This window comes from Crinia signifera, chromosome 1 (assembly GCF_055691185.1).
Source record: "Crinia signifera chromosome 1, ASM5569118v1, whole genome shotgun sequence".
Classification (NCBI taxonomy): Eukaryota; Metazoa; Chordata; class Amphibia; order Anura; family Myobatrachidae; genus Crinia; species Crinia signifera.
The window spans coordinates 362,025,793-362,292,270 of record NC_139217.1 but is presented as its reverse complement, the minus strand read 5'-3'; the positions used below and the strand labels follow the sequence as shown (position 1 = coordinate 362,292,270).

At 43.6% G+C, this 266,478-nt stretch overlaps 2 protein-coding genes across 10 annotated transcripts; both read left to right on the top strand.

Annotated features, from left to right (window-relative positions):
- The first annotated feature begins 58,136 nt into the window (after window positions 1-58,136).
- EP400 (E1A binding protein p400) lies at window positions 58,137-169,641 on the top strand. Of its 9 annotated transcripts, none has more exons than XM_083150067.1 (54): window positions 58,137-58,380; window positions 67,530-68,894; window positions 70,780-70,890; window positions 89,401-89,488; window positions 90,309-90,434; window positions 93,239-93,636; window positions 95,593-95,871; window positions 95,988-96,173; window positions 97,601-97,741; window positions 98,653-98,731; window positions 99,933-99,988; window positions 100,266-100,320; window positions 110,645-110,734; window positions 113,169-113,279; window positions 114,669-114,874; window positions 115,941-116,118; window positions 117,925-118,061; window positions 121,833-122,002; window positions 123,579-123,753; window positions 125,424-125,560; window positions 125,765-125,951; window positions 129,842-130,008; window positions 131,980-132,140; window positions 132,987-133,151; window positions 133,267-133,434; window positions 133,823-133,914; window positions 136,638-136,927; window positions 137,060-137,262; window positions 137,837-138,006; window positions 138,427-138,623; window positions 138,731-138,842; window positions 139,703-139,846; window positions 142,003-142,158; window positions 143,525-143,608; window positions 145,668-145,799; window positions 146,630-146,674; window positions 146,789-146,942; window positions 147,677-147,912; window positions 148,506-148,679; window positions 149,676-149,723; window positions 152,805-152,941; window positions 153,960-154,016; window positions 157,550-157,628; window positions 158,871-159,083; window positions 160,051-160,096; window positions 161,376-161,485; window positions 161,780-161,978; window positions 162,153-162,307; window positions 162,446-162,688; window positions 163,069-163,234; window positions 164,450-164,571; window positions 165,485-165,655; window positions 166,695-166,772; window positions 166,884-169,641. In XM_083150067.1, exons 2-54 carry the CDS (start codon window positions 67,572-67,574, stop codon window positions 167,154-167,156), a joined length of 9,180 nt encoding a protein of 3,059 aa, XP_083006193.1. In that variant the 5' UTR covers window positions 58,137-58,380; window positions 67,530-67,571; the 3' UTR covers window positions 167,157-169,641. The 9 variants fall into 9 exon arrangements, with proteins under 9 accessions (XP_083006193.1, XP_083006213.1, XP_083006196.1 ...); XM_083150070.1 differs by having other exon boundaries at window positions 58,138-58,380; window positions 90,327-90,434; window positions 147,671-147,912; XM_083150060.1 differs by having other exon boundaries at window positions 58,138-58,380; window positions 147,671-147,912.
- A 16,390-nt stretch (window positions 169,642-186,031) lies between these two features.
- Window positions 186,032-216,678, top strand: NOC4L (nucleolar complex associated 4 homolog). Its single transcript, XM_083150050.1, has 15 exons — window positions 186,032-186,257; window positions 188,694-188,814; window positions 189,401-189,507; window positions 189,646-189,753; window positions 189,827-189,976; window positions 191,260-191,359; window positions 196,972-197,006; window positions 197,085-197,135; window positions 197,267-197,378; window positions 197,481-197,541; window positions 203,884-203,994; window positions 204,118-204,281; window positions 206,194-206,276; window positions 214,872-214,985; window positions 216,465-216,678. The coding sequence occupies exons 1-15, from the start codon at window positions 186,111-186,113 to the stop codon at window positions 216,576-216,578; spliced, it is 1,578 nt and encodes a 525-aa protein (XP_083006176.1). The 5' UTR covers window positions 186,032-186,110; the 3' UTR covers window positions 216,579-216,678.
- Window positions 216,679-266,478: the final 49,800 nt, after the last annotated feature.

Sequence of the window (266,478 nt, the reverse complement as noted above, 5' to 3'; positions counted from 1 at the left end):
AAGGTTAATTGTATATTTAGATCATTTGAGTTTAGATGTTCACAAAACAAGCTTAAATTGTTCTCTTCCCCCTTCCAGATACATACAATATTGTCAATGTATCGACGCCATAGCACCAGGCTGGCACCAAAGGGATGGCCCTCCCAAACAGCTTGGGCCTCCCACCACGCCATGAAAAGATTGGCGTAGCTTGGTGCCAGCCTGGTGCCCATTGCAGTACCAGTGAGCTGCAAGTAGTAGTCTCCCTGAAACCAGAAGTAATTATTTGTAAGTATAAGAAGGATGCCTTCTAGGATGAAGTTTTTTCTGTCTTCATCCATTATTTCCTGATCAAGAAAAAACCTAATGGCCTGCAGGCCTTTATTATGCTCAATAATGGTAGAGGGATGTCACATCAGATGTTATTAATGTGCATCCCTCCTCCCATTTGATGGTTTCCTAAATACTTAAAGTGGCAATAGTGTCTTTTAAGTATGACTTGCTTTTTTGTACCAGAGGCTGTAGGAGACTGTCTAGAAAGTGGGATAAATTTGAAAGGATGGAATTTGTGCCGGCCACTATTGGGCGCCCTGGTGGCTTACTTTTATTTTTGTGGATTTTCGGTAGTATATATACTACCGGAATGGACGGTCTCTCGATCATAATGTATTCACTCTCTGATGTTGTAATCACACCTTTTTTGGTGTAAAGTTTAAGGAAAGTGGACAGCTTACTGCTTATATTCTCAGTTGGATTGCTCCTGAGTTTCTTGTATGTAGAGGAGTCTGATAGCGGTCTAATGATCTCGCCGTTATAATCGTCCACATCCAGGAGCACGATACTGCCCCCTTTATCCGCGGGCTTTATGACAATCTTGTCATTGTCCCGCAGACTCTTTATGGCCTCACGTTCCTTTTTAGTAATATTGACATTTTTATCTGGTTTGAACTTGATTCTATCCAGGTCATTACATACCAATCGTTCAAAACTCTCAATAAAACAACCCTTCTTATGTTTAGGGTAAAAAGTCGACTTCTTCTTGAATAAAGGATTTTTACACTACTACGGGAAAAAGAGAGCAAATAGATAATATTAAACACACTACTGGATGAATTAGTGCTGGTAGATGCACGTTGAGTCGAGCAGCAATCAATTTAGTGATCACCAGTATTGCACTAGGGCAATTAATACTGATCATAAGCTGGGTCTTTCCAGGTTTTGGAAAAATCATGGCTTGAGTTTCTAACCTTTCTCTTTGGAAGGAACCTAGGGAAGACTTTTAATTATCGCAGAGTTAGAGGCTGGCTGGTTTTGCAAAGAGGAGTAAAAAGCATTGTTGAAGCCATTACTCCCACTGGGGAGTGATTTGATTTGTTATCTCAACCTCCTGGAAGAACCATGAGGCATTTAAACTGATTGTCAATCAGAGATGGAACGTCAAGATCAGAAACAAGAGATTGAATAAAAGATAAATTGGGTTGAGGGTAAGAAAGATCAGATGACATATTATTCACAGTTGTGTAATAACTGGCAAACTGGTTTGCAATTTCCAGTGGGTTAGCAAATTCACTACCAGTAGTGGAAAAAAACATTTACTGTATGAGTCTTTTCCTAGTCTGTTCCCATAACTTTCAAGCTAACAATGTAATTTATTAAGTGCGATAAGTGTACGAGTCATAAGTATTTTGGGGGGGTTGGTTACAAATAGCTGACCATTCCCTCACCAATCACTTTAAAGGAACACATTTTATTTTTTTTGTACTCAAATTCTTCATTTGGACTCTAGGTCAGACTGAATTTGCAGAGTTTCTTGAGTCTGGCACCACCCTGGTTTGCAGACCCTCTCCAAACTACTGCCTTAACCCTTCTTCGTGCCAATGTTGCTGTGAGAGATCCTCAAAATATCCAAAAATGTAAGCACACACTGTGGCTGCATCTGCTGCTTGCTTGTATATGATGCTGAATCAGCCCCCTGTGAACAATATCACTTAAAGTCGCTAAAACTGCATTCCTGCAATCGCACAAGTAATAGTGTGTGATTTGTGGTAACAATCGCGCTTAAAAAATCGCATCCACAGGTGATTGGCTGGACGTTTATCTCTCCTTATCACCCTTGCATTTATCTTTAGTTAAAGCTTAATACATCTGCTCCAGTGTTTGAAAATGACGGGAGTTGATTGGCTGGTACTTTACCCTTTATCTCTCATTGAAGCAGATGTATTTAGCCTGGAGAAGAGATATAAAGAGATGAGCAAGTAAGTGGGTGTCAGAAAGAGATAAAGGTGTTTTCAATGCTGCGGTGAGGAAAAGCCATCCTCGCCATCCAACCCCCTTACTGTATGCAATGTTTTGCCAGAATCCTCACCATCAGAGGGCGGCGAAGATCCCCTAAAACAACGAGGTTCGCAGTTTTGATGGCCATAATCGCCATTACCACCTTGCTAAAAGGAAACAGCAAGGTGGAAATGGTGAGTGAAGGGGAGGGCATTGCATAATCTGACAGCGAGCTATCGGCACTACTTGCCGTCATAGCTCGCAGTCAGAGCATTAAATACACCTCAAAGCATGAAAGAGACAAGGTGTTAGGGATAGAGGGAAATGGAGCGAGCAGGAGCATACTTGCCTACTTGTGTTTCCTCTTTGGGAGAATCATGGAGAGGAGAGACTGTAGCATTTCTGGGGCCTAAGGCTGTGTTTGAAATCATTAAGGCCCCCTCCCTCATTACAGTAAATGCCACGATTCGTGGCTCTATGGGTAGGAGACAGGACTAAAATTACACAATTTGTGTCATTTTAGTCTGTCCCTCTCCCCAAAGAGCCGTGAATCCCGCTACTTGGCCAAGGAGAGGAGGGGGCTGAGGCAAGGGTCTGGGTAAATGCGGGAGGCTTGTCCACCCTTTCGGGGGGTCCAATTTTCGGGAGCCTCCTGGTCATTCCGGAAGAGTAGATAATTATATGCAGGAGGGTGTCAGGGAGGGGTGGGGGGGAGCAAGAGAGTGACACAGAGAGAGGATAGAGAGACAGTGCTAGGGAACAAGAACAAGCATGATGGAGAGAGTGAGTGTAAAGGAGAGAGAGCATGTCAGGGAGATAAAGAGGATAGAAAGGTAGTACGGGGTAGAGAGAGAGAGAGAAGGTGTCGGAGGGAGAGGGAAAGACAAAGGGTCCGAGTGGGTGATTGAGAGAGATGGAGAAAAAAATTACCCCTACACCTGAGTGGAAAAACGCTAATATATTTGAATCTTACTCTTCTGGTATATGTAGTTCTTTCTGATTCCTTCTTTTCTCGAGACCATGAAAAGAGAAAAAACAAAGAGGTGCCACAGTCCTCGTGTAATACTGACACGGTATACGGGTTTTCTATATATTCTGTTAGAAATATGATTCCATCATATTCTTAATCCGGAACATGTAATTATACAACTAGCAGGAGTAAAAATAAATTCGGGGATTCCCCCTAGCAGGTTACTCACAAGAATAGAATAAATGCAGGAGTGTCAATAATATCCTCAAACGTTCACTCTCTCTTCTGGTGTAATTGATTACAAGGTTCACTAAGGTAAATGAATAGCTTTATTGGTAACTTATGCATTTAGTAAAAAGAGAGAGGATGTGCTGCTCCAACAGCAACCTGTCATCTCTCTCCACACTGCTGGCTCCCTGCAATGGGGGAGGGGGGCGGGATCCGGGAACCAGGTAAAAAGTACCCCCCCTCTCTCGGCAGCCTGTTCACAAGGACATAGAAACTGGGGGTGCAGAAAATGGCAGTAGGTGCCCTGGACTGATGAATCAACATATTTGGCTGTAACAGAAGACAGTTTGTTCACAGAAGGGCTGGAGAGTGGTACAATAATGAGGGGGAAATTTACTAAGAATATGATATATCGTATTCGTATTGTTAAAGTCGAGTTGCACACACGCCATTTTAGGATAGTATGGCCGCCATTTTGGTTCACAGAGTTGCGCAAATAAAGTTTCCATACCCGAGTCTGTGTGACAAAGTGGACCAGAAGCGCAGCCATACTATTACACATAAATTCATAATAACATACTTACACTAAATAAAATATAGTTAAAGGTTTAGAGCACCACACATAGCTTAGTTAGCATTACATACATCCGTCTTTATAATGTTTAGTACCGTTACGTTACGTTTCTTATGCGCAGTATTCCGGTCATTGCGAATATTTCGCAATTCATACGGTCCGATAGTTATGGACAAAATCCATAATCTCAAGACTGTTTCTGTTAAAAAGTGTATAACAAAAGAATCTAGTTGTAACCGGTTCTTACTGCTATTTACAACCCCTGACGACGATACCAACAGACAAAGGACTCCAAAGTTCACCTTCCCCCCTGCACCTTTGCAAACCAGTTGTATTACTTTGCCCCAATCACAGAGGACTTGACATACGAACCCTGACCAATAGGAATGGCCTTTGACCTCCCCCTTCTGACCCTATAAGATAGGTGACCCAGGGCGGCCTCGGTCACTTCGGCACATCTTCCTTTTCCTGACCATTGACCGGACTATAGTTCAAACCTGAACATAGTGCGCTCCGACCGGACTGCGCTGCGCTATTTCCCCTGAAGGTAAACATTCGTATTCCCCTTTTATGTAATGTGGCTGATTATAATTGTATCTGTTACTGCATCTTTGTAAGTGTTTTTAAAGTACTTATTATTGTTAGAGACTCGCATCACGTGTTACTCTGTGTCTGTCTCCTATTTCTGTAATCCCCTTTCGTCCATTAGGGACTAAATACATTATTTACGGAGTTTCTATCTCCGCACCTTTATACTGTGGTCTCGTCTGTTATTCGCATATAGCGATAAGGTATATTACGGACACTGTCCTTAAAGGTGTATTCGCAGACTAGAGACAGAGTACTGCGAAGGGATCTATTATTAAGGTATTGGTTCTTTGGTGTATAATACACGATAAAGGTACGCTACGCTGCGCTACGTTTTGTTCGCACGTAGCTAGGTATAAAAGGTACGCTGGTTACGGACATAATACGTAACCTAGGCTTTTCACTTATTGTTCTTGGATCATAATAAATTCAGCATTAACAATTGGGGGCTGCGTCCGGCCGTTTCACACTCTAGAGCTCAGTACCAAACGCGCGGCCTGACCTATACCAGCAAAAGGGTGGAAGTATTTATTATCCATTGCTGGATAGGCCAGGTCCGCAGCGGTGCAGGGTTCGAGAGGTGCTAGCGTTGAACTCGAAGTACAATAAGTTAAATCCAGGGAAACATTAAGCCACGTGTTTTAAAGCATATTTAAGTCTTTAGTAAACTGTACTTCTGCCTGCCACAAGTAGTTTAACGGGGTATGGTGTCTTGAGCTGCTTGTTTATTACAGTATATGTGCCACGTGCGATAAGGTTCGCACACGTGGAGACAAAGGCCTGTGTTTTATTATAGTACATAGAGGATCCCCTCTGTGCAAAACTATAACTTTTAGTGTTAGTTACTGCAGGGCCAGGGACTCCGCCACGTGGCGATAAGTTCTGGGCCTTTTACAGTAACGTAAAGTGTCTATTGTGTATTACGCAAGGTGCGCGCGCACGTGCTCACATCGGGAAATTTTCGCATCTTGGTACGTGATTTACGGATTAAGTGCGGGATTTATTTCGCATCTTGATACGTAACTTTCGGACGAAGTTAAGGGATTTATTCCACATTTAGGCGCAATTACTGCGTATAGCGAAACCCGAGCGCAACCTTGCAAATACATTATAGAACACGTGGGTGGCCGATTCATCGGCGGCCTGTGAACAACGCACGTACACACGTATCTGTTCATTGGCACTGCACATGCAGCACACATAGGAACTCAAAGGTGAACAGTATTAATCACTAGCTTTATTTAAAACAGTATAGTAATATACTGTGGATAAGGCGGTGATTAATAAGAGAAAATAAGTTTTTCTTTTTGTTCATTTTCTCATAAACAAGCAACTCAAGCATTATTTTAATAGATTCCTATAGCTATTTAAAAGGGATTTATACCTGCATAAGTATCTGGTGAGAAACTACCAACCTGGGAAGATTTTTCTGTACAGAAATATTTCAAATTTAAGCATAAGACCAAGGTGTAACTAGCACCCAGTGTGAAACAAAACTGAGGTGAACGGGTGTGTGACGACACGACTCAGCGCAGTTAGCGTAGTCCGGTGTAGGACGGTTCATTGTCCGGTGTAGGACAGTCCGGTGTAGGACAAGGTGCACATGACGGCGTGCCCATAGGAACTGCCCCTTCCGTGGAACTACCTATTTTGATCCATCGGAAGGGTACAAGAAGCTAAATCGGAACCCAGTGATCCGATCAGCTGCTTTAGAAATACCAGTTTTTGGGGATACAGGAAAAACCAGTTTTGTTGTGTCCTGGAAAAATTTGGGCCGCACCTTGCAAGTTGACTAGTAGTTCGCTACTAGTTGAAAGACTTGGTGATTGAGTATTATTACCTCGTACCCTTCGCGCCTCACTTGATTGTGGGAACGTTCTAGGTCGCTGAGAAGGAGTGTTTTGGGAGCTACTCACGATATAAACGACCCACCGGTGTCTATTAGTTGTGAACGTTTATTCCTGTAACCATGGGTAATAACGGGTCGCACAGGGATACCGTGCTAGTTAGGGAGGAATCTAGTCGACCCAAAGGGTCGGCAGCTTTCATTATGTGCAGTAAGCACGGTGAACGAGCAGTTGTTTACCAAAAGAAATGGAAAAAGATGACACAAGGCAGCAAGTTAGAATTTCCCAGTGTTGGTGGTTTCGATCCAGAAGTCTTATCAGCATTTAGAGATCAGAAATGTTTGCTCTTGCCACTCGAGGAAAGAGTTGAACAGAATGAATGTCTAAAATTGTGGCAGAAGGAAAGTACAATCAAAAAGGAACATAGTTATCTGTCAGATGCAGGTGTAATCAGCCACAGGAATACGAATGTTTCCACTCACCAATATGTAAAAAAGGGAACAATTCAAGTCCGAAGTGAAACCAAAAATAACCTGAAAATGAATAACTTGTGTACTGTTTTTACCCCCTATAAGCAAGATACAGATCCACAGGGGGGATTCCTGACATCAGCCATCCCTTGCGAAGCTAGCGGAAAGGAGAGAGAGGCTGAGACAGCCCAAGCTGCTGCTGCCATTCTGGTTGAGGAGATGGCTGATGCCAGGAACACGATTGGAGACACAGGTAAGTACACACAACACAGCACAGAGATAGTTGTTCCTGGGATGTTGTCCAATGGTGCAGAGGGGATACAGATCCACCCTCTGCACACAGTGGAACCTCCTTGTGGACGGGGAGACAGGGATGAGGTAATGCCTGTAAAGGATAGTGACATGCGCAATACGTGGACACGATTGTAACGTCATTCAATCATCAAAAATTTCCCTGATCCCAGCAAAGATCTGGCAAAGTGTCAGAAATTTGTAAAGGAACGGGGAAATTCAGATGAGCCCACCAATAAGGATTGGCGATGCCTGTTGAGAGCTTGCCTCCCTTCACACATAGATGTCCAGAAATTCATTCGAGACAGTGGTGTGGAGGGCGATAAGATTTTAACTGAACAGGGCAACCAGGAAAATATACGCCTAATAAACATACAATTGGGTGTATGTTTCCCCGCGACGGTTGAAAATACTCTGATGTTCACCATCAAACAAAAAGATGGTGAGTCTGCCAGCGATTATTTCAACCGTGCTTTACAGGCGTTGCCAAAACACTCTGGTATCCCCGACCCCAGGGACAACATACATCTAAAGGGAGGGATTGTCTCTGTGCTGATACAAGGTCTTAGGGAAAATTTGAGAACCAACATAGAAGCTATTCACCCCAACTGCAGACAGATGACAATACATACTTTAAGGAAATCTTCTATTGATCTGGACAAACGATTTAAAACAGAAAGACAGACAAACGGCATGCAGCAACTGATAACAGCCGATAGTCACACTTTTAGTAAGGATCCAACCTATAACATACCACACCCAAGGCAAGACACGGTAAGACAAAACCAAACGGTATGTTTCAAATGTGGAAACAAAGGACACATAGCCAGACATTGCAGGGTAAGTAACCATAGGAAATATAACACATATGTAAGTAACTGGGAGACACAATGGGAGAAGACAGTTACTGTAGGTCTCAACACATAGCCATAGCCCCACCTAGTAGCCAACGCCGCCCTAAGCATGACACATATATGCAAACAGGGAGTAGGACACACATACACCCCACAACCAGGTAACAAAAGACAATATCTGAGGGAGGAGCCTCAGATATGGGAAAGTGGAATGGTTTAAATGTAAAAGTTTTTTTTGTATCAAACCCGTTAACAACATTCCCTCCTGGTCTAGGTTGTGCCAAGCAATTAGCAGTTACAATTGGGGTAACAGGAAAGGTGCAGCATTACCCATTGGTAAAACAAATAGAGATCATAATCGGGCCCTTGCATATCAAATGCTCTGTCTTATTGACTGCAGCGGCTACGATTGATCTTCAAATTACAGAACTACCTTGAAATATAAGTTATGTCTGCTACTGGACTCCAGAGAATTCATAACTTAGAGACATGCACGAACTAGATGCAAAATTGTTAGATATACCCCCATGACTAATGCTGCACTGTACTGTTATAGATTTTATTTTTTTTAACCCATCTAAGGTAGCTAAAAACTACAGCACAAATACCGAGTTCCCTTTGAACTAAAGATGGGAAGGACACAGGATTAATGGCAACAATAGCTTCAATAGAAACCCTGTTAAAAACAGAAAGCATAGCGCCCCAAAGTACAGCTTCACCATTTGAAACCTAAGGTTGAGCGGGAAAAATACCCAGTGAAATAACAAGGTTCCCAAAAGAGAACTTTTAGCTAAATACCCCTAGACACAGCCCATATTCACAACCCCACTGGGAAAGAGAAAAGAGGGAGGGCTTACAAATCAGAACAGGAGTTAAAAAGGGTAAGAACCAAATAGTTGAGAGCCAATTCCCCCATAGTGCCAAATCCTGGTGTCATCCAAATAAAAGAGAAATTTCCTGTTTGAAAATAAATGTACACATTACTGTTATTAAATTTGTTTCTATTTTTTTTTTTTAGTTTTTCTCTCCCTCTTTTTCCAATTTTTTTTTTTTTTCTCCTTCCCCTACTCTTCTGTTCCAGAAACCTCAGAGAGTCACCAAGCCCCTCCCCCGGGTCTTGCAAGATCGCACACTGTCCTTACGGCCCACCAATGGGTAAATACCAATACAATGGATTAATGATCTATTGTTATGTCCTTTCCTCATCCACAACACCAGCAGATGGCAATAGACAACTTCTGGTGTATCCTCCTGAGGCAGGACATAAGGTATCTCAGGACGGATTGCGGTTGCGCCTGAACAAGGAGGGGGGGAGGGGAAAATCTGGGACACATTAGTAACCATAAACCCACAAATCATAGAAAAATAGTTCGAAAGAAAAATCTGTCGCACTCCCAGCAGAGAAATACCTATTGTGAATATGCGGTACCCCATAAAGCGAGTAGTCAATATATATATATTTTTTAGTAAATCTTGAACAAAGTCCCAGTAACTTTAAGCATTGCTCTTTATGTTACCCAGGGCAACCACAGCCACCATCTTGTGAAAAGCAGTCCAAGTAGTGCACAAAGCATTCCCCTTCAACAGAATGAAAAGGGTTGTAAAACGCATTTACATATAAATAGGTGCAATCACAAAACCCATGTCTTCACAGACAGATGTGGATAGTAAAGAAGAAGAAACAGGCCTGATTACAGCCTTTTGCCATGGGTATGACTGACACAAGAGACCATGTGATTTAGAATATTAGACCTGCTGAGGGGGCGACAGATATAGTGACGTAAGAAACCTGGTGATGCCAGCCTGACCAATGTCGTACTGCAGTGTACAATTAAACCCTATTACTCGAGCACTTCCTACTTGTCTACACAGTGTAGTTGCCATAGCACTACTGGTAAACAAAACTGAAAAATGTGGTGTTGGGGTGTGTTTAACTGTTTATGCTCCTCATATAGTCTGGACACTTCTAAAATTCTGCCTAAACATGTGAAAAATATTCATCAGCCAAGTTCACTAAATGGGAACTTGCATTGATGAATTCTATAAATGTTACCAGTAAAATGGGTAATATTGTAAACCCAGCAACACTCTTACCAGGTGTGCCCTCCAAGGCACAAAGGGTGGATTGGTGCTGAGGTTGCTGGAATGGTGGAATTTAGTGGGAGCCGAGACAAATGTGATTGCATGACATGTTTGAATCAGACCTTTGCAGCATGCCCCCAAAGGCTGGTAACAACCCATTGGAAGAGGTAATTCATTTGTTTTCTCTCCCTCGTTCTTTCCACAACACTGAGAGGGGAAAATTGTACACTGGCTATACCGTAATAGATGGAAAAGGCATAGTAGAGGCTGAACCCATTGGACGTCTCACTCAGCAACAGCAGCCTCATTAGTAGTACTGCGGGCTGAGAGAAAAACAGCCAATATTCATGCCGACTCCAAGTACGTTTGTTGGGGTAATGCAGAAGATCTTAGGCCCTATGGCGCCTCAGAGATGTTTTGTTTCAGTAGCTGGCACTCCAGTGGCGCAAGCGTTGTAAGTTTAAAAGATTCCTGACAGTCACACAGCTGCCGGACAGAGTGGCTGTTATCAAGTGTAAAGCCCACACCTTCGATAAGGATTCAGTGTCACTTGATAATGAACATGCTGGCAAGGCAGCTGGGTGAGCCATGCGCTCTGCGGATAATGTTTGTGTTCCCCCTATAAATGTCAGTGTATTCACATAGAAATACAAGATTTGTGTCTCCTGCTGGAGAAGCAGTCTGGAAGCCGAAGGGATGTGGACAGGAATAGAAAGATGGACAAGGAAAACCAGTGACTCTGAGAACATGCCAAACTGTCAGGGCAGAGATAGCCCATGGCCTGACATGTCTTGACAGGGAAGGTATGTGGAAAAATTAGTCCGAAATTACTGGTGTGCCCACAGACAGGTAAGACGACAGGATCATGTCTTACTTGTCTGGGGGAAAGAAACTGGAACGGCTGTTCCCACAGAGCCATCTCCACATCCCTCCTCCAGCAGGATCCTCTGCAGGTAATACAAAATTGGCTTTGTACAGTCCACTCTAGAAGCGTTCTAGTTATTTATTTACTTATTTTTTTTAATATATATATGTGTTGACGTTTGTGTGTATAGATATGGCAGCCCAGAAGCACCCCTGAGTATGCAAGTATATATGAAAGGTTTTAAGTCATGTGTAAACCTCTAGGGACTGATGGTACACCCCACAATCTCTTTTTGTAGTAGTAGAATCACTCTCAGAACTCCACCTCATTTATCCCCATCGAAACATTGCTTGGCGGGCAGCCACATGTTATGGTAATCCCACAAGGAGATCCCAGACCACACCACGGAAAAAAAAAAGTAATGCAAGTGATGTATCCACACCTGGAAAACTGCAGCAAAAGGACTTTGTTGACACCTGTTGTGAACTGTCATAACCATGAACCAGGAGATGTTGTTGTTTCCCCTGCTTTGCCATATACAGGTTGCTTGATAGACCTTTGGAAAGAACCACCCCAAGTCTTGTTGACCAGCACTACTTCAATAACAAAGTCGCAGAGAGAGAGATTCGGGTACGTTTGTCCTACTGCCAAAAGACCAGAAACCCAGAAGGTCCTTACACTCGAGGGCGAAAGAAAGAAATCGCTAGAGGCACCATTTCAGGAGAACTGGAGAGCAGCTAAGGTCAAGCAACCTGTACAAGCTACAAAAGGGACTGTGACACACCCCACTGGTAACAGGTTGGAAGGATCACTAACAAATTTTTCCTTTCTCAGTTTTCTCTTTTGTTGTGGGTCCTATTCGTTTCCCCCCCCCCCCCCACTATCCGTTCTTATCTTCAAAAGTCAAGGATACCGCCGCCGCACTGCTGCCAGGCATTGGACAAGACGATACAGAGTTCTGAGAGTGTGTTACCCGTCCCAGTTTAGGTCAAGGTAGAATCTAAAAGCTTGACACATTACCCAAGACCGGATGTTTGATCGTGATAATACCATCATACTCAAAAGCATACCAAAAAGAGAGACAACAAAGAGTTCAAGGGTCTGTTGTCACAAACAATACCTACCAGAGGATGCCATATCTGAAAAACAATTGTATATAGTGTAACCTCCCCTGTTTTTATTTTTATCCCAAGATTTGTACATTATCCTTCGTCACCCTGAGTAGATTGTTCGATAAATGTGGCCCATCATTTATCCATGATCCTGGATCGGCCAAAGAGCAGATGGTTTACTCCCCTTATATGTTTAATTCACGGATCCCAATTTCTCTGTTAGATTATGAATTTCTGTATTGTTATGAAAAATGTTTGTACTGTGACAGTTTTATATTTACTGTCAAAGGGTGGACTGTTAAAGTCGAGTTGCACACACGCCATTTTAGGATAGTATGGCCGCCATTTTTGTTCGCAGAGTTGCGCAAATAAAGTTTCCATACCCGAGTCTGTGTGACAAAGTGGATCAGAAGCGCAGCCATACTATTACACATAAATTCATAATAACATACTTACACTAAATAAAATATAGTTAAAGGTTTAGAGCACCACACATAGCTTAGTTAGCATTACATACATCCGTCTGTATAATGTTTAGTACCGTTACGTTCCGTTTCTTATGCGCAGTATTCCGGTCATTGCGAATATTTCGCAATTCATACGGTCCGATAGTTATGGACAAAATCCATAATCCCAAGACTGTTTCTGTTAAAAAGTGTATAACAAAAGAATCTAGTTGTAACCGTTTCTTACTGCTATTTACAACCCCTGACGACGATACCAACAGACAAAGGACTCCAAAGTTCACCTTCCCCCCTGCACCTTTGCAAACCAGTTGTATTACTTTGCCCCAATCACAGAGGACTTGACATACGAACCCTGACCAATAGGAATGGCCTTCGACCTCCCCCTTCTGACCCTATAAGATAGGTGACCCAGGGCGGCCTCGGTCACTTCGGCACATCTTCCTTTCCCTGACCATTGACCGGACTATAGTTCAAACCTGACTATAGTGAGCTCCGACCGGACTGCGCTGCGCTATTTCCCCTGAAGGTAAACATTCGTATTCCCCTTTTATGTAATGTGGCTGATTATAATTGTATCTGTTTCTGCATCTTTGTAAGTGTTTTAAAAGTACTTATTATTGTTAGAGACTCGCATCACGTGTTACTCTGTGTCTGTCTCCTATTTCTGTAATCCCCTTTCGTCCATTAGGGACTAAATACATTATTTACGGAGTTTCTATCTCCGCACCTTTATACTGTGGTCTCGTCTGTTATTCGCATATAGCGATAAGGTATATTACGGACACTGTCCTTAAAGGTGTATTCGCAGACTAGAGATAGAGTACTGCGAAGGGATCTATTATTAAGGTATTGGTTCTTTGGTGTATAATACACGATAAAGGTACGCTACGCTGCGCTACGTTTTGTTCGCACGTAGCTAGGTATAAAAGGTACGCTGGTTACGGACATAATACGTAACCTAGGCTTTTCACTTATTGTTCTTGGATCATAATAAATTCAGCATTAACAGTATTCTTAATACGAATGAATACGACTGCATACGGCTGTTTCAGCCGTATGCAAATTCGTATTCCGGAGGGTAATTTACAAAGCAGTCAAATACGATTGCTTTGTAAACCTCTGATGTCGTATCCATCCGTATTAGCGGCTATATATACAGCCGCTAATACGAATTCGTATAGGCAGTCTGCACGGATCAGTCAGATCCGTGCAGGCTGCAGTGTGTTAAAAAATAAAGAAAAAAAAACGGGGTGGGGTCCCCCCCACGGCCGTAACAGCCCCCCCACGGCCGTAACAGCACCGGGCTGAAAGAGCCGGGGCTGGTAATAAAAAATCAGGAAACCCGGCAAATAGGGGTTCCCCGATTTTTTTAAAACCAGCCCCAGGCTCCAGGGCCGGGGCTGGTACCCAAAATACGGGGGACAAAATGACTAGGGGTCCGCTGTATTTTAAGAACCAGGCCCAACCAGCCAGCAGGGTAATGTCACAGCCGGGGGACACTCATTATATAAGGTCCCGCGGCCAAAACATTCACCCTACTGACCAGTCAGCCTGGCCAGGGGCCCTGGGGGAGTGGGGACCCCCCCAATAAAGGTGTCCCCCCTTCAGGACTTACCTGATCAGGCTGAAGCCTGGTGCTGTCCCCGGTGACCCTGGGCTGTGGTCACCGGGCTGATTAACTGGTGTAAAAAAAAAAGAATAAACTATTGTTTAATACTGTGGAACTATGAGTTCCAGCGAGCTTCCCCCACATGCTGGGACTTGTGGTTCTTCAAGTCCCAGCCGCTGGCACTTGTAGTTCCACAGTATTAAAAATAGTAAAATAAACACACACTGACACATGAAAAATAAAACTTTAATACATCCAAAGCACTTTCTTACTGATACTTACCTATCTTGAGCCCGTAGGTAGGTCCCTGTGTCCGGGGCTCCAGGGTCCAGGATCCGAAGAAATCCATAGGGGTACCTGTGGAAGAAAATCCTTCTCACCAAGGTCCTCCGGCGAAGATCACGTCCTCTTCTGTCCGACGTAGTCCAGGTCTTCTTAAAAAAAAAAAAACACAGACTATTCGGGCCGGTACCCGGTTCAGCACCTCTCCTCTGAATGATTCTATTGGCCGCCTAGCAGCCAATGAGGAGCCGAGAAAGTCGTTAGTCCCATCAATACGAATACGAGAAAAACCGTATTTTTGGCATAGTAAATGCCAAAAATACGAATACGCCAAAAAAAATTTGTATTTTCCTATGAAAATACAATTTATTTTTTTCACGAATTCATCTTAGTATATTTCCCCCTGAGTGTCTGCAGGTAACAGTGATGCATGGTGGAGGTTCCTTGCAAGTTTGAGTCTGCAAATTCGGTTGGGAATTTGGTCAGGATTAATGGTGTCCTCAATGCTGAGAAATACAGGCAGGTACTTATCTATCATACACCATCTCGGAGGCATCTTAGTAGCTCCAAATTTATTCTGCAACTGCACAATGACCCCAAATGTACAGCCAATGTCATAAAGAATTATTATCAGAGTAAAGAACAAGAAGTACGGGAAGTGAAGAAAATAGTTTAAGAGTTCAATTATTTGTATATAAAATATTTTTCACTTTTTAATATTAAAATATTTGAAAATCTAAATAGCATTGTATAACCAAAGGCAAAGTTAATAACAGATTAAAATGTCTCTTATTTGCCACAGATGTAGCTTCAATTATACGTTCCCACTTAAGGTATGGAGGCCAACTCCTTACAGATGAATTCCAAATATATCTTGTTGTAAATAAATATATATAAATGGCAAAAAGGATAATAACTCACTGACTGATTTGTCACAAAATCTCTGAAACCACAAGGCCTACAAACTTGAAACTTGGCAGGTAGCTTCTCCTTAGGTCCTAGGTGCTTGCAAACAAGCGGTTTTACAAATGTCACTGTCCATCCTTGGAAATTTCAAAAAATGGTAGTATGTATGTATCTATCTAATCTACTCCCAACTGTCCCGCTTATCGCGGGAACGCCCCAGTATTTTGGGACTATCCCGCGGCCAGCAGTATCCCACGGGAGGGGGGAGGGGGGGGCAGTTGAGAGCCTTCCTGTTGTCCATGAATAGAGGAGCTGAGGGCAAAGCCAGCAGCTCACGGAGCTGATGGGCATGCCCCCACAGTGGCGGAAATGGTCACGCCCCCTTTCTGAATGACCACGCCCCTAAAATTCAGCACACGCCTGCGGCACACGCACGCATGGTCCTGCATCGCTGGGGCCGAATGTTGGGAGGTATGGCATAACTCAGGAATGTAAGCAGAAATTGACACCAAACTTGGTACATATATGATATACAATCGAATGATTTCAACAGTGCACGAAGATCTAAGACACCTCTCTGGTCCCTGCATCCACTGCCCCCCCCCCCCCCCCTCTGTCATTTCAGACGTTTTTTTTTTTTTCTGCTGCCCGCTCCCCCGCTGCGCCCGCTATCCCGCTCCCCCGCTGTGCCCAGCAGGGAGAGAGATGTGCTACTGTATAAAATTCACTTCTCCTGCTGGACCGCTAGCCAATGGGCGCTTGCGGTCCAGCAGCCAGGCGGCTGCTGGACCGCGAGCGCCTATTGCCTAGCGGTCCAGCGGGAGATATGAATTTTACATAGGATAGGAGCACATTTCTCTCCCGGCCGGGCACACTGTGGAGCGGGGGAGCGGGCACAGCGGGGGAGCGGGGAGACGCGGGCGACCGGAGCGGGGCGGGGGGGATGGCTGGCTGGCTGTCAGCACAGGCGGGGGGGGTGCACACACAACCCTCCCACCCTACTGCACCCACCCTGCTGCAAGCACCCTCCCACCCTGCTGCACTCAAGCAGATTCAGTCGAGCATGAAGCCCCTTGGCATCGAGCATGAAGGTAAGTGGCACTTATGTGTCAAATGTGTAATGGGCATTATGGTGTGATATATAGTATGTAATGGGCATTACGGTGTGTTATATAGTATGTAATGGGCATTATGGCGTGATATATAGTATGTAATGGGCATTACGGTGTGTTATATAGTATGTCATGTGCATTACGGTGTGTTGTATAGTATGTGACGGGCATTACGGTGTGTTATATAGTATGTAATGGGCATTACGGTGTGTTATATAGTATGTAATGGGCATTACGGTGTGTTATATAGTATGTCATAGTTACATAGTAGGTAAGGCTGAAAAAAGACTTGCGTCCATCTAGTTCAACCTGGTATAGATATCCATTGCTGATTTGGTAGGTTCTGGTATTTTACAGACAAATTATATTTCTTATTTGTACCCATGGATGTTTTTCTCCAGTAAATGTTTGTCCAACTTTGCCTTGAACGCATTTAATGAGCCAGCCGTTACCACCTCTCTGGGAAGAGAGTTCCAGAGTTTGACTGTTCTGACCGTAAAGAAATTCTTTCTACTAGCTCAGTGGTGGCCAACCTGTGGCTCTTGAGCCTCATGCGGCTCTCCGCCTTGTAAAGTGCGGCTCCTGCTCCCACTGCTGCCCGCCGCCCACCGTCTGTCCCAGTCACCCCTGCTGCCGGTTCCCTGAATCCCTTCTCCTTCTGAGGGGAGGAGAGCGCGCATCGCGCATCTCTCCTACCCCTTACTGTGCATCCTTGTGACTGGGCCATCCGCCAATCAGAGCTTGTGGGCCAGCAGCCAATCAGGAGTTGGCCAGTGAGCTTTAATTGGTGGGCGGCCCAGTCACAGGGAAGTGAGGGGGAAGGAGATGGGCGGTGTGCTGTGCTCTCCTCCCATCTGTGACATGACAGGACTGCAGGAGGACACCAGACTGTCCTCTCCCCGCCGGCAGCAGCAGCAACAATGGTTAGTGCTGCTGATGGGAAATTTGCACTGTGGGGGCATAGCAGTTTGTGGCACTGTGGGGGCATAGCAGTTTGTGGCACTGTGGGGGCATAGCAGTTTGTGGCACTGTGGGGGCATACCAGCTTTTTGGCACTGTGGGGGCATACCCGGCACCGTGTGGTGCATACCTGGCACCGTGGGAGGCATATGTGTATCTGGCACTATTGGGGGCATATGTATATATGGCACTGCACTATTGGAGGCATATTTTTTTGGGCGCATGTGCCTTCGGCGCGTGCATGATTTCGGCTCTTTAGCTTGACTACCGATATTTTTCGGCTCTTTACCTCTGACCGGTTGGCCACCCCTGTACTAGCTGAATGAAATCTTTTTTCTTCTAATCTATACTCATGCCCTCGCGTCCTAGATTCCTTTCTAGTAGAAAAGAGGGTGCGTGACATTTCCTTATATTGGCCCTTAATATACTTGTACATGTTGAGCATGTCCTCCCTTAAACATCTCTTTTCTAATGTAAATAGTCCCAAATTGCTTAATCTCTCCCCGTAGCTTAAATTCTCCATTCCCCTAATAATCTAATTCTATGATGTCCTTTTTATAGTGTGGGGCCCAGAACTGTACTCCGTACTCTAGGTGAGGTCTCACCAATGCTTTATATAGTGGCATAATTACCCTTGAGTCCCTAGTTTCCATTCCCCTCTTAATACATGCCAGAATTTTGTTGGCCTTTTTTGTAGCTACATTACAATGGGCACTACATCCTAGTTTGCTGTCTATTTGGACTCCTAGATCCTTTTCAAGTATGGAATTTCCCAGTTCCTCTCCGCTAAGGTTGTAACTTGCACACTGGTTGTGTCTCCCAAGGTGCATAACCTTACATTTATCTACACTGAACCTCATCTTCCATTTTTTTGCCCACTCATCTAGAATTGCAAGATCATTTTGAAGCATGGTGACATCTTCTGATGATTTGATGACTTTGCTAAGTTTTGTATCGTCCGCAAAGATGGATACATTGCTGAGTAACCCTATCCCAATATCGTTAATAAAAATGTTAAACAAAATGGGCCCCAAAACTGAACCCTGGGGCACTCCACTTAGTACCGGTATCATATCTGATACGTCACCATTCACAACCACTCTTTGTTCTCTATTACATAGCCAATTCCCTACCCATCTGCAGATATTTTCACCCAATCCTAGGTTCTCCATTTTATTAATCAATCTCTTGTGTGGGACAGTATCAAATGCTTTAGCGAAATCTAGGAAAATCACATCTACAGCATTTCCATTATCGAGGTTTTTACTAACCTCTTCATAGAACCCTAGTAGATTAGTTTGGCATGAACGATTTTTCACGAACCCATGTTGGTTAGCACTGAGTAGACTGTGATGATCTAAATATTTCTGGATACCATCCCTTAAAAATCCTTCAAATAGTTTACCCACAATTGATGTTAAACTAACAGGTCTGTAATTAGCGGGATCTTCCTTTTTTCCTTTTTTGAATATTGGCACTACCTCTGCTATTCTCCAATCTTTTGGTACTATACCTGACGATAGTGACTTGCTAAAGATATAATGTAGGGGGGTAGCTAGTTCATCCCTTAATTCCATTAATACCCTTGGATGAATCCCATCTGGCCCTGGTGATTTATTTGTTTTGAGTTTGCTTAGCCTCAGTATTATTTCCTTCGGCGTGAAATCCACAATGAGATCTGGCTTATTTGTCCCGTTTGTGGTAAATGTTCGTTCCACAGTCTGCTCTCCCTTAGTAAATACTGATGAGAAGAACTCATTTAACAGTTTTGCTTTTCCCTTGTCCTCAGTAACACTTTTTCCACTAGTATCAGTTAGTGGGCCTATGTTTTCCTTAATTAAACGTTTACTATTTATGTATTTAAAAAACTTCTTTGGGTTGGTTTTGCTTTCAGTGGCTATGCACTCTTCATATAATATTTTAGCTGCTTTGATTACCCCTTTACAAGTTTTGTTTGATTCTTTGTATTTTGCGAACGCCTCCTCATTCAAGTTATTTTTATAGACTTTAAAGGCTCTGGTTTTATTGTTGATAGCTGACCTTACTTCTTTGTCCAACCATGGTGGCTTTTTTTTGTTGAATTTACCTTTAGTTACTTTAGGAATGTATTCAATAGTTAGTGAATCAAGCACCTTTTTTAGAGTATCCCACATTTCCTCTGCATTTTTTCCCTCCATAACCGTTTTCCACCCAATTCCTGTTAGGGCTTCCCTGAATAATTCAAAGTTCGCTTTTCTGAAGTTTAGTATTTTTGCAGATCCTTTTTGATGTAATTTACTGAAGTTGATTTCCAGTGAAACCATATTGTGATCACTGTTCCCTAATTGTTCAATTACTTTTGTGTTTGAAACTAAGTCTGTGTTATTTGTTAAAACTAAGTCCAAGAGTGCCTCATCACGAGTTGGAGTTTCCACCGTTTGTGTAATAAACTGGTCTTTAAATAAGCTTAAGAACCCATTGCTTCTTGCGGATTTACCTGTTTCGTTTTCCCAATCAATGTCGGGTAAATTAAAATCCCCCATAATTAATACCTGACCCTGATTTGATGCTTGTTTGGTTTGGTTTAAAAGAAGAGACTCTTCCCTTTCGTTTATATTTGGTGGTCTATAGCATACCCCTATTATAAATTAGTTTTTTGTTTTTTTATTATTGTCGGTTATCTCTGCCCACACTGCCTCCGAGTTGTCGTCTTCCAGGTCTGTGCTCATATTTTTCTCACATGATGTTAAGTTATTATTTACATATAGGCACACACCCCCGCCCCTTCTATTTTCCCTGTCTTTCCTGTAGAGTGTATATCCCTCCATGTTTAATGCCCAGTCATGCGACTCATTACACCATGTTTCTGTAATACCAATGATGTCGTAGTCATCCCTACTGATCACCGTTTCTAACTCCCCGATTTTACTCACTAAGCTTCTTGCATTAGCCAGTAAGCATTTTAATTTATGTTTATTTTTTAGATATGGCTCTAATATTGTGATTAGTTTCACCCCAGGACCCATTTGAATTCTTTACTAGCTTCCTCTTTCCCCTCTCCCCTTCAATAGACTCTCTACAGGCCTCCCCACCATGCACACTGCCTGCCCTCTTTATAGTTCTGGGAATTCTTCCTCTGTCCTTCCCTCCTTCCCGTATACTAAGATCATCTGTACCTAAGAACTGTAGTGGGAGGGGGAATATCCTACACATATTTTGGGAGTGCCCGGCACTGGAGTTATTGTGGAGAGATATCTTCCTGTTTACCGCATGTGTGTTTAAGCAGGACATCCCTAGGAACCCACTAACTGCTTTGTTCCATATCCCCTCGGAGACACTTCACCCGGGAGACGCATACTTATTGGGCCACATAATGGTAGCAACCAAAGCCGCAATTGCCCAACTTTGGAAGTCGGCGGAAACGCCTTCCCCTCAAACGATCATTAACAAGATTCATAGACACTTCCTTTTTGAAACAGCGGGAGAGCTGCACCCTCCCAGGGCGACTCCTGTACACCTCAGGTGGCGCAGATGGGCGGAGTATAGAGAGACTATGGGCCTTCCGAGAGGATATAGCCCAATCACTGACACCTCAGCTCTCCACTCCCCAGCCCAGAATGATTAATGGATTCCCCCCTTCAAATAAGTTCCCTATGGGATGTCCTTCTCGGTGCCTCTTTAATTAACTACCTACTACAACCTAATTGCCATAATGCTGCCTTAAAAATAAAATAAGCCCTAAGCAGTTTCCATTTGTATGTGACATCTGTGAATAGAATATATTAATGTGTATTTGTACCTTCCCTAAACATCCCTCCCCCCCCCTTTTCCCTTCCCCCCCCACCACCATCCTTAAAAAAAAAAAAAGTCGATTGTATTATGTGCAGCTTTGTTTAAGAATAATCCCTGTCTTTTATTTGAAAATCTCAATAAAATTTAATATGAAAAAAAAAAAAAAAGAACTGTAGTGGGGTAACGTGACTGTTACAACATAACATTTTATTACATGACATTCCTGATGCACCCTGAGAGTTACCCCCGATTATACCCTTGTTATGTCCCAGGACTTTGTCTATGTCTCCGTCCCTCCCATCATCTCCTTCCCCCATATGATTCCTGATCCCAGTCCGGCTTCTCTCCCTGATGGTCCCATAATGTCTTGCTGCCCCCACCCCCCCGTCGCCTAGTTTAAAATCTCCTCCAACCCTCTAACCATCCTTCCCCCCAGCACCGCAGCCCCCTCCTCGTTCAGGTGCAATCCATCACGGCTAAAAAGATGGCGCCTGACCGAGAAGTCCGCCCAGTGTTCCATGAACACGAATCCCTCTTTCCTACACCAATCCTTAAGCCACACATTTACCTCCCTGATCTCCCTCTGCCTCCCTGAGCTAGCGCGTGGCACTGGTAATATTTCCGAGAAAATTACCCTAGATGTCCTCGCCTTTAATTTCTTACCTAATTCCCTATACTCTTTCTTGAGGACATCCCACCTACCATTGACTTTGTCGTTGGTGCCGATGTGCACCAAGACCGCCGGGTTGCTCCCAGCCCCTCCCAACAATCTGTCGACTCGGTCCGCGATGTGCCGTACCCGAGCACCCGGGAGGCAACAGACCGTGCGGCGATCGCGGTCCCGATAGCAAATTGCCCTGTCTGTTCTCCTAATGATGGAATCCCCTACCACCACTATCTGCCTTGGTACCTCACTAACTGTCATCCCGTTTGAGCTAGAGGGACCGCTCCTCCGGTTGCTAGAGGGAGCCGTATCCTCCAGCTCCGTCATTTCGTCTCTATCCTCCCCCGAAACTTCGTCATGGGCATTACGGTGTGTTACATAGTATGTAATGGGCATTACGGTGTGTTACATAGTATGTAATGGGCATTACGGTGTGTTATATAGTATGTCATGGGCATTATGGTGTGTTATATAGTATGTAATGGGCATTACGATGTGTTATATAGTATGTAATGGGCATTATGGTGTGTTATATAGTATGTCATGGGCATTGCGGAGTGTTATATAGTATGTCATGGGCATTGCGGAGTGTTATATAGTATGTAATGGGCATTGCGGTGTGTTATATAGTATGTAATGGGCATTACAGTGTGTTATATAGTATGTCATGGGCATTACGGTGTGTTATATAGTATGTAATGGGCATTACAGTGTGTTATATAGTATGTTATGGGGATTACGGTGTTATATAGTATGTCATGGGCATTGCGGTGTGTTATATAGTATGTAATGGACATCATGTGTGGGCTTATGTGTAATTGGAATTACAAAGTTCACTAAAATGTGCAATGGGCATTACGGTGTGTGGTATAATGTTGGTCCATGCCCACTTTTAACTGAGCAGGAGCCTCACCTACTACAAATTGAGAGGGAGGGGGGGCGCGAAACATGCCCTTGCTCTGGGCACCGTGGCACCTAGCTACACCACTGCCGCCGCCTTATAGGAGACAGACACTAGAGGTACTGCTATACCTCTAGTGTTTGTCAGAACAGAAGAGTGCGGCCAGCGCTACCTGGAAGTGTGGATTTGGGTAGCGCTGGCGTGCTATTTAAATGGAACCCTTCACAAGCATGCACCCTGGCTCCCCCCTGGCAAAAAAAAATATATCAATCCCATGGCATGGCAACAAGAATAAAACCCCTGGCAAGAAGCATTTAACCCCTGGCAACAAGTGATATTCCTCTGACAATAAGTATGTAGGTAAGCAGCAATTTAATGGTATAATATGTAATAGGCATTATTATGTTTAATGGGCATTTTGGTATTGGCATTATGTTTAATGGGCATCACAACATATGGCATTGTGTTTTATGGGCATTACTTTGTTGGCATTATGTGTAATGGCCATTACAGTGTGTGACATATTTAATTGGTATTACGGTGTGTGACGTTGGGCCTTATTCTGATCGGAGCGGCCAAACGTGCGTACGTTCGCCATTAACGTACGCTAGCCGTACGCGGCCGTTAGGGTTAAGTCCACCCACAAATCAGCCGCTTACGTACGGGCAGAAATACCGTGGAAGGGGAGTGGCGTACAAATGAGCGTACGGCAACGTACGCGGACGGCCCAGCCCTTGCACTCCGACAACAGGCGTACAACTGAGCGTACGGCGCCGTTTACGGACGTCTTTCGTCCGTCTCCCCACCGACTTCTTGTGGAGATCTGAGTGTACGCCAGTTTGCACGGACGGGTCCCTATTGTTTTCAATGGAAAACACAGCTTATGTCACCGCTCGTGAGAGTGAGCGTACGTCCGTGTACGCTGCCATACCCTTCACATATATGGACCTGCAAATCTTGCCTTTCAACTACAAATCTGACAATTGATTAATTAATCTATTTGTTATTCAATTATTGTTTTCTATTAACTCAATTGTCTACCTTAATAAAGACCTAATAAAACAACATTTGAACCCTCATTACATGTATATTTGTTATGTTCTAATGTGGCATTTTAATCACTATCTATGTGTCCCCATATTGCTGTTACTTTTACATCAAGTTATGTTGGTGTTTCTGTATATGTACTAAATTATGTCCATAATTACTTTGTCCACAATGTGTAACATGTATACCTACCCTGATGTTATGTGTGATGTTTTAATCGAACAACATTAAACATTCATGCATTTTCACTATGTGTTATTTTACTCAAAAACACACACATTCACACATCAATCATTACCCCTCACCTCAAATTACAAGTATAACTTACAGTACACATCTGTATGTACCTACCCTTACAAGCCCTCTAACATATTTATTATTAAAAACACAGGCAAGTTCGAACTGTACATAAACTTTTATTTCGGACAACAATAATAAGGGGGGGGGGGGGGATAAAAAAAAATTAAATCCAGGCCTCCAGAAGTCCAAACAGGATCTGGAGGTACAGGAGGGTCAATACAATCTCCCTCATTAGGGCTGCCACCTCCTCCTGCTGCTGTTCAGTGTCTGTAGTGAAGGGATAAAAAAAAAAAATTAATATATAACATACACAAATGTTTGTTGTATTTGTACATAATAAAAAGTTCAGAGTTATGTGTGAAGGCCACATACATTTTTAAACTACATTGAAGATGGGTCTGCTGTAAACACAGTACTAAAAAATAATATGTTAACACACACATACTGTACATAGTAAATAACATTAATTCAATTACTCCTTCATGGATGAATGTATGCTGTATCCCAATTGGTACTTTGGTTTTGGGGGACTGTCCTCTAACCTCACAATTAGGCTGTGCTATTTAAGGGTTATGACATTGTTGTGGCTTAAGCACTCCTTACTATTTTAAATTTAGGACATTGCTGTACAAATTATAGGCCTACAGCTATGTTTGTAAAGCATGCATCCGCATGGCCTCACACACTATTACCAAAACAATCTCTACATTTATGTTGCACCAGTGCCAGATTAAGCCTTTGGGGGGCCCGGGGTACTTTAGAGCGGGGGGCCCCCTTGCACTTGTCATTACTGGCCGCACACTGCATGGGAGAATATTATACTGTCAAAACACAGAGTAAAGGCAGAATAAACTTGGTCAATGGTTAACTGCAGGGGATATATATATATATATATATATATATATATATATATATACACACACACACACCACATGAAAAGCCTGTGTTTGTCCCTCTGCCCCTTACTCTGGAGGAGACCTCACAAAAAAACAAAAACATAACTTAAACATTTTTTTTTTAAAAATACATGACAACCACAGGGGGCCCCTAGCTAGAGGGGTGCCCAGGGGCACTGACCCCTTGTGCCTTCATTATAATCCGGCCCTGTGTTGCACATCATGCTGGGAACTGGAGTTACCCAACACCTGGAGCCACATAACTACCACACCACTAATGTCGGATATCTCATTGGATGTACTGTTATGTCAATTATTCAAGGGGTGAGGCATGGCCACACTCAAAAAAACCACCAAGGGGACCCTTGTTCCTGGAGAAGGACAGGACACACCTCATGGTCGCCCTGCAGTGATATGTTGCAACTAATGTTGATGTTGGATACACATATGTGGTTGTTGTGATTGTTTATGTGTAGAAATGTGTAGGTAAACATTAGACACATTATTTACTTACGGCTACTTGAGCCATCCTGGTCGCCGCTGGTTGGCTGTGCGGTGGTTGGGGGGGTCAGGAGCAAGGGGGATGGTACTGGAGTTTGGTTCGAGGTAGTGGGTGTGAGTGGGGATTGGAGAGGTTTGGGGGTGGGTGGTGGAGAGGTGTAGGGGGGTTGGAAATGGGGTGGGGAGGGGGGGGGGTGGGGGTTGGGGTGGGGGTGGGGGTTGGGGTGGGGGAAGGGGATGGTGAAATTGGGTGGGCCCCAGCTTCACCCAGTGTCTCCAGTGTTGGGGAGGGGGAGGGGGTGGGGGTTGGGGAGGGGGTGGGGGTTGTGGAGGGGGAAGGGGATGGTGAAATTGGGTGGGCCCCAGCTTCACCCAGTGTATCCAGTGTTGGGGAGGGGGAGGGGGTGGGGGTTGGGGAGGGGGTGGGGGTTGGGAAGGGGGTGGGGGTGGGGGTTGGGGAGGGGGTGGGGGTTGGGGAGGGGGTGGGGGTGGGGGTTGTGGAGGGGGAAGGGGATGGTGAAATTGGGTGGGCCCCAGCTTCACCCAGTGTCTCCTCTTCTTCCTCCTCCTCTTCTTCCTCCTCCTCCTCTTCCTCCTCCTCTTTCTTCTCCTCTTCCTCCTCCTCTTCCTCCTCCTCTTCCTCCTCCTCTTCCTTCTCCTCTGCCGGCTGCTCCTGGGCTGCCTGGTCCCGGCGTGCCTGCTCCCGGGCTTCTCTGCGGGCTCTTTCCCGTGCTGAAATGTTCATGTTGATGGCATAGAAATCGAAGATTGGGTTTCATAAAAAAGGGGGAAAGAAAAATTCACATTAGTCATGCTTATAACCTTCAAAATTATCATTGCTGTGATATTTCAGACATTTATCATGCAAACTAATTGATATCCTACACCCAAAAACTGAGCAACTATTTAAACCCCCCCCTATACACCCCCTATACACCCATATACCCCCCATATACCCCCCATATACACCCATATACACCCCATATACCCCCCATATACCCCCCATATACACCCATATACACCCATATACACCCATATACACCCATATACACCCCATATACCCCCATATACACCCCATATACACCCATATACCCCCCATATACCCCCCATATACACCCATATACACCCCCATATACACCCCCATACTCAGGAACATATTTATAAAAAGTACACAAAACATTGCTAAAAAACGCTGACATACTAGTAATCAAAACTTACATCGGGCAATATGGCGGCGAAGGGTGCTGAGCAAAACTGGCTGCCGCCGGCGCAGGTCTGACCAGCGCCGCTCAACCTGCCCCAGGCTTCTGCGGACGCCGGTCGTCGAGTATATCAGGCGGCGGGCAGCAGTATACGCCCGCCGCTTGTCCACATTGCTTACATATGGGCCCCTGGGCCCCAGGTGACGGTCCATTACGTCAACCAGGGCCAACAGCTCAGGGGTGGAAAACGGCCTAGCTCTGTTAGAAGTCATAGTGCCTATGGCGCAGTTAATAATTGCAGGTACATATATCACTTTTGGTGCTTGCTGATTGGTCGAAAAAATTGTTTGTTTGGTATTAACTTTATTAATCCCTCTTACATTAACAAACTGGATGCGAATAGAAACTTACGCGGACCGTTCCGATATACACACACCACAACCAACAGCATGCATTCAATGTATAGAGAGGAACTGTATATACAGTGTGCGGAAAATAATACACGCAACCATCTACTTATAACTACGCTGCTTAAAGGGGGCTCAATACACCGATTTCCATGGAGAGAAGTACTGTATATACAGTGTGCGGAAAATAATACACGCAACCATCTACTTATAACTACGCTGCCTAAAGGGCCACAATGCAACATGTTGCTGTATGACAATTTCATAGACATTACATATGTAAGGAAAGCATTATAACGTGATGTTTTGAAATGTGACTCACAAAGCATACACGAACTCCAACAGATACCAGCTGACAACACTCATCATTGGAATGACAGGTGCACACATTTCACGATGTAGCACACAATGCTCCACAACCTGTGTATGTGCATATACAGGCGTTTGATCAGGTGCGTTGAGACCTGCGTAATTTAAGCGGGAATTATCGGCGGGAAATATCGGCGTAAATTTGCATCTACATTGCGTGGAAAAATATACGCCCCCTTGTTCATGGCGGGAGATTAACATATAAATATTCAGTCAGATGCAGCCCACAATTGCTGCAAACATGTCTGACTCAGACGATTCCGCAGCTGAGGACGCTCTGCAGAGAGCTACAGCACAATCCCTGCTTGATGCACTGAACAAGAGGGAACAGGAGCGGAGAAGGAGGGCCCAAGAGAGGAGTAGCCTGCAAGACCAAGCGGGCCCCTCAGTAACAGGCCCTGTTGAACCTCCACCAGCTACACAAGGGCCAAGCAACCAGCCAGAACAAGAGGTTGCATCTCTCCAAACAGGTGTGACCCAGCAGGTGCATGGTGAGAGAACTGGGGCCACCAGAAAACGAGCTGCAACATCTAGGGTGAGGACTGAGCAGGATACCACCACCAGAAAGAGAAACCCTGCATTTGTAGAGGCCGAAATGCGAATTCTAGTGCCCAGGGCACGCGAATGGATTGAATTGGCAACCAGGAAGCCTAGTGCCAGTGCAAGGAGAAACCTTTGGGAGAAGATCACAGAGGAAGTGAACCAGGTGGCACCAGTGGTCAGAAATTGGGACGCGGTGAAGAAAAGGTTAGTGTGTTTGTCAGGGCTATTTTTCAGCAGTCTCCAGCAGGAACTGAGGCCCTTATTCTAGTTCACTCTTTCTGCCCAAATATTTCTTAGATGGACAAAACCATGTGCACTGCAGGTGAGGCAGGTGTTACTTGTGCAGAGATAATCAGATTTGGGTGGGGTTTTACACCTGGCTCACCTGCAGTGCACATGGTTTTGTCCATCAAAGAAATATTTGGGCAGAAAGAGTGAACTAGAATAAGGGCCTCAGTTCCTGCTGGAGACTGCTGAAAAATTGCCCTGGTCTTTGTCCCCCTGATGTCATATGTGTGTACATATGTTACATGTATGTTTTGAGACTAATAGAAAGGTGTGTTTGTAGATAGTGCTACACTTCAATGTCACATGTGAACACAACCATGTCTAATAACCCACATTGATATATGAAACATGCACCATTGGTGTGATGTGAGGTTATGGGCACAGTTCTGCTCATGTGAAGTATGTGATGAGACAAGAGAAAGTGTGTTTTTGAAAGAGTTGTTGTAACATGTTCCATATGATGCTACTGAAACAAGAATGACCAAACTGTGCACATGTAGCTGGTGAGAAACTACACATCCCAGTATGCCATTCCATAGTTAAATTACTCCATAATAACCACATTGTCAAGCTATGGTGGAATGTGTAGTTTCACACCAGGTGGAGGTGCATAATTTGGCCATGGATGATGTCATTTCTGCATAGTGATGTATGTATGTGCATTTAGTGGCCTAATGAATGAGATGAGACACTGAAATGCCTCCTAATTGAGACATGAATGTGTGTGTGGGACACATATGGCAAAAAAACATAAGATCACCCACACTAGGAAATGTCACGTAGCTAGGGGTACCACATAGTCCCTTTAATTCCGGACACATATTAATTACACAGGTTCTGTGGCTGGCTGACTTCAAGACTCCACTTCACCTAATTTTAAACTGCCACAGAACCTGTGTAATTAACATGTGTCCGGAATTTAAGGGACTAGGTGGTAACCCTACACGTAGCACAGTGGTGCACATATCTCATGGTGATATTTGTATTTTTAAACTTGTAGGTGGACTGACTTCAAAAGTACACTGAAGAGGAAGATGACTGACCGGTACAACCACAGCATGTCCACCGGGAGAGGTCCTATGCCTGACCATTTGGAGTATACCCCCCTGGAGCAGGACTCCTTGGACGTGATTGATGTGGGGGAGGTCAGGGGGATCTCCAATATGGACAGTGAGCTCCCGGCGGAGGTCTTTGCTGCTGCTTTTGATGGTAAGTCACAGTAATGCATTGTATTTAGAAAGATATTTTTTATTGCGTATGTGATGGTGACATTGTTTTCAATTCTTATCCTAGAAGAAGCAGAAACCCAGGATGTACCGGCAGCATCTTCCTCTGCAGAGCCACAGGTGGAGCAAGTGGTCCATCCTCCACCAAGAAGACACCCCCAGCCCCAGCCACAGGAGACATGGGAAGAGAGCATGATGGTGACGCTGGAGAGGATCGAGCAGCAAGGGGTGGATGCTGCGATCCGTCAGCAGCAGGTGGCGGAATTTCTGGCGGAGTGGAAGGCCACAAACAGGCTGCAGTGTGAGGCCTTGAACCGCATTAACGACACTCTGGCGGCTGGCATAGTAAGCATTGGCCAACACCTCAGCCGCCAGAATGAACTTCTTGCGGAGCAGCTGTCCACCGCCAGGTCCCTAAGGGACAATCCCCCATCTGCTGCCCCACCCCAAGCTGCTCCCCAACCTTCCACCTCTGCTGACCCTCCTGTGTCGACTAGGGGAAGACGCCGCAAGGCAGCTGAGCCAAAGGCCCCTGTCCCCAAGGCCCCATCTAAAAGGGGGAAAAAAGGGCCCAAATAATGAACCCTGGTTCACTTCCTCTGTGGTTGGACCCCAAATGTTTAAATTGCACTGGACATCCGCTTCCTGAGTTGGCCATCTATCCATTTGCGTGCCATGGGCATGAAAGTTTGTATTTTGACCTCTACAAATGCAGGATAAATTTGTGGTGGTGTGTATCTTGCTTAGTATTCACCCTGGTTGTTGCAGTACGTATTCTGGTGTCCCCATTTCTTTCACCATTGCATTTGCAGGGTAACACATGTTTGGAGATATGCAACCTCTTGTTCTGGCTGTTTTATTATTTGTGTGTCTATTTTATTTGTTTATTTGATTTCTCACATTAAAGTGTGAAATAAGCTGTGATGCTGAACAGCAAATAAATTTATTTTACAAATTAAATCAAAATTGTGGTATGTGTCATTTCTTGTGTGAAAAAAATACTAGATTTATGTGTACTTACTGACCAGGGTATTTTTGAACATTTGTGGAAGTGTGGTAGAAGTTTCCCATGTGTAACCCTCTCCATGGCCATTCCCATGTTCCTATCCAACTTTTCCCTGCTAATTAGTTTGTGTCAGCACATGTGCAGAGCAACTTAATAGGTGAGAAAGCAGTTTGTGTGCAGGTGAGGTAGCTCCTACAGTAGTAGGTAAAAGCAGGTCCAGAACAATGCTTTCCTCATGGAGTGGGTGAGGCAGACAAACAAGGGTGAAAAGGTAAATTTGTGTAGGAATGCATATGTGTCCTCCCTAAAAAAAGATGTGTGAATGGGCCAAACATGATAAATTAGCTTGTGAACAAACATGCATAACTTTTTAAATATATATGATTTTACAGTGTCATAAGCAGATGTAGGAATCCTTTGTTAGAGAGATGAGAGTGCAATAATGTGATTGGTGGCATCTTACATCCAGAGTGTAGTCAAATCCAAATCATAGCAGATGAGATAGTGGTACAGGTCATTATTTTGGGTACTATACAAAGATTGTGTGAAAAATAGTGGTCATGGGCTTAAAACATTGCTGAAACATCCTTTGTAGGTGTTAGATGTGGTTTATGTTATTGTATCCTAAATACAAAACCTATGTTAGTATTAGAGTGAACACGTTGACACATGTCGACTTGTGTAGATTGAGTGTGCTACTGTGTAAAGTCTATGAAAGCACGTAGTGAATGTGTCTAACTGTTTAGCAAATACCTACCTTAGCGTATATAAGCAGGTCTTAAAAAGATTCTTACCTTAAATTAAACAAACCTTTAAATGTGGAGAAGTATAGAAACATAAGCTTCCAATGTGTTTGCGTGCTGTGTGTGGCTTGCAGGCAGTGAAATAATGGTATGGACTTAATAGACTGCAGCATTGCTTATTACATTCAGGTGTATGTGTTTGAGTAGTAATCAGCGTTAATTAGCAAACTCAGGCGCACGCTGGCATGCGGTATCTGTAGGGGTGGTCTGAGCTGGCGGTTGGCGGGCGCTTGTCTGGTGTCCGAAATGAACGGTGCTTTAGTCGATCGTGCGGTAGTAGCACCGCTCATTTTTGGTGCACACCCCCGTGTACGCCCATATTTACGCCCATTTTCCCTCATTATTTCGGCCGCTCCCCTCATCACGCCCCTATGCCGCCCCCAATGCCCGTACGCTCGCGTACAGGTTTTTTCGCACGTAGAGACCCGTCCGTAAGCGTTGTGGAGTGGTCAAGTCTGCGCATTAGCAAATTTACGCATGCGCAGATCATGAAAAACCCCGGGACGTACGCGTACGGCCCGGCCGCTCCAACCAGAATAAGGCCCCTAATGTGTAATGGGCATTACTGTGTACATTTTTGGCTCGCCGACGGCACGCAATGTCCCTATTTATACATCATTATCTATACTATGGCTTAATCCATGTGGCGTTATCTGAATTTTGGCTTAATCCATGTGGCATTATGGAAATTTTGTCTCATTCTTTTTGGCATCACGTGTAAGCGGCAAGTATAATAGGGTCCACTATTTTGTTGCATAATGTGTAAAAGTGGTATATGGTGTGGTACACTACACTCAAGGAAACGCCCCCTTTGGAATGACCACGCCCCCTTTAAAAAAAAAAAATTGACGCGCCTTCGCCGTGCACACCACTGCATCCTTCACTTTACACTCCACAGTGGGCCTATGGACTTAAAATGTCAGGGCCTATTTCTAATCCTATTCCATCCCTCTCTCTCTGCTCTCCTCTCTATCTCGCTTCACTCTCTGAGAATGCACACTGGCACTACTAACACCGCTCACTCCCATCCCCCCTGTCATGGTGCCCCCCCTGTCATTTTCTCCTGGATCCGCCCCTGACCCCGGACCAGGGCCTTTTCCAGCAATATTATGCAGCTTTGTTATTTATCAGTTGTTGGTATTTGGCTGTATCCCGATCCTCTTGTGCAATTAGGAACACAGCTATAGTCCCATTACATGGTGGCACACGGATTCCTCTTGGTATGGAGGTTTTAAAGATGCAATTGTTGCTGCGATAGGTAGGAGCAAGATCCCAGAAGGTGTCCTGGTAAAAAGTGTCCAACTGAAGATGGATGTCCCAGTTTTGGTTGCATTGAAAACATTACATCAGTTTTGCTCGGCTACACGAAATGGCTACAAATGAACCGGTTCTTCTTTCATCCTACTACAAACCACCAACCTCGCTATAAAATAAATCGTATTTCATTCACATGTAAAATGTTTGCAGAGGCCACCTAGTAGAATGTAATGAGCCCTTCCCTCCTTTTTTGAGAATTGGATGCCATGTATTGACCAGTTCCAGCTGCGCCTCTCCGTGCATTGTGCAGGCAAGGAAGATGCTGTACCGCTACCAGCAGGTTCCGCCCTTAGACATGTGCCTCACGTGCATAGTGGGAAATCCAGCCCTGCAAACTACTTCTCACCTCTATGAGGTAAGGTACCTCTACTGACTACTAAAGGCCATGTGACAATCCAAATTACTCCGTTGTGTGCTAAATTATGTCATAACAGAAAGTGATAACAATTTTAATAGGAACACTGATCTGTTTCAAACTCAATGGATATGGAGAAAGGGAGCTGTGGATACAAAGATTGGAGGTAGGAGCAGATAAGCAATGTGGGTGCAGTGAAAAGTTTGTGGGCTAAAAACTCTCATAGCTCAAAGTGAAAGTACATTGCAGAAGCTGTCATTTAGACGGGCTTTTAACTGGTAGATAATAAAAGTAAAGATGAATCTCCTTGATGAGAATGATAAAGGTAAATCTAATAATAATCTTAAGTGTTGATGCTGCTCATGATCTCTTGAGTAGTTCTGTCTACAATCTAATAACATCATATCTCTATAACATTTTGTTGTCTGAAGTCAGGACCATAGGCAAAACTAGGGGGTGGTCTGGGGGGTGCACCGGACCACCCATTCCACCAAAGTCATCACATAGATCCTGCTGCTGCAATTCAGAGGATCGTTGGCTTATCTTAACTCTCCAGCGGCCCTCTGCCATTGCAAATGCGGCGCTGGCTCGTAAGCCAATCAGAGCTTGAGTTCCAGCAATACAGGTGATTGGCTGCTGGCCCGTGACTCCCAATTGGTAGCAAGAGGGGTAGGAGTAGCCTGCAATCCGCCCTGGTGGTGAGTGTCAGCATAGGTGCCGATTCTGTGGGTGCTTGAGGGCCCGAGCACCCGCGGAAATTGATGAGCACCCACCCGCTCAGCAGTGGCCCACCCGCCCGTGTCCCACTGTACTCCCCTCCCTTGTCGCTGGCACAGGTACTGTGTGGGCATTTATGTATTTGGCACTGTGGGGGGGATTTTTGTACCTGCACTGTGTGAGCATTTATGTATTTGGAACTGTTGCCATAATTTGAATATTGGAGACAACTGTGGTGCGTAATATAAATCATTATGATTTTGTGGCCATGCCCCTTTCCCATGAAGCCACTCCCCTATATTTTTGGCTTGAGCACCCACCAGCAAAAACATAAATCGGCACCTATGTGTGTCAGTGACGTACTACAGGCTTCATTATATCTGATGCACTGCAGGGAACATTATATATAAGTGGCTATGCCTGGGGCATTAGGTAGTAGTAGCAGGGTCATTATGCATTTAAGCAGCACTGCAAGGGGGCATTATGTAAGTGTGTGTCATAATATGTAAGGGGTATTATAGTTTCGGGAATAAAATGTAAAAGCCATTACAGTGTGGGACATAATGTGTAATAGGCATTACGGTGTGGGCCATAATGTGTAATAGGCATTACGATGTGGGGTATAATGTGTAACAGACATGATGGTGTGTGGCATAATGTGTAACGCACATTATGGTGTGTGGCATAATGTGTAATGGGCATTATGGTGAGTAGGATATTGTGTAATAAGCATTACAGTGTGTATCATGTAGCAACTCCCCTAGTTTTGTTTGACCACACCCCCTCATGACACGTAACCACTACTATTTTTGGCATGTGTCTACAGTGTGCACTATCAGTGCCGCTATGAAAAAAAAAATTGGCACCATTACCCTCCGACAACAGCTCCCGGTCATTCTGTATTTGCAGAACTACCAGGAGTCAGCATTAGCTTCCTTGTTCTCCCCCTGAACACACCGGCAATGAAAGTTAACACGACTGCATGGTGCAATAACATCACGCCACATTGTAGCGTGACTAACGTCACGCATGCATCTATCAAAGACCACCTTCTAAGTATCATGATATCAGGTGAAGGAAATAGTCACCCCTTTTTTCTCCATAAATGGGAATCTATTCCTTTCACGGACTGTAATATGGCACAGATGGTAAGCGGAGGTAAGTTTGCAATCGGACAGTTTTTACCACTCACGATTCTTGGGATTCCTGCTCTAATGTGCTGAAGTAATAGGCTATTGCCCTTTTGAGTGGTGTCAGCTGAATCACATCCTGGGCTCAGAATTGAGCTTCTCCAAAGAAGTTGCATGCCCACAGATCATGGTTCAGGTATCTAAAAGGTCGAAATATACGGAGATCAGAGTAGTGTCAATGGAGTTGGGGTGAAACTGACGCATTTCGCTGGAGGAGTCTCAGCTTTTGCAGGTGGTAATATACTATGGATCTTACTTTGGTTGACTCGCAAGGCTGCAAATTTCGCAGCTTTGTCAGTCCCCCAGATGCCCCCCCTCACACACCGTGATCCCCCGCAGGGCTGTGAATAAATTATTTGCATAATTATCCATTAGCAGCCTTGGGTGTGAGGGGGAGAAATCATTGGTTTCTCCAGTGCTCGGAGATCTGAGCACCTCTGTGGAGTCTCAGATCTCCAAGCGCCCTGTGCGGGAAGCGGGCAGCTACCCACCCCCTGCACCCGAGTCACCGTGTCATTACCATGGGAACGCCCAGCATTTTCATGCCAATGCCCATGAAACGCTGGGCGTTCCCATGGGCTGTGACCCATGGCCCCCATCCGCACTGCTAGGTGCGAGCGGGATGCCAAACATGCAGTTCTCCATGGCCGCTAGCACCAAGCTTCTGCACATGCGCGTAACTGCTCATGTGTCGATGCTAAACATTGGTCCCCCGTGTGTCTTTCCTGGAACGGCAGAAAACACATCCTGGTACTGCGCCATTACATTCACCACTTCATGTTTCTGACTAGGACTAAGTGTGAATGGGTAATTGGCATTCTGGAACCTTTCTAGCTACCAAAGAGGGCAGGCTGACACTATCTTTCCAAGGTTTCAACAGGTTTACAGTATATTGTAGATTTGTACTTCCCTCCTTCTACCCTCCTGTTGAACCTTTTAATATACCAGCCCCACCACCTCTATGATCTTAAAAGGGCCCCGTCATTGAGCATAAATCTTACTTTCTGTACTGGGCAGAAGCACTAGCACCTTGTGCCCCGGTTTAAATTATCGGTTGACTGCGGTGATTATTATGATTTTGATGTTGTTAAGTCCTTTCCATGTATTCATTTAGGAGTGGCTCAGTCTACCTTAGATGGCTGTACAATTGGAAGACAAACTGAACTACATTATGGTCCTGACAGGGTTGTTGTTCCCACCCTTCTTTTAACAGATCTAGAATCCCTCTGGGTTGACCCCCATAGAGAAGTTCAAAGGGACTAAATCCTGTAGAAGATTGGACCTCCTTCAGTATTCCCAGGTGGGTATACAGGGTCATTAACTCTCTGGCAATATTGCCAGATTTAATGTTACGCATGGGTATAGCCTCCGGGTATCTGGTAGTATAATCCACTACCAAAAGTATATATTAATTCCCTCAAGCAGATTTTTCCACTGGCCCTAATAAATCCATACCAATTCTCTCATAAGGCACGGTAATGATAAGGAGGAGTACCAGCAGAGCCCTAAACTCTGGCCGAGGAGCTGTCTTCTGGCACAATGGGCATTCTTGACTGCGTCATAGATGCACGGCCAAAAGAACCTTAACTATATGTGTTGGAAGGTTTTCTCCTCCCCTAAATGGCCACCCCACAGATGCGTTTGTGCAGCTTCCAATACCAACTGCTTGAGTTTTTGGGGAACTAACAACTGACTTACTCTTTTCCCCTGTAAAGTGATAACATCATATACAGATGGAGCCAGCACTGTTATTGCGACTGGTGCGCCAGCCGCTCCAATCTGGTGGGTGTGTGCAAGAATCCCTGGCGCACGGCAGCGATTAGCACACTAGGAATGGAAATTATAAGGCTGGCTCCATCTGTAGCAAATAGTTTTTTAGCACCAAATATGGCACACCGTCTGTTGGTAAAGCAGCAGCCAACCTACCATTAACCACTTTTACAGTCTCAAAGGCATGTACCAGATTGCTATTATCACGTTGGTCTCGCCCAAAGACCTGCAATGATATTTTCTCGCCAACAGGGTCTCTGTTTCACTGCTGCTACTACCTTTAAAGGCCGTCCTTGTAGTGTCAGGGGTAAGTACACACGTGGACACTCGTCAACATCGCCATGGATACACAATACCCTGACAGGAGGCATTACTTTGTCAACTCCTGGAGGAACCACATTGGCAGTGATAATGGTGAGCTCACTGGCAGTATCCACCAGTGCCCAGATCTCCTGGCCTTCCGAATGTACCTGCATCCTGAACAGAGTGGACTCTGCTTGGCATACACCCACAGCAGACATACTGAACAACGGCCGAGCCACTTTTCCTGCTCTGCAATTCATTGGTTTTCCCTGGTCATGCACAGCAGGACTACCCAATCCTGCTGTGCATAACCAGGCTTGCCTCATTCAAAGCACACCATGGAAGACAGGGGCCTTTGGCTTAACCAACGGGACCTGAGTTCTGGGCTTTGGCATTGGCATGAATTCTAACCTGGTTTACTGAAATAAAACTCAAGGTCAGGTGCCGCTCAATAACCACTGTCAGTTTCTCAAATGTCTAGGTGTCAGCCCGACGGTCCCACTGCTGCACCAAGCAGTCTAGTCCAATGTGACTATCTCCACAATTTTCTTTTTTTTTTTTTCTTTTTTTAATTAAGCAATTTTTATTGAGACTTTCGAAAAACAAGACAAAAATCGAAACAAAACTCCCATAACACGTATAAGGAGTATCAGACACATATTGTACATATCACAGTTCACACAATCGTAGGCAACTAGGATAGCATGGTACAAAGCAAAATATTGTATCAGGAAGTGGTCGTGAATTGAGCGATCGAAGGCGCCATTCGGAGTCACCCAATCCACCCCCAATATTAAGAGAATAGCCATAGAGATGTCAGAATTATAGATCATCATTGCAATAACTATTAAATATATATCGCCAAATCGTGTCTGATGAGCCAGATTAAAAAAAAAATAGAAATAGAGTTAAATAAAATAAAACTTCCCAACACAAACCTCTCAAGAACCCCCCACCCTGTATGGCCTAACCCAACCCTAGGCATAGTTGGATCCCAATAAACTGCAACCTTCCCCAACCTATATTAAACTACATTAACTCAAGAGGGATTCGATTAGTGGCTATCAGCTAAAAATTAACTAATCTACGCCAAGTAGCTAATCTAACCCTCCCGTCCCGCCCACCCTCCCCCTCCCCAACTATTTAAATATTACCTATCTATCTAACCCTCCCCCCCCCCCTTCCCCATAAAGGATAAGAGAAACGGATAGCTGACAGGGGCAATACAAGATAGGATCAAATTATTGTAAGACCCAAGGGCATAATATTCAACCACTGCTCCCCCGGTGTAAAAGGAATAAACATAAGATAAAAAATACGTTTTCCACACGACCCCAATACTTTGTCTACAGGATGTGTAAGAATACATTTACATAGCATTAAGATTTACTCAAGGATGGGCTATATAAGCAACATTGCAGTATGACACATATAGAGAGACATGAAGGCTCAAATAGGATATTTGGTTATATAACAGCAAGCAGGCAAATAAAAAATGTAGAAATTCACAGAAATTATAAATGCACATTTGCATGAGGAATAATAGACGTGGTGAAATGTGGTAGTGATCGACATATCAAATTTAGCACAATCAGTCCGGCCAACTCTCGACATCCTGTCGCAAAACGGATAAGATACCACCCCTGCCCCGAGGCCCTCCAGAGCCGAGGCACGAGGTGTACCACATAAGAGGCATGTCCACCAGGTTTCAAAGTCCCATGACCTCCAGCAAGTGGACAGGAGAATAATTTCGACAGTCCATGGCGACTTTATAGTAATTGAATATGTAATAAGCAGACACTGTATTGTTAGGCATTGGTACAGGCAGGGGCATGTCCAAGATGGAGTCAGCTTTTGCGAGTCGAAGAGTAGATGGTTCACAGGGCATAACTATCTCCGATTTATACTCCGTCACAGGAGTGTGGGAGGATGGAGACGTATCCACTGCAGGATCCAGAAACATATTAAGTAGCCTTTGCGTAGAGGCATGGATAGCTTCCAGGATATGGGATATGTTATAAAACATAATATATGCGGATATTGCACAGGAGATGTCAGCTCAATAATCAGACCACACAGCGACTGCATAAGTGGCGGTGGCTAGCACACCGCAAACAGAGTAGTGCAACAGACCGGTGAGGAGCTGCAGGTCTTGTAAATACGGAGTGGCAAAAGGCAGTTGGAGACAGCGTTAGGGCAGTTACTGTGGGGGTGCTCCACCGGAAGAATCAGAGCTACCAAGATGGCACCCGGCTACTACTGCGCTAACTGCGGGATTCGGGAAGACAGAGTGCACCTATCTGAACCGTCAGGCACCTTCTCATCTAGGACACCCGCTTACCAGTCCTGGCAGCTGTGTGCAGGAGCAAATATACTGCGGTCACAGCAGCCGCGCGCAGTGGGGATCGTCGCGGAGTGCAGCTTTCAAGATGGCGCACGGGCGTGTAGGATCCAGAGAGCCAGCGGTATCAGGCCGGAGGTCTCGTTGCGGCCACACCAGATGCAGCATCGGGATACGGAGGAGCTCGTCGGCAGCAGGAAAACTCCACGAGCACAGGTAAGTAGATCAGGGGTGCCCAGATGGCCTGATCAGGATAGTTATAAGGATTTTACCCGGAGCTGCCGCACTCTGCTTCCTTCCCCTTGCTAGGTCAAGCCACGCCCCCTATCTCCACAATTTTCACTGCAGAATTTATATCCAGTGGGAACTAGTTCCTGGCCAACCGAGTTAGTTTGGCCAGCTGAATCCTGGAAGGCTCAGAGCCCTCCTCCCGCCAGTCATGGAATTCTTGGGCTTTGCTGGGGCCCGTCACTCCAATCCTATTAATTATATTATAATAGCAGGGCAGGAATGTGAATCAGACACAGATATATCTATGTAGGCTCTCTGTGCCTCCCCTTATGGCCAGCCTGTCTCAGACCATTCCTGCGCCGGCCATCCTCAGCACGTGGCCATGAGCTGAAACGTGCAAACGAACGCAAGGAAACTTAGGGGCCAATTGAGACGCGTTTGTACGGGTCCGAGTTCAGCCCTGTTTTCAATAGTGGAGGGTCTGTGCATGTGTATATATGCACATGTGCACACCCTCTGTGCGAACGACTTTGGCAAGTATCACAGTTGCCGAAGCATTCGCACTGACAATGGGCGGCATCAATGGAACGCCCAGCATTTTATGGGCATCTCCAAGAAAACTCTTGGCGTTCCCCTGGGAATGCAGGTGGGCCAATAACTACTCGGGGTGGGTTTTCACTGATTTTTATTTTCAAACAGGAAAAAAAATAATTAGATGGTCGGCGATCATCAAATAATTTTTTCAACATTCGGTCTAAAAAGTAAGTCTATACTTACATTTCAGATGTCCACTTTCCACAGAATTGGGGGCGGGTGCTGACATCATGTGATGTCATGCATCGTGTGATCATGCTGACATCATGTGATCATGCTGACATCATGTGATGTCAGCCGCCCCCCCCCCCCCCCCCCCCCCAAAGCAGGCATGGACAAGCCTGCCCTCACTGGTGTCCATCCAGCATTTCCATGGGTGCGCCCAATTTATTTGTGAACGGACCCCAGCAACCACCCCCTGCCGGCCCCAGTCTGTCATTAAGCAAATGCCCCGGCAAGTGCGAAATATGTCTAAGCCGTTTGCTCTAGGGGATTTGGACATGCGCATACCTCCAACATCGGGATCGGGGCTGAATTCAGACAGGGACCACAGTTTGACCTCCGCCCCAGTCCCACTAAACAATGTAATGTTTACATAAGAAAACATGTAAATATAAATATTTTTTTCTCAATATATTATGACAGACATCCGCCGAATAAATATACTGCTATTTTTGTATATTAATCATTTTGTTACATTCCTTTACTCCTTTAGGAATTAAAGTACTCCAAATCCAAAAGACTTCTCGTTTAATGATGATTTGGTAAACTCTGGATCAGAACGGCAAACAGTCAATTGCAGGGACCACTTAGCTACAGTATGGATGACTTTGGCCCCATTCATACCTGATCACACAGCTGTAAATTCGCACAGTGTCCTATTATCGATACACTGCACATGCATATGGTTCGCAGTACACACGCGCAAGGCCATGCTGTGATGAAATCCTGCTACTATTTTCAGTGCCAGATTAAGGTCTAAATGGGCCTGGTGCTGAGATTTATCAAGGGCCTATTATGTGCAATAATAGGTGTTGTGACCAGCACCTAATAATGTGGGGGGCGTGACCAGTGTTCTGGTTGGGTGGTCTGCACATGGGTGTGCCGCTGTTTGTGTAAATACTTTCAACGGAATGGGATCATTCGTCAGACTGCATTTAGGTCTACAGTCATTAGGTCGACCCCACTAGGTCGACTGGCAGGAAGGTCGACCTGACTTAAGGTCGACATGGGCCAAGGTCGACATGACTTAAGGTCGAATTTGCATAAAGGTAGACATGAGGAAGGTCGACTGGTCATAAGGTCGACATGGGTTTTTCACTGTTTTTTTATCTGAATGTCGACACAGTCGACATGGACACAGTTGGCAATGAGAATCGGACCCTCGCATCGCTCGCTTCGCTCGCGATGCTTCGGGCACGGTGCCTCGCTGCGCTCGGCACACTTTTTTATTCTCCCACCACGCCCTAGTGGATGGTAGGGCATGAAATACCGCCTGTCGGCACATGTCGGCTAAAAAAACAGTGAAAAACCCATGTCGACCTTATGACCAGTCGACCTTCCTCATGTCGACCTTTATGCAAATTCGACCTTAAGTCATGTCGACCTTGGCCCATGTCGACCTTAAGTCAGGTCGACCTTCCTGCCAGTCGACCTAGTGGGGTCGACCTAGTGACTGTAGACCTAAATGCAGTCTGACGAATGACCGCATCCCCTTTCAACAAATATATATATATATTACAAATTCCAACACTAACAGAATGCAGGGAGATATATTGCTGGGTTCCCTTCAAAGGTGCACCCGCCTGGCTGTATTCAGAGCACTGCAGGTCCCGGCTATTTGAAATAATACCCCTTTCACACCAGAAAATGCAGGGATTTACCTGGGAATATGGTCCCAGGATGCATTTTCTGGTGTGAAGGGGAGAGAAAACCATCCCCTTTAACCAGCTATATTGTTTAACCGGCTATATCAGGGCTGGGCAACACCCGCTCTCCAGATGTTGATGAACTACACATCCCAGCATGCCTTGCTTCAGTATCAGCATGGCCACATAGCAAAACTAATGCAAAGCATCCTGGGATGTGTAGTTCATCAACGTCTGGAGAACCGGTGTTGCCCAGCCCTGGGCTATATCTTTGGAACCAACAGTCCCATTTACATGAGATCATGTCCTATCATATTGAAGAACTTTTAAGTAGGCTTCAAATGATTTTGGTCCCAAGAAACTGGGCCATTTGGTTCCAGAGAAATCTGCCCTCAAAGAACAAGAACAGCCATGAAATTACATTTCAAAAATAAAAAAATCAATAAATAAATTGCAATATCTCTGGAAACAATTAACCCGTATGAACCAACCTGATATCAGATTGAAGGCCCAGCGATTTGGGTTCGAATGAGAACTTTGAGCTTCTGTGATGCCAGAGGGGGAACTGGCAGCTGATGGAACTGGGTGGGGGGCGGAATTAGCGGGTCCCATGTTATCCTATAGGGAAAACGTTCCAGCTTTGCCCAGCGGTATCTCCGGTTCCCGGGGGCTAGCAACGCGGGGCTGGGCTCGTTGGAAAGCCCCGGTCCTCATCTTCAAAATGGGCATATCTGGAGAGTGGGCCTGGAGCCTGTAGCTCCATCGGGCCCATTGTTAATCCGGCCCTGACTTTTTCTAAAAATCCTTCAGTGGTGAGCCTGTTATGATGGGTTAGGACATATTAGCATGGCTGCGAATGGATGTGCAGCTGTCCACATCTATTTGCACAGTGATTACATTAATTTGTAAGGCAGGTTTTCTCTCTAGCTGGGCGGCATCTTAACTAAACACTGGGCATGTGAATTTGCAGCTGTGTGATCAGGTCTGAATTACACCCTTTATCTCTATTTGGGTGTTCTCTCTTTATGTTACATGCCTCCCAACTGTCCCTATTTTTGCGGGACAGTCACGATTTTAGGTGACTGTTCCGTATCCCACCTACGGCCGGGTGCATCCCGAGGTTGAGGGGGGCAGTTGGGAGTCCCCCTTGACTGTGCGCATAGCGTCTATTCAGGGAGGCAGAGGGACATGGGGCATGGGCATCAGCTCACAGAGCGTTGGCCATGCCCCAACTTGGCTAAATAGGGGTGTTTCTCATGATCTCGGACATTTCTGTGAAGCCGCTCCCCTTTTTGGGGTTGTGCGGGAGTCCTGACCATAGGCGAAACTAGGAAGTTGGTAACAGTTACAAATGTCAGATTTTGTAAAGAAAAAAAATTGTGTACGCCACTCAGAGGCATAGCTAGGGCGGAGCCGGTGGAGCACAATCTCTGGGCGCTGAATTATCACCAGGCACCGGAGTCGTGCACCCTGCCACTGGCTCCCCCCTGCCCTGCGTGCCCGCTCCCTGCTGTGCCCGGATGAGTGCATAGTGGCGTGACGCCCCCCTTCAGCAGCGGTAGAAGCAGGAGACCGACGCTGCTGACAAGCGCACAGGAAACCCGGTGCTGCTGACTACAGGGGACAGGATACCTGGCACTGATTGCTGCAGGACTGTGCTGATGGCTGAGGACTGCAGGGCATAGGAGACCCGTCGCCAATGGCTTAGGACCGCAGGAGACCCAGCGCTGCTGACTGCAGGATACAGAAGACCCTGCACTGATATAGCAGGGCACAGGATACAAGCCACAGCCTGTGCCACGGAACACCTCGGCAGGTCCCAACTTCCAGCTCTGTGGAGTGCAAAGTTGTGAGGTATCCCCCCCCCCCCCAATGCCTGTACACTCACATTCTCATGCAGCAGGGCGTCTGTGTCTCCAATCCCCCTATGCCGCTCAGCCGCCCGCTGATTTTTGGCTGCACCGGCCTCCAGCCCGGCACCTGTACCTTCACCCCTTCATGCAGTCGGGCCTATGTGTCTCCAATCCCGGTATGCCCGCACACCCGCCCGATGCCTGCCTTCACCAGCCTCCACAGCCCTTGTTCCCTCACTGTCTAGCACACCTACATTTTAAAGGAAAATAAAAATAGATTTTAAATATATATGCTTAATGGCTGGCTGTATGGCCAACTATGCATCTTCTGGACATCTATTTTTATGTGGAGGCCTGGAACTGCACCCCCTCTGTCTCTCTGCTATTTCTCTCCCCCTGCTCTCTCTAGCTCCTCTTTTCCCTACTCGCTCTTCCTACTGCCCCCTCTCTCTTAACACTCTATCACTTCCCCTTCATCCCACTTCTCTCTTTATATATCTCTCTCCTCCCATCCTCTTTCCCCACACTCCCTCCCTCTCCGACTCTGACAGTCTGTCACTCTCTCCTTCTCTCCTCCATCTCTCTCTCTACCCGACAACTTCTTTCTCACTCTCTGTCCATTTCTTTTCCTTACATCCTCTCTCCCTCCCTGTCTCTTTCCTACACCCTTTCTCTCTATTTCACACATGACAGTGGCAAAATCTCGCTATGGGGCCCACACGGTTATAGTTACGCCCCTGGTGGCATCAATAGGTGGGCTGCACCCCACCTCCAGCAATTACTACTGCTGTCCGCGTACCTGCTGACCTGGTCCCAGCAATTACCTAATACAAATGGGGGGGGGGGCACGAAACATGCCCTTGCTCCGGGCCCCATGGCACCAAGCTACACCACTGGCTATATACTCCAGTGGTTCCCACACTGTGTTCCTCAATACACTTGCAGGGGTGCCTTAGGTTGGTGGACCAAGATCAATTCATATTATTTATGGTCAATGTACCAGGCAAAACCAGTGTTTGTGGATGCCAATCATAATATATGTGGACAAACAGAAGCAAATCCTGTCCCTCACCAGATAACTGTGACATATAAACACAATGCACTTCATTTAATATTTTTTTTTTTCAGAATTTCTCGATAAGAAGCATTTGGCCTAGGGGTGCCTTGAAAATATTTTGATGTTTTAGGGTGCCGTGATTCGAAAAAGTTTGGGAACCACTGATATACTCCATACATTGGCCAACACATTAAGATCACTGTACTATTTTGTCCCGAATTCTTTAATTTTGTACAGTTTTAATCCCATGACATTAAAATACCAATATAAGAGTCACACACAGAACTGTGGAGTCGGGCTGTGTCTGGACATTGTGGGCGGGCAGTGCAGCATGCAGCAAGGGAATACAGCAAGGAAGTGCAGCCGGGAAGCTTCATTAATGTGATTATTATTTTTTATTGTTTTAAGTGTGTATTAGTAAATTATGCTAAACTATTAGGTACTTGTGTAATAGCGCGGCACCCGTTAAATAGTTAGCGTAGCGTCCCTGTCAGAATCAGTGTAGTATTCGCACGGCCAGCGTAGTTAGCGTAGACAGTCAGAAGTAGCATAGTGTTCCCGCGGCCGCTTAGCGTCCCTGTCAGAAGTAGCGTAGTGTTCCCGCAGCCAGTGTAGTCAGCGTCCCTGTCAGATTCAGCGTTGTGTTCCCACGGCCAGCGTAGTCAGTCAGCGTTACGCAGTTACCATAGTCAGTCAGAGCTGAAGGTGAAGTGACTGGGGCTGTATTATTTCTGATGCTTGTATAAGCTCCTTGTTAATTAGGAATGGCTGCAGAACCTCTATTATTCACTAAAATCCAGTTACCAGTTAACAAATGTTGTCATAACTGTGCATGCCTGTCTCTCAGCCGCTGCTGTGGGCAGCGACGACTGGAAGCCTGTAACTGTAGCGCTATTTTGCCCGGCAGCGGGAGGTGCTGCTGATTTTGAAAACACATGCTGGACACTGATTGGTTGAGAGAATTCAGCCAATCAGCATCCGGCCAGTCTTTTCAACATCAGCTTCCCGCCCGCCGCCCTGCAAATAGCGCAGTGCTACAAGCTCAAAGCCCGGGGCAGCGTGCGGCAATGAATAGGCACCGGGGGTGGGGGTGGTTCTGGCCACTGACAGGGCTGCCGTCCTCCCCATCTGCTGCTCCTATCTCCCCCTCCCAGCCGGTGACTTCTGCGCTGCCACATTCCAGCGAAGCTGCCGCCCAAGAATCCATGTCGATCCTGCCCGTCCGATCAGCGTGGGGCGCGTCCCAGGGGACCCGCCCATTTTTCCAAACGGAGTCCCTGGTCAGTGGTCAGTTCATGTGTGAGTTCATGTGTCCGGGACTCAGTCTCCAACCGGCACAGAGGGGAACGGCGAGCGGGCAAATTGGGGGAACAGGGCGGGGGAGCCGACAGCAGAGTGCCCTAGCTACGCTGCTGGGTGTGAATATGTTCCTGAAACACCCCCACTATCCACGCCAGCCCGCAGTGTGGTGAGCGCAGCGAGCCCCGCGAGGGGACGCGATACGCTTACCCCCAAACTGTTCATACCCCCACTATCCACGTGGGTGTGAAGTTATTTTATAAAGTGTGGCGAGCACAGCAAGACACCGAGCCCAAAAGCGTGGCGAGTGCAGCGAGCCCTGCGAGGGGACGCGGATTACTTTAAATGTATTCCACGATTTGGGCTCGGTGGCACGCTGCGCTCGCCAAACTTTATAAAATCAACTCCACGCCGACGTGGATAGTGGGGGTATGAACAGGTCGGGGGGATGCGTAGCGCGTCCCCTTGTGGGGCTTGCCACACTTTGGCATGGCGTGGATAGTGGGGGTTTGAAAATGAGGCATTTGCCAGTATGTAACATGGAGCACTGGCAAATGCCTCCTTTATTGTGCATAAGATGCACTTGCGCCCACATACCCCCTTTGTGCATGAGACGCACGTGCTACCAAACCCCTAACCCTATCTCCCTGAAGCGGACATGGGCAGGGTTGCCCGACCCTGCCGCAATAATTACTGAGACGCAGGAGCGTCTGAGAAGCACCTGCATCTCAGACAGATGGAGTGCCTCTCCGCCGGCGCCCGCATGATCCCCTCACCACCGGCGTCTGCCAGCACAGGGGATCTGGCACCAGCGCTGTGTGAGAGGCAATAACACAATATATATAAAGCAGTATTGTCACGACCACCATGGCTGCTACCCATGCCTCCCATACTATGGTTACCCCTGGGGTCCCTAATAGGGCAGTACATGCTCTGGTGCTTACCTCCGCTGGCAGTCCCCAGGTTGCTGGGCTGTGTACTGTTGCGCTGTCACCTGCTGGTGACAGTGATGACGTGTGCGCTGGTGACATGCGGGTACTGCTCGGCGTGGGGCCTGAGGCTCCATGATGCTCTGTGCCTCTGTTTGGGCCTTGCTGGACACACAGCCTGGAGTGTGCTGCACATGCTTCCTGCAGGCTGGGAACTGTCGCCGCCCCTAGGCGGCGGCCATCTGGTTTCTCCAATGGGACTGCACTGCCAATCACTGCCACTGCCAATCAGCTCAAACCAATTGCAGTGCAGCCCTCCTGATAAATACTGACTGACTAGGTCTAGGAGTCAGTCAGTACAATGATGTCCTTCCTTCATCTGAATCCCTCCTGCTGACAGCACTGCTGCCTGCCAGGTATCTCCAAGAGGAATCCTGCTTGCCTGCTGTACTCGACCATCCACCTGCAGGACCCTGCTGCCGCCTCTACGGTCCAAACAAGGTTAGCCCCCCCCAAAGGGGATCACCCTTTTCCTCACCTGACGGTCACTTTACCTGCAACCCTCCTGGTCACAGCTATTCAGGCCTGCTATTATTCCTTCCGGATTCCAACTTCCAATCGTCCAATCATCCAATCTTTCATTCAATTCTTCAATCATCAATCCAATCATCTTTCCAAGTATATTCTTCAGTTCGATTATTCAAGTTTACGTTTATTATCCAATCTACACTTCAAACCATCTTCAGATATCACCCTCGTGCTCCACCCACTACGAACTTTACAATAACTTTTATATATCATTGACTTTGGTTATCGCATATCTTCAGTATAACCTTTGTGCCACTATTCATCTCCTGTATTACAGTATCTTTATTAAAACTGGTTTTCTTTTATCCAATTGCATCACTCCCTTCTGTCGTTTATGCAAAAACCTTACATCAAGGCACCTAGCCTCCTTTACACTCCAGCTTGTGCCACTGTGAGCGTGACAGTTTGTACTGACTCCATGGATCCAGCATCGGGTCAGGAGAAAGGAACTGCTTCTGTTCAACAACTTGCGGGCCCAGGAGCAGGTCTTTCATGCCCTCCAGGACCTGTCTAAAAGACTGGACAACATACAAACCACTTTGAATCAAGGGTCAACTCCTACATCGGCGCCATCGCCTAGACCCACAGTTTCGACGACAGGAGTCACAGCTCATCTCCAGTTACCTACCCCAACCAAATTTGATGGCAACCCCAAGAACTGTAGGGGTTTTATAAACCAATGCGAAATTAATTTTCAACTCCAGTCTTCGTATTTTCCTACAGACCGAACCAAAGTTGCCTATGTAATATCGCTACTTACCGGCTCAGCCTTCAACTGGGCATCTCCTCTATGGGAAAAAGCAGACCCCTTGCTGTCAGACTATGCTCGATTTATCAGTACTTTCAAAATTATCTTCGATGAGCCAGGTCGAATTAGCTCTGCTGCCACTGAGATATTGCGCCTACGTCAAGGTTCCAGACAGTGGGTCAATACCTTATCCAGTTTAAAATCCTGGCAGCTGAGTTGGCATGGAACGAGGAGGCTTTCCTCACAGCCGCCCTGAATGGCCTCGCCGACAAAATTAAAGACGAACTAGCGGCTAGAGACCTGCCCTCCAAGTTGGAGGATCTAATCTCCTTGTGCACTAAGATCGACCTAAGGCTCAGAGAGAGACATCAAGAGAGAAGCTGAGCATCTTCTAGTCTGCATCTGCCTATACCCAAAACTCCGCCACTGCCGACGGAAGAACCTATGCAGGTTAACCGTTTCAAATTGTCCTTAGCCGAACGAAGATGTCGGCATGATGAACACCTATGTCTTTATTGTGCTGATCCACAGCATTCCGTGGATTCTTGTCCCAAGAGACCGGGAAACGCCAGAACCTAACCTGTAAGAAAAAGGGCAGGTTAGGGGTTGTTACCACCTCTCCAAATACTAAAGACTGTATTTTTCAAGTATCCCTACAAATCAAACAACAGCTCCGACATTTACCAGCACTCCTGGACTCAGGAGCAGCGGAAAGTTTCATCACAGCTGATGTCGTCAAACGTTGGCAATTACCAACTGTTCCCCTTCAGCGTCCAGTATACCTAACAGCTGTGGATGGGAGCCATATATTAGGTGAGACTGTCACTTTACAAACCCGGCCTTTGATTCTACAGATCGGTCTGTTGCATGTAGAAAAAATACAGTTTCTCGTCATTCCCAAGTCAACATACCCAATTGTTTTGGGCCTCCCCTGGTTACGTGCCCATAACCCTCATATCGACTGGGCCTCATCCCAGGTCTTGGCGTGGGGTGCTGCCTGCACCAAGTCTTGCCTCAAAACAGTGACACATCCCGACAAGTTACCCTCCAAATCCCAGAAGGGTTACCTACCTCATATAGAGACTTCGCTGACGTATTCTGCAAAAAGGCTACTGACCAATTACCTCCTCATCGTTCATGGGAATGTCCCATCGACCTACTACCAGGTAAAAATCCTCCACGATGCCGTACGTACCCCTTGTCCTTGCCAGAGACTTAGGCAATGTCATAGTACATAAAAGAAAATCTTGCCAAAGGGTTCATTCGTCCTTCATCCTCTCCTGCTGGGGCTGGGTTTTTCTTCGTTAAGAAAAAGGATGGAGGGTTATGGCCTTGTATCGATTATCATGGCCTGAATGAAATCACCATCAAAAATCGTTACCCACTGCCACTTATCACAGAGTTGTTCGATCGTATTAAGGGAGCCAGTATATTTACCAAGCTAGATCTATGCGGAGCTTATAATCTTATTCACATCCGAGATGGAGATGAATGGAAAACTGCCTTTAATACTAGAGATGGACATTATGAGTATCTCGTCATGCCTTTTGGGTTGAATAATGCTCCCGCAGTTTTTCAATCCTATAAGAATGAGTTATTCAGAGATCTTCTGTACAAACATGTTGTGGTTTATCTCGACGATATTCTTATATTTTTCAGCAGTCATCAAGAGCATCAAGAACTCGTCAGAGAGGTACTGTCACACCTTAGAAAAAATCTTCTCTTCTGCAAATTGGAGAAATGTATTTTCGAGGTGCCTTCCATACCCTTCCTGGGATATATCGTGTCAGGTTCTGGTCTAGAAATGGACCCAGCCAAAGTAGAAGCAATCCAGTCATGGCCTCAACCTCATACTCTCCGAGGGGTCCAAAGGTTCCTCGGATTTGCGAACTACTACAGAAAATGTATTAAGGGATTTTCTACAACTGTTGCCCCCATCACTGCGCTCACTCGTAAAGGTGCCAATCCCTCCAACTGGAATCCTGAAGCTTCCAAAGCCTTTATCACTCTAAAAGAAAATTCATCACAGCACCAGTGCTGGCCCAACCAGATGTCATGTTACCTTTTACATTGGAGGTTGACGCCTCTTCCATCGGTGTAGGAGCTGTGCTCTCTCAGGCAAAAAGTGATGGACAGTTACATCCTTGTGGGTTTTTCTCTAAAAGATTCTCATCGGCTGAGAAAAATTATGCCATAGGGGATCAGGAATTATTGGCCATCAAAATGGCACTAGAAGAGTGGCGTTATTTATTGGAGGGGGCAGTCCATGTCATTAATGTTGTCACCGATCATAAAAATTAGCTTTATTTGAAAAATGCACAATGTCTTAATCCCCGGCAGGCCACATGGGCATTATTCTTTGCCAGATTTAATTATAAGTTGTCTTTTTCTCCAGGAGTAAAGAACCGCAAAGCAGATGCGCTTTCTAGGTCATGGGAAACAGAGGAGGAGTCCAGATCCTTTGAAGGGAGTCCAATTCTGGATCCAAGTGCCTTTGCTGCTACCACAGTGCAAGTATCGGTGCCTCCAGGTAAAACGTTTGTCAAACCTAATTCAAGGAGTCAAGTCTTGCGGTGGGCCCATGATTCAAAATTCTCCGGGCACCCATGGTTTCAAAAGACTTATGAATTATTGTCCCGAAAATATTGGTGGCCTGCTCTAAAAAAGGATGTGCAAGAGTATATTGCATCCTGTCCTCATTGTGCCCAACATAAGTCATCTAATCTAGCGCCAATAGGTCCATTGAGACCACTCTCGATCCCACGGGGACCGTAGACTCATTTGTCGATGGACGTTATTACAGATCTGCCATCTTCAGATGGTTATAGTACCATATGGGTGGTTATCGATCGTTTCTCAAAAATGGCGCATTTCATACCTCTGAAGGGGTTACCTTCAGCTCCCAAACTTGCTGATTTGATTTATTAAAGAGATCTTCAGAGTCCATGGACTACCCAAAGAGATTGTGTCCGATCGAGGGGTTTAGTTTGTGGCTAAATTCTGGAGAGCATTGTGTAAAGTCCTCAAGATTCGACTTAACTTTAGTACAGCCTATCATCCACAATCTAATGGCCAAACAGAAAGAGTCAATCAGGATGTAGAAACATTCCTGCGTTTACATGTGTCCTCTTCTCAAGTTGATTGGGTTGAGGTGTTGCCTTGGGCCGAGTTTGGCCACAATAATCAGTATCACTCGTCTGCATCTTCTACTCCCTTCTTTATTAACTATGGCTTCCATCCCAAGGTTCCTGATTTCCAGCGGCTCCCTGCAATATCTGTGCCAGCGGTAACTTTGACCCTCCAACAACTGCGTCATCATTGGAGAAAGGTCAGGTCGCCTTCGGGTTCCTTCAATGAAGTTTGCACTGCGGTTCATCGGTCCTTTCCCAGTTCTGCAGATCATCAACCCGGTTGCCTACAAATTAAAATTACCGCATTATTTAAGGGTTCCCAACTCTTTTCATGTCTCTTTACTCAAATCATTGATTCTAAACAAATACCATGCAAGTCTCCCCAAATCTCCTAAAGTCTTTACTCACAGGGGCGTGGAATATGAAGTGGCTCGCATCCTAGACTCTCGTATAAGGTACAAGAGACTCCAGTACCTGATCGATTGGAAAAACTATGGCCCGGAGGAGAGATCATGGACCAATGCCACAGAGGTACACGCACCCAATCTTGTAAAAAGTTTCCACAGGAAATATCCAGCTAAGCCTAAGGAGTGTCCTGGGGCCACTCGTAAAGGAGGGGGTGCTGTCACGACCACCATGGCTGCTACCAATGCCTCCCATACTATGGTTACCCCTGGGGTCCCTAATAGGGCAGTACATGCTCTGGTGCTTACCTCCGCTGGCAGTCCCCAGATTGCTGGGCTGTGTACTGTCGCGCTGTCACCTGCTGGTGACAGTGATGACGTGCGTGCTGGTGACATGCGGGTACTGCTCGGCGTGGGGCCTGAGGCTCCATGATGCTCTGTGCCTCTGTTTGGGCCTTGCTGGACACACAGCCTGGAGTGTGCTGCACATGCTTCCTGCAGGCAGGGAACTGTCGCCGCCCCTAGGCAGCTGCCATCTCGTTTCTCCAATGTTACTGCACTGCCAATCAGCTCCAACCAATTGCAGTGCAGCCCTCCTGATAAATACTGACTGACTAGGTCTAGAAGTCAGTCAGTACAATGATGTCCTTCCTTCATCTGAATCCCTCCTGCTGACAGCACTGCTGCCTGCCAGGTATCTCCAAGAGGAATCCCTCTGCTTGCCTGCTGTACTCGACCATCCACCTGCAGGACCCTGCTGCCACCTCAAGGTTAGCCCCCCAAAGGGGATCACCCTTTTCCTCACCTGATGGTCACTTCACCTGCAACCCTCCTGGTCACAGCTATTCAGGCCTGCTATTATTCCTTCCGGATTCCAACTTCCAATCATCCAACCGTCCAATCATCCAACCATCCAATTGTCCAATCGTTCAATCATCCAATCTTTCATTCAATTCTTCAATCATCAATCCAATCATCTTTCCAAGTATATTCTTCAGTTCGATTATTCAAGTTTACATTTATTATCCAATCTACACTTCAAGCCATCTTCAGATATCAACCTCGTGCTCCACCCACTACGAACTTTACAATATCTTTTATATATCATTGACTTTGGTTATCGCATATCTTCAGTATTACCTTTGTGCCACTATTCATCTCCTGTATTACAGTATCTTTATTAAAACTGGTTTTCTTTTATCCAATTGCATCATTCCCTTCTGTCGTTTATGCAAAAACCTTACATCAAGGCACCTAGCCTCCGTTACACTCCAGCTGGTGCCACTGTGAGCTTGACAAGTATATATAAAGCAGCTCTATTACATTTAAATTAAATTGCATGGAATTGTCTGAAAAAAGTAACAAATTTAAGGTGATAACAATGTTAAAAACAATTAATATGACTATTTCATGATTTACTAGAGCAGCCTTTTATATGCAGGAGGGGTATCTGGCTTGAACTGAGTTCTCTATTTATGTGGCTGGGTGTTCAAACAACAGCTTAAATGTCTCACCACTGATGGTTCTGGGATTTTTCCAAATGGGTCCAATGGTTCTCACTAGGATGCGGCTGTGCACTGTTGGTAAAGAGCCGCTGGAGGAAAACCAAGGACCTTGTGGGGCTTCCCAGATTTTGGTGGAAAAGATTTGATGTGTAGGATATTTGGTTCCAATCCAGGACTGCTCTCACTGCTACCAACACGTTTCACTGAGCTCTGTCAGTTTTTTCAAGGTGATAGCATGGTGTGGCCATCTTGGGTTTATGTACCCTATTTGATTAGTGATTACTCACCCATGTTACACATAATCCCATTGTTAACATACATTTTACACAAAGTACAATTATAAAAATAAATAAATGAACAGAAGACAGACCTTATATAATCGTTTTCAATTTTTTACGAAAACGAGTAGTGTGTACTTGCTAAAAGAGTATAATCTCTCTCTGAACCTGGAGTAGCAGCGCTTCTGCTGTATTTCCAGGTTCCAGGACTTAGAGTGACGAATATCCGACCTACAGTATGGAACGCACAGGTCATTATAAGTCTTACTTCAGAGAGGCAACATGTATTAGCCGTATTGTGGAATCTTGTGGAATCTCTGTGTGAGAGGCGCTCAGTAGGCTTGCCATGGACGCCGGGGACAGAGTCGGGCTGCCGTGGAGTCACTACACTAACTACGCTAGGCAGCTGTTGGGCTGTCACTACGCTGGCAGCCGTTGGGCAGCCGCGGAGTCTCTATGCTAGGCAGCCGTTGGGCTACGCTGACAGTGTACCAACTATTAACACCTACACCATGTGAAACTATTTTAATGTATTCCTCATAGAAAGCACAGTTTTGAACCTTCTCCTTACTGGATGAAATAAAGTCTGGTTCTTTATTTGTAGCAGATAGACACCATAAAAGGTAACAGCTTGGCAATTCTTGAGATACAGCATGGCAGGTTTTTCAGCAAGCAACACATAGGTTTCACAAAATCCAGGTTCACTCCAGATCCCTAGTGTAAATTCAACACTCCACTAGCCTATTGCCCATACACTAAAAGGCATCCTATATTTGCATATCAGACCTGCACAACCGTTAGGTGGAACTTTGGACAATTCCTCTTTACAAGACTGTTTCAGTTCAGCAATATTCTGTGGAATGAGGTCATGCCAAAGCATCTCAATTGAGTTGAGGTCAGGACCCTGACTGGGCCACTCCACAAGGCGTACTGTATTTTTTTCTGTTGAAGCCATTCTGTTGTTGATCTACTGCTGTTCTTTAGGTCATTGTCCTGTTGCATCACCCATCGTCTGATGAGCTTCAATTGGTGGACAGATAGCTTTAAGTTCTCCTGAAAAATGTCTTGATAAACTTGGGAATTCATTTTTCCGTTGATGATAGCAATCTGTCCAGGCCCTGAGACAGCAAAGCAACCCCAAACCATGATTCCCCCTCCACCATACTTAACAGTTGGGATGACGTTTTTATGTTGGTGTGCTGTACCTTTTTTTCTCTCCACACATATTGTTGTGTTCCTTCAAAACAACTCAACTTTGGTTTCAGAATATTTTGCCAGTAGTGCAGTGGAACATCCAGGTGTTCTTTTCTAAACTTCAAAGGTGCAGCAATGTTTTTTTTTTTTGTGGACAGCAGTGGCTTCCCCATGGTGTCTTCCCATGAACTCCATTCTTGTTTAGTGTTCACATATCGTAGATTCGTCAACAGGGATGTTAGCATGTGCCAGAGATTTCTGTAAGTCTTTAGCTGACACTCTAGGATTCTTCTTCACCTCACTGAGCATTGTGAGCTGTGCTCTTGCAGTCATCCTTACAGGACAGAATCTCCTAGGGAGAGTAGCAACAGTGCTCAACTTTCTCCATTTACAGACAATTTGTCTTACCATGGACTGATGAACATCAAGGCTTTAAAGGTGTGTACACACGGGAGCAATATTGTGTGAAATCGCTGGGAATATGGTCGCTGAGCGACCATATTGCCAGTGATTTGGAGCGCAGGTGGCGATAAATCGCCAGCTGCGCGCTCCCGTGTGCACTGCCTAATGGTCGCTGGTCGCAGGAGAATGCTCCTGCGACCAGCGGCTTTCCCCGCGATCGCTGTGCCGGGAGGTCAGCGCCGGGGAGATCAGCGTTGATCTCCCCAGCCCTGTGCGGCTGCTCCCTCCCTACTCCGTTCAAAGTGACAGCAGCAGCGTCTGCTGCTGCTGCACTCCCCCTCCGCCCCGTAGCAGTGTGAAAAGGAGACACTGAGCAATATGATTGCTGGGGATATATTGCTAGCAATATATCCCCAGCAATCATATTTCCCCGTGTGTACACAGCATTAGAGATACTTTGTAACCCTTTCCAGCTTTATGCAACAATTCTTAATCGTATGTCTTCTGAGTGAGCCATGATTCACATTAGGCAATGTTTCTTGAGAATAGCATAGGGCAGCTTTAACCAACACCTACAATCTCGTCTCATTGATTGGACTCCAGTTTGGCTGACTCCTGATTCCAATTAACTCTTGGAGAAGTTATCAGCCTAGGGGTTCGCATACTTTGTCCACCCTGCACTGTAAATGTTTACATGGTGTGTTCAATAAAAACACGAAAACATATAATTGTTTGTGCTTATTAGTTTAAGCATGGGGTTTTTCACAGTTTTTTTTTACCTGAATGTCGACACAGTCAACATGGACACAGGATAATGTGCAACGCGTCCCCTCACATGGCTCGCCATTCTTTGGCCACGGTGCCTCGCTGCGCTTGACACACTATTTTATTCTCCCACCACACCCTAGTGGATGCTAGGGCATGAAATACCGCCTGTTGGCACATGTTGGCTGAAAAAACTGTGAAAAACCCCATGTTTTTTTTTTCTAAATTGTTTTTATTTTCAAGATCAAACACATTAACAAAACACTTTGCAAGACAACATTATGACTTACAGTCATTTTCATTTCTCTTTTATATTTAGTATCGACATATGCTTGCAAATCTAAAGGTCATATAACAGGAATTTTGTTAGAGAACATTCTTCAATCAATAATAATGCAAGAATTCTGAACATATTCGAGAATTATTCATCAATTGTGTGATAAAACAATCAGGTTTTTTTTATGTATGTTACCTTTGTATGTGTAATTATCAATAAACAAACAGTTGTCAGTATCATAGCGTCTATCATCTTTTATATAGAAAAAGGTGATGTAATCCCTGATAAAATATATGTTATTTTGTTTTAAGTGCAATTAAGTGCCCTTTCAACATGCTATGGGGACCACAGGGTTCTAGTTACGCCCCTGACAACAGCTGTAAATAATCTGTAGGTTTTAATTACACCTCCATGATCTGGGATTTTATACATACAGTAAGTGAACCTTTGTGATGGCTGCCATCGAATAGTTCTTATACAGTGGTTAGTTTCTATTGATGTCAGAAGCCAGCATCCACAATAGGATCACAGGGTCCCATTGTCTTTCTGCAGTCAATTAGAATTTTCTTTTAGCGAAGGGCAAGGCATTGCAATGTGCAGCAATCTAGTTGCTTTGGCATCACAAATCAGTTATGGCACGCCTCAACAGTAGGCTGGATATCCCATTGTAATGGTTTGCAACTATCAATGATTTTGGTGTGATGACAGTGGGTTTACTATGTTTGTCACCAGTGGGGTAATGACAAGTTTTGCGCCTGTGGCCAGGACCCGCAGATCTAATAGTCTGGGTCCCAGCGCTCCTCTTGGCTCCTTATGAAAAATGTCCTTCACAAAAGGGCTGCACCGAAGAGCAGACCATTTTTATGGATGCCGCTGCCTCCACTAGCATCCTCGAAAATTGTCTGCTGTAAAAGGGTGGCCATTTTGTGAGGGACATCTTTCATAAGGAGCCAGGGGGAGTGCCGGGACGCAGACTAGTAGATCTGCGGGTCGTGACTCCTGGGCCCTAGACGCGATGGCAGCGTAACAATAGCCCCTGTAGACCCCCGGCACCCACACTTACTCACCACAGGGTCTGCGGCACTAGTGTTATGCCACTGTTTGCCACCCATTAAATGGTAAACATTTGATGGTCTTGCGATGGTCCCATCCCCAGTCTCAAAAAGGGCTTTCGATGGCTGATACCCAACCATCATTTCATGGTGGGCTTCTAATGTCTATCCCAGGGCTGCCTACCTGACCTGCTCCTTCAGGGAGAAAATGCTCTGTTCCTGGACTTCCCTGGTAATGTATGAATGCCATCGCCTGTGGTAAAACACCTTTCTTATCAATTAACTAGCTCCCCACAGGTGCTGGCAATCATACATTACCAGGGAAGTCCAGGAACAGAGCATTTTCTCCCTCATGGAGAGGGTCAGGTAGGCAACCCTGGTCTATCCCCATCTAAGGGCAAAAATGTTGCAGCCAGGGCATGCTGTTAAGTGTAGTTCCACATCAGTTTGACTGTCAGACGTTGCATACTACGTCTACAGCAGTATTCAGTGGAGCTGTCATTCATCCTTTCAACGGGGCCCCCTGCCCAGCATCTCACTCCCCGCTCTGACACACACCGCTGACTGCCGCTACGTACTGCGCGCGTGTGAGAGACCCGGTGCCATCAGATATTGTTGGCAGGTGCCCCCCGACTTGCCAGACATTGGCTGCTAGCAGCAGCAGGTACCCTGACCGGCCCGAGCTAGGCGTCTGCCTTTGTCTGGTTGGGGTAATTCTGCGCATGCGCACTGACTCCGGCCTGTCTGGCCTATCAGGGTATCCGTACAGCGGCTGTTGTCAGAGAACGGCTCCCGGCTGACACTGATGGGGGAGACAGGTGAGTGCGGAGAAGGGAACGGGCCTTTGGGACGTGACGGCGGCATAACGTCCCTATGTTTGCCCGCTGTCTGTGGTACGGAGCTGGCTCTGCAGCTAGGCCTGTCCTTTCACGTTATTGCGGGCCTGCACCGCCCCCTCCCGGCCCGGCACCCGTGCTGTCAGTGCCCGAGCAGCGTAGCTGTCAACTGCGAGGTGATGGAGGATGCTATCCCGCCTCCCGGTGTATTCCCCCGGTCCCCGGGGTCTGGGTGCCCTGTTCCTGTGCTGGCTGACACCTGTCCCGTTATACTGTCCCGACTCGCCACTGTTATTACTGCCACCGCCTGCCCCGCATATCTGCCGCTGCGCCACACAGGCTGTCCGTCGCCGCCAGTGATGCTCCCGCTCACTGTAATGCACCTAATGCTGGGATGCCCCTGCCCGCTGCTGCCGGTGGTGCTGTGACCCGCTGTCATCTGTCTGCTGTCACCTGTCATATCCCCCTGCATTGCTATCACTATATCAGTGTACTCTTAATACCAGACTGACATTCACCCCCCTGTATTATTACCCCTGATTCATCCCCCTATATTACTATTCCAAATAGCAGCCTGTCACAGCTCCCTATACTACTGCCTCCCTTGTCACAGCTCCCTATACTACTGCCTCCCATGTCACAGCTCCCTATACTACTGCCTCCCATGTCCAATATACAGCATACTTGCCACTGATAATAGACCACATCCCGCTATATAACTGCCCCTGATATCAGCCTGTCCTATGCCCTATATTACTGTCCAACATATTCGGCTTGGCATGTCTTCATATATTCTTGCTCCAAATAATTTCCCTGTCATTTGCCTTTATTAACTGCAACCAGGGACGGACTGGGCCACTGAATTGGCCCTGGCATTTGGGCACGCGCACGACGTGAAGTCATGTGTGTACATGCCAGGTACGCATACGCCTGTCGACCTGAGCGATCTAATGCATGTCGACTATACGACTATTGACCTAGTGACTGAATACCCCTTTAAATTGGGTACCAATGTTCACTATCTGGCTCTGTTGTTTTTTATGTTTTACTTCTGTTCTCAAGAGGGGCCAAATATATTAATCCATTTGCAAGTCTGAAACCCTAACTTCCTGAAAGTAATTTCTTCAATGTTATGCTTCAAATGTAAATAAATGATAGTCATACAATCTTAATAGAAAACATTATTAAACATTCAATGTGGGTAGGAACATATCACACTATGCGGTGGATGCATAAAAAATATTATATTTACAAATAAAGTTACACAAAGCATTTGGTGAAGCATTTCGACCAGTCTGAAGCAGATATGTCGTCTACATGCTGGATTAAGGTTACCACTGCAGTTTTTGGTGACTTATAAGTACGTATGTACCTTGTGCTTGATTTGTGGGAACACGATGACCAAGCTCATGGATGCGTTCATGGCCCTGGCCTAGACTTTTCTGGACTTCTGGGCTTGGAGCAGTGTTGTGATGGAGAAGGACACCAAAAGCTTTTGGGCAGTGCCTTGAAATGGCTTCTAGCACTTGAGGCATGCATTGTTTGGTGTCACCAGACCCTTACAGATTATGGTCACACTGCATATATTCAATGCCGTGGGCGAGCGGTGACTGCGAGCAGGACTTTTTGCTCGCAGTCACCGCTCACCCTGTCAGTATTCAACTGACCCCCCTCATTCTCAAATTCCCCCTCGCTCTGTTTTTTGAGCGAGGGGGAATTTGCGAATGTGCCTCCAAAAACTGCGAGAATCGAGGCTAATTAGAGCGAGTTTGCTGCACTAGCCTCGGCTCTCGCAGTTTAGGGGAATCCTCGCAGTTCTGTGACAGCGAGGATTCCCCCGGAACGTTGCATAGTGCGCGGGGGTTAAACTGCGAGGATCACTGGTTTTCTGTGATCCTCGCAGTTTAACCCCGTCGCCGGCCACTCGCACCGGCATTGAATACCTGCCATTGTGTCACTGTCTACCTATGCACTGCACATTCAGAAACATATTGCATACCCCTTGTTTATAGTTATAAAGGAAACCACTAGTCCCAATTTCCCTGGACAATATTTACTATGGATGTTATAATACTCTTAGGCATTTCTATAATGGGTGCATGGTGCACATGGGTCCAGGGGGGTGGTGGTGGTGGTGGTGCACAATACATCCATACATCCATGCATCATAGTTACCTCTCCAGAGTCCTGTGGCGGCATTTGGGCAACGGATATACAAATCACTTGAAAAATGGCAGCTGCAACAATTTCTGAGTGATTTGTGCATACGCACTGGATATGACTCCGTTATCAAAGCGCGCCATGTTCCCGGAGACCTGCGCATGCACAGTAGACTCTGGCATACTGCCAGAGATTACTTGCTATCATAGAGGGAGTTCAGGTGCTGATAACTGCCAGATTCTAAGGTTTAACATTCTAAACAAAACAATGAGAAAAATCAGCTTGATTAAGCTTTAGCAATTGTTATTACCTTTGCAGTTTGGAAGCACTTAATGATTGTTGAACTGTTTATTCATGCATTGTATTTGGTAATAAATAAGGTGAATTGACAAACTGAAGGATAAAATAAATGGTAACATATCAGCCTTTGAGCTTAAATAAAAGATAGGGTTGCAAGCATTGAAATGATACCGTGTTTCCCCGATAATAAGCCCTACCCCGATAATAAGCCCTACCCCAGATTTGGATCATTTGTCCAAAATAAGCCCTCCCCCGAAATTAAGACCTATGAAATTTCCCATGTATTTTTTTGCATTTGTCAAAGTGTAGCCCCGCTCAGCCCCGCTCAGCCCCGCTCAGCCCCGCTCACCCCCGCTCACCTCCGCTCACCTCGCCTGTTCAGTAATACCGCGGCTCCCGTTCCCAGGGATGCATTGCGGTAGGCGCGGTGTGACGTCACGCCGCGCACATCACGCGGCTGCTGATCAGTGCACACAGCGCCGGCGGGGCTGAGATCCGGTAAACAAACACAAACAGGTGGGGCAGGTGGGGGCATGTGGAAGATTGGTTGACTGGGATGGGAATTGTGGACTGGGGCGTTTTTTTAAAGGAGCAGTGGGGCATATTTTTAAAGGAGCAGTGGGGCTGTCGAGGTCTATTAAAATAAGCCCTCCCCCGAAAATAAGACCTATGGTCTTTTTTGAGCGAAAAAAAAAATAAGACAGTGTCTTATTATCGGGGAAACACGGTAGATGCTGTTTCTTCAAACAGTATGTCATTTCCAAAATAATGGAGAATGGAAAAATGCAATAGCTCCATCTAGTGGATTTGAGCTTGTTTGCTAAACAGATTTGTAACCAAATATCTGAGTCCAAAGTAATTTAAGGTTACTCTTGTGTTGTTTACATGCTACTTAGTTGTAAATCATCCATCTTGAAAAATAGCATTAGCAACAGTGTTGGTAAAGCAAATGAAAAAACAACAGCTGTCCAAACAGAATCATGCGCAGATCAAATGCAATTAAAGGGTTAAAAAACAAACCAAGAATAATAAAAAAAAAAACATTAACTAGCCCTGGACCTCTCAGCCTGGGCTGGTACAGGAAAATGGGTGTAAAGCCCTGTACACATGGGGCGATATTAGCCAGAATTGCTGGCTTAATGGTTGCTGAGGTTCCATATCGCCCGTGATATCGCTGGTTGCAGGCACGTGCTCCTGCAGTTTTCACTTTTCAGTGTTGTCTTGTCAGGTGAAATCCGCTAGTCGCTGAGAAAACGGTACACTCTGCGATATGGTCGATTAGTGATATATGAGCAAATGAGCTTGTGTCAAGTTATGCTATTTTATAAGTTAAATAATTTAATAATGTATAATGATAGTAAAAATATATAAAATCTGCAATTATGTCTACAAATTTATATTCTCATTAGAATATCACAATTGATTTAGTTAATTGGGTTGACATGGAGTTGACAAGTGCAGCAGGCTGCCCAAACTATTTTGCAATATAGAAGCTGATTTATGTCCTCAGGATTCTAATAACGGCATGAAGAGTTAAATGAAGTTCATATCCTTTTGGGGGTGGAAGATTGGTGAAACCACCAACTTCTGTTTATAGGAGGCGCAGCTACACCCAGAGCAATAAACACAATTAATATTTAATCAAAATACAAATTTATTTTCCATAAGCATAAAAAACAATTAATCGAAGTGCACTTCTTAATAAAATAGACAGACAGGACAGACAGAAAGGGGGCACTTATACCCCACAAAGAGAAGACTGCCAAAAGCACACCAGGGAAAAATATTTCCAAAAACCACAGCATATGGTCACAGATGAGATTGATTCTCTGAAATGCGGGACTGGTAACTATATCCATTGCCTCATATATATCTGAAAAGCCTAAATTACCAAAGCCTCATTAGTTAATAATACAGCCTCATAATGATTCTAGTTATATGTTATATGTAGTCTGTCCTGTCTGTCTATTTTATTAAGAAGTGCACTTCGAATAATTGTTTTTTATGCTTATGGAAAATAAATTTGTATTTTGATTAAATATTAATTGTGTTTATTGCTCTGGGTGTAGCTGCGCCTCCTATAAACAGAAGTTGGTGGTTTCACCAATCTTCCACCCCCAAAAGCTTTCCACCAGAGGACCACAAAAACCTCTGAATATAGGGGGCAGCAATCTAAACCCAGTTTAAATCCTCCCTTCTAGAAAAGGTTTTAAAATACTGATATTATCAGCGCTTCTGTGTGGCACATTGTCACAAAAACCCACCCCAGAAGTTCATATCCCTTGTAAACTTTTATTCTTCAGTTCAGCTAATCTCATGGGGCCCACACACACAGCGATAATAAGCCCATAGTGATGCACGGCCCCGCGTGTTGCTATTGCTGGTAGATGAATGAGCATGTATCATAAATTTAGCCTTCGCTCATGTTCTCTCTATTAAGAACACGGGCAGTGACAGATCGCTCAGCACACATTGCTGGTGCATCACTGTGTGTTGAGCGATCTGTGCTTAACTAGATCACTCAGTACACTGCTCCTGTCGCCCTGTTTAGGCCCCATTACATCGCTTTCTTGTGTCTATAGCTAAGTTTCTGTATCATAGATTCCTTCCTATCTCTCTTGGGTAGAATTCCAGTGGGTAGTTTTCTCACAACTTTCATATGAAATCCAGAGGATGCCTACAAGGCTTAAGACTTGTCTTTTATTTAATTTATATAGCAATATAAGATACCTAGGGTGACACAAGTTAATGAAGATTGGTCCACAAAGATGGAGGCTTATGTATCCCAGATTTAGGAAGTTCTTGTAATCTTGTTTTTACTTAACATACCTGTCTTGTAAGCCAATACTAATAATGCATTCATTTGTTCACCCACTAATTACATCTCTTAACACCCTAAAAGCTAACGTCCTATTATACTTTTATCATAATATAAAGTTCTGTGACACATACCTCATTTTGTGGGCGATAAATATAGTATACCGACCAGAAATCCTATACAAACAAATGATATACTTTTTTAATGAAACTACCTTGCTTCCCCTAGCATTGTATAACTATAAATATTGATTTTTGGGTCGAAAGGCCTTAGGTCGACGGGGTCAAAAGGTCGACAGAGGCATTCGGTCGACCGAGCAAAAGGTTGACATGGGTTTTTCACTTTTTTTGGTCTGAATGTGGACATAGTCGACATGGGCACTGTATCTGTGCACCAACGTGGTGCCCATGTCGACATTCGGGGCAAAAAAGTGAAAAACCCATGTCGACCTTTTGACTGTCGACCTTCCCAATGGCAACCTAATGCTCATGTGTCGACCTAAGGCCTGTCGACCTTTAGTGGTTGACCTAATGTAGTGTTGACCGAACGACCATATACCATACATACCTACAATTGAAGGAAAAGTGAATCTGAACTATATCTGATGTTTTTGATCCTGGGAGCGGCGTCTGTAAATGTCAGACATTACAAGAGTGTTTTGATCTTACACATATACACCTTTATTTATACCTTAGACCCCATATCTGGTGCAATATCTTCTGCTTTGTTATCAAATTCATCTTTCCTTTCCTTTGTATTGGGCAATATTTATAAGAGCATGCGTCCCTCGCTCACCCAGATGGTTGTAAAATTTGAGAAGCGGAACGCTCACTAGTGATAAGGAAAGTTTGCAGTCATGGAACTTCAGTAGCACATGCAGGGAGGGTTTCTGAGTACCCAGAACCCCCCCCCCCCCCCCCTGAAATCTATGGGCACTAGACTGGGTACAAGAATTTTAAAAATCGGCCCTGGGGAACCGGAGATATCTGACTTCAAAGCAGTGGTCCCCATCCAAGCCTGTTAATTGCTCTTCCCAGTCAGATATTTCAGTTTCTGTCTGACTTAGAGTTTTTCTGAGAGTATATTCCAAAAGCTGGGACTCTCCCCCTTTGAGGCACACTAGTAGTTTGTCTCTACTGTGCCCAGAACCAGAGATATCAGCCTTCCAGGAGCTGGTTACTGCTCCAGCTCCACACACCTGGTATGTAGTTTTATATACTCGTTGGCGGATTGCTCTGCCTCCTGAACTCTGATCTCCTAGTCCCCAATACCATTTGGTAGTTGGGATTCTCTAGTTTTTAATTCCATTAAAAGCTAAGAAATCTAGTTCTGGGAACTGGAGATATCTGTAGTCAAGCAAGCTGTCCTCCCACCAGAAAATTATGAAAGAGGAAGCCCTTTCCACTATACACCCCTCCTCTGCGTATTAAACATCCTCTACCTCCCTGGAAGTTATGTATCAGGGCCCCTTCATTCAGCCAAATGCCCCCTTCTCCCACCCCATCTGTGCAGTAAAGGAGTAATTCGTGAAAATTACTGATCCAGGCCCTACATGCTGAGCAGTTGATATAATACCCCCTACCACACGCGGGACATCAAAGCTTCCGCTCATAGTACCCCCCACCCCTACCGCTGGAGGATCGGTAGGGGCCCCAATACATTGCTATGCTCAGGGGTCTACACTGCTGTTATGTATGTATGTATGTATATATATATATATATATATATATATATATATATATATATATATATATATATATATATATATATATATAATTATTATTATTATTTATATACATTTGGTCTATCTATAATACTTTAACTGACCGGAATATACTGGGTCACCTAAGTGTCCATCTCCGTGCTTTGCTCCGCCCCTCTCTGGAAACCCCCTTCTGAAAATCCTGTGTTTGCCCCTGAACCTCAAGAAGTGCACATTAAAGTGATCAGTAGGGCCTATATTATACAATATAGTAGTTCTGTATGTGCCCAAAATGCTATAGCTGCACAACTAATTTGATTCATCATTTTGAGAATTGTTATTAAAAAAATTGGTAACAAGCTTATTTGTTAAAGGTACGGGGAATGCTTGAACCTTATAGGTGAAGATTTATTAAGCCCGATGAAATGATAAATGATGAAATGATAAAGTGAGCGGTGATAACGCACCAGACAGTTGGCTCATAACTGGCATTTGTGGCTCCTAACTGACATTGTTGCAAATGTATCACTTCACCATTCTTAATAAATGTGCCCCTTAGTGTTTTCATGCACATAATGTCATTCCTAGGCTTTGTGAGAAACCATCCTTGCAGTCATAGTGACAGCTAGAAAAATCATTTTGTGGCACTGGATGTCTACATCTTTCCAATCAGTATCATACTCAGCTGTTGTGATTGTTGCATTATGATAGGGAATCTACATTACCAGGTTTGTTCAAATAATTTCCTACCTAGACGACCACATATTATTATTATTATTATTATTATTATTATTATTATTATCTATTTATATAGCAGCTGTCTTGCCTGTCACTGTCTTCTCTATTTTTCCTTGATTTTGGTATTTGACAATTATTAGATTCTTCATTTTGCTGGTGATTCAATACCGCTCAGTAAGCAACTGTCATTCGCTGCTTACCAACCATCGTATGATTTCTCCTGCCTTTGCAAATAAAAGTTGGGCTTTTATTTATGAGTGCTAGGCCTAAGACAGGGCAGCTGATGTCCTGTGACACCTGCATTCCCATGGGCTAGCCCTGTCCCTGCCAATGTCCGCCCCTGTCCCTCTACAACAAATGGCCTGGCGAATGTGTAACGCACCAAAGCCATTCGTTGCCGGGGTCTGCACATGTGAAAATACGCGCTTGCGCATGAGCAGACCACCCCCTATTGTAACGGGACCGAATTTGCCCTGTTCTGAATGGTCATGAATCACCTCCTTTTGGATTTGTAATATGAAACAATTGCAGTGGCATTTGAAATTGTTGGATTTCTGGTGATTTTCTGGAAATTTTGCCAACGTTCTGATAAGCCAGTTTCCAAACATCTGAAATTGGCTAACGTGTCACTAAAGGTGCCGATACACGGAGCAATGTGCTCTGTACTTCCTATTCTGGATTGCATTGCATCTACAGTAGCAACTGATGGTGATAAATGTATGTAAAGCATATTACTGAGACAGCAAAGATGGGCCCCCTTCAGCTCTGGGCCCCATAGCAGCTGCACCCCTTGCACCTATGGTAGTTACGACCTTGGATATGCTACAGCAGCGTGCTTTTTGTATTATGGGGGTGATTCAGATTGTTTGCAAAAGCAAACTCCTTCTTTAATGGACAAAACCATGTGCACTGTAGGTGGTACTGATGTAACATGTATAGAGAGTTACATTTGTGTGAGTTATTTTGTTTCTGTGCAGAGCAAGTACTGGCTGCTTTATTTTTTCACTGTGATTTAGATTTCAGTTTGAACACACCCCACCCAAATCTAAATCTCTCTGCACGTGTTACATCAGCACCACCTGCAGTGCACATGGATTTGTCCATTAAAGAAGCAGTTTGCTTTTGCAAACCAACCAGAATCATCCCCTAGATGCGATGTGATCTAGTACAAAAAGTACAGGTTGCACATACATTTTGTGCTATGCGCGGGAGCGTCCCACGGTCAAAACGCTCTGTGTATGGGCACCGTAAGGCCCAGAGGTCCACAAATGTTACCTTTTTTCAACATATGCTTAACCTATTCAGAATATTTATCTCTTTACAGAGTGAATGCTTATGTTAAAGCTGTATGTGTCATTTATATGAAGTAAGATGATCTATATCTTTTTTTTTTCTTTGTCTTTTTGTTTTCAGCAATGCTTTGTTATCTAGGGGATTAAAAAGAAAATTACAACAATGCATCATGGAAATGGGCCACCAAGTACTCCACGGCAGCTTCAGAGGTCCAGATCCTTTACTGGCAATGAGGGAGAGGAAGCATCCATGCAGACCAGTTTGCCTCAATCTCCTGCTCCTACATTTGCTCCAGCAGTTAGTTCACCTGGACCCCAGTCACCTAGTTACCAAATACAACAATTGATAATGAGCCGGAATCCGGTTGCAGGTCAAAATGTGAATATAACCCTACAAAATGTGGGGCAAGTGGTAGCAGGTAATCAGCAGATAACTCTGACCCCCCTGCCAATTCCTAACCCAGCTTCTCCTGGTTTTCAGTTCAGTTCCCAGCCAAGGAGGTTCGAACATGGCTCTCCATCTTATATCCAGGTGACTTCTCCAATGTCTCAGCAGGTCCAGACACAGAGCCCCACACAACCCACTGCTATGCCAATCCAAGCATTACAGGGTGTCAGAGCAGGAACTGCTGGAGCTAGCTTGGGAATGTGCAGCCAGAGCCCCACACGTGGATTTGTGGATGCCAGTGTGCTTGTGAGACAGATAAGTTTGAGCCCATCAAATGGTGGACATTTTGTTTTTCAAGAGGGTTCTGGTCTTGCCCAAATTACACAGGGAGCCACAGCACAAGTACAACTTCCATCAGGAGCGGCGCAGGCTAGCATGAGAGAGCGCAGACTGTCACAGCCTCATTCTCAAACCGGAGGCACTATACATCACCTTGGACCTCAGAGTCCTGTGACAGGTGGAACAAATATGCAGACATTGACTACACCGAGCCACATAACGACAACTAACCTGCCCCCACAGATAAGTAGTATTATACAAGGACAGCTCATCCAACAACAGCAGGTGCTTCATAGTCAACAGATGGGCAGGACCATTAGCTTCGATAGGACAGCTGGGGGAATGATAGCTGGTGTAACTGGAACTTCAACTTTTGGCATAACATCACCACCTACACCAACAAGTCCATCCCGGGGCCCAGGCCCCCAGGGACTCTCTAGTCTTCCTCTTGCGCCAACAGTAAGCACTGTGAGGAAACAAAGTAAAAAGCTAGAAGAGATTCCTCCTGCAACTGCTGAAGATGCTCAGATGAGAAAACAATGCATGGAGCATCACCACAAACATATGAAGTTGTTAAAGGAAAACTTCAAAGACTACCTGATTGAGTTGTTCTTCCTACAACACTTTCAGGGAAACATGATGGATTTCTTGGCCTTCAAAAAGAAACCTTCAATGGGCCTCCATGGTTACCTTAGGCAAAATGACTTGGATCTGGAAGAAGAAGAAGACGAAGAGCAATCGGAGGTTATTAACGATGAGGTAACATCAGATTTTTGTTCCATTATGTAAACATTAAGTTAGACCTACTATACCTTATAGGCCAATGTGAGAAGCACATTTTCTTTTATAAAAGATTTTTGATAATTCCGTCTTTAAGTGCATTATGGCTAAAAAAATAAAAGTAAAGTAGTATGTTTAAAATGTCATCTTTCACAAAAGGTGATATCTAAGATTTTGTGAAGGATACATACAATTTAAGGGATACGAAGGATTCCTAATCATATGTGTAAATTACAGCTAGAACGTGCACCAGGACAAAACTATGTTGTGTTGTAAATTTAGTGTTGTAAGTTGCACGCAACTAGGCTGCCATGTAGAAACTATTGTCGTGTTTAAATGACACATGACAAAGTGAAAAAAGTCCTCTTAGGACATCTTGTGCTGAATGTGATGTGTTATAAATAGGATAAATGTATCTATTAGTGGTGCTTACTAATGTTCCCATGGGAGATATTTAAGGGACATCCCCTTCTCTCTCAAAGCACTTGCTGATAAGAAGCAGATCTCCCTTGGAAATAGAATATTTTTCATTGTGTTGTGTTTATTTGTTGTGTTGCTTTTGGGGCATCTAGCAACAATGTGCATTTATCTAGTTAGCAGAGTAGATGAGAACTTTGGTGGATAGTTGTTATTGAATGATTTGAACCACTGTAGATAGTTAGGATTCAATGTATTTTGTTTACATGTTTTGGTGAAGATTGTAAGAAAGAAAAGCACCAGCTCCAACTTTTTTTATTTTTTTGGGTGGGGGTCAGTAAATTCTTGTTATTCCAAAGGGTACACTTGGTATATGATACTGATCCATGATCTAGAGCAGGCATTCTCAACCTTGATCCTCAAGGCACGTTGAGGGGGGTATTCAGTCCTGAATCCGACTGTCGGGACATTCCCCGCAGTCGGATTTAAGGCCATTTTTGTCCAGTTCTGACTGTAAGTGGACAGTCGGTATTCAATGTTCCGACTGTCAATTGTCGGAAACAGCTGCGTTTTGTAAAAAAAACAGCTGCTAAATTGTCAGCATCTGTCTTGAATTCGACAATTAGCGTCCATTTCTGACAAGTCAGATTCCACTTTAAAAAAAGCCTAATCTAAAAGCATTCAATGCTGTCGGATATGGCAGCATTGAATATTTCCACCGGCATAAATAGCGACATAGATTGAATACCCCCCTAACAGTGCAGGTTTTAGTGATATTCGGGCTTGGGCATAAATTACTTAATATGCCTGATCTAGAGACTATCTTATAAAGGGAGCTAAGGATGTATATTTTACTTTCTATCATATTAAGCAAGCCAATCATGTTTGAGTTAAGCAGGCAATGTGCTATTTTGTGCAGTGCAGTCAGCAATATATAATAAACCATTTCTGCTTTACTTGTTTATTTCTTTCTTTCTTGTCTTTCTTTCTTTTTTTCTATTGTTTACCCACTTCTTGCTATTGCAGTGCTCCTCGACCCACCCCTGGGAGTTTTCCCTTTCCCAAGGGTTGTGTGGTCAACTACTTGCTCCAGCATCCATTGCTTACTAAGTGCTCCTTTGAGTGACACCTGTCTGTCATGCCACTTTGCCTTCATTTAGAGGTGAAACGGTGACTAAGCAGTTACTCTTAATTCCAGCATAAATTGGACCACTTGTTATCAGCTATTGGAACCTATACATTGGCAATTTAATGCACAGCAATTATAATAGAAAAATAACCTACAGCTCTTTTGAGCATGCAAAATTATTTCAGAATCAAAAGAACATGAAAAAAATCAGTATAAATTTGTTTTTTTGTATGATTATTTGAATCCATTTTAATATGGGTGAGAAACAAACATCCAAACGAAAATGATTTTCCCTCTTCTTGAAATATTTCCTCTCAGGTAAAGATTGTGACAGGAAAAGATGGGCAGACTGGTACTCCTGTTGCTATAGCAACCCAGCTTCCTCCCAATGTTTCTGCTGCTTTTTCATCACAGCAGCAGCCATTTCAGGTACCTTTTTGATGGTTCTACAGTGTGGCCTCATCTCAGATTTACTTTTTTTTCCCATCCATTCCAGTTTTTTTTTTGTGAGCAGATACTGTATTCTATCTGCATTTCCATATTTTAAAGGCCATTGTTTTCTCATACAACTCCTTCACCCCGAGAGCAATATGTACAAGAGTTTTGGAGTTTTCTCATACTGATATATGGTGGGGTGACACTCTAAATGATCTGCTAACATTCGAAATCCTGCATTCCACCACTGCTGCCAAACTCAGGGGTGAAAGGGCCCAAGTAAAATTTTCCAAACCATTGAAATGCATGAGCTCCATTTTTGTGCCAATTTCACAAGTAGAAGCTTGTGTGATTCTTGTATTTGTCTTCTCTTTAGTTTTGATTTTTCCATTTTTCTCGTGAAGCATTTGCTTTTATTTCTATATATTTTTACAAGTACAATTGTAAGACACAAAGCTTTCATTCGCTCATAGATTTCTTTCAACTCCGTATGCAGACAATAGCATGGACCATTTTGTTCTCATCAGAATGAAGTCTGTGTAGTCTTTAGGCACTATTGCCAACAAAAAGACACCAAATGACCAGTGTACTATTTTTTACGCACTATTTTCACATTTTTACTTTAGTCCATAAAATGTCTTCGTAATGGCCAAAAGAAACACGTCTAAGACCGCGTGGTCATCGTGTGATGATCCTTATTTCATAAGTTCAACAATCGGGGGTATTTTGAATGAAATTCATTTCACTAGGGAGTAATTTATTACATTTGACCATAAAGAAACCATGCACAAGGTGTGTAAATTATGCAATTTTTTTTTTTTTAAACTTGAATGTTTATGCGATATTTTGTTTTTAAGTTATACGATTTTTTCTCGAATCCATCTGCAGAATCAGTAACGTCATCAAGAAATAAATGTCCTTTGCTAAACATATATATTTATGGCCCCTTTTATCCTTTGTATCTGCCACCAATGCTCCTGCAGTTTGTGAGGTAGAATCAGCTGCTATACTGCCCATATTTTTGGGAGCTCCTTATATGGTTGAACCGTTTAAATTAGCAATATAAATTCTTATTCAGTTTACCAAATTGGGTGGAAAAATTTGACATTCAAAAGGTTGGAGTAAGATAAAGGGATGAAGTAACTTTTCCTTTTAAATGTATCTTGTAAAATGTACAATATGAAGTACCCACACTGTTAGGCCCAAGTGACAGTAAATGTTACTTACTTAGCACACGTGTAATTAAATTGGTTATCTGTACTCCAAGTCTTAGCATCTCTTACAGGTATGCATCCAAATAATCTCCTTAAAAGGATTGGAGTATTTCAGGCATACTAATCAATTTCGGACCAATTTGCACACATTGCCAGTCATAGCTCTTTGTGAATCCCCAGCATAATTATTCTTGATAGGTAACTGGGTACATGCTATTGTCTTTAAATTTTTTTATTTTAGAGCATTGGGGATTTGTGAATTTGTCCAGTAGCAATTCTATATATAAGTTTAGTGGAACTGTACATACATGTTCTAGTATGTATTAGTGTATATGCAAAGGCTAACTAGCTGCATTGCTTGGAGATTTTTCTGTTTATTTTCAACTTAATTAGACTGCAACAGTATCATTGGCTTATGTTATTTTCTGGCACTGTCACATCAGCTGTCTGTGTTGGCTGTCTCCCAGTGTTTCTGCCGCCAACCCCCTTCTCTCTGCTTTCTATGGCTACTCTAAACCTCTAACTTTTTGTATCTAAATGTATAACTATTTACCCTTTAGCGCTCTTTTATTGCGCTTGGCTATCATCAGAAATGACTAAGGAGGAGTTATAAAGGAGAGAATTTTAATAGTGTTAACTAGCAGAAAAGCAGCTTGTTTCTCAAAGATAGCTAGATACATGGGTTATTTCCAGATCTCGTATGTTTTACACACACACACACACACACACACACACACACACACACACACACACACACACACACACACACACACACACACACACACACACACACATATATAGGTGTGGGACCTCACTGGACCTGGTCAGGGATTCCAATAAGGTGGGCGGCACTCCAACGTAGTATTTCAAATAAAGTCCTTTATTAAGATGGTGCCATATGCCAACGTTTCGAGGCGCTAAGCCTCTTTTTCAGGGCGTGCAAAATGTATCAGGAGATAAAGTGCTGTGGCACAGCACTTTATCTCCTGATACATTTTGCACGCCCTGAAAAAGAGGCTTAGCGCCTCGAAACGTTGGCATATGGCACTATCTTAATAAAGGACTTTATTTGAAATACTACGTTGGAGTGCCGCCCACCTTATTGGAATCCCTGACCAGGTCCAGTGAGGTCCCACACCTGCATCTAATCCAGGGAAGGCACCACGGAAATTTACCCTATTCAGCAGCAGTGCCGAGCTACCCCAAAACCTATATATATATATATATATATATATATATATATAATAGGTAATTTGGGATACTATTATTATTATCGTTATATAAGTGGTAAGTGATCAGATATTATATATTTTTTGCTAATATTTATTGTGCTTTATAAGTTTTATGAATCATACAGTCTAAATGTGTTGTGAACTTATTTACAGGTTTCCAAAAAGAACCAACAAACAAATATAAAACACAATTTACTAATATTTGGTCATAATATTTTAATGTGCTAAATCTATACAGTCAAGTATGTGATAGACAATCAGATTTGTGACATTTTTGAAAGTCTACAGATACTTGACCAGCTAATTTAATTTTGAGGGGGAGTTAATTTGTTTTGTGGGTGCCCAAATGTAATGGGTACCCATAAGAACTGAAATGGTTTCAAGCATGAACAGAGTAACAATTGAATTACTCCATTCAGCACCATCTAGTGGCAGTCACATGGTGGAACAATTGACTCATCCTTTTGGTGTCCATATATAGTCTGATTTTATGTCTGAACTACAGCAGACAACGCATTTTTCCATAAATCATTTTTAGATGCATTCCTAGCTTGGTTAACAGTGCAGCTGTGGCATTTACACTACAGAGGAACAACAATTGAATTGCTCCATCTAATCCACTGATTAGCTTTCAAGATGTGACTATCCAATGTTTGTTTCTGGGTTATCTGCTTTAAACAAAAGCTTGTAACTCTTTATAGTGTGTTGTAAGAAAGTTTTTGTAAATAAGCTTTCTAATGTCATATATGAGCTGATGGAATAGCCCTGGATGCAGTCCAGATTTTGCCCAAATTGACCAATGTTTTTGGCACTACAAATGCCTCAGATAATTCTATAGGATGAAGTCAGAGAGGTAGAAGCATCTGGAGAAGAGATTGGTTCTAGATTTGCTCTGTAATTCCTTAGCTGTCTCAGTTTGTTTCTTTATCTTTGTTATAGTTTTGGCTTTGTGTGCCTTAGCCTTTTCTGTTGTTTTCTTTTTAATGCCTTGAAACTGGCACCATTCCTTTTGCTTAGTAATATCTTCTCTGTTTTCAGCCTATTTTGCTTTATATTCAGTGTCACTTATAAGGTTTGTTTGGAGAATAAATACACATGTAATACCCCTTTTACACCTAAAAGACTGGTCACACTAGGGTTTTTGGTCCAGGCTCCAAACTGGGTGTGAATCAGCATTTGACCCCTTTTACACCTGCGTCTCCACCTGGTATAATGCCGGACAGGTGATGTCACCGTAGGTGGGGCCAGAGACGGTGCTGGGAGATGAGGGCATCTTCCAGCACCGGCTTTACCATTGCATGGAACGTGTCCCGGGTCGCATAGACCTGGGTTTACCCATTTACACTGCACCGTGAAAATGGGTTCAACCCAGAACATTTGCAGGTTGAAATTACGGGTCTCATGACTACAGAGTATCAGAAAAATATAAAACAATGCTGTCTAGCGAGAAAATAAAATAATAGGAATAGTACATACCTGACTGCAGTGTCAAATACATAACCATTATAAATTCTATTATTAAATAAAAAAATCATTTTTTCTCTTTATAGATCAGATGCAGTTAATTGCTTATGCATTTAGCATTTTGTATATTTTACCAAATAATCTGGTTAATGTGCAAAGGGTCATATATGTGACTGTATTTTCTGATACATAGAATACAACTATATTCATGATAGTGCAGTTTATTTCAAAATAAATAATAAATAATACTGTAAATACTCAATAGACCTTTTGGGGAAAATGTAATAGCGTCCGAGAATGCCGGAAGTGTGAATGCTGGGTGGTCTTGAACTTTTTTATGCTGCAATCATTTGCAATGAAAAACCATGCCTTGTTAATGATTGACTGTAACTCGACAGCCAGAATTCAATGTTTTGGCTGTCGAGTGTTGGAAACTCAGCGGATTGCTGAAAATGGCCACTGATTGTTGAGAAAAATGGTAGTGAATTCGACAATCCAAGGCCATTTCCGACAATACAGATCCAATTTGTTTTCTTTTTCAATGGTCCTGGTGACACAGCTCACATTGGGATGTAGGAGGGTCCGCAGGAGCCAGGCACCTATCCTAAAGCTTTTCAGAGGGGTAGGCTCCTCCCCCTGCATCCCAGACTCTTCAGTTCGTGTTAGGTGCCCACCGGAGTGGGTGCTATTCTAAAGGGCTGCTGCTGCAGCCGAAGGTTTAGAGTTAGTTAGGTGTTTTGGTACTCTTTACCTAGAAGGGCGCCCATCGCGGGCATCGCATGCACTAAAAAAATCGCATGCAATGTGACCGACGCAATGCCTGCGATTTCCCATAGGGAACAATGTTAAATGTCCCAATTGACCCGATTTTCCTGTTCAATGTCTCAATTGACCCGATTTTTCCATAGGAAACAATGTTAAATGGCCCACAGAGGCCAAATAGGCACCCTGAAGTGTGAAATGGCCCCCACAATTGTTAACGCCACCCCACGATCAACGTCAACCCGAAGCGTGGCGAGCGCAGCGAGCCCGCGAGGGGCGGCGGTACGCGTCCTATGACTTTTTCATATCCCCACTATCCACGTCGGCGTGGAGTTGAGAATAGAAAGTGTGGCGAGCGCAGCGAGCCACCGAGCCCGAAGCGTGGCGAGCGGACGCGGACACCTTCACAGGTATACGCGTCCCCTTGCGGGCTTCACAGCTGTCTGCGTCCCCTCGCGGGGCTCGCCACGCTTCAGGCTTGGTGGTTCGCTGCGCTCGCCACACTTTCTATTCGCAACTCCACGCCGTGGATAGTGGGGGTATGAAAAGGTCATAGGACGCGTACCGCCGCCCGCCCCTCGCGGGCTCGCTGCACTCGCCACGCTTCGGGTACACGATGAACGTGGGGTGGCGTTAACAATTGTGGGGGCCATTTCACACTTCAGGGTGCCTATTTGGCCTCTGTGGGCCATTTAACATTGTTTCCTATGGAAAAATCGGGTCAATTGAGACATTGAACAGGAAAATCGGGTGAATTGGGACATTTAACATTGTTCCCTATGGGAAATCGCGGGCATCGTGTCGGTCGCATCGCATGCGATTTTTTGGTCGCATGCGATGCGACCAACGCGATTTTTTTTTTTACTAACGATGCCCACGATCAAAATCGTGGGCGCCCTTCTAGGTAAAGAGTACCGGTGTTTTTTATTTTATTATCTTTTACACTAGCTAGGTAGGCACAGTGTGAGGATTCTCATTGAATCCTCACACTGACAGCGCTGCAGGAGCTGACAGAAGCGCGTCCTGTCAGCTCACTGCGCACAGGGGAGACACTGTCTGATCTCCCTGTGCGGCGCTGACAGCTTCTATTAAGATGCTGCCTGGGCTCCGGGGCCCTCTGAAACCGGCTTCACGCTAGGTTGGGATCATGGGGGACAGGCGCTCCGTGATGGCGGCGGCCATTTTCTGAGGAGCTTGCACGCTGAGCTCCTTTCCCAGAGGACAGCAGCGTGTTACAGGCGTATTCCAAGTGGTCCCCAGGCGAGGGGGGAACTAGGAAAATAGTGGGAGCGGCTGACTGGGGGTGATTGGTGCCAAAAGCTAGGGACCCCACAGCAGTGGGGACTTGGTCTCTTCCCTCACTCTGTTTGGCGCCATTCGGAAGACGCTTGCTGCGGAGCTGAACTGGCTGGATTGTAGCAGTGTGTGTTGATTTCCTGGGCATCGCTTTCCCCTCTTCTTGGAAGAAGGCTTCAGACAAATAAGTGGCTGTTGTGCATTGGCTCTGTATTTAACGCCTGTTAGATTGTGCACTGTGTCAAATTCTTGGCTTCATGTCTGAGCAGCAGTCTGTAGCTTTGGGGGAGGGAGCCCCTATTACATTGAGCGCATGTAGTGTTTGTACACTCAAATTTACCCCTGAACAGATGACCAAAGGGGGATTGTGCCTTGCTTGCACTGGTGTGAGACCCATGGGTAGTGAACCCCAGAGAGTAGAGCAACCGAAGCCTGAGTGGGCCAGTGCCCTGGGCAGGTCTGTTAATGCCTTAGTGCAACTGTTGGACAGGCAGAGTGATGTTATGGTGTCTTCCCCAAAACCTATGTCATCCTCTCAGCAGTCTTCAGGCTCCGTGCCTCTGACCCAAGCAGATCCTGGACTCTTGCAGGTTATGCAGGACACTGCGAAGGGTATTAGCAGATTTAATGATTTGCTGGATAGATTTGATAGTGATGCCGTGGGGACCCCTAAAAGGTCTTATTCGGTACCCTTGCTTGCTGTTGAGTCTGGAGAGGAAAGAGAATGCAGGTCAGACATTCCCTGGGATCAGGGTGATGATTCTGAAGATGCCTCGGCCCCTGGGGTGGAGGATTTGATTGCTGCTGTTAAGCAGGCTTTAAATTTGTCTGAGGAGGACAAGACTCCTGTAAAAGGGGTGTTTAAGCGGCAGCGTAGAGAGGCTGTTACCTTCCCTGCAGATGAAGGTTTACAGGATATTTTGGAAGGGGCTTGGAAAACGCCCGATAAGAGGCTTCAGATGCCAAAGAGGTTTTGGAGTCTCTATCCTATGCCTGAGGCACATGCAGACCTCTGGGAGAAAGTGCCTGTAGTGGATGCTTCTGTGGCAAGGCTTTCAAAAGCTACTGTGCTACCAGTCCAAGGGGGTGCGGCTTTTAAAGACCCGTGGACAAGAAACTTGAAGGAAACCTCAAAGCCATATTTGAGGGGGTGGGGTTTACACTTCGGCCCCTTATTGCGTCAGCCTGGGTCTCTAAAGCCATGATTGTTTGGGCTAGCAATTTGTGTACTTACATGCTGATCCAGGTGTGCTGCTGCTGGCTGAAAAGTTGAAGGCAGCTGCTGAATATGTGCTTGAGGCAGAGAAAGAAGCTCTTAAGATGGCTTCTAGGGTATCCACTGTGTCCGTTAATGCCAGGAGAGTCCTGTGGCTCAAGTCTGGGAGGTGGATAATGAATCAAAAAAGGCCTTAGAGGCATTGGCTTTTAAGGGTAAATTGTTATTTGGATCTGAGCTTGAGGAGATTATTAAACAGGCCACGGGAGGCAAAAGTACTTTTCTGCCGGCTCCTACAGCTAAGCAAGCTTCGAGGTTTTCAGCTTTTCGGCCGTCCTTTCGGCCCTCCCCTAGAGGGGGTGCTTCCTTTCGAGGACAGTCTTTTAGGGGAAAATTCCAGTCATCTAAGGGAAAGGCCCCAAAGTATAAATTTGGCTCTTTCCACAAGAAGCCAAACACTAAAAGTGATGAGAAGCCCTCGGCATGACTGCCTGGGGAGCCCCCTGTCTTTGATCAAAGTGGGGGGTCGTCTGCTATTGTTCCGGGACACTTGGGCATTGATGGATCGGGATCCTTGGGTGGTGGACATTGTATAACAGGGATACAAGATCCCTTTCAAAAGTCTTCCTCTGAGAAGATTTCTACCCACAGCACTACCAAAGGAGTCTCGGCTCCGATCTGCTCTTTTGGGGGCGGCGCAGTCCCATCTAGAAAAAGGAGTGGTGATTCCGGTCCTTCGGGAAGAATGGAAAACAGGTTTCTATTCCACTCTGTTTTTAGTGCCCAAGCCGGACGGTACCTTCAGACCGATCTTAAACTTAAAATCTTTAAATCTCCATTTGTGGGTAGACCATTTCAGGATGGAATCTCTGCGGTCTGTGCTTCTCAGCCTGGACCAGGGAGAATTGTTGGCGTCCATGGATGTTCAGGACGCATATCTGCATGTTCCTATTCACCCGGAGCACCAAGCACTCCTGAGGTTCGCAATAGGAGAGCAGCATTTCCAATTCCAGGCGTTGCCCTTTGGACTGGCCACAGCTCCAAGGGTATTCACCAAGATCATGTCAGTGATGGCGGCCGCATTCCATCTGAGGGGAATCATTGTGATACCTTAACTGGACGACCTGCTGTTCAAAGCAGATTCAGCGGAGACTTTGCAGAAACATCTAGAAGAAGCTATTCAGTTTTTGCGGGTTCACGGTTGGCTTTTAAACTTACAAAAGTCTCAACTTGTTCCATCACAGAGGATCCAATTCTTGGGGGTGATCCTGGATACCCATTTACATCAGGTATTCCTGCTGGAGACAAAGGCCAAGGACATGTCTCTCCTTGTACGGGCGATTCTGGAGTCACCGAATCCCTTGGTCTGGAAGTGCTTAAAGTTGCTATGCAAAATGGTGGCGACTTTCGAGACGCTACAGTTTGCCAGGTTCCATTCCCGGGTCTTCCAATGGAACATTCTGACATCTTGGTCGGGGAACACGCAGACCATGAAATCAGAGAGGATAGAACTCTAGAAACCAGGTCTTCCCTGCAATGGTGGACAGATGTGGATTCCCTTCAGTGGGGTCGGTCTCTGCAGTCTTGGGACTGGCTGGTAGTCACTACCAACGCCAGTCTCAGGGGCTGAGGGGCAGTAGTCCTGGACTTAAGGCTTCAGGGCCTGTGGACTATGGAGGAGTCAGCTTTACCGATAAACATTCTGGAACTTCAGGCTGTTTGGATGGCGCTGTCCCTAGCAGAAGACAAACTGCAGGGTCTCCCCTTACGGATTCAGTCGGACAACGCCACGGCTGTGGCATACCTGAATCATCAGGGGGGCACCCGCAGCAGCCTGGCCAATGCGGGAGGTCTCCCGGATTTTCTTGTGAGCGGAGCAGAAAGTTCCGGCTTTATCGGCGATATTCATCCCCGGGGTCAAAAATGTTGAGGCTGATTTCCTGAGCAGGGAGGAGCTGCTCGAAGGGGAATGGACTCTGAACCCACAGATATTCCAGCAGATTACTGCGCGTTGGGGGACCCCGGAGGTGGACCTTATGGCGTCCAGGTTCAACCATCAGGTTCCCAGGTTCTATGTCAGGACAAGGGATCCCTTAGCAGCGGCTGTGGATGCAATGACTGTTCCCTGGATAGGGAGTCTAGTTTATATTTTCCCGCCGTTTTCTATGCTTGCAAGAGTTCAAGTCCCAAGGAATTCCGGTGATTCTGATAGCTACAGATTGGCCAAGGAGGTCCTGGTACTCAAGTGTTCGGAGACTGTCAGTGGACTCGTGGCGCCTGCCTCTAATGCCAGATCTGCTAAGCCAAGGACCGTTCTTTCACCTGGATTTAGCTTGGCTAAATTTGACGGCTTGACTATTGAAACCGCCATCTTAAAAGGCAAGGGTTTCTCAGAGGCTGTGGTGAATACTATGATTAAGGCTAGGAAGTCTGTATCTTCTGCCAACTACTATAGAGTCTGGAAGACCTATATTAGGTGGTGTGAGAGACCGAAGTCTCATACGTCCAGGTTTCGGCTTTTAAAGTTACTTAAATTCCTGCAAAATGGATTTTCTTCTGGTCTCAGTCTTCAATCGCTCAAAGTACAGATATCAGCTCTGTCAATATTTTTTTCAGAAGAAGATAGCGGTACTTCCAGAGGTGCCGACCTTCCTTCAGGGAGTTTCCAGGTTGAAACCTCCATACAAACAACCAGTGGCACCCTGGGATTTATCCCTGGTGCTGGAGTGTCTTCAAAAACCGCCTTTTGAGCCACTAAGGTCAGCTGACCTTTAGTTTCTTACGTGTTCTTATTGGCTGTTTCCTCGGCAAAGAGGGTTTCAGAGTTGGGAACATTGTCTTGTAAGCCTCCCTTCCTTATTTTTCATGACGATAGGGCTGTTCTTAGAACAGTTCCCCAATTTTTGCCAAAAGTAGTTTCTGCTTTCCATTTGAACCAGGAGATAGTTCTGCCTGTGTTTCAACCCCCAGAGGGTTCTAGGAAAAGGGACAAATTGCGGAATTTGGATGTAGTGCACGCCTTGCGCATTTATGTGGACAGGGTGAAACATTTTCGGAAGACAGATACCTTATTAGTCTTGTATGATGTGCACAAGATTGGTTGGCCTGCTTCTAAGCAGACAATTGCCAGGTGGTTGCGTTCAGTTATTGCTTTTGCATATACTAAGGTTGGTAGGCCTGTTCCGGCTAAGATTAACGCACATACCACCAGGTCTGTTGCCTTCTCTTGGGCGGTTCGCCATGGGGCTACAGCTGAGCAAGTATGCAGGGCCGCCACTTGGTCATCTGTTCACACTTTTGCTAAATTCTACAGGTTCCATGAGTTTGCGTCGGAGGACGCATCATTCGGGCGAGCAGTAATGAGAGCTGCAGACCTGAGCGTACCCTCCCAAAGGACCGGCTCTTGAACGTCCCAATGTGAGCTGTGTCACCAGGACCATTGAAAGAGAAAAAGGGATTTTTGTAAGAACTTACCGTTCAAATCCCTTTCTCTGATATGGTCCTGGTGACACAGCGATCCCTCCCTTACGCTCAGTAAGTATGCCAGTGTTCATGATGTTTCATGTTATGATGGTTGCAAATACATTTTTTGAAGTTGTGCATATAATATGTTCAGGCGTTTTGTACTGAGTTAATGTCTGGGATGCAGGGGGAGGAGCCTACCCCTCTGAAAAGCTTCAGATCCTTGAGCCGGGGGTGGCCTGTGATACCCGTACTCTGTGTACCGAGTGGCCTGCCCGTAGCGTGGTCTCCCCGGCTCAAGGATCTGAAGTTCCGTCGGCGCAAGCCAGCGCATATGGTATCCTTCTCCCTGGAGTTTGTGGACGTTACAGCGGAGCAGTTTTGCCTCTGTATTTATATCTAAAACCTTGTGGTAACCAGCCCACAGAGCCCATTTCATTGGTACGAGCACTTGCTTTTATCCGAGTTTTAAGAGTGTACTGTTCATTCATTAAATATCGTTTACATGCACCATGGAGCGCCCCTCTGCTTTTTGTTTATATATATATATATATATATATATATATATATACATATTCATATTTTAGGGGCACAAAACTCCATCACAGGCAGCAACTGGGATGAACTTACATTTGTAAAGAGAGCCCCTCCCCCTTCCACCGCATAACACAACATATAAAAACAAAACCCCCGTGGACAAACTTATTCCCCACACATGCAGATTGCACCTAATAAACTTACTGTGATTCCCACTGTATTGGTCCAGCTACCCGCCACTGCGGTACTGAGCCTCCCTGCTCACTGTGCACCGAGTCCTGTCCCACCGCAGCTGAGCCTCCTGTCCCTGCTCCCAGTCCTGTCCTGTGGGGCGAGTCCTGTCCCACCGCAACTGAGCCTCCAGTCCCTGGTCCCAGTCCTGTCTGGCGAGTCTCTTCACCGCAGCTGAACCTACATGCTGCTGAAGCTGAGCCTTCCAGTCGGCTCCAACATGTGCTTCACACTTGCAGTGCGCGTGTGACGTCACATCTGCACCCGCGCACTGCATCCCAGGGAACGCTGAAGCCTCTGTTCTGTGAGAGGCTTCAGCAGCTATGTGCAGGGAACTTGATCGTGATCTACCCGCGAGACCTCTGCGATCGACAGGTAGATCGCGATCGACCTTTTGGCCATCCCTGCCATACGCCAACGGCCAAGCTGTGCAGTGCCATGCAACTAGGCGCGCTGTTGGCGGGCCAAACACCATAGGCAGGCTAGATGACCTCATCTGTATCCTGAGATCTCCACATGCTGGAGGGTGGTTAAGCAATTCTGGTGGCTCTAAAGTGGACATGCAGGGCCTGGTGCATGGATCCTTATCAGCTGTTTCTCGTTCCTCCTTGGTACCTGGCTTGCTTTCCTGCATTTGACTGGGTGGATTCGGTTCTCTGTCTTTCTTCCTAACCCTTTCACTTTTCACATATCAGGATTGCACTTCCAGTTTTCCAGGAAATTGCGGTACCTCTCTTCCAATGGAGGCTCATCAGGATAAGTGCTGGCCCTCCGCATCTTTGTTCACAGGTTTAAAGATAACAGCTGTTTGTATTTGCTTTTTGTGCTCTACAACATGAGGGGTTGGCTTGCTATCAAGCTGACATTGGCATATCAGATTAAGTCTGTCTAAAGGTGCCCACACACTAGAAAGATCTGCGATCATAGGATGTGCGCATAAATTAGCCTTAAAATCTTTTTTCCGTCCTGGAAAAAAGATTTCAGGCAAGCGCACATCTTTACCAAAGATTTTTAAGATCCCGTGTGCGTTCCTATGGATCTTTTGTTAAATCTTCTGATCTTTAGTGCAGCACGTAAGATCAGAAGATTCAGCTAAAGATCCACGGGAGCGTACATCGGACCAAAATCGGCAGATTTTCGACCGATTATCGGTAAACATCGGACAATATATCGGCCGATTTATCGGAAATCGGCCAATCGGCCCAAAAATCGTTGTAGTGTGTGGGCACCTTTACAGTAGACATACTCTTTGTCCAACCACCAGGTTCTGGATTTGGTGAGTACCTATTTGGTGAGTGACTCAGGGGATTGCATCAGCAGAGCAACTTTGCAGGGTGGCAACATGTCCTCTTCATCGAATTCTACAGGTTTCACACATTCACCTCAAGAGATGCCAGCATTGTGCAGAGGGTCCTAGGTGCACATCACAGGGGTATTAAATCCCCTTAAAATACAGCTATTGGTCTTCCCAGCATTTTGCAGTTCCCCCATGAATAAAAGAGATAATGGGATTTATTTGTTTACATTTTCTCTCCATGTTTTCTCTGGATAGGTCTTATTATCGACAGCACTAAGGTCGTCAGTCATTAGGTTGACACCATTGGGTCAACAGGGTTCTAGGTCGACAGGTGTCTAGGTCGACATGGGACAAGGTCGACATGGGTTAGGTCAACAGGTCGTTAGGTCGACATGGTTTTTTTCAAAAGTTTTTTTGAGCCGACAGGATGTATTTCATGCCCTATCATCCACTAGGGCATGGTGGGAGAATAAAATAGTGTGCCAAGCGCAGCATGGCACCGTGCCCGAAGCATAGCGAGTGGCTGCGGTTGACTTCCAACTGTGTCCATGTCGACTGTGTCGACATTCGGGTAAAAAAACTGTGAAAAAAACCATCTCGACCTAACAACCTGTCAACCTACCCCATGTCGACCTAGCACGTATGTCAACCGATATTTCTTCCTGTATGCATATGTCGACCTAAACCCATGTCAACCTTGTCCCATGTCGACCTAGACACCTGTCGACCTAGAACCCTGTCGACCTTCCCACCTGTCGACCCAACGGTGTCGATCTAACCATGGTCGATAAAACGATCCACACCCATTTACTCCAGGTACTGCGGTTTCCTCCCACATTCCAAAATTATACTGTTAGGTTAATTGGCTCCTTACAAAACTAAATGCTAGTGTGTAAGTGCTAGTGTTAAATCATGTTGCATAATTTTAATTATGATACACTTTTAGACTATAGTCCACCATGAAAAATACTGGAATCCACTGATCTAGTGTAAATCTGTGGATATGCTCTTTTGTAGGACACCCTATTAAGAAAATAGAACCAGTTTAATTGTGAGTATATAGACGAAATCGCTCATTTAGTAACAACAAAAAATAGAAAAATTAAGTTAGTAAATATGTGTTCTGGCCCCTGAAACACATCGGTTTGGATTGAACTAGATTGACTTCTAATGTATTTTTAGTAAAATTTAGCCCTGTGTGCGCTGTAGAATATAGTAGAATACTGCTTCTGAACATTGTGATTTTTTTCTAAATCTTCAGCAAATCCATTAAAAATACATTCTTCTTCGCAGTGCGATACAAATAATTTTTGTGCTATTTAGATTATTTGCTTGACAAAGCTGCACAACTCTCTAAGTTTTTATGGTATATGCCTAGTACTAAAGATTGTGATTGGTATTCCTGCTGTACAAGTGCCTGTGTTCAATGGTTGGGGTCCTGGGAATTAAACATTCTAGGTTGTTTAGTTTCAGCCAATACATATTGCTCTAATTGTTTGTTCCTGGCTTTTATATAGACCAATAATGGTTATAAAGTTCATTTGACTTTTTAGGTGGAAAACCTACAGCCCCTCCCCACTCCTGAATTCCTTGAGCTATTTTTCTGAGTACATTATTCAGTGCAGTTTTGAGGTCCCTGTAGTTTTTGATGTCACACAATAAGTAGGCTGCAGCAGATTGCTATATCACCCTGTTTCTAAAACCACCATAGCACTACTTCTGGTCACCCAATGCAATGATCTAAGGGGGTTTTCAGCCTGATCACTACTGTACGAATTTGCAGAGACCTGCAATCAGATAGCATACCTCCCAACTGTCACGATTTTAGAGGGACAGTCCCGATTTTCGGGTCCTGTCCCGCTGTCCCACCCGCGGCAGGCATTGTCCCGCTGCGGGGGGTGGCAGTTGGGAGACCCCCCAAACTAGTAGAATAGACGCTGTGCGCATGCGCACAGGGTCTATTCTCGTATGAAAATGAGGTTGCAGGTAATTAGCATAAGCCGCGCCCTCATTTGCATACGCCCCGCCCCCTTTTCGGACGCTCGCACGGCTTCGCCGCGCGAGTGTCCCTATTTGTTCAGGTTAAAAGTTGGGAGGTATGAGATAGTCGCCTCCGACCGTGTAAAATCCTGTCCCGTGCAGGTGAGCGAATGACTTGCGAAGATATCGCAGGCCAGCTACAAATCCATATGCAACTTACACGACATCGAATGTATGCAACTCTGACCCTTCCACAACTCTCCAACAGAGAGGCCATCGCTGACGTTACACGCCCACCCCAAACACGCCTGAGCATGCCTTTGTTTTTTTTTTACTCTCCCAGCAAATCACTTGGTTACCACCCACAAACGGCAGCTTCCACACAGTCTAGTTTCTAGGGAAATAACAATCACTGATTTTGTTGCAGTTTGGCCTTGCGCTTGTGGGCTATGATCCGTATGGATGTGCAGTATTGGATAATCGAACGGCTTACAAATTTACACAACAGCGATCAGGTCTGAATAACCAACCAAGCATGTGTGATGTGCACGGTCAGGTTCAGATCGTTATCCGGGGTATTGAGGAGGCAACAGTCGGGTGAGATTTAAAGAACAAGTATAGATTTATTAGTTACTAATCACCAAACGTAAATATCACACTCTTGGCCTACCATACGCTGCTCCCACGGGGCTAGTCATGTAAATACTGAAATCAATAGTAACACTTCAACATACTAGCATTTACATAACAACTATGCCCTACCTAGCACACTTTGGCGTGAATCAGAGTTTTAAAAATACATTGGACTACAATAGACGAAAGCTTACACAGTCAAACAACATCATGATTACTCTGGACATCTCCAGGTAAATACTAACTTACTTTACTACACCACTTATTCTCTTTCTTATTCTTGCTAAACAGGTATGCTACACCATGTGACAATAGTACGGGTACCCAAATATTGTCCTGGGCCCCAGCCTAGGGCTCGGCCTCGACACAGGAATTAATGTACCGCTCCCCGAGGGGATGTCTCTAAGGGACAACCCGGCCTTCCTACGGATCAGTAGCCTGGGTCTCACCTTTGACAGGCCTTCCTACGGATCAGTAGCCTGGGTCTCACCTTTGACAGGCCTTCCTACGGATCAGTAGCCAAGGTTAACACTAAATAGGCTTTCCTACAGATCAGTAGCCTGGGTTAGTCGACTAGGGTTAACCGGGGGGAAAGGTTCTCCTTCACGGGCAGTTACATAGTTACATAGTAGGTAAGGCTGAAAAAAGACTTGCGTCCATCTAGTTCAACCTGGTATAGATATCCATTGCTAATTTGGTAGGTTATGGTATTTTACAGACAAATTATATTTCTTATTTGTACCCATGGATGTTTTTCTCCAGTAAATGTTTGTCCAACTTTGCCTTGAACGCATTTAATGAGCCAGCCATTACCACCTCTCTGGGAAGAGAGTTCCAGAGTTTGACTGTTCTGACCGTAAAGAAATTCTTTCTACTAGCTGAATGAAATCTTTTTTCTTCTAATCTATACTCATGCCCTCGCGTCCTAGATTCCTTTCTAGTAGAAAATAGGGTGTGTGACAGTTCCTTATATTGGCCCTTGATATACTTGTACATGTTGAGCATGTCCCCCCTTAAACGTCTCTTTTCTAATGTAAATAGTCCCAAATTGCTTAATCTCTCCCCGTAGCTTAAATTCTCCATTCCCCTAATAAGCTTTGTTGCTCGCCTTTGGACTTTTTCTAATTCTATGATGTCCTTTTTATAGTGTGGGGCCCAGAACTGTACTCCATACTCTAGGTGAGGTCTCACCAATGCTTTATATAGTGGCATAATTACCCTTGAGTCCCTAATTTCCATTCCCCTCTTAATACATGCCAGAATTTTGTTGGCCTTTTTTGTAGCTACATTACAATGGGCACTACATCCTAGATTGCTGTCTATTTGGACTCCTAGATCCTTTTCAAGTATGGAATTACCCAGTTCCTCTCCGCTAAGGTTGTAACTTGCACACTGGTTGTGTCTCCCAAGGTGCATAACCTTACATTTATCTACATTGAACCTCATCTTCCATTTTTTAGCCCACTCATCTAGAATTGCAAGATCATTTTGAAGCATGGTGACATCTTCTGGTGATTTGATGACTTTGCTAAGTTTTGTATCGTCAGCAAAGATGGATACATTGCTGAGTAACCCTATCCCAATATCGTTAATAAAAATGTTAAACAAAATGGGCCCCAAAACCGAGCCCTGGGGCACTCCACTTAGTACCGGTATCATATCTGATACGGCACCATTCACAACCACTCTTTGTTCTCTATTACATAGCCAATTCCCTACCCATCTGCAGATATTTTCAGTGATATCCCTTTTTGAATAGATCAGGCAGTAGCACGTTTTGCTTTAAACCACAAGATGGTGCTAGCGAGGTGATAGCTTCTGAGACCCTGGCCTTACATTAGGATCTCTATGTTCTATAATGGGGCTAGAGGCTTGAAGAATAGCCCGTCTGTACCTCAGTAAACTGGGCCCTGGGTGTCCTTAACAGTTAGTGGGTATGATGGACACTGGTCTCTATTGGGGAACATTGGGGGGTGCCACTACCCCGCTTCAACCTTCAGGGCTTAACTTTGTTGGGCCCTCTTCACTTGTACTGCCCCTGTAACAGCTGTCCCCTTACACATGTAGCCGCTAGGACTGGACTCATGTTTTACTGGCCACCGGCTAGGGGAGCTGCTCCTCCTTTGTAGACACCGGGTGCGTGGGTTGTGCTGCTGCTATTGCAGCCTCTGCCACGTGCAGGTGGGTCCTGTGTTGCCTCTCCATGCTGTGGCTGTTGCACCGCCGTGCCGGGTGGGGGGAAACACCCGCGCTCCTTCTTGTGGAGGGGGACACATCCACCGCTCCAGACACTGCTGCCAGGGCTATGGGGGCCGGACCACTGCATTCGTCACATACAGGCAGGGAGCAGAGATGCGCGCGCGCTCCCTCAGGCGCCGCTGCCACGATCCCCGCCTGCCAGTCACCGCTCCTTCCTCCGCCGCCCGCTGCGTCCCCTGCGGTCACCTCTCCTTCTTCCGGCGCTCACCTCCCCTTCTTTTTCGCGCCCACCTTCCGTCCAATCCCTGCCGGGCCTGCTCCCTGTCCATCACCTGGTGACATCCCGCCTCCTGTCTCTCGGCGCATGCAGCGATGGGGAGGATACTTAACCTCCTCTCTGCGGTGGGGCCAGTGTTGTTTGCCCTGGTTAGTGGGACCCGCTGCAGGGTGCCACACATGAAGATCCAAGAAGTCAATATATGGCATTGGGATATTGAATTGTGATTGTTGGAAGTAGGGCCAACATATTAAACTTCTAATCTGACCCTCGTCAACAGGGGTTCTATATTCCAAGGGGACGGCGCTGATAAGAGAGTTCAGTGAGAAAAGGGGCATTATCAAAACACTAAGTGGTGAACATATTTGTTTTGATTGTTCATAACATGGAGCTTCACTTTAATATCTAGTTGCTTTGTATTACATACTATGCTAAAAAGCATTTGTCCGAAATAAGTTTTCCATTATTCACAGAATAAATACATGCTGTGAACATCAGCTCGATGTCAGAAATGCCTACAGTATCTAATACGCAATAGTGCAAATCTATATTGTACTACACAATAGTTCTAGGAAGGATAACTGCCTGCATAGGATTCTCACATTGACAGACTTTAGACTTTGACTCATTTTCTGTTCATATTGGTTTTACATAGCAAGTATTTTATTTAATTTTTACTTTATGTGTTGTATTTTCTCAAATAGCAATCTCTGACAGGCCCTGGAGCAGTAGGAGCAGCAAATGCAATAGATATTGAAGCCTTTAAAAGACAACAGGCCCTTACACAAGCAGGTATGTCTACAACAAGCTTCTCTTAATGAGCATAGGCTGAACATGTAAAGCTACTTCTCATGTACATCGTCAGTCTAGCATGCACCACTGAAATAATTGCGGGACGCCTGTCTAAAATCTGCCATCAGTAATTGTAATGTTGGCATTTTCTGTGTGGTTTGTAACCTTTAAGGTACCCATACACGGTCCGTTAAACGGATCCGTTCGGGTCTTAATTAGCATGCATTGCATCGGATCGCATGCCTAGTGCATGCGGTGTGCATGCAATGCCATCCGATGCGATGTATAGCTAGTACAAAAAGTATGTGCAGCACATACTTTTTGTACCGTACTATGTGATGCGCGGGAGCGCGCATCGCATAGTACAAAACGGACGGTCCGGGAACGGACCGTCTATGGGCTCCTTTATACCTTGGTATACTCAACTCACAGAGGTTAATTTTGTTTGATTTTTATCAGTTCACCTAAAATCGATCTTAATCAATATTGGGCTTTCGGGGGCTAAAGTACACATTTAAGTACAGATAATTTTTTTATATTCATTTTTAAATATTAGTAAAGGTGTGTTCCAGCCCTGAAGTCCAAGATTGATTAAGATCAATTTTAAGAGATATAAAATCAATAAAAGAGTTGTGGCAAATATGGCACGGTACTTGTGTAGTTTCACGGCACCAGCGCTCACCCATGCTGCGGGCTCGGTGGTTCACTATGCTCGCCACGCTATCTAAAATCAACTCCATGCCAACGAATAATGCTAAATAATGAAAGCAATGCAATGAGATGGATGGCAGGAAATCATTGCTGCTTATTGTAAGGGAAGTGTTTTTGATCCCCACAGATCCCAGCAAGAGACCACGCCTTGATGTAACACGTCATGGAATGGTTTTCCAACATCCAGGGGTGGCATCTGGGGTGCCTCTACAACAACTTATGCCCACTGCACAAGGTATTACACTTTATATGTCAACAAATCCTGGAATCAGTGGTCAAAGTGGGGGATATGGAAAATTAAAGGGACATGGTGTCCAACCTGGGGTGTACTGTTGCGCCGTGTTTTTAAGAGACAATTGATGAGAGGGAGGATACATAGTGGAGGAAGGACTGAGGGGGACAGGGGCACTGGTTGAGAGTGGAAATGCAGAGTGAGAGAGAGGGTTTCAGGGTAGGGGGGTGCAGGTTGAGAGAGGATGCAGGGTGAGAGGAGAGACGCAGAGTAGGAGAGGAAGCTGGCTTAGAAGTGGTGCAGGGTGAGAGGAGAGATGCAGGGTGAGATGAGGGACAGCTGGGTGAGAGGAGGGAAAGCAGGGTGAGAAAGCAAAGGTGCGTGTGTCGAAATAGGGGCATGGTGAATCATAAGGGCCATGTACTTAAGAGACAATGAGGCTGATTCGCCAGGTTTTTATGGCGATTTTGTGCTGTAAGGCGAATTTCTGACTAAAACGGTGAATCACCCTATTCAATGACCAGATGGCGAATACATTTCAAGGTTTTTTTCGCGATGATTCACCGAGTAACAATCGCTATCTTTTTATGGTGAAGTGGAAGGTGAACTTTTAAAATAAAGTGTTTTGTTTTTTACAATTGGTGTCAAAAAATCTGGAATTTTATTCTGAGGAGGGGCATGCTATTTTTATTCATGTGCTGTAAGCACATGAATATATATTTAATAAAAAAAAAATCTATATATATATTTTTTTTTACACAGACCAGCCAGCAGGGGGCCGGGAGCCAAACTTTACATTACATATGCATGATCGGGTGTAGTGAATATACCCGGTCCCCTGCTGGCACCCCTGGGGGGCTGCCTGGCACCCGGGGAGCCCACCTCCCCCCCCCACAAACGTTCTGGGGCAGGCAGGGAGACTTCCATCTCCCTGCCTGCCACCGTCCTTAGGCTTCCTGCGTCCGCCGCAGGAGCTCAAATTCGCCGGTCAGGGGCAGCGAGCCCCTGACTCGTTGAATACCGGAGCCGGCGAGGCTCCGGAACGCAGCGAGCAGTGGCGAATGTGCAGCGAATCCTAAACAGGATTCGCTGCACATCGCCAGTATTCACATTGAATACTGCCCAATGGATGAGAGGGAGGACACATATTGGAGGAAGGACTCAGGGGGAGAGGGGAGATGGAGGGTGAGAGGGGAGAAGCAGGAAGAGAAGGGAGATGCAGGCTGAGAGAGGGGGTGCAAGTTGAGAGAGGATGCAGGGTGAGAGTGGAGATGCAGGGTGGGAGAGGAAGCAGGCTGAGAGGGGAGTAAAAGTTGATAGAGGATGCAGGCTGAGAGTGGAGACACAGGCTGAGAGAGGGGAGATGCAGGGTGAGAAGGGGATACACAGGGTGAGAGAGGATACAGGCTAAGAGGGGGATGCAGGGTGAGACGGGGAAAGTTGGGTGAGAGGAGGGAAAGAAGGGTTAGAAAGTGAAGGTGTGCGCATCAAAATAGGGGTGTGGGTATTCATAAGGGCCATGTAGTAAGAGACAGTGGATGCAGGGTCAAAGTGCAGCATGGAGGAGAGCTGGGCTCCAGCACCAGAATGGAGGGGGGGGGGGGGGGGTCGTTGCAGCAGGAAGGATAGCTGTAGAGAAGGGGGTTGTGAGATCAGCGCTATAACCTACGTGTATAGTTGCTGCTGAGTAGATCGGTATACTACAAAATACCTTGTGAAGTATTTGTGGAGCAAGAAAGGGTGGTATACTCTGCGCAAAACACACCGTACTCCTAATATTTCAAATAAAGGTAGAGTACAGTTTTATTCTTTTAAAAGGTTAAAAGAAATGAACAAAAGTAATTATATAATATAATAAATTATACTTCAATGTTAATATACCAAAAAAAAAAAAATTGGTTGCATAAAAAAACATTCTGCTAATACCAGTATACACACTGGGGATGGTATGACGAAACAGGACAAACACACATTACACATGTATTAAAACAATGGGGGTTAGAATCCTCCTTTGGTGAATAAACTTGTGTTATACTGTCTTTTTGGAATATCCTTCTTTTTGTCCAAATAATTGTCAGTGGGTAACAAGTCACACTTTGGTGTTTTTAACAAGGTAGCAGTCTTAATTTATATCCATATGGTTGGTGCTTGCCATGGTGCTTTAGGTGGCTGAGGGTCTGCCGGCAGGTGGGCTGTGTGGTAACCTGCACAGTATCCAGTGGGATCCAACCTGCTCCAGATCGACTAGTTTCGCCTTGATGGCTTCTTCAGGATGCTGAGTAGGTCTGGTGCCTCTGCCACTGCCCCCTTATATGCGTGGATGCTGGGCTCCAGCAGCGGCAAGGGGAATCAGGCAAGAGAGCTGGGTTCTTATGTGTTCGGCTGCGGCATGCAGTAGAGCCGGGATCCCGCCATTGCGGCATGCAGGCAGAAGAGCTGAGCAGCTGGGGAAGAGCTTGGACAGGTTGGGGAGAGCAGCAGCAGGCTGGCCAGGGCAGCAGCCTCCTGCTGCACATACTTTTTAATGAAAAAAGCTCCAATTCCTGGTCAGTGGACATGAAGTGCCGGTATGCCATACCGCTGCATACCGGCCCACTTCAACCACTGACTTGAATATATTCTGTTATCATCTAGATTTCAACAATTCTTTATTTTGTTTTGTTCATACATGTGCATTTTCACACAATTGGGATAAACACCTGGGGATAATATTTGAAAACCTGTGCATTACACCTATAGGGGATACCATGCACCTGTAGGAGATACCATTGCAGAAAGGAGATTATTTCTGTCTATGTTTTGCCCAGGTGGAATGCCTCCTACTCCTCAAACTGTTCAACTAACAGGGCAGAAGCAAAGCCAACAACAATATGATCCATCCAAAGGTCCCCCTGTGCAGAATGCTGCCAGTCTGCATACCCCTCCTCCCCAATTGCCTGGTAGGGTGCAGGCTTCCAATATTCCCATCTCTTCCCTTCCCACTGCACTGCATCTCGCACAACAGCAGCAGCAACAACAACAACAACAACAACAAATCGCGGATGGGCAAATCCAACTTCAGGTGAAAGCACAGCCCTCAGGTGTTCCTATACAAGCATCTCAGCAGACTCAGCTGCCTGCCCAGATCTCACAGTCTCTGCAGTCAGTGTTTCATACACAGATGCCCATAACTGTTTCTCAAGCGCAAACTACAGTTCAGCAACAGGTAAGAAAGGTACATTTTTATCAGAGTAAAAAATTATAAGTGGACTTTTGTCTATACCGTCCTAACCCATATGTTCACAGTATTGGTTAGTCTATGTATACAAACTGACCAACCGTTGTACCATTTGTCTATATCAAAATAATCTTTAGAACTGATCAAAATCCTGCCCTATGGAATTAGATTTTATTCATCAGAAAAATAGGTGATATAAGGACCTCTCTGTACCTTAAGTTGTGACGCAAGTGGACATGTTTTTAGCTCTGATTATGTACTATGGCTCATCACAGTGGTCATGCTAAATACCAGTATTGCAACATGTGTTATTCCTTGCTAGTAATATTTTATCTATGAGGGGTGTGCAATAATTTCCAGATGCACAAAAGTATTATATTTACAAACAAAGTGAACATTTACATTTTTTCAAACTTTTTGCCAGAGGAGTCTATGAAAAATTGCATGCGCTCAAACCATTTGGTGAAGCAGCTTTACCTGTTCAAAGCAGGAATGTTTTCTACATGTTGGATGGACTTCTGCACTGCAGCTTCTGACATATTCCACATAACTTGCGCTTGATTTGTTGGAACATGAATATAATACAGTTGGCCAGGTCTGGACTGTATGGCAGATGAACAAGCTCCTTGTTGCGTTCATGGGCCAGAAAATATACCACTTTCTTGGACTTGTGGGCAGGTGCCTTGTGATGCAGAAGGGCAAGTTATTGTCCGGGCATTGTTTGGTGCACCAGTCCCCAGTGCTGGTGAGCTGCCCCACAAGTAGTACAGTAGCTAAATGAGAAGTCTTGTTCACAAAAACAGTCACCATCTGCTTGGCAACATTGCGCTCAAGACAGAACTTCTATGGCAGTGCACAAGCAACTTGGGTCCATTGTAGATCCAGGATTTATTTCCACTTATGGAGTTTGAATGACAGCCCTCGAACCTGGCCTGCATGATGTGGCACCAATTCACCTGAGCCTCCTCCTGCTCTTAAAATTATGGGGCTCATAGGCTGCAGAAACCTTGCTCAGACCTAATTTTTGAAGTATCAAAATGGATGGATTTGAATGCAATACCAATCTTCTCTAACTAGGCTGCTGTAACCCTGCTCTCCACCTCAATTATAACCCGCACGGCAACCATGTTGTCCTCAGTGATGATGGACACAGGTTAGACGCAGCGTTCCTAGTCTTCCTGCAAAATTCTATCCAGCTAAATTCTGCAAACCTATCCAGCAATTTTCTGCAAACCATTTAAATACGGTAGTTCTCTACAAAAGCAGAATTCAGTCCATCAAAACTCTCCTGCTGTCATATACCACTCTTGTAGTCATTGTAGATCATGGCTCTCCAGTGGCCTTTATTGAGTGCCATAGATAGTTTGTGAAGGAAGTGAACATGCTTACTGCTTCTGTGTGCTTTGCCGCTTATATATGGTTCTGTGCCTTGACATTTCACAAGAACACTAGTCAGAGTTAGGGCTATTTCACACGCTCCGGCTCCTGCCGGGTGGCGAAACCCTGCACGGCCAAGAAGCCGTGCCGCACTGAGAAGTTTAGTTTGGAGGGGATGGCCACAGCCTGGCAGCCATCCCTTCCAGTGGTGGGATCCGGCTGCAACCGGGTGGCCGGGCCGTGGCCGTCCCGTGTGAATGGACCTAATTGTGTCCATTATTAACTACTGTGTGTGGCACAGCTTTTGGCCGTGCAAGGTTTCGCCGCCCGTGTGAAAAAGCCCTTACAGTTCCCAACCAAATAGATTAGGTCTCCATATGCACTGCACAGCCACATACTTGTTTTGCACCCCTCCTATCTTAATTTGTTCATTTGATGCTGCATCTTATGCCTTATCTATTACTACTAGCCAATTACAGATTTCTAAAGAGATACATTTTTCATGGACAGCATTCAGTAAACTAGTTGTTACAGTACATACTAAATAAATATGTTATTTCCCTTTAGACCGTCACCCTAATGAGGCCAACTTCAGAGTCTCCACAGCAACGGCTCGCCAACAACTCACAGCTCAACTCTTTTGTAGCTCCAGCTGCTATCTCTGCCAGTAACCCAGTTGCGTCCTTCTCTCTGCCAACAAGTAGAACCAACACTAGCACAAACAAATCTTCTACAGTTGCCAAATCCTTAGCATCGGCCGGGGCAGTGGGTATTAAAATGCAGTCTTCTGCTCAGAATACAGTTGGAGCAACTCCAGACAACTCGCTGGACAAGTTAGTGGAACAGGTAAAACTAGACCAATATAAATGGTGAACCAATATTTTAAACACCCCCCCCCCCCCATATAAAGACTTTGTTTTTCTTCATAAAGAACTTTACAGTATCTTATCTACATATTGTAGGAGAACCTTGTCCATCAGCGCATTGCAGACCTTCGCAAGGAAGGTTTATGGTCTCTGAGGAGGCTTCCCAAGCTACAAGAACCATCCAGGCCTAAATCTCAATGGGATTACTTGCTAGAAGAGATGCAGTGGATGGCAGCAGATTTTGCTCAGGAAAAGATGTGGAAAGTGGCTAGTGCAAAGAAGGTAAACCAAAAGTTAAAATATACGCATAACCTGCAGTTCTAATGCAAACTTATTTTAATATATATCTACAGCTATATATATATATATATATATATATATAATGTATAATCTGAGCCGGCACACCTCCAATATATGCCTGAGTATCTCCCTGCAGGGGAGTAAATGATAAAGCGGTGCCCTCCGAGCTGTACAATCTGGTGGACTGACAGGAATGTAGAAGTAGGGTTTGGCGGTGGCACTCGGCGAAATAAGACACAGCAGCCAGGTGATCCCGACGTTTCGAGACCTCTAGGTCTCTTTATCAAGGTGCATATGAGAACAAGGTTCTCATATGCACCTTGATAAAGAGACCTAGAGGTCTCGAAACATCGGGATCACCTGGCTGCTCTGTCTTATTTCGCCGAGTGCCACTGCCAAACCCTACTTCTATATCTATCTATCTATCTATCTATCTATATATATATATATATATATATATATATATATATATATATATATATATATATATATATACAGGGGCAAACGCAGGATTTTCAGAAGGGGGTTTCCAGAGGTGCGGAGCAAAGTACGGAGATGGACACTTAGGTGACCCAGTATATGTTTTGATGTCCCGCGGGTGGTAGGAGGTATTATATCAACCGCTCAGCATGTAGGGCCTGGATCAGTAATTTCCACTAATTACCCCTTTACTGCACAGATGGTGGGAGAAGGGGGCATTGGGCTGAATAAAGGGGCCCTGATACATAACTTCCAGGGTGGTAGGGGATGTTTAATATGCAGAGGAGGGGTGTATAGTGGAGTGGGCTTATTATTCATAATTTTCTGGTGGGAGGACAACTTGCTTGACTGCAGATATCTCCAGTTCCCGGAAATAGATTTCTTAGATTTTAATGGAATTAAAAACTAGAGAATCCCACCTACCAAATGGTGTTGGGGATGAGGGGATCAGAGTTCAGTAGGCAGAGCAATCTGCCACCGAGTATATAAAACTACATACCAGGTGTGTGGAGCTGGAGCAGTAACCAGCTGCTTGAAGGCTGATATCTCTGGTTCTGGGAACAGAAGAGACAAGTTTCTAGTGTCCTTAAAAGGGGGGGAGTCACAGATTTTGGAATATATCCTCAGAAAAACTCTACATAACACAGAACCTGAAATATCTGACTGGGAATAGCAATTAACAGGCTTGGATGGGGACCACTGGTTTGAAGTCAGATATCTCCGGTTCCCAAGGTCCGATTTTAAAAATTCTTGTACTCTTGGAAAGAGGGGGCCCTCAGCTTTCAGACAATGGCCCTTAGATTCCTGAGGGGGTTTCTGGGTACTCGGAAACCCCCCTGCGTGCGCTACTGATATATATAAAATGACCTGTTTGTTAGGTGTTGCTTTGTTGGAGAGTTTCATAGTTATAACCCTTCCTCCTTATTTAGCTGGTTAGAACAGTTGCACGTTACCATGAAGAAAAGAGAGTGAACAACGAACGTGCCAGGAAGGAAGAAGAGAAAAAACTGAAGCGCATTGCTGCATCAATTGCTAGAGAAATTGAGTATTTTTGGTCCAATATTGAACAAGTAAGTTTTGCCATGTCTTATGTGTGTTCCAGAACAGCTTGCCATGCCAGTATTGATTCAATGCCTCATATATCTATACCGCAGTACAGCGGCGTAGCTTTGTTTGGGGCGCCCCTCCGCCGTTAATGGGGGGGCGCCCCCCCTCCCCGTCCGTCCGGTCGCCCCCCCGTGCCTGCCCCCCATGCCCCCTCCCCCCATTGCCACATGCTTACCTGTCCGGCTCCCCTCCTGGCTTCAATAAATTCTATGCAGACGGACCACGATAAAATGGCCGCCCCCATACCGCAGACAGTTTCAGAGAACAGTCTGCTTTATGGAGCGGCCATTTTATCGTGGTCCGTCTCCATAGCATTGATTGAAGCCAGGAGGGGAGCCGGGACGCGCGAACAGGTAAGCATGCAGGGGATGGGGGGCGGGGGGATTACTATAGCACCGCAGCCCCCCCGGCGCCCCCATATGCACAGCGCCCCCCCCCCCGCGCGTCCGCGGGGGCTGCGGTGCTATAGTTACGCCACTGCCGCAGTATTTCCCAACTTCTGGCAGACTAACAGTCTGTGTTTTAGTGATATCCATGTTTGGGTACAAACTTTTAAATCAAAGCTGAGGGGCAGATTAATTAAGCCTGGTGAATTGATAAAGTGGCCGGTGATAACACACCAGCCAATCAGCTCACAACTGCCATTTTTCTACCCCAGTCTGTGACTTGACAGTTAGGAGCCGATTAGCTGGTGCATTATCACTGGACACTTTATGACTTCACCTGAGGTACTAATTATAAGACACTAATTATAAGACACTTGTGCTAAAGATCAGCTGTTTGTGAACAGCGGGTCTCCCAAATGATTATATATTTCCTGCATTGTAGAGGGGACAACATGTTATTATATTTTTTTGTATATTGTTCATTATAGGTTGTGGAAATTAAATTACAAATGGAGTTTCAAGAAAAAAGACGTAAGGCCTTGAACTTAAATATGGATTCAGTTAAAGGTAAATGTAACTGTAGAAAGCCTGAAAAATACTGTATGTATCCTGGTAGCTCTAAAATAAAGGAAATACAATTAAATAGGAAAACAAAATCTATTGCATGCAGATGCTTTCATACAGATGTAGCTCCTGGGAAAACATCCCACCATGTTTAGGTAAAACATAGAAATGCAGAGCGGAAGGAGCTATAGTGATGGAATTTTCTTTATCATACATGTAGGGGATGATTCACGTTGGCTCGGCCAAATGCAAATTTGATCCTCGGGCCGATGTTGCTGCTTTGCGCATTCCTATTGGGGATTATATGCATGTGCAAGGCTGCTATGTGAATGCCTGTGGCGACTATAACAGTTCCCAAGTTGTTCACACAGAGGAGGACAGGGGCTATCGCATGGGGATGACCGGTGTGCCCACAAAAACAGTGGGTGCACCCAGAAAAACGCTAGGCACACAGGCGGTTCGAAGCCTGCGGTCCACCCCGTTCTCGGCCATTTCAGTCTAAACTGACTTTTTATTTGTGAACGCCTAAAAAAATCATTCCATGGTCAGCGACCATGGAATGATTTTGCGGCTCTACACTGGCATGCGAATGGTTGTGTGAACGCACACAACCGTTCGCATGCGGTTGTCTTTATTCGCAGGGCAGTGGAGGGTGGGCTGCTTAGCGAATGAACCTGAATCAGGCCCATAGTGTGAGTATTTGATAATAGTATGTAACCACATTTCTATAATATTTACTGTTCCCCTGCAGCCGCTGTGTATGTTCTTCATATACTGAGAGCGGAAGTAAGTGCAGAATATATTGTAATGAAGGTGTACTGTACATACTGCTCCATAAGGAGCAATTTGACAATGGAAGTAGAGAAAGATGCTAAGAAGAAGTTGCTTTGCTTTAACATGTAAGGTTTCTGAATGTGATGATTATAAGTAACAGCCTGGGGCATGAGCAGGAAGTGTCACCCGGTACAGTCCCAGCAATAGCTTCCCCCTTTTTCTTATGCCTTCACCACCTTAGGACCCAATTAGCATTCCAGCATGTTTTCTCAATGCCCTCATTGTGGCTTTGGATTTGGACTTTTCTCTTCTATGCTTATCCTTTGGATTCATTATTTTTTTGTCTATGGTATACTGTATATAGGAATACTGTCACATTGTATATAACAATCAGTCATTAAACAACTTGCTAATAGTTACTAATTTGCAGGTCCCCTTAGAGCAATTGAAGAGGCATATGCGAAACACAAGCATGGAAACAAAAAAGTAAGTCGTTAAGTATTTTAGAACCAGACGCTTTTTTTTAATGCTTGTTATATATATATTTCCTCTTATGTCCAGTTTTTAGTTTGGCTATAAAGCATGATTGTATGTTTGCAATTTTTGAAGGTTTTTAAGTTACAGCTTGGAATTCTGAAACTGCATGAAATTGTATTATGAGTCTGTGTTTTAGGCCACAAGATTTCTTCTAAATAAGTAAAATAACCATGCTACCAGGAAATAACATGTAATGGAAGACGGCCATGTTTTTTGTTTCTGTCAGGTTTCACCCACTTGGAGAAAGAGAAAAGCAAGTTCCTCTTGGAGCGATGGAGAAGGTTTGTTGGTATAGAGCATGATTCAGCCAGATGATGTGTGTGTGTGTGTGTGTGTATATATATTGTAAGACAGTGGCAGGGAAAGTCATAGACGGCAGGTACCTTTCCCCTAGAATCCTGTCTTATGGCATATAGACTGCAGGCTGTTTCAATCTGTGTGGTAAGCTCCGGCTTACAAAGGGTGTTCTGTCCTGGGCTGGTAATCAGGAGAGCACCTGATTCTTTAAAAAGGAGTCAGCCCTCTCCATAGGGCTCTCTCTCTCTCTCTCCCTGGGTGTTGGAGGCAGTAAGCTGCTGCTAGAGAGAGACAAGGCTGTAAGTACTGCATTACTTGATCTATATCTGCTGTGTGTGTCCAGTGTCACATAGTGTGGCCCTGGTATAGAGAGGGACGTTTATTCTGTTTAGTTAGAGCTCAGACGAGCAGGTTTTATTTTCTGTTTTGCCTGAAGTGTAAAGGCTGTTTTTTAGTTTCTTGCTCTGAGTGCTGCAATAAACTCAGGCAAGCCCTGTTTTGGACCCAAGCCGTGATGTCACTGTCTAAGTCTGTGCCAAATCCTCACCTGTGCCTACCCGTTTGATGCTAAAACCCCACATATGGTGGAGAATGCGAGCAAGCATCTCACTTAAAGAGACATACACCGAACTATAGGACTTTTGCTACAGCAAGCTGGAAGTTGTTGCTAAGGGCAACCAGCCACAAGTGAGTGTCTGGAGTGCGCTGATACTTGCATGTCCTGGCTAAAGGCTGCTGTAACACTGCAACAGGAGACTGTTAAAATGGAGGACCTTTTAAAACACTTGGTGCAGGCAAATGAGCTGCAGCGGCAGGCAAACGCATATCAGCAAAAGGTGCATGAGGAGGCCATGCGTGCCCAGGCTGAAACCAATGTTTTGCTGCTTGAATCCAACAGACAAGCCTTAAAGGAACAGCAGCAAACTAATCTGCAATTACAAGAGCAAATACAGAATGTGGCTAAGAGTGTGGCGCAGAGTGTGCAAACACCCCAACCCTTGCTTCCAACCACACGGGCTGCAGTACAGAAATCTCTGCAAAAGATGACTCTCACGGATGATGTAGAGGCCTTTCTTGCGGTGTTTGAACGTGTAGCAGAGCGTGAACAGTTACCCGTGGATCAATGGGCAGGTGTGGTAGCGCCTTTTCTAACTGGAGAACCACAAAAGGCGTATTTTGATCTGAGTGAGCAGGATGCTAAGGTCTACGCGAAACTCAAGGGAGAGATCCTTGCTCGCTTAGGCGTAAACATGAGTGTGCGTGCCCGGAAGGTGCATAACTGGACTTTTTCTGAACAGTTACCTGCGCGGTCCCAAATGTATGACCTGGTCCACCTGGTAAGGAAATGGCTACAGCCAGAGGAGTCTACACCAGCGCAGATCGTGGAGAGAGTCGTGCTGGACAAGTATCTTTGTTCCTTACCTCCAAAGGTTCAGCGCTGGGTCGGTCAGGGCGACCCTAATGATGCCGAGGGGCTTGTCAACTTGGTTGAGAGGTACAGAGCTACTGAAAATCTAATCCAAGAAGTGCCTCCTGGACATTCCACCCTCAAGAACAGCAAATCGGCCGGATCATCTGGTAAGACTGTTCCGTTTACTAGAGGGGTGAATAATGTTGTAAAGGGAGGTGGCCTAGATGGGGAACAAACAGTGGAGAGGCGTTCCCAAGGGACAGTAGGGTCCAAACCTGGGTCGCAAAAAGACTGGGGCCGCATACAGTGTTGGCGTTGTCATGGACCTGGGCATATTGCTGCCAATTGCCCCCTTACTTCTGAGCCAATGGAGTGTGATACAGCCAGGCGAAGCTCTTTATATGCACGTTCTGTTTTCTCTGCTGAGACTGTGTCAGAAACTGGACAGCAAATATGTCATGTAAAGGTGGATGGTTATCCCGGGAGTGCTCTACTGGACTCTGGGAGTTTAGTTACTCTCATCCATGCCAGCTTGGTAGACCCTGGGACACTCACAGGACGTTACATAGGGGTCTTGTGCATACATGGGGACACCAAGGAGTATCCCACAGCTTTAGTCCAGCTAAAGAGTATTTGTGGAACTGTGTCCCATGAAGTGGGCGTGGTAGAGACCCTGATGCATAGTGTGATCCTGGGAAGAGACTTCCCATTGTTCTGGGACTTGTGGAAACAGAATGTACACTGCACTAGAAATGATGTTAATAATGAGAATGTGTGCCCTGTGATTAGTCCTGAGCCTTTTGATCAGGATACTGAGGTTCAAACGGTAGGGGTGACCACTATTGAATCTGACCGTTTTCCCCTAGCTGTTCTTGCAGGTGAAGCTGAGGAGCAGGAAGAAGCGTGTGACATGCCTGAGCTAGAGATGTCACGTGATAATTTTGGGACTGCTCAACTTAGAGATCCCACCTTATTAAGAGCTAGGGAAAATCCTAAAGTCATAAATGGTGAGCCCCAATACCCCAATGCTGACCAAGAGTTCCCATATATGGCCATTAACCAGGATCTACTGTATCGGGTAGATAAAATCCGTGGGGAGATAGTTGAGCAGCTGGCGGTGCCCCGGCCATACCGTAGAATGGTCTTAGACCTTGCTCACAAACACGCGATGGGAGGACACTTAGGTACTGAAAAGACCACACAACGCGTGTTGCAACGGTTTTACTGGCCCGGGGTTCACCGCGCAGTAGAAGACTACTGCAAGTCCTGCCCTGACTGTCAGCTGACGGCTCCCATGACACATTTTAGAAGTCCCCTGGTTCCGTTACCTATTATTGAAGTGCCCTTTGACAGGATTGCAATGGACCTGGTCGGCCCTTTGGTAAAATCCTCAAGGGGATTTCAGTATATTCTCGTGGTGTTGGATTACGCCACTCGTTACCCTGAGGCTATTCCTTTGCGGAATACCTCTTCAAAGTCCATAGCAAAAGAGCTCTTCAACATGTTTACCCGTACCGGCATACACAAAGAGATCCTTACCGATCAAGGAACCCCCTTCATGTCTAAAGTCACGAAAGAGTTGTGTAAACTATTGAAAATTAAGCATCTACGTACATCGGTGTATCACCCACAAACTGACGGTCTTGTTGAAAGGTTTAATAAAACATTAAAGGGGATGTTGAAGAGGGTAGTGAGCAAAGATGGGAAGGACTGGGACTGTCTTCTGCCTTATTTGATGTTTGCGGTCCGTGAAGTGCCCCAATCATCCACAGGTTTTTCCCCTTTTGAGCTAGTATATGGCAGACATCCTCGTGGACTGCTTGATATAGCAAAGGAAACTTGGGAACAGGAGACTACACCCTACAAGAGTGTCATTGAGCATATTTCTCTTATGCAAGACAGAATTGCTGCGGTCATGCCTATAGTCAGGGAACACTTAGAGCAGTCCCAAGAAGCACAACGTCAAGTGTATAACAGGTCAGCCAGGGTAAGAAGCTTTAACCCAGGTGACCGCGTGTTGGTATTAGTGCCCACCGTAGAAAGCAAATTTCTTGCTAAGTGGCAAGGGCCTTATGAGATCATCGAAAAAGTGGGAAGTGTAAATTATAAAGTGTATCAACCAGGTAAACGGAAGCCAGAACAGTTGTACCATGTGAACTTAATTAAACCCTGGAAAGACAGAGAGACTCTGACAGCTGTAAGTGCCCCCTCTAGTGATAGCCCAGAGGTGTGGGTGTCAGAGACCCTGTCCAAATCCCAGAAGCAGGAAACTAAAGAGTTAGTACAAAGGAATTATGATGTGTTCTCAGAACTTCCAGGGCGCACCACAGCCATAAAACATGACATTGTCACCGAACCTGGAGTTCGGGTACGCTTAAAACCCTATAGAGTACCAGAAGCGCGTAGACAGGCCATATCTGTGGAGGTCCAGAAAATGTTAGTCCTCGGGGTTATCGAGGAGTCTAAAAGTGAGTGGTCAAGCCCGATTGTGTTAATTCCAAAACCAGATGGCTCATTGCGCTTCTGTAACGACTTCCGGAAGCTGAACGAGGTATCAAAATTTGATACCTACCCAATGCCAAGAGTTGATGAGTTAATTGAAAGACTTGGTCATGCTAGATATTTCTCTACCCTCAACTTAACTAAAGGTTACTGGCAAGTACCTCTTACCAATAGTGCCAAAGAGAAAACAGCGTTTGTCACCCCCGATGGTCTGTTTCAATATCTCTGTTTGCCTTTTGGGTTGCATGGGGCTCCAGCAACTTTTCAAAGGTTGATGGACATTGTTCTTAAACCCCATCGTCAGTATGCCTCGGCATATCTAGACGACATCATAATTTTTAGTGATGACTGGAAGAGTCATTTACCCAAAGTCCAGGCGGTGTTGAATTCCCTCAGAGAGGCGGGGTTGACAGCGAACCCAAAAAAGTGTACTTTAGGCCTCGAGGAGGCACGTTACCTGGGGTATGTTATCGGGAGAGGTATAATAAAGCCACAAATAAATAAAGTGGAGGCTATCCAAGACTGGCCTCGTCCTTCGACAAAAAAACAAGTCAGGGCTTTTTTGGGAATTCTGGGGTATTACCGTAGGTTCATTCCCCAGTTTGCAACCATGGCAGCGCCCCTAACCGATCTTACCAAAGGAGGTAAGGCAGTTATGGTCAGCTGGAACCCAGAGGCTGAAAGGGCATTCCAAGAATTAAAAGTGGCCCTTTGTAATCAACCAATCACTGACCACTCCCCACTTACATGGATGTACCAAGCCAAAGAGAGAAATGCAAGGGTCACGAGATGGTTTCTCAATTTGCAAAATTTCAAATTTACAGTGGAACACAGAGCAGGAAGGCTTCAGGGTAATGCCGATGCCCTATCCCGAACATACTGCCAGTTGGCAGACAGTGTCCGACCCCATAGGTTCGAACAGAGGGGGAGGGTATGTAAGACAGTGGCAGGGAAAGTCATAGACGGCAGGTACCTTTCCCCTAGAATCCTGTCTTATGGCATATAGACTGCAGGCTGTTTCAATCTGTGTGGTAAGCTCCGGCTTACAAAGGGTGTTCTGTCCTGGGCTGGTAATCAGGAGAGCACCTGATTCTTTAAAAAGGAGTCAGCCCTCTCCATAGGGCTCTCTCTCTCTCTCTCTCCCTGGGTGTTGGAGGCAGTAAGCTGCTGCTAGAGAGAGACAAGGCTGTAAGTACTGCATTACTTGATCTATATCTGCTGTGTGTGTCCAGTGTCACATAGTGTGGCCCTGGTATAGAGAGGGACGTTTATTCTGTTTAGTTAGAGCTCAGACGAGCAGGTTTTATTTTCTGTTTTGCCTGAAGTGTAAAGGCTGTTTTTTAGTTTCTTGCTCTGAGTGCTGCAATAAACTCAGGCAAGCCCTGTTTTGGACCCAAGCCGTGATGTCACTGTCTAAGTCTGTGCCAAATCCTCACCTGTGCCTACCCGTTTGATGCTAAAACCCCACAATATTTATATATATATATATATATATATATATATAAACAGCAAGCGTCCCCACACTAGCCACAGCGTGTGTGAGACAAATAGGCAGCACTCCACGGACTTGAAGAAACGGTGGTAATAATATATATATATATATATATATATATATATATATATATACAAAAGTTTAATTCTGTAACACAGTATATAGGAATAGCTGTTTAGTGAGATATGTAAAAAAAAATACTTTAAAATCTTTGTAGTCCAAAATAGTCAACAATAAAATGTAAAGTACTTGCATAATATGTTATTATTATTATTATTATTATTATTATTATTATTATTATCATCATTATGCTTATTGTTATGTTATCCTGGAAAATATCCCTAAGGATATCATACCTTAATGCACATGCAACTCAAAATAAATATAGTAAACCTCAATGTTGCATCTGTTCATAGTTTCATATTTTGATGTTTCACACAGAGTTGCTTTCTACTGTAAAGAGTGCATTTATCCCTTGATATTACGGAATCCATTTTATTATTTATTACCAGTTATTTATATAGCACACATAGGGCCTGATTCCGGTTCAAGCACATTTGGTTTGCTGATGGGCAAAACCATGCGCACTGCAGGTGGGGATGATGTAACATGTGCAGAGAGAGTTACATGTGGGTTGGGTGTGTACTTCAAACTGACCTCTATAAAGCAGTCAGCATTTACCCTGCACAGAAATAAAATAACTCAACCAAATGTAGCTCTCCTTGCACATGTTACATCTGCTCCACCTGCAGTGCGCATGGTTTTGCCCAATAGCAAACCAAATGTGCTTTGTGAGTGAACCAGAATCAGACCCATATTCCGCAGTGCTTTACAGAGAATCTTTATTCCCTACCACATGTACACGCACACAAATTCATTAAAGGGTTAATTTTTGTTGGGAGCCAATTAACTTGCCAGCATATTTTTGGATTGTGAGAGGAAATCAGAGTATCTGGAGGAAACCCACGCAAGCACCGGGGAATATATACAAACTCTGCATTGTTTAGAGCCAATGTGGGAATCTAACCCATTGTCTCAGTTCTGTTAGGCAGAAATGCTAACCAATACACCATCTGTGCTGCCTCAATTTATTATTCTTAACAATTATTCACCTTTTAAAGTAAAAAAAAAAAGTTTTGTTTGATTTAATTACAAATAAAAGCCGACAAGAATTCATTACATTGAGCGTTATACACAGTGACCTCTAAAACACCACATTTATTCATATACTAGCTGAGGTACCCAATGTTGCTCAAGTTTTGTTGTGCAATTAGCATTACTTGAATTTTATACTTCTCTTATTTTAAGCTTGACCACTTTTGCAATATACCCAGGAGGTGGCTGCCTAGTGTCATTATTGTTGATGGGGTTTCACTTGTAACCATAATCCTCAGACTTTCTGCAAGCAGCAATCTTTTTTTTTTTTTTTCAATGTTTTTCTGGGAGCAATGCCTTTCTCCTATAGCTGTAGTATGTTCTGAATTTTTTTTGTATTTTTAGAATTATGTAATTTGTTTATTATTTTAAGAATTTTGGGTACTTGTGTAATATGACGGCGACCATGCCTCGCGGGGCACACTTCGTTTGCCACGCTTTGGGCTTTTTCGGCGACCCTGCATGGGGCTCGCCATGCTTCGGGCTTGGTGGCTTGCTTCGCTCGCCACACTTTATAGAATCAACTCCATGAGGACGCATACAGTGTCGCTCGCTGCGCTCACCACGCTTCGGGCTGACGTGGATAGTGGGGGTGTGCTAAATCGCATCGTGGATCGAATCGCATGCGATATCGCATGCCATTTGCGTGTGATGCGATGTCGGGAATGGGCGCCTTCATATTACACAAGTACCGAATTTTGTATTTGTGGCTTTTTGTAAATGTGTTTGGTAGAAGTCAAACAAGGAACCTAAGCACTTTTAATTGAGTGATTTTTATTGGTTTTACAAATAAGACAAACAACTTACAGACAGTGGTGCTACATAGGGTGCATATAACAATTACATCATAGCTGAGAACAAATACGTAGAGGAGAATCGTAGGAGTATTTATATATATATTCACGTACTCAAGTGTAGAGAAATATTAATCGGATATCGTCCCTCCAAGCAAGTGCGCCAACACCCGGAGGCGCCATCTGGGTCTCCATGACAGCAACTCGGAAGGGGGTACAAGAATAACATCATTTCTCCCGAATAACCATCATGCACCATCAGATTACAATATTAAGCAGTCATCAGTCAAAAAAAGAAAAACACCACTGTCCAGACTATAATAGGCCACTATCTATAATAAACTACCTATACTACTCAAAGCAAAACCCCCCAGAAGGACCCAAAACAAACCTCCCCAAACACCCCCCCCCCCCTGTATGACCTAACCCCAACCTAGGTATACCTGGATCCCGTATAACCCCCCCCCCCCCCCCCATCTAACTATATTAACTATTTTAAGAAGGGATAAATTGGTGGCCTTCAGCTAATGTTAGCTAATCTAGCCTAAAGAAAAAACTCCAATTCACCCCCTCCTCCCCCCTCCCTACGTTATAGTGCCTACCCCCCCTTACCCTATTTTAAGGATAAACAAAACGAATGCCTAACCGGGGCAATGCAAAGCAGGATTGGATCATTGTGAGACCTAAGGGTATCTCCTCTGAACCCTACGGGTAGAAAATCTATACAGTAAACATAGCACAAGATACAGAGATATGGATTAAACAGAATTTAGATTTTGGTTCAATTTGGCAGATATATAGAGTAATATAATTTAGTCCGGCCAGGTATCAACGTATTTCAGGTAGGTAGGTGCTACGAGTACGGGAATCCGAATATCCCCAGAATGAATCTGTAGCTGCCAAGGCAAAAAGCCTAAGATTCTCCGGTCGAGTCCTGGAGTCACATATGAGCAGGATATAGAGTCAGGTGCATAAATCTGGAAGTGCATATTTACTGCTGCAGCTGGATAAACAACACCCTTGTCGGAAGAGTCAGGAGTACCAGGGGTGATACAGGATTGCTCTGTTTGATGGGATAGTCCCAGAGGCTGTGAAGGCGTGGAAGTAGTGCAGATCAAGGTTGTAGGATATACAGGAGGAGTCTCCATCTGAACAAATGCATGCAGAAGCCGCTGAGTAGAGGCACTAATGGCCTCGATTATTAGCTGCAGAGATACTGACATTGTGTGTTTCAAATTGCCCCACACCAATTACAGTGACGAGACGGTGGCGGCTAGCACACCACCAGGTAGATAGGATAGTGCCTCTGGTAGAGTCAGGAAGAAAGCATCCAGTACAGCAGTTGGCCCACAATAAAATCCAATTTAACTGTTGAAGCACCGCAAACCAGTATATAGGATATGTAGCAGAGAGCAATAGGTTCTATTTGTATCCAATATAGAAAGAGTGTTCCAGGGAACCCGACTCAGAATGAACAAATGTAGCACAGTAACTTTCCAAATGTGTAGAAACAGAAGCACCAGTGAGCCAGACACCACTAGCAGTCTGCAGCAGGGGAGATATACACGGATAACAGGGTCCAGGATATGTAGCAAATGTCAGGAACAGTGAACACGGCTGGGCAGGATGTCAGCGGCGGGTGGCAGCAGCAGTATATTGTCGGCCGGGTCCAACCTCCGTTCCTCCACTCAGAAGCCACACGACAGGCCAAAGACCCTGGTCCCCCGCCTCGGAAGGCCAAGATGGCGGCGGGCCGCAATCCCGCCACTCACCCCAGCAGCAGGATAGAACCTCTGCTGCGCCCCGTCTCCGCAGCTCACCGCAGGAAGCACCAGACGGGAGAAAGGGTCCCAGCAGCAGTGCGCCCAACTCCCGATCTCGCCTGGCAGACAGGGCCGCAGGAAGAACCTCTGAGGCAGAAGGCTCCAAGATGGCGCCCGCAGCGTGATACGCCGCAGGCCCAAGCAGCTGCCTCACCCTGCATGCACCAAACAGGAGCACCACAAGCGTCCCAGGGGAAGCAGAGAAGGCTGTGGAGGGTAAGCGACAAGGGGTAGAATGTCCACAGCCCCGGGGAAGGATATTTAGACAGGATAGATGTGGAGCCCGGAGCACACAAGTCCACTCAGCTAGCAGGTCAAGTCACACCCCGAACCTAAGCACTTTTAGTTAGGCATCCGTCTTTGACATTTTCCAAATCCAGATAGTGGAAGGACCAGAATGCATTTCCAGGGTCAAAGTTCTGCTTGGTGTACACCATCATGACCTCAGACAGAGGTCTTGGTCTCTCCAATAGGCATCCCAGACCATTTGCATTCCTCTCTGAAGTTCTCATCCAAATCCATGTACAGTAGCGGAAGGACCTGAAAATTCTCCCCATGCCCATGGTGTGCCCGGTATACACATCTCTGTGTGGTGGGCTCCCAGATCTGACCACATTTATTTCTTAAACCCCATATCCTCTAGCCCTTCTATGTTATGCAATTTTGACATATCTTGCTTCCCTGATCCAATTTTGTGGTGGCGGAACCCCTACCGGGTTGGGATAGGGAGGTTTTAGTGGCTGTGAGTTTAATCTGGACTCAATCAAACCACCTTGCGTTGGTTTTGTCCAAATCGGTCTAACAGCGTCCAAATGCATACAAGACAAACAGACAGATAAATTACAGGCAACAAATGTGTAAGAGATACTGTATACAACACATATAACATTGTTTTTCTATAGTGGCTCTTACCCCTTTTATTTTTATGCAGATTTTTTAACTCTGTTAACACTTCTTTGATATTACCTCCTTTGTCGCCTAAGCACTGAGAATCATCTCGCTTAAATTCATGTACTGTTATATCTGCTTTAGCTTTATTTAGTTTTTTTTTTTTCATGTACAGCTACAAATACTTTTTAAGGCGAGAACCTAAGAAAATTAAAATTTAAATGTCTTTGCTGGTCTCGTTAGGAGATGATGAAGAAGAAACCATTGCAGAGCAAGAGACCAAAGAAGGGAATGTTGACCACCAGGCTGAACTAACTGAGTTAATGCGAGAAGGTACTGTACTTGAGTGTTTTATTTATAAGAGACAAATTGACCAATGACATTGTACAAGTCGGACATATTCAGGTCAGTCCTGTTTGGTGCCAGAGGGGCGAGGTTGCTCTCTCAACGGTTTAGAAACACCAGTAAAAGTACCACAACTCACCCCATCACTGCCTTTATGTGGTAATTAGGAGTGTGCAAGTAGCCTCAGACACTCCAGGCAGGCACCCTAAAGTCTCTGAAGTGCTGCACTTACTGATGCTAGCGGCCCCGCCCCTCCATGATGTCATTACTTTGCATCATAGTCTGCTCAGGGTGCAGCACAACCATATTACAGCACTGCATAGCCCAATCTCACCCCGCACGCTCAGATTTTTGGATATAGATCTATGGAAATGCTAACATAAATCCGCAAGTCTGGATATACCGTAATTGCAGCATACAGTATAGCATACTATTGGTAAGCAAGAACCTGGCATATATAGATAAGTTTTTCATACATATTTGCTACAGACTCTCGGCACTCCACGTCGGGTTAGCATCTTCTGGCTCGAGCTTCTTTTTTCCAAATATAAAAAAAAATCAGACCTGATCGCAGAGCTGCGAATTTTCAGCGGCCAGCATTCAGGTATACGCTGCCCCACTAGAGTGAAATCCTGCTTTGCAAATGAATGTCCTTGCTGTACGAATAGATGTGTATGACTGCATCTCTATTCGCAGCCATACGAAGACGCTCACCATGAATTTATTTTTACCCTGGCACCAGTCATTGCAGGCTCAGAGTAGCCAGAGGCTTACTTAGCGGCTACAAAGAAAACAGCGGTACTTATGTAGTATCTGGGCTTCCGATTTAGAAATCGGATCGGATCGCATCGCATCGTATCGCATCGCATGCGACCAAATCGTATGCGATGCGATGGTCAAGATTTTTCCATAGGATTCAATGTTAAAATGGTCTGAGTCCATTTTAACATAGAATTCAATGGGAAAAAGGGGTCCTTTTCCTTTCCCCACTATCCAAGTGGGCATGGAGTTGGATATAAACCTGTGGCGAGCGTAGCGAGCCACCGAGCCCGAAGCGTGGCGAGCGTAGCGAGCCCCGCGAGGGGACACAGAATACTTTTTAAGAAATATGCGTCCCCTCGCGGGGCTCGCTTCGCTCGCCACGCTTCGGGCTCGGTGGCTCGCTGCGCTCGCCACGCTATATAAAATCAACTCTATGCCCACTTGGATAGTGGGGAAATGAACAGGACCTTCTTAACATTGAATCCTATGCAAAATCGCATCGAATCGCATCGAATCGCATCGCATCGCATCTGATTGTATGCCTTAAGGTAAGGCATACAATCACAAAATCGGCAGCCCAGATACTACATAAGTACCAAAACAGCCATATCTGGCCTGCTGCTAACGTCACACACCCTCCCCTAAAACCCATGCCTGTGTTTTCCTAGCCACGCCTAGCATTTATCTTGGCACTAAATGGCCGGTCACCCCTGTCACATCCTATCAATCGCATTGCGGTCCATACACATGCGCCATGTATTCATAATCGGCAGCCATGCGAATTCCTGGCCACGGCGTCAGGTCTGATTTGGGACTTTATTCACCACGCAATAGGACTACGACATACCAGGAGACTGTCCTGATTTATTGCATATATGACACTTATATAGATGGAGCCGCTCCCATCTGTGCGGCTCCTGTCAGGATGGCAATGGACGCCTAAGCTTGTGAGACGCTCGCGCGTCCACATTTGCCGGCAGGCCAGCCGCCAAATACCAGCGGCTGGCGAAAACGAGAGCGGCTCTATCTGTATTTCTATGTGCAAAGTACTACAATGTAGCATCTGCAGCTTTTTTCCCAATATAAGTTCTGTTCGGTTACCTATACAGACTCAGCCACATACAATTTTCAAGCGTCCTATATCATATTAATCAGCTCAGTCTTCTCGTGGATCCTAGTCGCATGTTGTGACTAAGATACATTTTCTGCAAAAAAATGATGCCCAACATCAGAATTACATGGGACTTGAAGCTCACTCATGCCAGGCATATGGCGTTGCAAGGTATGTTGAGGCTAGATGAATGAGGACTCATTTAGATTCACTATATTTTGGGAGGTTTTTTAAAGCCACCAATACTCAAATACATTGTGTCCTTGATTTCAAAGAGAAATAGTAATAGTGACACAAAATTGGGCTTTGAAAACTGATCCCTGCTAGAAGGGCACTACATTCTGTAGTACATAGTTACATAGAAGAAATCTACAGCACTACATTTATTTGTATCACTACCCTGCTCATCATTCAGTTTACAGGAGTAATGACTAATGATTTATTGTGCCTATAATTTGACTTATATGAATTGAGTAAATTGCACAAAAGTACATAGAGTGCCCTAACTATGCTTATAATATGCTTTACTTGTTTCATTGGTCTTTGTAGCTGATCTGCCTTTAGATGATTTAGTAAAGGAATATGAAGGCGCTTATGATGGGAATTTTCACTGGCCCCATGTTTTTAACAAAAATGAAGAAGGGAGACAAACTGGCCAAGGTATGTGTACATTAGTTATATTGTGATTTTTCTTTATTCCCATATTCAAGTCCCCCCATAGATGATAGAGAAACACTTCTCTGTATATGAAATAATAAATGTTTCATGAAGTCGGATTTCACTGCAATCTTCTAATTTTTGCAGGTGAATTGATTTGCAATAACTATTCATAGCTCTACAATAATGTTCTATGATTGAGAGCACTTGTACTTTTATAAAAATGAATAACAATAAAAATAGAACATATTACTAATTCTTAAGAGGTGTGAAAGCAGTTGATGTGTACGGTAACAGTGTAACAATTGTAGTTGTTGGTGCCCATGGATACAGCCATAGTAATAATTATTGGCACCAGTTAGTACATATAGGTACTGTGCCAGTTCCATCCTTCAGTGATTTTGTGGACACACGTACTGGGCTAGTTCCTGGCAATTGATAACCACAAAGTACCGGTTCCTGACACGTATAGAACATTATTAAAGAGCGATTTCACTTTCAGTAACTGATGTAACCTGTGCATAGAGAGTTAGATTTGGGTGGGGTTTTACTTTAAAGTGAGATCTATATTGCAGTGTAAAAATAAAGCAGTCAGTATTTTCCCTGCATAGATACAAAATAACTCACCCAAATCTAATTCTCTCTTCACATTTTACATCTCCCCCCCTGCAGTGCACATGGTTTTGTCCATCTAAGAAGGATTTTGTCAGAAAGAGTGACCTAGAATAAGGCCCTATGTCGACAATCACAATGTCAACATGTTATTATATGCTGACATTCTGCTGAATGATGAAATTCGGGTTAGGCTGTAGGAGAGTAGGGTTAAGCTGTGGGTGTGGAGGGTTAATATTAGGCAGCGGGAAAGTATGGTTAAGGTGCCCATACACGCTCCGATCCCGGCGTGCGTTCTGGGCTAAAATAGCCTTGTGCATGCAATGCGATGCGATGTGATGAAAAGCAAGTACAAAAAGTATGTGCAGCACATACTTTTTGTACTGTGCGATGAGGTGACGTGGGAGCGCGCACCTCAAAGCACACATTGCACCGCCGGGATCGGAGCGTGTATGGGCTCCTTAAGGATGTTGGACAACCGGGCCCAGCAGACACCCTGCCAGAGCTGCAGGAGACTAACAGCTAAGTGATCACTGCACCATCTGGACTGTTTTGTCAACATTCTAATCATATAGACATGATGAATATTGACATGCTGTAGGTTGACACCACACCCATGTCAACATGATGAATGCTAGTGATTATCTCCAATCTTTTAGCACAAGTCCCCAGGGAGAATCTCTGTAGTTCTGTGTGGCGTAATAGTGTGCCACAGTAAAATGTATTTTAGGATAATTACATTTTCCTTCTTATTGTTTTAATAAACTTTTATTTTTGCAGATATGAAAGAGCTGTCAGGAGACCCAGACATGTCGCAGAAACATACTGTTCTCATTGACTCTCTCCTTAGCAGTGACCAGTTTAGAACAGCTGACAGGGCAAGTCCTGCACTGTTGAGTTCCAGGAAGCACACCAGAGATATTGGAGATGTTGCCAGAGCTGCGGAGCTACTTCTTCCAAGTGGAAGTGCACGCATTACTTGTGCAGTAAGAATGTTACAGATTAATACTTGTGAATGCCTGTACAATGCTTTTTAGTGGTATTATGTGTCCTAGCATCACAAAAAGGAGACTGCTGTGAAAAAAGGCATGTATGATATTCGGGATGCATTTAACACAGTGTTATCAGTTATCATGTTGACATTGTTGAAATATTGATATTGGCCTGCATCTATCCTGGGATACAAGTTGCATTATGCTTAATACATGGGATCTGTGTGACTGTAGTGTCAGGTGTCATTTTTGCAACCTTTTCCATCAAAATGCGTCTTATTGGCAAAACAGGACTCACAAGCAGCTTCTGCTGATTCAAATGAAACGTGGCATGCCTATATTCAGTGTGTGACTGCCACTGTATCTGCAAATGAAATGGAACATTGCAGCATAGTATTCCGTATGCCGCAGTCGCACATAGAAATGAGATGCATGGAAAAAGACTTGGTACTAATGAGTCACACCATGACATACTGTATGTAGAATGTCAACATGTTCGCAGTGTTGACATGTGAAATGTCAACATTCTGCAAGGGCCTAGGCTTAAGTTACTAGATGGCTGGTGCAGGAATAGCCCTAGCTTTCGCATACGTACCTTACCAGCTAAGCCGCTGACTTGCCAAAAGCCCATGTATACGCTGGCTTGACCATGCCAGGTTTTTTCACTTCCCAGAGCTAAGAGGTCACTGGACCCCATGTGACGGCCTGTGCATATTGCAGTCCCGCTGTCCACAGGGCAATTTTACTGCATTGTGTATAAGACATGGTCATCGCCATGTTTAGTAAAACTTCTAAAAGTGTGAAGCGGAACATCGGATTGTGTCTATCATTTGCTCAATGATAGAATTGTAAAAAACATGGCCCTTGCAATGTTTAATAAAGGTTCTAAAAGTGTAAAGTCATATTATGCCTATAATTTTCTAGAATATAATAGAGAAATGATAGCGGATTGTCGCTATGTACAAAAGAACCACTTTAGATTTTTTTGGCGCTTGCTAAAGCTATGTCACAGTATGGACACATTGCCTTTTATATTGAGAACCTTCTATTTTCCTGTCAGGTGAAGCCACGGTCCTCCCAGCTGCTTCATGGTACCCTTCGGGAATATCAGCAGGTGGGGCTAGACTGGCTGGCGAAACAATACAAGAAGAATCTTAATGGTATTCTGGCTGATGAGGCTGGACTGGGCAAGAATGTGCAGGTGATTGCTCTCATGGCACATCTGGCCAGTAATGAAGGTGAGAAATACAAGAACATCTATTACTATACTACTATTTACATTTCTGTAGGAGCCTAGTTAGTGTAGGTGTTTTCTATTATGTTACAGTAGTTCATTATCTTTTGAATATCTTGCGTATTATCCAGTTCAAAAGTAGGGGTGGGACCCGGACAGGACACCCTCATTTTAATAATAATAAAAGATGCTACCATGCTACAAGATTAGTAGTGCTCCAAATAGGGTATGGGTCATTGGGACAACATGGCTAAGGTCGACAGGGTTGAAAGGTTGACACAAACATTAGGTCGACAATGGCAAGGTCGACATGAGTTTGTCACATTTCTTTGTCCATCATTGTCGACATTCGGGGCACAATATGTTATTCTCCCACCACGCCGTAGTGGATGAAATGCTGCCTGCCGGCACGTGTAGGCTAAAAAAAAAAACGTGAAGAACTCATGTTGACCTTTTGACTGTCAACCTATTTCATGTGTCGACCTAAGCCCTGTTGACCTTCAGTGGTTGACCCAATGCCTGTTGACCTAATAAGGGTTGACCTAATGGTCCTAATAGGACGACAAGGGGAAGGTCGACAAGCATTAGCTTGACCACTGAAGGGCGACATGAGTTAGGTCGACAGGGACATTAGGTTAACACAAACATTAGGTCAGTAAAAATGACAACATGGGGCTTTTTCTTTGAGCCGACGTGGGGACAGGCGGTATTTCTTGCCCTACCATCCACTAGGGCGTGGTGGGAGAATAAAATAGTGTGTTTGAAGCATGAGTCCGTGCGAGGTGATGCGGTGCACTTATTTAGTGTCCATGTCGACTGTGTCGACGTTCGGGTCAAAAAAAGTGTTGACATTTTGACTGTCGACCTTCCCCATGTCGACCTTATGCTTATGTCAACCTAATGTCCCTGTCGACCTAACCCATGTCGACCTTCAGTCATGTCGACCTTCATGCATGTTGACTTTCATGCATCCTGACCTAATGCTTGTAGACCTATTTACTTATTTATTTATTTACAGTTTCTTGCGCTTTACAATTGTAAGTGCTTGTATATCCTATGATTCATACCCGTAACCATATACCCTCCGAAAATTTGCAGCTTAGCGATCAGGTCTGAATCATGCCCTTAGTGTATACCCAACTTAAAGAAACCTGGATTGTGTGCAGGCTGTATAATAGCCTCATTTTTGTATTAGTGCTGTGGGTTATACAGGTTCATTGGGGCAGATGTATTAACCAGCATTATTGCATTTCTAACGCTGGATAACTGGGGGGGGATTACGTTTTTCCTAATGTACTAACTGCGCACCTAACGTGTGACAGCTCTCCAAGCAATGCTCGGCGGGCTGTCCCCTGTAATCCCCTCCCCCAGTATTTAGCGGCCAGGGCAATGTATTAACAGCTGCCCAGGTGTTAACGCCAGGTCAGGGCTAGCATTGTCCTATCCCACTGCAGGGACAATGCTAGCCCTGCTGCTGGCTCCAAGCTGCACTGGAGATCTTGTGGTAATAGCGAGATCTCGCGCATGCACAGGGCCGCCGATAAGGAGCATAACGGCTCTCCTTATCGGCTGGGGGGTTAATACATTCGGCCGCTAGGGGTGCCCGTTTCTCCACGTTATTCAGGAGAAGCGGGATTATTTAAAAAATGTTAGGGGCGCAATAGTACATCTGCCCTATTGTCACTTCTTTCAGCCAAAGAAATCTGGTAAATGTGAGGTTTAGTAAAGATGCTCACTGCTTCATATGAGATTATGTAAGTTATGTTAACTAGAGAACCACTGGTAACCGATACATTTCTGCCTTCTATAGGTAACTGGGGCCCACATCTGATTGTGGTCAGAAGCTGTAAGATTCTGAAGTGGGAGCTGGAATTTAAACGATGGTGCCCAGGCTTAAAACTGCTTTTATATTTTGGCAAACAGCGAGAACTAAGAAAAAAAAGACAGGTAAGGAAGTGATTGTGTGTGAGCCTTGCCTGTGACAAACTGGAAATATATTTCTCATAACATGGTCTACCTTGTCACCCTGTCAGAAGATTCATTTACAGATTTGTCTTATTTTTTTTTTTTTATTGCTGCCAGTAATGCACCAAGGCGCGGGAAGTCGGTGGGTACAGCCCACATCCACGCCACCAAGATGGTGTAAACACGCTCCCTTCAGCATGGTATTCACAGTGGGGTATGGTCACACACCCAGTATTCACAGTGGGATATGGTCACAAACCCACATGCTTGGCCAGGTGGGTGTGTGACAGTGGGAAATGGTGAATGTTGTGTGTGTGACCGTGAAATATGGTCACACACCTGGTATTTACAGTGGGATATAGTCACACACCTGGTATTCACAGTAGGATATGGTCACACACCCGGTATTCAAAGTGGGGTATGGTCACACACCCGGTATTCACAGTGGGGTATGGTCTCACACCCTGTATTCGCAGTGGGATATGGTCACACACCCAGTATTCACAGTGGGGTATGGTCACACACCTGGTATTCACAGTGGGATATCATCACGCTCCCGGTATTCACAGTTAAATATGGTCACACACCCACAAGCTTGGCCAGGTGGGTGTGTGACAGTGGGAAATTGTGAATACTGGGTGCGTGACAGAGGCATGTGGTCACAGGCTGCTGATGTCAGTGCTCCATAGATCTATTAAAATCCATTTTGACCACTCCTGCACTCCAGACGTTATCTGACTGTGCCATATGTACACCATGCAGCCTCCAGTTGTAGGAGAATAGAAGCTGCTTCTGGCCTTGGCTTCTTCAGCAGCAGTCTCTTACCTCTTTGAGATGTACAGTATGTAGCAGTTGCAGGACTTTTTGAGGTTGGCTGAGACTGCTTCTTCCTGACTACTTACTTTGGTTCAGGACTTCTGTATAACAGGATATAAACTTAACATTCTGTGCCAAATGTAATATCCTATGAGAATACAAAAGTGAGAGATTTTGAGATAAATTTCCCATTTTTTTAAAGAGGCGATTTTTAACCTGGGAACATGGGAAAACTCTCCCAAAATCTCTTGATTTCTGATTCTCACACCCTATTACATTTGGCCCTCTGGCTTCAAGGCAAGGCAGCTAGGGGATTGGATTAGCGTCATCTTTAAATAGTCCAGTTTGATTGTTTTGCTTGATTAGTCAGCCTGGAGTATGTTCCCACTTCTCAAATTGCATTCAGTGTCACAGAGGTGGGGTTCTCTCCCATTCAGACGCTGCTAGTGTGCTCCCCTTTATCCCGGCACTTCTAAATCTGCTGGACATATTTTTTCAAGGTTGTTTAGTGCCATCTCAAGAATATAATGGTTCCCATTGCAGACTTATACCCCTTCCAGACCTAAATCCAGATAAGATTAACATAGTTTCAACCTGTATCACAGCTGCTTAACTCCTGTCTCATAGCAAATTGGACCTTACAGATATCGGCATTAACAGGTTGGTCCCAGGTTCAGGACACACAACCCAGATTGTCTCTTTCACACCAAATCAGCACATGGGTTGCCCTGGAAATATCCCTGTCAGAGGATCAGTGTGAAAAGTGAATTATTATTATACTGTTCCCATGACTTGTGTTGAGGGAAGCAGCTAAACACGGTAGATGTGAGGTTAATTAACATTTGCAATAACATATGATCACAATATGTAACATTTTTACATTAGACAGGGTTCCCTCCATCAAAAGTGTTTATTAAACATTATCCATATCAGGTTGCTCAAAGGAGGCTCAACAACATTGAATTTCAACGTTGTATTGCATTTTCCTATTAGATGAAAAAATTATCTCGTGTCAAGATGTGCCATGATGAAAAAGGGTGATCACTGGAGGATCAGGTGGTGAACTCCCCTTTTTATGTACTGCGCTTCTGCATGTTAAAGCACAAAAAGCTCTTCCAGAAATGGCCCAGTACCAGAACTTTATAAAACGGAGAACCAGCATGAAACACTAGGGGAAAGCAAGTGTATATGGGGTGGGAGCTGGTAAATATGGGGAGAAAATAGTATGCACAGGTGAAACTCAAAAAATTAAATATCTTACAAAAGTTCATTTATTTCGGAACTCCGTTTCAGTGTCTATTTCCTGACTCTTTTTTCTCAATAAATTCTTTAACAAGGCAAAGTCTGTACTGTATGTATGCTGGAGACATTCAACATCTGTAGATAAAATGTTTCTTACTGGGTAGCATAGTTAATCAGTTTTGATAATTTTTCTAAATCTACCTTCGGGTGGACTTCATGATCTGTGGAAAGATTCCAAGTAAATGAGAAGAAATGGATGGATTCGCAGTGGCTGATTTTACCTATGTTCTGCATGGCTGCAGCCTCCTGTTAAAATCCACTACACTGTAGCTGGCAGTGACTTCCCATTGTACGTATCGCCTGCCAGTAACACACAGGATGGGCTGTCACATTGGGAAGTGTTTTCTCCCTCGGGCAGACTGCCAGTCTGGACTGTGATAAGCAGAGAGTGGATTCTATTGGCTGCAGCCGATGCGGTCAGTAGATGCTGGTATATTGCACATGTGCAGTCACACCATCACATGCGCTGGTGTGTACTAAGGGCCTATTTCAGACCTGATTGCAGGGCACATTTAGGGCCAATTCAGGCCCGTTTGTATGGTGCCAAATTTGTCCCCGATGGTCGGGTTTGCGCTGGTCGTTCCCCTGCACACGCAGACATGTTGATGTCATGTCACATGATGTCAGCACCTGCCCAAATTCATCCATCTCCGGCCAAAATAAAATTCAGTCTAGACTGATTTTTTTCTGCGAAAGGGAAAAGAAAATCATTTGATGGTCAGCGACCATCGAATGATTTTTCGCCTGTGTGGACGCATTTGAGGGGATTTATAAAAGTATACATCCCCTGCGCATGCCAATGCGGGAATTCACGCGGCAGGGGCGTTGGTTCTGTCGGGCAGCGTTTGCCTGTTCGCTAGACTGCGAACATCCGCAGCCTAGCAGACAGGTCTGAATCAGGCCCTTTGTTTGCAAATCGACCAAACCATGCTGCACTGCAGGGTGAGACTGATATAAAATATGCAGAGATATTTAGCTCCGGGTGGGCTGTGTTCAAACTGAAATCTAAATTGCAGTGTATAAATAAAGCAGCCAATATTCACCCTGCACAGAAACAAAAATTACTTTCTCTGCACATGTTTGATTTGCCCTATGGAGACTTGATATGGGTAAGATATATTGTGGGGGTTTTATTTATTTTTTATGTGGTTTGTTATATAAATATAATATAATTTGTAAATATATAGACAAAAACCGTGTACACACAGCAGCAATAGGGGCTGATATCGCTGGGAATATGGTCGCTGGCGACCATATTGCCAGTGATGGGAGTGTGCCCCAGCGATAAATCGCCGGGTGCGAGCTCCCGTTCTAATCGCTGGTCGCAGGAGCTCGCTCCTGCGACCAGCTGATTACCTCTGTGGCACCGCCGGCAGAGGTTTCTTTTCATCAGCGACCATCTCTGATCGCCGATGAAAGGGGGGCATTGAGCGATATATCGCTCGGTGATATATCGCCCCGTGTGTACGTACCAAAAGAGTTTCTGCTTTTATCTGATGTCAGAGGTATAGTTTTGCTATTGATAGTTTCAAAAATGTATTTTTCCATATTTATAGGTAGTTGTGTGAGGTAGGATTTTGTATGTGTGATATCTCTTCAACTGACTTTATCATTGCTATGTTGCATACATTATAGAGATGGGATGAGCCCAACAACTTCCACGTCTGCATCACCTCTTACAAGCAGCTATTCAAGGGACTGCAGGCCTTCATGAAAATAAGATGGAAATACCTGGTCCTGGATGAAGTGCATCAGCTCCGAAACATGAGTGAGAAGCACTGGGAAGCCATCTTCAATCTGCCTAGGTGCTTTGATAAAAAAAATTTTGACGAACCCTATATAATGATATTTGAACATCACTGACACTCATTATTATCTATACTGTGTACATGTGTGAGAACATCCAAGTTATAGCTAAAAACAAGAGAATTATAAAGAACTACTATATTTTATTTGAAAGTAAATATGTTTAATAATAAACAGAGCCATTGTTATGCGCATAATTTGAGATGGTTATATAATTATTGTTTCTGTCAGTGCATAGATCTTGTCACTGCTTGAGATGACAATAGAAATAATTACAGTACATCTGTAATACTGTATAATTAGTTATTATTAGTTGCTCTCAGCTACATAATGTGTTGTATTGGATAACTTTTGTACAGTATGTTCAAAATAGCAAAGCTGATTATATCCAGTATGTTCCTTAACCGTTTGAGTGCCAAAATCTCTGTGAGAGATGCGCAAAAATATCCGCTAAAAATACACACATCTCTGAGAGAGATGCGCAAACTATGAGTGCCAACAGCTCTGTGAGAGATATGCAAAATATTGGCTAAAAAAGCCAGCGTCGCTCACATTTGTATTATAAATTCAAGTGAAAAATATTGTGTAAAAAAAGATTATATTTCCTATATAAGGTAAACATTACAGGTCATTATCAGTGGGCTGCAGCCCCCCCAGGTATAATCTGCCACTGTCTCTGCCTAAAGTGAAGCCAGATGCAGTCTGTGAGACTGCGCTGGCTTCACTGTGACTGGCAGTGACTTCCTATCTGGAAGTCTGACCTGCCAGTCACTCAAGGCATTCCATCAGGAGGTGTTCCCTCCCTCAGGGATGCCTCTCTCTGCGCAAATGCACGGCAGCCCCCAAAACGGGTTCTGCTCATGCGCAGTACCGCGGACCATACTGCGCATGCACCGGAACCCGGGAACCCGATCAAACCTCCGGGGGCTGCTTATGGTAAGAGCCACTACTGGTCATTATGATGAATAAAACAGTTTGCTGAGCAATTTTCACACCAATTTTAAGAAATTCATTTGGCCCTCAAAGGGTTAAAATACCCTCACCAAAGTTCACCTATCAAGATGACCAATCATAAAATAATTGGCATTTTCTTTTATTAAAAAAAGACACAATTTATAAAAAAAAGCTTAAAGTAGGTGTATTTTAATAAAAAATTGCCAATTATTTACTGATCGCCATTGGGCCTTTTTCTTGTTGGCTTATCTTTGGTGAGAAGGCACTTTTACAAACATTCGGGATGTAGCAACCTCTGCAATTCTACACATCGAGGGATCCTAGTGGAAAGTACTTTCATAGACACAATAAAGACACACTGATCTTATCCTGGGATTTTATTGCTCTTATATGTAATTATTTAATCCGTCCTCTGTTTTTATACTTATATAAAGTATATACATTATATACTGTCATTTAATGGGCAATTGGTAACAATGAATAGAAAACGACATGTTTTAGGGTAGCACTGAACCAACAATGTTTAGATAACATAGATAAATTACTGTACCTTTTTCTAAATTTGCCCTAATTATCTGATGTCCCTGTCTTCCTATATACTAACTACATGCTTTTTCACAGCCAGAACCGACTGCTTCTCAGAGACACTCCACTACAAAACACATGGAGAGATCATTGGACCATGGTACATTTTTTAATCCCAGGAATATCCAAACCTTATCTGGACTTCCCTCTAAAAACCAGCGGGGAAGAGAGTCAGGAAAATTGCCACAAGCTTTTTATAATGTTGCACAGGGTTAGTGATATTTACTATTACTGCTGGTTCTGGTTGTTATCCAACACAATATGATATCATATAGAATAGTAATTATATGGCCTTACAGTGTATTAATCATAATAACTGAATATTATATAACATTCGCATTGTCACCAGTTTGAAAGAAACAAATGCTTTTTGTCAATTTGTTGCAATTCAGTGTCGACATGAATTTAAAGACTGCATTGTCACCATGCCGACTGCCAGCATTCACAGTATTGGCATTATTTGGGGTATTCAATTAGCCGCTGTGAATTACTGCAGCCATTGGATTCGCTGGGGGCCATCCAATTAATTCCTGATAGCTGTCACTTATCAGGGAAGCTTAATCCTCAATAGCCAGCCCTCAGAATCGCGATCACATGATTCTTGTCCCAGATCCAATGTGCTATCACTTAGAAATGGAACTTTTTTTAATAAAAAAAATCCTTTAACTGAATATCCTGATAATGACAATCAGTCAAACATTCTGCTTAATTTTCTTCCAAAAAAATAGCAAACCTATTGAATACCTCCTTATGTCAGCTTCAACATTATGTCAGTGTCTGTATTTGACATGTTAACATTCTGAGTATCCAAAAAAACTGCACAGAAAAAAAGCATGTGTACGTACATATACTAAAGCACTTCATTGGAAGATGCATGTAGATTAACAACGGTACCATGTGCACCAAAGTTACTGGAGGCATTCGTCCCATACACTTAAAACATATCTTTTGCTTGCCATTTAAAAAAAAAAAAAACTCTAATACAGCAGTTATATATCTGCATGTCGCGTACAAACATTTTTGGAGTGAATATTTGGTTGGTTACTTATATATAACATAATATAATGTGTACACAACCAAGGAATCACTTTTCAGCTGCGATTATGACTTTGTAATCAGCAGTAGGATAGTGCTGGTCACAGCTTATCATCATCATGTGTTTGCAAGTCCTGTCATCCACAATTGATAAGGACTTTTACAAAGTTATTGTAGGTTCATCTCTGTGCCAGTCTGTATCTTTATGCAAGTATGCAAACACTTCTATGTGGGATATGTAAGTGTGCCCCTCCCTTTCCTGCCTCTCCTATCCAGTCACATTTATATGTGATTTATCCCATGTAAAAAATGGCACATCAAGTGCCAAATAGCTGCCTGAGCTCAGGGCAAATTAAGCCCGACTTGTCCTTAGGACAAGCTGGACTATTGTATGGGGGCCTTAACAAGTAAACAGTATACAATATAAACAGGTGGGGGAACACATACAGTCATACAGAAAGATATTCCATGGGGACACAGTGCTAAATTATGTGCAGAGGGTTATGGCGTGACTAGACAGTGAGGTGTTCAGGAGTTCACGTGTCAGCAGGTGACCCGCTTGAGGGAAGAAACTTTTTAGGCTTCTGGTGGACCTGGTGGGAATGTCCCTGTAGCGTCTGCCTGTACTCAATCCATGTAAGCATGCTTCTTCCCTCTCCTGACTCAAGTGCGTACATTATCTGATGGAGCACAAAGCCAAACTGTACATTTAACTCTGCAAAAGCTTGCATAAATACAACTCCATATCAGGCCCTTATTTGTTAGATGTGTAAAACAAATTCTACTTTCTGTTTTCAAATGTCACTGGTAATTATTTTTTGTATCTTCAATTATTTTTTTTTGTAGACCGTTCGACCTTTTATATTACGAAGATCAAAGAAAGATGTTGAGAAGCAATTAACAAAAAAATATGAGCATGTTCTAAAATGTCGTCTTTCCAACCGTCAGAAAGCTTTATATGAAGATGTGATTCTACAGCCAGGGTATGCTGATACATACACATACAATACTGGGCCAAATGTAACAGCCTCTGAGCTCGGCCGGTATCCTGCACGGCCACCGAACTTGGTGGCTATTACATTTGGCCAACTGATAAATAGTTTTTGGACACTAATTTATTGTCCTTAAACATACTGCCATAGGCATATTTATTCAATTACTAAGGAACCAATCCTTCCCTTTTACAGGACTCAGGATTCTTTAAAGGGCGGACATTTTGTCAGTGTTCTTCATGTTCTTATGCAGCTGCAGAGGATTTGTAACCATCCAGATCTGGTTGATCCACGATCTGGGCAATCCTCTTATACATTTGAAGCTTTGAAATATAAGACTGCATCACTAGTACTGCAAGCATTGGCATATGATCCATGGAAGGTAAGCACTATTATATCCATATACAAGCTGATCACATAGCTGTAAAGGTAACTATTGTAATGTGCAGATGGGTTCTTGTACACCTTGCCTCAGAACACTATGCGGTACTAGTGAGTCATCAAGTTTCTGCTAGCACAGGTATCGGTTTTGCATGTAATTGTGTCTGAAGGGGTGTACACACGGGACTCGGCTCAGCGATTTTCACTAAGCTGCGTCCTAATTAAGATGTAGTTAGCCATCAGAGGTAAGACGGCTAACTGCATATTGCCTTCCCCCAGCCATGGCCAAAAATACTGACCGGCAGCTTAGTGAAATATGCTTTGCCTGCACAGTCTATTTGGTCGGGTGACATCGACGCTGTGGGGCCATGCATTGTTTTGCCTTCTAGGCGATTTTAACGATCTAGTCAAAATCACCTGGCCGAATTTCCCTGTGTGCACACCCTGTTAGATGCATAAACATCAGGAGAGTGCACTGATTTGTTTGATATGTAACACTTGTGTATCTGTTTGTGATTGAGTTTGTATACAAAACAGAGTGGAACTTCAGATTCAGACTAAGTCGCTTATCAGATTAATTAGCACAGTCTCCTGGTCCTAGTCATATCACGTTGCGACTTATAGCCCTTTTCAGCCATTAACCCATGTCGGACCCAGGTATTTGATCACAGTTTTAACCCAGGTCTGACCCTGTTTACAATGAGGGGGGTATTCAATCTCCCACCGCTATTCCCGACGGGGGAAATAGCAGCGGGACCCTATTCAATGCTGTCTTTCCTGACAGCATTGAACAGGGATCTAGGCAGGACGGACCCAACTTTAGAAGCAGTCAGGCCCATTCTCCCGAGAACGGCCATGGATTGTTGAGCTCCCGGCCGCAGCTCAATGATCCACAGCCATATCTCACGGCCACGACCTTTTTTTTGGCATTCGCCAGGCGGGACATTGAATCCCGCCTGTTGATTCTTCGTCGTGCTGGCCGAGAACGGGACAGGGTGACGGCTGTCGGGCCAGCCCGACAGTCGTGACCCGGGATTGAATATCCCCCTGAGTGTCCTACCTGGGTTAGTACGCCTGGCTCTTGCAATTTGAGCATCTACCACTATCTGTATAAGAGTTGCACATGACCTAATGTGCTGAGATGAGCTGTTTGATGACTGCAGCAATAGTGTATAAGGAAGAATCTGTATTACTAATTGTGGTCCACCTTTGACCTCATCACAAAAATATGGGATTTTTTTTGGATGAATACTGTCAAACACCTTGTTTAAAATACCATTAACCCTTTGAGTGCCAACATCTCTGAGAGATATGCAAAATATCTGCTAATAATGCCAGCGTCGCTCACATTTGTTATATAAATTCAAATAAAAACATTGTATAAAATTGATTATATTTTCTATATAAATTACATTACAGGTCATTATGATGAATATAAATGTTTGCTTAGCAATTTTCACACCTTTTTTGACAAATTTACATGACACTCAAAGGGCAAACTGTTAAAATGTATTTAAAATATATCATAAATAAGTAAATATTAACATTCTAGTGGAAAATTGGGGGTCATCCTGTTTGGATGAAGCAGAGCTTATCTAGGGCACCCATCACTTGAAATGCTATACATTTCCTCTAGTGTATATGGGGCTTTAGACGCTAGGTCGTAGGAAAAATGGTGACGGGCTCTAATATAAACATAAATATATATATACACACACGCACACAAATACAGAGGGCTCAGGGCTCAGCACTCAGCATAATAAACTAACTCACCTTAATATACAAATGATCAAATAAATAATGGGGTTTTAGTTCATGAATTGATCAATGCATTTAAGCTTGCAGCCCATCGCCAAGAGACCCCATTTCACTGCAAGTCCTACACTAACAACTGATTTTCTTAGGAACCTGGCAACTGATTGCACATCATAGCTAAAATGAACATGTGTTTTTTCTTGGTTTAGAGCTCACTTGCCAAGTACCTTATGGCTTTTAAAGGTGAGACAATCCCCAACATAAACTAACTCACCTTAATATACAAATGATCAAATAAATAATGGGGTTTTAGGTCATGTAAAAACACATGTTCATTTTAGCCCATTGGGAGATGGCTGCGGGAGATTGAATACCCCCCATAATCTGAAATATTAATAATTTGGGATAATACTTTGTTTCTATATTTTCTAGTGGAAGTTGGTTTTGTTTTATATATTTAATTGAACTTTATCTTCAGTGTTATAAAATGTTATATGGACATCTGAAATATACATGATGAATAATAATTAGTTTTTTTTTGTATATATTTGTTATATGAAACATGTTTATTGATTGCTAGATACATCAATTCTCCTATATATGACACCCCTGCCCCCACTATGCAGCATGATACAAGCAGAGAGAACAAATGGGCATGAAAGTTTGCCAGCATAGTCAGATTACTCCATGCTTTGCTTGTACATAGGGAATTAGGAACATACTGCCAATCCTCGTTTTATGTTTGAACCTGCCATAGTGTTCATTCCTCCCCTCTGAACCATTTTCTTGGCATAAGTGCAGTTGAGTGTGCAAAAATAATTTATACCCCTTTCAGACAGAAAAATCCCAAAAACCCAGGTATTTCCCGGATACAAAAACCCGGGTAGAACTAGGCAGCAAGGTGCTGACCCCCTTTCACACAGGAGCAAAAACCCGGGTATTTCCCGGATACAAAAACCCGGGTACAACTAGGCAGCAAGGTGCTGACCCCCTTTCACACAGGAGCAAAAACCCGGGTATTTCCCGTGTCGACCCCTTTCACACAGAAGCCGGATTTTTCCTGCAAAACTCTGTGTGTCATAAGAAGAGGACAGTTTTAAAGGCACACAGAGATGAGGTCATGAAAAGTGGGTGGTGACTGCTCACTGCATTGCATTAACCATGGCATGACACAAGGATATGTTGTAAACAAGTTTTATTGTTTTTATATACTGGAAGGTACATGTTACCTCACATGGCTGTCAGTATATTTGCAATGTTTGAGTACACTGTGGCATCTTTGACTGTCCCAGTCATCTGCCGATATCCTCCTCCCCTCTCACTGCCAGCAGCTCTCACCTCTTGCTTCTACCAGTGGGCCATGCTATCCTTTCTTCAGCTCCCTAATGACCTCAGAGGCCAGCCCCATTGCCATGCCCTCCCAGCCAATCAGAGAGGCCCATCCTCACAACCAATCAGCCAGCACCCCACCAGGAGAGCCAATCAGTGCCTAACAATGTGTAATAATCCTAAAAACCCGGGTCATTTCCTTTCAGATAGCCGGCGACCCGGGTTTTTGGAATACAGACCCGGGAAAAACCCAGGTAAAGTCCTGGGTTGAAGCCCTGGCATTTTAGACCCGGTGGACCCTTTCAGACAGAAAAAAAACCCGGGTCTACCCTCCTGGACCAGGGAAATTCCCGGGTCTTTTTTCTGTCTGAAAGGGGTATTATTGACCATACTGTAACATAATATACAGTATGCTATCACTGTATGGATGTATTGAAATGCCAGCTTGGTACGTTTACTTGTCATTGGGGTCCCAAGTGCTAAGGAAGAGGGGAGTCAAGGGGAGAGAACCCAGCTTCTCAGATACAAGGGTTACAATGTTACATTTTTAATGGTCTTGTGCATACATGGAAATTATACGACCATTCTTGATCTTGAATTGCAGTCATATTTTGTTTTTCTAATTCCCATAATGCCAATTGCTTTGTATGTAGTATTGGACACCTTTCATATTAGACTTTGCTGTTCAGAGCCCCTCTTGATGTTCAGTTTATTTGCACACATAAAACACTTTGCTATTAATTGTATACAGTAAAAATCTGCATAATAATACCTACTGTATAAATGATTATCATTTGTATTATACAGAACCTAGATCCGTCGCTGTTTGATCTGCTGGGACTGGAGAGTAAAATGACATGTTATGAAGCCCAGGTGCTGCCTGTCCAAAAGGTGACAAGAAGGCTGATGGAAGAAATTTACAGCTCTCCTGACATTGCATCTCGTCCCAATCCAGTTAAAATTAAACCTAGCAGGTATATTTATTTATTTATGTATTAACAGTTTCTTATATAGCGCATACATATTCTGCAGTGCTTTACAGAGAATATTTGAACATTCACATCAGTCCCTGCCCCAGTGGAGCTTACAGTCTATATTCCCTACCACATGTACACACACACACAGACATTCTAGGATTAATTTTTGTTGGAAGCCAATTAACCTACCTGTATATTTTTGGATCGTGGGAGGAAACCGGAGTACCCGGATTAAACCCACGCAAGTACGGGGAGAATATACAAACTCTGCACAGGTTGCGCCATGATGGGAATCGAACCCATGACTTTAGCGCTGTGAGGCAGTAATGCTAACCATTACACCATCTGTGCTGCCCCACGGATATGTATATGACATTCAAATATACACTATATATGTCCTATCTGTATAATGCTGCTTTGAAGCATAAGGTTATTATTTGGGTGTTTAGGATTTAAACAGAAATTATGTCACAGCAAAGATAACTAATACTCCTTTCTCACCAAGAAGCAAATTACCGGGTTAAAGTTTTTTAACCTGGTAATTTACTGAAGAACCCGGGTTTTTCATTGGTGTGAAAGGGTCAACACGGGTCTTAAATCCTGGCACTCTGACTCTGCTCTTGACCAGGGTCATATCGCATGCGATGCAATGCGATGCGATTTTTCATTGTACAATGCCCTGCAATGGAAATCGTTGGCGCCGTGATAATACACAAGTACCGATCCTCTACCACATCACATTCGGTTAATAGTCACTGCAAAACTTACTGACAGATAGTAGAATCCATACTTACCGTAGAGGTATTCAAGCCATATTAAAGGAAAAATGTTTAGTAACCCAGTGGTCATAATAATTTTGCCACTCTGCCTATGAATGTTAATATTGTAAAAAGCAATTACTCTGATGATTGAATTGATATACAATATAGAATTCACATGTCCTACTGCTTCACTAATTAAGAACTTTATCTGTGTGATAGGTATTTTGTATTGATATGGAACAGCATGAGCCTAGTAATGAATACCCAGTTGCAATTTATTGTACCAGCTTGAATTTATTGTTATTAATATATAAAGCATTTATGTCTACTTATTTCCTGTAACAATGCATTTTATGAACAAAAACCTTCCAACACAGTCTATTAGGACTAAAGAGGATCCAAATTGGAAGTCTAAACACTATAATGGAGTATTTCTGAATAAAAGAATCTCTGTTCTTTTTTAAGCGTCTCTTGTCGGGCTTCTATTGTTCTCATCTATGGTGATATTTATAAAACTTATCAAAATCCCCTTAAGCACTGTGTTTTATTAGTTATCTTCTATGTATTAGATACTTTTTGTATCTCAGCAAATGATTCGAAAGCTAGTCTGCTACCTTGTGATTGTCTTTGTGTTTGTGAATGTGTGAGAGAGAAAGAGATGTAGTTTCAGTCACTGCCAACAGATGGCAGTGTTTTGGAAACACACAAACAAACACTAGACATAATATATTATGGCAAATGATAGTCGTTTCAAGAATAAGGGAATTCTAATACGAATGCCCATTACATTCACCCCTATTACATTTACTCCTAAGGGGAAATAAGGAGACTTTCTTATTTAATTGCACCCATTTTTAGATGGTTTTTAGTCCTATTTTGACTATGCAGTTTCCCTTTTTTTTAAAGTCGACAAAAAAACACGTGGATCAGCAAGTAATTCGTAATCCATCATTTTTTCGAAAAACTGCACTTTAATTGAATAGGTTGAATGAAAATTCGACCTAAAAACATCGAAAAAAACATCTATAACTTTTGTACTGGTGATGGCACTCTGGAATATTGTTATACTTGGCTCCTAAAGAGAACACAATGCTTTCTAGACTAACATTGAAATAATAAATGATATCTTGAAGATGAATACTTAGTATACAAGTATTTTATGAAATTAGCATAAAATAAACTATTCCTGTGCTTATATACTCTACAGATTGTTTCAGCCGGTTCTTTATGGCCAGAAGCCAGAAGGACGAACTGTGGCTTTCTCCAGTACTCCAGCATCTCGCATGGTAACTACAACTACAGCCACAGTCACTCAGCAAGGTCCGGCTCGAGGACGTTCCCCAGTCACATCAGGCTCTACAAATCAAGGTAAGAACCGGGCATTTCTTACCCCCATACATTCTAGCAGTAAGATCTGTGTTTTGTAGCTGATAGCTGGGCTATCTCTCGTAACCAGTTTACACTTCAGGTATCACATAGGAGCATGTATATACTACTGTATGTGACTATTAGATGAAAAATACACTATCATATCGTATAGGGTAGAAGGCAATAATAAACATTATTTATCAATACATTTCTATTCTTAAACCAGAATCTGGAGAAGTGTAGTTACAATAATATTTTTCACCTTCATAATCCTTGCAGATTATTATAACTTTTATTGTTATTGCTTCTGCCCTCTTCCTCGTCTTCCATTTCTGATTATTATAGCGCTTGCAATGCTGGACCTGATGCGCAGTGATCTATGACTGTGATGGATGGGGGGAGGGGGGGGGGTGTGCTTCCATCAGCTTAGTGATTGCAGCATGTGGCTGGGGTCTAACTCCATCAATGTTGCATGGAAAAAAATAACCTAAGAACCATTGCTACTGTTTTGCTGTCTTCAAGTATTGATTTATATGGTGTTTAAGGAAGACTGGTAACTTGCGTTGCCAGTAGTAATAAAGGGTTATGATTAAATAATGCAGGTTATCCTCATTTTAAGTGAATAATATTCTCTCCCCAGGGTTGTGCTCCTACAATTTAATAGTTATTGCTTTAATGGTTAATATCTATCAAAGTAGTAATCTCTGGAATGTCTCACAGTGTTCCCTAGGCATTATCAGGATTTTTTTAAGCTATTGTAGGCTTTCCACATCACAGACACATTTTGTTAATAAGGTAAAATCACTATAATGTGACATAAGTTAATTGTTTTAGTTTTTTTGGCAGGTGGTGAAGTGGTGAAAATGACTCAGCTGTCTGCTTCAGGTGCTGCTCAAGGCAGGATAGCACAGCCCAAAACCCCAGTTACATTGCAGTTCCAAGGTAACACATTCACTCTGTCGCAGAGTCAGCTGCGCCAACTCACCGCTGGGCAACCACTACAACTGCAAGGTAAGTGGGGAATGTGTAAATGAACATAACACAGTTTAATAGCACAGTCTGAATTGTCACATTGCAGAAGCTAGGCTGTGGCTATTAATTTAGATGTTTGTTTGTAAACCCTCAGGAAGCGTTCTACAGATTGTTTCAGCACCTGGACAGCAGTATCTCCGGCCCCCTGGCCCTGTGGTAATGCAGACAGTGTCGCAGGGAAGCTCCATTCAAAATGCAATCAATGCCTTGGGAAACCAGCATCCTGCCAACATGCCCAATGCTGCTGTAACCCCTCAGACAGGTCAGATTGTCTTCTAGGGAAAACACAAAAGCAGATGTCATTACAAAGCATCATACACAGTGTTATATGTCACATTACTAGTCAGTGTACAGTGCTAAATCTGTATGGATGGTGCTTTGACTGCACAGTACAATGAAGGACGGCTGAGTTTAAATGTTGATTGAGTTGATATGGCACACATAATTAGCAAAGGAGACACATCTGAAGGGTATACATCTATATAATCCTTATTATCCTGTGATTTGTATGCTAACGCTGATGTGTATTCCAGAGAGAAAAACATCTCTGCTACTTAATCGCAGCTTAGCCCTGAAAAAGGTGCAGGAGGGAGATATGTTTATTAAGTACACGACTAAATTGCTGCAATATGTTGGTTACTCCCTTACAGGAATGCAAGGAAGAAGTATATTGCCTTATCCCGGTGGTAATGATGCTGCATCTCCTCTCAAACCTTCACAGAGCTCAGTGACCCCAGCACAAGTACGTCATAAGCAGGCATTAGTTTAAAAATGGTCAATCACACAAACACTTGGGTGTCTGTTTTTGGTCTCTCATGTCCTCACCGTGCACGGGATCCTCTGTTATACAATGTGGCTATTGATGTATAGTGTGTGGCGCAGTCTATTCAGATACAGATGGTTTATAAATATTTTTTTGGTACTCTTTACCTAGAAGGGCGCCAGCGATTGAAATCGCGGTCGTCGGGGGTAAAAATCGCGGTCATCGCGGGTAAATCGGGATGGCCGCGATGACCGCGATTTTTCCATAGGGAACAATGTTAAAAAGGCTGATTGACCGCGATTTTACTGTTAAATGGCTCAATGGACCCGATTTGGCCATAGGAATCAATGTTAAATGGGCCACTGAGCCCATTAACCCTTAAATGTCCCCCCCAATTTTTAACGCCACCCCACGATCCACGTGAACCCGAAGCGTGGCGAGCGCAGCGAGCCCGCGAGGGGCGGCGGTACGCGTCCTCCGACCTTTTCATGCCCTACTATCCACTAGGGCGTGGAGTGAGAATATAATAGTGTGGCGAGCGCAGCGAGCCACCGAGCCCGAAGCGTGGCGAGCCCCGCGAGGGGACGCGGATACCTTCACAGGTAGACGCGTCCCCTCGCGGGCTTCACAGGTGTCGGCGTCGCCACGGACACCTGTGAAGCCCGCGAGGGGACGCGTATAACTGTGAAGGTATCCACGTCCCCTCACGGGGCTCGCCACGCTTCGGGCTCGCCACACTATTATATTCTCACTCCACGCCCTAGTGGATAGTAGGGCATGAAAAGGTCGGAGGACGCGTACCGCCGCCCCTCGCGGGCTCGCTGCGCTCGCCACGCTTCGGGTTCACGTGGATCGTGGGGTGGCGTTAAAAATTGGGGGGGACATTTAAGGGTTAATGGGCTCTGTGGCCCATTTAACATTGATTCCTATGGCCAAATCGGGTCCATTGAGCCATTTAACAGTAAAATCGGGTCCATCGCGCCTTTTAACATTGATTCCTATGGGAAATCGGGAGCATCGCGTCGTGGGCATCGCGGGTACATTTATGGCCGGACGCGACGCGACCGACACGATTTCCATGTTTAACATGGGTTTCAATGGGAAATCGCGGTCATCGCGTCGGTCGCGTCGCGGGCAAACATAAATGTGCCCGCGACGGGCGCCCTTCTAGGTAAAGAGTACCATTTTTTTTTTTATTAAATGCTTAACCCTTTGAGTGCCAACGTTGCTGAGAGATCCTCAAAATATCTGCAAAAAATGCCAGCGTAATTTAGTATAAATAAATACAAATGCAGCTTAGTCAATTAATTGACGTTTAGCTAAATATTGCACCCAAAAAAAAGAACAGGTGCTGTGAGCAACGCTGGCATTTTTAGCCGATATTTTGAGGATCGATCACTGCAACGTTGGCACTAAATGGGTTAATAAAAGATACAAGATAACCCCTGGTAATCCAGTGCGGAATCAGCAGGGCAGGGCAAAGTTTGGGTTGTCTTATAAGGGTAAATGTAATAGGGTGTGGGGAGCCGGAGGTGCGAAAGTTTGTCCATAAATGCACTTTTATTTTTGTTTAAGCGTCAATCCAATCATTTACAAGGCCAAACAAACCTGATTGGCTATGCCTTGTAAATGAGTATATAAATGTATGATCTTCATTAAAAATTTAGATTTATCTCCTTTGCTATTATCTCTCATTTTTAACGTAGCAATCATTTACAAGGCAAAGCCAACCTGGTTTTGGCATTTAAATGATTTCCTCTTTTAAATATATATGGGCAAAGTCCCACACCTCCGGCTTCCCACACTCTATTATATACCCCAGCATTAAGAGCTGAGAGCCCCATGTGAGATCCATACAGGGAATGAAATGAGACATCCAGTATGTATACTGTCGTAACACCATTCTGAACAAGAGGAATGGAAAGAAGCATCGGATCATTTTACTGTAGCATTAGGAATGTAACAAAACCTTTTGGTGCATTAGGACTGGTGTTGTCTGGGTACAATCGTTCTGGAGCTATAATAAGCTATAATCGTTCTGGAGCTATAATCACACTCCTGGCAGTGTGAATGTACTTCACCACTGAGTACAATCTGAAAACTGGAAACATGGCTTAGGCTGATTCATGTGCAACATTAATAAAGTAACCTGGGCTGGTAAAGGAGAAAAGGGTGTGCCGCAGCCTTAAGAAGCCTGTGTCTGAGGAAAGCAAATACTGTATCTGCTTGGAATTAATGAACACTTTTACCAGCTACTAGAATTAACTTACACATATGCACTGGGGTTGGAAACATGTTTTTTTGTGTATGTGTCTGTGAAAATGCAGACATGTCCAGGTTGGTCTCTGACATCAGCAATGACCACTTCCAGAATGGTTCTTTAGCTGATTAGTGGAAGCCCTAGACTTACTCACTGTTCGATGGCTCGGTTTTTGACAGTGACTATGCGAATAAATCGCTATTTATGATGCATTCACAATTTTGCAGAGGGTTTTTTTTTTTCTGTCTGGGTGGCGACTTTCTGATCACAGACAACTGCTTTTATTTATACTGTAACTGGTGATTTATGCTACATTAGGCCCTAGCAGTGGTAGAAATCAAATAATATATGCTTACAGTAACTTTATAGTGAATAATATATTATTTTGTCTGCATAAGTTTATAGTAAATATTCGTTTTTTATTTTACTTTTTTTCATACAGGATATAGCAGAGGAAAAGCAACGTCTATTGAGGGAGCGCCTGGAGCGACTCTTTCTCTGTAATGAACGGCGCTGTGGACAGGCTCCGGTGTATGGGACTGACCTATTATCACTCTGTTCTCTGCAGTCTTGTGGAGTACAGAACATTGAAGCAGGCATAAAAAGGAGATGGGCGAGGTCTGTAGACTATGTATTATCCTCCCACTCCTCCAAAGACTTCAGTGATCCTTTGCGGCAACTTATTCTATCCCCAGGGCAGCAGAAACTGTTGCTTGAACCCCTTGCAAAGAGGTGATTGTCATGAGTTACAGGAGACACAACTTACTGCTATTAGCATATATAAAAAATGCTAGTTAAATTGTTATAATGGGAGATATATAAAACCTCACCTGTTTATTTTTTACTTTTCTTCCTTTTTTATAGTGCTGTGTGTGTGGTCCCTGCCGTTATTGCGGCTCCTCCGGTTTTGGTAGTTCCACATCCTCCTCCCTCATACACTCACAACATGAAGATCCTAACTCACAACCTGAGAGAACAGGCAGCTCCGTATATGAACTATCTGCAGAAGCGTACATCGCCTCATTGCATGCACATTCCAGATCTGCGGCTCATCCAGTGCGATTCAGGTAGGTTTCATTATTATAATATTATTATTCTACTGTTATTAAAGTTATAGGGCCAGATACACTAAGCTTCAAAAGTGATAAAATGGAGAGTGATAAACAACCAGCCAATCAGCTCCTGCCTGACATTTTTCAAACCGAGCCTGTAACATGGCAGGTAGGAGCTGATTGGCTGGCTGTTTATCACTCTCCATTTTATCACTTTTGAAGCTTAGTGCATCTGGCCCATAGACTCGGGTTTCTGCTGGTTGTTGGAGAGCTCCAGATGAGGAGCTTTGTTGCCCCTAGTTGCAGGATACTATTCAAATCTCACTGGAGAGGTATATATTGATGGTGGCCCCTGACAGATGCTGTGGCTATCCAGTTTGTTGCTGCCTTCATTATACCAGTCGTTTTACTATAGCCCATCAGTTGGAGCTTTTGAGTTTTTTTAATGTATTTTAAATTCAGCAGCCATTTTGAATATACATGTATATGATATACTTATTCTTGGAGAAAGTTAATAAGAAACAGGATGTTCAAAATTGAAGCACAAAAGGTATATAATATGAAATATTTGATGTTTCCTACTCTGTAGGCAAGCTTGAAGCTTTATCCATTCTTCTCCGGAAACTGAAGTCAGAGGGTCGGCGTGTTTTGATATTCTCCCAGATGCTGCTAATGCTGGACATATTAGAGATCTTCCTAGATGTTAACTCTTTCACTTTCTTGAGGATCGATGAGTTTGCCAACTATGATCAATGCCATGTATGTAGCAGCTTATTTGTTTTTGTATATTGCAGAGAGATAAAGGGGGGTATTCAATCACCGCTGTCGTTCCGGACAGGATTGAAGAGGCAGATCAACAGAACGGACCCGACTTTAAAAGCAGTCGAGCCCGATTTGCCGAAAATGGCTGTGGATTGTGGAGATCACCGACAGATCTCGTCTATCCATGGCCGTTTTTGCAGACACGCCCCCTTTTCGACAATCAGCAGGCGGGACCTTGACTCCGCCTGCTGATAAACTGGCAAGTGGGTCAAAAATGGGCCAAGGTCCTGACTGTCGGGACATACTCACAGCCGGGACTTGGGATTGAATACCCCCCAAAGAGTGTAAATGTTGTCATAAAGTAAAAGACGGTTCCAGTTTTGTTTCTGTTGGCTAACTACAGTTACCTCTGCATAGGATCTGATGAGGAGCTTTAACAAAGACCCCCGAATTTTCTGCATTCTAATATCAACCCAAAGCCGCTCACTGGGTGTTCCCTATGTGGAAGCTGACACCGCAATCTTTTATGATAGTGATTTAAATCCAGTGATGGACTGTAGAGCTCAGGCATGGTGTGATCGTATAGGTAGAACGAAGGACATTCACATATATCGGTAAGAATATAGATTTTGCATAATCATTATTAAAAAGATCAAATAGACTTTCCCTGATTTACAAAGTGTATGTTTATTATAATCGACCTTGAACATTGTGCACCTAGACTTGTTAGTGGAAACTCTGTTGAAGAGAAGCTGCTGAAGAATGGCACCAAGGATCTGATTCGAGAAGTTGCCGCTCAGGGCAATGACTTTTCAATGGCTTTTCTAACACAGGTACAATATGTTCTGAATTATATAAATAGCAAAATGATTAACATCTGCTTTACTCCTTAAACAACATGTGAAGAACTTTGATGTTTAGCTCCTTGTCCACACTCATTGGACATTTCTAAATTTTGTAAATCCAGGGCTTACAATTTTTGGATTACCCCAAATTATGTTATGTGAAAATGGGACTTTGCTCACCCGGAAAAGGGATGAAGCCTTATTGGAAAGAGGGTGGATCCTTTTAGCAAACTCCCGTTAACATCACACTCAGTCTCTCCCCGTGCATTGTGAATAATGCTGTGCACATTGTACAGTATTAATTCACCCACTGCTCTGCATTCCCCCTTCCAAGTTTTACCCCCATGGGATACTATGACCAGCAGGTTGGACATAGGCACAATACCAATAAAAATGGGACTATCCCACTAAAAACAGTACAGTTGGAAGGTATTACGGTTTGCTACTTGTCTAATGATTCACAGCCATATTAAGAGATGAGCATTTGGTTATTGGCCTTTTTCTGGTTCACTCGCAAATACAAATTCCTTCTCAAATGGACAAAACCATGTGCACTGCAGGTGGGGCAGATGTAACATGTGTAGAGAGAATTAGATTTGGGTGGGGTTTTACTTCAAAGTGAGGTCTATATTGCAGTGTAAAAATAAAGCAGCCAGTATTTTCCCTTAATTAGTAATTTTCAGTGCAGTAGTAATGTAAATTTCACAATACAATACATATGCAACTACCAATAATTACAGTACTGTACTGATACAGGGCTAAATGGAAAGATTATTTTCCCTGACTTTATAATCATCCTCTGAGTCCAGTAAGATATTATATGGTTAAACTACATTTTCCTCCACCAGCAAACGATTCATGAGCTTTTTGAGCTGTATTCTCCACTTGAAGACTCGGGATTTGGGGCTAAAGCAGAAGAGTTTGTAATGCTTTCCCAAGAACCGCCTCCAGCAGAGACCATAGCTACAAAGTTTGCCAAACCATTTATAGAGGTAAATGAACACTGTTTAATCTACATAAGTATAATTGAATGATGTTTGTGTGTGTGTGTGTGTATGTTCCACGATAACTCTCGAACGCTTTAACTAATCGTCTTCGAACTTTGCACACTACCTTATCATCTTAAGGGATGATCTAAGTTCAAAGGGGATGCGGTCATTCGTCAGAATGCATTTAGGTCTACAGTCATTAGGTCGACCCCACTAGGTCGACTGGCAGGAAGGTCGACCTGACTTAAGGTCGACATGGGCCAAGGTCGACATGACTTAAGGTCGAATTTGCATAAAGGTCGACATGAGGAAGGTCGACTGGTCATAAGGTCGACATGGGTTTTTCACTGTTTTTTGAGCCGACATGTGCTGACAGGCGGTATTTCATGCCCAACCATCCACTAGGGCGTGGTGGGAGAATAAAATAGTGTGCCGAGCGCAGCGAGGCACCGTGCCCGAAGCATTGCGAGCGAAGCGAGCAATGCGAGGGTCTGATTCTCATTGCCAACTGTGTCCATGTCGACTGTGTCGACATTCGGATAAAAAAACAGTGAAAAACCCATGTCGACCTTATGACCAGTCGACCTTCCTCATGTCGACCTTTATGCAAATTCGACCTTAAGTCATGTCGACCTTGGCCCATGTCGACCTTAAGTCAGGTCGACCTTCCTGCAAGTCGACCTAGTGGGGTCGACCTAATGACTGTAGACCTAGAATCATTCTGACGAATGATCCCAACCCGTTCAAAGATGGTTTTAATCAGTAGTGCCCTTAACGGTTCTGTCATAAGGGTCCATGCTATTTCTGTTGTTTTTATGCATTGTGATACTGTATGTCATTGGAAAGCTTATGAGTTTCTGAAGATAACACAATAAACAGATTCCCTTAAGTGGACCATTAAAACATTTTCACTTTACAAAACTTTTGACAAACTGAAATTAATAAACGACTCATTGGCAGAATCGGACACTATAGATATCGTTGTGAAATCCATGTGAGATCCATCCCACTCAGTTATTTTTTCTTTTGATTGTTTACTTATTCATTGAGGGTTTTCGGGAACTTCTGTTCCTGCCGCAGCAGCTCTTGCCCTGCTGTGGTTGGCAAGGGTAGGTGGATAGCTGAAGACTTCCTCTGGCTGCGTGTAGTTTTAATGGCACTCGCACAGGTGCCATTAAAACCAGGTGTCTTAGTTTTGCCTGTATGGGGACAGGGTGGGCAGCTGACAGCCTTGCCCGCTTGCACCTGCCGCCTGGACATGTGCATAAATGCCCATGTGCAGACGACAAACATCTCTCCCCCATGCAAACACGCAGGGGAGTGATGGGATTAGAAGCAGGCCCTTGGTCTGGCTGCTGCAGCAGCTTCTGCCCTGTTGTGGTTGGGAAGGTGAATAGTTGGAGACTTGCTGTGCCTTCTGCAGCAGCTTCTGCTCTACTATGATTAGGTAGGGTTGGTGGGTTTTGGTATATTAGGTCGACATTCACTAGGTTGACACCCAATGGTTGACAGTGGGTAGGTCAACAATTATGAATAGTTGACATACCCATTGGCGACATGATCTAATGGTCGACACAAGCTTTAGGTTGACCATGGTTTTTGTCCCGAATGTCCACACAATCAACATGGACCGCATCCCCTCACATGATTCGCTGCGCTCGCCATGCTTTGGGCACGGTGCCTTGCTACGCTTGGCACACTATTTTATTCTCCCACCACAAATTAATGGATGGTAGGGCATGAAATAGCGCCTGTCGACACGTCTGCCTAAAAAAATTGTGTCAACCTTTTCAAGGTCGACATTCCCATGGTCAACCTAAAGCTCATATTGACATTTAAACCATGTCGAACATGGGTGTCGACTATTCATAGTTGTCGACCTACTCACTGTCGATCATTGGGTGTAGACCTAGTGAATGTAGACCGAGACAGGGTCGACCTGGGGTCCGGATACCGGGTAGGTGGATAGTTGGAGATCTACTCTAGCTGCAGCATAAGCTTTTTCCCTGGTGTAGTTGATAAGTGAAGGTGGAACAAGAATTGCATAAGCATAAACTTTTGCCTGTGTGTAAGACAGGCCTTAAGACTAGTCGCTTATATTGGATGCTATTGGATTCCCAAAAATAATTTGCAAATATTGTTGTATTTAAACTATAAAGGCTCTGAAGAGCATCGAACTTGGAGCTGAAATGGATGTGGATTTGCCTGAGCCTGAGAAAAAAGGAGACCAAGAGAAAAAGGTGAAGGCAGCAGATGGGTGCTCCGGCAATGGTGATGGCTTGGGACTGAAAGAATTGGCTGCAGTGGTAGAACAGGTAAATCTGGATTTTTATAAATGACTTAATTCAATTACTGATATATTAAGTACACAGTTTTAATGCTCAGCGGAAATGTAGCATATAAGGACAATTAACCCAAGTCACCAGTACCAAAAGGCGCACAAGAGCGAGGTACATGAGAGGCAGCAGAGTCTCTTGCTGTATGATAAATAGTAGATTAGCACTGTGTAATGGGAGATACAGCTAGCCTTAGGTGGGAAATCCAGAAGATGTACCAGAAATAGGGATATCTGGTTTTATATGGATTGCCTTAAAAAAAGTGAAAGTATTCCCGAAAAAACACAGAGGTTCAGTGAAATCTGTGTTTTTTCAGTCACCACAGCCCCGTTTTCACTGGAAAACAGGGCTGCTTTCGGGGATTTTTCTTCACCTACCTGAGGCAGGCAAAACAAAATCCATGATAGGCAGTGGCACAGCCGGCTTTACGGAGCTAATAACATAGTCCCAGCCGAGCCGATTGTAATAGAATATCCCTGTAGGTAGGGATGGACAGAAAAGCCCTCATGTGATGAAAACGTTCAATTCAATTGTAACTAATCATCACATCAAAAGAATTTGATGGAAAAGCTATTCATATGATTTGCACATAAGGAAAAAATTCTATTTACACCTGCATCCCGTCATCAATCCTGAGGTTCAACAATTGAATTCAGCTGTATGTAAACATCGTATGGCCATGGAATCAACACCATTTAATTGTGATTATCATTAGAAAGCTTCCATCAAATGTTAGAACACTAACATCAGAAGGAAAACATAGATGGTTACAAACCATCAGAATGTAATGTCCATCCCTAGGGTTATTGGGGGGAGAGTTACTGAATGCTCCATCCCTGACTGGGACTACTGGAAACTGTCTGCTAAATGGCATCCCTTTTGCAGCCCATCCCTGGTGGTTTATCAGTGGCAGAGAAGTGCCCTGCCACAAGGACTGGCAGAGGGTGTCCTTCTGCCGGTAGTATGTGCAGCTCACATCGCTGGGTCTTCAGGGGCCTCCTCACCCGAGATAAAATCACCCTCCACTGGTGGAGGGTGATGGAGCTTGAAGAGGCAGCACTGTGCAAAATAATGAAACAAAAAGACCGTACCTGCAGCCAGCCCGAAAAGAAAAAGTGCCCTTCTTCCTTGAGCACTAAGGAAATACTGTGTATTGTGTATAGGGGAGGAGGAACATGTTTTATTCTTGAAGAAATAAACTTCTTAATGCCCAGACTCCAGTGTCCAGTATACCTACAGTCCCAGCACCCACCACTGGATGAAAGAAAAATCCTATCATATAGCAATTTGCTGATTGCTTTGGAAAGTTTTTGAAAATGTCACTCACTTCTGCTTTTTTTTTTAGCTTACCCCCATTGAAAAGTATGCATTAAACTACCTGGAGGAATTCTATACATCCACTACTGAGGAGAAATTGAAGGATACAGAGGTAAGAATCGTTTTTTTATTGTTCTACTTCCGTTTTTATAATTCTAGGTTAGAGATATCTGACACCAGGATCTATAGAGATTAGTTGTCTTACTGCACAAATAGAAAACTGAATTCCTCTCAAGAAGATGGTTGTAATACTTACCTTCCAAGTCACCCCTGCTTGCAGCTAACTGTGGCCCTAATTCAGACAGGATCGCAAAGTTATTTTTGGTACTTGTTTCCTAGCACGGCCACAACGATTTAGATCGTTGTGGTCGTAAGATAAAAAATCGGATCGATCGCATCGCATGCGATTTGGTCGCATGCGATGCGACCGATCCGACCGACCGATTTTTCACCCGATTTTTTTTTTTTTCACCCCATTTTTTTCAATTGCCCCCCCAAATGTTACTAAGTGGGCTAGACCCCACGATAGACGTCAACCCGAAGCGTGGCGAGCGCAGCGAGCCCGCGAGGGGCGGCGGTGCGCGTCCTCCGACCTTTTCATTCCCCTACTATCCACGTCGGCGTGGAGTTGAGAATATATAGTGTGGCGAGCGCAGCGAGCCACCGAGCCCGAAGCGTGGCGAGCGCAGCGAGCCCCGCGAGGGGACGCGTATAACTTCACAGGTATACGCGTCCCCTCGCGGGGCTCGCTGCGCTCGCCACGCTTCGGGCTCGGTGGCTCGCTGCGCTCGCCACACTATATATTCTCAACTCCACGCCGACGTGGATAGTAGGGGAATGAAAAGGTCGGAGGACGCGTACCGCCGCCCCTCGCGGGCTCGCTGCGCTCGCCACGCTTCGGGTTGACGTCTATCGTGGGGTCATGGCGGGCACATAAAAAATGTGAAATGGGTCATATTGGCCAATTTCACCTTTTTTATCATTTTTCCCTATGTGAGATGGACTTAATCAAGTCCATCTCATCTTGTGCCATTATAATGGCACAAGACCAACGCGATCCTCCCGATTTCAATGTTAAAAGATTTTTTAACATTGAAGTCTATGGAAAAATCGGGTGAATCGGTCGGTCGCATCGCGGCCGATTTTAATTGGTCGCGACCGACCGATTGACCCGATTTCTGTCATTCAAAGGGAAAAAATTGTAAAAAATCGGCCACATCGTGAGGATCGTGTCCCTTAATTAAGAGCCACGATCACTCACGATTGTGGCCGTTCTAGGAAACAAGTACCTTATTTTTTTCTCTATTTGGACAAAACCACGCTGCACTGCAGGTGGGGCAGATGTAACATGTGCAGAGAGAGTTAAGGGCCCCATACATCAGCAATTAATTGTGACAATTTTCAGATATGGAGATGATTGCCACAATTAATTTTAGATGTGTGGGCTCCCCCTTTTGGCAATCCCAATCACAATCGCCAATCGATTGCTTAATCAGGTTTTTAAACATGTTTAATAATCTGGTATTATCTGCAGATCTTTTTTAGATGTGTGGGCATTCCCAATTCGTTTTCTTCATCTATTTACATTATGAACAGCTGAAATGACAATCGATTGGGGCAATTTCCAGATATGAAGATGCAATCTTTAGATGGAAAAATCTGCAGATCACTGAAAAAATCTGTAATGTGTGGGCAAAGTCGGATAGATTGTAAAATCCATTTATCTGGCCAAAATATCCCAATATCTGAAAATCCATAAATTGTGATTGCTGATGTATGGGGCCCATTAGATTTGGCTGTTATTTGTTTCTGTGCAGGGTAAATACTGGCTGCTGTATTTTTAGACTGCAATTTATATTTCAGTCTGAACACACCTCACTCAAAGTTCAATATCTCTGCACATGTTAAATTTACCCCACCTGCAGTGCAGATGGTTTTGTCCATCAGATAAAAAATGTGCTTTACGATCAAGTCTGAATTAGACCCTATGTTCATTCTCTCTCTCTCTCTCTCTCTCTCTATCATTGTATTGTGGTGCATATAACATAATTAAATGTATTTGAGGGCAGATATCCTTTAAACCCCACTAGAACTAAACTGGCACACTCACACACTAATGGGGAAAAAATAGTATTGTTTCCTTTTTAATCTGACATCTATATGATCTACAGGATCTTAAAACGGCAAAGAAAACGTGGGAGGTTCAACACCTAAAAGATAAAAAGGAGTGGGAAGAGAAAATTGCTTGGGAAGAAGCTGAGGAAGAACTTTTGACCTACACAAGAGAAGATGTGTGTAATAAGGTAGGTTGGATTCTCCATGGAAGAAGTCTCTAAAAGAGCAATGTCATACTTGTTTCTTCCCTGGAGCCATGTTAGGGAAAATTAAAAAAAAATGTACCTGCCAAATTCCCGCACAGGGTTTGCTACCAAGAGGTGTGGCCAAAACTGGAAAGGGGTCACAACCTTTCTGTTTGTTAGATTTCAGGCCAATCTAATTAAAAGCCTGCTCATGCCCCTTTATATGCCTCATAACACATTATATGCCAGAGCCTCCTTGTGCTCTTATTTCTACCCATTGCTCCTCCTTGCCTTTATTTCTGTAGAGACCATTACCATTATTTCTGTCTGTAGAGAACATTACCATTATTTCTGACCAAAGCCCATTCTGCCCAATTTCTGCTTACAGTCTCCTTTTACTTTCAGCTTTAGCGGTCTTTCTGAGGGGGACTAGGCTCAAATTCAATCACACTTGACTCCATAGTCGGCACCCAAGGCCAGACAGAACATTCCAAGAAGGCAGCCCTGGGGCAGGCTGTTCAAATGTCCTAGCCGGTGATGCATTGGTAGTGATGTCACCGGCGGTGCCCTTTCATGGCCTTTCATGAACTCTGATCATCCCAAATTAGCAAGGGGAAGGGCATTGCATTCATTGAGGTTTCTAGTGTGGCGCTTTGTGGTGGGCCTTTTGGGGTGGTTTGGGGGTGTCCTGCACTCTAAACTTGATCCCCTAGAATGTTAAGGACTTACCCAATATAAGTTTATCAGTACATGGTGGGTAAGCTGTACCTGGTGGGTAAGCTGACAATGCAAAAATACGTGACCGAATATTGCACTTGAATTTTTTCTTCCAGGAATTTGTCTATGAGAGTCCAGATGGGCAGACAGAAGTTATGCCAGTAAGTATGGAGTAGTAATGCACAAAGACATACATGAATATATTTGATATATTGGTGCTATGCACTGACCAAATTTCTATACTGTAACATACATCTTTATTTTTTTTTGCTCAGATCTGGACACCACCTACTCCCCCACAAGATGAGAATGACATTTATATTGACTCTGTGATGTGTCTAATGTATGATACCAACCCCATCCCTGAATCTAAACTGCCCCCAGTTTATGTAAGAAAGGAACATAAGAGACACAAAACAGATGCTGCAGGTGAGATATATGTCAATTGATTTTATCAACTGCTGTTTTGGAATCATCGGGTTTATGCCATTATTGTCTTGTATATTTGTAGCACATGTTCATAATTGTACAAAAGCAGAATATAAATGATGTACATATACAAACTGATACTAAAGGTAGCGCAAGCTTACTGTACATGCTATAAATAAAGGCAGATGACATAGAAAGTGAGTAGTGGCACTTAGCCTTGCAAAGCTGGACTACTGTAGGTAATGGTTGGAAGTTTTCTATAGTGGCAGAAAGTAAACCTGTCCGGATGCTAAGGTTGGAGAAAGACATTTTTTTAGAGATCAGTTTTGATGGGACGTTTGAAGGAAGAAAAATAGGGGAGCCAAGAGTTTATTTAGACATTGACTCAAAGATGGCTCCATAGATGTGCAGGGCACAGATAAAGGTCATGAGAGTAGAGAAAAACAATAGCTTGTGGCTAGAATTGAGGGGGGTTCGTTTAGAACTTGCATATAAATGTTCCAGTTCTCTATTGAGGTAAGTACTGTAGTTGTGCATCAGTTATTTCCACGACAATGAGAATTAAATCTTGCTCAATTGTTGTCCGTTTTTTGAACATTACAATTATTTGACATTTTGATCTTCTCACTCATTAACTTCACTTTCACTTTTTGGCATTTTCATGTTCTCTGATTTATGTTTAACAGTAAAAAATATGGGCGTTACTAAAACGTGCATGATATGTTTAGCTACAGGTCGAAAGAAGAAACAAAGGCATGGGGAATCTGTCATTCCTCCACGCTCATTATTTGATAGAGCTGCCCCAGGCATGCTGAAAGTGAAGAGAGAAGGCAAAGAACAGAAGAAGAACATACTTTTGAAACAGCAAACCCAGTTCGCCAAACCACTGCCAACCCTGGTGAAGCCGGCGACTGACTCTGGTCCTGACAACCCAGAGTGGTTGATTAGTGAAGATTGGGCTCTGTTGCAGGTGCAAACATGTTCTTTAGTGTAAATAACCATATTCTCCTTTTGGAATAATGTAATGTGAATCCCTCGCAGAAGTGATAAATAGATAGGAAGTAAATCTAGAACAAAGGAGATTTGGAAAGTGACCAGAATATGCTTGTGATACTGTACACCCAGTGAAGGCAACACTCAGAATCCCCTCAAGCATTCTATACTCATATGCACATTGAATTGAGTGCCAAGCCTTATTTAGTCATTGTGTTCAACATTCAACATGACCTAACTCTGTCTGTGGGAAAAGAATGGTATTGCCATCTGTCTTCTTTATTTGTCATTTCCATAGACTAGAACATGGCTACAGTATATTAATATAAATGAAGAAGTAGTCAATGTTTTAACATTAAATAGAAAATTCTTAATACAGCATAGTGTGTATGTAATTAAATTGCCATGAAGACGGGCCTACTGAGGAGCATCCTGACAAAGAATGTGATCATCAGCAGCTATGACTAAAAGTTTTAAAACTATAATAAATGCTAATCAGTCTTGTTTAACATGTACTGCCATAGCCATTTTGCTATAAACATTGCTGTCTTTGGCATTGTGCTTACACAGGCCGTCAAGCATCTCTTGGAGCTACCACTAAACCTAACAGTGGTGTCACCGGCTCACACTCCCAATTGGGATCTCGTCAGTGATGTGGTGAATTCTTGTAGTCGAATCTATCGCTCCTCTAAACAATGCCGCACTCGCTATGAAAATGTCATTATTCCAAGGGAGGAAGGAAAGGTGAGCAGTGGACATGTTGTAATGATGCTTTAGATGTATTTGATATAGGGGGCCTGATTCTGGGTAATGAATGTGAATGCATTTCTGGATATGTGAATTGTTGTGCACTGAACATTCACTCAACTCAGAATGAATTAATGCAGAAGAGACTGACATTCGTATGTGTGAGAATCGCTCCTAAGTACACAAAGAAGTATATGCAGCCAGTAAAGCATGCACAGCATTCACTCTCTTCCTATAGTCAGAACTAAAGGAGAGTTTGATCACTGAGGATCTGTGTTAGAGGTGGGCTGCTCAGTACTGTGGAGAATGTCCACTTCCTGTTTGGGTACATTTGTCTATGATGCCAGTGCGCTCGACATCTACTGGTATATAACTAGTCCTTCTGCAGTCTGGGTATTAATAGTCTTGCTATAACAAATTTGTGACTAGAACAATGTATAATGTTTAATTTAATGATGGCAATGTATTTGACTAATCCAATCAATGATGAGGCTAAACGCAGAAAATAATAGACGTTGATTTAACCTTTTGAGGCCAAGTGAATTTGTCAAAATAGGTCTGAAAATTGGCAAACAAAATTTTTTTTTTTCATCATAATAACCTGTAATGTTTACCTTATATAAGAAATATAATGTTTTTTTTTCTACACAACATTTTTATTTAAATTTATATAACAAGTGAGCGACACTGGCACTTTTAGCAGATATTTTGCACATCTCTTACAAAGATGTTGGCACTTAAAGGATTAATTGTATACAGTGTATATATAAAAACACTACAGTGTAGCAAATGGAAAAACTGGCGGGGGGGGGGGGGGGGAATGATTAAAGCAGGGATACATTATAAGGGCTGTAAAAGTGGTGAAGTCCCTAGAGTCAAGCCCAGTATATGAGAAAGAAATGTAAGGAAGTTGTAAAAGTCGACAACCAGTATTATAAACTATATTGTGTAGCCCAAGATTTAATTTGGATTTTAATATTTTCCTTTTCAAAGCTCATGTTTGAAGCAAACCCAAAAAAGAAGACAAAGAGTTTATACAAGGTTTGTGAGGTTTTTTTTTTTTATAATAACTTTTTAAGTTTGTGTTAAGGAATTGTAATAATTGTAATGCAAAATATATTAAATCTACTTCATACATGCTGTAAACACTGTTCAAATCCTGTCATCACAACATATCATGTCTTCTTAATCCAGTTTACCTGTAGACACCCGGCAATCCCTACAGTACTGAATAATGATAAATTGCAATCATTTTCCAATTATGGTTCATACACAATGTTCAAGGATTAAATTATAAACACCACTATGTAACACAAAATGTAATTTCTGTAAAAAAAAAAATATTGTCTGTTATTACATTTTATTCAATTATATCAGTATTAAAGAATGTACTAATTTTGCAGCACATTTTGTGTAACAATATTATGTTATATTGAGATACAGTATTAGACTACAAAAATGGGCAGAAAACAATAGCCAGGTAAATCTTTGAGCTGGCAATCTGCTAAACACTCAGCTAAACATGGTCCGTACACTGGGGCAGACGTATTAAGCACTAATGGTGTGTACACATGGGGCGATATGATTGCTGGCGATATATTGCTAGCAATATATCGCCAGCAATCATATCGCTCACTGTCTCCTTTTCATCAGCGATGAAAAGGAGACACTGCTACAATCACGGGGCGGGGGACTGCTACAGTCACGGGGCGGGGGGGGGGGAGAGACCCGACAGGAGGGAGGGAGCAGCGTCACAGGGCGGGGGGGGGGACCCGAAGGGAGGAGTGAGGGGGCAGCAGCAGCAGTTGCTGCTGCCACTTGGAAGGGGGGAGGGACGCGAAGGGAGGACGGAGGGAGCCCTTCTGACGCTGATCTCCCCAGCGCTGACCTCCTGCACAGCGCCAGGGTAAGCCGCTGGTTGCAGGAGCATGCTCCTGCGACCAGCTTTCATTAGGTAGTACACACGCCAGCAGCACTCCAAATCACTGGCAACATGGTCGCTCAGCGACCATATTGCCAGCAATTTCAGCCAATATCGCCCCTGTGTGTAGATAAAGTCAAAGGAGATAACGCACCAGCCAATCAGCTGTGTTTGAAATATGACAGTTGGGAGTTGATTGGCTGGGGAATTATCTCCTTCCACTTTATCTCCCGTTTATCTCTTCGTTAGGCTTAATACATCTGCCCCAATGGGAGCTGTCAGTTTCTGCATAATTTTATGAAAAACCGGCTTGGTAAATAGATCCTTTAATACTTGAAGCCAGTTTTGTAAATAATTTCTTGTGCCCCAAAATTTATGACTGTACACTTCATTATGGGCAGCTTTGGGACACCCACATTGTTACTCCGTCGCTGATGGTTGTCAGGGACTTTTTTTTTTTTTACCAAAAACTGAAGTTCCCATGCAGACAATAGGTTATAGAAGGAGAAAGTTTGAGATTTTGGAGGTAAATTTAAGGGGACAAGTTCCTGTCATACTGTAGTACTCTATACCCTATAAACTGCAAGAAGAGAACTTAACATACAGATGATTCCTCATACATTTTTTCTGCAGTTGCACCAAAGAGACACTCTTGGCATGCCAGGTCCTGTGAGACTCTGCTGGCATTGAGCATTGGGTTTATTTGCCAAAAATGCAAGGTACTTGTGTATTTTGGCGGCGCCCATCGCATCGCATTGCATACCATAAGGCATACAATGGTATGCGATGCAACGCGATATCGCGCGATGCTGTACAATGTCATACAATTTTAAAATTGTATGACATTGTACATGGCATACAATGCCATACAATGCGATGCGACGCGATTAAACATTGTATAAGCACCCTAATGGGTGCTTACAATGTGAAATGCACCCCCACGCCACCCCCTCCACTATAAACGTGAACCCGAAGCGTGGCGAGCCGCGGCGGTACGCGTCCTCCGACCTTTTCATACCCCCACTATCCACGTCGGCATGGAGTTGAGAATAGAAAGTGTGGCGAGCGCAGAGAGCCACCGAGTCTGAAGCGTGGCGAGCGGACGCGGATACCTGTGAAGCCCGCGAGGGGACTCCGATACCTGTGAAGGTATCCGCGTCCCCTTGCGGGGCTCGCCACGCTTCGGGCTCGGTGGCTCGCTGCGCTCGCCACACTTTCTATACTCAACTCCACGCCGACGTGGATAGTGGGGGTATGAAAAGGTCGGAGGACGCGTACCGCCGCCCCGCGCGGGCTCGCTGCGCTCGCCACGCTTCGGGTTCACGTTTATAGTGGGGGGGGGGGGGGGGGGGGGGTGGGGGTGGCGTGGGGGTGCATTTCACATTGTAAGCACCCATTAGGGTGCTTATACAATGTTTAATCGTGTCGCATCGCATTGTATGGCATTGTATGCCATGTACAATGTCATACAATTTTAAAATTGTATGACATTGTACAGCATCGCGCGATACATTTCACATTGTAAGCACCCATTAGGGTGCTTAAAAGCACCCTTTATGGTGCTTATACGATCTTTCATCGCATAGGGGGCAAAAATCGCGTCGCATCGTATCACATGCCATCCGATGCATGCCATGCGATGCGACGCGATATAAACATCGCGCGATGCACATCGGGGGTGCCGCTATAATAAACAAGTACCAAATGCAAAGTCACAACCCGATGCAACTAAGACACAGCAGGAGAATGTGCTGATTCATTTGATAGTAGTCACTTGTATATGTACAGTATCTAAATCTATATAGGAAATGCTACTGTACAATGCAGCGTCCATTGGTTATTTTTGTTGTACTACGTATGCATACTCAGTCACACAGATATATAAGTGTGGTGAATCAAATTTATCAGCACAATCTCTCCATGCACCCTAGTCACATCCTGTTGTAAATAAAATACATTTTTAGGGAAAATAAAAAGATGCCTGACGCTAGAGGACCTGTCACCGCATCTAATTCTGCATGGCATATTGAGGCTACATGTATGTGGACACATCTGTAAGTACAAAAAACTCCATTATTAAGTAGAAGTAGTGTCATCACTATATGATGCTAAATGGTACGAGTTTTTGTTCCTTGTGCACTAAAGTATTGTATGTTTCCCGCTAACATATATTTCTCACTAATGGGACTTTTCATCTTCAGACTAAGAACAGCCGGCCTCTGCGGACCAGTCAGATCTATGCTCAGGATGAAGGAGTGACGCACACACAGCTCTATACAAATCGCTTTGAGCTGATGAAAATGACAGCAGGCAAGAGGAGCCCTCCTATAAAGCCACTGTAAGGACTCCTCTTATGAAACTCTATAAAGCAGGCCAATGTTCCCACTAAACCACAGGTTCTCAAAGTTGGTACTCAGGACCCCACACAGTGCATGTTTTGCAGGTCACCAGACAGGTGCACTAATTACTGAATGACACATATTAAAAGATCCACAGGTGGAGCTAATTATTTCACATGATTCTGTGAGGAGAACATGTGCTGTGTGGGTCCTGAGGACTGACTTTGAAAACCTAACTTTGTTTTGTTGGATTTTGTATACAGCACTAGTTCTAAATATAGGGTTATAAACTAACAAATCACATATTTATTTTGAAATGTAACTGCATTACAGTTTTAACATGACATGACTTTATATCAAATAAGTATATCAGAATTAATAAAGACTATCTAAAGGCCCCCATACACTAAGCAATACACATGCCATTTGGCAATTGCAGCAATCAATCACAGGAATAGTGAATGACAGCAGGATTGATGCGATATGAGGTCCCATATGCATTGCACTGGAGCCTGCGAGTCACACCGGCTGCACAAGCAATCTCTTGGATTGCTTCCATCCTTGGCTGGGATCGCATGTGATATTTCGCATGGTCCTGGGTTGCTCAAGGAGGGATTGCCTTAATGTATACCCACCTTTACAAATATGGGTTCATCTAGGGTTCATCTTTTTGTTGGGTGGCAATCAACCTACCAGTATATTTTTGTATTGTGGGAGGAACCCACGCAAGAATGGGGGGGGGGGGGGGATACAAACTCCACACAGTTATGGCCATGGTGGGATTTGAACCCATAACCTCAGTGCTGTGAGGCAGTGATGCTAACCATTATATACCATCCAAGCTGCCTTGTATGCCTACATATATTAATATTACTGCTAGTGTTGCTCTTTAGAATAATTCCGTATGCCCTATTTCATAATGACAAACAGGAAGACATTGTGCATACTACATATGTCATCTAGGTGCTTATACTTTATTATGTTTTGTAATGTATGTTTAATCAATGTGTTTTTCAGCTTGGGAATGAACCCATTTCAGAAGAATCCAAAGCACGCCTCTGTGCTTGCAGAAAGGTAATCCACAAACACAGTTTCCTGCCTGATGCTACTGTTCTGTGTCTCCACTTTTTTCTAGAAGCTTTTCATGCTATTTCCTGCCACCTGTCAGTGAGCTTTGGGCTACCTATAATATTGGCATAGTCAGTGGTGATAAATATGGGTAGGGCTACATTTAATGGACATGCTGGTAACCCTCCTGAGAGCTCTTATAGCTTTCTTTTTGTTTAAAAGTAATTACCTGTCAAATACCACCATTTATTACATTTCAGTGGTAATTTCACCACTAAGGCTATTGCATACTTCCTAACTTTCTTAATTATCAAATTGGGACCTGCTGCGTCAAAGGTGCCCTCGGCCAGGAAAGGGGGTGCGGCCAATGGGACGTGACCTCAAGAAGAGGGGGGTGGTTCCTAACATTTTCGGCTGGGCAGCCCCTGGCTCCCTCCGTGCACTCCCTCCTCCCTGCACGGAAGAGCTGCCATGCGCAAGTGCTCGGCATCTCTTCAAAGTATCAGAATCCGCTTTATTTGCCATGTGTTCTTGCGTATACTAGGAATTCAATTTGGATTGCTGTGCAACAGCCGATAAGGTAACAGTAAAACAGTGACAGTACAGATATACATAACACATACAGGTATAGGTATAGGTACAGGTTGTGGTAACACTCCACATGACCTTTCATGGTCGCAAAATAAAATAATACATTTTGGCAATTCTTATGGCTTCATGTTGGCCTTGACAGGCCTGGTATGTAAACCTTCTTTTAATTGTCAGTTGCCCCACATTGTCAACTACCTCTTTGCCTAGATCTTCTTAGTCAAGGTCCCTTCTATAGCGACAATCAGCTGAGGCTGACTATTCAAGCAATTGTCATAAAAGACAGGGGTTTCTCCAATGCAGTGGTCAGGACTATGCGCAATGCCTGGAAACGGCAGTGTATTCGGACTTGATTTACCGCATGGTGTGGAAAGCCTATTTCATTTTGTGCAGCCAACATGAGTTTTCTAATCATCTTTAAGAGGAAAATCATGGCCATTCCTGACGTCTAGGGTTTCCTCTGGCAGGTGTTAAATATTCAGCCTCCCTCCATACCTCCTATGGTGCTTTTGGATTTCGTCTTTGTGCCACAAACTCTACAGGAGTCTTTCTTTAAGCAGTTGGACTTGGTAGACATGTGGTTCTTGACGTGGATGATGGTTTTCTTACTTGCCGTATCTTCAACTAGGAGGGTCTTGGAATTATTGGCTTTGTCACATAGACCCCATTCCTTATCTTTCACAGGACCGTGTGGTGGGTCTATGCCTGAATTTGACACTTCACACAAAGTGGTCTCTAGTTACCAAATTAAGAGATTGTGGTTCCTGTTCTTGATGATGGGAGTTGGGGGAGTCAGAACCTTCCTGACATTCCTTGGATTTTGTGCGTGCACTCCAGATCTATGATTGTGTCAAAGTATTCCCTCACTAGGTGGATCACGGATGTTATTTTCCATGCCTGTACAGGGTAGCCCAAAAGTATATATTGGGCTGAAGAACATCACATTCAATATTTTCTGTCTTATTTTTAGTCTCGAAGGTGCTTGAAATATCCTCCATCAACATTGCAGCATTCCTGCAACCTGTCCTTTCTACTGTGACACAGTAACACACAAATCTCGGTTAGCACCAATGTTAACAAAGGCTCGCCACATAATGCCCACTTTTTCTGCACTTTCAGTCTTCCAATACTGCTTTAGAATCCACATACTTTGTTCACTCAGGTTTGCTGCCTTATTCCAGCAATAAAAAAGTATACCTACTTTTGGGCTAGACTGTATTTTTACTGGGAACATGTCCCTGATTGTGCAAAGGCACATTCTACAAAGTTGGTGGAGACCTAATGGCCAGCTGGGCGCACAGCTTTGTATAGTCGGATCCTGGAATTGAACACAAAAATTTACATATTAAGTTATGTAAATTTGACAACTTTTTTTCTTGCCTTGCAGTTCTGGTCTTAGCATGATGTCTTCCACATAGGAGCACCCCCATAATTTGTGACAGCTCTGATATGTCCCTATTGTATCCAGTGTCTTCCATGCAAGAAACTAAAAAAAGGGATTATTGTACATACTGGTTATATCCTTTACTCAATTTCCATGGGGGACACCTTTCCTGGAGCTTCCAGCGGTTAACAGGGGCTTGTTTGCTTGCATCTATTGTTCTTGTGTGCCTCCTTCTCGTTCTACTTGCTTATTCCAATCTGGAAGAGGCATCACTGCATCTTCCGATTTTTTAGCACCGACTACCAGTTTGGGGCACTTCCTTTTTGTCTGGCCATAGTCCCACGGTTCTTCAGCAAGAGCATGCCTATCATGAAGGCACATTTGAGGTCCAGTGGAGTGACAATCCTTCCCTATGTAGGCAATATCCTCATCTAGGTGAACTGCAGTCCAGCCATATCCTGTTACAGTGCATTATCTTCCTGGGTCTCCTTTTCCACACCTGTGGCCAAATGTAATAGGCAGCCAAACTCAGAGGTTTTTTTTAAAGGTGCAGTCATTTACAAGGCAAAATCTTGCCTTGTAAACTATTGCCCCTTTAAAAACCTCCACACGGCCGCCGAACCTGGAGGCTATTTCATTTTTCCACTGGTGTCACAAGGTGTTCCTGCTGGAGGAATTGTGCATCCTGCTGTCCTATTTGCATTATATTGTACATCCTGCTGTCCACCAAATAGGTGTAATTTTCCTTGCTACCACTTACCGACATTCCAAATGCAACTTCAACTTGTAGTGGTGAGGTGTTATAGTGAATTTCACTACGCTGCTGCACTACATTTGACTCTAACATAACTGCTGTCCTTTAAGTGGGCTTGCCAATTGTTTGCTGATTTTTGAAAACTACTAGTGGATAAATAATGTATATTTTGTGCTACAGTACAAAGTGGAAATAGCACTGATATTAACTACATTTATTATATACATATATTGTATTTACACTATGAATTGTAGGAATATGTACTGATTTATTATTACAATAAAACTACACTAGGGTGCTAGGATTTTTCCCTACTACTTGAACATAATGTAAGGCCACTTTCCCTCAGTAATTGTCTGACGGGTATCAGCCCTGGGAGCCTGGTAGTTTCCATGGCACAGATATTATTGTGCACCACCATGTTTGGACACTGATTGTATGTTTCTGTATGCCGGAAGGAAAAATGCTACCTCAGCACCACACTGCTGGCATTGAAAAAGTACATTTCAGTTGTGACCCATTAGGCTGGTTAGAGAATGAATTAAGGATAATACACAATTCCTGTTATTTGTCAAATGTGTTCCATTTGCAGGATCCAAACCAATCTCATCCACTGTGCCTTCCTATGTATGAAGAAGAAAAAAATTGATAACTGTTTAATAATGGCTGTCCTCTAGAAGTGTGCTTCAAAATGGATCAGCTAGATCTGCTGTGTTGTCTGTGAAATTGTTCATGCTGTTTTGGAATTGTTTTGATTTACTTATAAAGGTTTTATAATTTTTTTTGTTTTTAATGTTTTTTTATTCTTCCCAGTGGAATTAACTACGAGAAACCACTACCACCTATCCAAGTGGCTTCTTTGCGTGCGGAACGCATTGCCAAAGAGAAGAAGGTATTTTCTTCTCAATACATTTTTGAGAATAACTTTGCATTGAAAATGTTATTCCACAGCTTGTCATATAAAATGATGACGTTCAGAATGTCGACATTCATTATGTTAACAGCATAATGTCTGCATGCTTTCATTGTCAGTATTCAGGATATTGATTTGTCAACAATGCAATTTTAGTGATAACCTGACCCTAAACCTAACCTTCCCCCTAACCCTAAATTCATTTGTCAACATTTTAGCTGTAGACAATTTACAATGTTGACATTATGATACAAAGAAGGGTTTTTGAATCGGCACAGACTCAGAGAATTGATTCAGAACATCTCACAGAAAAATTGATCTATTAACCAATATGTTGGACTACTTCTCAACCATTTTTATAGTCATGAATTGCTGGTGCGCCCAACACATTCAGTATTGTGAATGAAGAAGGGGGGGTTTGTTTGCGAAGGGCAAACAGAAAGACAAAGACATTTGTCTTTCTGTTTGCCCTTCGCAAACAACCCCCCCCTTCAAGGTTGACATTATGCCTGTGATTTCCTTCAGTGCTGATATTCAGGTTATGTGAATGTGATATCAACATTTCGAATGTTGACATTCTGAACCAGGCCTGACCACCCTTGGCCCAGCACGCACTGTCAAAATTGTATTATAAGGGATGCTAAAACTCTGGCAGGGCATGCTGGGATGTGTATTTTCACAACAGCTGGAGAGCCACAGGTTGGCCAGACCTGTTCTGAATGTCAACATGATAACTGCATACCATTCTGCAGCCTTCTCAGTTAGTAAATACCTGTTCACTGCATATGAATATATTGTACTTAGGGCGGCATCCAATTGCCGTTTGGTTTGTCCTGCACGATAGACTTTGTGGACCTCACCCAATTTTGGATCACTGTGGGTATACACACTTCCGATACCTTCAGTATAATTAATTAAGGACTAATTAAGCTATTTGTACACTTGATTGATTAATTAGTCATGGGGGAGGGGCCCTTGCTCTGGAGGTGTAAGAAATCACTGTGTCTCATTTTCTCTTTTGTATTTGAATAGGAAAATCCCTGCAAACAATTGAATAAGCCCCTTAGTATGTTATTCCTGTGCACTTGACCTTTGTTTATAAAGTTGGATACACAGCTAGTTGGAAGAATTTAAGATTTCTCAAATGGTCATTTATGGTCACTGGTGATTAGAAAATAGCATCCTATTACATTGCAGTAATATTGTATAAATGTATTTTAGGCATTGGTAGAACAACACCACAGGGCCCAGCAACAGTCAGGTCCACAAACTCCACAGCAGCCACTGCAAAATGGGCAGCAATCATCAACACCAGCTGTCCAGCCTGCTCAGGCCCAGCCTCAACAACAAGCGGCTCAGCAACAGGTAGTCCAGCAGTCGCAGGCAGTAGTTGCCAGTCCAACTGGCACCAGTGTACCAACCACTGCAGTGCTGGTAAGGGATGCATATTATTTAATTTCTAGTGTTTTCCAAACATTTAAATGTGTTTTCAGTATATATGTTTTTCCCATGTTCCGTTCCTTGCTCTGACTGAAGATTAGTGGTGTTTGTATCTTTTCTTTAGAATATGTTCCCTGTGGCTGTACACTGTGATAACACAGTTGGTAGTACTGTCCCACCTGCACTCTATGCCTCTTATTTCTTCCACAGAAGGATTACTCTGCCCCTGTCTTCTAATTTGTAAGTGCTGTTGGCCAGTTAGCAGCCAGCAGCATGGTATCCAACTCTTGCTAAGTGACTAGGGGCCAGATGTATCAAGCTTCAAAAAGTGATAAAGTGGAGAGTCATAAACAACCAGCCAATCAGCTCCTATCTGCCATGTTACGGGCTGGGTTTGAAAAATAACAGGTAGGCGCTGATTGGCTGGTTGTTAATAACGCTCCACTTTATCACTTTTTGAAGCTTGATACATCTGGCCCTAGGACACTCGGGTAGCGTTAGCATTGAATCTCCTTGCTTTATCCTTTACTCTTTCTCTTTAAAAGAAAAAGTCAAAAATCTTATACTCCCAAACTACATGCTCTTAAGTTTTCGGCTTTAGGGATAGTATGCGGCCAAGATGTTGGTCCAGATTCTTTATTTCCTGACTGATCTCTCACAGTATCATTAAGGACAAAACTACTAAAAATATACTTGTAAATTCCCTCAATGTGTTATAATGATATATTTTATGCTGGATTCACAATGTTGAATTGGCTATGCGTATCTGCTTTCATATAGTGTGTTTTGTAAAACAGGCATTCACATACTAACAAAAATCAGTGTGTTTCTTGCCAAGGTGTATATCTGCAGAACATTTGTACTGTTCCTAACATTTATTTTCATTTATTGCTCATTATCTTCCATATAAATTGTATTTAAACTTTGAAACTGAAATATAACATGCTATGTGTTCATATAGGCTGGAACCATCAAGACAGCAGCGACAGGAGCAAGTATCCAAGCTGGTACGTTACTTCAGTGTATACCAAAGTGCTGCTACTGCAGAAAGTTCTGAAATATTGTGTCTGTGCTTGCTGTTTCTCTGCATTAGCAATCCGACATATATATAAGATTAATCATAACTACAACATTGCTCCTAAGGGCTACAGCCACTTTGCAAATGATGAAGTGAGTACAGTATGTGAAGGTGGCATGTCTTTTCTGTGCAATGTACCCGGTGACATATGGATCATTGGGGCAGATGTATTAAGCCTGGTGAAGAGATAAAGTAGAAGGTGTTAATGCACCAGCCAATCAGCTGTGTTTAAAAAATAACGGTGAAGCAGTGTACACATCCTCAAAATCACCTAGAAGGTCAAGTAGAATCCCCTGTGTGTACACAGCTGGCGATAGTGATGCAAAATAGACAGTGCAGGCAGGAATATTTTAACTAGACGCTGTCTGTACTGTGTATTTGGCCTCGGCTGGGAAAGGCAGGATGTAGTTAGCCGTCTAATCTCTGACGGCTAACTACATCTTCATTAGTCACATGTGTAAACCCCTTTAGGAGTTGATTGGCGGGTGCATTATCACCTTCCACATTATCTTTTCACCAGGCTTAATACATCAGCCCCATTGAATCTCAGAATCACAGTGCCTTCACCACTTACAGTACTATTATACAACAGATCCAGGAAAGTTATAGATACATCCCTAGTGTAGTGATCCTTACCCTGCTCACCAGCATGAATGGGTGAGGTGGGCAGCCATAAGGATGTCACAGCTATGAATGTGTATGCAGCAACTATGCAGAAATATATAAATGCTGAGCCGCCCACCGGACGCTTTGCGAATGCTAGCAGTTGCGTACAAAGACGCAGCATCCACAGCAGATCACTGATTTATCATATTCCTAAGTAGCCTTATAATCGTGCAGCATAACTGCAGGGAGTGAGATGCCAGAGCAGTAGCAGGCTGAGACACGCCCCCACAATGCTCATGGTACACTTGCATTGTTTGCCGACTTTCCCCGTAATCCAAAATGATCCCTGACTGTCAATCAATTGCAAATAAATCATCTCTCTTACATAATTGTACAACTGCATAAGAATTGTGTTTGCGTGCATCTCATTCAGGCCTGAGGTTGATACGTCACCATGCATTTTGTAAGCAACAGACATGCATCCATCCTGATTGCAGCATTTGTCACTTGAATGCGAAGGCCTGTGGTGAACAAGCCTGTTCTCTCAGTGTGAACTGCAGATGTCCTTCTTCATTCACTAATACGCAGTATCCTATTTACAGCTGCTGTCAGCGGGAACGTCATTGTAAACACTGTTGCTGGCGTCTCTTCTGCCACTTTTCAGCCTATCAATAAGAGGTTGGCATCCCCTGTCATACCGGGGACACTTACTGTAAGTAAACAAATATATTCTCAGAATTGCAACCGGACAATATAATGTCGGTAGATAAGTAATTCAAATGAATAAATGAGGAATTGACTGAATTTGGGTTTTGGAGCTCCCTGTGATCTTCAAATTGATGTAAAACAAGTCTACCGATATAAAATCATAGTACAGGGAAATGTACTTGGAACTCCGATGAGAGTGTTATTAGGAAATATGAAAGCTGTAGGGAACCTCTGCCAATAGATTTGTACATGTGAGAACTGAATCTCAGTCTAACAGCGGCATATATTTTCCTGTTAGTCTCCCGGTGGGGCTCCGCAGGTTGTCCACACACAGCAGAGAGCTGTAGCAACTTCAGCCGCTCCTGCAGAAATGGTTACTATAGCAACAAACCAGGGGGTGCGAGCCGTGACACCAGTGACGGGCGGAACTGTGGTATGCAGCAGCATTACACCTGTCCAGACACAGACCAGGTCCATAGTTACACAGGTGACAACAGGTATTGAATGTATTTAATTTATCTCACTAGTTGCATTTCATCTCCATGTGCATCACACTGTGCTCACCGCTGATTTCTGATCTTTGGATTGAATACCTTCTTGGGAGGTTTTATTATTATAATCTGCTCATCCATTCTCTCTGTATCTTTTTTTTTTTTCCCCCACCTTCACAGCGGCAACTGCTGGGGTTCAACTTGCCAATAAAAGCATAACCCCAGCCCAATTCCAACTTCTTCGGCAACAGCAAGCTGCCCAGGTGCAGGTTCCTCAGATACAATCACAGGCACAATCCCCCGGACAGATAAAAGCGGTTGGAAAACTATCCCAGGTAATTTACCTAGCATTGGGGCTCTTCTTATCACCCTTGGATTTATATCTTGTTAAAGCTTAATACATCTGCCCCATTGTGTTATGAGTTTACAATGACTATCGGTGGTTACTCCTTAACTGCAACATTGTTGATTAGGAACAGCTACTGAAATTGCAGAAGCAGAAAATGCAGCTATCGCAACAGACAACTCAGACTGTGGCTCAACAACAGCAGCAGCCTCAACAGGGAGGAGCACAGCCCGCAGCAGTTCAGGGTCAGCAACAGGCGCAGCAGGCACAACCACAGCAACAGGCTCAGCAGCTTACTGCAGTCTCTGCACCAAGAGCTGGAGCTGTCCTCACTGGAGCAACTGTTGCTAATCTACAGGTGGCTCGGCTGGTAGGTGATGATAGTAAATAATGCAGGCGATTATCTAATATGATATTGTATAGTTGTACTTCTGTGTACTAGGTACTTGGGTTCATTCTAAGCTCTGTTCCCATCTCACCCAACACCAATCATAGCAGCTGGCTAGGACTTTGTCGTGTAATACTATTACCATGCATCTGCACACCGCTGGCACTTCTGCGGGTCTCACTAAAGGGGATGAAAGGCTGTGTGATGTTGCCCTGTTAAAAAAATTTTTCTTTAAAACAACCTGAGCACTTTTGCATCTCGGGGTTGTCCAGTTTAAGAAATGGTTTGCTGTAAACTGAAGCTTTCCCATTGTCTGTAAACCTTGTGAAATGACACTGTTCGATGTATTTGAATTTCTTTAGCTTCAGGCTCAGGGTCAAATCCAGGCACAGCCAGGACAAACCGCACAGGTGGCACTAGCAAAGCCTCCAGTAGTCTCTGCCGTTGTGTCTTCTACCAGTGTTACCACCCTTCCTGTGACAGTAGCTGGAATCAGCGTTGCTATTGGCCAGCCTCAGAAAGCTGCAGGTATACTATTTCATGATTTTGTCTTGTGCGTATGTCTCCTCATGTATCAGATTCTCAGTCACAGTGATGTGCAAAGTGGCATGAATATGCAGAGATTAGTGTACGCATAACTATTCTTGCTTGGAAGGCAGAAAACAATTATACAGTAAGAGATCAGTTGTGTATCTAGAATGGGTGCAGTGTGCCCGGTACACATGGGTCCTGAGTCCAAGGGGGCAGACACTGCACAGGCTGCACCCATTTGGTAATACTTACCCTTCCGGAGTCCAGCGACAGGAACGCTGCAGAAATCACCAGAAAATTGGCACAGCGGCTATTCTTACTGCAATCTGTGCATGAGCAGTGGAGTCTGAGCGCTCTAGTGCTCAGACTCCACAGCGCAGTGGAGGTTCATGCATGCACAGTAGGGTCTGGACACTAGAACACTGAGAACCTACTGCTCACGGCAGAGAGGAGGGGGGCCTGGCCGAGAAGGCTGCACATGGGCCTCCTCTTCTCTTAAGATGCCCCTGCTTCAGATAGTCTCAAGGGAGTGAAATCTACAAGTGCCGCTTAATAAAAAAAAATCAATGTACACAAATTAGAGGTTACTTATAAGCAAGCCCACTTTAGTTATACAGTATTTTTAAACAATAGAGATTGAAAATCAAAATCTTATTAGATTTTATTTATGTGAGACACATAAAGATCTAGAACACACTAGCTATCCTCTAATCCGCTGTCTAAGCCACAGCTATTGATAAATTCCACCTGTACTATTACATATAAGTAGTAAGCCATCATTGATACCTACAAGTACGACACAAACTCAAGTACATAACACCATAGAAGTATACAGTGATCAACATCTATGCGCCATAATGATCTAGGCTTTTCATGTATATTATGAAGTAAATTGGTCAGTTTTTTTAAAGGCAAATATCTACTTATGGTAGAGCACAGGAGCTGATGTCCTCTTCTCCTGTTGTGACATGCATATTATCTACACTCATAGCAACAGCCTCCTCCATTTTTTTCTTTACATAGTTATGTTAACTGCTCATTGTAATTATGCATCTATGTGAATTTATATACTGTCTGCATTAGTTTGTACTTATGTATCATATCTATTGCCAGATTTGGTTTCCCCTTTAAAGTTGAATTGAGCTACAGGTAAACACAATTGTCCTGTTGGTGCTGCTTCTGCTATTGACCCTTTCCAAATGTGTCCTGCAGGTGGGCAGACTGTGGTCGCACAGCCCTTGAATGTACAGCAGCTTCTGAAACTGAAACAGCAACAGCAAAAAGCTTTGCAGTCTGGGGTATCACCAGGACAGTCCACTGTACAGCAACAGAAGGTAATACACATATCAACTATGTAATACATTACAGTCGTAAGCGTTAAAATGTGCCTTTTGCATTCCATCCACACGCTTACAGAGCAAGTCCAAGAGTCTGTCAGTCACACTCTGTCTAATCATTTAGGGGTTGGTGTATGAAGCAGTTAAAAGAGTAAAGAAGTAGACCAATAGAGAAGGTTCCCATTCCAACCAGTCAGCTTTGAGAGAGCATTTATCGGGTACATTTAGGGTGGATTTGGACCAAAAATCGCCAGGATTGAAGTTTTCCATCCCTGGATTTTGGAATTTGACTGCGTCTGTGCAGTCTAAGGCCGGGAGCATCTGAACACTTGCTCAGAGACTGCTCATCTCATCATGACCTGTTGTGCAGCTGTGCGCAGTGTGACGTGATGTCAGAGGTGTATCCCTGCACACGTCTGCCACCTGCTTCACTACTGCCTGCCTTCCCGCTCAGTATGGCACCCTGCACTACCTGCCCCACTCCCTGGCTGCACCGACCCTTCGGACCACCCAACCATATGTAACATTTTTTCTTTCAAATTGGAATCCCAGGATTGAGCTTTTTTCAGGATTGAAAAATGCCGTAGGATTGGCATGCCTAAATGTGTTCTATAATATGATAGGTAGAAGTTGATTGGTTGCGATTGATAACTTTTCCACTGGTCCACTTCTCCAGTCCTTTTTACTGCTCGGGACATCAACCCCATAGGCAAGCTTTTAACATGTCAACATGTCATTTACTCACAACATTTTATATGTATTAATGTAAAGTAGTGGCTTGAATGATCCACTTAGAACAACAATGTTGATCGTAATATTGCAAACATTAAAATCTGATAAATCAATAAAGGAAATTAGTCTCATGTCCATTGAAAGAAGCATACTGCACTATACCTTTTTTCCTTCTTAGCAAATAACAGCCCAGCAAGTTACCGTCCAGGCCCAACAGCAACAAGCCCAACAGCAGAAGCTGACGTATACCACTCAGCCAGCCATTAAAACCCAGTTCCTGACCACACCTATTTCTCAGGCACAAAAGTCGCCTGGAGCTCAGCAGGTGCAGCCACAGATTCAGGTACAGGTAACTGCTGCCCCCCTGATCACTTTACAGAAGGCATGGGGCTTTTTTCACATTTGCTCACTTTTTAACAATGCTACTAGCTCACTTATTCCAAAATAAGTTTGGCTTCCTGTCAAACTGTGACTGCTAGCATACGGGCATGGGACCAGATTGTGTATTGTTTAAATAGTGATTCTTGCTGAATTAGGCCACAGTTCAATTTCTATTAGAGAAAAATATTGACCTACAGAAAAATCCACCATTGGTGGTGCCACCTCCCTTTTACTCCTGTGGATGAATCCCCGTATGAGTAGGAACTGAAGCCTTAGTATTTGTAAGGCCTGGAGGAATGGAAGCAGAGAATAGGGGTCAGACATTATTCCACCACCTTACTGCTTCATATCATTAAAGTCACATTATGAAAAGTTCCTAGTACAGCAAATTATACAAGATAAGAGCTTATTGTGATTTACACACTGCAACTATATGCGAACGCTGCTATACTCACTTTTGTGTGGTGCAAGTGTGCCTGTGAGTGTGCAGGGTCTAAGACTCCCACTTTTAGCATCTTTAGAAACTAAAATAAAGCTTGGTGCGTCTTTAGATGCAGCCATTGGTTGCATCATGGACACCAGACCCATGCTAGGTACACATTCTCCATTTGAATATGGCCTCCAATGCAACTGATTATGCCTTGAGCCTGCAACATGCCCATAAGCCGGACCATCTCCGTGCCTCCGCTCAGGCACTTTCCAGCCAATGACTAGGAACACCCAATACATTTCCCAGACCTTTCTAAGGCTGCGTCTCATATGCAACTGCAACTTAGACACTTTAGGAAACAATCACTGCTGATTCTGACATGGTCATAGCCATAATCAGACCATTAATGGTTTCTTTGGAAAGAACTTCATTGTGCACTTCCAGGCCTGAACTCCTTCTTAGTGTGTGTGTGTGTACATAGGTAAATCAGTGTGTGGCTGGGTGAAAAGTTGCCGTAAATGGTAGAAGTGAGCCTTTCTTGTTTTTTGACGTTCATAGAAGGCTTGTTTCTTTGAAGGTTGCAAAGCTTCCACAAGTGGTCCAACAGCAGGCAGCAGTGGCCAATATCCAGCAGATGGTACCGGCCTCCCAACAGGTTAGTTTAGGTCATGCTTTGTTTAAAAAAAAATATATGTGACCTTTTCTGTTGCTATAGCTCTAAGTAGGGACTAGTGGCAGTTTTTAATGTAATGATATAATCATACAGGTCCAGTCCCAGACCGTTACACTGACCCAGGCAACAGCAGCAGGCCAACAGGTTCAAGTATTACCAGCTGGTTCAGCAGCTGCCCAAGTGGTCCAGCAGAAACTCCTCCAGCAACAACAGCAGGTTGCAGCAGCAGCTTCACCACAACTCCAAGCTTCATCAAATCAGAGCCCTGCACCAACTTTGGGCACTGCAGATGCCCCAAACCAGCAGGCAAAGCTTCAAGTGAGAGCCTCTACTGTCCGGATCAAAGCTCCAACTAAACCCAGCTGAGGGACAAGGTGAACCGAGCGATAACTCCAGAATGTCCATCTCCAAAAAGAGCTGTTAAACACCCTCATACCAAGCATCAAATGGCTTCTAGGTGTATTGTGTTCATTTAAAAGTGTTTCATTCATCTGAAAAAAAAAATGTTTGTGACATTCTGTATTTGTAAAAAAGGGATATGAAGAAAGGGATATGACCGTCCCGATGCAGCTGCAAAAGACGTCAAATGCTATAATGTAATACAGTTTTCTCAGTTGAAAAGTAAGATGGAGGGACCCGCAGTGTCATTTGGGTCTACTAATGTTTTTCCTTCTTACTTGTACATTTTGCACAAAGCCAGTTAGCCAATTTGGGAAGGATGCTAATGCATAGACTTTAAGAGTTACCCAGCTCTAACATTTTGCAGTTTTTGATTTTATTTTTTATAAGTAGTACTGTCTTGGGTACACTGCTCTGTATTTTTCAATTGGATTTACAAAGGGAAGGTACACAGAGTGGGAGCAGCATGTTTAATGGATAGTTTATGATCTGAAACATCTTCCCCTTCCAACCTCCATGCCAGAGTGTATGTTTACAATGCATCATAAAGTGTTTCCTCTGTAGCTACAGGCTGGCAAGTAAAGGCTTTCAGCAGCTGGTTGTGTTCTGCTCTCATGTAGAAGTATCGCTGTTTCTTCAGTGCTTCTAGGGTTATGCTAAAGTACCAGGGTTGCCATTGTGGTTGGACTGCCCAGACTCCAGTCCCGGGCCAGGTCAGAAAAGTGCACTGGAGTCTATCAAGTGTAGTTTGCCGTAAACAAAGGTCACATTTCCCTTGAAGCAGTGTAGAGATAAAGTAGTGCGGTCAGTGCTGCGGACACTGGCGGTCTGACCAGACATGTCGGGAGTTCAAGAAGAAGGAAGGACCCGGTCGATTTTGTCAGTTCTGATGGCAGCCCTGTACAGTACTGACCAATTACTACATTGGAGCATAGGTTCAACCCTTGGTGAAGCGTTTATGAATTCAGTTACCACCAGCTGCCTAAAGCCAGCTACTTTACCCATTTCTGTAAAGGACAAGCTTGTAGCACAGTACAGGAAACGAGCTGCTGCAATATGATGATGAAGTCGCTTTGAACCCTTTGCTCTTTTTCCTTTGTTTTGCACTTTTTGCTCCCACATTTAGTAAGAGTACTTTAAGAAATAGTATTTTTCCTGCCAAGCTGTGTGTTGTTTTTATGTTTTCATTATAAAACTTGTGCACTTTTGGGAATATCTGAATCTAGCATAGGATCCTTGTGGTTTAATGAGGCAGATGTATTAAGCCTGGAGAAGAGATAAACTGGAGATAAAGGAGAAGGAGATAACGCACCAGCCAATCAGCTGTGTTTAAAATATGACAGTTGGGAGTTGATTGGCTGGTGCGTTATCTCTTTCCAATTTATCTCCAGTTTATCTCTTCGCCAGGCTTAATACATCTGCCCCAATATTACTAAGAAGCTGCTTTGCTGTACAATATTAAGTGTTGTGGTATGTGACATTATCCACTGTCTAGTGAAATATTGGCTAGTGTAGAGTCTGCTCATGTGTCTTTTGTTGTTACTGAACTTAAACCTGTGTAACTGGGAACTCCCAATTCCTTGTGTCTGTACAGTTTACCATCCATAAGGCCTTTTATATGGTGTATGCGTGTTTTGTACAAAAAGCAGCATCAAGCACTTTGTTGAATAGAAGGATACAAATAATTCAGCAACAAAATGCGTTTTCCTAACTGGGCAATTTGCAAACCCACAAACCGGTCCTTGGTTTACATTAGAATCCTTACTATACTGTACATGTCTTATATTTGCACATATTTAACATGTTGTGTAGAAAGTAGGCTTCTGTCTTTGTTAGATTAGAATATTTAAATATAATACGTTAGTTATATGTTGTTTGTAGTTATGTCTCTTTAGGAAGCATCCTATTACATTGGCTTTTGCAGCGGTTGCTAAAGATTGGATGGATTATTTGACCACATACTAAGCACCCGCATTTCCTAATTACTGTGCCACCTTCTGGTCATATGAAATTCTTATATGACAGAGCAGTACGAAATCAATTTTATCAATAGAACAGAGAGGAAACTGAAATGAAATATTGTGTATACTGGATGAGATTTCTCCTATTGTCCTGTTTTAAACATTTTATATGTATGTGCATGAATGTCTGTATACTGTTAATGCTTGTCAGCATTTTTGTTTGCTAAGAAGTGTTCTTCTTTTGTTTTATATAACTATTAATATATATATATGTGTATAATTTAAAACAATATGACCACCCTTCCAATGCTGGATTTGTCTGCATTACATGTTAAGTCCCCTGGCATAAAAAGGGTTAAAGCTTGGTCTCCATGAACCATACTGTGTTCAAAATGTACATATACTATAAAAACACATTTGTACGTGCTGTAGAACCATAGTGAGTGATGCATAGCACATTGCCAGTGTAATAAACAGTTTTTATAAACGTTCTTACTTTGCCTGTGTTTTTACTATAATGATGATGGGTATCATATTTGTCTTTTATGGGACTGCAAGCATTTTATTCACTTCCTGAAAAGCAAGTTGATATTTTGCCCACAGCTCTGTAGTGAGTTTTGCTGGGGCAGGACAAACCTGTCCTGGTAGGTTTGTCCTGCCCCAGCAAATCCCACCACTCAAGGGGTTAATGTCTGACTTATGATGTGTCGGAGTAGCCATTGTCTATGTTTGTGGTGTCTGTGTTTTATTTGTCGGGATATCGATGGTGTTTAAATTGTCTGACATTTATGTTTGTTGATGTTTTCCTTGTGAAAGTTAAGCAGTTGTCTGACAATTCTTTGTCTGTGTTATAATGTTGGTGTAATTCGCGTCTGACTATTGCCGAACGGAGAGTCGTCCAGCACCCTCTCCAGCCTGTCCATCTTCCCAAGACCCCACAGTGGGGCAGAAAGTTCATTAAGTGGGACCAAGTGAGAAAGCAGAAGTGCATGCAGAGAGAAGTGGCAGATGTCTCACTGACACTAATCTATATATATATATATATATATATATATATATATATGTCTAGTGTCCATGTGACTCTGAAACACTGCCATCTCTTGGCAGCAAGTTAAACTACATCTACTAGCTTTCGAAGCTTTTGCTCTGAGCAGGCTTACACTTTTCATTATATTCAACAGGTTTTAAATATTTTTTAGAAAAAACTCGTGGCGCTATTATGACAGGAATTTGCCCGTCCCGGGTATTGGGATACTTCCCTTATCCCTGGTAAACGTGTGTAATCTTGATATTGTACTCGGGAACTAGGCGCTTTCCTCTCGGACGTTAATATAGTTTAATGTATTTATCATCAAGTAAGTAAGAGATTCATATGTGAATATACTCCCCTTCCAGACGGTTTGTTATCTCTTTCTCCAGAAATGGTCACTTGTGTCGCTCCTCAGTCGACATAAAGAGTGGGGAGACAAAACATATACAAGGTCCAATGTGTAGATTTGCTTAAAATTATATTCAAAATGTATTTTCTATGCTGTTTTTTCTAAAGTGAGTTTCCTTAATGCATACCCAACTCACTTGAAAAAACTGCTAAATACTCTTATCTAGGTATCTTTATGGTTTGATGTCTCCGTGAGTATGGGTATGCTACCCAAACCATAAAGATACCTAGATAAGAGTATTTAGCAGTTTTTTTCAAGTGAGTTGGGTACGCATTAAGGAAACTCACTTTAGAAAAAACAGCATAGAAAAGAAATTTTGAATATAATTTTAAGCAAATCTACACATTGGACCTTGTATATGTTTTGTCTCCCCACTCTTTATGTCGACTGAGGAGCGACACAAGTGACCATTTCTGGAGAAAGAGATAACAACGTCTGGAAGGGGAGTATATTCACATACGTATCTCTTACTTACTTGATGATAAATACATTAAACTATATTAAAGTCCGAGAGGAAAGCGCCTAGTTCCCGAGTACAATATCAAGATTACACACTTTTCATTATATGTTTTAAGGTTAGGGGAAAGGGGGAGACAAGTGCACAGGCATGGGAGATCAGAGTTTAATTTTAAGAATGAGTATATTGATCCACATATAGTCGAAGTAGGGTGACAATGCTATCTTATGGGTAGTTGCTGTGGAGGTGCACCCTTGAGCGTGAATGTATCAGATTTAAAGAAGAAGAAAAATACTCTTTTTGTTGGGGCCCACTTTAATGTGAAACAATCTGTTATATTACTAACAGAAGGTTTATATCAGTAATATCAACTGTGGGGATATACACAAATTGGGGCAAATGCGGATGAAGCAGAAGTATAATTTATTGTACTATTATTAAAGTGATAGTGGTCTATGGGTGATTGGGATAGGTCCCAGTATTATTATTAATTTTAAGACTTCACTTTTAATTGATCAAGAATAAAATAGGCATGTACACACACATACATATAAATTACACACAAAACATAGAATATATACAAATATATGTACAAAGTATTGGATGGTATTTATCGGGATAGAATACAGTCCCTATATCCCTGCTAAATGATGCGAGGCAGATATCATAAGCTGCCAGTAGAGTTCTCAGGGAAATGTAACATAGAAACATAGAATTTGACGGCAGATAAGAACTATTTGGCTTATCTAGTCTGCCCCTTTTTTTACCCTTCAGGTAATTTCAACCCTTTTTAATCCTTATTTCTTTGTAAGGATATTCATATGCCTATCCCAAGCATGTTTAAATTGTTCTACTGTCTTAGCCTCTACCACCTCTAATGGGAGGCTATTCCACTTATCCACTACCCTTTCTGTGAAGTAATTTTTTCTAACATTTCTCCTGAACCTACCTCCCTCCAGTTTCAGTGCATGTCCTCGTGTTCTATTACTTATTTTCCTTTGAAGAAAATTTCCCTCCTGTACTATGTTAAAACCCTTGATATATTTGAAGATTTCTATCATGCCCCCCCCTTTCCCTTCTCTGCTCCAAACTATACATGTTAAGATCTTTTAGTCTATCCAGGTAAGTTTTGTGATGTAGGCCATGCACCATTTTAGTTGCCCTTCTTTGTACATTCTCCAATGTATTTATATCCTTCTGAAGATATGGTCTCCCGAACTGGACACAGTATTCCAGATGAGGTCGTACCAATGACCTATAAAGTGGCATTATTACATCTTTCTTTCTGCTACTGATTCCTCTCCCTATGCAACCAAGCATCTGACTAGCCTTCCTCATTGCTTTGCTACATTGCTTTCCTGCCTTTAAGTCACTTGAAATAGTGACTCCTAGATCTCTTTCCTCCTCAGAAGTTTCCATTATAGTACCCTTGATACTATATTGAGCCTTTTGGGTTTTTGAGTCCCAAGTGTATAATTTTGCATTTTTTAGCATTAAACTGTAGTTGCCATGCTCTTGACCAATTCTCAAGTTTACTTAGATCTTCAGTAATTTGATTTACCCCTCCTGGTGTGTCTACTCTGTTGCATATCTTTGTGTCATCTGCAAAAGGGCATACTTTCCCTTCTATAACATTTGCAATGTCACTAACAAAGATATTAAAGAGCACTGGTCCAAGTACAGATCCCTGGGGTACTCCACTGGTAACATATCCCTCCATAGAATGCACTCCATTTACTACAACTGTCTGTTTCCTATCCTGCAACCAGGTTCTTATTCATTTAATTGTTTTATAATCCAATCCCACACTTTCAAGTTTATTTAGTAGCCTGCGATGTGGGACAGTGTCAAATGCCTTACTAAAGTCTAGATATGCCACATCTACAGCCCCCCTTCATCTAGTATTTTGGTCACGGAGTCAAAAAAGTCAATGAGACTTGTTAGGCATGATCTCCCTGCAGTAAAACCATGCTGTTTTGGATCCTGTAAATTGTTAATTTGACATATTCCACTATTCTTTCTTTTAATAGTGTTTCCATTCATTTCCCTACAACTGATGTAAGGCTCACTGGTCTGTAGTTACTTGCTTCTTCTTTGCTTCCACTTTTGCGCAGTTTAACTACATTTGCTCTTCTCCAGTCCTCTGGAACTGCACCTGTATCTAGTGACTGGTTGAATAAATCTGTTAATGGTGCTACCAACACATCTTTTAGTTCTTTTAGTATCCTTGGATGCACTCCGTCTGGCCCCATTGATTTATCCACTTTCAGTCTTGAAAGTTCTGTTAGGACTTTCTCCCTAGTAAATGTAACACTTTATCCAAACAATGTAACCCTAGGAAAAAGTATTAAGTCTGCTAGTACTTTGTATCAAGATAGTATCAAAATGGTCTGCTGGTAGTTATTTGGCAGAAGGTCAGCAGCACAAGCACATATTCGTTTTCTATGGAAAAAAACGTTTTTGTTACAGTATTGGCATCCAATAAAACTAACAGAGAAATTAAGTTCCATAGAGAACTAATATGTGCTTATGCTGCTGACGTTCTATACACTAATGCTCCATGCACACTAATGCCCCACACGCCAATATAGTTAAATATATTGGTGATGGTGCTGCTGGGCAAATGATATAGCGCATACAAACTGTCCGATATCATTTAGTGATGTCGCTGGATCTTCCACAGTGCAGCATGCAGTTGCTGATGATATTGTCAGATTCAGCTGCGTGCATAAAAGACAGAGGGTGTCATTCTAGATGCACAGGAGCCTGCATCCTTAATGATATTGAGTATACACACTAGTTGAGTTTTTTTAAACGTTTTCTAATAACTCAGAAGGGACCTTTAAAGATCTTTTAAAAACGTGTCTAGTGTGTATGAGGCTTAACTTCCCATAGACTACACTAGTACAATTAAGGTATTATAGGTCTAACATAGACCATGTTTATTGTGAGGCAATATAATGTTATTGGGTTTTACCAGCATCTCAGATGAAATTCTTATCTATGTCTACAACATTGTCACACAGGGTTGCCTACCTGAACCTCTCCATGAGAGAGAAAATGCTCTGTTCCTGGACTTCCCTGGTAATGTATCATTGCCATCACCTGTGGTAAAACACCTTTCTTATCAATAACCTAGCTCCCCACAGGTGATGGCAATCATACATTACCAGGGAAGTCCAGGAATAGATCATTTTCTCCCTCATGGAGAGGGTCAGTTAGGCAACCCTGTTGTCACAGAATGTGAAAATATTCACTTTAATCTCCAATGTTTAAGTTACAAAAACCTAACAGTACACACAATCATACACAAAGTTATGATACAGACAGTAAGATTAAATGTAACCATCTACATATGATTTACCCATTAAGCTCCGATCTTTGTTGGAGGGTATGCATACCTCCCAACATGACTCTCTCCAAGAGGGACACAATGCTGTTTCTGGACTTCTCCCTTAATTTATAATTGCCATCACCTGTGTTGAAGCGCCTTTCTTATCAATTAACCTGTGTGAAACAGGTGATGGCAATCATACAATAAGAGTGAAGTCCAGGAACAGAGAATCGTGTCCCTCCTGGAGAGGGTTATGTTGGGAGGTATGGGTATGTGGCCAACAAGGTACCCTGATGCTTGTCTGGTGGTCCTGCCTCCTGGTGGAATCTTTTTGTACTATGTTCTGTACACACTACATCATTTTTTCAAAATATATTGCTCAGAAGGGCCATTAAGAGCGATATCAGTGGTGCTGCTGGTTGGCTTTAGAGTTACATCCTCAATAAGCCTGTCACAGGTCACATTCCAGCTTCCCCTGATTATACCCTGTTACTCTAACTGGGGGTACAACCTTATTTTGCCTGCCCATCTCCTCTCCCTCTTATTACCCATCTTTTTCCACTTCCCTTACATTTTCTTTATCCTAGTTACCAAATACTTTATACAGTAGCTTTGTTGTCCAGGACAATTAGTGCAGATTTCCTCTCATGAGAGTTTTTTTTTATTTTGTTTGGGTCTCCTTATGCTAAATTGTTAATCATTCACACTTGACAATTATCCGACTACTACCATCTGTGACACCATTTCTTCTCCCTTCCCCTTGTATCAATTTGTGTTGTCTTTATTATCTGGGATTTGTAAAATCTGTTGTAAAACTCAGTAAACAGATTTTTTCAAAAATATAAATAAAGGGGTGCTGGTAACAACATTAACACAATTATTTAAGCAGTTGCTAGCTACAGGAGTAATTCCAGAGAACTTGCACATAAGGGCTAATTCAGGCCTGAAAGGCCAACTTTCAGTTAGACGCCGCACCGCTAGAGTGAAATCCCACCTTGCGAATAATGGTGATCACTGTGCATGTGTATGGCTACAAATTTATTTGCAGCCTATCAAATATGTCCAAACACATTGTCACAGGCTCACCATTGAATGATTTTTACCCTGGCCACAAATAATCGCAGGATCAGGGTATAAAACAGTAGACACACCAGGAGGGGTAAAACAAATGATTGATAATCTAGGTAGTCTAGAGGAAGTTATGTAGTTACGTTGATGACGGATGGAATACTGATTGACAGAATCACCTGAAAAAAATGCTAATGGACAATATACAGACATATCCACAACATGGACAAGTAAAACGCAGACAGAAAGAAAACACAGACACAACCACAATGCTGACAGCCAAAATAAGGAAGAAATAATACCGAATACAGTTTTTCAGAATTTTTTTTTTTTTTTTTACAAAAACTGACTTGTTCATACTATAATATCCCAATGGGCTTACAGGGAGAATATAAACTGTGCCCGAAGCATGGCGAGTGCACGTGGTACACTAATAGCATTATGATCATGTTGATATATTGACTAATAGAGAAGTTATGTACTGATTAAGTCATCAAATATGTGTTAAATTCTAACCCCCCCCCCCCCCCCCGGGTATCAAAATGACATTAACTTGAGTACTACCTACACATAGGCATGAAATAAAAATGTGAAAAATAAAAATTATACATGTAATATATATCACTGATGAGGAGAAAAAGCAATAGATTTTTACACTTAATACCCCTGATCCAACATCTGGGGAGTGAAGTTTTTTTTTATAGGTGTTAAATTCACCGTGCAATCCTTCTCTCTGTCAGTGATAAGAGCCCCAATTGTCACTGCATTTGTTTTGCCTGCTGTTTGGACCGTTCTGTAATGAACAATAGTAAGTAAATGGTAATGTGTCACTACCTGGATGATGCAATCAGACTGGTGGTAATTCTTACAGTGGCTATGCCGGGATGGAGGTGTCTGTCCAGGCAGATATGCATACATACCTGTGTCATCCATGAGCATCATAGTTTAAAGCAGGGATGGGGAACCTTTGGACCTCCAGCTGTTGTTGAACTACATATCCCAGCATGCCCTGCAACAGATTTAGCATGGCCAAATAGCAAAACTGTAGCAGGGCATGCTGGGATGTGTAGTCCAACAAAGGCTGGAGGGCCAAATGTTTCCCATCCCTGGTTTAAATTAATAGTATAGTAAGTTTGATCTTAAGGGGCCTATTTATGAGAGAGCATGTCTAGAAATCAATAAGAAGTGATAGCTTATGCCAGTGGTTCCCAAACTGTGTGCCTAGGCTCCCTGGGGTGCCTCAGGACACTTGCAGGGGTGCCTTGGGTTTGTGGACCAGGATCAATTCATATTATTTATGGTCAATGTACCAGGCAAAACCAGTGCTCGTGGCTGCCAATCATAATATATGTTGACAAACAGAAGCAAATCCTGTCCCTCACCAGATAACTGTGACATATAAACACAATTTAATATTTTTTTCCTGAATTTCTCGATAACAAGCATTTGGCCTAGGGGTGCCTTGAAAATATTTTGATGCTCTAGGGCGCCGTGATTCAAAAAAGTTTATGAACCCCTGGCTTATGCTATCACTTTACATTCTGGTTTGTACCATGCACTGGGGCAGATTTATTAAGTCTGGTGAAGAGAGAAAATGGAGATAAATTAGAAGGTGATAATGCTCAAGCCAATCAGCGGGTGCCCGATGACCTCCCGATAGTCAGGATTCTGACGGTCAGTAGACCGATTGTGTTTTTTTTTAAATCTTTTTATTAGATTTTTCTGTCAAACGTACAATAAAGACATTGCAATATACTTTGTAGTATACATAATGATGTTGTCACAATTCCTCCACTCCAATGTCATCAATCTGGATCTATACAGTTGTTATTATATTAACCCTATGGAGTGGGATCTATCAGTCAAAGACATTCACCTGTACCTGCGGTGACTTTCCTAAAACATACATTATATGTGAATTGCACTTAGCAACTTGACGTACAAAGACAAACATATTACAAACACGATATAGGTTAAAAGGGAAGGGAAAGTAGGGTTAGTTTTGAATTTCGGAGTCAGGGGGGGACGAATAGTGGGGTGGAGGGGGGGGTGAGAGCGGGGGGGGGGGGGGGGGGGGGGTGTTAGGACAGGTAAGGAAGACCTGGGCATGAGTCGGTGTATATTTAGATCTTATATATATGTCATTCATGTCATGTGGGCTATCATCCTTAAACATCACTAAGACATCTGTACTTCTAAATTTGTTGATATTAGTAGCTTTGTAGCTTCATCTAAAGTATTGATATATGGTGACCACTTTACATAGAATTTAAAAACACCTTTATGTAAGTCTAACTTTGCATACTTCCGTTCGAAAAATAGTAACTGAGTAACTTTTTGTTTAAGTGTAGACAGTTGAGGTGCGGCCTTTTTCGTCCAGAAGGTTAGAATGCATTTCCTTGCCAGAGTTACAATCAGATACAGTAGCAATAACGTTAGGCCTCTGAGTTTTTCAATGTTCCAGTTCTGAAAGTTAAGTCCCATACATGCCATCGGGTCCGGTTTGAAGTTAGTTGTAAAAATTTCATTAATGAACGAGACCATTTTGCACCAGAATCGTTGCACTTTATGGCAGTCCCACATGCAGTGTGAAAAATCAGCCACTGCCACTCTGCATTTTATACACTGTCCCGTCTCTTCTAATACCATATGGCGACGTTGGTGCGGTGTTATGTATGCACGATGAAGTGTCCGGAAGGCTACTTCTTGTAGGTACGCAGATTTTAAAACTTTCATAGCTTTCTCGTTTGCTTGCATTAGTGTTGCGGTGGTAATTTCAGATTTTAAGTCCATCCTCCATTTATCTCTCAATGTTGCCCAGAGTGGGTCACTGTCAAATCTATTTGTAATAAGTAAATGATATAAACATTTCAATTTGTAAACATTAGTCTCGATATAATAAAATAATGTGTCTATTGAATTTACTTGTGAAAGCGTGATCTTAGAGGGGATCATATTGGTGTGGAGCTTGTATATAGAGACGAAATGTCTCACCTGGAAATACATGAAGAGGTGAGTTCTAGGCAGGTCGTATATTTTTGATAATTCAGCAAAGGAATACATATTCCCACCTGGGTCATACATTTTGTTTGCGGAGTCCAGTCCTTTTTCTTTCCAAATAGTGAAGTGGGTATTAGTAGTCGATGGCAAGAACGAGGGATTGCCCCATAAGGGTATATATCTAGTAACTTTGGGATTTTCACCACAGATCTTATTAATTCGTATCCAAGCTGCAAATGTGTCTTTGAACAATATATGTTGTAAGATCCAAGAGGGGACATCTCGCCTATTAGCCTGTAAGAGTGCCCCTGGTGAGTAGGGAGAGAATACGTCTTGTTCTAGTATATAATTTGTATAGGTGGATCTGTTTAATATCCAATCTCCAATATATCTAAAAGCTATTGCTAGAGTATACATTTGTATATCCGGGTAGTCTATCCCTCCTTTTGCTTTTGGGAGTTTTAATTTATCTTTAGCAATTCTTGGTCTTTTGTTTTTCCATATAAACCTATTAAAAGCTGATTCTAATTTACTAATTTCTGTGTTTCGGATTGTCAATGGGAGCATCTGCATGCGATATAGTAACTTAGGGAACACTATAGATCTGATGATTGCCATCCTACCCAGTAGCGAGATGGGGAGGTCTATCCACGCATCTAGTTTGGTTATCATCTGTGTTATTATAGGTAGAAAGTTGAGTGCATACAGCTGGGAGAGATCATTGCATATGTATACCCCCAAGTATTTGAAATGTGTTTGTGATATTGGGAATGGGATATCTATTGTTTTTAGTATTTCCATATCACAGTGCCCAAGTGGCATCAATTCGGATTTTGTCAGGTTCACCTTAAATCCTGATATTTTCCCAAAGGACTCTATGAGGTGTAAAAGAGCTGGTATGGTGGTTTCTGGCTTGGAAATAAATACCAAGGCATCATCAGCGAATAATGCAATCTTTAGTTCTTCCTTCTTTATTTTTATACCCTGTATCAGTGGAGACGTTCTAATGGCTTCTGCTAATGGCTCGATTACAATTGCAAAAAGGAGTGGGGATAAGGGACACCCCTGCCTGGTTCCTCTTTGCAGCTGAAATGGAGAAGAGATAATACCATTACATGCAATGGTCGACTTTGGGTTTGAGTACAAGGTGCGCACTACATCTATAAATTCCTGAGGGAATCCGAACCTCTCTAGTGTTTTGAACAGATGGGGCCACAGTACCAGGTCAAATGCCTTTTCGGCATCTAAGGCCAAGACCAAGTTATTGACCCCATCTGTTCTGGTATAGGAATGTGATTTTTGGATAGCTGCCAAGACTCTCCTCACATTGGTAGTCGAGTGTCGGCCAGCAATAAATCCCGTCTGATCAGAATTAATTATTTGCGGCATCACGGGTTTTAACCGTTCTGCAATGATTTTCGTGAATACCTTGTACTCAACGTTCAATAAGGAAATGGGACGGTATGATGCAGCTAACTTAAGATCTCGTCCTGCTTTAGGTATCACTTTTATCAGTGCGTCCGAAAAATAATCAGGGAGCTTTCTTTTTTGTATTATAGAGTTGAAGGTGGCTACTAGAGAGTCTACTATATGTGGGGCCATAACTTTAAAGAACTCATTCGAATAGCCATCCGGCCCAGGGGCCTTGGCCAATTTCAGATGGCTGATGGCCCAATTAACTTCATCTTTAGTGATGGGGCTACCAAGGGAGGCTAAGAATTGTTCTGGGACTTGTGGGAGCCTAAGTGTATCCCAGTAGGATGGTAGTGCACTTTGGTCAGAATATTCTCCCTCCTCAGTTCCGCCAGATGCCTGGGTGGAATCCTGGGCCGAGTATAACTCTAAGTAGTATTTCCTCAAGATCTGAGTAATTTCCTGATCTGAGGTCGTTAGGGTATCGTCCTCTTTCAGGAGCGGTAAGACTGATACTCGGGGTTTAGATCCATTCAATAAATTAGTAAGCAACTTCCCCACTTTATTACCATATTTAAAAAACTTTGAATTTATATTAAAAAGATATTTATCTCCCATTAATTGCATATATTCATTAAAACATGTTTGTGCCGATTGATAAGCTTCCCTATTTGAAGATGTAGGGTTTTGTTTATATCTCTGAAACGCATCAGTGAGTCTAGCTTGTAACTCAATGTATTTGCCATTTTGTTTTTTTTTAATTTTGGATACATATGCAATGATCTCCCCTCTCAACACCGTTTTGGCTGTTTGCCAAAATATAATTGGATTATTTTGCGCGTATTCAGCATTCTCAATTTTAAAATTTTTCCAAACCATGGCCAAATGTTCTTTCAACTCTCCCGACTGCGCTAGGTGTGATGGAAATCTCCACATAGGTTTTGTATCAGCAGGGGATTTAAAAGTCAATGTGATATATATTAATCCATGATCTGATAATGTGGGGGGGCAAATAGTTGGTGAAGAGGCAGCCGAGAATAATGGTTCTGCTACCAACACATAGTCGATTCTTGACCAGGTATTATGAGTCAGAGAAAGACACGTAAAATCTTTCTCTGTCGGGTTATGTGCCCTCCACACATCTACCAGATTAAGTTCTTTAGTTAGGTATGGAACTCCTAATTTAGGTAAGGGGGTTATTTTTCTGGGCGGGGGAGATCTGTCTAGTATTTGTGATGTGATTAAATTTAAGTCCCCACATATTATTAGTTTAGCTGGGTCAAAAGTATGTAATTTTGCTAGCAAATTAGTGAAGAAGCTTTTTTTGTACTGAGTCGGGGCATATATGTTACATATGACCAGTTCTCTACCCTCAAGTTTAATATTCAGCAGTAGATATCTCCCTCCTGGATCTGATATTGTTGAGACAACCTGAATATCAATATTCTTTCTTGCCATCGTAATTACTCCACATGACTTAGAATTCAAGCTGGCAGAGCCCAGAACCACCCATCCAAGCATCTGCAGTTTTTTGACCTCCGGGGCCAAAAGGTGAGTCTCCTGCAAACATACAAGCTCCACACCACGCTTTGTCAAGTACATAAGAAGTTTTCTCCTTTTTGCTGGAGTATGAATTCCTCTAATGTTTAACGAACCCAATTTGTATGACATATCTAAAGTTTAGTAGTTTTATAGAGCACCAGCATTTTGCCCGGGGGGGGAAGGGGAATAGGGAGGGATAGGGCAATACATGACGGGAAGAGACAAGACACACATATAACAAAAAACATAAAGAAACAAGACTGTTGAGCAACTACTTTAAGTACTAACTAGAACTTCCGTTTAAGTTGTCTCCTGCTCTATACAAGCATAGGGCAGAAGCAGCTCAAAAATGGCAGAGTAAGAATCAGCATAGCCCCCTCTGCTCACGTCCATCCCATCTATAATAATTTTTCTAATTTATAATTTTTAATTTTTAATATTTTTTTTTTTTTTGTATAATATAGCTATATGTCTGCTTATCATCTTAAACCTCTGTTTACCAACTTTTATAAACTTAATTTCTCATATATTTCGTAGTATAAACTTCAAGCATTTAGAAATATATAACTATCACGGTAAAACATTTCACTCAAATATTTAGAATAGAAAGATACTCAATCCAGAAAAAACTCATTCCAGCAATAGCGTTATTTCTGCTTTTAGTTGCAGTTTGCTATCAGGAATCCGTTAGGCTATTAAAGTGAGTTCCTTTTTCCCTTTCCTTTTCTGGGATCAGTTAGCATCACCCCTCCGATATATCGGCAATGTCTCCCTCCTCTCTCCTTGATGGCATCTTGGTGACATATTTAGTGGCTTCGTCTGGGGATTCAAAGTCTCTAAATGAGGATCCAGAGAAAACTCTCAGTTTTGCTGGATAGATAAGAAAGAATTTTCGGTTTTCCTTAGCCAGGGTTGCACACACTGGGGCAAAGGCCCGTCTGGCTTTTGAGAGCTCTATTGAGAAGTCTTGGAATATCCTCAAGACATGTGATTCCCAAGTAATGGGGTTTTTTTTGCGTGACGCTGACCAGATAGCCTGTCTGTGCAGGAAATTTAACACCTTAAATATGACAACTCTTGGTCTGGATTTTTCCTGTGTGGTTAACGGTCCCAGCCTGTGAACACGCTCCAGCACCATGTCTGCACATTGCTGGTTTACTTGTAGCAATTCCGGCAGCGTGTTTTTAATAAAGAACTCCAACTGAGGTCCTTTTATAGATTCTGGTATTCCTGTTATCCTCAAATTATTCCTGCGTGCTCTATTTTCTGCGTTTTCTAGACCATCTTTCAGGCGTTTTTTGTCTAGCTCCAGAGCTCTTACAGCTCCTTGCAAGGAGTGGATGTCATCTGAATTAGCCCCTATCCGGGACTCTGCATGTGTTATGCGCCCAGTAAGTTTAGCTATTTCATCTGTAATGGCGCTTACTGCTTTTTGTAGCAGTGGTTGCATTGTATTATTTATAGCTGTGGTTATGTCATTATATGACAGAGGTGCCGCATCCATCCCAGCCCTTATTTCTGTGGGGTCTGTTGTGTTTCCCAGAATAGGTTTTTTATGTGCTGGCGTACCTTGCAGGGCGTCTCCGTCAGCAGGCGCCATGTTTTGTTCCCCCTTCCTCTTCTCCTGCCGTTGTGATTGCGGCTGCGGCGGTGATTTGGAGGACATGGTTTGGCCCCGACTTTTGTCCATTGCGTCCTGGACTCTTCTAGGAGACCGGGATCTCGATCTGTTGTCTGCAGACAGGGTTGCCGGTATATGGGATCAGCGTGATCAGCGGAGCTCTGAAGGAGGTTGCTCACTCCTTCATGCCGGAAGCGGAAGTCCAGTAGACCGATTGTTAAAACCCAGTCAGGATCCAGACTTGCAGGGGTTATTCTCCCTTGTGGAGGTCCACGACCTCCATAGAGGGAAAACAGAACCTGTGGTGAGCCACTGAACCTGCAAGTGGCTGCTTTGTGCTACCCCACTGTCTTAGTACAAGCAGTTAGGATTTTGACCGTCGGACCCCAATACCACACCTCTTATCAGCTATGTTTTAAAAATGACAGTTAGGAGTTGATTGACTGGTGCATTACTTTATCTCTTTGCCAGGCTTATTACATCTGCCCCACTTTATGAAAAATCTGTGATGGCCTTTGTCATTTCAGCCTAACAGAGAGGTATTGCAAAATCCTTTTCCATCCCCGGTTTCCGCCAATGGAATAGCTGTTTAACGGTTATAACTCACTGCAGCCAAAGTCCCAAAAGCAACATTTTTGATCTTGTTAAATAAAGAAAACCACAGGAATGACTGCTACGATCTCTAGGGTTCTCAAAGCTGCACTTTATAGAGTTGATGAAATTTTGCAAAAATGTATTCTACTGTGAACATGCAGAAACACATTTTAGTGTTAACTGGACCCCTAAGTGCTCTGAGGCAGGAGTTCAACACAACTGACAGAATGTGATCCCCTGGGGGGTATCTGGATAATAGATTGACACTATACAATCAATGGGAACTAAGTTGACATTGACAAAAGGTTGACACAAGCAAAAGTTGACAAGGCAATGGTTGACATGAAAAGGTCAACATCAGTTTTTTACATATTTTTATTTTGTTGGGTCTTTTTCATGCTTTGCGATACATGTGGAATACAATTGGGAATGATAAAGTGTGCCGAACCCAGCAACTGCAACTGGGAACTGTAGCATAGCTCCCAACATGGCCGACACAATGCTCTGTTTCTGGACTTTCCTCTTCATTTATGATTGTCATCTCCTGTTTTAATCAGGTTAGTGATTAGACTGGACTTCCCTTTTAAAGTAGGATTACCATCCCCTGTGGTGTCTCACCACAGGGGATGGTAATCCTACTTTAAAGGCCCCCATAGGCTATGCGATTTGGTCCCGATTCAGATGGATCGGGCAGTGAAATCGGGCCAAATCGCAGGTATAGACACCCGGTCCGACCCAATGCGCGGTCCCGTGCTAAATCTTATGTGCAGCCGGGCAGGGGACACAGGCGGCGGATGCTGGTGAGGGAGATGGGCAGGGGGAGCCGGAGCAGGGAGCTGTCAATGCTCCGTCCGGTGGAGGGAGCGGGGGGGGGGGGGGCGGGGGACGCTTCTAGTAGCGCAGAGGCAGCGGACGCTGCGGGGGACACAGGCGGCAGTAACGTAGAGGCAGGCAGGGGGAGCCGGGAGCTGTTAGCGCTGGAGAAAAAAAAAAGCCCATACAATGAATGGGCAGACTGTGATTGGCTGAGCGCTCTCTCAGCCAGTCAGCAATTGGCTGAGAGAGCGCTCAGCCAATCACAGGCCGCCCATTCATTGTATGGGCTTTTTTTTTCTCCAGCGCTGACAGCTCCCAGCTCCCCCTGCCTGCCTCTACATTACTGCCGCCTGTGTCCCCCGCAGCGTCCTCTGCCTCTGGGCTACTTGCAGCGCCCCCCCAGCCACCTTGCAGCGTCCTCCACCCGCCACCTGGATGTCCCTTGCCCCCCTGCTCCCTCCACCTTGTAGCTCACCGGGAGTTGCAAATGATACATCCCATGCGATGTATCATTTGCAAAACTTGGCACATCAGTGTCTAATCGTGTGTCCCCCTCCCGGGGAGCTGCAGGGGGAAATCAGGTCCGACTTGTCCTTAGGACAAGTCGGACTAATGTATGGGGGCCTTAAAAGGGAAGTCCAGGAAGAGTACATTGTTGCCCTCCTGGCAGGCATCATGTTGGGAGGTATGCTGTAGTGTGCTGAGCAAGGCAACCTGTTCAAACTATGGCAAACAAAGCGCTACGCTAGTTGGGAGTTCAAGTCAACAGATGTTGTCACAAAATGTGAAAAACTCATGTCAATCTTTTCATGTTGACCTTTTGGTGTCTAACTAGACATTGTTTGATCCCCCCCAACATGACTCTCTTCAGGAGGGACAGAATTAGAGATGGCCATCGTTGACATTACCATCAATGGCAATTCTGCAACTGGCCATCGATAGTGCTAAACTATGCAATGGCTGACCATCAATATTTTTACATATCGATGGTCATCCATTGTGTTTGGTTGATTGGCCTGCGGGCCAATCAAAACACAGGGAGCGGGGCTTCGCGGGTGTCAGGGGGCGGAGCTATGCTCCGTGTCCCGGCACTTTGAAAAAAAAAAAAAGGCATCGATACTGTTCCATCGATGGAGGGAAACCATCTGGATCTCCCCCATCGATGGCAAAAGTATTAGACATCGGCCATGGACCATCGATGATTCTGAATCATCGATGGTCATCCCTAGACAGAATGCTCTGTTTCATCTGAACTTCCCTCTTAATGTATTTGACATCACTTGTGTGGAAACACCTTTCTTACCCATTTAGCTGCTTGGCACAGGTGACGGCAATCATACATTTAGGGAAGTCCAGAAACAGCGCAAAGTGTCCCTCCTGGAGTGGGTCATGTTATAGTTTCCTGCCGCATGCAAACTACTCACAACAATAACGTGCTAGTTACACAGGATGCGACATTGCAGCTATCCAGAAAGCAAGTATCAGCAGAACTTGTGGATGGGGTGAGTGAATTGTCCAAGTACATAGGACTGCAGAGAAGAACGATGGTGCTCATTCAAATATTCAATGCGTGTCTGACATGCGTAGATAAGTATAGCTGAACACGCATGCGCGGTGGGTGCTGCTAGGTAGCAGTAGCACACGTGATGAGGATGGGAACCTAAGGGTACGACAAGATGGCTGCGCGCATGGGAAAACGTGTGAGGCGGCTTCGGTGCAGTGATGGGGACACAGTAAAACAAGAACTAAGCACGAAACTCGGGGATGTGCTGCAGAGCCGGGCAAATGCCAACTCTGTGTTCGATATACTTGAGTATCTGCAGGTAAAATGATAACACGTGTGCATGTGAGCAGAATAAGGCATGTACTATTGGCTAGGGTGTGTAGGCGATCTCGGTCTGTACAGCGTGGTCTATGTTATTAGTAGCATGATAACGTGTTATTCCCACTCCCATCTGCATGTTTAGCCACATACTGTGAAGGGACCAGAAGTTACACACTACAGTGTAGAGGAAATAGCCGATTTCACCCGGCTAATTTTGCTACTCTGAAACTTGGTCTCTTGTACATGTTGTATGTGGCTAATATATGCAGATGGGCATTATACGTAAATTAACTTCACCTAATGCTTATGGGGGACAAAAATTCTGTTTTTACTTTCCTGGAAACAACTAGTTCCCTAATAGTAGTTGGTGCACTGCCAGTTGCTCTGTGAATACTGCAGGTATTCAATGCGGCCGGCGAGGGGGTTAAACAGTAAGGATTGCAGAAAACCAGCGATCTTCACTGTTTAACCCGTTTGCCCTATTTAACGTTCTGGGGAAATCCTCACAGGACGGCGAGGATCCCCCCAAACAGCGAGTCCCGCGGCTAATGCAGCGAACCCGTTGTATTTAGCCGCGAGTCTCGCTGCTTCTAGAGCTGCATACGCCGATTCCCCCTCGCTCAAAAAACGGAGTGAGGGGGAATTGGCGCATGAGGGGGAGGGGGGGGGGGGTGCATTGAATACTGACAGGGTGAGTGGTGACAGTAGGCAGGAAGCCCACTTGCCCACGGCATTGAATACGCCCCTTGAGTAAAAAGGATCTCCCTGCTTCTTGCCAAAGTATTACAATTCTTGCTTTTATTATAATCCGATAACATTTAATAGGCATAAATATCATACATGTGAAATATTGAATGTGCTACGTATATAAGTGTAAAATCTAGAAACACTTACAGACTCCTAATTAGGGATTAAATCTGTAAATCACTGCATTGGAAAATACGACCCAGATTAACCTGTATTAATCACAAAACATCTTGCAGAAAATAGTCTGTCCCTCTGCTTGAATAATTACTTTGCCTGATAATAGGATTCAAAATATATTTAATTTAGTGCTGCCATTTGCGTAACAACTATCATCGGAAGGAAGATTAATAAAAGTAGGCACAACTCATGCATGTCTATTAAAATCAATATGGGGGAGACACAAGTGACTAAAGCACTATAACCAATGCTATATGACACTGAAGTTCGTTATGAAAGCAGTTAACATAGCTAAATCTCACATCTGCAAACATCTGAATTGTACGGTACAGTATTAGGGGTATATTCAATGCTTTTTTAGAGCTGTGACAGTGAGCAGTGTTCAACTGACCCCCCTACACACACCGTTTCCACCTCGCTGGGTTTTTACAGCGAGGTGGAAACGGCACCTGCGGCCTCTAAAACAACGAGGCTCGTACATTAGCCCCGAGCCTTGCTGTTTGGGGGAATCCTTGCCATCCTCTGACAGCAAGGATTCCCCTGGAATGTTGAATAGGGTGAGCGGCCTGCGCGAGGGTCCCTTGTTTTCAGCGATCCCCCGCCAGTATGGGGCTATACCTGCAGCAATTTCTGTGGGGTCCGGGCTGTGCAAAAGAGCTTGCAATTCAGCGAGATCATGCATGTGGTCTGGCCAGGAGGTAAGACACAACACTGGTACTCTATAAGTCCTTGCACAGATCACTGGAGGCGGTTTTCTCTCTGTCAGCTGAGATTTTACATATTGCCATTGCTGGAGGAGAAAAAGAAGGGCTGTAACAACATGATAAATGCCACTAAAGTACATATCGCCAATGGTGCCATGCAGCACCTGTAGTTTTAAAATTGATATTAAGCACATATTAGGCAGACTCCTTTAGTTATAATTGATTTACACACACCCTAGAGTACATATTTGTAGACCTTTAAGTGTTTTATTCGTAGGAGATCATCTACAGTAAACATATTGAGACCAGGTCAGCATAGTGTGTCATACATGATTTTTTTTTTTTTTTTTTTACAGGTAGTTTTTATGTCCAACCAAGGCCAAAATGGGTCTGGATTTTGTATGATCTCCCAGAGTTTGCATGAGGTTTCCTACTATAATCCAAAAACATACTGGTAGTTTAATTGACTTCATATTTAAAAAAAAAATCTGTAAAGCGCAGCATAATATGTCTGCGCTATATAAGGATTGGGTATGGGATACCGGTAGTTAGGATGCCAATGGCTACAATGCTGACACCAGCATCCTGACTACCCTAACCCCAACAGAAAAAAGCAACTAAACTAATCCTAACCATTCCTGGCATACTTATGGGCTTTCCGAGTTGGGATTCCATTGCTGGGCTTCTGACTGCCGGCATCCCGTCAACTACAGCAAGTGTGCTCGCTAAGATAGATTTTTTTTTCCCCTAGGAATTGCGACCTTCTGTGTTACTGAGTTATGTGTTTTTGTCTTTGCTTTGGGTAGTCTGAAAATGAAGATGATGTTCAAGCTGCAATTCAAACATGCTCTGAACTTTTTGAGTCTCTGCTGGAAAAGGGAGAGCTCTATATTGGGGACCTTCCATCCGAAGATGAAAGCCTTCCAGGTAGACATAACCTGCAGTGTAACTTCTTGTATTAGGGAAATAACCCCTTTGTTGTCTAGGTTGACCACATGTGCAATCCACGAGGCAAACAGCAGAGAATTTAGGGCAGTATTCACTCCCAGCCGCTATTTCTGTCTGCGGAAATAGAAACTGCAGCATTGAATAGGAGATGGAGGCTGACAGCATAGAAAGGCAGTTTCCGTTAAAACAGAACCAACTTAAAAGGCAGTGGATTGCCAAATTCACTGACCTTTTTCGACCATCATCGGCCGTTTTCGACAGTCCTTGGACTTTCCAGCACTCGGCTGTCGGAACTTTTCCGACAGTTGAAATCCCAGACTGAATACCCCCTTTAATCTCCCCTTATGTCTGCTAGTGTACCTAAAATTATCTGCTGCAATGTATATATCCATTTTTAGTATTGTGAGCTGAAGACCGCTGATGCTTTCTCCAAATCATCCACCTTCATATTAAAGGATTTTCAACTTTCTTTTTGTAAATTATTTTTTTAATTTGTCTTATAATCATGCGCTGTACCTATCCTACAATCCTCTATCATGTCCTTAAATACTTATTCTATGACCAGAATCACTGAGCGCAGAAGAGAAATATAAAATATGGATGAGGCACCGTTACAACGGCTGTGTGTCCTGTCTGCTGGAGCTTTTGAGTCACACTTCTTTCCAAGTTCAGGTCAGTATAACATTCCAGTTAGTGCTAGAATAACTCTGTGGAATGATAACTTATTTATAGGCACTGCATAAGGTATTTTTATTTCCATATTGGCTTGGGTTGTTTTTTTATTTGTTGTATTTTCTCTATATTCTGAAGGAGCTCTCACTGTGCACACTTATGAAGTTTGTCCAGCTAGAAGGAAAATTCCCTTTGGAAAGCGCCAAGTGGAAAGCTAATTACCGGTTTCCGCGTCCCTTGTTAAAAGTAAGCCTTTTCTAGGATGGGCCTTTCTTGTTATCCTCTTATTGCTTGTAAGCTTACACTTCTTTATTTTCAGTTACTTGTAGATGGCTTATTAAAGGAGGATAAAGATTCTTCCCCTTTAATTCACCGATTCCAAGAGTATTTGGAATATGATGATGTCCGGTATTACAGCATGACGACGATCAATGAGCGCAGCGCACGTGTCCTGCAGCACGCAAAAGAGGTATAGTGGTAATGAGTTGCACCCACATGCCCTGATTGTTTCTAAATTGGTTAAGCTTGAAAATGTTGACGCTTTTAGTGTGTGTGTGTGTGTGTGTGTGTGTGTGTATAATATATGTACACGTATATATTATAAAAATGTATTGGTAAATCATCTCGGTACTTGTGTATTATCACGGCGCCCATTGCATACCATAAGGCATATGATGGTATGCGATACAATGTTAGCAGATGTTATACAATTTCAAATTGTATACCATCGAATTGTATGGCATATACAATGGTATAAGATTTTAAATTGTATAAGCACCCTAATGGGTGCTTTCAATGTTAATCGTGCCCCCTATAAGATAAATAATTGTATAAGCACCATAATAGGTGCTTACAATGTTAAAAGCACCCCTACACCACCCGTGCTATCAACGCCAACCAGAAGCGTGGCGAGCGCAGCGGTAAGCGTCCTCCGACCTTTTCATACCCCCACTATCCACGTCAGCGTGGAGTTTACTTTATATAGTGTGGCAAGCGGACGCGGAATACATGTGAATTATTGCGCGGCCCCTCGCGGGGCTCGCTACGCTTCGGGCTCGGTGTCTCGCTGCGCTCACCACGCCACACTATATAAAATTAACTCCACGCCGACGTGGATAGTGGGGGTATGAAAAGGTCGGAGGACGCGTACCGCCGCCCCTCGTGGGCTCGCTGCGCTCGCCACGCTTCGGGTTGGCGTTGATAGTGGCAGTGGCGTGGGGGTGCATTTAATATTGTAAGCACCTAATCGCATCTCATTGCATTGTATGCCATATACAATGGTATACAATTTTAAATAGAATACAATGCCATACGACTGAATATCGTGGGTGCCGTGATAATACACAAGTACCATCATCTCAATCATAAACAATTTTAATAAATATAAATTTCCTATACTATAGCGGTTTGCATTATGCATACATTTTCCCCTCTTTCTTTCTTGCTAAAAACTGGATGCATAGTTTCGTTTCTATTTTGTTGTGTTCCCGCCCATGTCTCCCCCTGCTACAAATTGGCATAATCATTCCCTGATGTCTGGGTTGGGGAATCGGAGGAGTATTCAAGGTTAAAGACATTGATCCCGACCAGAAACGGTTGGGATTGACAATTTGGGGACTTATAACCAGAACAGTTTCCCCTCTTCCCTGCTGGGTCACCGATTCACTTGCCAAATTTCTCTGTTTAAAACTTTCAGAAATGTCCTGGAGCCTATAATAGATTTATTCTTCTTTTTGTTTTTCTTTCTTCCAGCCTTTAATCTCTATTTTCCAGAACAATGTATTTTGCCTCCTTTCATCCATTAATATGCCTACTGAGAGTGAATTGTCAAATTTTCTGATTGAACAGAAAGGTAAGGGTTATTATACACCGTTCTATTTACATTGTCATTATAAAGATGTGTCCTCATTCATTTAGACTAAGTACGATATAAGATGCCTGGTGGGAGTGAGCTGGTAGCTCTGCTAATTATATTTCCTGAAAAGCACTTTAATACAGCATTTTGTATGCAGATACAGCCGCATACCGAATCTAGGAATGCTGCATATCCTTTCAATCAGCTGATGCTGCTTGAGTGTCCAATTCACATAGCAATGCAAATAAGATGCATTTTCATGTAAAAGATTGCACAAAAAGATGTTTGGTGCTAGATAGGATGATAAAAAGACTGCAAAAAGAATTTAGGAGGATACATCTGTATGTTGTGGCTTGTCCCTTTATATCCCAGTGTGGTTCTAAGGTACTTGGGTTCTTGTACCGCTCTCCTTCCGCTGGTGTGTCTGCTAGGCCTGATAAGTGTTCGGTCTTCAGTAACTAATGCCTAGTGCATAAGATTACTTTCTTTTGAAAAACATGAGTTCTAGATCTGTGTTTTGGTATAATTTAGGAAGGCACTCTGTCATATGTGAATTTGGTGCAGGTAACACACATACTTTCTTACTGGGATTTTGGGGTAATTGTAACTGGGCCAAAATGAACTTGCGCTGTCATAAAAGAAAATTGACTTCTCTAGGAACAGTTCTTCACTTTGGTTAGAAACATAAACCCAAGGATCAGTGGTGTATTGTAGATGAGGGTACCTAAAATATTACCATGGAACAAAAAAATATATTTGTTCTTGCCATGGATCTACGATCGGTTTGTTACTACTCACAGGTCCTATTTTCGCATTTGATCTTCGCTATAATTGATTTGGTTTCAGTTTTCAATTGAATGATTTCAAATGATGACAAATTATAAAATGCAGTTGTTTTGTCCGTTTAGAAGTACCTTAATTGTCTTGATCAATTTACTTAACAAAATACTTAATTTTGTTATTTTTAACAGCTACCTTCATTTAACAATAACAAGAATCTTTTTATTTGTGATAACATAGCTGGTAGTCACTTTGATGCTGGGAGAAGGCATGGAAGTGAAATGCAGGGGCATGCTCAGACCACAGCCACACCTCCTCCCAGCATACAAGGAGGAGCAATGGAGTGGACTGATGCTGTGTACACACGGGGGCGATAGGGGCTGAAATCGCTGGAAATATGGTCGCTGGCGACCATATTGCCAGTGATTGGGAGTGTGCCCCGGCGATAAATCGCCGGGTGCGTGCTCCCGTTTTCAGCCCCTTTCTAATCGCAAGCTCCTGCAACCAGCTAATTACCTCTGCGGCACCGCCAGCAGAGGTTCCTTTTCATCAGCGACCATCTCTGGTCGCTGATGCAAAGGAGACACTGGGCAATATATTGGTCAGCAATATATTGCTAGCAATATATCTCCCCCCGTGTGTACGGGGCTTCAGTGACACCCTTCCTGTTCTTTTGTTCGGCCCTCTCTCTGTCCCTCCACAACCAATTTCCAGGTTGGGCTTGTTTTGTTCAGTACGTCCTTGGTTTTTGTTTTAGTTCACTGTGTGAAAACTGATGGTGTACTAACAACCCTGATGTTTTTCTGGTACTTATGTAGTATCTGGGCGTCCGATTTAGAAATCGCATCGCATGCGACCAAATCGTATGCGATGCGATGGTCAAGATTTTTCCATAGGATTCAATGTTAAAATGGTCTGAGTCCATTTTAACATAGAATTCAATGGGAAAAAGGGGTCCTTTTCCTTTCCCCACTATCCAAGTGGGCATGGAGTTGGATATAAACCTGTGGCAAGCGTAGCGAGCCACCGAGCCCACCCCGCGAGGGGACACAGAATACTTTTTAAGAAATATGCGTCCCCTCGCGGGGCACGCTTTGGGCTCGGTGGCTCGCTGCGCTCGCCACGCTATATAAAATCAACTCTATGCCCACTTGGATAGTGGGGAAATGAACAGGACCTTCTTAACATTGAATCCTATGCAAAATCGCATCGAATCGCATCGCATCTGATTGTATGCCTTAACGTAAGGCATACAATCACAAAATCGGACGCCCAGATACTACATAAGTACCGTTTTTTTTGTTATATAAGTGGCAAATACAGTTTTGCAAAATAAAGAATTAATTGTATTCATTGTATTCATAAAACAAGCGTATCATGCTTATTTTGGACGTCACATAAGCCAGTAAGATGAGAATTGGGTTCCTTTTAAAAGTTTGTAACTGCGTGGACTAAAGGTGATCGAAAAGTACTTAATGTCAACATACCTATGCTATGGTGTGAACCAAAAGATCACTTGAGTGACTGCTGTTTATGTGCTGTAAATGTGAAGGGTATGAATTCATTTAGGAATACCAAAGTATAAATTCTGCAAAACAACCAATACTACATAGCGAACATTTACCTGTACCATCATTCAGTTCTTTGAAGTTGAATGTGATGATGTGGAAATGTTAATTTCATCTGGTGAAACTGACAACACAGTTGACAGTTTGAAGAAAGTTCCTTTACTTCAAACAAATTTTCTCAAAACGACCTAAAGGATTTAATTTGTAACTTGAATTTATTGAAAGATGGAGCTGAGCTTTTAGCATCCGGACTTCAAGAAAAGCAATGTCTTGAGCCGAATGTTACTATATTAAATTGCTTATTCTCAGCATCAGTGGTCTGTGTTGATTTCAAAATGGAAAAATTTCTTCTTGGGCAGCAAAGTGGATATACTTTATAAGTATTCGTGTCACATATGCTTATAAGATAGTCGTGCAAAACAAAAGCACTGGCAGCAAACCTTATGGCCTCCAAGAGAAGAAGCTAGCCCTTCATCAACAGGAAATAAATCGTACTGCCGCCTCTCTATAGAAAAGTGTGTGACAGCATTGGACAGATCAGGTGATTTTTTTCATGTATAATTGATGCACATTTCCATCTGTTAGTATTGAAAATATAAAGGCAGGAATTTTGTAAAGGCCCACAGAAAATAGTGACTGATCCAAATTTTACCGTATCTATGATTGAAACCTAATCTGAAACAAGGATGAGTTATGTGTCTGTTGTTCCAAATTTTTTTAGGCAAGCACAAGGCAGACAACTGTCAGGAATTAGAAAAAAACAAAGTAGAACAGCGCTTGCGCTATACTGAGTTGTATAAATAAAATATAATGCGTCTAGGTATAACAAATTACTTCAATGTAAAAATACACATATAAAAATTGCATGCATCAAATGACAAAATAAAATATCATAAAAAAAGCCTTAATAGTTTTCATGAGTTGATGATAATAAACTGCACCTCCACAGGCTGCTAACTTTAATGGAAAGCTGCAGTATTAAAATCTTTTAGGGAGCTCCCAGACTGCAGGAGAGAGGGCAGAGCTGAGCAGATACTGCTACTCCACTCCTTCAGAAACCAGATTTTTTTTTCTCCGGACCAGCACGCCTCAAAAGGACACCACCAGGCACCATTACATACACTCAACGAGGGAGTTGTTTCCACCATTGTTCGCTTTGTGTACCCCTTGCAATAATCCAAATGGAGTTCTTTAAACTGACATAAATCTGCCCGGTTATCCCCACTAGCTGTATAATCTACTGCACAGGTTCTCAAAGTTGGTCCTCAGGACCCCACACAGTGCATGTATTGCAGGTCTCCTCACAGAATCAAGGGAAAAAATTTGCTCCACCTGTGGATGTTTTAAAATGTGTCAATCGGTATTGAGTGCACCTGGAAAACGTGAACTGTGTGGGGTCCTGAGGACAGAGTTTGAGAACCACTGATCTACCAGGACATCTATTTAACGCATATTCTGATCAGACCCTGTGGAGGTCCAGTATATTATCAGTTCAGGAAACCTATTAAGGCTCTTTTTCTGATCTTTTATTTTGTTATTTGATTCATGCAATTTTATGTGTAACTCGGTATGTCACATGTACATTTTTTGAACAGCTCTTTAGATCACTTCACATCCAATCTAGGAGATCTAAGCAAAGAATAGGGTGAACGGTTCGACCAGGATATCAAGGAAGGTGGGATTGTCTCATGACAGCCGATTACTGTTAGAGTCTGCAGAGGGACTACCCGCAGCAAGAATACAAAAGAGAATCCTACAAAATACGGTTCTACTAGCCTCCTAACCTAATTATTTACCCCATATACTAGAGTATAAGCCGAGGCACCTAATTTTACCACAAAAAACTGGGAAAACTTATTGACTCGAGTATAATCCTAGGGTGGGAAATGCACAGGGTTTAGGGGCACACGGAGACACACACACACACACACACACACACACACACACACACACACACACACACACACTGCATAGGGGAACACTGACACACACATTGTGCACCTCACTTAGTGACCCATATTCATGTTAGAATATATAGCAGTGTCCCTTATACACATAATTGCCACTGTATTGCAGTTATACAGTAACTACCGCCCTCCCCTCTCCAGCTCACCTGGGTAGAAGGTTAGATCTCCCCAGCAGCCGCATGGAGTTCAGCTGGGCCTTCGCTTCCTTCTCCTGCGGTCAGATGCACTGTAATCAACATGGGAAGGGAGTTCGGTGAAACTTTCTACGTAAATTTCCCCCATCTGCAGACAGTGCTGGGCAGGGGTCAGGGGGGATGCAGCACAGCCGCTGGGTGGCATTTAATGACTTTCCTCAGCAGCAGGGAGTGCCAGGCGGGGGTCCGGGGATGCGGCGCAGCCGCTGGGCTGCATATAATGACTTTGCCCAGCAGCAGGGAGTGCCGGGCATGGGAAAGGGGGGATGCATATGATCACATTCTCTGGCTGCAGGGAGTAAGCGGTGGGGGGATGTGGCGACGGCAATGAGGACTCTGCTGATGATTTTCCCCAGCAACAGGCTGGGAGGGGGTTGCGGCTGGCAGGGCTCCGGACATGACTGGTTTCAGTGTCCGGGGGAGATAAGGGGGGGGGGGGGGGGACACTCGGATATGGGAGCAGAGTACCACATTTCTTCTGGAGGGAGGCAGAGAGAAGCCATGCCCATCAGGCTGCACTCTCCTCTTGCATTGCTGCCCTGCTGTTGGTTGGTGAATGGCCCACTTTAACCCCTGCCTGGGACCCTCACTCCAGTATAAGCTGAGGGGGGCTTTTTCAGCATAAAATTGTGCTGAAAAAATCGGCTTATACTCTAGTATATACGGTAATTATCCTGTGTCTTTTTATAACATTTTACAAATCAAATTTTATCAGAATAAAATAATTAAATCTTTTTAACTATTTAACATTATTTAATTTTTCATAAATGTTAAACTTCTACATATCTCAAAAACTAGAGCCAATTGAAAAATAAGCATATTATATCATGATCAGGAGCACACAATTGATCAAACTTTGCTTTTAAATCCCTGACAACAGTTGATTGTTCCCCAGTTCTAGCGTTTGCCATGTTTGCTCTATTCACTAAACAGTCTAATGTGTTGGTTAAAGAAAGGAAAATGTATTTTTCCAGTCCTCTAAACTAAACCAAAGAGAAGTGACTGCAGTTAACTATTATACTTACCATTTTAGATTTGGAATTATGTTCTTTGAATAATGGAATATATGTAATTCACTATCAAATTTCTTTTTAACTTAGAAAAATGTGATGACTGGAAGCCATCAAAATTAAAGGTAAATCCGGTCCTAGTGTTGTGTGTACAATTCTTCTTCATTGTTTTAACTTAAAGTAACCATTTGTTTTCTTTTCAGGAACACAAAAGGCTATTCGAGAGAGTCTGGATGAGCTTCCTAAAGCACAAAGTAAATCTGTCATTCCTACATGTGATCATACAGTTGTGTTGGGTCACAGATTTTCCTTTCCATATGTTTTATTAATATAAATAACTTCATCCTTAAATGCTTATTAGTACTGACATGTTTTACCTTTCCAGCTCCCAGTCAGTCTGTACAAAAAGGTGCTTTTAATCCTGCATGAGTCTATATTACCGCACATGAGCAAGCCCACACTAATGATAGACTTCCTTACAGCAGCCTATGAAGTTGGTAAGCCGCAATACGATTTGTAAATGTCTGTGTATTTGCACTGTCCTGCTGGCAACCTCTTGGCATTTATAACAAATTGCTGTATTTTCTTGCTTTGCTTAGGTGGAGCTATAAGCCTTCTCGCACTAAATGGGCTGTTTGTTCTCATTCATCAGCACAATCTGTAAGTAATGGTCTGAATACTTTTATTTTTTTATAGCTTTCATGGGGATGAACGTGTCTGCTCTATATGCATTACCCATTAATGAACTGGGCAGAGACCGTTGATTGAGTGCAGTGTCCCTGAATTTGCAGGTGGAGCCTCTCCTTCTTAATTGACCACCAGCAGTTACTATAAGGTTAACAAAAAGTCCCCTTTTAAATTAGTGGACTTAAAGGCAGAAGGAAAGTCAGATTCATTGTTACAGAATCATCTAAAATACTGTTTGTTAGTTCTGAACACCATGCATTATCTCTGGAAGGCTATAACTGCATTGAAGAGAACAAAGGACGGTAAAATAGTACGTGGCAAATACTTCCGGTTTCTGCGGCGATGTGACCGGCTGCAGGCAAGTGAGCTCCGCTGCCCGACTGGCTCAGTACACACTCCCCACGGCAATTACGTCCTCCAATCACACTCCACCCCAAAGCCCAGCAGCCCGCCTCGCATCAGAGGCACATGGACAATACCTGGAGGCGATGCCCAGCTCTAACAAATCTCAAAAAGTAAAGCTCAGCACCGCTTCCACACCCAAGATGGCGCTGGATCCCGGAGCCTTGCGGTGCCCGGCCCTGCTGGAGATTCCCCCAGCCACAGCACAAATTTTATACCTGCTCACACAGATGCCTCAGGCTCCAGCCTCCATCTCCTGCTTATCCTGACAAGGTAATCCCTTTACTGGAAGCTCCAGTGACATATGGAGATATGGTGAATGCTATAAGGGCAGCTATAGGCCCACCGTTGATGGAGCAGACAGCAGATATTAATAGGCAGATTGCCCAGCTCCAAAAGAGGGTACTGGAAACTGAATTCAAAGTGGGAGAATTGTTTCCAAGATATAGCAGAAATGAAACCTATTGTCTCAGCACACAAAAGATATTCATTCCTTGCAAAATAAAATCCAAGATCTTGAGAACAGGTCACGACGTAATAATCTGCATATTGTATGTTTGCCGGAATCTATTAAGGGCCCAGATTTATTCCATTTCATAAGAAACAAGCTCTCTGAATTACTAGAAGTCCAAAATGGCTGCTCAGATATGGTCATAGAATGTGCACACAGGCTAGGCCCAGACCCAGGACAGTCATCTTCAAGTCACTTCATTATCTCCACAAGGAGCTAATCTGGTCGGCTTTTTGCAGACACAGAAACATAAAGTGGGAGGGCCACTCCATCCTCATCTTCCAGGACAACTCTGCGGAGCTGACCAAACAGAGAAAAGAATTCTCACCGATTTTGTTCACCCCTCATAGCGATGGAGCGAAAATTTGCATGGTTATACCCAGCAAAGCTGAGAATTTACAATGGCTCATCCTTTAAAGATTTATTTTCAGCAAGAGCTGCAGAATGCTATATCGCGGAGTAAGAACAATCCTGCCAAATTCAACATCAAATGTCGGACTGCGACTGAACACGTTCCCTAATGACTTCTACACATTTTAACCCTCACAAATGCTCTGGGACCCCCGGCTTTCTCGATTGGGTCAGTCTATGCTGCCAGCACTCTGTATACCTGCTATGTTTGCAGGTTGGGATCCCATTAGGAAGACCCCTTTCTGACACTTCTCTCCTGATTTAAGATCTATATGCACATGTTTTCCTCAGGTTTGTGTGAGATAAAAAAAGGAAGATAATATGACCTATGTTTTATATTTGCTGCCTTATTCACATTAATGTGTGGTTATGATTCAAATTGTTAAAAATTTGAGCCGAAGGCTTAGGAGCCTAATCGCAGATGTATGCAAAGTATGTTTTGTACCGCACAATTTATGGAAGTTATATGTTATGGCTTATATGCCAAGATATTATGTTATATGTCCCACCCCCCAATGTTAATCTGCCTACTTCTACAAGACCTCATTGTTGCATTCACAGCTTCATATACATTAGGGTTAACTATTACTATGAAAAGTACCACCCCCTTTAATCTAAATGGCTCTAAAGATTGGTAGCTGGAATGTGTCAACCAGATGGCTCATTAATATCATACAACTCTCAACGGCCCAGGTGTTGTGTGACTTTTACACCCAATTATACTCTGCCTCTAAATTCTGGGAGGGGCTTGTTCTCCCTCAGATGACAGAGAGAGATTCTCTACTCCTCTCTAAAAATATCTCCAAAGAGGAGGTATCCCAGGCAATATCGAATCTTAAAGCAGGGAAAGCCCCCGGCCCTGATGGTCTCACCCCCGATTACTATAAATTACTAGCGCACAAGATTACCCCCATCCTCGCCAATGTATTTAACATAATCCTCTCCACAAAAAAAATCCCTGCTTATTACAAATCAGCCAATTTACGTGTTCTACCCAAACCAGGCAGAGATTTGACAGCTCCGGGATCATACAGACCAATTTCTGTACTAAACATCGAATATAAACTGTTATCTAAGATCATGGCAAAAAGACTTAAAAAGATACTCCCCTCTTTGATTCATATAGACCAGGCATGTCCAAACTGTGGCCCTCCAGCTGTTTTGAAACTACAAGCCCCATCATTCCTTGCTACAGTTTTGCTATTAAGGAATGCTACCACTATGGCAAGGCATGCTGGGGTGCGTAGTTTCACAACAGCTGGAGGGCCATAGTTTGGACATGCCTGATATAGACCAAATGGGATTTGCGATGGGTCACAACTCTGTTATTAATATTAGAAGAGTTCGATCAGCGTTGAGTGTGGCCCAGTGCACCATGTCAAACACTCCACAAGCTATTCCATCGTTGGGCACAGAAAAAGCCTTCGACATGGTACACTAGGACCATTTATACGACACTCTGTGGCAATTCTCTTTCCCTGAAAAATTCATTAACCTCCTAACCTCACTATGGGGGTTATTCTAGTCCATTCTTTCTGACAAAATCCTTCTTAGATGGACAAAACCATGTGCACTGTGGGTGGGGCAGATGTAACTTGTGCAGAGAGAATTAGATTTGGGTGGGTTTTTCTTCAAAGTGAGATCTATATTGAAGTGTAAAATCATGCAGTCAGTATTTTCCCTGCACAGAAACAAAAAAACTCACCCAAATCTAATTCTCTCTGCACATGTTACATCTGCCCCCCCTGCAGTGCACATGGTTTTGTCCATCTAAGAAGGATTTTGTCAGAAAGAATGAACTAGAATAAACCCCTATATGATAACTCAGCATCCCGGATAATTTATAATAATGGTTTGTTATCCGCTCCCTTCCCCATTATGAGAGGCACAAGACAGGGCTGCCCTCTTTCTCCCCTTTTATTCGCGTTCGCTCTAGAACCTCTGGCGATCACCCTCCCTAGTTCTTCCACCTTCCAGGGTATAAAAATTTGCAACACTGATCTGCGTATATCTTTATTTGCAGATGCCATGTTGTTATTTCTGTCACATCCCCAACATGCAATTCCTGCAGCTTTTCGGATCCTGCATCACTTTGGGAGCTTTTCAGGCTACAAAGTCAATGTGGACAAATCTGAAATGTTGGTCATTAAAGGCCCCACGCCCCATTTCCCCCCCTGAAGACACTCTACATTCCATAAAACTTCAACCGCACCAGATAAAATACTTGGGAATCCACATTCCTAATTCCTTATCCGATCTCTATAAAGTTAATTACCCACCAATAATTTCTGAACTCAACCAAACCTTACAAAATTGGAAGGACCTTCCTCTATCTTTACTTGGCAGAATAGAGGTTCTAAAAACGGTTTCCAAAATTTAATGTACACAATGCAGATGTTACCTATTAAACTATTACCTAAACATGTCATCAATTTCACAATCCTGCTCATAATTTATTTGGAACCACAATAAACCAAAAATATCCATCTCCTAAATAAAACTCCCAAAAGCCGGTGGAGGCTTGGGCCTTCCGAATCGCCAATTACATGCGTTCCCTTCTGTCGCATTTTGCATTGGGCTGACTAATAGAAATTGACTCCTTCTCCCTATTTGCCTTTGATTGTGACTTATTCTTCCACTATCACCCTGGAGCTCTTCTACACACAAAAAAATCACTAAACCCTAAACATATTTACCAGAACCCTTTATTTAAAGACATATACGAGGCCTGGCGGTCCATCTGTAATAAGGTAGACCCCCCCCCCCCCCCCCCCAGGGCTGAGGGCTGAACAACCCAATTTTTAGGAGGATCCAATCAAAAGGATTAAAATATATCTCCCAGGTGTTTGTACCCAGGAGGTCATTTGCTATCGTTCCAAACACTCAAAGATCAATACGGTCTCCCAAATAATAGTATGTTCCCCATAATGCAAATTCAACATTATGTCTTATCGCTTCCCCCTGGAATGATCACCCTCTCAGCCAGCTCCTTACTACAGTCCTGGGTAAACAAACTCCATAGCGGTACACTTAAATCTAGACCTGATATTACATAAATCATCTGATTGTCTCATCATTAATTCTTAATATAAAACAAGAGACTCATGGATACGTGATATCCATGAGTCTCTTGTTTTATATCAAGAGGGTAGTCCAAAGGGCCTATATCTCCCAACAACAGCGTAGTTACTTTGATCCTGATGAGACGGGTAGGTGTCCCAAATGCGTATACCATGCAGCTTCCTTGTTTCACAGTCTCTGGGCCTGTGGATACATTAAAAAAAATTGGAATAAAATAATAAACTATGTAAACTCATCTTTCCTGCTCCAGGTCTCACTAAACCCAATACCACTCATTTTCTTAAACTTCGACCAATGGCAACTGGAAGGCCGACCACAAGTCACTAAAACCATTCCTGACTCTTCTATTTACAGCTGCAAAGAAAGCAATACTCTACTCATGGATTGATAGACATATACAGTACCTAATCTTGGAGAGTTAGACTGCTTATTAATGAAATGTCATATGATAGATATAACACGGTTCACTCATTTCACTCACTCTCCTCAAGTTTTCTTAAAATAATAGGAACCATATATTGAAACCAAGTCAAAAGACCTACAGGTCTGCATCCTTCAAACATTAGATGTACAGATGTTTAACGTTTAAACAAATGTTATCATACTGTACATTTTATTGTAACGCTACATTGACTATGTTTGCACAATCTTTGTTAGGGGATTACGCCCCCGCTACATCAGTGGTTCTCAACCTTGGTCCTCAAGTACCCCCAACAGTGCATTTTTTCCAGGTCTCCACACAGAATCACAAGTGACCTAATTAGCTCCACCTGTGGATCTTTTAAAATGTGTCTGAATAATGAGTGCACCTGCTGGGTGACCTGGAAAACGTGCACTGTTGGGGGTACTTGAGGAGCAGGGTTGGGAACCACTCCCCTAATTTCCCTGTTAAATTCTCCTCCCACAGTTGATACCTCTTTCAATTTTCACACAAATTATAGTTTAGTACTTACCCTGAATTTGACCTAAACCTACTAGGACACATGTTACGATAATAAAACTTGGAACCATCTGGACCTCAAAGGAATACAAGCCTTGCTATATAGGCAAGTCCTTCACAAGAACTTCTAGCCAACCAATTGAGTTAATACAGGAGGACGTTTACCATTTAGTCATTAATATTGAGACTTCTGCTAGTTATTCTGGAGAATTATTCAGACGGTATACTATTATACAAATTTCAAACCATGCTATGGTAGCTTCCAGTTACTTTATGACTTGTCCATACTTGGCGTTCTTGACGTCTATATTCGTGTGATATATTTATATTTGTTAAGAAAAATTTGTTACTGAAATTTTGGAAAATTCAATAAAAGATAGGATGTGATGTCAAATTGAACAAGAGTATGGGCAGCTTTAGACAGTAGGAGAGCAATTTAAATATTAGATTGACCTAAGGATATCCTTACAAAGAAATAAGAATCAGATAGGATTTAAAGTAATAAGGGTTAAAGGGACAGACTAGATGGTTCAAGTGGTTCCTATATGCCGTCAAATTCTATGTCTATGCATTAAGCCTTGGATATGACTGTGGCTATGCAACCTGCAATTGCCAGAGGTTTGAATGGTGCGCATGCTCCCACACCTGTCATACGTGGCTATGAGTTTTTGAATGCAGCACAACATATGACAGGATACATCTGTACCAGCCAGTCAGCTCTTAGCTGCCATATTACAGGCTGTGTTTGAAAAATGATCAGAGCTGATGGGCTGGTATTTGATCTTTTTCAACATTATTTCTCTTCAAGGCTTAGTGCTTAGACCCCTGTGTCTCATAGATGGCCAAATAGAGATCAACTGTATAATGTAATGTTTTGGGCAAGTTGTTTTCCACTGCTAACAAAGAAGTGGAGTTTTGCGGTAGGAACTGTGGGCAGATCTTTGTGCTCATTGTGTGTTTGTCCCCTCAGAGAGTACCCAGATTTTTACAAGAAGCTTTATTCTCTCCTGGATCCTTCTGTGTTTCATGTGAAATATCGAGCCCGCTTCTTCCATTTGGCAAATGTATTCTTGTCTTCCACGTAAGTTCTAAAACTTCATACGCTTCTACATACATACTTAAGTCTTCTCTTCTCCACATGCACTTGAGCTTCCATTCACAGCACCTAAATGATTTTATATTTCTGTTGTCTGTGTTCTTCCAGCCACTTACCTGTGTACCTAGTTGCTGCATTTGCCAAGCGTCTGTCCCGGCTCTCTCTCACAGCACCACCTCAAGTCCTGTTGATGATTATTCCCTTTATATGTAACCTGATCCGGAGGCATCCAGCTTGTCGACCTCTCATCCACAGGCCCATGGCATCTGAAGGTGAATCTTGGTTTATGTTAATAATTTTAAAGAAGAATTGGATATGGAGGCTTTTAATTTTGATAGAGACTCTGGGTCCATATTGACTCCATAGTAACTTCATCAATGCCATTACTTTTTACAGCCAATGTGTACATGATTTGTTTGGCAATAACTACTGTTATGGAGTAGCTGGCATGGTGTATAGGTTTGTACAATTAAAATAATTGCAAGAGTGTCAGCAAGCGCTTGTAGGCAGTAGTTGATGCAATGTTTTCCTGTCCTAGATGTTATGACGACAAAGCTGCTATTTTTCTTCTCTACCCATGACTAGAAAATGTCTGGTATTTTACCTTTAGCTGAAAGGATGGCTAATTCCAGACATTCAAATTGTCAGCAAGAATGCAGTCTCTTTGAAATGTTCCCACTGCAGCTCTCTTGGACAGAAAATGACCACTTTTCCCTGTTATTTATTGTATTGATTTCTACGTTGGAGAACACATACTGTACAAAGAACACACAAATGAATAAGGAGTTTATTTACGAAGAACCCGGCTTTTCTAAGTATGTTTATGCCCAAAATTTTAAAGGACAGTTCTTTTACTAGCCATGTCTTGATAGTAAAACCATTGGTCATTTTAAATATTGGACACAAACACGATCAGAAGAATCTTTAACCAGACACTTCGTAAACAAACTGTTAATATCTTTCCCCTAGCGACATCGGCTCTTTTTCCTTATTGCCCAGTCTCTGAACAAAAAAAGTGGGCACATAGTTTTATCTTTTTCCTTTATCATTTGTTTTCTTACTTTGACATGGGCAGGTAGTCTCCTAGACCTAAGACCCTGCTGCTTCAACACCTCACTGATGTCTTATACAGACAGACATTAAGGGTGACATTTAATTGGATGCAATTTTTTTTTTTTAATGCATATTTTAAAAATTGACTAATTGGATGTGAATTTGCAGGTGACAAGTGCGATATGGTGCGAATTTAAATTATTATTTTTAGTAATGATAATATGCAAATTTTTAGACGTGTGATTTTTTTTTTTTTTTTTAAGATCTGAAAGTGTGCTGTATTTAGTAAAATGTGTTAAAAAAAAAAAAAAATTATGCTCAGGAAGGGGGCACCTTACACCATTAACAGCCACGGGCTCATTGAGCCAGACCTGGTTCCAAAAATACGAGGGACATAAAGCGTAGGGGTCCCCCGTATTTCTGAAACCATCCCAGGACTCTTGGACCAGTCCTGGTTCCAAAAATATGGGGGACAAAAAAAACCTGGGGGTCCCCCATATTTTGGAACCAACAGCCCGTGTCATGCAACAGCGGAGGGACACTTTTTTTACTTAAAAGCTCAGGAGGGGGGACCTAACGCAATTTTTATTTTTTTTATTTTAACTTTTACACATTTTATAAGCTTGAATAATGCACAGACCTGTGCATGGTTCTGTCAGAAGCTGGTCTGTTTGTGTTTTTGCCAAAATTGCATCCTATTAAATTTGCGAGTTGTATTTTTAATGGGAAAACATCTGGATGCAAATTGAAGTGTGTTGAAAAGGGTGTGGTCAGGGTTTTGACTGTCGGGATCCCGACGTCGGGAAACTGTCCGGCACCCGTTGAAAAAATGATTTTTACCAGAATTCGCATCCTATTAAGTTGGTGATTTTGGAAACGCATGCAAATTCGGACGTTTTTTGACTAAAAATCGCAGAAGTTGAGATCTCATCCCATTTAAGTCACCCTATGTTTTTAGATATTTCTTGTAAAGTTGGGGTTTTGCCATACTTTGTAGGATTTGTGATTTGTGGGTTTTGTTATTTGAATTTCTAGCCATATCCCCCCCCCCCCCCTTAATTATAAAATGTCCTACAGCTTTCTATGTCTTTTTATAAACTTGATCAACACGTACACTTTTTTTGCTCTTAGATCTTACATCTGATCCATACATCATGGAAGAGCAGGACCCAGCAAAAAGCCGAGCTTTGGACAGTTCTCTCTGGGAGCTAGAGGTAAAGTACTCTTGCTGAGAGGATTATAGGCGGGATGCTCTAAACCAGAAATGTGGTAAAAACCCTGTCATCTGGGTTTCTTCCTCGCTCTCCGTGGCAGCCATTACTCTGGGTATTCCCTCTCTATCTCCAGGTTTAGACAGGTATATATTGAAAACTCCTCCCACCTTGGGTATATGTCTGCCTCCTCCCCTTCCTCTCCAGTCTTTTTTCCTGTCTCTAAGTTAGACTAGGTAGGATAAGGTTTGTTATTTTGTTTGTTCAAGCGTACCTCAGTATGTGCAGCCAGACGTCCCTGCGTGGCCGGGCTGAGATGGGTGTTTTCTACCCAGGGAGAAGAGGGGGCTCATCAGGCAGCGTCCTGCTCTGAGTTACCTGCAGGATGGCCGGCGGCACATGGCGGTGGTATGTGGACTCCGTCATCCCCCTGAAAGTCCGAGACGCGAGCGTCTGCGGGAAGCCGGCTGCCGGGCAGAGCTGGTGGACGCGTACGCGGTGACGAGGCGGAAGTGACGCGGGGTCCCTCCACCGAAGGGACAACAGCGAGCGGCCGGAAGAAGGGCTGTTTTCACTTCAGCATAGGGCGGAAGTGATCAGACGGCGTCCGGAAGGACGCAATGCGCAGCCGCAGCGCGCTGGATTTAAAGCCACTGGGACTTGAACGCTGTACTCACCAGAGCAGCGATACCTGCAGTCATGGACCTGGAAGCTGATCCTTCTCCCCTAATACCTGATACTGCCATGGAGAGGTAAGACCTCTCTGAGGTGCGATACTATAGCATATCGGTAGAACAGTTAGTGATAGGTTTTTTCTCTACTTAAACTCCATAGTGTGTCTAAAGCCCCTGCAAAAAAGAAGGCAAAGACTAAGAATATCATGAGCAATTGCATGTCATGTGATACAGAGTTCACCCCGGAGAAAGGCATTAATCTGTGCAAAGAGTGCAGACAAACTACAGCCCCACAGGCTGTGGATCTAACCCAGATATTATTGTGGATGAAGAGTGCACTGGTCACTAAGGAAGACCTTAAGGAGATTCAGGGAACTAAGAGGTCCAGGGCCCAAGCTAGCCTGGAGGGTGATGCGGACTCAGATCAGCCCATACTAAATGTGGATGACACGGACACATCAGAACCAGAGTCAGGTGAAATAACTGAAAAGGAAAGGTCATTCAATTTAGATCTGGTAGACAGCCTATTAAAATACATTTACAAGGCTATGGATTATAAGAAGGAAGAAGAGGCACCTGACTCATTATTCGAGGATAGAGCCTCTAAAAGCAGAAGTTTTCCTGTGCACAAGGTGCTTAAGGACTTGATGCTGGATCAGTGGCAAAATATTGACAAGAAGTTTAGTAATTACAAAAGAGTGGAAAGAATGTTCCCCTTCAAAGATGAGCTTCTAGAAAAGTACTGCAAGTTACCCAAGGTGGATGCAGCGGTATCCGAGGTGGTCTCTAAAACCACGATACTGTTAGAGGACGGGGCTAATTTGAGAGACAGCATGGATAAGAAGGTGGAGATGGGCCTAAAGAAGTTGCATAACACTTCTACGGTCTCTCTAAAAGCAGGGGTCGCCATGGCTTCAACATCAAGAGCGCTCAGAGTATGGGGCACTAACATGGCGACGGACATAGACGAGAAGATATCAAGGCAATATCTGATCAAGAACCTTAATATCATGATGAAGGCTATAGACTTCCTCTGCGAAGCATCACTCGATGTGGTGGAGTATTCGGCCAAATCCATGGCAGCAGGGATAGCAGCCAGAAGGGCCATATGGCTGCGAAGCTGGGCCGCAGACGCTAGTTCGAAGAATCGGCTTATAGCACTGCCCTATGAGGGTAACCTATTATTCGGGAGTAAATTAGACTCCATTATTCAGAGGATGTCAGGGGGGAAGTCCGCAAAACTACCACAGGACAGGAGACAGAATTTTCGAGGCCAATCTCCAAAACAGCACTTCCGGTCGCGGTAGGAGGGAGGCTGACCAGATTCGTGGACAGATGGAGGAGATCAACACAGGACAGATGGGTTCTGTCGATCCTTACCCAGGGTTACAGCCTGGAGTTCCTAAAGATTCCGTTAGGAAGAAAATTTATAAAATCAAGAACGCCTACGACAACAGAGGAAGTAGAAGCATTAGAGCTTATAATACAAGAAATGCTGGAATCAAGAGCAATAGAAAGAGTTCCAGTGGGAGAAAGAGGGAAAGGCTTCTACTCCAAACTTTTTCTAGTAAAGAAGTCATCAGGGAAGTACCGGGCGATATTAGACCTAAGGGATCTGAACCTAAACATGCAAGCAAAAAAGTTCCATATGGATACCTTACAGGTAATCCTTCTAGGAATAAACCGCACAGATTTCATGTGTTCAATAGATTTGAAGGATGCGTACTTCCATGTCCCGATAGCTGTAAGGGACCGAAAGTTCCTCAGACTGATGGTCCTAAAACAACACCTCCAATTCAGGTGTCTTCCATTCGGTTTATCAGCCTCCCCAAGAGTATTCACGAAGATACTAACGAGTCTGATAGCATTCATAAGAATACAGGGGGTTGCAATCTGGTCCTACCTGGACGATTTACTCATTTGCGGGAAAACAGAAGAAGAAGTGAGACAAGCAGCCCAGACTACAATTACTATACTTCGGAGTCACGGGTGGCTGATAAACGAAGGGAAAAGTCAACTGGAACCCCATCAAAGAATTCAATTCCTAGGGGTCATTATAGATACAGTAGAGCACGCGGTATACTTGTCAGAAGAAAGATGCGGAAGAATCCTAGATCTGGCCTTACAAGTACAGTCCCAGAAGAAGACAACGCTAAGGCAAATTCTCCGGTTGCTAGGGATGATGTCATCCACCATAGGGGTGATACCCTGGGCGAGGTGGCATATGAGGATCTTGCAGAGAGAAGTAAGACCCCTCACGAGAAGAGAAGTGGATCTGGAGTACGAAGTAGTATTAGGTCAGAGGAGCAGGCAGTCACTAGACTGGTGGCTGGATCCTCAACTAAACCTGAGAAGTACGTCGTTAAGTCAGCCCCTGTACCAGGTCATAACCACGGACGCAAGTTCGACAGGATGGGGGGCTCACTGTCAAGACGCAAGGTGCCAAGGCCTGTGGTCCCAAGAGGAGAGAGCAATGTCCTCAAATCAGAGGTAAATGAGAGCTGTAGTGAGGGCATTGAAATTCTTTCAAGAACACATCAGAAACACCCATGTCAAGATCAGGTCGGACAACATGACGGTGGTAGCATACGTGAACCGACAAGGAGGGACCAGGAGTGTAAAACTCTGGGAAGAGGTATCCAACATCATGCCGTGGGCAGAAAGAAACTTATGCTCCATATCCGCGCTCCATGTCCCAGGGAAGGAGAACGGCCTTGCGGATTTCCTAAGCAGAAGACAAGTGGTACCAGGCGAGTGGGAGCTAAACCAGGGAGTGTTCCTGGAAGTCACAAGGAGGTTTGGTTACCCACAAATCGACCTCATGGCAGCAAGGCACAACAGAAAGGTGAAGAGGTTCATGTCAAGAGAAGAGGTGACAGGGACAGAAGGGGTAGACGTGTTTGCGCAAAGATGGAGGTTCAATCTCGGGTACGTGTTCCCCCCTTTCCCCATGATTGCAAGAATTCTGAGGAAGATCAGGGAAGAGAAGGCCTCAGTTATCATCATACTCCCATTCTGGCCAAGAAGAAGCTGGTTCCCTACAGTACTGAGGATGGCAGCCAAACGGCCTTGGAGACTACCTCTCATACCGAATCTTCTCCAGCAGGGACCAGTGATACACCCAGACATCAAGACCCTGAGTCTGTCGGCATGGATACTGAACGGTTAATCCTAGTGCGGAAGGGATTATCTCACCAGGTGGCGCAGTTCCTGCTGAAGGCAAGAAAAAAGGTCTCATCCAGAATTTACTATAGGGTGTGGAGTAAGTTCACGGAGTGGTCAAAGTCATATCCGGAGAGTATAAGGACTGGGATCCCCTGCGTACTTCAATTTCTATACGAAGGATTCTCCAAGGGCTTGGCGGCGTCGACTCTGAGGGTGCAGATCTCAGCCCTGTCAGTCATGCTGGACAGCAGATTGTCTGATGACCCGCTCATAAAAAAGTTCTATCAAGCAATTAAGAGAGAGCGTCCTAGAATTAAAGAGCCAGTAGCCCCGTGGGACTTGAATTTGGTCCTTAATGCCCTCACGAGGGCCCCCTTCGAACCTTTGGAGGAAGTACATATAAAGTTTGTTACGTGGAAGGTGGTCTTCCTCACAGCAATCACGTCCGCACGTAGAGTAAGTGAGCTACAAGCCCTCTGGGCGGAGCAACCGTGCCTTAACATCCTGCACGATAGAGTCGTACTCAGAACGAACTCTAAATTCCTGCCTAAAGTGCTTTCCAACACTACTCTCAATCAGGAAATCATTCTACCAGCCTTTTGTTCAGAACCAAGGACTGAGGAGGAGAGGAGACTGCACACACTCGATATGCCTAGGGCTATTACCCTATATCTAAAGAGATCAGAAGAAAATAGGAAAACCAAGCAGCTATTTGTCCTACACTCAGGTGCAAGAAAGGGCGGAGCAGCCTCCAGAGTGACTATAGCGCGATGGATAACAGAGACCATAGCGTTCACCTATAAGGACGGAGGTTTGGAGGTTCCCAAGGAGCTGAGGGCACACTACCAGGGCCATATCTACATCTTGGGCCAACAAGGCGAGGCTATCGGCAAAGGATATCTGTGCAGCGGCCACGTGGAATTCTCTACATACTTTTGTTAAACATTATAATGTTAACGTATCTCCTGCCCAGTTTGGGAAGGTGGTGCTAGAGCATGCTGTAATGCAATAATTCAATATATATATACTTAAGCATCATCTTGGTTATGTCTGTTTATTACTGATCCCCCCCCATATTTTATGCTTTGGTACATCCCAGAGTAATGGCTGCCATGGAGAGCGAGGAAGAAAGGATTCAATTATACTTACGATAATTCCGTTTCTTCTGAGCTTCTCCATGGCAGCCTATAATTTTCCCTCCCTGTTTAAGATATATAGTAGAGACACTCAAAAGACTGGAGAGGAAGGGGAGGAGGCAGACATATACCCAAGGTGGGAGGAGTTTTCAATATATACCTGTCTAAACCTGGAGATAGAGAGGGAATACCCAGAGTAATGGCTGCCATGGAGAAGCTCAGAAGAAACGGAATTATCGTAAGTATAATTGAATCCTTTTTACTACATTTCTGTATTCTCTAACACCCCCCCCCCCCCCTCCGCAGTGTCAGTGCTGCAGAGGAAATCGCAAGCCTATGGGCTTCTTACCGCAGTGCTGTGCGAGGGTTTCATCACGTATCCCTCCCAGCATGCCCTGCATCCGGATCTCAGACCCGGAAGTCCAGTGCCACGGCCGCATCGCAAGGGACAGCTCTTATCACACGAGAGCTGTCCCTTGCGTTAATAAATGCATATGTTATAGCATATGCGATTATTAACATTGCAGTATCCAGCGAAGGGGGGCGTTAGAGGGCTGCAGATGTTAGAACATGCCCTATGCCTTTAAGTAATATGGGATGTTTTGTCGCCTGTAAGTTTAGGCCATTTCATTTCTGAGTTGTGTGTTACTGTTTTATTTTCCTTTTGACAGTCAGCTTGTCAGTAGCTATATCTGGTGGTTATGGTATAAAACAGGCCTGGCCATCCTGTGGCCCTCCAGATGTTGTGAAACTACAAATCCCATCATGCCTTGCCACGGTTTTGCTATAAGGGAGTGTTAAAACTGTGGCAAGGCATGCTGGCATTTGTAGTTTCACAACATCTGGAGGGCCACAGGATGGCCTGTCCTGGTATAAAACATAGATTGACTCATGATAGACAAGTCATATGGTTGACAGGGTCTAAAGGTCGACATGGAAAAAGGTCAACACGAGTTTTGAATGTTTTTTAGGGTGTCTGTCGAAAAAAAAATAAAAACATGCATGGTGACCCTTTCCCCTGTCGATCTTTCCCCCCTGTTGACCATTAGTGGTCGACCATATGACCCTGTCGACCATTAGTAATTCTATGATCAGTCCAGATACCATATCTGGTCAGCAACAGGTTTGCATGTAGCCCAACTGACCAAAGTACTTTTAAGACCGTCAAGTGATGCAGATGTTTGTGTCCATTGCGTTTAGCCTGCTACATAGTCAGAGTAATTGATTGCTGTATGGCGGGGGATTCTTCTCCTCAAAAACCTTCTGATTTCAACTGTGAAAATGTTATTATTGTGCTTTGATTTTCTTTGTGGATCTAATGCTTTTACTGCATATGTGATGAAATGTCGCCTGTGTCATCATCCCTCAGCATATAGTACTGTGATGTTAAGTATTGCTTTTAATTCTTTGGGTTTGTCCTATTGTGATATTGGGCCTTATTCTGGGTCACTCTTAAAGGCAAATTCCTTCTCAAATGGACAAAACCAAGAGTGAACCAGAATAAGGCCCATATATTTATTTATTTACACTTTGTTATATAGCGCAGCAGATTCCGTTGTACTTTACAATAGTAGACAGTGATAAAACAAACTGGGTAACAGACAGACTTGGAGGTAGGAGAGCCCTGCTGCAAGCTTACAATCTATAGGGATATAGGGGGGAAACACAAGGACAGGCATCAGTAATAGCATAGCAGTCCCACCAAGTTGCAGGTCCAGAAGGGAATCTATATAATATAGTAAGTGCCTCGGAGGGTTATGCATGTAGAACTTAAATATGATAGGCTTGCCTGAAGAGGTGAGTTTTCAGGGAACACTTGAAAGTTTGGAGGCCATTATGCATGCTTAACACGAAACAAGACCCCCTGATAAAACTATTGTAAGCATTGCCAGATGTAGATTAAATTAATGTTTTTAGTCTTAAGGACTGTTTGGAAAGGCGAAAGTTTATTCTTATGCAATTCTCCAAAGTAAAGTAAAAATGTTTTTGTTTAATGGACCCTTATAGGCCTTTAACACCTTCGGTGGTATGGGCGAAAATTTTTCTGGCTGCACCACTGGTTCACCACCATCCACTCCTGTCTCTGATCCTTTAAGCGTTCGAGAGTTATCATGGAACATCCACACAAACATCAGTCAGTTATAGTTATGTAGATACCTCCCTTATTATTACATGATTAGCATAATGCATGGCTCTCCATTTAATAATTTTTATTGGGTTAAACATATATACAGGTTGAGTATCCCGTATCCAAAATGCTCGGGACCAGGAGAATTTTGGATAACGGATTATTCCGTATTTCGGAATATTTTAATATTTCAATTATGTATTTTGAAGTATCTTGCATGTATGCTGTATAAACACATAAAATACACACAAATATATTTTATTACCACATAAAATACACAAATATATTTTATTTGTTCAAAAAACAAGGTTTCAAAACATGAAACAAAATTTGTGTACTATCTCAGATATTGAATTTGAATGCCAAGCAATCATTTTCTTGTACATATATAGTGCCAGTTACATATCATGTCCTCAGTACTGCTGTTACAAATGTCCCCAGTGAGTTTTTAGCAAAAAAAAATTATTTTTTTCACTTTCTAGAATGTATGGTTTTCGGAATAATTCGGATAACGGATACTCGGATACGGGATACTCAACCTGTATATATATAAAAAAAAAAAAGTGTTTTGTATGTTTCCATAGTGTGTGTTTTTTTTTTTTTTTTTCATTTACTTTTATGTACTTTATCAGAGTATATATTATAATTTATGGGCCATATATTGTCCCAAAGCTTTTGTGGTCCGGAAAAGAAGCAATCCACTCCTTCCACTGTGTGTTGATTCCATATCAACATCACAAACATGCTGCTTCACCTGTTCTGCTAAAAATTGCTGTCCATTCTAATATCTGCCACAGAACCCAACCTAATATATATGTATAAACTGCCATGTCTACGGATGAGCAGGGTGACACTTGAACGTACGTAAGGATGCTGATTACAGTATCTTGATGGCTAACTGAAAATATCTAGGTCGGCACATGAAAAGGTTGACATGCATTTTGGGGATTTTTTTTTTTTACTTTTTCATACTTTTCGATCCACGTGGACTCCGATTGGGCATGCTAAAGTATGCCAAGTGCAGCATCGGTGGAGCAAGGCATCTGGCCCAAAGCAAGGCAATCCATGCATAGGGTCGCAGTACAGGAAATGGGTGTTTGTGCTCAAGTGTCGACATGGCCTCCGGAAAAAAGCTAATTTCAACCATCTGCCGTCCATCTAGACATTGTCTGTCTGTGAGTTATAACACACCCATTGATTTAAAGGGCACAAAAGGAATTTTGTTGTTTTTTTTGGACAACCTGCTTAATCCCTCATTGCTTGGTTTATCCAATGGTTTTTGTTTACAATTTCAAAAATAAACAGGATATGACACTATCTTTAATTCCTTTGTGTCCTTTTCACTCCAGTAATGACTAGATCTTGTACCATTTTATTGATGTGAAATCCTGTCTACAAATGAGTTTCATTATGCAACATAAAATTCCTCAAGCCCCTTTCCCTTTACGAATTCTAATACCACTGGTTTTCTTTTTTTATTTTATGTTAAATGCAGGCTCTGCAGAATCATTACTACCCAGATGTTGTGAAAGCTGCCAATGTAATTAGCCGGGTCCTGTCCACTCAAGAGAGTGAGGTTTCTGAGTTCCTGGAGATGACCTCCTATGAGGTATGGTTTATTTACCTGTATGAGATGTTTTTGCGAGAAAGTGTCCTATAATATTAATTTCAAATAGGATTTCATCTCCACAAAGCCATAGCGGGGAGTATACAGGTTGATGAAATGCAGGTGTAGGTGCCAGGTGGTTACTCAGGGCCTCCTGAATGGTGGGTGGAGTATGGTTCATCTTCTGGCTAAAGACTTGACCACTGCAGGGACATTGTAGCTATTCAAAATGTTGTTTGCTTGCTCTAGTGGCTGTATAGTTTCTTTCATTGAATAATCAGTATTGCAGATTCACTTTTCATTTGTGGATCCAAGGAAGAGTATTTTTTTTTTTTAAAGAAACAAATAAAACCCTTTTAATACCATAAAGTTCCAGGTTCTACTTTTGCTAAGCCTTCCGATTGTCTCTGCCTTAGGCTTACCATATGAAACCCATTGGCATCCAATGCTGTGCTCTATACAAAACCATTTGTTGGCATTTCTTCCAGTTGAAAGAGGAATGTAGTCCTTCTTCTTTTTTTTTTTTTTTTTAATGCTTTTTATTGGAAATTTTTATACACAAAAATGTTGACAAAACAGTGCATCATCCAATAAAGTAATCATGTATCGCCTTGTATTTATGGGATAAAAGCATTCCTTAATAATACAATCTACTGTAAGCATCATACATATTTCTATAATAAAGTCTTTCCACAGTATAAAGCCCAATATCACCCAATGCAATTTACATTACGTCACAATACGATGCATGTTAAATATAAACCAATACACTCTTATAGTGTGTACACATGGGGCGATTTGGCTTCCGATGTTGCCGATATAGTGAACATCAGAAGCCATATCGCATGCAGATCGCATGCTTTTTAGGGCTTGCGAGCTCCTGTGTGAGTGTAACTCGGCCTCAAATAGAGAGGGCAGCCAAGACTATATAGTGCAGATCTGCACTATACAGATGGAGTACTTCCCATCTTGGCAGGGGATGGCGCTGGCGCTGGCGACGCCAGCGCCATATCGATGGCAAGTAGGGGGCGCGCGCGTCCCCTTCCGACGGCGCTTCCAGCCGCTCCCCCGGGTCACCGCCGCCTGCCCGCACCCCCTCCCCTAACCCTGTCCGTCTCCCTAACCATCTGTATAGTCTAAATTGTGCCACTGCATGCATGCCGTGCTATGCGATTCCCGATATGATCTGATCGCATCGGGACTCACATAGCACGGCATATCTTGCCTTGTTTACACACCTTTAATACAAAGTTTGTCTTCAGATAATTCCAAATAAGAAAAGGAATAAAACACAAAACAACGACCAGGACAAAGACTAGACATTTGACACTAGGCATATAACACAAGGGGAGTATAAAGGGTAGGGCTAGAGTGAGGGGGGGGGGGGGGGAGGATTGGAATGCATATCTAGGTATTTTTATATTGTAGGAATGTAGTCTTTAACAGATTTAATTCTTAATATTTTTTTTTTTTTATTTATAGCTTTTTGGGAAGCAGATGAAGAAAAAGTTCAAGTCTGTGCCATTGGAATTTGAACCAGTTACAGGACTACTTGGCAAAAAACGGGATGTCACTGCTGATCACTTCTGCCTCTAAATGGTTTTACTCTTTTACATTGCATCAGTCATTATTATTTTTTTTGTACATGCAGTCCCCGACTACATTTCCATATTTGAATAAATTGCTAATGACCAGAGAGAGACTGAATAGTACTTTGCTTTCTGTCTGGTTTCTAAAAGCTTGTTGTAACAATATTTTTTACAGTAAATGAGCAACCTAATTGTGAGTTCCGAAACGTTTCTACCTGCAAAATTTAACAGTATTTAAGTATATGGTTTATGGATCATGCATATCAGAGAAAGAGGTGCAACTCCTAGATCCAGGAAATTTAAGTTTACCAATTGAGCCTTTGCTAAGCCACAAACTCCCCATGATTCTGAATATAGTCTTGCAATTTATTTCTCTATTTTAGTTAAGTCCATATGAGCTACTGAATTCACTTCTCAAAATGAGAAAAAAAAAGTAAATTTAAGTGTAACAACTGTGATGCTGTAAATGGGATTGCAACACCCGTAAGGGGCATGGCCATAGTGATTGCAAGATCTGAGTCTTTAAAGTAGCCATGGGTACCACGTCAAGCTCTTGGGATTAGCTTTGATGCATGGCAATATCCGTTTGGGGTACCCTAACTGTTTAGTACAGGCATGTCCAACGTTGGCCCTCCAGATGTTTTGAAACTACACATCTCAGCATGCTTTGCAATATTTTTTGCATTCTCTAATAGCAAAACTGTGGCAAAGCATGCTGGGATGTGTAGTTTCACAACATCTGGAGGGCCAACGTTGGACATGCCTGGTTTAGTACACCAACTGTAGTGTGTGCTTATGTCTGAACTGTTGAGATGTTGTACCTAAATATGATTTATCTCTAAAGGTGCCCATACATGTAGTGATAAGCAGCATGCAATGCAACGCGTTATCGGTCGGATTGCACGTGTGCGTTTTTTATTCGATTTGTGTGCGATGCGATCCACGGGCAGTACAAAAAGTATGTGCAGCATATACTTTTTGTACTGTGTGATGCGATGCCCGCAGGAGCACACCGCATTGCATACTGCTTATCACAACGTGTATGGGCACCTTGAGAAGAAGGGTCTAGAATACAGCAGCAATTTGTGAAGTCATGAAAGTTGGAGTTAAGCTGAAGTGTACAGTCCTGGAATGATGCTCCTGATCTGCTCAGTCTAATAGACATAAATGGCAAGGGAATAATATTTCCCAATCTGTACAGGAAAAGTTACGTGTTGGATCGGGGGTATCAATAACACTGGGGCAGATATATGAAGTGTTATGGGGGAGAAGGGGTATTAGCGCACGTTATGTGCCGTGATACCGCTTCTCCCCCATGTACAATGGAGCCAGCGTGCGCTAAAGGACAGGGGCACTATGCGCCCCTGTCCATATCGGCGCTGCTATCTAAATGATAGCAGGCCGAATGTATGAACGTTCCGCCCGCAGCAGGCTGGCGAAGCCCTATCTAAACAGCAGGGACCGCACTGGGGATCTCGCATAAGCAGCGAGATCCCGTGCATGCGCTGTCGAGCCGGGGGACAGGAGACTCCGCATCAGTGTAAACTGATGCGCTATCTCCAGGAGGGGACATCGCCGGAGTGGGGAGTTAACACTCCCCCGCTTCGGCAGACAAGATGTTAATACATCTTGTCGATGACCCTTCCTGCTTTGCCTTGCTAATGAGGAGGCTAAGCAGGAAGTATTATAGCGGCGCGATAAGCACAGCTTTAATACATCTGCCCCACTAAGGGAAGAGGTGTGTGTGTGTGTGTGTGTGTGGGTGTGGTTCAGGGGTTCCTCTTCACCTTCCAACACATGCACACCTGCCAGTGAAAACTGAATCGTTTTATCGATCATCAATCATTAGGTCGACAGGGTTCTAGGTTGACATGGTTGAAGGTCAGATGGGACAATGGTCTAGGTCCAGATGGGACAATGTCGACTTGTGTTTAGGTCGACATGTTTTTTTTTTACCCAAATGTCGACCTGAACACAGTTAGAAGTGAACCGCAGCCCCTCGCATCGCTCGCGATGCTTCGTGCACTTTTTTATTCTCACACCACACCCTAGTGGATGGTAGGGCATGAAATACCGCATGTCGGCTCAAAAAAACCCACATCGGCCTTCACGCATGTGTCGATCTTCATGCATATGCTCCTCCCACAACACACTCCACTGCAGCCCTCACAATCTATCCTGCTGTCTCATTATGACGGTAAGAAAGAGTGAGTGAGTGACACTGAGCAAGTCAGATCCGGCCACTCGGCTCCTTTTTTGACACTGCAAGGAGTGGAAGCTGACCTCTCTGGAAAGTTCAGCCTGGGCTCACCCTCGTGCACTGTAGGACGTGGCCGTTGTCAGAAGACTTGACCTCCTGTATATTATATTATAGCCTAGTCCATAGGAGACACTGCAATTTCCCCCAGATCAACTGCTGTGACTTGGAACTACAGTGGTTACATCTCCTGGTGCGTCACAGGCTGGTCCTGAAGGGAGATGTTCCAACTCATTGCTTACCTGACCCAAGGTGTTATGTGGTACCTGTCCCTTCTGGTCTGATACCACATTCTGATGTACATCTACCCCCTAACTCCTGCACCCCACTATGATTTGCTTCCTACAGAAATTGTTAGATTATTTGCATGGGGCCACATACTTTATTTGGGATACATACAATTAATCCTCATCTGACATCCTTAAAAACGGTCTGCTATTAGGGGCAGCCATTATGTGAGGGTCCGTTTTCAATAGCAGCTGCAGGAGCCAGGAGAGAGGAATCCGATCAGTGCTGGCCGGAACCGCAGACCTGACCGACGGGGGATGCCCGCACAGAGGGGTAAGACAGGGTTGGGGTGGGTTAACTTTACTTGGCGGTGGCGGGCATGCATGCGGAGGGGGGGGGGGGGGGAGGGGGAGCAAAAAATGTAGTTACGCCACTGGTGTAGATGTTCCACATGGCCCAAGGTAGAGAAATATTAAATGGAATATGTAATATATCATTTATAGAAGCCTAAACTTCTATCCAAACTGTGTGTACCACAGCACATTGCCACATACAGTGAAGGATGTCAGCAGCTGGCTGACGACATTTGAAACAATTAGAATCCTCTGCTGCACCTATGAGAAATCTAAGTTTTGGGGAAATAATTATTTTATGGTACTTGTGTACTTTCATGGCTGCCATCGCATGCCAAATGTAGTGGCATGTGATGGGAATGCGATTTTTGCCGTTTTTAAGCATTTAAAAAAAAAAATCGCATGCGATTTTTAACAGAAATGCTTCCAAATGCATTGAAATTAGTATCAAACATGTTCAATGGCCCCCAAATGTCATTTTTTGAGGCTGTACCACCCCCACTATCAACGCGAACCCAAAGCGTGGCGAGCGCAGCGGTACGCGTCCTATGACCTTTTCATACCCCAACTATCCACGTCGGCGTGGAGTTGAGAATAGAAAGTGTGGTGAGCCCGAAGCGTAGCAAGTCCCGCGAGGGGACGCGGACACCTGTGAAGCCCGCGAGGGGACGCGTATACCTGTGAAGGTATCCATGTCCCCTCGCGGGGCTCGCCACGCTTTCTATTCTCAACTCCACGCCGACGTGGATAGTGGGGGTATGAAAAGGTCGTAGGTCGCGTACCGCCGCCCCTCGCTGCGCTCGCCACGCTTCGGGTTCGCGTTGATAGTGGGGTGGTACAGCCTCAAAAATGACATTTGGGGGCCATTGAAAATGTTTGATACTAATTTCAATGCATTTGGATGCATTTCTGTTAAAAATCGCATGCAATGTGATTTTTTACAATACGATGGACATCGTGGGAGCCGTGATTGTACACAAGCACCTATTTTATATATACCAACACACCTTACTGTATATTATGATAAAAGTAAAAAGATACTTAAATACATTTTTTAACAAAGGAAAATGCAAAGGTTAAAATACAGTAATCCATGTGCGTTCCACATATAAGATACAGCAGAACGCAAACAAAACTACCAGCCCCAGATGGAGAGCTGTGTGGAACGCATACATCATTTCCGATTTTTGGAAACTCGCAGCAGGATTCCATACCTGGGATACGATGCGTTCTGGAATACAAACATTGTTTCTGGAAACTGACGCTAGCGGTATTTCCTCTGTCATTTTCCAACTACGGGCGTATTTTTAAGTATTATGTCCCCAACCGTGTCTGCGGGGACTTGGTTATATTATCTGGGAAGGCACAACTCGGAAATTAGTATATTTGATAAGAGCGGAAATGCCATGCGTTCCAAGTGAGATGGAACACATGACCTCTTCTGGTCTCCATTATTTTTATCCTTATTTGCGTTCCAAATTTTAATAATTAAGGTGTGAATAAGTATATTCCTTATATTTTGAAAGTTGTTTTGTTTTATTGGATATTAAATATAAGATTCATATATGTTGTAACATTAGAATTGGAGATCCAGCCCACACAGGAAAAAAAAAAATTGGTGGGCTGTCCTTGTTAGAGTATAAATATGGAAATCCGCAGGTTCCCTCCATACACCCACAGGAAGACTTTCATGTCGACCTGCATTGGTAGTTTGGAGGTACCTGGGATCCCAATCTGAACTTGGCACTGGGACTACATTAGGAGACTGTATGACGAGGTCCACCTGGGTTTTTACATATGACCCCATATATGCTTGAAACTTGAAAGGCCAGATACGGTACCAGGCATTTGTTTTCTATGAATTACTACTGCAAGGTTCAATATTGGAACCCACCTTGCTTAATATATCCATTATTTGGGCATTGGGCAGTACAGATGGTGTAATGGTTAGCATTTCTGCCTCACAGCACTGAGATCATGGGTTTGATTCCCACCATGGCGCTAACTGTGCAGTGTTTGTATATTCTCCCCGTACTTGCGTGGGTTTCCTCCGGGTACTCCTGTTTCCTCCCACAATCCAAAAATATACTGGTAGGTTAATCGGCTCCCAACAAATTAACCCTAGAATGTATGTGTGTGCGTGTACATGTGGTAGGGAATATAGATTGTAAGTTCCACTGGGGTAGGGACTGATGTGAATGTTCAAATATTGTCTGTAAAGCGCTGCGGAATATGTATGCGCTATATAAGAAACTGTTAATAAATAAATACAAAAAAAAATTAATGATATTGGAAGTGACATAGGGGCAGATGTATTTAGGCCCCCATACATTAGGCTGACTTGTCCTAAGGACAAGTCAGCCTAATGACGGCCCCGACTTCCACTGAGCTCCCCCGGCAGCTCCTGATATGATTTGGCACTTGATGTGCCATTTTTAACATGTGATAAATCGGATCGATTTATCACATGTAAATCCAGGGGTGCTGCGGGAGAGCAGGGTCTGGGTGGAGCTTGCAGGCGGGGAGGCATCAGGGTCCGTCTGGGGGAGCACGGGGACCAGAGACTGGAGAGCAGGGTCCGGTCCATGTGTGATGCAGAGGGGGTAGTCAGCTAGCGGCATGAGAGGTGGCGGGGAGCGGGGTCCGGTCCAGCTGCAGGAGTGGTAGTGGGCTAGCGGGTGGACTGGAGAGGTAGCGGCAAGAAGGGAGTGCACGGCGCATAACAGAGTCCGGGTAGCAGCGAGCGGTAGAATAGGAAACCTCCTATTCAAAAGACTGGGCAGCCGCTGATTGGCCGAGAGCTCATCCAATCAGCGTCCGCCCTGCCTGCCCAGTCTTAATGAATAGGATGTTTCCTATTCTCCTGCTCGCCGCTAGCAGACTCTGTTATGCATCGTGCGCTCCCTGCTCCCCGCTTGCCGCTACCTCTCCAGTCCACCCGCTAGCCCACTATCCCTCCTGCAGCTGGACCGAACCCCACCACCTCTCCTGCCGCTAGCTAACTACCACCTCTGCATCACCCAGGGACCAGACCCTGCTCTCCGGTCCCCACTCCCCCAGACCAACTCAATGCTGGCTGCATGTGCAGACCGTCCGACATCCAGATCTCATCCGATGCGCACGGGACCGTGCATCGGATCATATTGGAAGTCATACCCTACGCGATTTGGGCAATTACGTTGTGTGTGTGTGTGTGTGTGTGTGTGTGTGTGTATGTGTGTGTGTGTGTATGTATGTATGTATATATATATATATATGTATGCAAATATAGAGTTACGCCGCACCCGCTTCAAATGGAAAGTTCTGTGCCAGGTTAGTGATAATATTTTTCCATATCCAGGTAGTGTAGTTACAGGTCCTCAGATAAACCAGCACCAGAAAACACTTTGCAAGTAAAAAATCCTTTTTAATCCATAATAAGGATCAGAGATTCAAAGGCCAAAGTCCCAACATCACATGGCAATAACAGTATTTGAGAAAAACACCCTCAGGTATACGTTACGTATCCGGCTTCATTGGCCACAGAGAGGATCCCTTAACGGGCCGTTTCGGCGTTGCTCACGCCTTTCTCAAAAGGGAATGAGAATTGTGTTGCACAATGTGACGACTGGGGGGCTGCCTTAAGTAGCGCAAAGCTGCTCACTCACCTGTCTGTCATTGCCGCACACCGGGAAGCCACAATCACCGTCTCGCGTCTCGCCGGGTATCAGGAAGTGACGTCAGACGCCAATCTTCATGTTCCAGCTAGCGGGGACGATTTTTTGGTTCCTAGGTGTCAGGCCGGATGTGTCAGAGGGGGTAGCCATGGCAATGGAATACACAGATACGTAACGTACCTGTAAGGAAGTATCACAATGAAAATATAGACACATTAAGTAAAAGACAAGACAAACATATAAAAATCACACTATGTACAATGGAGAGGATAATTATGAACGGTCAGCAGTATATCAGTATATCAAATATAGTAGCCTATATCAAACCCACCGGATCGATCAATGTGCATCTAAACCAGCAAAGAATAGAAGAATATATAATTATAGGAATGAAGATATATATAATTATAGGAATGAAGAAAAAGTGAACTCCTCATTTAACCCTTCAGGGTTCATCGAGCGAAGTTCATGAATCCAAAAACACTCTCGTTGTAGGAGGATCTTATGTCGATCGCCACCACGTCGCAATGGTGGTACACAGTCAATGGGCATAAACGTAAATTCATTTATCTTATGACCGCAGTTTGCGTAGTGTCTCGCCACCGGTGGAGTATTGGGCTCAATTTTGAGCAGCGCTTTCTTGATGGAACTCCTGTGCATTGAGACCCGCTCTTTGAGCATACGTATGGTCTTTCCGATGTAGACGAGATTACACAGACAGGATATCTTGTATACCACATAGCGTGTTTCACATGTCATTCTATGACGTAGTTGGTATTGTTTTCCTGTCAAGGGGTGTTTGAAACTGTTAGCCATAGTGATGTGTTTGCAGTTAACGCATTTACCACAACGAAAAGATCCCACCGTCTTCTGTAGCCATGATTCTTTCTGGCCCACACGGGGGCTAACATCAGTGTAAATCATTCGTTGCTTAAGGTTGCGACTGCGCTTGTAACAAAACAATGGACTGTCTTGGCAAGATGTACCCAATACCGGGTCAGTTTGTAAGATGTGCCAATGCTTTTTTATAGCCATCCGTATCTCGTTTGATGCAATGGAGAACGTACTAGAGAATGTTATCCTCGGCCTGTGTTTTGTGGTTGCTGGCTTCATGAGCTCGGTCCTGGTTAGACCTTTGGCCCGTTGTCTCGCCAGATGGACCTCTTTGATGTCATATCCCCGGGATCTAAAATCGAGACACATTCTGTCCAATGTCAGATCCAACTCAGTGGCATCCGAGGTGTTGCGAACTGCTCGCACCATTTGCGAATAAGGTAACCCTCTTTTGAGGGGTTGCGGGTGGAAACTGTCCGCAGCCAAGAGAGTGTTTTTATCAGTGGACTTTTTATATAGGGTCGTGACAAACTGTCCATTCCTACAATGCAACGTAATATCCAAATAATTAATACAAGTTGAACTAAATGCACATGTAAACCTGATCGATCCGGGTAGGTTATTCAAGTAATCCACAAACTCCAGCAGCTCAGTCTCTGTTCCAGTCCACACTATGAAGACATCATCGATGTAACGTGTATACATCGCTATGTGTTTAGAAAAAATTAAATTTTGAATAATGTAAATTAATTCATATTGATACATAAAAATATTGGCATACGATGGGGCCATGTTTGACCCCATCGCAGTCCCGATGCGCTGTAAATAAAACGAATTATTGAACAAAAAATAATTTTTTGTCAAAATAAGTTCCATTAACATAATCAAAAATTCCATCGGGGGGCCCTCATAATGTGGACTGGAACCGACTACACTGCGGACTGCCTGTAGACCTTCAGTATGCATAATGTTGGTGTACAGGCTGGTGACATCTAGTGTCACCAGCAGACAACCGTCGGGTGGGTTTTTCAGTTCATCTATTTTTTTTCAGAAAATCGGTGGTATCTTTCAGAAAGTATGGGCTACTCTTGACCACTGGCTGCAACAGGTAATCAACATACTGTGATAGCGGTTGCCCCAGGGAGCCTATTGAGGATATAATTGGCCTCCCAGGAGGAGAGACCAAGGTCTTGTGGACCTTGGGAAGGATGTATAAAAGTGGTATCCTCGGGAACTCTTGAGTAAGGAAACTAAGGGTGGGTTCATCAAGCCACCCTTGTTGAAAGCCAAATTTTAAAGCTGCATCAATCTCAGTCTTAAATCTTTCAGTAGGATCGAAGGTTAGTGGTTCATAACATTCAAGATCAGATAATTGTCGCATCACTTCTTTAATATAATCCTCGCGATTGAGGACCACAATACCGCCCCCTTTGTCAGCGGGGCGTATTGTTATTTCCTCATTATCCCGAAGGGATTTAACAGCTTTATTTTGTTCCTTACTTAAATTAGAAAATTTCTTGTTTTTAGTGGACATAATCGGAAGAATATCCTGTCTGATAAGCCTCATAAAGGTGTCTATAGAGGCACTAGTAGAGGGTGGATCAAAATAACTTTTAGGTTTGAATGGGGTAGTGTCAGCAGTGGTCACATTTTTAGGTGGATGTTTAAGAAAAAAATCTTTAAGGCGAAGTTGTCGATGGAATTTGTAGAGTTCGACTTCACAGTCAAAACTATTTTGTTTATAGGTCTCTACAAAAGATAAACCTTTATTTAATATACCCATTTCAACCTCTGTGGGAGTATAGTTAGACAAATTAAAAACCACTACCTCTTGCTGTCCCCTTTCTGTCCTCTTCCCTTTGTGTTTGACCCCCCCTCTCCGGCAGGGTTTTTTACAACTCTGGTTGGGTTTACCCTTGTACGGGCATTGGACCCTAAAAAAGAGGACTTACTGCGTTGGGGCTGTTCTGAGTCACTTTGTGACGTTTGGGAATCAATGTCAGTAAAGTCTACTTCTCTTTTCTTCCGATTAGGACCACGATAGTCACGCCACGTGCGGCGTGCTGGATGTCCTGTTAACCAAGGATATACCCTCATTTCCCTGTAGTCATCTTTTACCTTTCGATATTTAGATTTTTTAAAAGCCAAAAGGTCATTTCTGAAAGTTTCTATATTTTCTTCAAGTTTAGTAACCCAATCATAACTGGTGTCTTGTTTTAAAATATCCAAACCATTAGCCTCACACAATGCGATTTCCTTTCTAACCATTTCGATGTCGGAGTTAACTTGTTGAATTACCGATATCATTAAGTCGAAGCTACATTGGTTAAGGATCAAGCACCATTGTCTGGAAAATTCCTTATTGGTGCGCCCCAATGTAGGTTGGTTCTTGATCCGAGACCCTCGAGGGATAAGACCCTCCTTATGATATTGAGAAAGTGTAAGCCCGTGTAGCTCTAATTCTAAGGCGCTTCCTCAATCTCATAAGATCTGCATTCACTTCATTTGGGCTATCAATATCGAATGCTAATGACTCAGTACCGGTAAACAGAATTTTATTTACATCCTTATCCAGGAACCGTTTAGTCCCTGAAATGTCCCCTGCATCAAATTCCATGATAAGAATAGGAGAATGGTCACAACTCGCAACAAAATGCAAATAGTGTAATGAATACACAGACAAAAAATCTAACAATATAACAAGTATATAGAAAAACGTATTTAAAATGGCGGTGCAGTATAAAAGTCCAACTGTGGTGTTGGTGATATACAAATATAGAGTTACGCCGCACCCGCTTCAAATGGAAAGTTCTGTGCCAGGTTAGTGATAATATTTTTCCATATCCAAGTAGTGTAGTTACAGGTCCTCAGATAAACCAGCACCAGAAAACACTTTGCAAGTAAAAAATCCTTTTTAATCCATAATAAGGATCAGAGATTCAAAGGCCACTCCATTCTTACAGGAAGAAAAGCAGACAATACAGTGTCTGTATATCAACGTTTCAGTGCTTTATTTTATGCACTATCTCAGTGGTTCCCAAACTGTGTGCCGTGGCTCCCTGGGGTGCCGCAGGACACTTGCAGGGGTGCCTCAGGTTGGTGGTCCAGGAACATCTACAATTATTTATGGACATTGTAAGAGGCAATGCCAGTGCTGATGGCTGCCAATCATAAAATATTTGTATAAACAGAAGCAAATCTTGTCCATCGCCATATAACGGACCACATAAGGATGACATTTAAACACAAGTTACTTAGTTTAATATTTGTTTCCGAATTTTTCTAAAAGAAATATTTGGCTTTGGGGTGCCTTGCCAAAATTTTGATGCTCTAGGGTGCCGTGATTCAAAAAAGTTTGGGAACCATTGCACTATCTTCAGGATACCTGATGTCATATCTTTAGGATTCCCTTATTGGCCAAAAATGCATCCAGTTTTGATTTAACAGTAGTTGCTGTAATCAACCCCACTGGCAATGAGTTCCAGAATATTACTGCTCTAATTGTGAAGAATCCTCTTCTTAATTCAGCACGGAATTTCTTTTCCTCGAGCCTCAGTACACGCCCGTGTTTCCTAAGGATAGACCTGTTAGTGAACAAATCATCTCCCAGTTCTATATGATTCAGTATCCTGTATTTGAACATACTAATCATATCAGCGGAGGTATGTTTAGGATTGAGTCTCTGACCGAATTTCTCCAAGCGGGCTGGATAATGAGGTGGACTTAATATTCGTCATTTTCCGGTGGAAGTGCAGCTTGTTTGACTGCAGATATCACCATTATCTGGAAATAGATTTCTTAGCCTTCAATTGTATAAAAACCTAGAGTTCCAACTTTCAGGAGGTGCTGGAAACTTGGGGATCAGACATCAGGAGCCAGAGCAATCCATTGACAAAAATATAAAACTGTACACCAGACATTTGGAGCAGGGACCGGCTGCTTGAAGGCTGATATCTCTGGTTCTGGGCATGATAGAGACAAACCGCTAGTGTCGACAGAAAGGGGAGAGTCACAGCTTTTGGAATATACTCTCAGAAAAACTAAGTCAGAGAGAACCTTAGAAATATGACTGGGAATTGCAATTAACAGGTGGGATGTGGACTGCTGCTTTGAAGTTGGATATCTCCAGTTCCCCAGGGACGATTTTCAAAATTCTGGTATCTCTGGAAAAAGGGCATCCTCAGCTGTCAGCATAGGGCCCTTATACACCTGGGGCCCCTGGGCAAGTGCCCATTAAGCCCATACGAAAAGACGGCCCTGGGCACATGCACTATTTGCTGTTCACAGTCCCATAAGATAGGAAGAGGCTTCAAAATGCCAATACTCAAGCACAGGGCAAACCAAAGAGACTGCCCTCAGTCCAACAGTATAACACACAGTCAAAAATATGACACTAAGTCTCTCCCAGGATGGTAGGGGTGGCACAGCTGCCCAGCAATACAGTCTTTAATATTAGTGGTGCCTGTGCTGTGGAAACACCCCATATAGTTATTTATTTAATTTATTTATTTACAGTTTCTTATATGGGACAGCATATTCTTTTGCGCTTTACAATTGGAAACAACAGTGATTAAACAAACTGGGTAGATACACACCGACATGGAGGTAGGAGGGCCCTGCTCGCAAGCTTACAATCTATAGGGATAATAGGAGGGATACATAAGGATAGAATTCCATAGCATGGCAGTCCCATCCGATTACAAGACCTTCCTGATGGGATCCAATTAGATAAGAATGCTACTGGAGGTTGTGTGGGGGTCCTGAGTATGATAAGCTAGCCTGAAGAGGGGAGTTTTCAGGGAACGCTTGAAAGTTTGGAGGCTAGAGGAGAGTCTAAGTGTGTGTGAAAGGACACTGCCCGACAGTTGGGTGCTGCCTGACAAAAATCCTGCAAGTATAAGTGGGAGCGAGTAATGTGTGGATGGGAGACGCAGATCTTGTGCAGAGCAGAGAGGTCGGGTGGGGATATATTTTGAGATAAGCGAAGAGATATAAGTCGGTGTAGTCAGAGTAATGGCTTTGTATGTAAGCTGAAGTATTTTATATTGAATGCGGTAATATACAGGCAACCAATGGAGGGACTGACAGAGAGAATCAGCAGACACTGAAAGTCTAGCCAGGAAGAGCAGCCTCCCAGCTGCATTCAAAATGGATTGTAGCGGTGTGAGTCTTTTCTTAGGAAGACCGGTGAGGAGGCTATTGCAATAGTCAATGCGTGATATAATGAGTGCATGGATTAGAGTTTTTGTAGTGTCTTGTGTAAGGTTAGGGTGAATTTTGTATATGTGTTTTTGATACATGTAACACGATTTAGAGACAGATTGAATATGAGGAATAAAGGACAGTTCAGAGTAGAGGATAACCCCTAGGCAGCAAGCTTGTGGCGTAGGATTAATTGTTGTGTTCTCAACAGTGAGAGAGCTATCAGGTTGGTAACTACTCTTGGCTGGTGGGAATATAATTCTGTTTTGGAAATGTTGAGTTTGAGGTGGCGAGATGACATCCAAGATGAAATGGCAGAAAGACATTAAGAGACACGGAGCAATACTGATGGTGACAAATCTGGGGAGGAAGGATAGATTTGAGTATCATCAGTGTACAGATGATACTGAAATCCTAGAGCTCCTAAGAGTTGATTCGTTTCTCAAGTGAGGAGGTATAGATTGAGAAAAGCAGAGGACCTAAGACTGAGCCTTGTGATACTCCAATGGACAGAGGTAGTGAGTAGGAGGTAGAATCAGAGAAGCGAACCCTGAAAGAGCGATTAGATAGGTAGGAAGAGAACCAAGAAAGGGCTGTGTTCTGAAGACCTAGGGATTGTAGTGTTTGTATGAGAAGACAGTGGTCGACAGTGTCAAAGGCAGCTGAGAGATCTAGAAGAATAAGAAGTGAGTAATGGCCTTTAGATTTAGCAGTGGCCAGATCATTGTACTTTAGTCAGTGCTGTCTCTGTGGAGTGTTGAGAGCGAAAGCCTGACTGAAGTGGGTCTAATAGGTTGTAGGAGTTAAGAAAGTGTGTGAGGTGAGTGTAGGCAAGTCTCTCAAGTAGCTTGGAGAGGTGAGTGTAGACAAGTCTCTCAAGTAGCTTGGAGATACATATCACACTGTACAGTACCTGTCCACTTAGCAGATTCTGTCCCCTGGCTCAACTGGTGCAAGCAGAGTTCAGGTTGGGAGCAGTAACGGGCACTCCAGAGAACCCTTTCGGCAGACAATAGCAGCACAGGCTCCAGTGTCATCACATGGGCAGGTGACTGCATGTTTAATGGATGCGTCACTCACCACCTGCAGCATCCTCAGCTCCCAGCCAACAACTGAAGCCCCACATGACAGGAGCGCAGAAGATGCTTCCAGCAGGCAGCCACAGCAGAATCACAAGCACGGCTACGTGTAAGGACATCCACATGCAGAATAGCATTGTTCCATTATAGCATACAGCGTCCCCAGCTCCACTTGTATATCCTCTGTTAGAGACACCAGGCTTCTCAGCATGGGCCATCAGCCATGGTTATCAGCCACACGGAAAGGGCTTTGGAAGGTCCTGTGGGAAACCACAGGATATAAAGACAGAATATTAGAGACAGAGCTAATCACAAGAGCAGTTACTCCATGTACTCTGTGGCCATGCTCCCCAACTCAACACTGTATTTAAAAGGAGGTAAAAAAGCCTTATCATGAACTGCTTAGCTGCCTATATTTTGCTACCTGAACATTGGTCTGTTGGGGCTGCAACCCCTAATTAGGGGTTAAGTGTACATAAATTGAAATATTTAATGATGTTTGGGCTGACTAATTACTGGGAATATAAAGTCCAGGAATGTGAGTCCATAAAATAATATAAAAAAAAATACTGTGATGGTAATAACCACTCTATATTGTGGTTACTGATGCTTTCTGTGTTTTTTGGTGGTCACTGTGATGTTCTCTGAATTATATGGTTGTCACTGTGATGTCCTCTGCATTATATGTCACTGCAATGTACACTCTAGTATGGCAATGGCAGCATTGATCTTTTGTGGGCGAGATATGTGTAGTACATGTAACGTTACTTCCCTTTGCAGCTTAAGAGTGTGGAGCCTGCATCTTAGATTTAAAAGTGAAGACACACCAGAAGCACAGAATAAATGCAGCAAGCACTAGCACATCTATGTAAAAGCACTAATTATAGGGTTTTCCCCCACCCTCCAAAATCATTGATTTCTACATTCAAGCAAGCCAACTGCGACTACTATATACTGGGGTGCATTCCTAGGTTAGTTTATATATTATATTTTATTACATCTTCTCATCCCCTCCTACTCTTTCTCATCTTTTCCTCTTTCTTTACCCTTCCACTTCTTCATCCTCACTCAGAGCCGGCCCTAGCCAATTTGATGCCAACATTTTGGCTGGTGCCCCCTAGCACTGATTCCACCTCTGATCCAGAACCCCTCTCCCAGCAAAGCACCCATAGCCCAGCAGCAGCCAGCCGCTCTCACATCCACTGGCATATACTGTATATTATAGGTGCAAGGTGTGCAGTGCACATGGGCCCCTGGGTCCTGGAGACCCTCATGCACTGTACACCCTGCACCCATTTCATTCTACTCACTTCTCCGTTGGTCCGACAGCACAGCAGTAAATATCCCTGTGAAAATGGTGTCTGCTGTCATTTTCTGGTGATTCACACATGCGCAATAGAGGTGCCCTCAGGTACACAGCATGGGTGCCATGTTCCCAGAGACAGAAACTCCAGAAACATGTAATACAAATATATGGGTAATATGAATATGGGTCACTATGCACTGTTTAACGTGAATATGGATCACTGTGAGCTGCATAATTATGGGTAACTACGAGCTGTGTAATGTAAATGTGCTTGCACGTAGTGACCCATATATATATATATATATATATATATATATATATATGTATATATATATATATATGTATGTATGTGTATAGTGTTAATGTTGATCTAATATGACCAAAGGACAATAAGTGAAAAGCCTAGGTTACGTATTATGTCCGTAACCAGCGTACCTTTTATACCTAGCTACGTGCGAACAAAACGTAGCGCAGCGTAGCGTACCTTTTATGGTGTATTATACACCAAAGAACCAATACCTTAATAAGAGATCCCTTCGCAGTACTCAGTCTCTAATCTGCGAATACACCTTTCAGGACAATGTCCGTAATATACCTTTATCGCTATATGCGAATAACAGACGAGACCACAGTATAAAGGTGCGGAGATAGAAACTCCGTAAATAATGTATTTAGTCCCTAATGGACAAAAGGGGATTACAGAAATAAGAAAGACAGGAATAACACGTGATGCGATTCTCTAACAATAATAAGTACTTAAAAAAACACTTACAAAGATGCAGAAACAGATACAATTATAATCAGCCACATTACATAAAAGGGGAATACGAATGTTTACCTTCAGGGGAAATAGCGCAGCGCAGTCCGGTCGGAGCTCACTATGTTCAGGTTTGAACTATAGTCCGGTCAATGGTCAGGGAAAGGAAGATGTGCCGAAGTGACCGAGGCCGCCCTGGGTCACCTATCTTATAGGGTCAGAAGGGGGAGGTCAAAGGCCATTCCTATTGGTCAGGGTTCGTATGTCAAGTCCTCTGTGATTGGGGCAAAGGTGCAGGGGGAAGGTGAACTTTGGAGTCCTTTGTAAGTTGGTATCGTCGTCAGGGGTTGTAAATAGCAGTAGAACCGGTTACAACTAGATTCCTTTGTTATAATACTTTTTAACAGAAACTGTCTTGGGAATATGGATTTTTGTCCATAACTATCGGGCCGTATGGATTGCGATTTATTCGCAATGACCGGAATACTGCGCATAAGAAACGGAACGTAACGGTACTAAACATTATACAGACGGATGTATGCAATGCTAACTAAGCTATGTGTGGTGCTCTAAACCTTTAACTATATTTTATTTAGTGTCAGTATGTTATTATGAATTTGTGTAATAGTATGGCTGCGCTTCTGGTCCACTTTGTCACAAAGACTCGGGTATGGAAACTTTATTTGAGCAACTCTGCGAACCAAAATGGCGGCCATACTATCCTAAAATGGCGTGTATGCAACTCGACTTTAACAGTCCACCCTTTGACAGTAAATATAAAACTGTCACAGTACAAAACATTTTACATAACAATACAGAAATTCATAATCCTAACAGAGAAATTTGGATCCGTGAATTAAACATATAAGGGGAGTAAACCATCTGCTCTTTGGCCGATCCTGGATCATGGATAAACGATGGGCCGCATTTATCTAACAATCTACTCAGGGTGACGAAGGATAATGTACAAATCTTGGGATAAAAATAAAAACAGGGGAGGTTACACTATATACAATTGTTTTTCAGATATGGCATCCTTTGGTAGGTATTGTTTGTGACAACAGACCCTTGAACTCTTTGTTGTCTCTCTTTTTGGTATGCTTTTGAGTATGATGGTATTATCACTATCAAACATCCGGCCTTGGGTAATGTGTCAAGCTTATAGATTCTACCTTGACCTAAACTGGGACGGGCAACACACTCTCAGAACTCTGTATCGTCTGTCCAATGCCTGGCAGCAGTGCGGCGGCAGTATCCTTGATTTTGAAGATAAGAACGGATAGGGGGGGGGGGGGGGGACAAGAATAGGACCCAAAATAATGGAGAAAACTGAGAAAGGAAAAAAAACTTGTTAGTGATCCTTCCAACCTGTTACCAGTGGGGTGTGTCACAGTCCCTTTTGTAGCTTGTACAGGTTGCTTGACCTTAGCTGCTCTCCAGTCCTCCCGAAATGGTGCCTCTAGCGATTTCTTTCTTTCGCCCTTGAGTGTAAGGACCTTCTGGGTTTCTGGTCTTTTGGCAGTAGGACGAACATACCCGAATCTCTCTCTCTGCGACTTTGTTATTGAGGTAGTGCTGGTCAACAAGACTTGGGGTGGTTCTTTCCAAAGGTCTATCAAGCAACCTGTATATGGCAAAGCAGGGGAAACAACAACATCTCCTGGTTCATGGTTATGACAGTTCACAACAGGTGTCAACAAAGTCCTTTTGCTGCAGTTTTCCAGGTGTGGATACCTCACTTGCATTACTTTTTTTTTTCCGTGGTGTGGTCTAGGATCTCCTTGTGGGATTACCATAACGTGTGGCTACCCGCCAAGCAATGTTTCGATGGGGACAAATGAGGTGGAGTTCTGAGACTGATTCTACTACTACAAAAAGAGATTGTGGGGTGTACCATCAGTCCCTAGAGGTTCACACATGACTTAAAACCTTTCATATATACTTGCATACTCAGGGGTGTTTCTGGGCTGCCATATCTATACACACAAACGTCAACACATATATATATATATATATATATATATATATATAAAAAAAATAAGTAAATAAATAACTAGAATGCTTCTAGAGTGGACTGTACAAAGCCAATTTTGTATTACCTGCAGAGGATCCTGCTGGAGGAGGGATGTGGAGATGGCTCTGTGGGAACAGCCGTTCCAGTTTCTTTCCCCCAGACAAGTAAGGCATGATCCTGTCGTCTTACCTGTCTGTGGGCACACAGTAATTTCGGACTAATTTTTCCACATACCTTCCCTGTCAAGACAAGTCAGGCCATGGGTTATCTCTGCCCTGACAGTTTGGCATGTTCTCAGAGTCACTGGTTTTCCTTGTCCATCTTTCTATTCCTGTCCACATCCCTTCGGCTTCCAGACTGCTTCTCCTGCGGGGGACACAAATCTTGTATTTCTATGTGAATACACTGACATTTACAGGGGGAACGCAAACATTATCGGCAGAGCGCATGGCTCACCCAGCTGCCTTGCCAGCATGTTCATTATCAAGTGACACTGAATCCTTATCGAAGGTGTGGGCTTTACACTTGATAACAGCCACTCTGTCCGGCAGCTGTGTGACTGTCAGGAATCTTTTTTTTTTTTTTTTTTCAAAACTTTTTTATTAAGACATTCTGTGCATATTACAAATACTTCTGTTGTAACAATCATTTACATGTTTTCAGTGTTCACATGTACAAATAAACATCTTCATTTATGGTGATAAACATTCGTGTGGCTTCAGTTTCATTTTTGTTGCTATTATTCAAAAATTTTGACACATTACTATGTTTGGTTATCCTTGGTCATTTAATGGGACCGGGGGATCTTGTGCGGCTATTCGGCCCAAGTACCATGTAGTTGATTGTAAACTGTCGTGTATCATCTTCCTGGTACTTAATGGAAGTGTCGGTATATATGAATCCCACAGTATGAAAAACTTCCCAACCTTTTTGCCTCTATCAACTATGGCCTCCACCCAGTCCATTCTAAATATGAAATGTAGCTTAGATCGGAATAAAGTAAATTGTGGGGGAGTGGGGTCAATCCAACTTTGGAGGATGGTTTTTCTGCCAGCTGCACTCAAGGCCAGCAGTATTTTTTTGCATTCTTTGGTCATGCGGGTGTTTGGGTCGAATATTCCCAGGATTGCCCATTCTGGGGTAAAGGGGACAAAGTTGACTAGGTTTGCCTCTGCATATTGTTTCACCAGTAACCAGAAGTAGCGAATGATAGGACATGCCCACAGACAATGGTAAGTGTCTGCGTTGTCCGAATGGCATCTAGGGCAGGTGTGGGTGTCCGAGGTTCCCATATGGAAACGTCTGACGGGGGACAGGTATGAGTTGTGGTAGGTATTTAGGAATAGTTCGGTGTACATACTGGCCTTGAGTGTTTGTCTGGAATATAGGAGGCCTTTCTGCAATTGTGGGATTGAGAGTGTGGGGAAGTGGTCTAACCAAGTGATCATACCACCCTTGATCTTGGTATAGTCCAGGATCTGTCTTAAGAAGGTGTAATGGATGGATATAGCTCTTGAAGTCGGGACCCTATAGGTAAGCATTGTGTCCAGGGTGTTATTCCAGTCCTTATTGGAGAAATGTCCTATCACATGCAGTACATAGAAATTGGTTTGCAGAAATGCCAATGGGTATGGACTGACCATAGGATATTTATCGGTTAGTTCTGAAAAACGTATAGCTCGTTTCTCGTCCTTCACCACTAAAGAGTCAATTGATTTTATCCCCGTTGCCGCCCATGCGGTGTAGGGGTGAGCAGCCATGCCGTCCAGGAATGCTGGGTTCTTAAGGAGGGGTAGGAATAGGGAATGGTATTGGTTTAATCCTGCCTTATGTCTTAATATATGCCAGATCCTTTTGGTTGACCATAGTAAAGGGTTGTTTCTGACTTGGTCAGGTACCTCCTGATCGTGTAGGTGTAGAAAACTGATAAGATTCGTGTTGTTTAGGAAGCCTTGTTCTAAGAGGGTGTTTGTGTAAACTGAGCTCGAATGTAGCCAGTCTCTTAGGTGTCTAAATAGGGCTGCGTGGTTGTAAGTTAATATGTCTGGGAAGTTGATGCCTCCATTAAATACCGGTTGTGTCAGTTTTTTCATGGCGATACGTGGGCGGCCTCCCGCCCATATGAATTTGCGAGTGATATGTATGATCTGTTGGGTATCTTTCTGGGTTAGTAGGATTGGGAGCATTTGTAATGGGTAAAGTAGTTTTGGGATTGCTACCATTTTCAGTAAGTTAGCTCGACCTAGGTAGGATAGTGAGAGACGTTCCCATTTAGCTATATCATTTGAAAGGGTAGTGATGGCTTTAGTTATGTTTAGGGTATATAAAGTGGTTGGGTTTCGCGGAATTTGAATACCTAGATATGGGATCTGTATGGTCTGCCATTTTAGTTTGTATTGTTGTGCCCACGGAGGTGGGGTTTTAGGTCCATAAAGGGGTAAGGCAGATGATTTATCCGTGTTTATGCTAAAACCAGTTACATGTTTTAGGGAGGATAATTTGTCTAAGATTATAGGTAGGGTGTGTTCGGGGTCGGCTATGTAAAGGAGGATGTCGTCAGCGAAAGCTGATAATTTTAATTCCTGGGCGCCTATTTTTATTCCTCTGAATTCTGGCCAGTTTTCTAATGTTCTTAGGATGGGGTCTAGCGCTATATTGAATAGAAGTGGCGATAGGGGGCATCCTTGTCTAGTTCCTTTTTCTAAGTAGAAGCGTGGGCCTTTAGATCCGTTTATCAATAGTGAGGCTGAGGGTTTGTGATATATTGTCCGTATGAGTTTAATGAAATCTGAATCAAATGCTCTTTTCTCTAGTACATTAAACAAGTGTGGCCATATGATCATATCGAATGCCTTGTTTGCATCCAAACTTAGGAGCATGTTTCGGGTGTTAGGTGAGTTATGTGATGCTATGACCGCTGCCAAGGCTGTACGTACCGCTCTGACAGAGTGTCTATTCCGTACGAAGCCTGTTTGTGAGGGGGTAAGAATATCCGGAAGGATAGTTTGTAGGCGTAATGCTATTATCTTTGTTAAAATTTTATAATCTACATTTAGTAGGCTTATAGGTCTGTATGAGGGCATTAGGGTGGGGTCTCTGTCTGGTTTGGGGAGAAGTGTGATGAAAGCTTCATTAAAGATAGGAGATGCGATCCCATCTTTATATATTTTTTGGTAGAGTTCTAGGAGGGATGGTGTGATGTGTGTTTGAAGTATGCGGTAGTAATCTCCCGTGAAGCCATCAGGCCCTGGGGATTTACCATGTGGGAGTTTGGAAATTACTGTGTTAATTTCTTCAGGAGTTATGTTTCCTGTTAGGGCCGATTGTTGCTCCGGAGTAAGTGGGGGTAGAGCTTCGTTTGAAAAGGGTGCTTCTTGTGCAGCAATGTGTTCAGATGGTGAGGCAAAGAGGTTTTCAAAATATATTTGAAACTGTGAGGCGATCTCTGTTGATTTTGTTATATTTGCTTTGGTAATCGGATGTTTTAGCATGGTAATGATATTGCGTTTCTTAGGAGGTTTTGAGATCATTGCCAGTAGTTTTCCAGCCTTGCCTCCCCATCTGTAGTATCTGTGTCTGGTATGGTCTAACGCGTGTTTTGCTTGAGTGGCTAGGTATGTCTCGAATAGTTGCCTAGCTGTTTTATATGTTTGAAGGGTGGTGTCTGAAGGATTAGTGGTATAGGCTTGGAATGCCGATTTCATAGTGTTGTTTAATTGGTCGTGTTTTATTCTGGCTTCTTTTCTCTTTTTAGAAGTATATCCTATGATATGGCCGCGCATTACGGCCTTAGATGCATCCCAAAAGAGTTCTGGTTTGTCCCAATAGTCAAGATTTTCATCTATATAGTTGGTCCAATTATAGATCAAATATGATTTGAAATCCTCAGAGGCCGACAGGTAGGATGGGAATCGCCATATATAGTCAGTTTGGTGCATAAATGTGTGGTTAAGGGCTACCATGACTGGGGCGTGATCCGAAATTAAAATATCGTAGATGTCGGCTCTGGTGATCTCAGTCATTAGTTCGTCTGCCACTAGAATTCTATCTATACGTGATGATGATCTATGGACCATTGAGAGGTGTGTGTGCGTCTTGTCTGTGGGGTTCAGTAGTCTCCATGGGTCGGTGAGGCCTAAGGTGGCTCTCAGTGATATTAGGAATCGGCTCTGGTAGTCAGAGGTTCTAGGTGTGGTGGGAGATCTGTCTATTAGAGGGTCTTCTACCATATTGAAGTCTCCTCCTACTATCAGTGGGTAATTTGTTCTAGCTTGTATTAAGTGTTCTAAGTCTTGGATGTATGTGTGTGTGTTAGTATTCGGGGCATATATGTTTACTAGGGTGTATTTAGTATTGTATAGTTCAATGTCAAGGATTATATAGCGGCCTTCAGGATCTAGGGTCTCCGATAGGATGGAGACTGGGAGATTTTTTTGGAATAGTATCGCCACGCCTCTTGTTTTCCTATGGAAGGAGGCCGAGTGGCATTGGCCTAGCCATGGGGCTTTTAAGGTATTTGTTTCATCTGAAGCCCAATGCGTTTCCTGTAGGAATATCACATCTGGGTTGAAGCGTTTAAGACGCGTTAGGACTCTTTTTCTTTTTACAGGGTTGTGTAATCCGTTTACATTCCAGGAAATTATAGTCAGAGGTTTGGGGGGCAATTTTGGCTGGCAATCAGGGGACGGCATGGCTACTCACCCATTTCAAGGAGATTCTGCTGATCTTTTTCAAAGTAATACATGCGGTACAGGACAGATCCCGGGATCCCTCATTCAAGCATGGAGGATCACACTCAGTGGGAACGCTACTACAGAAACAGGTAAAAGGGTACAGTGTTAATTTTTCTTTTTGCATTGGTATTAGCCTTATATGGTAACTGCAAACTAAAAGATCATTTATGCACATTGGATGTCTTAATTCAACTTTTGTCAGGAATCTTTTAAACTTACAACGCTAGCGCCACTGGAGTGCCAGCTACTGAAACAAAACATCTCTGAGGCGCCATAGGGCCTAAGATCTTCTGCATTACCCCAACAAACGTACTTGGAGTCGGCATGAATATTGGCAGTTTTTCTCTCAGCCCGCAGTACTACTAATGAGGCTGCTGTTGCTGAGTGAGACGTCCAATGGGTTCAGCCTCTACTATGCCTTTTCCATCTATTACGGTATAGCCAGTGTACAATTTTCCCCTCTCTGTGTTGTGGAAGGAACGTGGGAGAGAAAAAAAATATGAATTACCTCTTCCAATCGGTTGTTACCACCCTTTGGGGGCATGCTGCAAAGGTCTGATTCAAACATGTCATGCAATCATATTCGTCTCGGCTCCCACTAAATTCCACCATTCCAGCAACCTCAGCACCAATCCACCCTTTGTGCCTTGGAGGGCACACCTGGTAAGAGTGTTGCTGGGTTTACAATATTACCCATTTTACTGGTAACATTTATAGAATTCATCAATGCAAGTTCCCATTTAGTGAACTTGGCTGATGAATATTTTTCCACATGTTTAGGCAGAATTTTAGGAGTGTCCAGACTATATGAGGAGCATAAACAGTTAAAAACACACCCCAACACCACATTCTCAGTTTTGTTTACCAGTAGTGCTATGGCAACTACACTGTGTAGACAAGTAGGAAGTGCTCAAGTAATAGGGTTTAATTGTACACTGCAGTACGACATTGGTCAGGCTGGCATCACCAGGTTTCTTACGTCACTATATCTGTCGCCCCCTCAGCAGGTCTAATATTCTAAATCACATGGTCTCTTGTGTCAGTCATACCCATGGCAAAAGGCTGTAATCAGGCCTGTTTCTTCTTCTTAACTATCCACATCTGTCTGTGAAGACATGGGTTTTGTGATTGCACCTATTTATATGTAAATGCGTTTTACAACCCTTTTCATTCTGTTGAAGGGGAATGTTTTGTGCACTACTTGGACTGCTTTTCACAAGATGGTGGCTGTGGTTGCCCTGGGTAACATAAGGAGCAATGCTTAAGATTACTGGGACTTTGTTCAAAATTTACTGAAAAATTATATTTTGTGACTACTCGCTTTATGGGTTACCGCATATTCACAATGGGTATTTCTCTGCTGGGAGTGCGACAGATTTTTCGAACTATTTTTCTATGATTTGTGGGTTTATGGTTACTAATGTGTCCCAGATTTCCCTCCCCCCCCCCCCTGTTCAGGCACAACCGCAATCCGTCCTGAGATACCTTATGTCCTGCCTCAGGAGGATACACCAGAAGTTGTCTATCGCCATCTGCTGGTGTTGTGGATGAGGAAAGGACATAACAATAGATCATTAACCCATTGTATTGGTATTTACCCATTGGTGGGCCGTAAGGACAGTGTGCGATCTTGCAAGACCCGGGGGAGGGGCTTGGTGGCTCTCTAAGGTTTCTGGAACAGAAGAGTAGGGGAAGGAGAGGGAGAAAAAAAAAATTGGAAAAAGAGAGCGAGAAAAACTCAAAAAAAAAAATAGAGAAAAAAAATTAATGACAGTAATGTGTACATTTATTTTCAAACAGGAAATTTCTCTTTTATTTGGATGACACCAGGATTTGGCACTATGGGGGAATTGGCTCTCAACTATTTGGTTCTTACCCTTTTTAACTCCTGTTCTGATTTGTAAGCCCTCCCTCTTTTCTCTTTCCCAGTGGGGTTGTGAATATGGGCTGTGTCTAGGGGTATTTAGCTAAAAGTTCTCTTTTGGGAACCTTGTTATTTCACTGGGTATTTTTCCAGCTCAACCTTAGGTTTCAAATGGTGAAGCTGTACTTTGGGGCGCTATGCTTTCTGTTTTTAACAGGGTTTCTATTGAAGCTATTGTTGCCATTAATCCTGTGTCCTTCCCATCTTTAGTTCAAAGGGAACTCGGTATTTGTGCTGTAGTTTTTAGCTACCTTAGATGGGTTAAAAAAAAAAAATCTATAACAGTACAGTGCAGCATTAGTCATGGGGGTATATCTAACAATTTTGCATCTAGTTCGTGCATACTGGTCTTGTTGTCTCTAAGTTATGAATTCTCTGGAGTCAAGTAGCAGACATAACTTATATTTCAAGGTAGTTCTGTAATTTGAAAATCAATCGTAGCCGCTGCAGTCAATAAGACAGAGCATTCGATATGCAAGGGCCCGATTATGATCTCTATTTGTTTTACCAATGAGTAATGCTGCACCTTTCCTGTTACCCCAATTGTAACTGCTAATTGCTTGGCACAACCTAGACCAGGAGGGAATGTTGTTAACGGGTTTGATACAAAAAAACTTTTACATTTAAACCATTCCACTTTCCCATATCTGAGGCTCCTCCCTCAGATATTGTCTTACGTTACCTGGTTGTGGGGTGTTTGTGTGTCCTACTCCCTGTTTGCATATATGTGTCATGCTTATGGCGGCGTTGGCTACTAGGTGGGGCTATGGCTATGTGTTGAGACCTACCTGTCTTCTCCCATTGTGTCTCCCAGTTACTTACGTATGTGTTATGTTTCCTATGGTTACTTACCCTGCAATGTCTGGCTATGTGTCCTTTGTTTCCACATTTGAAACATACCGTTTGGTTTTGTCTTACCGTGTCTTGCCTTGGGTGTGTTATGTTATTGGTTGGATCCTTACTAAAAGTGTGACTATCGGCTGTTGTCAGTTTCTGCTTGCCGTTAGTCTGTCTTTCTGTCATAAATCGTTTGTCCAGATCAACAGCAGATTTCTTTAAAGTATGTATTGTCATCTGTCTGCAGTTGGGGTGAATGGTTTCTATGTTGGTTCTCAGATTTTCCCTAAGACCTTGTATCAGCACAGAGACAATCACTCCCTTAAGATGTATGTTGTCCCTGGGGTCGGGGATACCAGAGTGTTTTGGCAACGCCTGCAAAGCACGGTTGAAATAATCGCTGGCAGACTCACCATCTTTTTGTTTGATGGTGAACATCAGAGTATTTTCAACCGTCGCTGGGAAACATACACCCAATTGTATGTTTATTAGGTGTATATTTTCCTAGTTGCCCTGTTCAGTTAAAATCTTATCGCCCTCCACACCACTGTCTCGAATGAATTTCAGGACATCTATGTGTGAAGGGAGGCAAGCTCTCAACATGCATCGCCAATCCTTATTGGTGGGCTCATCTGAATTTCCCAGTTCCCTTACAAATTTCTGACACTTTGCCAGATCTTTGCTGGGATCAGGGAAATTTTTGATGATTGAATGACGTTCCAATCGTGTCCACGTATTGTGCATGTCACTATCCTTTACAGGCATTACCTCATCCCTGCCTCCCCGTCCACAAGGAGGTTCCACTGTGTGCAGAGGGTGGATCTGTATCCCCCCTGCACCATTGGACAACATCCCAGGAACAACTATCTCTGTGCTGTGTTGTGTGTACTTACCTGTGTCTCCAATCGTGTTCCTGGCATCAGCCATCTCCTCGACCAGAATGACAGCAGCAGCTTGGGCTGTCTCAGCCTCTCTCTCCTTTCCGCTAGCTTCACAAGGGATGGCTGATGTCAGGAATCCCCCCTGTGGATCTGTATCTTGCTTATAGGGGGTAAAAACAGTACACAAGTTATTCATTTTCAGGTTATTTTTGGTTTCACTTCGGACTTGAATTGTTCCCTTTTTTACATATTGGTGAGTGAAAACATTCGTATTCCTGTGGCTGATTACACCTGCATCTGACAGATAACTATGTTCCTTTTTGATTGTACTTTCCTTCTGCCACAATTTTAGACATTCATTCTGTTCAACTCTTTCCTCGAGTGGCAAGAGCAAACATTTCTGATCTCTAACTGCTGATAAGACTTCTGGATCGAAACCACCAACACTGGGAAATTCTAACTTGCTGCCTTGTGTCAATCCTTTTCCATTTCTTTTTGTAAACAACTGCTCGTTCACTGTGCTCCAACACATTATGGAAGCTGTCGACCCTTTAGGTCGACTAGCTTCCTCCCTAACTGGCACGTTATCACTGCGTGACCCGTTATTACCCATAATTACAGGAATAAACGTTCACAGCTAGTAGACACCGGTGGGTTATTACTTCTTGAGAGCTCCCCAAACACTCACTTCTCAGCGACCTAGAACGTTCCCACAATCAAGTGAGGCGCGAAGGGTACGAGGTAATATACTCAATCACCAAGTCTTTCAACTAGTAGCGAACTACTAGCCAACTTGCAAGGTGCGGCAGTTTTTCCAGGACACAGCAAAACTTGTTTTTCCTGTACCCCCAAAAACTGGTATTTCTAAAGCAGCTGATCGGATCACTGGGTTCCGATTTAGCTTCTTGTACCCTCCCAGTGGATCAAAATAGGTAGTTCCACGGAAGGGGCAGTTCCTATGGGCACGTCGTCACGTGCACCCTGTCCTACACTGGACTGTCCTACACTGGACTACACTGCGCTTGAGTCGTGCCGTCACACACCCGTTCACCTCAGTTTTGTTTCACACTGGATGCTAGTTACACCTTGGTCTTATGCTTAAACTTGAAATATTTCTGTACAGAAAAATCTTCCCAGGTTGGTAGTTTCTCACCAGATACTTATGCAGGTATAAATCCCTTTTAAATAGCTATAGGAATCTATTAAAATAATGCTTGAGTTGCTTGTTTATGAGAAAAAGAACAATAAAAGAAAAACTTATTTTCTCTTATTAATCACCGCTTTATCCACAGTATGTTACTATACTGTTTTAAATAAAGCTAGTGATCAATACTGTTCACCTTTGAGTTCCTATGTGTGCTGCATGTGCAGTGCCAATGAACAGCTACGTGTGTACGTGCATTGTTCACAGGCCGCCGATGAATCGGCCACCCACGTGTTCTATAGTGTATTTGCAAGGTTTCGCTCGGGTTTCGGGTTTCGCAATTACACAGTAATTGCGCCTAAATGTGGAATAAATCCCTTAACTTCGTCCGATAGTTACGTATCAAGATGCGAAATAAATCCCGCACTTAATCCGTAAATCACGTACCAAGATGCGAAAATTTCCCGATGTGAGCACGTGCGCACGCACCTTGCGTAATACACAATAGACGCTTCACGTTACTGTAAAAGGCCCAGAACTTATCGCCACGTGGCGGAGTCCCTGGCCCTGCAGTAACTAACAATAAAAGTTATAGTTTTGCACACAGGGGATCCTCTATGTACTATAATAAAACACAGGCCTTTGTCTCCACGTGTGCGAACCTTATCGCACGTGGCACATATACTGTAATAAACAAGCAGCTCAAGACACCATACCCCGTTAAACTACTTGTGGCAGGCAGAAGTACAGTTTACTAAACACTTAAATATGCTTTAAACACGTGGCTTAATGTTTCCTTGGATTTCACTTATTGTACTTCTAGTTCAACGCTAGCACCTCTCGAACCCCGCACCGCTGCGGACCTGGCCTATCCAGCAATGGATAGTAAATACTTCCACCCTTTTGCTGGTATAGGTCAGGCCGCGCGTTTGGTACTGAGCTCTAGAGTGTGAAACGGCCGGACGCAGCCCCCAATTGTTAATGTTGATCTAATATGACCAAAGGACAATAAGTGAAAAGCCTAGGTTACGTATTATGTCCGTAACCAGCGTACCTTTTATACCTAGCTACGTGCGAACAAAACGTAGCGCAGCGTAGCGTACCTTTTATGGTGTATTATACACCAAAGAACCAATACCTTAATAAGAGATCCCTTCGCAGTACTCAGTCTCTAATCTGCGAATACACCTTTCAGGACAATGTCCGTAATATACCTTTATCGCTATATGCGAATAACAGACGAGACCACAGTATAAAGGTGCGGAGATAGAAACTCCGTAAATAATGTATTTAGTCCCTAATGGACAAAAGGGGATTACAGAAATAAGAAAGACAGGAATAACACGTGATGCGATTCTCTAACAATAATAAGTACTTAAAAAAACACTTACAAAGATGCAGAAACAGATACAATTATAATCAGCCACATTACATAAAAGGGGAATACGAATGTTTACCTTCAGGGGAAATAGCGCAGCGCAGTCCGGTCGGAGCTCACTATGTTCAGGTTTGAACTATAGTCCGGTCAATGGTCAGGGAAAGGAAGATGTGCCGAAGTGACCGAGGCCGCCCTGGGTCACCTATCTTATAGGGTCAGAAGGGGGAGGTCAAAGGCCATTCCTATTGGTCAGGGTTCGTATGTCAAGTCCTCTGTGATTGGGGCAAAGGTGCAGGGGGAAGATGAACTTTGGAGTCCTTTGTAAGTTGGTATCGTCGTCAGGGGTTGTAAATAGCAGTAGAACCGGTTACAACTAGATTCCTTTGTTATAATACTTTTTAACAGAAACTGTCTTGGGAATATGGATTTTTGTCCATAACTATCGGGCCGTATGGATTGCGATTTATTCGCAATGACCGGAATACTGCGCATAAGAAACGGAACGTAACGATACTAAACATTATACAGACGGATGTATGCAATGCTAACTAAGCTATGTGTGGTGCTCTAAACCTTTAACTATATTTTATTTAGTGTCAGTATGTTATTATGAATTTATGTGTAATAGTATGGCTGCGCTTCTGGTCCACTTTGTCACACAGACTCGGGTATGGAAACTTTATTTGCGCAACTCTGCGAACCAAAATGGCGGCCATACTATCCTAAAATGGCATGTATGCAACTCGACTTTAACAATAGATATATGTATATGTATGTGTATATATATATATATATATATATATATATATATACTGACATGCGGGCGGCACTCAAACAGGTTGGACTCCATATATATGTCTGGCACTACTTGCTAAGAATCTGAACAGCAATGTATAATGCTGGCCTGGGTGCCTTTCCAAACAGTACTGTCCTCTGAACTAAATATTTCGGAATAAAGGCTTTTTACAAATTATATGGAGTCCAGCCTGTTTGAGTCCCACCTGCATGCCAGTATATATATATATATATATATATATATGTCTGTGTGTGTGTACACAGAGGAATCCGGCACTCTACAGGTTAACCGCTTTAAGAATCGCAATGGTTTGTGGAAAGAGATGGAATTTTCCCAATAAGCAGTTCTCCGATATTAGGAGGATGAAGGTGGCTGGTTGGATCCAAAAAGTGCACATTGCAATAATGGCAGTTGGGGGCCTTGAGAGTAGCAGCTTCCAACGCATTTCACTGCCTCTAGGGGCAGCTTTTTCAAGAATGACCACACAGTGCACAGTGAAATACCCTACAGATGTCTAGCAACAGGCTGTTCGCTATTGCCACTGTTAAGTGCCAACCTGATGGCATACCGAAGGTTTGCCATCCTTTCTTTAAATTGACACTCTGTCTTGCCCAAGTAGTAAAGACTACATGGGCAAGAAAGCGTACACAACAAATCTGGTATAGCAGGTCACTGCATGTTTGATCGGTAGTTTACGTCCTGTATGTGGGTGGCTGATATAGTTACCCACAACATCGATCGACATGTGGTGCACCCTACACATCTGTAGCACCCAGCCGGGTGCGACAGGAAATGTTTTGGGGCAGACTTTTTAGTTAGATCACTAACATCCAATTTTACCAGTAAGTCACTCAGGTTCTTTCCTCACCTATATGATGGTATAAGATGTAATTTATTCAATCCAGGGAGGTCTTTATCTTATGTTATTAAAGGCCATAGTTGTTTAACCCTTTTTGTGATCATTGGACTGTCATTAGAGAATTGATTTACCCAGGGTAGTTTACCGGTGGCAATATCTTCCCTTCTCGTGGGGTTCAATGCCTGTTCTCTAGGGATTTTTAACACACTGTCTTTAACTTTTTCCAAATCCCTACACCTACTGTATACCCTCTCTGCTCTAATTTATCCTGCATAAGGTTAAGATCTTCTAAGGTTTGATCAGGATCACTTGTGATGCACTTCACCCTAAGAATCTGGGAATAGGGTAGGCCATCACGTAGGGGTGATGGGTGGCAGCTTTCATGTCTTAGTATGGTATTTCTATCAGTATCTTTTACAAAGATCGTAGTAGATAATCTACTGATGTTAAGTTTTATACTGACATCTAGAAAATTAACCATACTTTCGATGATAACGTAAGTAAACTTAACTGGACCATTGGCCATGTTGTGTTGGACAAAAAGGTCAATTAGTGACTGTTTAGAACCCCGCTACATTATCAAGAGGTCGTTGATATAATGTAAATATAATACAATGGTGTCACTATTGGGGCCCTGAAAGATATACACACATATATGTCTAGACTAGGGGGGCCTCTCCCTCATGATGACCCCAGCACACACACACATATCCTGCGTCCCTACACATACATATCCTGCATCCCTACACACAAACATGTGGGTGTGGTACGGGACTCCGACAGTCGGGATCCCGACAGTCATTATCCCGACGTCGGGTTACCGACTGCCCAGAGTCAGACAGCATGGCGAGCGCAAAAAAGCCCCTTGCGGGCACGGTGGCTCCCTACGCGAGCCACCTACTCTATTCTCCCTCTATGGGGGTCGTGGACCCCCACGAGGGAAAATAGCGGGTGGCCGTCGGGCACCCGGCTGTCGCGTTTTGACAGCCGGGATCCCGACGTCGGGTAAAGGACTGTTGGGATCCCGACTGTCGGCAACGCGTCCGGCACCCCAAACACACACATAGACATTTCCCTCACAATATATTATACACCCATACACTCACCCTGCATACCTTTTGGTTGAGTGACCACAGGAGCCAGCCACAGAGCAGGAGGCAAGACCGCACACAGAACACCCGCCTAATCGCAGATCCCCCATGGCAACGCCCCCTCCCAAAAATCAAAACACTATCATGCTGCAGGACTCAGAAGCCTCATGAGCAGGTGCCGCTAGCCGGGAGTGAGAGGGGGGCACTGTGGACAGACCTTAGGGTTGGTGGGGGAGCTCTCTGCCAGTGCGCGCTGTCTGAGCCGGCCCTAGGCAGGCTTGAACACCCCTAGGGCATTGCAAATGCCCTAGGAATTTGCCTAGTCTGCCTATGCCGAGGGCCGGCTCTGTCCTCACTCCCATCAAGATCTATACAGAACCAACTATTTCATTCAGTACTTATATATTACGGCACATATACAGTGTATAGTTTAGTTGCCCTAATACAGTTATCACTATATTCTATAACTCAGACTGTGAATAGAGATGCCCTGATTATTATTTAACCCTTGTTCCTGCCATGCAGTCTATGGTCAGCTTAAAGCACATACACATTGGAGCATTCTTGGCCACATCATAAGGACAAATCAGGCCAGAACGTTCAGTGTGTATGGCCAATCCTTGCTCTCCCGTGGTTGTTAGCAGTATCATCTGGTAGGCTGTGCTATGTGACCAACCAGGCGATATTGCATGCACCAATGAGCAGTGTAATAAAGAACAGAATGAGATGTTGCTACTTTCTTTATTACATTGTTCTGATGTGTATGCACGATAGGTTATGTTGGCAGTCAAAGTGAATGAGTGCACATCGCTTCAGTGGGTTGGTACACAGCTTTGTACTGAAATTTTAAAGTTAACTATTTGCCTGCATTTCTATCTTTAAAGTACAACTTAACAGGGAAAAAATAATTAGGCTGAATTGTGTGTGTGTGTGTGGGTGTGTGTGTGTAAGTTCTACAAAAATAGATGGTTAGAACAATTCATTTTCCATTATTATAGATCTGTACTTACTCTGGGCATACAGAGAACTGCACCACCCACTGATTTATTTCACTATAGTTACATTAATATAGGGCTGTCATGTGCAAGAAATATCTTTCTTGACTCTTTCATTTTTTTTACAATTAAACATGTTACATAACTGATGTACTGCACTATGTTTTTGTATCTTTTATTAATGTTTTACAATATTTTCTGATTTATTAAACATTGGATTGAATAAATGACTTTATGAATTCAAAATGGCTTTGGAAACACTCAGAGGTACCAGCTAAAAGTTAAAAACAAAAGAGGCTGTGGCCATGAACGGGAGACTTGCTAGCCAGTCCAGGGGGGCTGAGGGATTGACACCTGATTTGCGGGAGCCTCCCGGCAGATCCAGAAGAGTAGGCTAGTATGCACCAGGCTTGTATCATGTAGTCATAACATCAAAGTTAATACAAATTTGATTAATTGACACATTTGCTATTAGTTGTGTATAAAATTAGTCAATAAAAAAAAGAATAATTAAGGTGCAACCTCAAATCTTATATATTTGTCATTTGTTATTTGTCTGTTTGTTTGTCCTTATGCAGTCGGACACTGTTGGACCGATTTGGAAAAAAATCAACTCAAGGTGGCTTCATTGGGTCCAGATTAGGTTTGCAGCCACAAAGACCCCCAATACCGATCCAGGGGGGTACTGGGGGCCCAAAAAGGGGACCGGCCACTACATAAAGTGGGTCAGGGAAGCAAGACATGGGGATTAAGAAATAAAAATGTGGTTAGATCTGGGAGCTCACCACAGAGATCTCAAATGTTCTGTTATGATAAAACAATGTGCATAGTGCACTATATAAGGTTGAATTGATTTTGTGTGTATGGTGCAGATTGGAATTTTTAAAAAAAAAAAGATGAAACAAAAAGAGAAGAAATTTTGAGTAGAATGCAATGGCATTTATTAATCTTTTACTATGTTAAAATGTCAATATCAGTTTAGATCCAGTTACTTCACTCTGGGGGACCTCATAAAGGTCTAAGGTAATCTTTTTGGGATCCCTTTTTTCCATTGGTTCCTCACCTGGAACCTATGGTCCCCTCCTGGTAATTGCAGCTGACCTTTCTGCAAGAAGGGGGTGGGGGTGTTTGTCATAGTAATAGTGCAGATGGCTTGATAAAAGTTTCTGCTTAGTCTCGTTAGTTTATATGTGTGTGCTCTGGCGACGTCCCGCTAAACTGCACACTTTATTGCTAATTGCACTAATGTGCTGGAAAATGTTGGTGCTCAGGAATAATGTTGGTGGTATGGTGATGATTTCCATTATGTGGAGTGGGGGTTGGAGGGGTTACCTCAAAGTCATTGGTGGTTAAGCGGGTCACTGACTGGTTGCACTGTGTTCTGGAGTGGATGCTGTCTGGCGGAGGTGTGCGGCTGCACACTATTGCCCTACTCATGCTGGTGACCTATGAGTGGGGGCACCGCCAGCCTTCCGGACACGGGCAGGGTTTCCGGTCCCTGCCGTCGAGTGAGTAAGACGTGCGTGCTTGCGAGATGCTCGTGCTTCCCAGTCAGATGAAGTCCCTCTCAGCCAGGACTCGCCAATGGGGACATTCTGGCGAGCCCTGGAGCTGAATGAGAGGGGCTCCATCTGTATTTCCGAGTACCTGGGGACGGATAGATTTCCAGCGCAACTTCTGGTTTCCAGCTCAGTTCTCACCAAAGCACCGGACTGGGAGTACTAAAATGTGGGCAGGGTGTTGGGGTGCCTGCATCTGGTGCCGTGTGTCTGGACCAGCGCATTTCAGCGCTGGACATAGTGTCAAGGATGGGTAGTGGATGCAATGTATTTCATTGTCAGTTAGTGGTGGTGAGTCAGCTCACTTTTGCTGAAAAGCTGAATATGCCAGGTTCCCTACAATTCTCCCCTTGCTATAGTATGTACTGTAATACAGAACTATAAGTTTTGAGAGAGATAATACATCTCATTCCTTTACTGGAAAAATCCATCAGTTTCTGGATTTGAAACTGCATAACAAATGTATTTCAGATAAAAATTGTGAGTGTTCTACAGTCCATTTTAATATTAGTTCTTTTAGCCTCTTAATTAACCCCTTTTTGTGATTCATATGGGGACTCCATTTTGTGCAGGATGCTGGTTAACTGCATCAGTGGAGGCTTTTAATGAACAAACAGCCTGTCCTCTTATCAAAACCAGCAGCCCGCTTCTCGCAGTGCCTGACGCCTCCACAGATAATTGATGCTTTAATAACACTGCATATTAACGAGGAGGTTGTGATGGAAAGTCTGGTGCTAACAGCAGCATAAATCACTCTGTTTTATTTCATTTTATCAGATTTTCACCCTGAATGCAAGGATAAAGGAGGTGTCAGTGCTGCCCTGAGCAAATAATTAGATACAAGGACACATTGGCGCTTTACAGTGGGGAGGCTTGTTAACGAAAGCCATTGCCAATTTAATATACTGAATTACTTGTACAATTAAATAAACTTTGCACTTTATTTCGCTATATGGAAAGAAAGTTATACATATACCAGGAAAAGCCAGACTAACGTAAGTAATATCTGCAACATCTGACTCTGACATGCAGTTTGAGCTATATGACGAAAATTTAATGGCACTGATTATACCCCTTTTACACCCACATCCCGGGATTTGGAACATGGATCCAAGCCAAGTCGGATCCAGGATTTAAACCGTTTACACTGTGGTGTTTATTGGAGGCGGCACTTGGAGATTACATCATCTCCAAGCGCCGGGACCGGCGATCACCCCGCTGATCATCATGCTGGGGGTAAGCCCAGCACCAAGGTAAGCCGCTGGGCTGCCCCCAGCACCGTGCACCCCCCCAGACCACATTTGCGAGGCAAATAAATGCTGCACACAGGCATCCATTCACCTCCTTCCTGCCTCCGCTGCTGTGTGCAGAGTACAGCAGACAGTAGCGGAGGCTGTGTGTGTGCCCCCACCCCATCCAACTTGTGGATGCTGTGGTCCGGAGGATGGACTTCCCCCACTGATGTAAACGGGCGCCGGGTCGGTTGACCCTGTGTACCGGTTTACACTGCCCACTACCCACTACCCAGGTCCTGCCCATGTTCTACCCTGGTCAGGACCTGGGTAGAAGTCCTGTGTAATGGGACATGGGTTAACCCCTTTTACACCGCGAAAAGGGGTATATTAGAAGATGCCGAAAATTCTTATTATGACATTAGCACAAAATATTTTGCAGGGGGCAAAGATTAAAAACAGACCAAATAGATAGACCAAAGTCCATTTTCAAAAGTCTGACCACAATACTTGCAAATACCCCAAAAAACAAATATAGTACCAGTATAAATATAATAAGCCTAACAAAAAAACAGGTATTTGTGTACCGGGCGCCCGTAGTTAGCGTAGCAGCGATGTCAGCGTAGTGTTCCTGTGGCCAGTGTAGTTAGCGTAGTCAGTCAGAGCCAGTGTAGTCAGTCAGAAGTAGCGTAGTCAGGGCCGGTGCTAGGGTGTCCGGTGCCCTCCTGCAAACCATAAATTTTGCGCCCTTTCATATTGCCATTGCAACAAGCTGCAGTATGGGATTGTGGGAGCATATGCAACATACGATCCTATGGAGGATCTCGGGTGCATGTACATGTATGCATACACCATTTCAGTGCTGTGTCCGCAAAATGTTGCAGGCTCTAAAGGTGCCCATACACGCTGCGAGAATCGCATACGTTATGGGCTAGATCGCATCGCACGGCATGCATGCAATGTGTGTGTGATGCAATCCGAAAGCAGTACAAAAAGTATGTGCAGCACATACTTTTTGTACTGTGTGATGCGATGCCCGCAGGAGCGCACATATCGTATGGCCACATTTAGGCACATAACCCAGCCCATTATTTAAAAAGTGTCTAAATGAATATAAAAAAAAACTGCAATTATTTAAAAAATTCTTATAAACATGTATAATAAAATACTCACTGTTCTTTTGCTGCTTAACCCTTAACTCTTCTATCTGCGTAGGCAGGACGCTGAGGACGCCATTACACCGAAGGAGGAGATGGAAGAAGAGGGTAGGAGATAGAGGGGGTGGCGTGTTGAGGACTGGCAGTGGCACTGGCACAGCACACTGAGAAGAGGGAAGGAAGGGCGGCGCTGCTGTCTGTTCGTCATTTTATTGACAGCTGACAGGCGCAGAGAGCAATGGGTAGGGGGTGGATCCGGACATGACATGTCATCCAGGCATTCACAGACAGCGCCTTTTCAGCATGGCGCCTCCCTGCTTTGCAGGAGCTGCTGAGTGGGTAGCGCCGGCCCTGAGCGTAGTGTTCCTGCGAGCATCCCTGTCAGAATCAACGTAATCTTCCCGCAGCCGCGTAGCCAGCGTCTCTGTCAGAATCAGCGTAGTGTTCCCACTGTGATCTTTTCTCCTTTATTATTAACTAAAATCCAGTTAACAGTTAACACATGTTGTCATTACTGTCTCAGATGTATGATACGGCAGGTGTGAATGTGTTCCTGAAACACCCCCACTATCCATGTCAGCCTGAAGCGTGGTGAGTGCAGCGAGTCCCGTGAGTGGACGCGGATTACTTCACATGTGTTCTGCGTCCCCTCGTGGGCTTGCTGCGCTCGCCATGCTTTATAAAATCAACTCCACGCTGGCGTGGATAGTGGGGGTATGTACAGGTCGGGAGGACGCGTAACGCATCCCCTCACAGGGCTCGCTGCGCTAGCCACGCTTCAGGCTGCCGTGGATAGTGGAGGTTTGAAAATGCCTCCTTTATTGTGCATAGGACGCACTTGTGCTTGCATACCCCTTTATGCATGAGGCGCACATGCTAATAATTAATGAGACACAGGAGCGTCTGAGACGCACCTGCGTCTCAGACAGCTGGAGCGCCTCTCAGCCTGCGCCCACATGATCCCCTCTCCACCGGCGTCCACCAGCACAGGGGATCTGGCAGTTACTGGCACTGAGAGGCGCTCACTAGACTTGCCATGGACGCCTGGGAACAGAGCCGGGCTGCCGTAGAATGACTACGCTAGGCAGCCATTGGGCTGCCACACAGTCTCTATGCTTACTACGCTAGGCAGCCATTGGATTACGCTGACAGCGTAGCTAGCCTACGCCTGCATACGTATGCTAATTGGGCGCCCGGCTAATGCACAAGTACAAAAAAACATTTGGTACTTGTTTCCTAGCACGGCCACAACGATTTAGATCATTGTGGTCGTAAGATAAAAAATCGGATCGATCGCATCGCATGCGATTTGGTCGCATACGATGCGACCGATCCGACCGACCGATTTTTCACCCGATTTTTTTTTTTTTTCACCTGATTATTTTCAATTGCCCCCCCAAATGTTACTAAGTGGGCTAGACCCCACGATAGACGTCAACCCGAAGCGTGGCGAGCGCAGCGAGCCCGCGAGGGGCGGCGGTGCGCGTCCTCCGACCTTTTCATTCCCCTACTATCCACTAGGGCGTGGAGTGAGAATAGAATAGTGTGGCGAGCGCAGCGAGCCACCGAGCCCGAAGCGTGGCGAGCGCAGCGAGCCCCGCGAGGGGACGCGTCTAACTTCACAGGTATACGCGTCCCCTCGCGGGGCTCGCTGCGCTCGCCACGCTTCGGGCTCGGTGGCTCGCTGCGCTCGCCACACTATTCTATTCTCACTCCACGCCCTAGTGGATAGTAGGGGAATGAAAAGGTCGGAGGACGCGCACCGCCGCCCCTCGCGGGCTCGCTGCGCTCGCCACGCTTCGGGTTGACGTCTATCGTGGGGTCATGGCGGGCACATAAAAAATGTGAAATGGGTCATATTGGCCCATTTCACCTTTTTTAACATTTTTCCCTATGTGAGATGGACTTAATCAAGTCCATCTCATCTTGTGCCATTATAATGGCACAAGACCGACAAGATCCTCCCGATTTCAATGTTAAAAGATTTTTTAACATTGAAGTCTATGGAAAAATCGGGTCAATCGGTCGGTCGCATCGCGGCCGATTTTAATTGGTCGCGACCGACCGATTGACCCGATTTCTGTCAATCAAAGGGAAAAAATTGTAAAAAATCGGCCACATCGTGAGGATCGTGTCCCTTAATTAAGAGCCACGATCACTCACGATTGTGGCCGTTCTAGGAAACAAGTACCAAACATTTTCATAATTTGGGATTCACGCAGTTACGCAGGTGTGAAATACATTTACTGAAACACCACAATTGCATTTATATAAAGTTAAATTTATGGCAAGTTGCCTGCAGTTTGCGCGTGTGGTTTATGTTAGGTACAGTATATGTCAAATAGAGATACACACATGTTTTTAACCAGCAGTTTGTATAGATTTAAATACGATGAAGGACTGATTAGAAGACTGAAGACTTGTGATGCTAATTCAATAATGCAATTAGTTAGAAAAGATAATTGGATTAAAGTGATATTTAGAAAATGTATCAATAATTCTAGCAAGGGTTTTTATAACATCTTTGTAGAATAAGCAATACATGTATCTGTTTTTGCAATTTCTTTGCAATGAAATAGCAAAGCATGCGGGTATACGTGAGACAACAGTCAACAGAGCATCATATGGAACTGGATGTTGGGCTGGCACATCTGAAGCATGGCTGAATTGCCTCATGTTGGTACACCAACTTTGCACTTGCTTCCGATGAAGAAGATAACCAGTCCAGCACCCACTCCTTCACACTTATGGCACTCAATGATAGGGGAAATATTTTTAGGTAAATTAGTCTATTCTCTTTTCTGACGTTTGTCTGTGAGGCAGATCTCCTATGGATGGTGTAATGGTTAGCATTACTGCCTCACAGCGCTGAGGTCATGGGTTCAATTCCCACCATGGTCCTAACTGGGCGGAGTTTGTATATTCTCCTGTACTTGCGTGGGTTTCCTCCGGGTACTCCAGTTTCCTCCCACAATCCAAAAATATACTGGTAGGCTAATTGGCTCCCAACAAAATTAACCCTAGAATGTCTGTGTGTGCGTGTATATGTGGTAGGGAATATGTGGTAAGCTCCACTGGGGCAGGGACTGATGTGACTGTTCAAATATTCTCTGTAAAGCGCTGTGGAATATGTGTGCGCTATATAAGAAACTGTTAATAAATAAATAAATAAATATAATTTTGTCTATATAATAAAACCTCATACAGTTGACTCCATGGTAATAGTGCATCTTTTTTTGGGGGGAGGGGGCTTTACGAAGATATAGTTTATTGTAATTTATGACAGCCCCTAGTAGCCCATGACACCACAATCTGTGCCAGGCATAGGTAGCCCATCGAGGCCTTTCAGTGGCCGCAGCTTGGCTTCTGGCTGTCATCCTGCGACAGAGCTCCTCCAGTCATCTGCCGGCACCCACCCAAACAGAAGAATGCGGCCCTGCAGGACAGGGAGTAATACATGGCTATGCAAAATGCCATCTCTACTTCCCATCACTACAGTCCCAGACCACTTCCCCCCCCCCATCCTCAGTGCTACCCTCTCCTCCTTTCCTGATGTCTCTCTTCCCTCCCTCCCACACCTCCTCACACAGGTTCCACTCACAGCTCGTGAACTCCATCTCCCATTAGTGGCACCCGTGACATCCCCTCCCCACCATTGGCAGCATCCCCGATCCTTCCTCTTCCACAGGCTACCTTCTCCTGTCTTCTCTCACCCCCCCCCCCCCTCACACACACACACCTCGCATCCTGCATAGGTTACCATCTCTCTCTTCTCACAGCTCTACCTGGTTCAGCCAGGACTGTGTGATATACAGTATGTTTCTGTAACTGCCATACATTTGCTTTAACAATATTATGAACCTTGAAGGGGTATTCATTGTTGGCCGAAATAATCGACTGGCAGAAATATTGTCCATCCGTGTTCAAATGGCTGGGAATTGCCTGTGTAGAATCGACTTTGCTTAAAGTGGAATCAGCCTTGTCGAATCCCCAGACATTTTCGATTATAGATGGCTGTTTTCGCAGATCCACAGACTTTCCGACTGTTGGAATCTATATTGTCTGGTCATACATTTTCCCTGTAGTGTTACAGACAGTTAGGAGCTGTGGCTCCACTTTATCACTCTCTAAGGCATACACTAAGCCCAAAATTTCCCGTTAATGCTTACTGTACATGTGGCATATTATTACTGTAACTGCTTCTGGCTTAAAAAACAAAGCTAAATAAACGTTTAGGTTTCTTATTGAAAATAAAATAAAAAAAAACATCACACAGGTTTAACTTTTCTTTTACATTAAATTAAGAATCAAACGAATTGAATAATCCAAATTAATTTAAAGCTATTCATTTTGAAGTAACTGTTGTGAGATATATATATATATATATATATATATATATATATGTAGAGAGAGAGAGAGAGAGAGAGAGTAACTTGTACATAAAGCAAACCTTAGTTATGTGTTTAATACAATGTTCTTTTTTCCCCTGACTTTCTTTGTATTCATTGCTGAAACAGCCATTATTTCCCACAGTCCTGACTCCTGAAGTGAAATTACCATCATTTAGAAACAATTTTGGCCATACTTTGAAACGACACACACATTTTGCAAGAGAGAATTTTCCACTTCAAAGGGAAATGGCTTTACTAATGAATATTAAGTGACTTGCTGTTAGTGGGGCTCCTGTTTTATTATTGGTTGTGGTGACACAGATGCTGGAACTAAATGTATCACAAGGCACTGTGTGTTACTGGACAGAGCAGCACATGCATGTAATGACATTTTATCTTGGGGTCCTAGGCAATGGTCTCAGCTGGCTACAACACGGGAGCCTCTTGTAAAAGCCAGTGGGGAACTATTTTTTCGATTGTAGTTAATGATAGCTCTGTGGGTTAATGTACCATACCACTGTAAGTAAACTGCGTATTGATGAACAAAAGTTGACAATGAAATAAATGAAAACTTGTGTTTCATTCTCAGTTATTATTATGGGTGGCCATTGTTTATACAGGCCAAGCATATAATGCAGGGCTTGTTTTAAAGAAGCCATAACAGGATCTGAATTCTGTCTCCTCCATGCGCTCTCGTGATTGACAGATGAGCTAATCACAAGGTTGGTCTTAAGTCCAGTAGCAGTGGAAGACAGAATCTAAAGGCACCCATACACTAGTGAGATTTGGTCCAATTTGCTCCGATTCCGATGGATCCTGATGATGGATCCTGGCGATAAATTGGACCAAATCTCACGTTTTGACATCCCGTCCAACCCAATGCGCTGTCCCCTGCACATCGGATCGGATTCGGGAGGCCGGACGGGCGGGTGGACCTGGGAGCCAGCAGGGGGGCTGATGAGTAGTGGGCGGGGGACTCACAGAAGCGGTGAGCGATTGCGGGTGGGTGGAGCCTGACATTGGTGTCCTCAGAGAGCCGAGCTGGGAGATGAGCTTTACAAAAAAAAAATATACAATGAATGGGAGGCCTCTGATTGGCTGAGATAATTTCTATGGGTATACTCATATTTAGCAGATATTTTGCACATCTCTCAACTCAATGGGTTAAAAACATAATGCAGAATATGATATACCTGTGGCCCAGTGTTCCTCTAAATAAATCAGCCAATGAAATGTCTGTTACAGTGATGCGCTCCCTAAAATTGTGTGTGCAGCAGTTGTGACTTTTGTTTTCGGCTATTTAGTTTTTTGTTACCTACTGTATGTAGCAGCATTTGGAGAACACTGAATGTATAGTATAAACATGTATCCAATTGATACCTGTAACTCTACAGAAAGCGGTATGTCCACTGCAAGTCTGCGTAAATTAGTTTTTTTTAAATAAAATAAAAAAAACTACTGAAAAAACTATAATCCAATCAGAGCTAATACTTTTCTGTTGCAGCAAGGTGACATTATTCCGATGGGTATTCACACTAGAAATGAATTTCCATAAATAACTGAATTTAGGTTCCCATCTCAATGAGGTCATTTTTTCTCATTACATAAATGCGATATTCACAATTTGATAAAATCTATTACCTAGTATCCAAACCGCTTGGTCTTTTTTTAAACACAATTTATTGAATGAATCACAATAAAATTGACGAACATGACAAAATACAATGCCAAAAAGAAACTCGCGGTAAGTCAGATTACAATAAAGTGATCCAGTTTTGTAAGAGCAAAAGAAAAAGGAAAGAACTTTGCAATGGCGGCCTGGTGACCCATCCAAGGGAGTTTTGCAATGAGGGATAATATAGTAAAAGATATGGTAATAGAAAAATAGAAAATGGAGAATGAGAAAGAAGAGAGAAAAGAGATGGGGGGGGGGGCAGCTGTGTTTGGCAGGGTGCCCTTCACACAAGTCAGCAAGAAAAGGGGAAAATGAGTTGTCAGATGCTTTAGTTATCAAAATACTAAAATTATATCAGGGGCCAAATGGGGTGTGTTTTTTTTTTTTGGGGGGGGGGAGAGTATTTTTAAGTCTGCCAGGGGCACCAGATTTTGCTAAATGTTGTATTACTGTATGTATAATAGCAGTCATGTACTTCATCTTGTAAACATACCAGATATGGGATATACAGTAATCACCTGCATGGGGGATGGAGGGGGCCTTTTCCAGTCAACAGCTATTTGATATGTCATAGCAGATATTGAGAGAAATTTACTAAGACTACAAATACAAAATTTTATAGGGGGGGTCAGAACTTTCCTGCTCAGGCTGAAGCCTGGGGCTGTCCCCAGTATCCCTGGGCTGTGGGTACTGGACTGGTGAATGTGTAAAAAATAGAATAAACTATTGGGTTCTGCTGTGGAACTATCCCAGCAAGCCTAGTCTGCATACTTGGACTTGCTGGGATTCTTAGTTCCACAGCAGAACCAATAGTTAAAAAAAACCACAAACACACCAGAAAAATAAAATAAAATTACATTCAGAGCCCATCCATACTGATACCTATCTTGGCACCGTAGATAGGTCTACCTCCATCTGTCCATCCAATGGTCCTGAATAAATCCTTAGAGGTACCTGTGGAAGGAAACCATACTTACGGGGGTCCTCCGGAGTAGATCAAGCCCTCTTGGTTCCATGTAGGCATCCAGGGACTTTGCAAAATAAAAACACGAGACACGCGACACCCAGAATGGACTGATGGGAGGAGACACAGGATGTGTTTATATACTGAGGCTCCTCCCCCCAAATAGCGCTATTGGCCGCGTAGCAGTGCCTAGCGACCAATCAGGAGTCACTAGGCGACCAATAGTAGTATTCTGGAGCCCACATTCTGCGTCTCCTCCTCACAGTCCATGTAGGCATCTAGGGGACTTTGCAAAATAAAAAAATGAGACACACGGCACCATACACGTACTGTGAGGAGGAGACGCAGGATGTGTTTACGTGTCGATACCTATTCGTATTCTGTCGATGGCGTTTGCATTTGACCGAGTTTAAGAACCACTGCCATATACAATTGAGATTATATGATAATATGGGCAGAAGCTAACCTGAGCATAGGGACACCCACTTCTGTCACATAATTTCCATCAGAGAGCATATTGTGGTACGATCATTGCAAATCAGGTCATGTTGCAGATTTGTGTGTCTCTGTAGATGCCCAAGCTCTGCTCTCCTAGGACACAGAGGGCTCTTCAGTAGCAACTGGTAATATAAACACTCCCAGAAAATACCATCTGAATGGCCACTCCCCATTACCACCTACAAATGTTTTCCTGGCACTAAGGAGTAGATGTATGAAGCAGTGAGGGAGAAGGAAGCCAGAAAAAGTGGCCCATTGCAACCAATCAGCTGCTCTGTATAATTTTATATTATGCAAATGATAGATGTTACTTCCGTGCTGATTGGTTGCCATGGGCCACTTCTCCTCTGGCTCACTTCTACTCCCTTAGTTATCACTACTTCATACGTCCCCACACTTTGCTAGCTGCATCGCTATTAACTTGCTGCATATTCCCACTGTGGTCCCGATACATGGCCAGAAAGAAAACATCAACTAATTTGCATATAATAGCCACTTGGCGACCACATCTCAATCAGGACCTTTATGTCTAATATGTGCCCCTGCCTACTTGGATTGTGTTTTGTCAGTCACACTGGTACCTTTACATACCTTTGGCAAATTTGGGTGTGCAGAAGCAATCCACTCTTTATTTCTGTTTAAATATGTAATTTATTTAACATTAGTTGTGTTGGCTAACTCAATTAACTTCCTATTCAGCTGTGATGGGAACATTTCTCCTGATTTCCCTGAACAATAGGTTAGCTATACATTGTAAAGTCGGAAAAAGAATCACATACATAAAACCTGCACTGCTGGATACATCTCCTTGGGCCTCAGGATATACACGTAGAACATTTCCACTGTGAAATCTGCATAAATCTAATCTGTACAGATCAGCTGCATCCTGCAGACTGGATAGGCACCCCGGAGTGGCATTAATAATGTAAGGAGCAGGCTGCTCACCTGAAGGGAAGCATGGTGTGTGAACTCCTGTTTATGTCATTTCACACCACGATTAGAGCATAAATAAGATGGTATTTAAAGCCGTCCTACCCCTGCTGGGCTGAACCTGCTACTGTTATCTGGAGACAAATAGCAGCTTTTATAAGTGAAGTGCGAGGTGATTTGTCACAATAGTTTAGGTAGGATAGTATGAGGCCCGTCGCATTTCTTCACCGTTTAATAATGTGTTTTAACGCCTCCGCTTTTTTCTTTCTAAACCTGATTAATCCTGACGGCCGTGCTGGAAGAGAGTATATACTGTAACATGGAGTGTGGAACACATTCTGTTCCTATTATGTGTAATGTAATCACTAGGATATCTAAACACTAATTAAGACCACTGCTCATTATCGAGCTGAGAATATAGAGGTGACTGGACTGGACACAGTGATTTGGATATTTACCTGGAATAATTACTTTTCTAATAAGGACACTAGGGACTTTACCAAGAGCGCTTTAGTAAAGGTTTATGTAGTTAATAAGTTTTGTACTTTTAAATATAGGACCAAGGTGCTAATTCAGTATAGCCCAGGGAACAGGGGTAAATGACCCCATTTGGGGTAAAAATAAAAATCCTGGCGGTAATGTGCAGTGCACTGCGGAGACACAGCCGGGAATATATCTATTTGCATGCCCAGTTGTGTCTCGGCAGCGTGACCGTCTATTACCCCCAGGAATTTAAAATCATTGCATAAAAAATTTATATAAATTCTATATGCATGCCCGGCTGTGTGTGTTACAGTACACACACAGCCTGGCAGCCATTGATGATTATGATGATGATGATGATGATGATTACATGTGTGGCTGGGTGGGTTAAACTTTGTACCCCACGCAGCCATACATGGTAATCATCATCATCAATTGCTTCCAGGCTGTGTACCGTACTAGCAGGATATAGCATCAATTCCTGGGGTACAGTGTGTATTACATTTATATGATTTCCTTTCTTTCAAATCAAGGGGGTGATGTCAGTGTATCTAAATATGTTTAAGGGTAAAAGGTAAAAATGTTCCCTGACCCCTCGTCTATCCCTTTTATGTGCAGTGCTTGCAGCGCACTTGTACGAAGGTGTCAAAGTGTGAACGCATCTCTGAAGGGACGTTGAATCGGCATCTAGGAGGCCCGGGGTTTTCAGGACAGCTGCATTACATCACACACAGTCGATACAACAGAAATATGGCAGCGAAGGCAGAGGGCAACACTAATTGCTGCCGATGTACTGCTTTCTGCGTTGCGATTGCAATCTAATTGCAATCCCAGCGCAGGGTGGATATTGTTATGCTGGGCAGCCTTGACCTGTACTGGGCATCCTGCAGTTGCAGTTTTGCTATTTTAGCAAAACTGCAACTGATACTGAATTAGGCACAATATATTTTTGACACCAATAATATTGCATATTAATGTTCTTGATTGTTTAATGTTTTTTTAATTCTTTTATTTAGAAGCCCATTTTCTGCAAGTTGACTGTTTCTGAGCAAGTTTCTACATCAGTTACTCTTTTTAGGGTATCTAAGCTGTATTCCAGCTAATTATGTGTACATATTTTAAGAAAGCATTTTCAATAGAGAGCAATAAAAATATACAAATAATGCAAATAATCAGAAAACAATAAATAGAACAGAACAACAAAGGAGAAAGGCGACAAATATCAGGAAGCGGAACCGATTAACATAAAGACATTAAAGGTAATGTTAAATGGGATTGCCCAGCAGCCACTACAGGATTGTGATTAAAAATGAATCAGGAAAGCATATAATAACCATAGCATATAACATATTCCAGATTCTCAGAAATGAGTCGCTGAAAATACTAGTCAGCTTTTCACATATGTGTGAAACAATTTAAGTGGCACTTATCTTTCATTAGTCATAAAATTGGGGAATTTCAAGCTATAGATATAGATTTTACTGCTGCTAAAATGTGATTAGTTTCTACTCAATTGCTTTGCACGTTCAGTGTTCAGCCTCGCCATTCTGCTACAGTGACACGTTACTGACCCAGACTTTGACGTCGCTCTACAAAACACAAAGAAGGTAATTTTCTGAGGATCAGTGGGTTCCAAGTCTGCACTGGTATAATCTTCAAAGTCCTGCAATCTCTTGATGGACAGTTCCCTCCAGGAGTGACGGGAAGGGGGGTGGGCAGGGGGCAGAAGGGGTGTAACACCCAGAGCATTGGTGCCTGCTTGGGACAGGTGGCTGACATCACATGACATCAGCGCCCACCCTGATTTTGGTGTATAGCGGGCGCTAGAAAAGTCAGTCCAGGCAGTCTTTTCTTAGCGAAGGCATAGATGGTGAGCAACCTACCAATGTTTTCTCCTCCTTGCGGCTACATGCGAGGGGATTTGTAAGCATACACATCCCCTCACATGTTAGAGAGGGGATTTGATCAGCAGGAGGGAGGTGGTGTTTACCTGTTTGAACATACGCAGCCTAGCAAACAGGATCCCACAATTTATTATTGATCCCCTTCCTACTCTGAACATGTACTGATGAGGAGTATCAGGGGAAAACGCAGGATTTTCAGAAGGGGGTTTCCAGAGGGGCGGAGCAAAGCACGGAGATGGACACTTAGGTGGCCCAGTATATTCCAGGTCAGTTAAAGTATTATAGATAGACCAAATGTATATAAATAATAATAATAAAAAAAATATATATATACTGTATACATACAGGGGCGTCAACAGCAGTGTAGACCCCTGGTCATACTGTAGCAATGTATTGGGGCACTTACCGATCCTCCAGCGGTAGGGGTGGGGGAAGCTTTGATGTCCCGCGGGTGGTAGGGGGTATTATATCAACCGCTCTGCATGTAGGGCCTGGATCAGTAATTTCCATTAATTACCCCTTTACTGCACATGCGGTGGGAGATAGGGTGGGAGAAGGGGGCATTGGGCTGAATGAAGGGGCCCTGATACATAACTTCCAGGGTAGTAGAGGATGTTTAATATGCAGAGGAGGGGTGTATAGTGGAGTGGGCTTATTATTCATAATTTTCTGGTGGGAGGACAGCTTGCTTGACTGCAGATATCTCCAGTTCCCAGAAATAGATTTCTTAGATTTTAATGGAAAACTAGAGAATCCCACCTACCAAATGGTACTGGGGACTAGGGGATAAGAGTTCAGGAGGCAGAGCAATCTGCCAATGAGAATATAAAACTACATACCAGGTGTGTGGAGCTGGAGCAGTAACCAGCTGCTGGAAGGCTGATATCTCTGGTTCTGGGAAAAGTAGAGACAAGCTACTAGTGTTCATCAAAGGGGGAGAGTCCCAGATTTTGGAATATACCCTCAGAAAAACTCTAAGTCAGACAGAACCTGAAATATCTGACTGGGAAGAGCAATTAACAGGCTTGGATGGGGACCACTGCTTTGAAGTCAGATATCTCCGGTTCCCAAGGGCCGATTTTTAAAATTCTTTAGACTCCTGGGGGGGGTTTCTGGGTACTCAGAAACCCCCCCTGCATGCGCTACTGGAGTATGGCCGTCACTCCAACCCGTTGCCAATCCCCCCGCCCCCCCATTGCTCCCTTGACAGCCAGCATTGGCAAGTGTGTATCTATGCCAACACCGCCGCCAATATCGGTGTTGGCATAGATCGCAAAGTGTGTATGGGGCTTATATAGTCAAATAAAGTTTTCTGTGTTTTGTACAAAATGTTTAGTTAAATCACTCTTGCCTACTCTACTGCTCCCGGCCCTCCAAGATTATACGAAAGTCTCCCGAAACTGCCGCAGCTCCTCCCAGTGACTGTCCTTATCTGTCCTTGAACTGGATCGTCTGTGGAGGCCAGTGATCTGACAGTAAATAGTGGTGGTGGTGGGGGACCGCAACCCCACACCACCCATCTACTGCAAGGCCACACCCCCTTTTTCACTGACCCATCTGCCTCCTCGTGCATGGGGCAACCAGAAAGTTGTTAAGTATGTGTTACACAGAGTGTGTCTTGAATTTGCTTGTTGGTCAAAAGTGCACTTGCTTAATAGGTTGCTTTATAAATCACCTCTATATTCTTACTTTCATCATTGATTATGTAACACTGTAGACACCATTCATTTTAACTTTTGAAATAGGAAAACAATCTTTTTACATAATATCCTATGTATGCTGCCCCCTAAAACCTGCTGATTAAATATGTCTCACACAATATGTTCTTTATATTACAGGTGTTTAATATTCTAGACCAGGCATTCCCAACCACGGTCCTCAAGGCACACCAACAGTGCACGTTTTAGTGATATCCAGGCTTGAGCACAGGTGACTTAATTAGTACCTGAGTGATTCTGATTAAACCATCGGTGCTGAAGCCTGGATATCACTAAAACCTGCACTGTTGGTGTGCCTTGAGGACCGTGGTTGGGAATGCCTGGTCTAGAACATCCTATAGATGTATTTCTATTATTGGACCACAGTACACAATGCAGTTATGTGAGTAAACAGGTGCAGAGTGCAATATGCCTGTAAATAGCTGAATTACGGCATTTGGGGGCCCCAGCTCTAACGCCTAAAACTGAAGTCGTAGCCACATCATTCACTAGAAAGAGTTACAATTCGGTGGTAAATATTAAAGAGTCCCAGTCATATACTAATAGTTAATGCAGAAGAAGAGATATACACTAGCTTAGAGGCACACTAGTGCTGCCCTGATAGACTATATATTAAACTCCTCAGGAATGAACCTGCTTAAACAGAAGAGTTTGTTAGCAATATTCAGCAAAGTTTTGGACTCTTGGCTTGAGCAATAATTATGCAGGATTAGTGCCTCCCTCCCTTTCATATTTATTTGGAGGCTGTGGTGTAAGTTTGTCCCAGTTGCCGAGGGACAAGATAAATACTGTCGCCCCCCACACCTTATGTAAATATATGTATGCATGTGAAGTATGCAAATAAGCGTGTGTGTGTGTGTGTGTGTATACGTGTATATATATATATATATATATATATATATATAAATAGTATAAACAGAATAGAAGAAAAGGGTGTCCAATAGTGCAGTATTATCTAATTTATTAAATGAATTTGAAAGCTTCAATGTACGTCATGCGTACTAAGTTCTCCTTCAGCGGGAGACTAGAAAAACATAACATAAAATCTAAACTTTCATAACATAAAATCCAC

Coding starts and splice junctions, on each gene's coding strand:
- EP400 (XM_083150060.1), top strand. CDS start 67,572: ATGCATCATGGAAATGGGCCACCAAGTACTCCACGGCAGCTTCAGAGG. Junction 143,609..145,667: donor AGAAATTGAAGGATACAGAG/GTAAGAATCGTT, acceptor TATGATCTACAG/GATCTTAAAACGGCAAAGAA. Junction 157,629..158,870: donor GCATTGCCAAAGAGAAGAAG/GTATTTTCTTCT, acceptor AATGTATTTTAG/GCATTGGTAGAACAACACCA.
- NOC4L (XM_083150050.1), top strand. CDS start 186,111: ATGGCTGCGCGCATGGGAAAACGTGTGAGGCGGCTTCGGTGCAGTGAT. Junction 197,136..197,266: donor TGAGCTTCCTAAAGCACAAA/GTAAATCTGTCA, acceptor TTACCTTTCCAG/CTCCCAGTCAGTCTGTACAA. Junction 214,986..216,464: donor TGGAGATGACCTCCTATGAG/GTATGGTTTATT, acceptor TTTTATTTATAG/CTTTTTGGGAAGCAGATGAA.